Below are 252,251 nucleotides of genomic sequence, written 5' to 3'. Positions count from 1 at the left end.
CAGCTGCCCCGCCCGAGGGGCAGAAGCCCAATCTCCTGCCAGGTTCACAGGGAAACTACTGGCGTGGTGCCATTCCCCTTTCCCTCCTCCATCTCCAGCCTCTGCCTGGCACTCAGCTGTGTTGCCTGAAACACTGGTCTGTGCCAGGGCTTAAAGCTGATGTGTCCCAAGGACCTTCAGGAGCCGGTACCTGTGCTGCGCCGTAGCATCCTCTCTGGGGGTGGCAGAGTCACGAGGGGCCTCCTGGGTCTTCCCTCCATGAGTCCTGGTTAGTGACACCAGGGACACCTCTGCCCAGCTCTGGGCCAACCCTGGCAGGGTCCCCAGGAGCACTCCAGACAGGACACCAGGACCAGGCTTGCCTTTCACCCCTCTTTCAAGAAAGGAGGGGTGACAGAAGTCCGTGTGTGGCTCCTTTAGCCACAAGCCCCCCTTGGGCTGGTCTGTCCCCTCCTTGGTGCGGGGCTCATGGGACATTCCACCCTCATCTCTTAGTTCAAGCCACACTCACTTCCTAGAATACGCCCCTCTCCCCTCCCATCCTTACCCCTATCCTCTAAAAAGACCACTCAAATCCCAGTTTCCTAAAGCTTTCACCTGTTTGGTGCCCTGGTTTCTTCTTCATTCAAGCCTGTGAGTGCGGCCTAGTGAGAACTTGGAGTTTGGAGCAACAGTCCTAGGTTTGAGTCCTGTCTGGCTGTAAGCCTTGCTTTTCTTTTCTGTAAGATGGGGGCGAGATGGTAACGTTAGTTTCCACTGTGGTGGGTTTTTTAGGGGAGTAAAGAAGAGAAGGCATAAAAAGAATGGCCGCCAGGCAGCCCCCAGCACACGAGCTACAGTCAGTGTTAGCGCTGCTCTGATCTCGCAGGGTTCACACCCGCTTCAGATCTCCTGGCGGGAGAGGCTATGCTGTGTCTCTGCAAACAAAGGCCCTAGCCCGAGCCTGACCCCACTGCCGCTCACTCCTTGTGTGACCCTGAGCAAGCCCATCCTCTGGGCCTCATGACTGGAAGAGCTGTCAGTCCCTTGAGGAGGGGAACCTGGGCTCCACTCCCCACTGCAGCCCAGCCCCATGGCCAGGCACACAGGAGGCAGGTCCCCAAGACTGGCTTGAGAGAGCAGAGGAGAGAGAAAAAGAGGGGAGAGGAGGGAAGGAGGGGAGAGGAGAGGGGAGAGGGGGAGAGCTGCAAGGTGAAGGGCGCAGGGAGCTGTTGAGGGAGGGGGTGGTGGTGCCTCTTTCCAGTTCCGAAGCTCAGGACTGGGGAAAACACAAGATGCCGAGAAGGGGGTTTACAGCGTGGATTTACTGCATCTCCAGCTGCCTGAATCTGAACAAACCGAGCCTGTTCACTGTGTACCAAGGGCTGGGAGAGGCTTTGCGGGGAGAGGTTTGTGTGGCCAGGACCCAGCCTGGGCAGGAAGACAGCAGGCAGGGAGCAGGAGTGAGCTGGGTGTGTCTCAGCTGGTGGAGAGGGGCCGTGTGTGTGTGTGTGTGTGTGTGTGTATGTATGCACATGTGTACGTGCCAAGTGCAGAGTTCCTCTGCCTACCACCTCTGTGACCTCAGGCAGGTGAATTCACCTCAGTCATGCAATGGAACTAGTGATGGTGCCTGCTCTAGGGGTGATCAAACAGTGCCTGGGAAGTGCCTGGCACATAGTAAATGCTCAATCATTGTGTAGTAAAAATGCTATTGTATATTATTATCATTATTGTATGTCTAAACATGATCAAGGCTGTGCGAAACAATGAAAGTGTAGGCTCCAGTGTGCATGTGTATGCACACTCACACAAACACATGTGAAGGAAAGCAGGGTCTGGAATGCTGTCAGGAGTAACTGATGTTGAATGTGCATGGGAATATCATGCAGGGCACAGGTTCCACGCCACTCGTGGGATTCTTGGGTTCCAGGAATCCTTGAGGAGTCACCTCCAATACTACCCCCTCATCCAGTGCTTCTCTGAGAGGTCACGGCTCCTCTGAGTTGTCACACACCCCTCTCCCTGAGGACCCGGGAGACAGCAGAGACTGCCTCGGCAGCTTACCTGAGGGCTGGGCTGCTCATCCAGCCTGGTCTTCATGTCTGTTAGAGGTGAGCGGGCCCTTGTGGCTACCACAGTCCCCGCCAGAGTCACAGACATCCCTTCCAGCTGGGCAGGATTGCAGTGGAGATGTGGGTTCACAGACGCTGTGAGCTGGAAGAGATCTGCAGATGGACAAAGTTAGGACCAGACAGGACTTATCCAAAGACCCCTCAGTTCCCATCCAGGACTCCCCAACCCCTGCTGCCTTCCTGAGAACAACAGGGAAGGATGTGTTTCTGGGCCTGCAGACTGACCCTGGCTGGCCATTGTGGGCCCTGCCCACCACCTTCCTGCAAAGTGGGGGGCCAGGCTCGGTGGACATGGAGGGCAGGTGTGGGAACAAGCAGGTGAGCCAAATTGGGGGAACCAAGACCTGTGTGTGTGAGTGAGATTGACTCGAGCTTCAGGAAGTCAGTTTCGTCATGTGTCCCCCAAACTCCATGTATCACCAATTTTACTTCTTGGAATTTATCCTAAGGAAATCATCCATGTGTGTACAAAGGTACTGGTACAAAGTGATTCAGGGCTGCATTGTCCAGATTGGGGAGATTTTGGATATCACCCAAACGCCAAGAACATGGGGTATCTACACAAGGGAAAGGCATCAACAAGGCTATGGGGATCTCCAGTCCAGGAAGAGGGCAGGTGGTTACCACATGCTGCTGGGTGGAGGAGGGCAGGTTACAAAGCTGGATGTTTATCATGATCCCACGTTTTGGAAAAATGTGCGTAGTGAAAGTGACAGTCGCTCAGTCGTGTCCGACTCTTTGTGACCCCATGGACCGTAGCCCACCAGGCTCCTCTGTCCATGGGATTCTCCAGGCAAGAGTACTGGAGTGGGTTGTCATTCCCTGCTCCATGGGATCTTGCCGACCCAGGGATCGAACTCAGGTCTCCTGCATTGCAGGTGGATTCTTTATAGTCTAAACCACCAGGGAAGCCCCCAAATGTGCATACCTAACTAAATATTTATATCAATAGGTCCAGAATATAAGTAAAAGAAGAATTTATATGAACATGTTAGCAGTTAATTATCCTGCATGGTGAATCTTGGAGTGACGTTCTCTTTTTTTGTTGTTGTTCCTTATGTTTTTTCCTGTTCTCCTCTAATTATTATATTTTTAATACTACTAATCATTAGTAGATTGGAAATGATGCTGTGTAAGTCTTAGCTACAGTGACAGGGCTTGACAGGAGCATGAGGCAATAAGTCTTGGGTCTTATCTTAGTGCTGGTGGAACCACCTTTGTGCCCAGAATCTGCCTTGAGACCCACTCACTAAATCACAAATTCAGGACCCTCACTGGGATCCCCCAAACTCACAGAGGGCTCAGGCCCTAGTCACACCTCTCTCTGTGGCTCTGGGCAGAGTAACACAAAAGCTTTGGGCAGGCTCTTGGGACATTTTCCTCTTCGGAGCTTAAAGCCCTTTCCTAGGTGGTTATGTGCCTCTCCCAGCAGAACAGGGCAGGGGAGGGCCACCATCCCCAATTCTGAACAGAGTCAGGTCCCAAGGAGATGTGGCCACTGGCCAAAGGTCAACAGCAGAACCAACACCACCTGCGTGCAACTGCCAAAGAGAAGGAGGCAGAAGCTCGACATCTGGGTGGCTGCCCCTTGGCCGGCCTTCCCTACCCCCATCCCAGCTCCCCAAAGTCCAGGAACATCTGGCTGCTGGCCTTGCTCCAGGAGGGGTGAGTGGCGGAGGGGCCTCCTTCCGCCAGGCCCCATCGCTGCTGTGATGCAAGGCACATCAATCAAGGCTGCAGGGCTGGCTGATGCTGGGAAGGGAGCCGGCTCCTTCCCCACCCCCTCCCCAGACATTCCTGCGTAATGGAATCTCCTTTCCTGTCCATTTATTACCAACCCACAGAGCTCTGCCAAGCACAGTCTGCACATTCAGACCTCACCAGCCCTGCCTTTTCCTGGGGAAAGAGGTTCCCCAGGGGGGCCTAGGAGGAGTGCCAGACCCTAACCCTCACTAGCGTGTCCCACCCTGGTCCTCTACCCTGTCCGCCGGTTTGCTCAAGGGGCCAGATCTAAGCTGCTCATTTCACATAAGGTTATCTTGCTTGTAGCTATGAGAAGGGCACTCTCTCATTATCTTCATGTTAACAGATGAAAAAACTCAGGCTCCGAGAGATTAAGTCCTTTGCTCAGTCACACAGCAAGACAATGGCGGAGGCTGCCTGATCCCCAAACCAAGCTTTTTCTTTCCTTGTTCTTTCAAGTAGTTTTGAAAGCACTGCTCTTTCCTCGTTGAATGGTCTTGGCACCCTTGTCAAAAATTGATTGAACTTAGATGTATGGATTTATTTCTAGAAGAGATTCTGATGTCTATTCCACTGCTCTGAATGTCTAGCCTTGAGCTGATACCACACCGTCTAGATTATCATTGCTCTGTAGTAAGTTTTGAAATCTGGAAGTATGAGTCCTCCTACTTAACTCTTCTTTTTCAGGGTTGTTTTGGCTATTCTCAATCCCTTGAACTTTAGCATCAGCTTATTAATTCATGCAAGGAAGTCAGCTGGGATTCTGATAAGCATTGTATTAAATCTGTAGATGAATTTGAGGAATATTGCCATCTTCTTAAAAGTATTTTTATTTATGTATTTATTTGCCTGAGCTAGGTCTTAGTTGCAGCTTGCAAACTCTTAGTTGCAGCATGTGGGATCTAGTTACCTGACGCGGGATCAAACCCGAGCCGCCTGTGTTGGGAGCACAGAATCTTAGCCACTGGACCACCAGGGAAGTCCCAGTATTGCCATCTTAATCATATTAATGGAGTCTTCCAACCCATAAATACATGATGTTTTCCCATTTCTTGAAATTTTGAGTTTATTTCAGCAATGTTTTATTTCAGACATAAATCTTACATTTCTTTTGTTAAATTTATTCATATGTATTTTATTCTTTTAGATGCTATTGTGAATGAAATTGTTTTCTTAATTTCATTTTCAGATTGTTCATTGCAAATATATAGAAGTACAATTAATTTTGGTAGATTGATTTGTGTCCTGCAAACTTGCTGAACTCATTCATTAGTTCTAATGGTTTTTTAGTAGATTCCTGGGGCTAGTCTAGATACAAGATGGTGTCATTTGCATGACGTTTTACATCTTCCTTCCCAATCTGGATGCCTTTGATTTCTTTTTCTTGTGTGGTTGTCTTAGAATCTCCAGTACAACGCTGAGAGACAAGGCCAAAGCAGACGTCCTGGCCTTGACCCCTCTCTTCTCTCTGTGCCGCATCTCCCCTTCCTTTTCAGGCTGCCTTTTCCTCTGTTCCCCGCCCCCCACCAATCAGCGGTGAGGGTAGGGGTATCAGGAGAGGAGAATGTATGTGTTAGTAGGTTGTTTTTCTTGTTTAGTTGCTCAGTTGGGTCTGACTCTTTGTGACCCCATGGACTGCAGCATGCCAAGCTTCCCTGTCCTTCACTTAAATTCTTGTCCCAGAGTTTGCTTACATTCATGTCCGTTGAGTTGGTGATGCCATCTAACCATCTCATCCTCTGCTACCCCCTTCTCCTTTTGCCTTCACTCTTTCCCAGCATCAAGGTCTTTTCCAGTGAGTTGGCTTTCCATATCAGGTACCATAATGTGGTGTAAGTAAGTGACAAATGTAAAATGAGAAAGAGGGAAATCAGTAGGACACCTAAAAGCTCAAGGAATATATCAGGAACCTCACTGTATAACTGAGAAAACTGAGGTCCAGAAAAAAGAAATAATAATTAATATTTGTTGGACACCTGTATATGTGTGCTACCTTGCTTCAAGTCATTTCCAACTCTTTGCGACCCCATGGACTGTAGCCCACCAGGCTCCTCTGTCCATAGAATTTCCTAGGCAAGAATACTTGAGTGGGTTGCCATTTCCTTGCACCAAATACTCAGAATCCAAAGATGAATCAGGCATTGAAGGGTCAAAGCTGGGATTCAAACTGAGATCAAAGTTCAAGCAGACCCATGTTACCATCTTGTAAAGAGGGAAAACATAAAAGTAACCTGACACTGTCACTCCAAAACCTCTTTTAGTTTCTAGAGGTCCTGTGCTGTCATGAAAGCAGTGGGGGAAGAGTGTGATTTAGGTTGGGCCTCGGATCCTTTACTTCCTGGCTTTGGGATCTTGTGTACACCATGAGCTTCCCTGTGACTTAGTTTTTCCTTCTGTAAAATGGGGAGAATTACAGTGGCTGCTTCACAGGGCTGTTACGACGATTAAATTAGTTAATAAGGGAAGGGTTTAGTAGAGATCCTGGTGGAGCTATGTGTGTGGCCTTGGCACCCATAGATGCCAGCCCGGTTATGGTATGGGGCTGTGAAGCTGCTCATTGCTGGGGGCTTGGGAAGGGACTTGTCCTTGCTGCTTGGGCTCCTTTCGAGTCATGAAAGAAACTGACATGACTTATGCTCCCTTTAAGACAGGGCTTCATGACATTTGCCAAGAGCCTACAATATGAAAGCCCATGGCTAGGGAATTCTCAAACATGATGATGATGATGACGACTATTCTTATTTTAATTTACTATTTGCAAGAGTCAGGGTTCAACCAGAGAAACAGAACCAGTAGGAGGGACATATTAAGAGATTTACTGCAAGGAACTGGCTTATACAACTGTAGGAGCTGGCTAGGCAAGTATGAAATCCGTAGGTGATGGTTAATTTCATGTCAACTTGATCTGGTGCCTAGATATTTTGTCAAACATTATTCTGCGCATTTCTCAGAGGATGGTTTTGGATGAAATTGATATTTTTTTATCAGTATACAAAGTAAAGCAGACTGCTGTCCCTAATGTGGGTGGGCTTCATCTAATCAGTTGATGGTCTGAATAAAAAGGCTGATGCTCTAGTGAGTAAGGGAGAATTCTTTCTGCCTGACAGTCTTTGAACTAAGATGTTAGCTTTTTCCTGCCTTTGGGCTCAAACTGAAACATTGGGTCTCCTGGTTCTCAGGCTTTTAGACTCAAGCTGGAACTGTACCATCACCTCTCCTGAGTTTACCAACACTACTTGTGTGTATGCGTATGTATACATTCTACTGGCTCTGTTTCTCTGGAGAACCCTCTGTAATACAGGCTGTCTGTCAGGAAGGGCAAGCTAGAACTCTCAGGCACAAGTAGAATATCTTCTTCAAGTAGCTCAGCTACTAAGGCTTTCCAACTGATTCAATCAGGACCACCCAGATTATCTAAGATAATCTCTCTTGTGTGCATGCTAAATTGCTTCAATCTGACTCTTTGCAACCCTATGGACTGTAGCCCACCAAGCTCCTCTGTCCATGCATTCTTCAAGCAAGAATACTGAAGTGGGTTGCCATTCCCTCCTCCAGGAGATCTTCCCAACCCAGGGATCAAACCTGTGTCTCTTATGTCTCCTGAATTGCCAGGCGGGTTCTTTACCACTAGTGCCACCTGGGAAGCCCCCTGATCTCCCTTACTTAAACTCAACTGATTATGTACTTTAATCACATTTACAAGATACCCTTCCAGAAACACCTAGATTAGTGTTTGACTGAATAATGGGGGACTGCAGCCAGCCTAGTTGACACATAAAGCTGACCATCAGGGCCAGATGTAATGCCAAGTCCAAGTCAGCTGGTTTGCTTCTCTAACAAACCCATTTGGAAGATTTTCCAAACTCTTTTATTCTAGAAGAAAATGACTTGCCCATGCTCACACAGCTGAGAGGGAGGAGCTGGGAGCTTGAACCCAGGCTCACTCCAGCACAGGATCCCGCCACTCTCAGGTTCTGCATCAGAAAAGCACTCATACAACCCTGTGTGGTGGATCCTGTTCTCTGCTATAGAAGCAACCGGAGCTCTAAGGAGGGGAGGGTACGTGGCTGCGCCAGACTCTCAGCTGGGAAGTGGAGGGCTGTTCCATATCAGCTCAGGTCCCCCTCCTCACAACAGCCATCTGCTCACTCCCCATCACCGCAGCCCCCACCCCAAAGGAAAATGCTGGGCGTCCACCCCTGAGTGCCGTGTGATATGGGCACCCCTCCCCCCGGCCTCAGCGTTGCCTCTTGTCGGGGGAGACGGGGCTCTTCCAGGTTTGTCCTTGGAGGGCCTGGCCTTGGAAGAGAGGGTGGAGTCTGAGGACCCCTATCTCTGGGTGCTGTATTCCGGGCCAAGTCTAATCCTTGGGGTATCCACAAGAGACGCTCAGCCAGGACCAAGTGCCCTCAAAATGTCTGTCTCCCCCCACCTCAGGCGGGACAAGGCCTGAGTTGCCCAGTAGAACGTGCATTCCTTGCGAAACCAGGGTGCCTTCTGGGACACCAAGGCCCTGAAGGGTCCCGGCTCAGCCAAGCCTGCGGTCAGTGCTGGCCGTGGCCTGGCCCTCCCACCCCTTCCTGTGGGGGCCTCAGTGCCAAGGAGGAGGCCCTGTGAACAAAGCCCCACTCTGTTCTTGGCCCAGGAGTGGGTGGATAGTTCAGCCGCACCTCACATCAGCTGGCGATCCAATGCTCCCCACTCACCCTCACTATCTGGCACCTTGGGCCTCAGAAGAGACCCAGACACCCACACTTAGCACCCTCCCAGTTCCCAGACAGCTCAGGTCAGGAGTCAGGGCTAAAATGATTTCAGGGGCCCTGGGGCTGGGACTAGGGCCCAGAACCAACCCCAACCCCACACCACCCCCACCCAGAGTGTCTTTGCTCCGGTCCTCTGACCACTCCCCAGACCTCCTTTGGCGAATGAGGAGCAGAGCTCAGAGAGGCTGGGCAGCTTGTCTCCGGTCACACAGCCAAGAAGCAACAGACATGAAATTCAGACTCAGGCCTGTGAGCTTTCAGAGCCCATGGTCTTCACCACTGTACCAAAGTGCTTTATGGAAACCCTGATGTGCTCAGGATCCCAAGGGCTCAGGGCACCCTCCTTGGGTGTCAGCACACACACACAGCCACACATGAGCACACTGTCCTCAGTAACAGAACCCTGCCAAGGACAGCCTTGGAAGGGCCCCAAGGTGCTCCCCATCCACACCTGGAGGGGGCCTCTCTGCCCCCCACATCCCCAGTGTGTGCCTAGGAAGGGGAGGTCAGTCCCGCCCTGGAGCTCCCCCCAGCCCGACAGGCCTGTGGGTCAGCTGGACCGCCTCCCCCAACCCTCCCAGGGCCCCCAGGCCCCCGGCCAGGCCCGGCTTCCGGAGCTGCCGCCACCTTGGCCGGCCGCGCCACACATGGTTTCCATCAGCAGCCTGCCTGGATGAATGGCGCCTTGTGAGAGCCCGGCAGGGCTCACCTCCGCTCAGGCCGGGCCAGGTGGGCCGCCTCGGGGAGGGAGGAGTGTGAGGGACCTCGGTGCGGGCTGGGCTGGGGGGACAGGCTGCACTACTGTTGAGAGCCAGGGCCTGTGGTCAGACAGAGAAGGGAGGCGTCCTGGCCCTGCCACCCACAGGCTCAGTCTGAGCAATGCACAGAAGCTCTCTGGGCCGGGCGCCGCCCTCCGTGTAGAGGGGAGTAACATAGTCCCTTCCTGGGGCTGCGGGGTTTCAGTGAGATGGAGCTTAGCATGGAGAAAGGGCCTGGAACAGGGTGTGCACTCTGCTCCTAGCGTCCAGCCTGTCAGGGGGCCAGGGGGCTCACATACTCAATTTAATGGGGAAGGGAGAGGACCCTGGCTTGGAGCAAGGGGACTGGTCTCCATCATGACTTTCTTTGTGAGTGGGGGAGGGCTACAGCCACGTCTATGGCTCCATCCGCTCCCCTCACACTTGAAAAGGCCTCACCAAGAGAGCTAGAGAAGCAGACCTCAGCTTCATGAAGGAGGCAGACAAGCAGGGGCTGGCCAGCCTCCCTCCTCCACGGCAGACAGGATGGGAATAAAGAACGCAGGGCTTCTTTGGTGGCTCAGATGGTGAAGAATCTGCCTGCAGTGCAGAAGACCTGGGTTCGATTCCTGGGTTGGGAAGATCTCCTGGAGAAGGAAATGGCAACCCACTCCAGTATTCTTGCCTGGAGAATCCCATGGACAGTGGAGCCTGGGGTTGCAAAGAGTTGGACACGACTGAGCGACTAACACATGTTGAGCACTTTCTGGGTGCTGCACTCTGTGCATTACATGCAGCATCTTACTTGATTCTCCTCCTTCTTCTATTAATGTTTCCATTTTACACACAGCAAAACTCATTCAGAAAGGGTAAGCAACCAGGCTGCAGCCACACAGCTGGGAGAGGCAGAGCTGGACGTGAGGCTTCAGGGACCAGGCTCATGCAGCCATTCCACCTGCAGCAGTGTGGCCGGCATGGGGTCACCTGCCCAGGGAGCTGAGAGCGCCTTCCCTGAGGGTCCCTGGCCCTGTCTAGAGGCTCCAGGACCCATGTGCTCCTCCACACCCCTCTCCCAGCACCTGGCACAGTGGAGCAGCTCCTGGGCGTTTGACAACAGAGAGGGGGAAGTATTGGGGGGAGGCACAAACCTTGTGTCTTTGTACCAAACCAGGGTGGCAGTCCTGCCACCATCGGGATAAAGTGTAGACTCCTTATACCTTGAATGGAGCCCCAAGGACCTACCTGGCAAAAGTCTCCAGCTTCATCACCCCTCCTCCCTCACCCCTGCCCCCAATTCCCACTCTCCAGACTAAGACCTTCAGCTCCTCGGCAGCCCTTGGCCCTCTGTCCCTCTCCTCCAGTCTTGGTTCCTGTTTTCACCTGCCTGGAACCTCTTCTTTTCCACCTGGTTGACCAGTCCTTCAAGACTCAGCCAAGCACCCAGGTAGACCAGATGCCCCAACTGCCCCACTGGGCTCTGGGACACACCTTTTCCACTTTCCAGAGGGTTGGGAGCAGAGCCCCAGGACTTTGTGAGCTGTTCTATGGGCTGGGCTCCAAACTCCAAAGCAGTCTCCCCAGAAAAATGAGAGCTTTCTTTCCCCTCTGTTGAAGATGCCCACCCCCTCCCTTACATCAGTTTTCTCTGTTCCTCTTCTGACTCAACCATCTGGGAAATCGAGGGGGCTGTATTGATGTGACTACAGGGGTGTCATCTCTAGCTCTTAGCCTTTCAGTGGTTCTCCGAGCTCTGCTGAGAACCCACTTCTGGAGACAGTTTTAAGATGAGCTGTCCCTTTTGTCTGTTCCGTAGAGTAGAATGTCTCCCTCCAGGTGAGCTGATGGAGCCAACAGCTGGTGCTCACATCTCACTGGTGTCCCCCCTCACCCTGGTCCCCATGCCCATTGGTGTGATTGGGTCAGCAAGGGCAGTTGGAAAAAACAGCTCTGTGGTCATAACTGCCGATGTGCTCAAGGGTTAAGCTGCAAAAATGCTCAAGTGGCTTTGTTTACGATACTAAAAATTGAACACATTCAACAGGTAAAGAGTGGGACATTCACAAAACTGAATTAAAAGAATATTTAATGATACAGGAAATGATCAGAAAAAGAAAGCTGAAGAAGAAAACCTTCAGGCAGACATGTAGAGGAAGCAGGAGGTATGGTGTAAGAGTGTAGATTCGGAAGCTACAAGGCCTGGTCCAAAGGCAGACACTGCCACCCTGTAGCCAGGAGATGATGGACAAGGCACCAAACCTCAAAGCCAAGCTGTATCCTCTGTAAGATGAATGACACTGCCTCGATGATGTGTGCAGGCACTTAGCACAGTGTGACTAGCACAGAGCAAACATCCAATAAACATTAGCTTTTATGATTAGAGACAACAAAGTGCATTATGAGTCATTTCAATTTTCTTAGGTTTGCGTGCTTGTATTTACATTTTTTTCCTGCAATTGAATGTGTATTACTTGCATTAATTTGAAAAATAAAAGCAAACATGAATTCCCAAGGAAACAGAGCAGTGGAACTCGTTCCTGTGGTTCCTGCCAGCATGGTGTGGGGGACATTATTCATTATGATACACTGATGGGATTTTCTAAGAGAAACACATCTGCTTTTGGTACCAGGAAGATTCCCTGACCACACTAGCTGCCCGTGAGCTTCAAGCCACAGTCGGGTACCTAACCTCAGTGTTCAACGCAAGGGGATCATTTAAATAAACTATAATACAGTTCTATAATGTGCATAGGAGAGCTTGTGAAGGAAGCCCACCAAAGAGTTAGAAGTGTTAGCCCAGGGACCCAGAAAAGAGAGACTCTTATGCTTTAGATTTTGTGCACTTCACTGATGACTGCAATTCTTTCGCCAACAATCTTGTATCTTGATGAAAATGGAAATGAGACAATTTGATATGCTAATAGGGGGAAAATATTTAATAACATGTAAAGATGTTGATGAGGTTTGCCTGATGGCTCAGTGGTAAAGAATCTGCCTGTCAATGCAGGAGACATGGGTTCGATCCCTCAGTCTGGGAAGATCCCCTGGAGAAGAGAATGGCAACCCACTCCAGTATTCTTGTCTGGGAAATCCCATATACGGAGAAGCCTGGCAGGCTACAGTCCATGGGGTAGCAAACAGTTGGACACAACTGAGAGACTAAACAACAACAAAAAGATGTTGACAATTTATTATGATTGAAAAGCAAAATAGAATGTTGGTATAGTCTCATTTCTACAAAACGAATTCATACATCAGACAGAGAGGAAAAGTCCTAAAATATTAACAATGATTATTTCAGAGTCATAGGTATAGACAGTTTTGTTTTCTTCTGATTTGTCTATATGTTCTCAGTTTTCTACAATGGACATCTATAACTTCTGTGATTAAAAAACATATTTTCTTAAAAGGAAAGATTTGGCCCAAGGCTTTGCCTGTGTGAAGCGCCTGAGTCATGGTAGCCTGCACTTTTAGCCTTTTTCTTGCCTCTCCTTTCTCCTCCTGTGTGCTTGTTTTCTCATCCACTTTTAATTGGCGCCATCTTGCTGTCCCTCCTGCGTCCTTGAAAGAGGCCCGAAGACCTTGTTAAATGGATGCGAGGCAGAAGCCAGGGCACAGGTCCAGCTCCCCATCCAGTGGTTCGCCCCTCACACTGCCTTCTGGGGTATTGTTCTAATTAGAGTGGGATGCAAAGCAGACCCAAAGGCGGAACTATAAACACCAGAGGCAAAGACCCATAAACATCTGGATAACTGACTCCAGCTGTGTAGATGGCCCTGGCCCCCATGTAAGGTCTGGAAGCTGGATGGGGGCTGGGCAGACCATTGAGGCCTGGCCTCAGCCTCCCCTCCTTAGACCACAGGGTGCTATGAGCTGGGCAGTTAGAGAACTGGGTGGGTGAGTCCTGGTGAGCTTACAGCCAAGTGAGCAAGGGGTGTGGGGGCCAAGGGTCCTCAAAGTCATCTGAGCCCTACTATCTATGCCCCTTGGCCTCAATTTCCCCTTCTGTAAAATGGGGAAGAGAGGAACTAAGAGACTAGATGGGCCTTCTCAGCTCTACCACATCATGCTTAATTCATATATCTATGCACTGGGACTAAATGCCTGCAATTAAAGATCTGTAATACGATAAAAAAATATGTATAATATAAACATATGCTAAAACACTATTACCTCTAATGTAACCCATACATTATAAATTATAGTATCATACTCTTTTTTATAAAAGTGGTTTTTAAAATTTTTTATTATTTTTTTGGCTGTACTGGGTCTTCATTGCTGCGCACAGGCTTTCTCGAGTTGTGAGGAGTGGTGGCTGCTCTTCATTGAAGTGTGCGGGCTTTTCACTGCAGAGGCTTCTCTTGTTGCAGAGCACAGGCTCTAGGGCTTCAGTGGTTGCAGCACACGAGCTCTAGAGTGTGAGCTCAGTAGTTGTGGGACACGGGCTTGGCTGCTCCACGGCATGAGGAATCTTTCAGAAACAGGGATCGAACCCTTGTCCCCTGCATTGGCAGACAGATTCTTACCCACTGTACCACTGGGGAAGTCCTGTATCATACTCTTCATAATTTATAGAAATTCTGTTTCTATAATTTCAAAATGAGTATGGGTATCTGTTATCAAAGAGTATGTAGAGGCTAGCCAGGAAGACTTCCTATAAGAAGAGAGATTTAAGGGCTATAAATATGGTAGGCAGAGGAAAGGAGGGAAGAAATGAGAGAAAGAGACTTAAAAGAATGGGGGTTTTGTGGGTCTTTTGGGGTGGGTCACCTGGAACAGGGATCCATGTTCCTACGCCACCCTAGAAACACACAGCTTGGTACAGCAGAGGGCAGAAAGAAAGCGCACTGGATTAAAGTGATCAAGACTTGCCAGCCCCAGCAGCTCCCAGACCTGGATGCACAACAGAACCCCTGGGGAACCTGGTAAAACCCAGATTCTTGGGCCTTTCTTAGAGTTCCTGAATCAGAATTTGGAGCATTTGAATATTTGAATTTTGGAAGTTGCCCAATTGATTCTGAGGCCAGAAGTGTCTGTGACTGGCGTGGGTGGGTGTTTGGGAACCTCTGGCCCAGAGTTCTCAGTGTCTGTGGATAGAACGTGGGGTGGATTGACACTCATGAGTCTTAATCCTCCTCTGCACCTGGCTGTCCACATGCAAAGGAATGAGGGTGGACCCCAGCTCCACACAATACACGAAAATCAACTCAAAATGGATCAAAGACCTAAATGACCTATCTGAGAAGGGACCATCTATCCAGAATGTATCAAGAACCCTTACAACTCAAGAAAAAAAAAAAAAAAGACAACTCAAACATGAACAGGACTTCCCTGGTGGTCAAGTGGTTAAAAATCCACCTGCCAATGCAGAAGACAAGGGTTCGATGCCTGGTCCGGCAGAGTCCACATGCTGTGGAGTGGCTGGGCCTGTGCCCCACCGTCATTGAGCCTGAGCTCTGGAGCCTGGAAACTGCAAGTCCTGAGACTTTGTGCTGCAACTAGTGAAGCCCATGTGCCCCAGAGCCCGCGCTCCACAAGAGAGGTCACCACAATGTGAAATCTGAGCACTGCAACTGGAGAGTGGGCCCTGCTCACCACAGCCAGGAAAAGCCTCAAGCAGCAATGAAGACCCAGCACAGCCAAATATGAAGATAAATAAAAAAATTTTTTTAAATTTTTTTAAATGGGCAAAAGGTCTTGAATAGACATTTCCCCAAAGACATGCAAATGGCCAACAAACACATGAAAAGATGCTCAAGATCATTAATTATCAGAGAAATGCAAATCAAAAGCCACTTTGCACCTACTCGGATAGATATAATTTTTTAAAATAGAAAATAATAAGTTTTGGCAAGGATGTGGAAAACCTGGAACCCTTGTACATTGCTGGCAGGAATGCAAACTGGTTTGGTCACTGTGGAAAACAGTTTGAAGTACTGATTCATGCTTCAACGTGGATGAACTTCGAAAACATTATGTTTTAGTGAAAGAAACCAGACACACAAGGCCATATATTGTAGGATTCTGTTTATGTGAAATCTTCAGAATAAGTGACCCATAGAAACAAAGTAATTGAGTGTTTGCCAGAGACTGGGAAGAAGGAAGAATGAGGAACAGCTGCTAATGGATATGAACCTTTTTTTTTCTTTTTGAGGTGATTAAATATTCTAGAATTAGAGAGTGGTGATGACTGCAATTATACCAATTTAGTATATAAAACCCACTGGTTGTACACTTTAAAGCATTATTTTATGGAGTGTAAATTTTATCTCAATTTTTTAGAGTTCCCTTTAATGCCATGTATGTATTTTAATTGTGCTAAAAAATATATAGCATAAAATTTGCAATTTTAACCACTTTTTTTTTTGGCCACGCCACATGGGATTTTAGTTCCCTGACCAGGGATGGAACACATGCCCCCTGCAGTGGAAGCATGAAGTCCTAACCACTGGACCGCCTGGGAAGTTCCCATTCTAACCACTTTTAAGTATTAACTGCCTTCCCAGTGTTGTGCAAACATCTCTCTATTCCTAATATTTTCTGTCACCCCAAGCGGGAACCCTGGGCCATTAAACTCCCCATTCCCTCTTCTCTCAACCTCTGATAACCTCTAGTTTACTTTCCCTGTGAATTTTCCCATGCTAGATGTTTGGAGGAATCATATTGGCCTTTTGCGTGTCTGCTTGTATGGTCAGGCCACTCGAGATGGCTGTTCTCCTGTCATTGTACATCCCCTGCTCCACCAGTCCTGCTTCTCCTACCCCTATTCACGTGGGCGTGCTGTCCCCCTGCCCCAGCTAGTGACTGTTCTAATCCTCAGACTAGAGTATCTCCAACTGCTCGGTTATTAAAGAGAAACATCTGCCCTTGTGATGGTCATGAACCTGAGGTGCCCCAGCTCCTGGTTTCCATGGTAAATGAGGAACCAACCTGATGTCCATTCGCCCTATAACAGTGGCCTCCATTTCCTCATAGTAGCTCAGGTTACTTGCCATATCCTGCCTGCTGGCTGCCACTCACAGTGAGGGTGTCGCTCCAGACCCATTTGTTTCGGACGTGTTAAATCCCCTGTCCAATAAACCATTGATGTCTCTGTCGCTACTTCCAGACCCTTTCTTTAGTCTTGACTCTGGGCAACTACAACACTTGTTGGGGTGCAGCCCAACAATTGACGAGCCAGCCCAAGAAACTCCTGGGAGCACTGAGATGTCAGGAAATAAGGACAGGGAATGGAAAATTGTGGGAGTAAGGGTGACTGCCACTTGAATGGAGGCCTGTGAAGCTGACTACCATGAAAAATGTCTTTCTCCCGTTAAATTGATGCTTTCCTGTTAACCTCAGAGCCTTTTCAGTTTAAAAGTTGCAGCTCATGGCTCATCTGACTGCATGAGGACAGCTAGTGGGTGCAGACAAAATGTAAGGACCTGGATTATCTATCAAATACTTGAATGTTAACTGGTCAGAAAAGACAAGCATACCCCTGACACTACTAAATAGTTACAGACATCAGTCTTAGGAATATTAACTCAGGGACAGGCTTGTGTATTGGTTACCTGGAAGGATTTGGATGCAGTTGGTGGCAGTGGCAAAATGATCTGAGTCCTCTCGGTCTTCTGGTCCCAGCTAAGGAAAGGCGCAGAGCAATGATATAGTGGGATGAACAGTAGCCACATGTGATCAACAGTGCTACAAAAGTTGAGTAATGGGAAAAGGCCACTATTCAGGATCTAGAACAGCTGTGCATGACATAAGGCCCTCCATGGAAATCGGTAGTGACCAAGGAACCCATTTTACCAGCCATGAAGTTTAAGAATGGGCTGATACAAATGGCAGTTTCACTGCTGCTAGGCTCTGAATCGACTTAAACAACTACAGAGACAGGAGACTTGCTTTCTCAACTCGTGGACACATCCCAGTGCTTCTGCCATGTTACCAAGCAGCAACTAGTCAACACAATCCAAGTTCAACTCTTGACTACCAGAGGACCACTGCCGACTATTCGTCAGGACACTATCATTTCCCCAAGGGAACACACTGTAAAATGGCCTTGGAACTTGCAGGTTACTGGTGGTTTGAGTTTGCTACCTCATGGGGAATAGGATTAGAAAGGGACTTACAGATTTCACCTGTCCTCTACCTGGCCCCACCTAAGACTACTAAAGTAATTAATCTGGGCCCCCCCACTGGAGAAAAACATTATATTATATTTATTATATTATATTCAGTCAGTTCAGTTCAGTCACTCAGTCATGTTCCACTCTTTGTGACCCCGTGGACTGCAGCACACCAGGCTTCCCTGTCCTTCAGCAACTCCCAGAGCTTACTCAAACTCAGGTCCATCAAGTCAGTGATGCCATCCAACCATCTCATCCTCTGTTGTCCCCTTCTCCTCCTGCCTTCGACCTTTCCCGGCATCAGGGTCTTTTCTAATGAGTCAGTTCTTCACATCAGATGGCCCAAATATTGGATTTTCAGCTTCAGCATCAGTCCTTCCAATGAATATTCAGGACCAATTTCCTTTAGGATGGGATAGTTTGATCTCCTTGCAATCCAAGGGACTTTCAAAAGTCTTCTCCAACACCACAGTTTAAAAGCATCAATTCTTCGGCACTCAGCTTTCTTTATATTATATTAAATTATATTTTAGGCTTCCCTCGTGGCTCAAATGGTAAAGAATCTGCCTGCAATGCAGGAGATCTGGGTTCGATCCCTTGGTCTAGTAGATCCCCTGGAGAAGGGAAGGGCTACTCACTCCAGTATTCTTGCCTGGAGAATTCTGTGTTCAGAGGAGCCTGATGGGCTACAGTCCATGGGGTCCCAAAGAGTCGGACACGACTGAGCGACTAACACTTTCACGTTATATTATATTAACCCATGGCCTGTTATTGTACTGCCTCTCCAGTACTGAGCACTGGCTGCGGGGACTGAGTGGACAGAGGGTGTGGTACCGCGGGCCAGGACAGAACCTCAGGCAGGGGTGCTGTTATCTCAGAACGCTCTTACTGCTTGTATTTTGCTTAATGGTCATGACCTTCCCTGTATTCTGCCTCTTAAACATCTTACATTTCGTCCATTTCAATATCTGCCAACAGCTCAAAGGATTTGGTTCAGAATATTATCTATAACCCTTGAGGATGAGCTAAAGGTCCTTGATTTTGTTTAATGGTTGAATTATTATTTTGTCTTGCTTGACTGTTTTGGTTTCTGTGTCTTCTTGGGTTAAATTAATTCTTTGGAACACAGGAAGGGCCTTGGAGGCTCAAGTTTTTCTACAAAGAGATAGGAAGTGGACATGGAGGAATCTCTGTCCCAGGAAGGCCCCATTGGTCCTGCTAGGTTGGTTATAGTCTGTAGTCCAAGGTGGGGTTGGGGGAGATCTGTTTGGGGCCTGGGGGACAATGGAGGCCTCACTGTGAAATGAGTTTCATTGTTGGGTCTGCAGTGAGATGCCATTGTTGTCCTCAAATTCCAAGAAACACTGCCTGGCTCCAAAGTTTGCCCACCTCTTGAACTCTAGACACTCTCTATCTGCGGTCACCTGTACTACATTTGTGTTGTTTGGTTGCAGCGCCCCTCTACATACCTGACCTCAGCTCAGAGCACAAGAGGGGCAGACTAATATGGTAAGGGTCGTGCATGGTAAAGAGGGGTGGAGTGTATAGTCAAACCACTCCAGAGGGCTGTTCTCCTGCTCTTGTTCCCCCCCCACCCCCGCCCCTGCCCCAGCTAGTGATTCTTCTAATCTTCAGGCCAGTGTGACTCCAACTGCTAGGTTATTAAAGGGAAACATCTGCCCTTGTGATGGTCATGAACCATTAAATTAGTTATATACATATACATATATATATATATATATATATATAACCACTCTGCTTTAGATTTTTTTCATGTAGGGGTTAATGCATAATACTTAATAGGGTTGCTTGTGCTATATAGTAGGTCCTTCCTAGTTAATCTATTATATATATATATACTGTGTATATGTTGATGCCGGTCTCCTAATTTATCCCTCCCAGCCACCCCTTACTCTCCTCCCTAGTACCTATAGGTTTGTTTTCTATATCTCTGACTGTATTTCAGTTTTGTAAATAAGTTCATTTGTACCAACTTTTTAGATGTTGCATATAAGTGATATCATAGGATATTTGTCATTTTCTGTCTGACTTACATCACTTGCTGTGAGAATCTGCATGTTGCTGCAAATGGCAGTATTTTGTTCATTTTTATGGCTGGAAAACATTCCATTGTATATATGTACCACTTCTTCTTTACCCATTTGTCTATCAATAGATACTTGGGTGGCTTCCCTGTTTTGGCTATTATAAACGGTGCTACAGTGAAACCCGGTGTGCATGTATCTTTCAGAATAATGGGTTTTTCCAGATGTATGATTTGGAGTGGGAATACTAGCTCATATGGCATTTCTATATATAGTTTTTTAAAGAGCCTCCATATTTTCTCCATCATGCTTGTACCCATCAGGTCTTCCCAGGAGGCTCAGACAGTAAAGAATCTGCCTGCAATGTGGGACACCTGGGTTTGATCCCTGGGTCAGGAAGATCCCCTGGAGAAAGGAATGGCAACCCATTCCAGTATTCTTGCTGTAGAATTCCATGGGCAGAGGAGCCTGGTGGGCTACAGTCCATGTGATTGCAAAGATTTGGACATGACTAAGGGGCTAACAGTTCACTTCTAATACTGAATAATGTTGCGCATGTTGTCATGTGCCATTGGCCATTTGTATGTCTTCTTAGGAGAAATGTCTGTTCAGATTTTGGACTACTTTTGAATGGTGCTGTTGGCAGCCTTTACATATTCCAGATCTTAAACCCATAGCAGGCCTATGGTTTGCAAACATTTTCTGCCATTCTCTAGGTTGTCTTTTCTCTCTTGAGAGAATGTCCTGTGACCCACAGAAGTTTTTCATTTTTCTGAGGACCAGTGTATCTAATTTTCATTGTTTTTGACGCCTTTGGTGTCATATTTAAGGAACCATTAGCAAAGCCAAGAGCATGGAGATGTGTGTCTGTGTTTTTGTTTATAGTTCTTAGTTTAGCCAGAGGGTTTGTTTCTGGGTTCCAAGTCTGTTCCACGGTCTATGTGAATGCAGTAGCACACTTTTGTAAGATTATTTCAGCATCTCTTGGGATTTCATATGAATGTTAGATTTTTTTCCCCAATTCAAAAAAGAACAACAAAATAGGAAACTCTGGTGTTGAATTGAATCTCTGTATTTTCCTTGATAGTATGTTATTTGAACACTGTTTAGTGTTCTAATCTTCAAATATGGACTGTTTTCCATTTATTTAGGTCCTCTTTAAGCAATGTTTAAGAGTTTTCAGGGTAGAAGCCTTTCACCTCCTTGACTGAATTCTGAAATGCTGTACATTATTTGTAAACCATTTATTTATGGTTGCACTAGGCCTTTGTTTCCGGGCAGGTTTCCTCTTGTTGCAGCAAGGGGGGCTACCCTGCACTGTGGTGAGCAGGCTCCTCTTTGAGGGGCTTCTCTTGCTGAGGAGCACAGGTTCTAGGCTCAGGGGCTCCAGCAGTTGTTGCACACGGGCTCAGCAATTGTGTAGCACAGGATTAATTGCTCCATTAATTGCTCCTGTGGAATCTTCCTCGACCAGGGATCTAACCCGTGTCCCCTGCATTGGCAGGCAGATTCTTACCCACTGCATCACCAGAGAAGTGCCCTTGTATTATTTTTTAATTTTTCTGGAGAATAGTTGATTAACAATGTTGTATTGGTTGGTATATAGCACCTGAAGAGAATCAGTGAATAAGCACTGATAAGTGAATCAGTTATGTGTTTAGTCACTTCAGTCTGGTCTGACTCTTTGCAGCCCTATGGACTATAGCCCACCAGGCTCCTCTGTCCATGGGATTCTCCAGGCAAGAATACTGGAGTGGGTTGCCATGCCCTTCTCCAGGGGATCTTCCTGATCCAGGGATGGAACCTGTGTCTCTTGTGTCTTCTGCATTGCAGGCAGATTCTTCACCCACTGAGCTATACATATACATAGATCTACTCTGTTTTAGATTCTTTTCCCATATAGGTAAATACAGAATATTGAGTAGAGTTCTCTGGGCTCTAAGGTAAGTCCTTATTAGTTATCTATTATATGTATAGTAGTATATATATATGTTGATCCCAACCTCCTAATTTATTCCTCTCCACCACGCTCTCACTTCCCCCTTTAGTAACTATATTTTCTCAACAAGTTCATTTGAATCATCTCTTTAGATTCTTCACATAAGAGATATCATATGATTCTCTTTTTATCTGACTTAACATTCCTTTGTATGAGAATCTCTAGTCCATCCATTTTACGGCAAATAGTAGCATTTCAGTGATTTATTCACTTGTATTTACTTTTAAACTTTTGATTTTATATTGGAGTATAGTTGATTAACAATGTTGTCATAGTTTCAGGTGGACAACAAAGGAACTCATACATATATATGTGTCCATCTCTCTCAAACGCCCCTCCCATCCAGGCTGCCACATAACATTGAGCAGAGTTCCCTATGCTATACAGTAGGACCTTGATAGTTATCCATTTTAAATATAGTAGTGTGTACATGTTGATCCCAACCTCCTGACTATCTCTTCTCCCTGGCCTTTGCCCCTGGCAACCATAAGTTCATTCTCTGTTTTCTGTGTTGTTAATAAGTTCACTTGTATCCTTTCTTTTTAGATCGCACATCCAGGGGATGTCATATGAGATTTCTCCTTCTCTGACTTCCTTCACTCAAATCTCTAGTTCATCCATTTTGCTGCAGATTGCATTATTTCATTCTTTTCAATGGCCAAGCAGTATTTGATTGTATAGATACACCAGATTTTCTTTATCCAGTCCTCTGTTGATGGACATTTAGGTGGCTTCCCTGCCTTGGCTTTGGAAAACTCTTCAGCAGTGAACCCTGGGGTGAATGTATCTTTTTGAATACTGGTTTTTACAGATGTATGCCTTGGAGTGGGTTTGTGGGATCATATGGTAGTTCTGTATACAGTTTTTAAAGGAATCTCCATATTCTTCTTCATCATGGTTGTACACATTTATATTCCCAATAATAGTGTAGGAGAGTTCCCTCTTCTCCATACCCTTTCCAGGATTTATAGTTTGTAGATTTTTTATGATGGTCGTTCTGACCTATATGATGTGATACCTCATTGTAGTTCTAATTTCCATTTCTCTAATAATGAGTGATATTGAGCATCTCTTTATGTGCCATTGGCCATCTGTTTAGGTTTTTGGTCCATTTTTGAATTCTGTTGTTGGTATCTTTTACATATTCTGCATATTAAACCCACAGCAGGCCTACGGTATGCAAACATTTTCTGCCCTTCTCTAGTTTGTTTTTTCACTCTCTTAAGAATGTTCTGTGATGACTGGAAATTCTTCTTTTTTTCTGAAGGCTACTGTATCTATTTTTCATTGTTTTTGTGCCTCTTGTCTCATATTTAAGGAAACAAAACCAAATTCAGGTCATGGAGATGTGCAACTGTTTTTTCTTCTACGGTTCTACAGCTTAGATCCAAAATTTAGGCCTTGATTCATCTTGCATTACCTTCTGTGCTTGGTATGAGGTCAGGTCCACCCTCAAGTTTTTGCACATGAGGTCTGGGTTTTGCAGTGCCATTTGTTGGGTCTGTTCTTGGCCCAGTGACCAGTCTTAGCACTTCTATCAGAAATCAAGTGAATATAGAAGCAAGGGTTTATTTCTGGGTTCTCAAGTCTATTCCTGTATTTGGTAGTTCTACATACAGTTTTTTAAGGAACCTCCATATGCTTCTCCACCGTGGTTGTACCCATTTATATTCCCACCAATAGTATAGGAGAGTTCCCTTTTCTCCACATCCTCTTCAGCGCTGATTCTTTGTAGTTTTTTTGATGAAGCCCATTCTAACTTATGTAACTTAACATCTCATTGTAGTTCTGATTTCCATTTTTCTGATCATTAGTGATGTTGAACATCTTTGCATGTGCTGTTGGCCATGTGTATGTCTTCTTAGGAGAAATGTCTGCTTGGGTTTGTGCACCATTAAAAAATTTTTTTTTAATTAATTTATTTTTCACTGTGCTAGGTCTTTGTTGACGCGCTGGCTTTTCTCTTGTTGTGACCATCAGGGGCTACTCTCTAGTTGTGGCATGCAATCTCATTGCAGTGGCTTCTCTTGTTGCTGAGCACAGGCTCTAGGGCAAGTGGGCTTCAGTAGTTGTGACATCTGGGTCCAAGTACTTGCACTTCCCCAACTTGAGAGCACAGGCTCATCAGTTGTGGCCCTCAGGCTTAGTTGACCTGCAGCATGTGGGATCTTCCTAGATCAGGAATTGAACCTGTGTCTTTTGCACCAGCAAGCAGATTCTTTACCACTGGGAAGCCTTGGACCAGTTTTGCATTGGCTAGCGGGTCCTTTACCACTGGCACCACTTGAGAAGCCCCTTAGACCATTTTGAATTGTTTCATTGGCATCCTTTACATATTCTGGATTTTAAACCCAAAGCAGGCCTATGGTTTGCAAATGTTTTCTGCCATTCTCTAACTTGTCTTTTCACTTCTGTGAGAATATCCTGTGATACATGAAAGTTTTTCATTTTTTTGAGGTCCAGTGCCTCTAACTTTCATTGTTTTCTATGCCTTTGGCATCATATTTTAGGAACCATAACTAAAATCGAGGTCATGGAAATGTGCATCTGTATTTCTGTCTGTAATTCTTTGCTTAGCTTGAAGGTTTGTTTCTAGGTTCCAAGTCTGTCCCATGGTCTGTATGTCTATACTAATGCAGTAATACACTTTTGTAAGATTATTTCCACCATTCAGCATCTCTTAGAAATTCATTTGAATATTAGAATTTTTCCCAATTCGAAAGACATCAAGAAAAAACGAGACTCTGAGATTGAATAGAGACTGACTTGAATCTGTATATTGTTCCACATAATATTGTTATTTGAACAATATTAAGTGTTTTAATCTTCAAACATGGATTGTTTTCCATGTATTTAGATCCTCTTTAAGCAATTTTTAGAGTTTTCAGTATAGAAGTATTTGTTTCACCTCCTTCATTAAATCTGAAATATTTCACATTATTTCCTAATTTTTGCTAGAGTATAGCTGTTGTTCAATGTTGTATCACTTTCAGGCATTCATTAAAGTGAATCTGTTATACATATACTTATATCCACTCTGTTTAAGATCTTTTTTACGTGGGGTTAAAGCAGAATATTGAATAGGAGTTCCCCTGCGCTGTATGCTGCTAAGTCACTTCAGTCGTGTCCAACCCTGTGTGACCCCATAGATGGCAGCCCACCAGGCTCCCCTGTCCCTGGGATTCTCAAGGCAAGAACACTGGAGTGGGTTGCCATTTCCTTCTCCAATGTGTGAAAGTGAAAAGTGAAAGTGAAGTCGCTCAGTCGTGTCCGACTCATAGCGACCCGATGCACTTCGGCCTACCAGCTCCTCCGTCCATGGGATTTTCCAGGCAAGAGTACTGGAGTGGGGTGCCATTGCCTTCTCCACCCTGCGCTGTATAGTAGGGCCTTATTAGTTATCTGTTATACATAGAGTGGTGTGTGTATGTTGATTCCAGTCTCCTAATTTATCTGCCCCGGACACCTCTCACTTTCCCCTCTGATGATTATAGGTTTGTTTCTATATCTGTGGTTCTGTTGCTTGTTTGTGAATAAGTTCATTTGTACCAATGTTTTGCATTTTGCATATGTTATATTTGTCATTTTCTGTCTGACTTATATCACTAGCTATGAGAATCTCTAGGTCCATCCATGTTGCTGCAAATGGCAAGATTATGTTCGTTTCTGTGGCTGAGTAATATTCCATTGGTATGTGTACCACTTTCTCTCTAACCATCTGTCTGTAGATACTTAGGTGGCTTCCCTGTCTTGGTTATTGTAAACAGTGCTTCAGTGAACCCTGGAGTGCAAGTACATTTCTGAATAATGGTTTTCTCTGAATATATGCCCTGGAATGGGATTGCTGACTCATATGGTAGTTCTGTATATAGCTTTTCTTGAGGAACCTCCATATCTTCTCCATCATGGTTGTACCCATTTACATTCCCACCAATAGTATAGGAGAGTTCCCATCTCTCCACACCCCTTTCAGCGTTTGTGGTTTGTATATTTTTTGACAATGGCCATTCTGAGCTGTATGATGTGATATCTCATTGTAGTTCTAATTTCCATTGCTCTAATAATTAGTGATTTTGAGCATATTTTCATGTAGTGTTGGCCATTTGTATGTCTTCTTAGGAGAAATGTCTGTTCAGATTTTTGAACCATTTTTGAATTGTGTTGTTGGCATCCTTTGTGTGTTGATATTGCTGTTTACTCACTAAGTCGTGTCTGACTCTGTGACCCCCATAGACTGCAGTGCACAGGTTTCCCTGTCCTTTACTATCTTCTGGATAGTGACACCAGATAGTGACACCCAAATAGTAGCATCCTTTACATATTCAGATTCTTAAACTTGTAGCCAGACTATGGTCTACAATCATTTTCTGCCGTTCTCCAGGTTGTCTTTTTACTATCGTGAGAATGTCCTGTGATGCATGGAAGTTTTTAATTTCTTTGAGGACCAGTGTATCTAAATTTCATTGTATCTTATGCCTTTAGTGTCATTTTTAGGAACCAAAACCAAGATCATGGAAATGTGTGTCTATGTTTCATCTGTAGCTCTCAGCTTGCCTCAAGGGTTTATTTCTGGGTTCCAGGTCTGTTCCATAGTCTGTGTGTCTATGCTTATGCAGTAACACACTTTTGCAAGATTATTTCAGCCATTCAGTGTCTCTTGGGATTTCATAAAATATTAGAATTTTTTCCCATTTCAAAAAACATAAAAAAAAGAAACCTCTGAGACTGAATATGGATTGAATTGAATCTGTATATTGTTCTGTATGGTGTTGCTATTTAAATAATATTAAGTGTTCTCATTTCCATACCTGGGCTGTCTTCTATTTGTTCAGGTTATCTTTCATTTAAGCAATGTTTTAGAGTTTTCAGGGTAGAAGCCTTTTCATATTCTTGATTGAGTTCTTAAATGTTTTACATTTTTTAAAATTTGTAAGAGATTGCAGTTGATTAACAGTGTTGTATCAGCTTCAGTGTACAGCACCTGAAGTAAATAAGTGAATAAGCACTGATAAATGAATCAGTTATGCACATACTTATTTCCACTCTGTTTTAGATTCTTTTCCCGTATAGGTTAATACAGAAAACTGAGTAGAGATTCCTGTGCTGTATGGTAGGTCCTTTTTAGTTATCTGTTATGTGTTTTAATGTATATATGTTGTCCCAGTCTCCTAATTTATTCCAACCCTCCACCCTCTTACTTTCCCCTTTAGTAACCATAGGTTTCTTTTATATACCTGTGCCTCTAGTTCTCTTTTGTAAATAGGTTAATTCATATCATCTTTTTAGATTCTGCATATAAGAGATATCAAATGATATTTCTCTTTTCTATCTGACTTAATGTTCCTTTGTATGAGAATCTCTAGGACCATCCATGTCAATGCAAATGGCAGTATTGCATTTCTTTTTAATGGCCAAGTAATATTCCACTGTATAGAGGTACCCCATTTTCTTCATTCATTCCTCTGTTGATGGACATTTAGGAGGCTTCTATGTCTGGGCTATTGTAAATGAACCTGGGAGTGCTTGCATCTTTTTGAATACAGGTTTTCCTTCCAGATGTAGGCCTTGGGGTGGTGATGCTGGATCATACAGTGGTTCTATTTATAGTTTTTTAGGGAACCTCCATACTGTTCTCCATAAATGATATACCCATTTACGCTCACTCCAACAGTGTAGGAGGGCTCCCTTTTCTCCGCACCCTCTCCAGCATTTATTGTTTGTAGATTTTTTGATGATGGCCATTCTAATTCATGTGTGGTGTTATCTCATTGTAATTTTCATTTCCATTTCTCTAATAATTAGTGATGTTCAGCATCTTTTCATGTTCCTTTGGCCATGTGTATATTCTCCATGAGACATGCCTACTTGGGTCTTTGATCCATTTTTGAATTATATTGTTGGTGTCTTTTATGTGTTCTACATAGTAAACCCATAGCAGGCTTACAGTGTGAAAACATTCTTGCCCTTCTCCAGGTTGTTTTTTCCCTCTCATGAGAATGTCAGATGATGCATGGACGTTTTTCATTGTTTTCTGTGCCTCTGGTATGATATTTAAGGCACCATCACCAAATCCAAGGTCATGAAGATGTGTAGTTGTTTTTTCTTGTACAGTTCTATAGCTTAGCTCCAAAATTTAGGCCTTGATTCATCTAGTGTTAACTTCTGTGTATGGTATGAGGTCAGGTCCACCCTCAAGGTTTTTGCACGTGAGGTCCGAGTTTTGCAGTGCCATTTGCTGGATCTGTTCTTTGCCCAGTGACCAGTCTTAGCACTTCTCTCAGAAATCAAGTGAAACTAGAAGTGAGGGTTTGTTTCTGAGTTCTCAAGTCTGTTCCGTGGTCTGTTGTTGTTCAGTTGCTCAGTCGTGTCTGACAGTTTGCGACCCCGTGGACTGCAGCATGCCAGGCTTCCCTGTCCTTCACCGCCTCCTAGACTTTGCTCAGACTCATGTCCATTGAACCCGTGACGCCATCCAACCATCTCATCCTTTTTTGTCCTCTTCTCCTCCTGCCTTCAATCTTTCCGAGCATCAGGGTCCCTTGAAATTCCATAGGAATATTAGGATGTGTTCCCAATTCAGAGAAAAGAAAGAAACTCTGAGGTTGAAGAGGAAGGAAATAAATCTCTGTGTTAGTCTGAATAGTATAGTTTTTGGAGTATAGTTGGTATACATTGTTGTATCAGTTTCAGACATATAGCAAAGTGAGTCAGTTAAATATATTTGTATATCCTTTCTGTTTTAGATTCTTTTAACATAAGGATTAATGCAGAATACTGAATAAAGTTCCCTGTGCTGTATAGTAGATCCTTATTAGTTATCTATTTTATATAGAGGACTGTGTATATGTTGATCCCAGTCTCCTAATTTATCCCTCCTGGATATGATATTTGTCATTTTCTGTCTGACTTACATCATTGGGTATAAGAATCTCTGTCCAACCACATTGCTACAATTAACATTATTTTGTTCTTTTTTACAGCTGAGTAATACTCCCTTGTATATATGTACCACTTCTTCTTTACCCATTTGTCTGTCGATGGATACTTAGGTGGGCTCCATGTCTGGGATGTTGTTAACAATTCTGCAGTGAACCATGGTGTGCAGTATCTTTTTGAATAATGGTTTTCTCCAGATATATGCCCTGGAGTAGGATTGCTGGCTCATATGATCGTTCTGTATACATTTTTAAAAGAACCTCTATGTTCTTCTCTATCATGGCTGTACCCATTTACATTCCCACCAATATTGTAGGACAGTTCCCTTTTCTCCAGACTCTCTCCAGCATTTATTGTTTGTAGATTTTTTGACGATGGCCATTCTGACCTGTGTGACGTGATATCTCATTGTAGTTCTAATTTCCATTTCTCTGATAATTAGTGGTGGTGAGCATCTTTTCATGTGCTGTTGGCCATTTGTATGTCTTAGGAGAAATGTCTGTTCAGATTTTTGGACCACTGTTGAATTGTGTTGTTGGCTTCCTTTACCTATTCTGGATATTAAACCCGAAGCAGGTCAATGGTTTGCAAGCATTTTCTGCCAATATCTAGGTTGTCATTTCACTCTCCTGAGAATGTCCTGTGACACAGGAAAGTTTTTAATTTTTTCTGAGGACCAGTGTATCTAATTTTCATTGTTTTCTATGCCTTTTGTGTCATATTTTAGGACCCATGACCGAAGCCAAGGTCACGGAGATCTGTGTCTATGTTTTCATCTCTAGTTCTTAGCTTAGCCTGAGGATTTGTTTCTGGGTTCCAAGTCAATTCCATGGTATGTATGCCTATGAGAATGCAGTAACATTTTTGTAAGATTATCTTGGCCATTTAGGATCTGTTGGAATTTCATATTTTCATATAAATAGTCGGATTTTTTCCCAATTCAAAAAACAGCAGAAAAAAGCAAACTCTGAGCTTGAATGGGAATTGAGTGTGTTTATTGCTCAGTATAGTATTGTTATTTGAACAATATTAAGTGTTCTAATCTTCAAACATGGGCTGTATTTCATTTATTTAGGTCTTCTTTCACTTAAGCAATGCTTTAGAGTTTTCAGGGTAGAAATCTTTCACCTCCTTGTTTGAATTCTGAAATAGTTTATATTATTTTTTCATTTTTAATAGCATATAGCTGACTATATGTTGTAAATTTTAGGTGTACAGCACCTGAAGTCAATAAATAAACACTGATAAGTGAATCAGTTGTACATATATTCACTCTGTTTTAGATTCTTTTCCTATATAAGTTAACACAGAATATTGAGGTAGAGTTCCCTGTGCTTTATGGTAGGTACTTATTAGTTATCTATTATATATAATAGTGTATATATGTTGATTCCAATTTCCTAGTTTATTCCTTCTCTCCACCCTCTCAATTGTCCCATTAGTAGCCATAGGTATGTTTTCTATATCGGTGCCTTGATTTTTCTTTTGTAAGTAAGTTCATTTGTATCATCTTCTTAGATTCTGTGTGTGAGATATCAAATGACACTTCTCTTTTCTATCTGACTAATGTTCCTCTGTATGAGAATCTCTAGGCCCATCCATGTTGCTGCACATGGCACTATTTCATTTATTTATTTATTTTTTCTTTTAAGCTGCTTATTGGAGTATAGCTAATTAACAATGTTGTGATAGTTTCAAGTGGTCAGCAAAGGGACTCAGCCATACATATGCATGTATCTGTTCTCCCTCAAACTCCCCTTCCCATCCAGACTGCCACAAAACATTGAGCAGAGTTCCCTATGCTATACCTTGCTGGTTATCCATTTTAAACACAGCAGTATCTACACATCAATTCTAAACTCCCTAACTATCTGTTCTCCCCATACTTCACCCCTGGCAACCATAGGTTCATTCTCTACATCTGTGCATCTGTTTCTGTTTTGTAAATAAGTTGACTTGTATCCTTTCTTTTTTCATTACTCATACAGGGGAGGTCATTTGATATTTCTCCTTCTCTATCTGACTTTTTCACTCAGTATGAAAATCTCTAGCTCCATCAGTGTTGCTACAAATGGCATTATTTCATTCTTTCTAATGGCTGAGTAATATTCCATTGTATAGATGTACCACTTTTTCTTTATCCATTCCTCTGTTGATGGGCTTTTAGGTAGCTTCCGTATCTCGGCTATTGTAAACTCTTCAGCAGTGAACCCTGGGGTGCATGTATCTTTTTAAATACTATTTTTTATTTCCAGATGTATGCCTTGCTATGGAACTGCTGAATTATATGGCCATTCTATATATAGTTTTTAAAGGAATCTTCATACTGTTCTCAGTATTTGGTATACCCATTTTACATTCCCTCCAGCAATATAGGAGGGTTGCCTTTTCTCTGTATCCTCTCCAGCAGTTATTGCTTGTAGATTTTTGATGGTGGCCATTCTGACCCATGTGAGGTGGTATATCATTGTAGTTTTAATTTCCACTTTTCTAATAATTAGTGATGTTGAACATCTTTTCATGAGCTGCTGGATATTTGTATGTTTCCTTTGAGAAATTTCTGTTTGGGTTTCTGGTCCGTTTTTGAGTTGTATTGCTGGAGGCTTTTACATATTCTGTGTATTAAAACCATAGCAGGCCTAACGTTTGGAAACATCTTCTGCCCTTCGCTAGGTTGTATCTTCAATCCCATGAGAAGATTCAGTTATGCATGGAAATTTTTTCACTATGTTTTGGAAGGCCAATGTCTCTATTTTTCATTATTTTCCGTGCTTCTTGTCTGATATTTAAGGCACCATCATCAAATCTAAGGTCATGAAAATGTGCAGCTATTTTTCCTTCTACAGTTCTATAGCTTAGCTCCAAAATTTCAGCCTTGATTCATCTAGTGTTAACTTCCATGTATGTATGAAGTCAGGCCACCCTCAAGGTTTTGCAGTGAGGTCTGGGTTTTGCAGTGCCATTTGTTGGGTCTGTTCTTGGCCCAGTGACCAGTCTTAGCACTTCTATCAGCAATCAAGTGAAAACATAAGTGAGGATTTGTTGCTGGGTTCTCAAGTCTATTCCATGGTCTGTATGTCTCTGCTACTGCAGGAACACACATTTGCAAGATAATTTTGTCTCTTCAGTGTCCCTTGAATTCCATATGAATATAGGATGTTTTTCCTAATTCAGAAAAAAAAAGAAACTATGAGATTTAACAGTAATGATGAATCTCTGTATTGGTCTGAATATTTTTGTTATTTGAACAATGCTAAACATTCACTTAGGTCTTCTTTAAGCAATGTTTTGGAGTTTTGAGGGTAGAAACCTTTCACCTCCTTGACTGAATTTTGAAATATTTTATATTATTCTTAATTTTTTTTAGAGTATAGTTGGTGTTCACTGTTGTATCATCTTCAGGCAACAAAGTGAATCAGTTAGACATATACATGTATTTACCCTGTTTTAGAATCTTTTCACATGGGAGTTAATGCAGAATACTGAATGAAGTTCCCTATGCTATCCAGTTGGTTCTTATTAATTATCTATTATATACAGAGTAGTCGGTATATGTTGATTCCTGTCTCCTAGTTTATCCCACCAGCCTCCCCTCACTTTCTACTCTGGTATCTATAGGTTTGTTTGTATATCTATGACTCTAATTCTTTTTGTAAATAAGTTCATTTGTACCAACTTTTTAAATTTTGCCTCTAAACATTATCATATGATATTTGTCATTTTTTTTTGTCTGACTTACATCACTGACTATGAGAATCTCTAGGTCCAACCAGGTTGTTGCAATGGTAATATTTCACTCATTCTTATGGCTGAGTAATGCTCCATTGTATGTATGTACCACTTTTTCTTTTTTTTAAAATATTTTTATTGTTTAAGTTATGAAAGTGTGATAATACATTCACAAAAGACTTGAAAAATACAGAACAAAGTTCTAGTATAATTTTTTACCTATTAGATAAATTAAGATTTTTAGTTGGAGTTTCAATGTCATAGTCTCATATCCTTTCATTTTAGATTCTGTATCCAGAGGATGCCATACAATATTTCTCCCTCTCTGTTTGACTTCCTTCACTTGATATGAAAATCTCTAGGTCCATCTGTGTTGCTGCAAATTGCATTATTTCATTCTTTTTAGTGGCTAAGATTCTGTTGTAGTGATGCATGGAAGTTTTTCTTTTCTTTTTTTTTTTTGAAGGCCAGTATGTCTATTTTTCATTGTTTTCTGTGTCTCAGGTCTGATATTTAAGGCACCATCTCTGAATCCAAGGTCATGGAGATGTGCAGCTGTTTTTTCTTCTTCAGTTTTATAGCTTAGCTCCAAAATTTAGGCCTTGATTCATCCTGCATTATCTTCTGTTTATTGTATGAGATCAAGTCCACCCTCAAGGTCCAGCACAGGAGGTCCAGGTTTTGCAGTGCGATTTGTTGGATCTGTTCTTTGCCCAGTGCCTAGGCTTAGCACTTCTATCAGAAATCAAGTGAAAATAGAAGAGAGAGTTTATTTTTGGGTTCTCATTCCCAGTTCTCATTCCATGGTCTGTATGTCTACACTAATGCAGTAACACACATTTTGCAAGACAGTTTTGGCTCTCTGTCATCCCTTGAATTTCCATATGAATATTAGGATGTTTTTTCCAATTCTGAAAAGAAGAAACTCTGAGACTGAATAGGAATGAAATGAAGCTCCATATTGATCTGAATAGTATTGTTATTTGGACATTATTCAGCATTCTAATATTTATACATGGGTTGTTTTCTAATTATTTAGGTCCTCTTTAAGCAATGTTTTAAAGTTTTCATCATAGAAGCCTTTCACCTCCTTGATTGAATTCTGAAATATTTTATATTATTTTTACATTCTTATAGGAGTATAGTTAGTGTTCAATGTTGCATTAGTTTCAGGCATACAGCAAAAGAATCGATTGGACATATACCGATACCCACTCTGTTTCAGATTCTCATCACATAGGGGTTAATGCAGAATACTGAATAGAGCTTCTTGTACTATAGACTAGGTCCTTACCAGTTATCTATTGTATATAGAGTATTGTTTATATGTTGATGCCCTTCTCCTAAATTATCCCTCCCAGCCACTCCTCACTTTGCACTCTGGCAACTATAGGTTTGTTTTTATATCTGTGAATCTAATTCTTTTTGTAAATAAGTTCATTTGTATAAACTTCTTAGATTTTGCCCATAGTGATATCATATGATATTTGTCATTTTTTGTCTGACTTACATCACTGGCTATGAGAATCTCTGGGTCCAACCATGTTGCAATGGTAGCATTTCACTCATTTTTATGGTTGAGTAATTTATTGTTTAAATTATGAAAGTATGATAACACATTTACAAAAGACTTAGAAAATTCAGAACAAAGTTATATAGTTCCACTATATATTATAATTTTTTTACTTAGATACGTTTTTTAGTTAGAGTTTCAATATCATACTCTCCAAAAGTAATAGAATGTATATACAGAGAAGTTGAAAGATAAGAGTGGACCTGGGAGCAATTATGAACCATTTCAACATAATTAAGATTTATACAATTTTCACACAACAGTAGGAGACAAATTCTATTCAAGTTCCCATCAACTGTAAACTAGGAAACACTGGAACATATCCAGGGACATAAAACAAGGTGCGAAAATTACATGGTCTAAAAGTACTGAAATCATACAGAGTCTATTGTCTTATCACTGTAGAATTACATTAGAAATCAGTATCAAAAGATATTTGAAAATAACCCACACTTATTTTCAAGTGCAAAACGTGATATTTACCAAGAAAGATCTTTGACTTAGCCATTGAGAGCCTCAATAAAGTTAGACTGAAAAATACACAGAGGGTGATTGCAGGGAAGAAAGCATTTAAAGTGAGAAATTAATATCAAAATGAGAAATTAATATTAAGATACTTTAAACAAAATCCCATGTATTTAGAAATTAAATGTCCATTTTTAAGTGATGGGTATATCTAAGAGGTCATAACAAGGAAAATTAGAAAATCTTTGTAATAGAGTAAAAATGAAAAGAGAATTTGTCAGTTTGTTGCATGCAACTGAAGCTGCTCAGTGCAGTTAAATACAATGTGGAGTCTTGAGTGAGGTATGAAAACAAATAATGGACACTGGCATAAAATTTTGTGAAATTTGAAAAAAATGGTACTTTTTAATTAATCATTCTGTATCACTTGTTAATTTCCTGGTGTGTTTTTTTTTTACAACATAATATTTCTGTATATTCTCAAATTGGATTAGAATTTTCAAGCCTCATTCAAATTTATTTGTGTTACTAAGATAATAAATTTTCTAGACTTTTAGCAGTAATACTAGATGCCAAAATGCATGGAACTATATCAAAGTTTTGAATGCATATAAATTAGAAATCTAACATTCTAGTCACACTACATCAAACAAGTAGAATCAAAATGTCATAAATTTTTATAATTAGGCAAAAATTCAAAAATTTTCTAAATATAAACACTATACATTCTATATATATGTATACAAATGCTTTTCTACTACACTTAATAAAGGCTGAAGAAAGAACAACAAAAATAGACAAATTGGAAAACAAACTAAATGAAGTGGGAGTCCTGAATATGAAATAGAAAAAGTGAAATGAACTAGTTAAAAGATCATCATATAGTCCAGTTGTTTTTAAACATGGCTGCTCATTAGAAACACATCTGAAGCTTCGGGAAAAAATAGTATTACCTGGGCATTTGTATTTTCCAAAATATTCCAAGATAATTCTGTAATGCATCTGAATTTTAAGAAGTGATTACAAGTTTTTCTATAAGTGAGTACAGCTTCTTCTTTACCCATTTGTCCGTCAAAAGATAATTAGGTTGCTTCAATGTCTTGGCTATTGTAGAGAGTGAAGTAGTGAACCCTGGGAAGCATGTGTCTTTTCAAATAATGATTTTCTCTGGATACATGCCCTGGAATGGGATTGCTGTACCATATGGTAGTTGTATATATGGGTTTTTTTTTTTTTTTTTTTGAGGAATCTTCATATTCTTCTCCATCACGGTTGTACATATTTACATTCCCACCAATAGTGTAGGAGAGTTCCCTTCTCTCTGCACCCTCTCCAGCATTTACTGTCTGAGATTTTTAGATGATGACCATTCTTACCTGTGTGACATGGTATCTCATTATTGTTCCAGTTTACATTTCGCTAATAATTAGTGATGCTGAGCATCTTTCATTGTGCCTTTGGCCACTTTTATGTCTTTTTAGGAGAAATGTCTGTTCAGATTTTTGGACCATATTTGAATAGTTTTGTTGGCATCCTTTACATATTCTGGATTTTAAACCCGTAGCAGGCCTATGGTTTGCAAACAGTTTCTGCCTTTCTCTAGGTTGTCCTTTCACTCTCCTGATCATGTCCTGTGATGCACAGAAGTTTTTAATTCTTTTGAAGACCAGTGTATCTAATTTTCTATGCCTTTGGAGTCATTTCTTAGGACCCATAACCCAAGCCAATGTCACGGAGATGTGTGTCTGTTTTCATCTGTGATTTTCAGCTTAATTTTAGGGTTTGTTTCTGGGCTCCAAGTCTATTCCATGGTTTGTATGGGAATGCAGTAACACACTTTTGGAAGATAATTTTGGCTCTTCAGTGTCCCTTGGAATTTCATATGAATATTAGAATTTATTCCCAATTTGAGAAACAACAGAAAAAAAAGAAACTCTGAGCTAAACAGGGATCAAATTAAATGTGTATTTGTTCCAGAGAGTATTGCTATTTTGGACACTGTTAAGTGTTCTAATCTTCAGACATGGACTGTATTCCATTTATTTAGGTCCTCTTTAGTTTAAGCAATGCTTGAAGGTTTTCAGGGTAGAAGTCTTTTGCCTCCTTGTTTGGAATCTGAAATACTTTTTATTATTTTTAAACTTTTATGGGAGTATAGTTGATTAACAATGTTGTTATCAGTTTGAGGTGTACAGCACCTGAAGTGAATACGTGAATAAGCATTGATAAATAAACCAGTTATACATATATCCGCTTTGTTTAAATTCTTTTCTCATGTAGGCTAATACAGAAAACTGAGTAGAGTTCCCTGTGCTATATGGTAGGACCTTATTAATATATATACGGTAGCCCATATATGTTGATCCCAATCTCCTAATTTATTCCTCCTTGCCACCCTCTCACTTTCCCCTTTATGGCCATAGGTTTGTTTTTTATATAAATGCCTCTCTATCTCTTTTGCAAATAAGTTCATTTGTATCATCTTTTTAGATTCTGCATGTAAGAGATATCAAATGATAGCTTTCTTTTCTATCTGACTTAATGTTCCTTTGTATAAGAAATTCTAGGTCCATCCATGTTGCTGCAAATGGTAGTATCTAATTTACTTATTTTTTTGTTTTTAGTTTTAAACTTTTTATATTATACTGGAGTATAGCCGATTAACAATGTGATAGTTTCAGGTGGACAGCAAAGGGACTTAGCCATACATAATATACGTGTATCCATCCTCTCCCAAACTCCCTTCCTTTCCAGCTTGTCACATAACATTGAGCAGAATTCCCTGTAGGACTTTGCTGGTTATCCATTTTAAATATAGCAGTGTGTACATGTCGATCCCAAACTCCCTAATTATCCCTTTTCTCTGTCCTTCTCCCCTAAGCAGCCATAAGTTCGTTCCATAAGTCTGTGAGTCTGCTTCTGTGTTGTAAATAAATTCGCTTGTATCCTTTCTTTTTAGATTCTGCATACCAGGGATGTCATACAATATTTCTCCTTCGCAGTGGGACTTCCGTAATTTCGTATGAAAATCTCTAGGTCCATCCATGTTGTTGCAAATGGCATTATTACATTCTATTTAATGGTTGAGTAATATTCCATTGCATAGATGTACCACTTTTTCTTTATCCATTCCTCTGTCAATGGACATTTAGATGGCTTTAATGTTGGCTATTGTAAACAATGCTGCAGTGAACCCTTCAATGAAAGTATATTTTTTCAAATACTGACTTTTCCCCCCAGATGTATGCTTAGTAGAAGGATTGCTGAATTATATGGTAATTTTATATAGAGCTTTTTAAGGAACCTCCATAGTGTTCTCCATAAATGGCATACCCATTTATACTCCCTGCAGCAGTGTAGGGGGCTCCACTTCCTCTGCATCCTTTCTAGCAGTTATTGTTTGCAGATTTTTTTATGATGGCCATTCTGACCCTTGTGTGGTAGTATCTCACTGTAGTTTTAATTTCCATTTCTCTAATAATTAGTGGTGTTCAGCATTTTTTCATGTTCATTTGACCACTTGTATGTCTCCTTTGAGAAATGTCTGTTTGGGTTTTTGGTCCATTTTTGAATTATATTGTTTTTAGTGTCTTTTACATATTCTGCAGAGTAAATCCATAGCAGGTTTATGGTTTGCAGACATTTTTGGTCCTTCTCTAGGTTGTCTTTTCACCCTCGTGAGAATGTCCTGTGATGCATGGAAAATTTTCATCTTTTCCTTGAAGGCCACTGTATCTATTTGTTGTTGTTGTTGTATCCTGTGCCTCTGGTCTGACATTTAAGGCACCATCACCAAATCCAAGTTCATGGCAATGTTTTAGAGTTTTCAGGGTAGAAGACTTTCACCTCCTTGATGAACTCTGAAATAATTCATGTTATGTTTAAATTTTTATTTAGTTGTTGTTAGAGTATAGTTGTTGTTCAATGTTGTTATCAGCTTCAGACACATAGCTAGGTGAATCAATTAGACATACGTCTGTATCTACTCTGTTTTAGATTCTTTTCACAAAGGGGTCAAAGCAGAATACTGAAAAGAGTTCCCTGTGCTGTATAATAGGTCCTTATTAGTTATCCATTACATACAGAGTAGTGTGTATATGTTCCCCCATCTCCTAATTTATCCTTCCCAGTACCACACACTTTCCACTCTGGGAACTATACATTTGTTTTCTATATCTCTGACTCTAATTCTTTTTGTAAATAAGTTCATCTGTACCAACTTTTTAGATTTTGCATATAAGCAATATCATATGATATCTGTCATTTTTTGTCTGACTTAGATCACTGGCTATGAGAATCTCTAGAGCCATCCACATAGCTGCAAATGGTAGTTTTTCCACTCATTTTTCTGGCTGAGTATTACCCCACTGTAGGTATGTACCACTGTTTTCTTTTTTTAAAAAGTTTTTTATTTTTAAATTGTGAAAGTATGATAACACATTTATAAAAAACCTGGAAAATGCAGAACAAGTTTATATACAGTTCAATTGTTTATTACAATTATCTTTTGCTGCTGCTGCTAAGTCGCTTCAGTCGTGTCCGACTCTGTGTGACCCCATAGACAGCAGCCCACCAGGCTCCGCCGTCCCTGGGATTCTCCAGGCAAGAACACTGGAGTGGGCTGCCATTTCCTTCTCCAATGCATGAAAGTGAAAAGTGAAAGTGAAGTCGCTCAGTTGTGTCCGACTCTTTGCGACCCCCATGGACTGCAGACTACTAGGCTCTTCCGTCCATGGGATTTTCCAGGCAAGAGTACTGGAGTGGGTTGCCATTGCCTTCTCTGACAATTATCTTTTAAGTAAATTAATATTTTTATTTGGAGTCTCAAGTCAATCTCCCCAAAATTAATACAATGAATATACAGAGAAGTAGAAGGATAGAATAGACCTGAAAAATGCTATACACCAATTCAACATAACTAAGATTTATACAGTTTTCAAACAACAGTATAATAAAAATTCTACTCAAGTTCCCATAGACTGTAAACTACAAGACACTGGATCATATCCAGGGACATAGCACAAGGTGCAAAAATGTCATGGTCTTAAAGGTATTGAAATCATAGGGAGTATGTTCTCTTATCACTGTAGAATTATGTTGGAAATGAATATCAAAAGATATTTGAAAGTAACCCACACATTTTCATACAAAATATAACATTTATCAAGAGAGATCTTTGACTTAGCCATCCAAAGCCTCGGTAAAGTTAGAGTGAGTAAAACAGAGGGTGATGGCAGAGAAGAAATCATTAAAATGAGAAATTAGTATCAAAATGAGAATTAATATTAAAGATACTTTAAACAAAATCCCATGTATTTAGAAATTAAATATCCACTCTTGAATAATGCCTGTATCTAAGAAGCCATAACAAGGAAAATTAGAAAATATTTGTAATAGAATAAAAATGAAAAGAGAATTTATCAGAATTTGTTGCATCCAGCTGAAGGTGCAGCTAAATACAATGTGGAATCTTGATAAGGATTAAAACATATAATGGACACTGGCATAAAACTTTGTAATATTTGAACAAAATCTGTAGTTAATAATACTGTATCACTTATTTCCTATTTTTTTAACATTCTATACCTCTACATTCTAAAAATTGGATTAGAAGTTTCAAGTCTCATTCAAATTTTTTTAAATCACTAATTTTTAGCACTAATACTAGATGCCAAAATACATGGGATTATATAAAAGTTCTGAGTGAATAGAAATTAAAATCTAGCATTCTAGTCATGCTGAGTCAAACAAGTATAATCAAAATGTCACAAGTTTTTTTAGCTAGGCAAAAATTCATGAATTTTTAAAAATATATATCCATTTTATTATACATACTGTATACATATTCATATACAAACGCTTTAGTGCTACACTTGATAAATGCTTGAGAAAGAGCAACAACACAGAGAGACAGAGAAGTTGGGAAACATAAAGTAAATGAAATGGGAGCACGGAATATGAAATAGAAAAGGTGAAACAAACTAGATAAAGGTGAACGACCGGCATATAGTCCAGTCGTTTTTCAACAAGTCTGCCGTTACAAACACATCTGAAGCCTTGGAGAAAAACGGCTCTACCTGAGCATTTGTATTTTTCAAAATATTCCAAGAGAATTCTGTTCTGTGTTTTGACTTAAAAGTGATTTCAAGATCCTTTTGTAGTTCATGAGCATGATGATTGGGTGTTCACGCTGCTGCGTGATATGTGCCTCCCTCCAAACCTTGTTACGACATTGGCACATTACCTGATTGACGTGAAAAAAAAAAAAAAAAAGTGATTTCAAGTTTTTCTGTTGAGTATCGCTTCTTCCCTACTTATCTGTCGATACTTAGGTGGCTTCTGTGTTTGGCTATTGTGAACAGTGTTGCAGGGAACCGTGGGGTGCACGTATCTTTTCAAATAATGGTTTTCTCTGAATATCCGCACTTGAGTGGGATTACTGGCTCATATGGTAGTTCTGTATACAGTTTTTTAAGGAACCTCAATATTCTTCTCTATCATGGTGGTACCCACTTACATTCCCACCAGTAGTGTAGGAGAGTTCCCTTTTCTCCACACACTATCCTGCATTTATTGTTTGTAGATTTTTTGATGATGATCATTCTGACTTGTGATGTGATATCCCATTGAAGTTCTAAGTTCTAGTTCTCTGATAATTAGTGGTGCTGACCATCTTTTCATGTGCTGTTGGCCATTTGTATGCCTTCTTAGGAGAAATGTCTATTCAGGTTTTTGGACCACCTTTGAATTGTGTTGTTGGGATCCTTTATATACTCTGAATCTCAAACCAATAGCAGGCCTATGGTTTGTAAACATTTCTGCCATTCTCTCAGTTGTCCTCTCACTCTTGTGTGAACATCCTTTGACACATGAAGTTTTTAATTTTTTGAGGAGCAGTGTATCTAATTTTCATTGTTTTCTATGCCTTTGGTGTTATACTTTCAGACCCACAACCCAAGCAAAATTTAAGAGAATTCAGCACCACCAAACCAGTTCAATTCAGTTCAGTCGCTTAGTCATGTCCAACTCTGCGATGCCATGGACTTCCCTGGCAGCACGCCAGGCTTCCCTGTCCATCACCAACTTACAGAGCTTACTCAAACTCATATCCGTCGAGTTGGTGATGTCATCCAACCGTCTCATCCTCTGTTGTTCCGTTTCCCTCCCGCCTTCAATCTTCCACAGCATCAGCATCTTTTCCAATGAGTCACTTCTTCGCATCAGGTGGCCAAAGTACTAGAGCTACAGCATCAGTCCTTCCAATGTATATTCAGGACTGATTTCCTTTAGAATTGACTGATTTGATCTCCTGGCAGTTCAAGGGACTCTCAAGAGTCTTCTCCAACATCACAGTTCAAAAGCATCAATTCTTCAGTGCTCAGCTTTCTTTATGGTCTAACTCTCACATCCATACATGACTACTGGAAAAAACTATAGCTTTGACTAAACAGACCTTTGTGGGCAAAGTAATGTCTCTTTTTTACTTTTTTTCCCTTTTTTTTTCTTTATTTTTGTTAGCTGGAGGCTAATTACTTTACAATATTGTAGTGGTTTTTGCCATACATTGACATGAATCAGCCATGGATTTACATGTGTTCCCCATCCTGAAACTCCCTCCCACCTCCCTCCCCATCCCATCCCTCTGGGTCTTCCCAGTGCACCAGCCCTGAGCACTTGTCTCATGCATCCAACCTGGGCTGGTGGTCTGTTTCACCCTTGATAGTATACTTGTTTCAATGCTATTCTCTCAGAACATCCCACCCTCACCTTCTCCCACAGAGTCCCAAAGTCTGTTCTGTACATCTGTGTCTCTTTTTCTGTTTTGCATATTGGGTTATCATTACCATCTCTTAAAAGTCCATATATATGCGTTAGTATACTGTATTGGTATACTATTTATCTTTCTGGCTTACTTCACTTTGTATAATGGGCTCCAGTTTCATCCATCTCATTAGAACTGATTCAAATGAATTCTTTTTAATGGCTGAGTAATATTCCATTGTGTATATGTACCATAGCTTCCTTATCCATTCGTTTGCTGATGGGCACTAGGTTGCTTCCATGTCCTGGCTATTATAAACAGTGCTGTGATGAACATTGGGGTACACGTGTCTCTTTCAGATCTAGTTTCCTCGGTGTGTATGCCCAGGAGTGGGATTGCTGGGTCATATGGCAGTTCTATTTCCAGTTTTTTAAGGAATCTCCACACTGTTCTTTATAGCGGCTGTACTAGTTTGCATTCCCACCAACAGTGTAAGAGGGTTCCCTTTTCTCCACACCCTCTCCAGCACTTATTGCTTGTAGACTTTTGGATAGCAGCCATCCTGACTGGCGTGTAATGGTACCTCGTTGTGGTTTTGATTTGCATTTCTCTGATAATGAGTGATGTTGAGCATCTTTTCATGTGTTTGTTAGCCATCTGTATGTCTTCTTTGGAGAAATGTCTGTTTAGTTCTTTGGCCCATTTTTTGATTGGGTCATTTATTTTTCTGGAATTGAGCTGCAGGAGCTGCTTGTATATTTTTGAGATTAATCCTTTGTCTGTTGCTTCATTTGCTATTATTTTCTCCCATTCTGAGGGCTGTCTTTTCACCTTGCTTATAGTTTCCCTTGTTGTGCAAAAGCTTTTATGTTTAATTAGGTCCCATTTGTTTACTTTTGCTTTTATTTCCAGTATTCTGGGAGGTGGGTCATAGAGGATCCTGCTGTGATTTATGTCGGAGAGTGTTTTGCCTATGTTCTCCTCTAGGAGTTTTATAGTTTCTGGTCTTACATTTAGATCTTTAATTCATTTTGAGTTTATTTTTGTATATGGTGTTAGAAAGTGTTCTAGTTTCATTCTTTTACAAGTGGTTGACCAGTTTTCCCAGCACCACTTGTTAAAGAGGTTGTCTTTCTTCCATTGTATATCCTTGCCTCCTTTGTCAAAGATAAGGTGTCCATAGGTCCGTGGATTTATCTCTGGGCTTTCTATTCTGTTCCATTGATCTATATTTCTGTCTTTGTGCCAGTACCATACTGTCTTGATGACTGTGGCTTTGTAGTAGAGCCTGAAGTCAGGCAGGTTGATTCCTCCAATTCCATTCTTCTTTCTCAAGATTGCTTTGGCTATTCGAGGTTTTTTGTATTTCCATACAAATTGTGAAATTATTTGTTCTAGTTCTGTGAAAAATACCGTTGGTAGCTTGATAGGGATTGCATTGAATCTATAGATTGCTTTGGGTGTCTCTTTTTTAATATGCTGTCTATGTTGGTCATAGCTTTTCTTCAAGGATCAAGTGTCTTTTAATTTCATGGCTGCAGTCACCATCTGCAGTGATTTTGGAGCCCAAGGAAAAAAGTCTGTCACTGTTTCCATTGTTTTCCCACTTGCCATGAAGTGATGGGATCGGATGTCATGATCTTAGTTCTTTGAATGTTGAGTTTTAAGCCAACTTTTTCACTCTCTTTTACTTTCTTCAAGAGGCTCTTAGTTCCTCTTTGCTTTCTGCCAAAAGGGTGGTGTCATCTACATATCTGAGGTTATTGATACTTCTCCCTGCCATCTTGATTCCAGCTTGTGCTTCATGCAGCCCAGCATTTTGCATGATGTATTCTACATATAAGTTAAATAAGCAAAGTGACAATGTACAGCCTTGACATACTCCCTCCCCAATTTGGAACGAGTCTGTTTCAGCAAGTTTTAACTGTTGCTTCTTGACTTGCATACATATTTCTCAGGAGGCAGGTAAGGTAGTCTGGTATTCCCATCTCTTTAAGAATTTTCCACAGCTGGTTGTTCTGCAAGCTCTCTATCAGATCTAATCCCTTGAATCTATTTGTCACTCCTACTGGATAATCATAAGGGATTTGATTTAGGTCACATCTGAATGGTCTAGTGGTTTTCCCTACTTTAAGTCTGAATTTTGCAATAAGGAGTTCATGATCTGAGCCATAGTCAGCTTCCGGTCTTGTTTCGGCTAATTGTATAGAGCTTCTCCATCTTAGGCTGCAAAGAATAAAATCAATCTGATTTTGGCATTGACCATCTGGTGACGTCCACATGTAGAGTCATCTCTTGTGTTGGAAGACGGTATTTGCTATGACCACTGCATTCTCTTGGCAAAACTCTATTAGCCTTTGCCTGCTCCTTTGCCCTGCCCTGTTCTATAGCTTAGCTCCAAAATTTAGCCCTTGATTCATCTTGCATTACCTTCTGTGTATGGTATGAGGTCAGGTCCACCCTCAAGATTCTGCTTGTGAGGTCAGGGTTTTGTAGTGTCATTTTTTGAATCTGTTCTTTGCCCAGTGACCAGTCTTAGCACTTCTATTAGAAATCAAGTAAAAATTGAAGAGAGGGTATGTTTCTTGGTTCTCAAGTCTATTACATGGTCTGTATGTCTCTCCCAATGCAGTAACACACATCTGGAAGACTATTTTGGCTCTTTGGCATCCTTGAAATTCCATATGAATATTAGAGCATTTTTCCCAATTCAGAAAAAAAATAAACTCTGAGATTGAACAGGAATGAAATGAGTATCTATTCTTACTGGATAGTATTGTTATCTGAACATTTCTAAGCATTCTAATATTTAAACATGGGTTGTTTTCCAATTATTTAGGTTTTCTTTAAGCAGTGTTTTAGAGTTTTCAGGGTAGAACCATTTCACCTCCTGGATTGAATTCTAAAATATTTTATGTTTAAATTTTTATTGGAGTATAGTTGGTGTTCAGTGTTGTATCAGCTTTAGGCATACAGCAAAGTAAGTCAAATATATTTGTATATCCACTGTCTTTTAGATTCTTTTCACACAGGGGTTAATGCAGAATACTGAATAGAGTTCCCTGTGCTGTAGAGTAGGTCATTATTAGTTGTCTATTTTATATAGAGGAGTGTGTGTATGTTGATCCCAGTCTCCTAATTTATCCCTTCTGGCCACCCCTCACTTTCCCCTCTGGTAACCATAGGTTTGTTTTCTGTATCTGTGTTTCTATTTCTGTTTTATTTTATTTCTGCACTTATGGCAACATTTTAGATTTTGCATATAAGTGATATCATATTTGTCATTTTCTGTCTGACTCACATTATTGGCTGTGAGAATCTCTATGTCCATCCATGTTTCTGCAAATAACAGTATTTTGTTCATTTTTATGATTGAGTAATACTCCATTATATATATGTACTGCTTCTTCTACACTCATTTGTCTGCTGATGGACAGTTAGAGTGGTTCCATGTCTTGGCTATTGCAAACAGTGCTGCAGTGAACCCTGGGGTGCATCTTTCTTTTTGAATAACCATTTTCTCTGGGTATACACCCTGGTGTGGGACTGCTGTATCTTATGGTATTAATAGTTCTGTATATTGTTTTTTATGGAACCTGTATTTTCTTCTCCATCATGGTTGTGCCTACCTACATTTCCAGCATTAGTGTAGGAGAGTTTCCTTTCCTCATTACCCTCTCCAACATTTATTCATAGATTTTTTTTTTTACTTTTATATGCATTTATTTTTTGCTGCGTTTATTCCTGGGCCATCAATTTTTATTTCTTCAGTTTCTTCTGGGATATCTTTTTCTTCTGCACAACCTCCTCGTCTGGTTTAGGAACAATGTTCTTCTCCAGTCAGCATCATCTCAGTGTGGCAGGGAGCACTCACATGTGGGTGGATCTGACCATGAGTCTGTAAGTCCTGTGCTGCCTCCTGGGGGCTTTGTTCACCTGAATGTGCTCAATGACCAGAGAACCTACATCTCAGCCCTTAAGTTCAGCACTGTCTGCATTTCTGAGCATGTGCAGTCGAAACTCAGCACTCTTTTCAGATCACTGACCCTGCATCCAGCCCCACTGTTTGGCCTGTGCACACCTGCCAACTCCACGTGGGAGTGATGGAGTAGCATACATTGCTTCTTTACAGTGACATCCTTCAGCTACTTGGTGGCTTTTCAGATATGCATACACTTAATGACCTGGGCGATTTCTCGAGTGTTCTTAGAGTGAACACGAAGATCTGAACCTCTTGATCTGCATGATCTGTGAGGTTTTCTGGGTCAAGTGTCTTGTGCTCCATTTTTAGAGGTCACTTCAGACCCTGTAAATTTTATGATGATGGCCATTCTGACCTATATGATGATATATCTCATTGTAGTTCTAATTTTCATTTCTCTAATAATTGGTGGTGTTGAGAATCTTTTCAAGTGCTGTTGGCCATTGTATGTCTTGTTAGGAGCAATGTCTGTTCAGGTTTTTGGACCACTATTGATTGGTGTTGTTGGCATCCTCTATATATTCTGGATCTTAAACCCATAACAGGCCTATGATTTGCAAACATTTTCTACCATTTTCTAGTTGTCCTTTCACTCTCATGATAATGTTCCATGACTAATAGAAGTTTTTCATTTTTCTGAGGGCCAGTGAATCTAATTTTCATTGTTCTCTATGCCTTTGGTGTCATATTTTAGGACCCAAAACCCAAGCTAAGATCATGAAGATGTGTGTCAGTGTTTTTGTCTGTAGTTCTTAGCTTAGGCTGAGGGTTTGCTTCTGTGTTCCAAGTCTATTCCATGGTCTGTATGTCTATTTGAATGCAGTAACACACTTTTGCAAGATAAATTTGACTCTTCAGTGTCCTTTGGAATTCCGTATGAATATTAGGATTTTCCCCCCTAATTTGGCGTGGGGGGTGGGGGGTGGGGGGGTGGGGAACCTCTCAGATTGAATAGGAGTGAAATGAATCTGAATATTGGGCTGACTAGTATTGTTAATTGAAGCATTCTAATATTTAAACATGGACTGTATTCCAATTATTTAGGTCCTCTGTAAGCAATGTTTGAGTTTTCAGGGTAGAAGCCTCTCACTTCTTTGATTGAATTCTGAAATATGTTATGTTATTTATAAATTTTTATCATAGTTGGTGTATAATGTTTATCAGTTTCAGGCATACAGAAAAGTGCATCAGTTCAACATATACCTATAGCCACTCTGTTTTAGGTTATTTTCACCTAGGGATTAATGCAGAATACTGAATAGAGTTCCCTGTGCTATAGTAGGTCTTATTGGTTATCTATTATACATACATAGAGTAGTGTGTATATGTTGATCCCAGTCTCTTAATTTATCCTTCCTGGCCACCCCTCCCTTTCCCCTCTGGTAACTGTAGGTTTATTTTCCATATCTGTGACTCTTTCTACTTTGTAAATAAGTTCATTTATATCAACTTTTTAGATTTTGCATATGAGTGATATCATATGATATTTATCATTTTTTGTCTGACTTACATCAGAGACTATGAGAATCTCCTGGTCCATCCATGTTGCTGCAAAGGGTAGTATTTCACTCATTTTCATGGCTGAGTAATACTCCATTGTATATATGTACCCCTTCGTCTACCCATTTGTCTGTCTATAGACATTTAGATTGCTTCCATGTCTTGTCTATTGTAAACAGTGCTGCAGTGAACCCTGGGATGCACATATATTTTCAAATAATGGTTTTCTCTGCATATATGCTCTGGAGTGGGACTGATGGCTCATATGGTAGTTCTATATATGTTTTTTTAAGAAATCTGTATATTCTTCTTCATCACGGTTGTACCCATTTTACATTCCGACCAATAGTGTAGGAGAGTTCTCTTTTCTCCACATCCTCTCCAGCATTTACTGTTTGTAGATTTTTTTGATGATGGCCATTCTGACCTGTGTGAGGTTGTATCTCATTATAGTTTTGATTTCCATTTCGTTAATAATGTTATATCCTGCATCTTTTATGTGCTCTTGGCCATTTATACACCTTTTTTGAGAAATGTTTAGGTTTTGGCTCATTTTTTTATGTTCTTTTTAAAACTTTATTTATTTTAATTGGAGGCTAATTGCTTTACAATATTGTAGTGGCTTTCGCCATACAGCGACAGGAATCAGCCACGAGTGTACACATGTCCGTCATCCTGAACCCCCTCCCACCTCCCTCCCCATCCCATCCCTCAGCGCACTGGCCATGAGCGCCCTGTCTCATGCGTCAAACCTGGGCTGGAGATCTAGCTCACATATGGTAATATACATGTTTCAATGCTATTCTCTCAAATCATCCCACCCTCACCTTCTCCCACAGAGTCCAAAAACCTGTTCTTTATCTCTGTGTTTCTTTTGCTGTCTTGCATTTTTAAATCGTGTTGTCGACATCTTTTATATATTCCGGATATTAATCCCATAGGCAACCTGTGGGTTGCAAACATTTTCTGCTATTCTCTTGGTTGTCTTTTCACTCTTTTGAGAATGTCCTGTGACACATGGAAGTTTTGCATTTTTTTGGAAAGCCAGTGTATCTATTTTTCATTGTTTCTTGTGCCTTTGGTATCATATTTAATGAACTATGAACAAGCCCAGGTCATGGAGATGTTCACAGATGTTTTTCTACATGTCTATGGGTTAGCTCCAAAATTTAGGCTGTGATTCATCCTGTATTAACTTCTGTGTATGGTATGAGGTCAGGTCCACCCTAAAGGTTTTGCACATAAGGTCCAGGCTTTGCAATGTCATTTGTTGGAAACGTTCTTGGCCCAGTGACCAGTCTTAGCACTTCTATCAGAAATCAAGTGAAAATGGAAGTGAGCATTTGTTTGTGGATTATCATATCGGTCCCTTGGTCTGTAAGTCAATTCTAATAATGTGCTACCACTGTTCTGCGAGATTATTTTGGCTCTTTGGTGTCCCTTGGAATTCCAAAGAATATTAGGATTTCCCCCCATTTTTAAAATAAATAAAGTAACTCTGAACTATGGAGAATAGTATGAAGGGTCTTTGAAAAACTAAAAATAGAGCTGCCATGTGATCCAGCAGTCTCACTCCTAAGCATATATCCAGAGAAAAACATGATCCAAAAGGATCTATTCACTCCAATATTCACTGCAGCACTGTTGCCAATACATAAGACATGGAGGTCATGTAAGTGTCCATCGACAGAGGAATGGATAAAGAAGATGTGGTATATTATACAATGGAATACTACTCAAAGTCTTTTTTTAAAAATGGAATAATGCCATTTGCAGCAACATGGATGGACCTAGAGATATCAGACTGAGTGAAGTCAGGCAGAGAAGGAGAAAGGTTGTATGACATCCCATATATATGGGATCTAAAAGGAAACGATACAAATGAACTTACAAAACAGAAACAGACTCACAGACTTAGTGAAGGCACTTATTTTTGCTGGGGAGGTGGGCAAGGATGGGGGGAAGGGATAGTTATGGAGTTTGGGATGTACATGTACACACTGCTATAATTAAAGTGGATAACCAATAAGGACCTACAATACAGCACATGGAACTCTGCTCGATGCTGTGAGATGGGAGGGGAGTTTGGGGGAGGATGGATGCATGGTATATATGGCTGAGCACCTCTGCTGTCCACCTGAATCTGTGGCAACATTGTTAATAAGGTATACTCCAACACAAAATAAAGAGTTTTTAAAAAATTAAATACAAACTGGAACATAAAGAAACTCTAAGATTTAACAGGGATTGAATTTAATCTATATGTTATTCTGGGAAATACTATTATTTGAACAATATTAAGCATGAGTGAGTGAGTGAGTGTCTCTCAGTTGTGTCCGACTCTTTGTGAGCCCATGGACTATACAGTCTATGGAATTCTCCAGGCCAGAATACTGGAGTGGGTAGTCTTCCCCTTCTCCAAGAGATCTTCCCAACACAGGGATCAAACCCAGGTCTCCCACATGGCAGGCAGATTATTTATCAGCTGAGCCACAAGGGAAGCCCAAGAATACTGGAGCGGGTAGCCTATCCCTTCTCCAGTGGATCTCCTAATCCAGGAATTGAACTGGGGTCTCCTGCATTGCAGGCGGAATCTTTACCAACTGAGCTACCAGGGAAGCCCAATGTTAAGCAACTAATCTTTAAACAAGGGTTGTTTTCTATTTATTTAGGCCCTTTTAAGTAATGTTTTTAGAGGGTTCAGGGTACAGTCCTTTCACTTTTTAAATTCTGAAATATTTTATATTTTTTAATTTTTATTGGAGTTAGTTGATAAACAGTATCTTGGTGAGTTCTGGCATACAGCAAAGTGAATTATTCACATGCTATGTATATCCACTCTGTTTTAGATTCTTTTCTTATATAGGTTGACAGAATATTGAGTCGAGTTCCCTGTGCTATACAGTAGGTCCTTGTTAGTTACGTTTTGTATATGTTGTATTGTTATTTGTTGATTTCCCCTACACGTCTCCTAATTTATTACTCTCTGCCAACCACCTTCATACTTTGGTAACCATAGGTTCGTTTTCTACATCTGTGACTATTTTTGTTTTGTAAATAAGTCCATTTGTACCATCTTTTTAGATTCCGCATATAAGTGACACCATATGGTATTTATCTTCCTCTGACTTGCATCACTTAGTATGAGAATCTCTCAGTCCTTTTATGCTCCTGCAAATGGCATTATTTTATTCTTTTTGATGTGATGGTTCATGAAATTGTTTCCTTAATGACTCCCTCTGTTCCTTCACCATTAGTGTATAGGAATGTAAGAGATTTCTGTATTAATTTTGTATCCTGCAACTTTACTGACTTTATTGATACTCTAACAGTTTTCTGGTAGTATCTTTAGGATTTTCTACATATAGTATCATGTCATCTGCAAACAGTGAGAGTTTTATTCTTTACAGTTTGAATTCCTTTTATTTTCTTCTCTGACTGCTGTGGCTAGGACTTCCAAAACTATGTTGTATGAGTGGCAAGACATCCTTGTCTTGTTCCTGATCTTAGAGGAAATGCTCAACATCACCATTGAGAATGATGTTAGCTGTGCATTTTTTGTAGATGTCCTTTACTGTGTTTAGGTAGGCTCCCTAACGCCCACTTTCTGGAGAATTTTTATCATAAGTGGATGTTGCAGTTTTTTAAAAGCTCATTGCAGGCTTCTCATTGCAGTGGCTTCTCTGGCTGCAGAGCATGGGCTCCGGGGCACATGGCCTTATTCATTGAGGCACATGAGCTTAGTTGTCCTGCGGCATGTGGAATCTTCCTGGACCAGGGATTGAACCCGTGTCCCCTGCATTGGCAGGCGGATTCTTAACCACTGGACCTCCAAGGAAGTCCAATCTCTAGACCTGCAGTTCTATTCAGATTTTCTCTTTCTGCTTGAGTCAGTTTTGGTAGCTTGGATATTCCTAGGAATTTGCTCATTTCATCTATCCTATTTGTTGACATGCAGTTCATAGTATTCTTTTATGATCCTTTGCATTTCTGTGAAGTTGGTAGTTGAGGGGATGTATATATTTTGAGGGGTCATTCTCAGTGTCCTAGATCACCTAACCGATTTGATCTCAAGGGTCCCAGAGAGAACAGTCACACGTGATGAGTTTCCATGTTGGGTGTTCCTCTTGGCTCTTCAGCCCCACCCTCCTCAGCCTCAGGACAAAGGTGGCAGTGCCAGTCCCAGGCCAAGGCATGGGAGCTGCCAAAGTTGGATGCCTAGAATTGGATCAGGCTTTACCAAGGACTCAGTATGAAGTAGGACTTACTCCTCACAGCAGCCCTGGCACCTGCCACCCATCACTATTCCCATTTTATCAATGAGAAGACAGCCTCAGAGACATAAGGTACTTGCCCAAGGTCACATAACCAATGTGGACCTATTTGAAATCAGGTCTGCTATCTGTGCATATTTCAGCAACTATGCTACACAGCCTCTTCCCTTCCCCAAGGACAGCCCCCTAGAATGGGGAACAGCCCCTAGAGAACTTGAGCTCCAGCTTCTCCCTCCTGCCTTCCTTCTCCAAAGGTTTGATAGAGTGGAGCCTCCTCAGTGCCTCCACCACAGAATCTCCATCCACTGCTGTAGAAAGCAGCAAATACCTGCCACCCAGTGCCCGGTACCAGGCAAGAAGCACAGTGCAGAACATGCACGAGCAGGGCAAGCCAGCAGAGGATGTGTGTGTACTGGGCTGTTGTATTTGAAAAGTTATCTCTGGAAAGATCCAGAGAAACTGGCGGTAGTCGTTTCCCTTGGAGAGGTGGGGGTTGGGGTGGGTTAGAGGTGGGGGGGGGAGGGTTGCTGTTTAGAGCTGGACTTAGAGCTCACTGTAGGCAGAGTTGTGTTTGCTTTATACTCATGGGTGGGGACACACACACACATACTTCTATGTGCTCAGCCTACAGACGGGCAGGGGCAGGCTCAGTGAGTTCTCCCCACTCTGACTCATGACAGGAGGCAGGACCACCCGGGGGGGGGCGGGGGGGGGGGGGGGCTCAAGGCAGTGGAATCTCAAAGACTAAGGACTCCCAGCTCTGTGATCCTGGCAGAATTATTCAACCTCTCCGAATCTCAGACTCCTCATTTATATAGTGGGAGTAAGGATAATACCTACCTCAGAGGGTTGTGGCAAGGATTCAAAGAGATAGCACTTGACGAGCAGAAGGCCTTCCTGACAGAGTGAGAAAGTTTTTAATTATCCCTGTCACTGAATTATTTATAGTCTCATTACCTCACCATCATTGATCACCAGCCCAGTCTTCCCAGAGGAGGTTCAAGCCAACTCGAGTTTGTCAGAGGGTGGGGCGACAGTGTCCTCTGGTGGACATGTTCTGAACTGCGCCAAATAAGTTTGACCCATTAGAGAAAGTGCATTGGTCAAAATTCAGCTTTATTTCTTCCCTTTTACCCATCAATATTTCAGCATGTACTACTTAAGAGCAATGATATACTCTTATATAACAGTATAATACAGCAAATATTATCCAATCCACACAGAAAATATTCACATTTTGCCAGCTGTTAGTATGGTTTTCTTTACAAGTAACTCTTTCCTAGTCTAGAAACTCTCCTGGATTATAAATGATTTGCCAGGGCTCTTTAGTATCCTTTAATTCCCTGAACCATTTCTCAGCCTTTCTTGATCTTCCATGACCTCGACCATTTTAAGAGTTCAGGCCAGTTATTTTGCAAAAATGTCCCTCAACATGGATGTGCAGCTGTTTCTTCTTGGGTAGACTCATGTTATGAATTTCACAGGTGCCAGGCTGGGTTTGTCCCAACACTGATGTTCACTCTAACTCCCCCCGTGTGAGCATGTGGAGCCAAGTCACCGACAGTCACACAGCAAGTCAGGATCCCCAGGCCAGGAGCTTGACAGGTGCTCAGGATTCCTGCAGCAAGGCAAGAATCCCCCCCACACATCTAGGGCCTCCTCCGGCCCTGCATGTTGGGTGCCTGTGGGCTGGGAGAGCAGCCAGGCTGTTTTCACGGTGAGCATCCCACAACAGTCCTGCTCTCTGGACTTCATTTTCTGCTTTGCCCATTTCTGTTTCTTAAAGTTACCTTTATGACTTTTTCATTCCACAAATGACACATTTCTTTTGTTTTTAGTAGAATATTTGGGGCAAAGCTAAAGTCCCTTTTGAAATCTTCCCCCTCCCCATTCCCTTCTCCCTCTCCCAGAAGTAGCCAGTTACCAGTGTGGTGTGAGAGCGAGCTAGCTATATTGCCAGGAAAGATAGTGCAGAATGGCATAGGTACTGTAAGTCAGCAGAGTATGCATGTGTACTTAGCTGGATGGCATCCTCTTTCCACAGATGGTCAGTCATTCTTCAGGTTTCCCTGGCTGGGGACCCGGGGCCTGAGCTATTCATTCTCTCCTGCATCACCATGTTCCAGCAGGTGGCCAGAGCAGTGGCTATTTAGCCGATGCCCTCTGTACGGACATCTAGGCTGTCTCCAGGGCTTTGCTACGGTGAAACACACTGCCCCGTGCACCAGATCTAGGCCTCTCTGAGGGAAGCACCCACGTTCAGGATATGATGCTGCCCCTTGGGCATGACGCTCCCTGAACCAGGACTCCTCACGTGGGGGATGAGGAGGGTTCGATGTGTTTATTCAGTCTGTTAGAACTGCGGGAATCTTGGGGCCTCTGAGAACACCTGGGCTGGGCTTCTCCAGGGTGCTTCAAGGATTCTCTGGGTTCCAAAATAGTGTAGGGACATGGAGGAGGTGAGCTGGAGAGTCCAGATACTCACCCCAAATCCAATGAGAAGTCTCTGCCTCTGCCTGGTTTTCAATTACGTTTCTTTAAAGAAATTTTTTTAATTCAAAATTCTCTGATACAGCTTGACTGATTACCTGGCCCAGGAATCCCATCTGTATCGTGCATACCCACTGCTCCTGTTAATGCATGCTATACTCTTGTTCTTTATATACAGAATTTGCTAGCTGCACTGGGTCTTAGCTGGGGCTCACAAGATCTTTGATCTTTATTGCAGCATGTGGGAGCTAATTCCCTGACCAGTGATTGAACCCCGGCCCCCTGCACTGGGAGTGCAGAGTCCTAGCTACTAGACCACCAGGGAACCTCCTACCCATGTTCTTATTGTTGCCCCACGACTTTTACCAAGCTCCCAGCCGACAAACTCCAAAAGGTGTCTGAAAGTGCCACCCTTGTGTCATTGAGGTTGTTTTTGCTGTTCTTTAGGGGGGGGGGGGTGGTTTGGGCACATCATGCAGCTTGTGGGATCTTAGTTCCCCAACCAGGAATCAAACCTGGGCCTTCAGTATTGATACACGAAGTCCTAACCACACTGTACCACCAGGGAATTCTCATGGAGTTGGTGTTTCTAAGAGTATGGCTGATTTACAATGTTTTGTTACAGGAGTGCAGCAAAGGGATTGTTATATATCTACACATGGTCATTGTTTCAGCCTCTGTTCCCATACAAGTTATTAAAACCTGTTGAATAGATCTTCCTGTGATACAGAGTAGGTCTTTGTTGATGATCTATTATAATTATTATAAAATATATATATATATATATTAGTGTGTGTAGGTTTCTTTCACCTAATCTATCCTTTCCGCTCACCTCTCCCCTTTGGTAAGCATGTTTCTTGTCCAAGTCTCTGAATCTATTTTTTTGCAAATCAGTTCATATGGAATGAGTTTTTGATTCCACCTTTAAGTGATATCACGTGATGGTTAGCTTTATTTAGTACGATCATCTCTGGGTCCATCCACGTTGCTGAGAAGGGTCTTATTTTGTTCTTCTTTATGGCTAAGATTCCACTGTCTCTCTTCTTCCTTATCCATTCATCGGTCCATGGACATTTTGGCCACTCTGGTGTCTCTTGGTTACTGTAAACAGCGCTGTGGTGAACGCTGCGGGGCCCGTGTCTTGTCTTCAGATACACCCCAGGTGTGGGATACCTGACCAACTGGTAGCTCTATTTTCAGTTTCCTGAGGAATCGCGGTACTGTTCTCCATGTGGCTCTTTGCATTCAAGGACACTGTAGGTGTCCCTTTTCCCCACATCCTGTTCAGCATGTATCCTTAGTAGATGTTTTAAAGATAATTGCTGTGACTGGTGGGAGGTGATACCTTGTTGCAATTTTGAGTCCCTTGTCTCTAATCATTAGCCATGTTAACCATCTTTTCCTGTGCTTTTTCTCTTTTAAGTAATAGTGAAACTAATATTTACCTCTTGAAATTGGCCTCCAGAGAGTCGTCCTGATTTGAATTCTTTTTTGATTACCTCCCCCAGGATATTTCTTGAGAGCTGGGGCTGCAGGCCTTGTGAATATTCAGTGCCGAGTTGCCGTTACAGGCAGTGTCCACACCGAGGCAGCACTTAGGTTCGCAGCTGTGTCCCAGCACACCCCAAGGCAGCCGTCCGCAATTCTGTGGAGCTTCTCTGGATGACCCTTGGGAGCCTGACTGACTCAGTGTTCCCACACCTTCCTGTGAGGCAGGGACTGTGCAGACATCCACATTTCTGGCTCTCTCTCCCAGAGGTTCTGAGTGGAAGGGGCTGGGGGAGGCTGGGAATGTGCATTTTGTAAAGTTCCCCAGGGGCCTCTGAGGGAGCGGCTTCTGCCTCTCTGCTCCCCACCTCTGCCCCGCCCCGGCAAACTCGAGCTCAGCCAAGCTGGGAGGACTAGGAAGTCATTCATTTCACCCAAAGTTTTCACTACTTGGGCAGTAGGAGGAATCAATCAGAATTCATTAATTAGAACCCATAGGAGCCACCTATCTAAACCAGGGTTCCTTGAGTGGGGCGCCTCAGTGTGCTGGAGAGGCTGTTAAAATGCAGATGCTCGGGCCACACACGCATCTGCCATAGAGGAATCCTTGAGGGCACAGCCAGGGCGTCTGCATTTGAATCAAGCTCTCCAGAGTGGCCAACCTTCCATGCCTCTAAGTGATGAGAGAAACTGAGAATCCAAGCGTGAGAATGACTTGTCTTCAATCATGTCACACGCTGATGGCAGAACTCTCTCTAGACAGAGGCTCCTCGCGGTACAGAACTCCAGCACTTCTCCACTGTCCAGCATGCCTGCAAGCTCTCTGTCATCTGACACACCCCACCTGGCTGTCCTGGGACAGGCCCCTACTGTCTAGAAAGGCTGTGGTTTATTGTCTGTGGGATTGGTCTTTGATTTGACAAAGTCACTGTGTGTACAGGGGTGGCCACACTGGCCATCGTATGAACACCCTTCTCTCCACCATTCCTGTGGGCCTTGAAAAAAGGTCAGACAGACAGATGTGACCAAGGTGTACAAACAGAACCCCACTTTATTAGCAGTTAGTTCAAGATTGTACATTAATGGAGGAAGGTTCCCACGTTCAACACAACCCAAAACGGCTGGTTTGAGAGCCCTGATCAGCTGAGTGGGGAAGCACCCTCCTCCCCACCCACAAAGGAAGGAAACCTCTGACTGTTCCCCTAACCTGCCCCCCACCCTCTCAGTCAGCCCGCTCCTCTCTCCCCAGGAAATGACATGAATTTCATGCACAGATTACAAAAGGAGCCCTCTTGCTGATAATAAAAGCTAGCACAGTCATAGAAAACCCTCAACGCCCTCATTCTCCTCAAGGGCCACAGAGAGGCAGGGAGGGATGAACTTATTAGGATAAAACGCAGCCAGAGTCTTCCCTGGGCCCTCGACATTGACTGCACAGGAGGCCCACGGCTCTCCCTGGTGGAAGCTGGAAAAGCCTCTGGCAGTCTGAGCTGGCGAAGGGAAGCCGTGGGGACAGGCAGCCTCAGCCAGGTAAGCAAGCCGGAAGCCCAGCACTGCCTCAAGGGCAGGGGGACCTCCATCCCCACCTCAACGAGAGCGGACTTCCTTCCTTCCTTCCTTCGATGTCTGAAAACCCACGCTGTAGCCCCATCTGCTTATTCTAGATGGGAAGTTAAGTCCTGGGAGGAAAACTGTCACCTAGCTCCTTAGTGCACACAGCTTGGACAAAACTTCACATCTCCTGCCTCGAGCCCAGTGCTTTCTCCTCAACCGTGGCCTGGGCAAGCTGCCCCCACCCCCTTCTTTGGTGCGTCTTTGTGGCTCTGCCCCCGTGCACACAGACCATGGGCCGCCAGGAAGTGAAAACCCAGAGATGCAAAACAGAGAGAGATACTATTTGGTGCCCTGTGGTCCAGTCCCAGGATCAGGAGGGCACAGGACCTTCTGAGTCCAAGATGCCTCATTTCCAACAGGCCCAGCCTCCGCGCGTGAGGCCTCTTCCTTCTAGACTCCCCCAGCCCAGTTGGGAAGCTGCCTCCCCCGCCCTCTCCAGGAGCTCTGGCCTGCCCCTCCGTTGATTTGGCACTTGGTACAGGTGACAGTGGAGGGACTGAAGTTTTTAAGTCAGCAATAAGAGGTAACACTCCCCATAGCCTAAATTGCCCTTGCCGATACAGGGTTTAGAGGAACTAGACACCGTGGAGAAACAGATCAGCTTGTGGGACGTCGAGGCTCAGAAGTAACGTCATTTAAAAAACCAAAGTGAGCAGAACGAAAACTTCACTGGCTTGAAAGAGACTTTAGAAAACACACTTCCAAGATGCAACCTGTGTACCTTAACTAGGCCCTGATTCTAAAACCAGGCATAAATTATTTGGGGGAACTTTAAATAGGGACTGATGTTGCTGGGAAATGACTGTTGTCTTGGGTGTGATGGCGGGCCAACTGAAGGAAAACGACCTACCTCTTAGGAGATGCAGGCTCAAGTATATGGGGTGGAGTCTTAATGATAAAACTAGTTCAGAAAAAATGTACAGACAAAAAGATAAAAACAATGTGGCAAAATGTTCACTGTAAGTCTGAACAGTGGGTAGTAGGAGTTGGTATAAAATATCTGGTACAACATTTACTTGCTCTTTCTAACATACCTGTGGGGACAGCTCCATGCTGGGACCAACTGGTCTCTGCAGGTCAGCCCAGCAGTTTCCTCCTGCTGGGAACAGACCACTGCTCCCTCGCTGGGCCCCAGAGGCACTGGCTGCTCCTACTGAGAGGTGCAGAAGAGACACATCCTTACACCTCAGACTCTTTCTCCAAGAGCAAGACTCCTGCCGTGGGTGGCTCTAGAACCCCGGGTGACACAGTGCACCTGCTCCCAGCCTGGGGCACAGGTGTGTGGAGGAGATGGCAGAAGGGGGGCAGTTTCTGCTCTTGTTTTCAGGCCAGAGGACGCCGCACCACTGACCCTGGTTTTCTCCCCCCTCAGGGGGATCTGTGTACTCAGTAGCCAAAGAGCCCCTAGGGGACTTCTCTCCCCTCCCCAGTACCTCCAGGTCCTGGCAGGGGGTCCTCGAGACAGATTCCTTTAGTGGGAAGGGAAAAAGTAGCAGTGACAAGACAGACTTACAACATGTGACAGGTCAAGTCCCCAGGATTTCCTCTGCTCCCCCAGGGTCTCAGATCTGCCTGTTTCTTCCTCAGGCCGGAGGACAAGGGGAACGGACCCACCTGCCCCTTGAGGACAGACCTCAGACGGTGGGAGCTGTGAGGTCCTCATCACAGAACATGAGCCCCGCACTAGAAGGGCGGGAAGGAAGGCTGGGCTCTGTGCTGCGGAAGCCGCTGCCAGCTCTGGGAGTCTGGTTCCTGGTGCCAATAAGTCCTCACGAGCATGCACGCAGGCATGCCGCCCAGTCCTCAGACACTCCGCTCCTAAGGCCCCATGAAAAGCATAATGGGAACACCTCTCTTGGGGGATGGTAGAACCACATGCAGCCGGCCCCGCAGAACATTCCACTTCTCCATTCCACAGAGACCCTGGGGACCAAGACCCAGGTTCCCAGGCTGGGGAAGGGCCTTCTGAGGTGGGTCAAGCATGACAGGGATGCAGATCTGGGACTGAGAAGGCACCTGGCTGGGAAGGAGTGGTTTGTCCCTGTATCCTGGAATGACCAAGGGCGTGACCGAGGGAGGGACAGCAACCTGGCAGAGTAGGGTCCCAAGCACGGGCTCAGAGGCAGTGTGGCACTGGAAGAAGAGTTCTGGGCATGGAAGCGGGTGCCTCAAGTTCGCTTCTTGGCCCTGCTCCCAGTCAATTCTGTGACGTCAGCCCAGGAGGCCACCTCCCCTTTCTGGAGCTGTGTCCACACCCGTTGAAGGACCCCACAGCCCCAACATCCTAAAGTCTTCTGAACAAGACCAGCCTCTCTAGAAAGGATTTCCAAGGTGTCAGTTCAAAGCCGAACTGGCAGTGGGAGGGACTGGGGAAGAGGCACCCCAGCCTTAGTCACTTCACATTGTTAAGAGGGGGGGTAGGAGCAGGCCCCCACCAGAAACTAGTCCAGAGATCCCCTTGTCTGCAGAGGGGCCTGGAGACAGCTCGGGAGGGTCCTGGGGGCCCCCAAGCTCCCAGGGCAGCTCCCAACCTAGCACCATGTGAGGGGAAGGGGACAGGCCAGCATTTAGCCCCAGGGTCTCCTACCTCAGCCTGGCTGTTTCCTCTGATCAGAAGTCCCCTGGGCTCACTGCACTTCATGAAGCCGGACTTCCTGGAGACACAGGTCTTCCCTCTGCATCTCACCACCCCTGCTCTCCTGGGGTAGCTGCAGGGCAGCCGTGGCATGTGACCTCTCCAAGGGCACACTCATCCTGTGTCCTTGAGGCCCCCACACGTGAAGACACATACCGCCCCTCCACCCCATGCTCTAGCACTGAGATAGGACACCCTTTGGGACCGGGGCTTGCCACCATTCTGTACGACTGAATTAAAAACAAACCCAACCAAAAAAATATAATATATATATATATATATATATATATATATACACAGTTATATATATATATGTAACACAGTGCAACCCCAGCACCCAGGGTATAAACTCTGGCACCAAGAAAAAAAAAATTTTAAAATACTTTAGCTTCTTAGTACTTGGGAGGTTAAAGGGGGCTCTAGGTACCCTCGGCCCCAGGGAGCTGGCAGTCTCACCAACTCTGTCCAGCATCTGCCTGGGGCCAAGGCAGGGGCCTGGGGACAACAGATGTACACGGGAGCATGTATACGGCTGGCCCCACGACCGCCTCAGTCTCTTACCACAGGAAACACCACGCATGTCATATCCCAGGGGGAGAGAGGGGGCAGGGCTGAGGACTGGGTCTCTGGGTCCAAATGGCATGGCAGTGCCCCCAGGGCCCTGAAGGTGGCCTTGAGAACCGGGTGGGTACTGTATGAACCAGCGGTTCTTTCCCCAAAGCGGGAAGGTGAGATGCAAAGGTAATGAGCCGCAATGGGTGTGGAGGTCCAGCATTCTCTCAAGGTGGCCACCCTCACACCCCGCCTGTGGCTGCCTCTGGGTTTCCAGCTGACCCCTCTGAAGAGCCTGGCTTGAAACATCAGTGAAACGTCCAATTTCTCTCTCTGGTTTGCCAAAGGTCCCAGCTGGACCCTTGTCCTTGTTGTCAGGAGGACAGAGACGATGTGGCAGCTAACACTGAGTGGACACCCTATGGGGCAGGAGTGAAGGATGGAGCACGCGGTGGGTAGAACACAGTGAGGGACAGAGAACAGAGTCTTGCGGACTCCCTCCTACCAGCATGTGGTCCTCCACCAACAGGAAGTGGCCTCCCCATAAAGACTGAGCAGAACGGACCTCAGGTGGCAAGGGAGGTCCGAGAGGCCACCGACCGCGTGCTGGATGCTCTGAGGCACGTGGGCACCTGCCTGGGCTCTCCTCCTGGCTGGCCCGGGCCGCGGCAGAGTATTGCTTGTGAGTGCTTGGCCGGCCGGGCCCCACTCCCCACTCTGCAGGTCAGTCTGGCTCAGCGTGTGGCGGGACGTCCCTGCCGTCACATTCAGTCCGGCGGTGGGGCCACGGCTACCTGGTGTTCTGCAGCTCCTCCCGGAGCCAGGTCGGCAGTGTCTGGCCCATCTTGTACAGCAGCTTGGAAAGCTCGACGTTGTGGTCCCGGTAATAGTCCTTCAGGAAGGCGCGGGACTGTAATGGGAAGGGAAGCTCAGACGTTAGTCACGTGCTGGTTTGAGTGACCCCCGCCCCCTCCTCTAGAAAACTAGCACCCCACTGCCATCATCTCCCACTCCCATTATTTATTCACAGTCTTCTTCAAAATGGTAACCTTCAAAAGAAAACATATAGGAGAAGCACCAAACTATAGTATACAAGGTGAAAACTCATGATTGGGAGAAAAGAGAGAGAATTAATCAAGAATATTTTGTTGAGGATTTTTGCATCCATGTTCATCAGTGACATTGGCTGATAATTTTCTTTTTTCTGTGGTGGTATCCTCATCTGGTTTTGGTATCAGGGTGGGTGACGGTGGCCTCACAGAATGAGTTTGGGAGTCTTCCTTCCTCTACAATTTTTTGGAAGAGTTTAAGAAGGTTAAGTGTTAACTCTTCTCTAAATGTTTGATAGAATTTATCTGTAAAGCCCTCTGGCCCTGGACTTTGGTTTGTTGGGAGTTTTTTAATCACATTTTCAATGTCAATCTAAGTACTTGTGATTGGTGTGTTCATATTTTCTATTTCTTCCTGGTTGCGTCTTGGCAGGTTGTACCTGGCAGGTTGCTACCATTTCGTCTAGGTTGTCCATTTTGCATTTCTGTGGTGTCAGTTGTAGCTTTCTCTTTTTCCTTTCTAATTTTATTGATTTATACCTTTTTCCCCTTTTTATCTTGATGAGTCTGGCTAATGGTTTATCATCTTTGTTTATCTTTTCAAAGACCCAGCTTTTAGTTTCATTGATCTTTTCTAACCGTTTTCTTCATCACCATTGTGTTTAATTTCTGCTCTGATCTTTATCCTCAACAAAATACTAGCAATCCTAATCCAACAATACAGTAAAAGGATCATACACCATGATCAAGTGGGATTTATTTCAGGGATACAAGAATTTTTCAGTATCTTCAAGTCAATTAGTGTGATATACCCCATCAAAAAATTGAAGAATAAAAACCATATGATCATCTCAATTGATGCAGAGAAAGCTTTTGACAAAACTCAACACCAATTTATGATTAAAAACTGTCCAGAAAGTGGGCACAGAGAAAACCTACCTCAACATAACAAAGGCCATATATGACAAACCTACAGCTAACATCATTCTCAATGGTGAAAAGCTGAAAGCATTTCCTCTAAAATCAGGAACAAGACAAGGATGTCCACTCTCGCCACTTTTATTCAACATAGCTTTGGGAGTCCTAGCCATGGCAATCAGAGAAAAAAAAAAAAAAGAAAGGGAATCCACATTGGAAAAGAAGTAAAACCATCACTGTTTGCAGACGACACACTATACAAAGAAAATCCTAAAGATGTTACCAGAAAACTACTAGAGCTCATCAATGAATTTAGTCAAGTTGCAGGACACAAAATTAATACACAGACATCTATTGCATTTCTATACACTAACAACAAAATATCAGAAATAAACAATCCTATTTAACAATGCACTGAAAAGAATAAAATACCTAGATGTAAGGACAGATACTATAAAACTCTTAAGAGGAAAACATGGGCAGAACATTCTTTGACATAAATCACAGCAAGATCTTGTTTGATCTACCTCCTAGAGTAAAGAAAATGAAAACAAAAATAAATAAATGGGACCATAAGCAAAACGAAAAGACAGCCCTCAGAATGGGAGAAAATCTTTGCAAATGAAGGAACCAACAAGGGATTAACCTCCAAAATATACAGACAGCTCATACAGCTCAATATCAAAAAGCAAACAATCCAATCAAAACATAGGAGGAAGACATAAGCAAAGACTGCTTAAAGAGCACATTAAAAGATATTCCATATTACTAATTATCAGAGAAAAGCAAATCAAAACTACAGTGGGGTATCACCTCATGCCAGTCAGAATGGCCATCATCAAACAATCTACAATTAATACTGGAGCAGATGTGGAGAAAAGGAAACCCTCCTACACTGTAGATTGGAAGGTATATTGGTGAAACCACTGTGGAAAACAGTATGGAAGTGCCTTAGAAAACTAAAAATAGACCTACCATGTGATCTAGGAATCCCAGTCCTAGGCATATACTGGAGGAAACCATAATGAGATGAAAAAAAAAAAAAAACTGCACCTCAGGATTCATTGCAGCACTTCTGAACTTATTTACAAAACAGAAACAGACTCAGAGACTTTGAAAACAAGCTTATGGTTACCAGAGGGGGAGGAGAATAAACTGGGAGTTTGGGATTGATACATACACACTGCTGTATTTAAAATAGATAACCAACAAGACCTACTGTATAGCACAGGGAATTATGCTTAATATTTTGTAATAACCTAAATGGGAAAAGAATTTGAAAAAGAATAGGTATATGCATATGTATAAATGAGTCACTTTACTATATACCTAAAACTAACACAAACTAACAGTGTTTATCAACTGTTTATCAACTATACTCCAATATAAAATAAAAATTTAGGAAAAAAGGAAACAGAACACTCCTTAATACCATATATGAAAATAAACTCAAAATGATATAAAGACTTAAACGTAAGACATGATACCACAAAACCCCAAGAAGAGTAACATAGGCAAAACATTCTGGCATAAATGATAACAATGTTTTCTTAGGTCAGTCTCCCAAGGAAAAGAAATAAAAGCAAAAATGAAGAAGTGGAACCTAACTAAACTTAAAAAGCTTCTGCACAGCAAAGGAAACCACGGACAAAAGAGAGAAAATATGTGCAAACAACGCAACCAAGGAGTTAATTTCCAAAATATACAAACAGTTCATGCAACTCAGTATCAAAAAAAAAAACAACTCAATTGAAAGAGCAGACCTAAACAGTTCTCTGAAGAGAACATACAGATGATCAACAGGCACATGAAGAAACATTCAACATGGCTAATTAGAGAAATGGAAATCAAAACTACAATGGGATCACTTCACAAGGATGAGAGCGGCCAATGTCAAAGATCTACAAAAAAATAAATGCTGGAGAGCATGTGGAGAAAAGGGGTTCCTCCTATACTGTTGGTGGCGATGTAAAAATTGGCACAACCACTATGGAGAACAAAAGAGAGGTTCCTTTTTAAAAACTAGTCATTGCAGCATTATTTATAATAGCTAGGATATGGAAGCAACCTAGATGTCCATTGACAGTTGAATGGATAAAGAAGTTGTGGTACATATATATAATGGAATATTAGCCATAAAAAGGAATAGCATCTGAGTCAGTTCTAGTGAGGTGGATGAACCTAGAGTCTGTTATATAGACTGCAGTTAGAGAAGAACAAATATTGTATATTAATACATACATATGGAATCCAGAAGGATGGTACTGATTAACCTATTTGCAGGGCAGGAATAGAGAGACAGTCATAGAGATCAAACTTGTCACAGCTGGGGAAGAAGAGGGTGGGACAAATAGAGAGTAGCATTAAAACATATATATTACCACATGTAAAACAGATAGCTAGTGGGAAGTTGCTGAATAACACAGGACCCCAACGTGGTGCTCTGTGACAACCGAGAGGGATGGGATGTTGTGAGGAGTGGGAGGGAGGTTCAAGACGGAGGGGACATATGTATACCTATGACTGATTCGTGTTGGTATATGGCAGACACCAACACGATTCTATAAAGCGATTTTCCTCCAATTAAAAACAAAACCAGATCTACAATATGATCCAGCAATCCAAATCCTAGGCATACATCCAGAAAAAACTCATTGGGGCGCATGCATCTTTTCACACACATGCATTGGAAAGATATGTGCACCCCAATGTTCATAGCAGTACTGTTTACAATAGCCAAGATGTGGAAGCAACCTGTGTGACTATCAACAGATGAATGGATAAAGAAGATGTGGTACATATATATATATATATATATACATACACTAGAAAATTAAAAAGAATGAACTATTGCCATTTGCAGCAATGTGGATGGACCTACAGAATATCATACTAAGTGAAGTCAGACAGAAAAAGACAAATACTGTATGGTATCACTTTATATGTGGTATCTAAAAAGTAAATCTATTTACAAAACAAACAGACTCAAAAAACAAACTTACTTGTTACCAAAAGGAAAGGGAGTGGGGAGGGACAAATTAGGAGTATAGGTTAACAGATACACAATGCTATATATAAAATAGATAAGTAACAAGGATTTACTGCTGATAACATAGGGAACAATATTCAATATCTTGTAATAACCTATAAAGGAAGACAATCTGAAAAACATACATATATATAAACACTGAATCACTTTGCTATGTACCTGAAACTAATACAATATTGTAAATCAACTATACTTGGATTTTTAAAAAATGAGCAAGGGGTAATGAAAACACTGGGAAACATAACCACAGTCACAATGTGTGCCCTTTCCCATTTATCCTATAAAGGATGTCCTCTCCTACAAGAATGCCTCATCCTTCCATGCCATAGGTCCAAATGCTACCCCATCCTTCCAGGCCCAACCCCAGAGTCAGCCCCCACCTCGTCTGAGAAGCCTTTACCCGTCCAGCTTCACATGGCACATCCTTGTTCTGAAGTCCCATCACACATGTGCATACTTCACTACACAAAGCACTTCTTGCCTTGTATTCTACTTACTGGCACATGTGACTCATTTCCCTCCTAGACTAGGAGCTCCCTGAAGGCAAAGAACATGTCTGATTCATTTTCAAAGCCCCATAGCATTCAGCCCTTGCGAAAGGAAATAAATCCTAGCCCACGTATCCTCCTAAGAACACTATCCAAGAAATGTCAAGGCAATGCATTGAGCGCTGGGTGTCAGATAAAGAGAAGCTTCTCTCCAGTACAGAACCCCCATCATTTATTCCCCTGCCACAGGCAGCATGTCTGCTACTTACATCCAAGTCCATCTCCGGGTACTTCCGGCCCTTGCTTTTCCCTAGACACTTGGTTTTTCCTCCTTCGAGCAGCTGGCACCAGAATCCTTTCTTTGGATCAAACCTGTGGAGGTAGGGAAAGCCTTCATCCTTCCTTAGCCTGGAAATCCTCCTGAAACTCTCCAACTCAGGGGTGAGAACCCAGTAGGAGAAGAACGTTTAGTGGGGGTTCTTTTGCTTTTTAATAAATTCAATCTTTATCAAGAAATGCTCCATCTACAATTGTGTTTAAGCATGTGTATCACTGGAAAGTTGCTGTTGTTTAGTAAACTCCAGAACTGACAAAGCAAGACTGCCTTCAGAATCTGAAGACATGCTGGGCCTTCCAGGGTATTTCGGGGAGAAAAGGTGCTGTTACCGGGAGGGGAGGCATAATGACGTCAGAATTCAGTCCCAGATCAGCAACTATCTGGAGATTCTTGGGCATAAGGACAGCAGGAGAACAGAGCTTCCTTCTGGCAGTAGAGCGAGATGGGGGTTTCTGAATGGATCACAGGGTAGGCATGGTGATGCTGAGGGCAGCTGTCATTTACTGAGATTAGTACATGCTGGGCGCACTGAGCCAAGAGCTCTACAAGATAGTGACCCTCGGGAGGTAGGAATTATTATTACCTGTACCCCCAACCTACAGAGGAGGAAAGTGAGGCTTGAAGGAACTAAGACACAAGTTCAAGGTCCCAAAGTTAAAGAAGTAATGGGTCTGGAATCCTCACCCAGGCATCTCTGCTGCCACAGCCATGCCCTTCGCTGCTGCTCCTCTCTACCCTCAGAGCAAAGGACTGACTTCCCTTTTTTACCTTCATCCTCCAAAGTAGGGAGATGGGGATATTCTTGCTGCAGGGCTTTCTGAAGAAGGTAGCTGGGGAAGGAGACTTTCTTTCTCCTCCTGAGACTCCCTCATCCAGCTGTGTGTCACCTGTCTGTGATTCACCATCGAAGACAGCCTCTCCTCAGCCCTGAGTCCCTCAACACAGGCTGGCACTTATTCATCTTGGGAGGGCATTCTCAGTGTCCTTGCATTGGGTTTTAAGTGATGAGAATTAACTGTTGACAATATTTATAGTATCTTTTTCCTTAAATTATATTTAGGTCATAAACTAATGCTAAGAAACCCTCGTGGGTATTAGAGTTGCTCATTACTGGTCTAACTTGAACACTCTGAAAATGTTCAGTCCAGATTGAAAAGAACACCCTAGGGGAAGGACTACCAGAAGAGAACAGAGTCATCACCTCCCTTTTTCTTGAGTCAATACCTTTGTTTATTTGACTCAAGTCATATTAACTTTTCTGCTAAACTGCCATCAGGGCCACACATACTTTCTCATACTTGCTGACTCTAATCTGTGTCTCTCTCCCAATCATTCCAGCCTCTGGCTTTTGGGCCCATGTGCCTGTTTAGGACATCCCCCTGCTGAAAGGCCAAGATAACACTCACGCCAACATTTTGTGGTAGTCAATGGTGTTTGTCACCCCAAGGAACTTTTGCACTGTGTCCATCACTTTGGCAGGTTCTGTTCGCAGCAGTTTGCCATCCAAGACCAGAATCTGGGAAAAAAAAAAAAAAAAAAAAAGGAGAATGTGACCTGAACCTGTTTTCACTCCAGTGGCCAACAGGCCCCCAGTCTTCTGGGTCAGCAGCCATGGTTATGGGTTGGGGACCCTACGCTCTATAGAGTGCTTCCTCCTTCTCCTTGGACAGGAAGCGTCCCTGTGCCTTAGCCCTGGGCAGTCTTGCTCCCTGCCTTCTGCCAGCTTCTTCCGACTGATGCCGTCCTCTCCCAGCATTTAATCCATCACCAAGACCCTGCCTTTCCCTCCTGCCCCATGACACCTCCCTCTCTGCCTCTCTCTCTACATGTCACTCTCCTGCCTAAACCCACCAAGGGTTTCCTTAAAATGCCTCAGCAACCTGGCCCTGTTTACCTCTCCAACTGGGCTCTCCCTCCCTCCCAGAGCCTGTTCCAGGGCTTTCTGGGTCCCCTTAGGGTTACAGAGCCTGCTGTGATGAGACAAGGGCTTGGGATAAGCAAGACTGAAACCTCTGAAGATCCCAAAGACCTAAGTGTCCAACGACCGCATTTCTGGCCCTGTCACTGGTAAAAGATCTTGAGGCCCTCGGTTAACTGCCCCAAGTCAGTGCTATGGCTGCCCTTCCGAGGGTCAGGGACAGGCCTACCTGGTTGGCGTGAAAGGCGCTGAGCCAGCGCTCGATGTGGGTGGCGTACCAGCCGGGGACCAGGCAGCGGTTCTGGAGGGTGCGCAGTTTCAAGGATGCGTCGGGCCCAGCCGTGATAACCTCATGGAAAGTGTACTTCAGGGCTACCGGGTCATCGTGGGCTCGCTGGTGCTGCAGACGGGCAGGGAGAGAGGGTCAGTGTGCCACGTGGAGGCACCAAAGGGAGAGGCTTTTGTGGGACAGTAACTAGGAGGTGGCCAGAAGACGCCGAGCTGGAACCAGGAGCCCTGGGCTCAAGATCTGGCTCTACCTGTCATTACCCTTTGACCTCAGGGAAGTCACAGCCCCCTGGAGCCCTAGTTTCCCCATCTCTGCAAGATGGGAGTCATACTAAGTCAGAGCTTCCAAATGCTGGTCACTTCACACCATCTCTGTGGTCTCTGCCATGTCTAGCTGTACATGCCAAATCAACAGAATTTTCTTTATTTGGACTCCTTATTCACATAAATGTATTTCAAAATAAAACTCAATACTGCCTTCACAGATGGAAAACTAGAATCAGTTGTCATATATAAAGGTAATAAAGATAATCATTCATAAATACAATAAAATAAAGCTATGTGTTCACACACGAGGCAGATACAAATGTCTGCTCTAAGCCCTGATGCAGTCAGGCGGGCGGAGCCCCTGTGATAGGATTGGCGCCCTTGTAAGGAGAGACACCACAGAGGTTGTTTGCCAAGAGGACACAGTGAGACGGTGGCTGTCTAAAAGCCAGGAAGGGAGCTCTCACCAGGAACCAGATCGACTGGTACCTCAATCTTGGACGTAGATTTTTAGGCTTCAGGACTGTGAGAAAAAACATGCTATTGTTTAAGCCACCCAATCTATAATACTTGCTGTGGCAGCCCAAGCAGACTAAGACAGAAGGACTGGGAAAGAACTGGAAAGGGGAAACGCCAGGTTTGAAGCACCTGAAATAATGCCCCGGGCAGGCGGCATCTGCAGAGTGCCAAAGTCCAGAGATCGCGAGCCTGTTCACCAGGGGTGACCCTCACAAACCCCCACACCCTCACTGAGCATCACACACAGCCTGGGCCAGGGGTTGGGGGACAGCCCCCGTCCTCCTGATCTCCCCTCTGAAGCAGGCCACCATCCTTCCCCTCCTTCCAGAACCTCCCTGGACGCTCCTGGAAGGAATCAGCCCCCCTTCTTCTTATCCCGCCTCAGCCACAGACAGAAGAAAGAACAGGGGCTTGGACCTGGAGGAGCTGGGTTCAAAATGCCAGCACATGAACTTGAGCTCGTCACCCGGCCTGATGAACCTTGGTCTTCTTGTCTGTGAGCGGAGACACAAAGCTCTCCGCCCTCTAGAGGAGGAGGTGCATCAGGACAGAGCCCGGGCGCCTCCACCCAGGGCTGCTTTCCCTCTGCCTCCCTCTCCTTCCTCTTTCCGCCCCCCATGAATACAGATGGTCAGTCTCTGCTCACTGCCGGGGCACAGCATGGGGGGCAGCAGGGCACGAAGAGAAATGGCTTCCGTTCTCCCAGAGAAAAGGAGAATGTCGGGGTATAGACAGAAAGTCGTGAGAAGAGTAGGCCTGCACTCCAGATGGGGAGGGTAACCAGGCTTGGAGGGAGAGGAGGCGGAGAGGTCTGTGGGGGGGATCTGCACCTGGCCTCCTACCAGCCCATGGCCACAATGAGGCCCCAGAGAGGAAGCTCAGAGGGTGGCCAGGCCTGCAGCAGGACCAGCTCTAGAGCAGGAAGCCTCCCACCCTGGCATAAGCATAATTCCAGCAAGATTGGCAGGTAGGAGAGGAACCCCCCTCAAAAGACCTGAGCCTAAGCTTTCCTATAAGCCCAGTGGAAAGGTGCTCAGAAAAAATTCAGTCAGGTCATTGAGATTAAAGAAAAGTCTAGTTCTTACACAGTCAAGGAGCAACTAGAAGTTGCGATCTCCTGCACGAACCACAGTCTAGGTAACTTCCTTACCTGATCAGGCATTTGCATCCTCCACTAGGAAGGGCAGGTCCTGTGTTCTGTCCTCCTCTGAATTCCCACCCCCACTCCGAGCCCAGTGAGGAGGCCACAGTTAGCATGAGCCCAGATCACTATTCACCAAATCCTGACTTCAGCAAGTGAAACCAGCCTCTACCTCTACTTGGAAAATCAGAGTCAGAGGCAGGTCCCCAGATAAAGCTGGGAGGGCAAGCAGGTAACCTGGCTGGGATTCAGCATGAATTTCTGCCTGGCTCCTCCTCTGGGCTGGAAGCACAGTGGAAGGAACCCTGTTCTTACCCACCAGTGCACTGCAGGCGCCTAGCTGAGGAAGAGCACAAAGACGATGCAAGATAAATGTTTGCTGATATTTATTAGTGGCTGAGTGGTAGACACAGCCTGTGCCACTACCCAGGGCCCCACCCCAGCTCACCTGGTACCAAGAGTAGGCTCGGTCCGCTGGGTTGATGAGGATGGTCAGGACCTTGGCCTTGGGTAACAGGGCAGCTGCCCGCCGGGGAGCCACTTCCGAATCAAAGTAGTTGGCGCTTTTCTCAAAGTAGAAGTCGGAGGTGGTGTTGGAGGGGATAGGGAAGAACTCCATGTACCTGCAGGAAGCCCACAGAGGGGGTGCTCACAGGCAAGATTCAGGAGAAGGGCCTGAGAAACGCAGTTGGGAGGGCCTGGGCCGGGTTCACTAGGGGGTGGAACGTGAGAAAGCAAGCAGGCACACTGCTCTCAGTCTAACAAGGACTTACTTCTGCCGGGATCCGAGACAGAGTGGCCACTTGCAGACTCCCTCTAATGAATTTGTTTCTTTTTTGGGGAGACCCTGGGATCAGGAGGATCTTTTCTTCTTAAATGGGATGCTCCCACAGTGAAACTGACAGGGCCCTAACCCTTACTGCCACAAGGGGGCGAGCGGGGACGCTTCTGACCAGGAAACCCAGCACTGAGGGGAAGGACGCCCTCTGCTGCCTCCAGGCTGCAGGGTTTCCTTCCTGACCTGATGGTACTTTCTAAGCTGTTACTGTAGACCAGCAGACAAGGAGGGGAGGCGATTGACTGCCTGCCATCTGTCCCCCCACACTCCGCCCGCCTCCTATGGGTGAACCTGACAGCTTCCCAGATGAACCTCCCACATCCCACTCAGAGTGACTGTCCACACCAGTCCTCTGAGATCTCCTCTAGGTTGAGGGCTCCTCAGAAAACCAAATAAACACTCCAGACCCTCCCAGGGGCACCTACTCATGCAAGATGGAGCTACAGCTTCGGAAGTTTCTGGGAACCAAAGCCCACAAAGCCCATCATAGTTAAGGGCATAGGAGCCCTACTCTATCCTGTGAGGCGAGGTTTCTCCTGGGTGGTCCCAGGGACCCATTTATCAGAATTCAGTTACCTGGGGGCCTGGGGGATTTCTGTACCCCTACAAACAAAATATTTGGAGTGGAGCTGAGAAATTGCTAGTTCTCTCACATGTCCAAAATTTCTTTACAAAATAGCACCTTTATGTTCACAATTCATTGTTTGTTATACCTAAATGGAGAAAGCTCTGAGAAAGAAGCTTTTTTGCTAAGTTTGTAGCAAAGCCATCTGGCAGCAAACCTTGACTTAGAATCTTACTTGGCATATACTTTGCTACAGATATACACATACTTTGCTACAGATACATTAATAAACTTGCTAATGGGTGCTGCCCCAGACTTTGGTGAAGGTGCTGTTAAATATATTATGTCTCTCTAAATCCATAAAGAGGTGACTTCCAATCATGTATCTGGTTACAATGGATTTTAGATAAGAGACTGTGGCAGTATCGGAGAGAGTAAACGAAAGCTAGATTGCCTGACAGATGATTGAAAGAAAGAAATAGAAAGAGGCTGATGGAATACACAGAGAAACACCAAAAAACAAACAGAATAACACCCATGAGGTCTCTACTCAGGTAAACCACAGACATAAAAATAATAAAAAAGAGCAACGCATGTATAAGGTTAGAAAAGATGAGAGAGAGGCAAACAAGAAACAGTGTGAAACCATCCCCACTAGCACCCACACCCTGAGGGAGCCTCTGGTGACAGCTTCTGGTAGGAATCTGCAATTCCAGCCACATTCCCAGGAGATTCCCTGAAGACTTAACGAGCCGCCTCTGAAGGGCTCACAAGATCGCCTCCTGCTACACGGTCAGCCATACACAGTGGAAAGGGCCAGCTTTCTGGTCCGAACACCTGGATTTTAACCCCTGCTCTGTCCTCAGCTCTCAGGGCCTCAGGCATGTCCCTCTTCTCTTCTTGGACTCATGAAGGCAAGGAAGGGGACGGACTCTGACTTCTGGTATTCCCTGAGTCCAGGCAATAATATAAAGGGGCAAAGGGCTTCCTCATCAGTGTCCCATCTATGTGCAGGCTCCAACATCATGACTCAAGGGTCACTGCACTTTGTCCCTGTTTACAGGAACTGGCTGCGTGTGAGCAAGCGCCAGCTGCTTCCTGCTGTGGCCTCAGCAGACCTCCTCCTTGGCAGCCTCCATGGCGGCCATCCTGTCCCACTGCTGACAGAAAGACCCACTCACCAGTCAATGCCTTTGTGATAGTTGTGGCCGTTAAAAAACTGGATCTCCTCAAAGGTCTCGGAGCTGGGGTAGTTGCTGCTGAGGTCGGGGTGCATGCCCAGGAACAGATAGAGGGCCGTGGTGCCTGCAGGGAAGGAAGGCAGGTGAGACCTGGGCCCAGGCCCCCAGCGAAAAGACAGAGTCTGAAATCCTGAGTTCTGGTCCTGGATCTCCGTTACTCACTGGGAGACACTGGAAAAGTCCCTTCTCTTCTCTGGGTTTAGTTTCTTCATCTCTACCATGAGGGAGAGTTTCATACGAAACTCAGGACAGGCAAATACAGAGTTTGCAGATGGGCACCCCAACTCTTGAATCCACTGCAGACATGACTAGCCTATCACAACATTCTTCATCACAAAGACTTGACCTCAGAATCCTTCTCAGCACTGTACCCCGGCATTCACATCCACTTGATTACTGTCCCCTCAAAACCCCGAACAAGACGGTTTCTGCTGGCCCCTTCAGGCCCTGGGCCTCGGGTCCTCTCTGGCACTTGGGAGGAACTCAAGGACAAGAGAGTTCCAGACTCGCCAGTCTGCTGGTGTGAAATTCTTGAAGGGCTAAGACATCTGGCCCAGATGCCTCCTGTTTGAATGCCCTTCCTTCACTCACATTCCCTCCCCATTCGACAGTACAGGGCTGACCCCCTCCCTTCAGAGAGTCCATTCCTTTCCTACACGGATCTACAGTTAACATGCTCTAATGAGAGCTTTCAGAAGAGAAGAGACTACAGGGTTCGGTGGTTCAGAGTATATATTTCGGGGGCACAGAGACCAGAGTCCCAGACCTGGATATGCCATCTCCTAACTAATGTGTTAGAGAAAGTGACAAGTTCTGCGAGCCTTGAGCATTTTGTCTGTAACATGGGAATAGCCATCCATACCATACAGTGGGCGTGTCACCACTGCAGACATGACTGACTTGTCAGTCCTCTTTGCCCTGATCCAGTTTTGCCAGGCACTGGCTCAGTCTTGCACAGCATCTGATCTAGGCTTCTCTGCTTGGACTCAGAAACCCCCAAGAGGACACCAAGAGAGCTCCCTGAGGCTGTGGTTCACAATAGGAGAATTCAGTGCCTAACCTCTACCCTTCCCACCTCCACACTGACGGGCAACTCATGGTCACCCCAGCTTCAGTCCCACTTCCTGGGAAAGAGGGTGTAGATTACTGGGGAGTGGAACCAGGGCACGACGGTCTCCAGAATTCTGTGGCTGGGACAGCAGGGGAAGCTGTCAAGACAGTCAGGGAAGCCGGTCAAGAGTGGAGAGACCTGCCTGTTTTCTGGGGGCCAATGATGAGGAGCTTTGGGAAGCGGTCACACGTCTTCTCCTTGGACCAGATGTCCTTATGGCGTTTGTCTTCGCAGGGATCCTAAAATGACAGTGGAAGAGATGTCAGGGCGGGGCAGAAGAACGGACTCAGTGAACGGATTCCAGACTCCCACTGCACATGGATGTGTGGCTCTGACAGCCCTGAGTGACAAGTGTAACTACACATGTCCTTGTCACATCCCCACCTCAGGACACTGAGCTACTGGGAGGCAGCATCCATTTCTGGTCAGTCTCCTGCTCCCAGACAAAGCCTTAAAAAATGCTCACCCCAGCACTTGGCGCATAACAGGAGCTCACAGGCTCCTACTGTTGACTTTAAAAGTTCAGCAAGAGGTCAGAAAACTTTATGAAGTATAGTAAATCTTTTGAAATGTTTATTACATATTTTAGGCTTGGGTACTATCCGGTCTGTCACAACCACTCAACTCTGCTATTGGAGCTTGAAAGTAGTCACAGACAGTATGTACAAGAATGAGTATGGCCATGTGCCAATAAAAATGTACAAAAATAGACCACAGGCCATACTGGCTTAAAAGCTAGGTTGTGGACTCCTGGCCTGAACTGTGAAACCATCAATTCAAGCTTCTGCTCCTAGTTTTTGACAGTCCCCACTGGTGCAAACAGCCAACGTGGAAATGATGCTCAGTTGCGGAAGTGTCTGGTGGTGAAATTAAAGTCTGATGCAGTAAAGAACAATATTGCACAGGAACCTGGAACATTAGGTACATGAATCAAGGTAAACTGCACATGGTCAAGTAGGAGATGGCAAGAGTGAACATCAACATCTTAGTCAGTGAACTAAAATGATAGGAATGGGTGAATTTAATTCAGATGACTATTATATCTACTACTGTGGGCAAGAATCCCTTAGAAGAAATGGAGTAGCCTCATAACCAAAGAACGAGTCCAAAATGCAGTACTTGGGTGCAATCTCAAAAACAACAGAAAGATCTTGGTTCATTTCCAAGGCAAACCATTCAGCATCACAGCAATCCAAGTCTATGCCCCAACCACTAATGCTGAAGAAGATGAACTTCAACAGTTCTATGAAGACCTATAAGATCTTTTAGAACACCAAAAAAAGATGTCCTTTTCATCACTGGGAAGTGGAATGCAAAAGTAGGAAGTCAAGAGACACCTTAAGTAACAGGCGAGTTTGGCCTTGGAGTACAAAATGAAGCAGGGCAAAGGCTAACAGTTTTGCCAAGACAACACACTGGTCATAGCCAACACTCTCTTCCAACAACACAAGAGACGACTCTACACATGGACATCACCAGAAAGTCAAGATCAAAATCAGACTGATTATATTCTTTGCAGCCAAAAATGGAGATGCTCTATACAGGCAGCAAAAACAAGACCAGGAGCTGACTGTGGCTCAGATCATGAACTCCTTATTGCTAAATTCAGATTTAAGTTGAAGAGGTAGGGAAAAGCACTAGGCAATTCAGATATAACCTAGATCAAATCCCTTATGATTATACAGTGGAAATGACAAATAGATTCAAGGGATTAGATCTGACAGAGTGCCTGACGAACTATGGATAGAGGTTCATAACACTGCACAGGAGACAGTGATCAAAACCATCCCCAAGAAAAAGAAATGCAAAAAGGCAAAATGGTTGTCTGAGGATGCCTTATAAATAGCTGAGAAAAGAAGAGAAGGGAAAGGAGAAAAGGAAAGATACACCCACCTGAATGCAGAGTTTCAAAGAATAGCAAGGAGAGATAAGAAAGCCTTAAGTGAACAATGCAAAGAAACAGAGGAAAGCAATAGAATGGGAAATCTAGAGATCTCTTCAAGAAAATTAGAGATACTAAGGGAACCATTTAATGCAAAGATGGTCACAATAAAAGACAGAAATGGTATGGATCTAATAGAAGCAGAAGAGATTAAGGAGAGGTGGCAAGAATACACAGAACTGTACAAATAAGGTCTTAATGACCCAATAACCACAATGGTGTGATCACTCAGGTAGAGCCAGACATCCTGGAGTGTGAAGTAAAGTGGGCCTCAGGAAGCATTACTATGAACAAAGCTAGTAGAGGTCATGGAATTCCAGCTGAGCTATTTCAAATCCTAAAAGATGATGCTGTTAAAATCCTGCACTCAAAATGCCAGCAAATTTGGAAAACTCAGCAGGGGCCACAGGACTGGAAAAGGTTGGTTTCCATTCCAATCTCAAAGAAGCGCAATGCCAAAGAATGTTCTAACTCCCGCAAAATTGCATTCATTGCACATGCTAGCAATGCAATGCTCAAAATCCTTCAAGCTAGGCTTCAACAGTACATGAATCGAGAACTTCCAGATGTACAAGCTGGATTTAGAAAAAGGAGAGGAACCAGAGATCACATTACCAACATTTGTTGATCATAGAAAAAGAAAAGGAAAAACCAGAAAAACATCTACTACTGCTTCATTGACTACACTACAGCCTTTGACTGTGTGGATCACAACAAACTGTGGAAATACCAGACCACCTAACCTGCCTCCTGAGAAACCTGTATGCAGGTCAAGAAGCAACAGTTAGAACTGGACATGAAACAATGGACTGGTTCAAAATTGGGAAAGGAGTACGTCAAGGCTGTATATTGTCACCCTGCTTATTTAACTTACACGCAGAGTATACCACACAAAATGCTGGGCTGGATGAAGCACAAGCTGGAATCAAGATCGCTGGGATATGCAGATGACACCACCTTAATGGCAGAAAGCAAAGAGGCACTAAAAAGCCTCTTGATGAAGGCAAAAGAGGAGAGTGAAAAAGCTGATTTAAAACTCAACATTCAAAAAATTATGATCAAGGCATCCAGTCCCATCACTTCATGGCAAATAGATAGGGAAAAAATGGAAATAGTAACAGACTATTTTCTTGAGCTCTAAAATCACTTGGGATGGTGACCGCAGCCATGAAATTAAAAGACACTTGCTCCTTGGGAGAAAGTCATGACAAACCTAACAGTGTATTAAATGACAGAGACATCACTTTGCCAACAAAGGTCCATACAGTCAAAGCTAAGGTTTATTCAGTAGTCATGAATGAATGTGACAGCTGGATCATAAAGAAGGCTGAGGGCCCAAGAACTGATGCTTTCGAACTGTGGTGCTGGAAAAGACTCTAGAGAGTCCTTTGGACTGCAAGAAGATCAAACCAGTCAATCCTAAAGGAAATCACCCTGAATATTCATTGGAATGACTGATGCTGAAGTTCAAATACTTTGGCCACCTGATGCGAAGAGCAGATTCATTGGAAGAGACCCTGATGCTGGGAAAGATTGAGGGCAGGAGGAGAAGCGGGTGACAGAGGATGAGATGATTGGAAGGCATCATCCATTGATTCAATGGATATGAGTTTGAGCAAACTCCAGGAGACAGCAAAGGACAGGGAAGCCTGGCGTGCCACAGTCCATGAGGTTGCAAAGAGTGGGACACGACTGAGCAACTGAACAATTAGGGCAGACTTCCCGAAGAACTGTCCCTTAAGCTCTCTGACTGGTCCCCTTTCCCGGGCTCAGAGCCTGCTGGAGTGAGAAGGGACGTAACAGACAGTCCAGGCAGGCCAGCAGCTGCTTTCCACACTCATTTACACCATGTTCACTGCAGTTCTATGCTGCTGTTTTTCACAGGCTGTGTGTGAGTGTGCATTCACATAGGTTCTGCATGGGAGGTTTCATGTGCACAAGAACAAGTGACAACGCCCACACTGGTGAGCAAGTATACACCTGAGTTTACACTTGAGAGAGTATGAGGGCTTGAGGACCGAGTCCCTGAGCCTGTGCCTGAAGCGCAGACCTGTGGGTGGTGGGCCTTCCCTCCCTGCAATGAGGTACCCAGGCCGCCCGCCCCACTCACCTGCCAGAGCGGGTCCTTCTCCTCGGAGAAGATCTGGAAGTACTTCTGGGCCAGCTGCACCGGGGGCAGCGTCTGCAGCCGGAGGTTGGTCCAGGAGTGCAGGAAGCGCGCCAGGTGCTTGAAGGTGTACAGGCCCAGGCGGTCATTCCCGTAGTTGGACAGGTGTGTCATGAAGATGCTGATCTGCTCCAGGGAGGGAAGATGGGAGGCAGGGGCTGTCAGCCTCAGAAGCCTCCTTCACTACCTTCACCCCCACTTCTGACCCGCTGGCCTTGCTTAAGCTTATAGTGCTGCTCGATGACCAGTCCACGGTTCACCAGGGCCATTGGTAAACTCGCCACGTGACTGTGGACTAGGTGCACCCGGTGAATCCAGTCTGACTGACACCAAAGACAGCAGCCCCAAAAGGGAAGCTGACCTCCTGTGCAGACACGTGGGTGCTCTTTTGTACTCTTTTGGCAGGAAGGTGAGGGGGTACATGAAACGTAAGGAATACACAGTTACCCCCCAAAGCTGATAACACCACCACTTGCTATCTATCTAATATTATCAAAGCACAGATGATTATTTCCATTTTACAGATAAAGAGAGGCCCAGGAAAAGAGATGAAATGCACTCTACATCTATAGCGAGTGCCTTTTAAATTATATATATCAGTACATATATATAAATGTATACAGATATATAATGATATATCGTTTAACATATTCAGTTTATTATGTATGTTAATATGCAATATTCATATATTTATACACACACAAGGACTGGAAATAATAACATGGACAAAAATGCCAACTCTATTGTACAGAAGTGCAAGATGATAAAAGGAAACAAAGACTGCTCAGATTCTCTACCAAGGTCACACAGCAAGTGGGGACAGGGCCAGAGCTGGAATGAGGGTTTTCTAACTCCCAGCTGCACACCTGCTCCTACCCTCCCCCGGGGATGGCGGTCCAGCAGCCCCTCCTCACCGCCAGCCACGGGCTGTGGAGCACTCACAGGGTTCAGGAGCACGGTGAGGAAGAGCTCGCCCCCATTGATGATCTTGTCCAGCTCACTGGAGCCACCCGGGTACTCGTTGTAGAAGATGGTGTGTGTGAAGAGGCCACAGGTCTGCCGCGGGAGGACCTGGGGATGGGGCGGGAGAGGAGCTATGGCTTCTCCAGGTCCGGATGGCGGCAGGCAGGGTGTCTCCTCAGAGAGGCAGCCTCCTGTGTGACCACACGGCCCCCACCCTTGGGGGTCTTCCCCACCAAAGAAGGTCTGCAGCCCGTGACAGTCCCCCAAGTGAGCCCACCCGGCCTTGCCAGTTTACATATGTAAACTCTTTTCATACTTCTCTGTACAAAATGAGCAGACTCCAAGGTATTAGGGACTGGCAAGGGGGAATCTTTCTGGCAGCCCGGCCTGTGTGCCCACAAGGGCCCTGTTCCTCTCTAGAGCAGTGCCCCCAGGCACGCTCTGTGACTTCTCTCCTGGCTTTAGCACTTGCCTCATGGCATTCTCGGCTGTGCACTGGTTTAGCTGTTTCTTATGTGATCCAGGAGAGTAGAGAACTCACCCTCTCTGTCACCACCTCATCCCCAGAGTCAGTAGGAATGCCTGAAAGGAGGAGGTCAGTGGACAGATGGATGGAGGTGTGACTCTGGCCTTCCCACAGCTGCCCATCTGGACTGATGAGAACTGTCCAGCCACTCCAGGGGCTGAGGTCAAAAACAGAGTAATCTTCTTCTCTTTCACATGCTATATCCAACTCATCAGCAGTTCCTGTATGCTCTAACTACTAAATGAGCCCAGAATCTGATCACATTCTAGCACTGCACCCGGGGCCAAGCCACTGTACCTCAACTAGAAGACTGGAGCAGCCTCCACTGGCTCCCCACTTTATCCTCTAGGAGCCAGAATGATGGAAATCCTTTTAATATATGAGTCAGGTCATCAGAGCACTCCATTCAAAACCCTCCCAACACAGACTAAAAGCTAAAGTCCATCCAGGGGTGTTGTGTTGCCCTGCATGACCTGGTCCACCAATCACCCTTCTGACTTCATCTCCTGCCACGTCCCAACTTGTCCCTTCCAGCCATAGTTGCCTGTTAGTTGGTCCCCAAAGCCACCTGGCACAAGCCTGCCTCAGGGCCTTTGCACTTGTTTTCTCTGCCATGCATGCTCTGCCTCGTGTAGCAGCATGGCTCCATCCCCAGAAAGGCTCTCCCTAACCATCTTGTTTAAGCTTCTTCTCTTCCTGCATGCATGCTAAGTCGCTTCAGTCATGTCTGACTCGGCAATTCTTATGGACCATAGCCTGCCAGGCTCCTCTGTCCATGGGATTATCCAGACAAGAATACTGGACTGGCTTGCCAGGCCCTCCTTCAGGGATCTTTCTGACCCAGGGATCAAAGCTGTGCCTCTTATGTCTCCCTGCACTGGCAGGTAGGTTCTTTACCCCTAGCGCCACCTGGGAAGCCCTCTCCTCTTCTGAGCACACCCTATCTCCATCCCCTCTTTGATTTTTCTCCACAGCACTTATACCATCTGACCATTATGTACTTTACACAGTTATGAATGCACTGTCTCCTGTCACTAGAATGTCAGGTCTACAAAGGTGGGGACTTCTGTTGACTTTGTGCATTTCAGTATTCCCAGTGTATAAAAAAGGGACAGACACATTTTACGTAAGCCAACTAATGGATGAGACAGAGGCCTGTCCCAGGGCCTCACTAGAGGCCTCTTAAAAAATGTTCATCCACCTGATCCTGTCACAAAAGCATAAGAGTCTCTCACTAAAGAGGCAGGCAGGCAGCCTCCCTCCCTGGGATAGGAAGCCTCAGGTGACAGAGGGGACAGCAGAAACCCCTAACCAGGTCCCCAAAGTCCTGCCTCTCAGGCTCCGGGCCGCACTCACCATGATGCCGTTGTGGATGAAACCGCGACGGTAGCGGGCTGGCTTCAGGTGGGGGTACTCCTCTGTGCTGGTCACGCGGATGTTCCACACCTGCTTCCAAGCCTCGTAGAGCTGCACATGCACGGGGTACACGCCCGAGTGGTGGGGTGCCACCGCATACCCCATGTCTGTGGGAATGCCGTGCTCCTGGGGAGAGGAGGGCCAGGGCAGGGTGAGCACAGGGTTCCTGCTCCTCTGGGCCTTACTTCCCCTTTGTAGGGCAGGGGAGAGAAATCAGAGACTAGGACGGCAGGGCAACAGGTCCGAGACCTCGAGGTGCAGATGGAGAAGCTGAGGCTCGGGGCCCAGAGTCTCAGAGGAAAGCACCAGCCAAGCTGGGACTCCCGCTCTCAGCCCAGCATTCACTTCCTTCTGCACCAGGAGTGAGGAGCAAGGATGGGCACCACTCTGCCTTCGTGGTCTCTATGACTGGCTGGTGGCTCAGGAGGCGTCGGCACAGGCCTCATTCTCTCCTTGCTGGGTACCTCTTCCAGCTGTCCAGGGCTCCTAGTCTAGCCTCAAGACAAGAGCTTGGGCTCCGGAAGCCAACAGTCCTGGGTTTAAGTCCTGGTTAGACCTCTTATAAGCTGGGGTGGCTTCCCTGAGCTTCCTTTTCTTGTCTAAAATGACGCTATTGAGATACCGGGTTCTTGGGTATCAGTGAGGCTTCAGTGAGACAGTGGCTATAAAGATGTTAATAAAAAGCTGTCACATGGAACTGCAAAAGCAGCGGGAGGCCAGCAGTTCTGACCCCCAGTCCAGCCCCGAGCCCACCCAACTCTGCCCTGCAGGGAATCTTACTCACGACAGCGAACTTCTTGTTCAGGGCCATCTGCTCAGCCAGCACGGACTGGTTGTGGAAAAGGTGGGGCTGCATGTGGCTCCACATGTGGGGGAACCACCAGAACTCCTTCACGTATGACAGCAGCAGGTCGTCCCCCGCGTCCTCAGCGTCGGTACCTACAGCCCAAAGCACAGGCAGCTCAGCCCAGCCCAACTGCCTCGAGGCCCGGGGATGGGCGTGGAAGGCCACTGCCACCCAGAGTCGCTCAGAGCAATTCTATGAGCTGCAGGGCAGCAGAGACAGAGCCCTAGTCCAGGCCCTGGGACCATGTGGCCTTGACTCAGTGGATGACTCCGACCAAGTTCTCCCCGTATTTGGGCCCTCAAGGCCTATCTGTGCAATATGCAGTTCAGATACAACGATCCCAAGGGTTTCCTCTAGCTCTGACTTGCTTGCTGTGATTTTATTCCTGTTTTTCTATTGGGTTACTTGTCTTTTACTTATTATAGATGTTCTCCGTATATATACAGGATGTTTAAGCTGTCTTGTGTACATCACCACAACTACCTCTGATATGCTAAGGGTCATGTGCATGTGCCCAATCATGTCTGACTCTTTGCAACCCAATGGACTGTAGCCTGCCAGGTTCCTCTCTCCATGGAATTTTCCAGGCAACAATACTACAGCAGGTTGCCATTTCCTACTCCAGGAGATGGAACCTGCATCTCTTGTGTCTCCTGCATCAGCAGGCAGATTCTGTACCATTAGTGCCAGCTGGGAAGTCCTGTTAAGGGTTAAGAATATAAAATTACCAACAAACCACCCAGTGTTGCTCTTATTTGGCTTTGGAGCTAAGCCACAGACTTTCCTCCCAGAGCTGCAGACTAGCAGGGTTTGCCTAGAATTTAAGAGAGGCTGTCCTTACCGTGGCCCAAGCAGAAGGCAGCTCAAGTGAATACTCACTACAGATGACCACTCAGGAGCTGTTCCCTCCTGCCCAGTCTGAAGGGTAGCATGTGAGGAACAAGGGAAAGTCACCAAGAGGAGGGCAAGTATGAACCAGACAGCCCTCAGCCTTCAACCTCAACCCTTAAGACATGAAAATAAACTCGTTCCAGGCAGAGAACAGGATAAATACCCACAAGAACAACTAAATGAAGTGGAGATAGGCAACCAACCTGTAGAAGAACTTGAAGATGCCAAAGTGTGAGTTGCTCAACCTTGTCTGACTCTTTGCAATGCCACGGACTGTAGCCTGTCAGGCTCCTCTGTCCATGGAATTCTCCAGGCAAGAATACTGGAGTGGGTTGTCATTTCCTTCTCCAGGGGATCTTCCCAACCCAGGGATCAAACCCAAGTCTCTCTCATTGTAGGCAGATAATTTACTGTCTGAGCCACCAAGGAATAAGACTTTAGAGTAACGATAGAAAGCATGATTCAAAATATCAGAAAAAGAATGGAGGCATAGATCATTAAAATACAAAAGATGTTTAACAAAGAGCTAGAAGATTTAAAGAACAAACAGAGATGAAAACAATACAATAACTGGAATGAAAAATACACTAGAAGAAATCAATAGCAGAATAACTGAGTCAGAAGAAGTCAGTGGAAAGACAGAATGATAGAAATCACAGCCATGGAACAGAATAAAGAAAAAACTAAAAGAAATGAGGACAGTCTCAGAAACTTCTGGGATAATATTAAATATACCAACATTCCCTTTTAGGGTCCCGAAGGAAGAGAGAGAGAAAGGGACTGAGAATATATGAACAGACTATAGCTGAGAAGTCTCCTAACATGAGAAACTAATAAACCAAGTTCAGAAAGCACATTAGAATCCCATAAGACATAAACCTAAGGAGGACCATAAACCCCTCCAACACATATTAATAAAACAGACAAAAATTAAAAGAAAAACAAAAAAATATTAAAAACAAAAAGCAACAAATAACATACAAGGAGACTCCCATTGAGTTATCAGCTGATTTTTCAGCAGAAACTCTGGAGGCCAGAAGGGATGGCACACTATACTTAAAGTGATAAAAGGGAGACACCTACAGCCACGAATACTTTATCCAGCAAGGCTTTCATTCAGATTCAATGGAGAAATCAAAAGCTTTACAGACAAGCATAAGCTAAGAGAATTCAGTACCACCAAATCAGCCTTACAACAAATCTTAAAGGAACTTCTTTAGGCAGAAAATAAAGGGCCACAACAAGAATCGGGAAAATTACAAAATGGGAAAGCTCACTGTTAGGCAAACAAAGTAAAAGTAGGAAATTATTCATATACAAATCTAATATCAAACCAGCAATCGAGAAAAGAGGAGAGTACAAATAAAGAATATTGGAAATTAAGAGACCAGCAACTTAAAACAATCTTGTGTATATGTAGACTATTATATCAAAACCTCAGGGAAGCCACACAAATACACACAAAATCTACAAAAGATACAGACACAAAAAAGGAAAAGTAATCCAAATACAACAGTAAAGATAGACATCAAATCACAAGAGAAAAGAACAAAAGAGGAAAGGAAAAAAAAACTTTAGAAATACATCTAACTAACAACTAACAAAATGGCATTAACAGCATACATATTGATAATTACCTTAAATGTAAAAGGATTAAATGCTCAAACCAAAAGACATAAATTGGCTGAATGGATACAAAAATAAGACCCATATATACATATGCTATTTACAACACTCTTTTAGGAAGGGTCTCAGGAAGCATTACTACAAACAAAGCTAGTGGAGGTGATGGAATTCCAGATGAACTATTTAAAATCCTAAAAGATGATGCTGTTAAAGTGCTGCATTCAATATACCAACAAATTTGGGAAATTCAGCAGAGGTCCCAGGACTGGAAAAGGTCAGTTTTCATTCCAATCTCAAAGAAGGGCAATGCCAAAGTATGTTCAAACTACCACACAATTATACTCATTTCACATGCTAAAAGGTAATGCTCAAAATCCTTCAAGCTGGGCTTCAACAGTATGTGAACCAAGAAATTCCAGATGTACAAGCTGGATTTAGAAAAGGCAGAGAAACCAGAGACCACATTTCCAATATCCATTATAGAAAAAGAAAGGGAATTCCAGAAAAACATCTACTTCTGCTTCACTGACTACAGTAAACCCTTTGTGTGGATCACAACAAATAGTGGAAAATTCTAAAAGAGACAGAAATGCCAGACCACCTTACCTGCCTCCTGAGAAACCTATATGCAGGTCATGAAGCAACAGTGAGAACTGGACATGGAACAACAGACTAGTTCAAAATTGAGAAAGGAGTACATCAAGGCTGTATATTGTCACCCTCTTTATTTAACTTATATGCGGAGCACATCATGTGAAATGCCGGGCTGGATGAAGCACAAGTTGGAATCAACATTGCCAGGAGAAATATCAATAACTTCAGATATGCAGATGACACCACCCTAATGGCAGAAAGCAAGGAGGAACGAAATAAAGAGCCTCTTGATGAAGGTGAAAGAGGAATGTGAAAAACTGGCTTAAAACTCAACACCAAAAGAAACGAAGAATATGGCATCCAGTCCCATCACTTCATGGCAAACAGATGAGGGAAAAAATGGAAACAATGGCAGATTTTATTTTCGTGGGCTCCAAAATCACTGTGGACGTTGACTGCAGCCATGAATTAAAAGATGCCTGCCCCTTGGAAAAAAAGCTATGATACCTAGACACTGTATTAAAAAGCACAGATGTCACTTTGCCGACAAAGGTACATGTGGTCAAAGCTATGGTTTTTCCAGCAGTCAGGTACAGATGTGAGACTTAGACCATAAAGAAGGCCGAGGGCCAAAGAATTGATGCTTTCAAACTATGGTACTGGAGAAGACTCTTCAAAGTCCCTTGGACAGCAAGGAGATCAAACGAGCCAACCCTAAAGGAAATCAACCTTCATTATTCCCTGGAAGGACTGATGCGGATGCTCGAGTACTTTGGTCACCTGATGTGAATAGCCGACTCACTGGAAAATACCCTGATGCTAGGAAAGACTGAGGGCAGGAAGAGAAGGGGGCAACAGAAGATGAGATGGCTGGATGGCATACTGACTCAATGGACATGAGTTTGAGCAATCTCTCTCTCTCCAGGAGACAGTGAAGTACAGGGAAGCTTGGTATGCTGCAGTCCAATGGGTCACAAAGGGTTGGACACGACTGAACAACAGCAAGGTCAGAATGGCCATCATCAAAACATCTACAAAAAATAAAGGCTAGAAAGGGTGCAGAGAAAAGGGAATGCTCCTACACTATTGGTGGGAATATAAATGGTTACAACCATGACGAAGAAGAATACAGAGGTTCCTTAAAAAACTATATACAGAATTATTAATACCACATGACCCAGCAATAACATTCCAGGGCAGATATCCAGAGAAAACCATTATTCAAAAAGATATATGCACCCCAGGGTTCACAGAAGCACTATTTACAATAGCCAAGACATGGAAGCAACTTATCTATCAACAGACCAATGCGTAAAGAAGAAGTGGTACATATATACAATGGAGTATTACCCAGCAGTAAAAATGAGTGAAATAATATCATTTGTAGCAGCATGAATAAATTGAGAGATTCTTATAGTCAGTGATATAAGTCAAACAGAAATGACAAGTATCATATGATATCGCTTATAGGCAAAATCTAAGAAGTTGGTACAAACGAACTTATTTACAAACAGAATTAGAGTCAGAGATATAGAAAACAAACCTATCGTGGAAAACACTTAGAGAGATGGGAATACCAGACCAACTTACCTGCCTCCTGAGAAGCCTGTATGCAGGTGAAGAGGCAACAGTTAGAACTGAACATGGAACAACAGACTGGTTCAAAATTGGCAAAGGAGTAAAACAAGGCTGAATATCATCTCTCTGGTTATTTAACTTATATGCACAGTACACCATGTGAAATGCCAGGCTGGATGAAGCACAAGCTGGAATCAAGATTGCCAGGAATTATACCAATAACCTCAAATATATAGATGACATGACCCTAATGGCAGAAAGCAAAGAGGAACTAAAGGACATCTTGATGAAGGTGAAAGTGGAGGATGAAAAAGCTGGCTTAAAACTCAACACTCAAAAAAACAAAACTCCACACTTGGCTTCTTGTTCAAGATGGCAGAATAGAAGGACATGCGCTCATATCCTCCTGGGAGAGCACCAAAATTACAACTAGCTGCTCAACAACCATCGACAGGAGGATGCTGGAACCCATCAAAAAAAAAAAAAAACAACAACCCATGTCCAGAGACAAAGAAGAAGCTGCAAGGAGACAGGAGCAGGTGCACAATCACAACAAAGTCAAATCCTATACCCACTGGGTGGGTGACCCACAGACTGGAGGACAATAACAACAAAGAAGTTCTCATACTATTGTGAAGGTTCTGAACCTCAGGTCGGGCTTCCCAGCCTGGGGATCTAAGGGACTGGGAATCCCCAGGGAATTTGGCCTTGCGGGCCAGCAGGACTTGATTATTGGAATTTCAGGGGACTGGGGGAAACAGAAACTCCAGTCTTGGAAGGCACAAACAAAATTCTCCATACACCAAGATCCAGGGGAGAGGAGCAGTGACCCTACGGGAGACTGAAGCAGAACTACCTGCTAGTGTTGGAGGGCCTCCTCTGGTGGCACGGGTCAGCAGAGGCTCATCACAGGGACAGGGGCACTGGAGGGTCCCCCTTGGTGTTAACCCTCCTGGAGTTCACCATTAACCCTACCAGAGAGTCCACAGACCCCAGGGCTGGTCGCCAAACAATTATCAAGGAGGGAGTTCAAGCCCACCCATCAGCAGATAATTGGATTAAAGTTTTACCGAGCAAGGCCCTACCCACAGAGCAAGACCCAGGTTTTCCCATCCCCAGTCCCTCCCATCAAGAAGCTTCAATTCAGTTCAGTTGCTCAGTTGTGTCCGACTCTTTGCGACCCCATGGACTGCAGCACACCAGGCCTCCCTATCCATCACCAGCTCCCAGAGCTTGCTCAAACTCATGTCCATCGAGTCAGTGATGCCATCCAACTATCTCATCCTCTGTCGTCCCCTTCTCCTACCTTCAATCTTTCCCAGCATCAGGGTCATTTCCAATGAGTCAGTTCTTCACATCAGGTGGCCAAAGTATTGGAGTTTCAGCTTCAGCATCAGTCCTTCCAATGAATATTCAGGACTGATTTCCTTTAGGATTGACTGGTTTGATGATCTCCTTGCTGTCCAAGGGACTCTCAAGAGTCTTCTCCAACACCACAGTTCAAAACCATTAATTCTTTGGCTCTCAGCTTTATGGTCCAACTCACATCCATTCATGACTACTGGAAAAATCATAGCTTTGAACAGACGAACCTCTGCTGGCAAAGTAATGTCTCTGCTTTTGAACATGCTGTCTAGGTTGGTCATAGCTTTTCTTCCAAGAAGCAAGTGTCTTTTAATTTCATGGCTGAAGTCACCATCTGCAGTGATTTGGGAGCCCCCCAAAATAAAGTCTCTCACTGTTTTCATTGTTTTCCCATCTATTTGCCAAGAAGTGATGGCACCAGATGCCATGATCTTAGTTTTCTGAATGTTGAGTTTTAAGCCAGCTTTTTCACCTCCTCTTTCACTTTCATCAAGAGGCTCTTTAGTTCTTTGCTTTCTGCCATAAGGGTGGTGTCATCTGCATATCTGAGGTTACTGATATTTCAACAAGCTTACACAAGCTTACTTTTAGCCTCAGTTATCAGAGGGCAGACAGAAGAAGCAAGAAGAAGCACAGTCTCACAGCAACTAAAACAAAAACCAAACTACAGAAAGTTAATCACAATGAAAAAGCAGCAAGTTATGTCTCAGATGAAGGGACAAGAAAAAACCCAAGAAAAAAAACTAAATGAAGTAGAGAGAGGCAACCTTCCAGAAAAAGAATTCAGAAAAATGACAGTGAAGATGATCCAGGATCTCAGGAAAAGAATGGAGGCAAAGATTGAGAAGATGGCAAGACATGTTTACCAAAGACCTAGAAGAACTAAAGAACAAACAGAGATGAATGATACACTGAAGGAATCAACAGCAGAATAACTGAGGCAGAGGAACAGATAAATGACCTGGAGGACAGAATGGTGGAAATCACTACCATAGAACAGATTATAGAAAAAAAGGAATGAAAAGAAATGAAGAGAACCTAAGAGACCTCTGGGACAACATTAAATGCACCAACATTTGCATTATAGGGGTCCCAGAAGGAGACGAGAGAGAGGACCTGAGGAAATATTTGTAGAGATAATAACTGAAAACTTCCTGGACGTGGGAAAGGAAATATTCAATAAAGTCCAGATAGCACAGAGAATCCCAGGAAGGATAAACCCAAGGAGGAACACACTGAGACACACAGTAAACAAACTGAAAAAATTAAAGACAAAGATATAATATTAAAAGCAATAAGGGAAAATGACAAATAACATATAAGGGAACTCCATCACACTATCAGCTGATTTCTCAACAGAAACCTACAAGCCAGAAGGGAATGAGATGATATATTTAAAGTGATGAAAGGGAAGAACCTATAATGAAAAATACTCTACCCAGCAAGACTCTCCTTCAGACTTGATGGAGAAATCAAAGCTTTCCAGACAAGCAGAAGTTAAAAGAATTCAGCACCACCAAATCAGCTTTACAACAAATGCTAAAAGAACTTCTCCAGGGAGGAAACCTAAGAGAAGAAAAAGGCTTAGAGAAAGTAAAGCCAAAACAATTAAGAAAAGGGTAATATAGAAAGAGGAGGCAGAGTAAATCCACCCCATATACACCTCAGCCCAGGCAGGCCCTTTACCTGGTCTGTATTGTGAATGGGGAGACATGGAGGTAAAAAGAAAAAAAAAAAAAAGAAAAGGGTAATAGAATCATACATATTGATAATTACCTTAAATGTAAATGGATTAAATGCACCAACCAAAAGACAGACTGGCTGGATGAATGAAAACGTGAGCATATATGCCTTTCCACTTACCACATCACTCTGCTTGACCCCTGCCCCCCAAATTCTATGCAATTTTTTATATTGTTAAGTTAATCATGTTCCCATTATGGCTTGCAATTCTAATTATCTTGTAAATAAAATGTAAATAGAAAACAACCCGAGTTTAAAGATTAGTACACTTAATAGTGTTCAAATAATATTGTCCAGAACAACATATAGATTAAATTCAATCCCTATTAAATCTCAATTTATTTTCTAGTTTTTATATAACTTAAATCTTTAAATTTTTTTTATTTTGTGGAGTATACCTTATTAACAATGTTGTGATAATTTCAGGTGGACAGCAAAGGGACTCAGCCAGACATATACATATCCATTCTCCCCTAAACTCTCCTATCCAGGCTGCCACATAACACTGAGCAAAGTTCCATGTGCTATACAGTAGGTCCTTGTTGGTTATCCATTTTCATTATAGCTATGTGTACATGTCCATCCCAAACTCCTTAACTATCCCTTCCCCTTACCTGTCCCCCTGGCAAAGATAATACCTTCACTAAATTAGTCAGTCTGTTTCTGTTTTGTAAGTTCATTTGTATCATTTCCTTTAGATTCCACATATGCAGTGTGTCATATGACATTTCTCCTTCTCTGACTTACCTCACTCAGTATGACATCTCCAGGTCCATTGATATTGCTGCAAATGGCATTATTCCATTTTTTAGTGGCTAACATTCCATTGTATAATGCAACACATATTCTTTATCCATTCCTCTGTCAAAGGACACTTAGGTGACCCCCAAGCCTTAACTATTGGAAACAGTGCTGCAGTGAATATTGGGGTGAATGTAACCTTTCAGATCATATTCTTCTCCAGACATATGCCTAGGAGTGGGATTGAAGGGTCATATGATAGTTATATTTTTAGTTTTTCAAGGAACCTCCATACTGTTCTCCAAAGTTCAGAATTACTTTATATTTTTATTTTAGAAATGGGGAAAGAATCCTAATTCCAAGGAATGCTGAAGAGCCAAAATAATCTTGCAAAACAGTGGTAACACATTCTTAGCATAGACTTACAGACCATGCGACAGACATGAGAACTCACAAACAAACCCTCACTTCTGTTTTCACTTGATTTCTGACAGAAGTGCTAAATCTGGTCACTGGGCAAAGAACAGATCCAACAAATGGCACTGCAAAACCCCGACCTCATGTGCATAACCTCGAGGGTGGACCTGACCTCATACCATACACAGAAGGTAATGCAAGATGAATCACAGTCTAAATTTTGGAGCTAACCTACAGTTATTGTAGAAAAAACATATGCGAACATCTCCATGACCTTGGCTTTGTTCAGAGTTCATTAAATATGATACCAAAAGCACAGAAAACAATGAAAAATAGATACAGTGGCTTTCAAAAAAATAAACCTTCATGCATCACAGGACATTCTTAAAAGAGTGAAAAGACAACCAAAAGAATGGCAGAAAATGTTTGCAAACCCATAGACTGATTATGGGATTAATATCCAGAATATGTAAAAGATGTCGACAACACAATTTATTTTTTTTATTTTTTTTCCATTTATTTTTATTAGTTGGAGGCTAATTACTTTACAATATTGTAGTGGTTTCACAATTTAAAACTGAGCAGAAACCTAAAAAAACATTTATCTAGAAAAGATATACAAATGGCCCAGAGCACATAAAAGATGCAGACTGATGGAAATCAAAACTATAATGAGATACAACCTCACACGGATCAGAATGGCCATCATCAAAAAAATCTACAAACAATAAATGCTGGAGAGGATGCAGAGAAAAGAGAACTTTCCTACACTACAGGTGGGAATGTAAATGGGTACAACTGTGATGAAGAAGAATACAGAGGTTCCTTAAAAAACTACGTATAGAACTACGTATGATATGATCCCGCAATCCCAGTCCAGGGCATATATCCGGAAAAAAAACAATATTCTAAAAGACAGATGCACCGCAGGGTTCACTGTAGCACTGTTTACAATAGCCCAAACATGGAAGCCACCTAAATGTTCACTGACAGAGGAATGATAAAGAAGATGTGGTACATGTACAATTAAATATTACTCAGCCATTAAAAAGAATGAAATAATGCCATTTGCAGCAACATAGATGGAAATAGAGACTGTCATACAGTAAGTAACACACTGAAGGAGAAATATCACATAACATCTGTTTTATGTGGAATCTAAAAAGAAATGATACAAATGAGCTTATTTACAAGACAGAAACAGAATCACAGACTTGAGAATGAACTTGTAACTCCTGGGGGGAAGGATGGAGGGTATAATTAGTTTGGGATAGACAAGTACACACTGCTATATTTTAAATGGATAACCAACAAGGACCTACAGTGTAGCACACGGAACTCTGCTCAATGTTAAATGGAAGCCTGGATGGGAGGGGAGTTTGGGGAGAATGCATATATTTATATGTGTGGCTGAGTCCCTTTGCTAGCCACCTGAAACTATCACATCGCTATTCAGCTACACTCCAATACAAAATGGAAAGGTACAAAAAAAAAAAAAAAGAACCACCACCATCAAAAAATCTACCAACAATAAATGCTGGAGAGGGTGAGGAGAAAAGGGAACTCTCCTACACTACTGGTGGGAAGGTAAATGGGTATAACCACGATGGAGAAGAATATTAAGGTTCCTTAAAAATCTGTACACAGAACTACCATATGAGCCAGAAATCCCACTCCAAGGCATATACCCAGAGAAAACCATTATTCAAAAAGATACATGGACACCAGGGTTCACTGCAACATTGTTTACAATAGCCAAGACAGGAAGCAACTTAAGTATACCTGACAGACAAATGGGTAAACAAGAAGCGTACATATATACAATGGAGTATTAGTTATAAAAATGAACGAAATACTACCATTCACAGCAACATGGATGGACCAGGAGATTCTCATACTCAGTGATATAAGTCAGACAAAAAATGATAAATATCATATATCATCGCTTATTTGCAAAATCTAAAAAGTTGGTATAAATGAACTTTACAAAATAGATAGAGTCACAGATACAGAAAATAAACCTATAGTTCCCAGAGGGGAAAGTGAGGGGTGCCCAGAAGGCATAAGTTAGGAGACTGGGATCAACATATACACACCACTATATCTATATATCTATATTATATCTATGTAACAGATAAACAATAAGGCCCTACTATATAGCACAGGCAACTCTATTCAGTATTTTGCATTAGCCCCTATGTGAAAACAATCTAAAACAGAGTGCATACAGGTATAGATCTAACTGATCCACTTTGCTGAATGCCAGAAACTGATACATTGTACACCAACTAAACTCCAATAAAAATTTAAACATAATACAACATATTTCAGAATTCAATCAAGGAAGTGAAAAGCTTCTACCTTGACAACTCTAAAACATTGCTTGAGGAGGACCTAAATAACTGGAGAGCAACCCATGTTTCAATATTAGAATGCTTACTCTTGCTCAAATAACAATACTAGTCAGCCCAATATACAGATTCATTTCATTCCTATTCAATCAGATTTTTTTTTCCCCCTGAATTGGGGGGAAAATTCCTAAATATTTATATGGAATTCCAAGGGATACTCAAGAGCCAAATTTACCTTGCAAAAGTGTGTTACTGCATTTGAATGGACATACAAACCACAGCGTAGACTTGGAACACAGAAAGAAACCCTCAGCCTAAGCTAAGAACTACAGAGGAAAACAGACACACATCTCCATGACAATGGCCTGGGTTATGGGTCCTAAAATGTGACACCAAAGGTGTAGAAAACAATGAAAATTAGATACACTGGTCCTAAAAAAAAAAAAGATACACTGGTCCTCAAAAAAGTTAAAAACTTCCATGTGCCACAGGATTTTCTCATGAGAGTGAAAGGACAACTAGAGATTGGCAGAAATATTTACAAACCAGAGGCCTGCTACGGGTTTAAGATGCCAACAATGCAATTTAAAAGTGGTCCAAAAATCTGAACAAACATTTCTCTTAAAAAGACATACAAATGGCCAACGGCAAATGAAAAGATGCTCACCACCACCAATTATTATGGAAATGTAAATCAGAACTACAATGAGCTATCTTGTCACACAGGTCAGAATGACCATCATTATAAAGTCAACAGCGTTTGAGGTGATCTCTAAAAATGGAGCACAAGACACTTGACCCAGAAAACCTCACAAATCATGCAGATCAAGAGGTTCAAATCTTCGTGTTCATTTTAAGAACACTTGAGAAACCGCCCAGGTCATTAAGTGTATACATATCTGAAAAGCCACCAAGTAGCTGAAGGATGTCACCGTAAAGAAGCAATGTATGCTACTCCATCACTCCCACGTGGGGTTGGCAGGTGTGCACAGGCCAAACAGTGGGGCTGGACGCAGGGTCAGTGGTCTGAAAAGAGTGCTGAGTTTCAACTGCACATGCTCAGAAATGCAGACAGTGCTGAACTTAAGGGCTGAGATGTAGGTTCTCTGGTCATTGAGCACATTCAGGTAAACAAAGCCCCCATGAGGCAGCACAGGACTTACAGACTCATGGTCAGATCAACCCACATGTGAGATGATGCTAACTGGAGAAAAACACTGTTCCTAAACCAGACGAGGAGGTTGTGCAAAAGAAAAAAGATATCCCAGAAGAAAATGAAGAAATAAAAATTGATGGTCCAGGAATAAACACAGCAAAAAATAAATGCATACAAAAGTTAAAAAAAAATCTATGAATAAATGTTGGAGAGGGTAATGAGAAAAGAGAACTCTCCTAACACTAATGGTGGGAATGCAGGTGGGTATAACCACATGATGGAGAAGAAAATACAGGTTCCTTAAAAAACAATATACAGAAGTATTAATACCATAAGATCCAGCAATCCCGTTCCAGGGAGTATATCCAGAGAAAACTATTATTCAAAAAGATACATGCACCCCAAGGTTCATGGCAGCACTGTTTACAATAGCAAAGACATGAAGGCCACATAGATACCTATCGGCAGACAAATGGGTAAAGAAAAAGTGGTACAATGGAGTATTACTAGCCATAAAAATGAACAAAATAATGTTATTTGCAGAAACATGGATGGACATAGAGAGTCTCACAGCCAGTGATGTAAGTCAGACAGAAAAGGACGAATAGCATAAGCTATCACTTAGATCCAAAATCTAAAATGTTGCCACAAATGCAATTATCAATAACACAGATACAGAAAACAAACCTATGGTTACCAGAAGGGAAAATGAGGGGTGGTCAGGAGGGATAAATTAGGAAACTGGGATCAACATACACACATTACTCTATATAAAATAGGTAACTAGTAACGACCTACTATACAGCACAAGGAACTCTTTTCAGTACCCTGCATTAACCCCTATGTGAAAAGAATCTAAAAGACAGTGGATATACGAATAATTTAACTGATTCAATTTGCTGTATGCCTGAAGTTAACACAACATTGAATACCAACTATACTCCCCCCAAAATTTAAACATAATATAAAATATTTCAGAATTCAGTCAAGGAGGTGAAATGCTTCTACCCTGAAAACTCTGAAACACTGCTTAAAGAAGACCCAAATAATTGGAAAACAACCCATGTTTAAATATATTAGAATGCCTGAAAGTGAAAGTGAAGTCGCTCAGTTGTGTCCGACTCTGTGACCCCATGGACTGTAGCCTACCAGGCTTCGCTGTCCATGGGATTTTCTAGGTGGAAGTACTGAAGTGGGTTGCCATTTCCTTCTCCAGGGGATCTTCCCAGGCCAGGGCTCAAACCCAGGTCTCCCCCATTGTAGGCAGACACTTTACTGTCTGAGCCACCAGGGAACAATATTAGAATGCCTGCTGCTGCTAAGTCACTTCAGTCGTGTCCGACTGTGTGACCCCATAGACGGCAGCCCACCAGGCTCCCCTGTCCCTGGGATTCTCCAGGCAAGAATACTGGAGTGGGTTGCCATTTCCTTCTCCAATGCAGGAAAGTGAAAAATGAAAGTGAAGTCGCTCAGTCGTGTCCGACTCTTTCCAACCCCATGGACTGCAGCCTACCAGGCTCCTCCGTCCATGGGATTTTCCAGGCAAGAGTACTGGAGTGGGGTGCCATTGCCTTCTCCGATTAGAATGCCTAGTAATGTTCAAATAATAATACTATTCAGTAAAAATAGAGATTCATTTCATTCCTATTCAATCTGATTTTTTTTTTTCTCAATTGGGAAAAGCATCATAATATTCACATGGAATTCCAAGGGACACCGAAGAGCCAAATAGTATTCCAGATGTGTATTACTGCAGTAGCATAGACATACAGACCATGGAATAGACTTGAGAACCAAGAAACAAACCCTCACTTCTAATTTCACTTGATTTCTGATAGAAGTGCTAAGACTGGTCACTGGGCCGAGAACAGATCCAACAATTGGCACTGCAAAACTCAGACCTCATGTGCAAAACCTTTACAGTGGATATTCCATCATACCATACACAAAATTTAATGCACAATGAATCAAGGCCTAAAATTTTGGAACTAAGCTATAGAATTGTAGAAGAAAAAAAGGCTGCACATCTCCCTGACCTTTGATTTGGTGTCAGAACCTTCAATCTGACACCTAAGGCACAGAAAACAATGAAAATCAGACATTGGCCTTCAAAAAAACAAAACATGAGAAACTTCCACGCATCACAGGACACTCTCACAAGAGTGAAAAGACAACCTAGAGGGGGGAAAAATGTTGGCACACCGTAGGCTGATGGGCTTAATGTTTAGAATATATAAAAGATGCCAGCAACAGAATGCAAAATTGGACCCAAAACCTAAACAGACATGTCTCAATGAAGACATACAAATGGCCAACAGAACATGAGAAGACGTTCAACATCACTAATTATTAAACAAATGGAAATTAAAACTACAATGAGATGCCACTGCACATGGGTGAGAATGGCCATTATCAAAAACGCTACAAACAATAAATGCTAGAGAGGGTGTGGAGAAAACGGAGCCCCCTACATTGCTGGACGGAGTGTAAATAGGTACACCCATTACAGAGAACACTACTGAGGTTCCTTATAAAACTATATATAGAACTACCCTATGATCAAGCAATCCTGCTCCAAGGCATACATCTAAAAGAAACTAGCATTCCAAAGGATACCTGCACCTCAGGGTCCACTGCACCACTGTTTACAACACCCAAGACCTGGAAGCCACCTAAACGTCCATCAACAGAGAAATGGAGAAAGAAAAAGTGCAACACCTATTCAGGGAATAATACTTAGCTATTAAAAAGAATGAAATAATGCAATTTGCAGCCTCATCAATGGACATAGAGATTTTCATATTGAGTAAAGAAAATCAGACAGAGATGGAAGAAATATCACATGATATCCCCTGTATGGGGAATTTAAAAAGAAAGGATACAAGCTAACTTATCTATAAAACAAAACAGACTCACAGACTTAAGAATGACTTATGGTTGCCAGGGGTGAAGGGCAGGGAAAAGGGTTTGTAGGGAGTCTGGGATACATGTGAACATACTGCTATATTTAAAATGGATAAGCAGCAAGTCCTACTGTATAGCATATGGAACTGTGCTCAATGCTATATGGCAGCCTGGATGGGAAAGAGTTTAGAGGATAATGGGTATGTGTACATAACAATTGTTATGTATTGTTTTTGGATTAATCCCTTGATCATTACATGGTGTCCTTCCTTGTTTCTTATAAGGCTTTTTTTAAAAGTTGTAAATATATAAGCACTCAAAATAGGAGCTCCCTAATATATAAGGTAAATGCTAGTAGTCATAAAAGCAGAAACAGTGACACACAATAGTGGGGGACTTTAAACCCCACTTTCATCAATGGACTAATCATCCAGTCAAAAAAAAATCAACAAGGAAACATGGGCCCTAAAAAGAAACATTAGACCAAATAGACTTAGTTGATACTTATAGAAAATAGAAAACACCTTCTTCTATAGTACACATGGAATATTCTCCAGGACAGATCACACCATAGGCCAAAATCAAGCTTTGGTAAATTTAAGAAAACTGAAATCACATTAAGCTTTTTTTTTTTTTTTTTTAAGCATCTTTTCTGACCACAAAACTATGACATTAGAAATCAACTACTGGGGAAAAAATGTAAAACACATAAATATGTGAAGACTATACGTTACTAAACAACCAATAGATCAATGAAAGAATCAAAGAGGTAATCAAAAAATAACTAGAGACAAGTGACAAAAAAATAGCAAACCTATGGGACTCAGCAAATACAATCTCACCTCATGAAACAATAAAAATCTCAAACAAACAATCTAACTTTACATCTAAAGCAACTAGTGAAAGAAGAACTAACAAAACCCAAAGTTAGTAGAAGAAAAGAAATCATAAAGATCACGGGCAGAAATCAGTGAAATAGACAAAGAAAACAATAGAAAAGATCAATGAACCAAAAACCTAGTTCTTTGAAAAGATAAACAAAATCGATAAACCTCTAGCCAAACTTATCAGGAAAAAGTGGCAAAGGGTACAAATCAATAAAATTAGATACGAAGAAGTTACAGTGAACATCAGAGAAACGCAAAGGATCATAAGATGACCACACACACACACACACACAAAACTGTATGCCAAAAAAACGGACAACCTAGAAGAAATGGACAAATTCTTAGAAAGACACAAACTTCCAAGACTGAACCAGGAAGAAACAGAAAATATGAACAGACCAATCACAAGTGCTGAAATTGAAACAGTTATTTTAAACTCCCAAAAACAAAAGTCCGTGACCAGGGGGCTACACAGGCAAATTCTATCAAACATTTAGAGAAGAGTTAATGCCTATCCTTCTGAAACTCTTCCCAAAAATTGCAGAGGAAGAAATACTCCCAAGCTCATTCTATGAGGCCATCATCACCCTGACACAAAAAGCAAAGTTACCACACACACACAAAAAATTACATGCTAATATCACTGATGAACACAGACACAAAACACTCAACAAAATACCAGCAAACTGAATCCAACAATACATTAAAAGGACCACACACCACGATCAAGTGGGATTTATCTCAAGGATGCAAGGATTCTTCAATATCCACAAATCAATGTGACACACCACATTAACAAACTGAAGAACAAAAACCATATGATCATCTCAATAGATGCAGAAAAAGCTTCTGACAAAATGCAACACCCATTTATGATAAAAAAAAAAAAAAAAAAAAAAACACCCCAGGAAGTGGGCATAAAGGGAACTTACCTCAACGTAATAACAGCTATATATGACAAACTCACAGCTAACATCATTCTCAATCATGAGAAGCTGAAACCATTCCCTACAAATCAGGAACAAGGCAAGGATGTCCTCTGCCACCAGTTTTACTCAACATAGTTTTGGAAGTCCTAGCCACGGCAGAGAAGAAAAAGAAATGAAAGGAATCTAAATTGGACAAGAAGAAGTAAAACTGCCACTGTCTGCAGATGACATGATACTACACACAGAAAATCCTAAAGATGGTACTAGTAAACTATTAGAGCTCATCGATGAATTTGGTAAAGTTGCAGGGTACAAAGTTAATACAAAGAAATCACTTGCTTTCCTACACATGAACAATAAAGGTCAGAAAGAGAAATTAAGAAAATAATCCTATTTATCATCACATCAAAAAGAATAAAATACCTAGGAATAAACCTACATAAGGAGACAAAAGATCTGTACTATGAAAACTATAAGATGATGATGAAAAGAAATAGAAGATGACACAATTGGAGGGATACACCATGTTTTTGGATTTGAAGAATCAATACTGTCAAAATAACTATACTACCCAAGACAATCTACAGATTCAATGCAATCCCTATCAAATTACCAATAGCATTTTTCATGGGATTAGAACCAAAATTTTAAATTTGTACAGAGTCACAAAAGACTGAATAGCCAAAGCAATCCTAAGAAAGGAAAATGCAGGTGGAGGGATCAGGCTCCCTGACTTCAGACTATACTACAAAGCCACAGTCATCAAGACAGTATGCTACTGGTGCAAAAACAGAAATATAGATCAATAGAACAGGACAGAAAGCCCAGAAATAGAGCCATGCACCTAAGCTCAATTAACTTATGACAAAGGAGGCAAGACTACACACTGGAGAAAAGACAGTCTCTTCAATAAACGGTGCTGGGGAAAATGGACAGCCACAGGCAAAAGAATGAAATTATTCTTTAGCACCAGACACAAAAATAAACTAAAAATGGATCAAAAACTAAATATAAGGCTGGACATTATCAAACTCTTGGAGGAAAACAGGCAGAACACTCTGACATAAATCACAGCAAGATCTTTTTGAATTAACCTCCCAGAGTAATGAGAATAAAAACAAACAAATGGGACTCAAACTCCACAAAGTTTCTGCCCAGCAAAGGAAACCATAAACAGAAAGACAATCCACAGAATGGGAGAAAATATTTGCAAACAAAGTGACTGACAAGGGATTAACTTTCAAAATATACAACAAAACTGTTCATGAAGCTCTAGGTTGAAAAAACAAAAAACCCAATAAAAAAATAGGCAGAAGATCAGGCATTTCTGCAAAGGAAAGACATACAGATGGCCAAAAAGCACATGAAAAGATACTCAACATCACTAAATATCAGAGAAATGCAAAGCAAAATACAGTGACGTATCACTTCACACCAGTCAGAACGGCCATCATCAGAAAATATGCAAACAATACACGGGGAGCTTTGCATGGCGCTCTGTGATGATTTAGAGGAGTAGAACAGGTCAGGGGGTGGGGGAGGCTTAAGAGGGAGGGGAGATATATATATATATATATAATTATGACTGATTTGTGTTGATGTAAGGCAGAGATCCCCACAACACTGTAAAGCAATTATCCTCCAATTTAAAAAATTGAAAAAATATGCAAACAATAAATGCCGAAGAGGGTGTGGAGAAAAGGGAATCCGCCTACACTGTTGGTAGGAATGTAAACTGGTATAGCCACTATGGAGAATGTTATGGAGGTTTCCTAAAAAACTAAAATAGAGCTACCATATGATCCAGCAATCCCAGTTCTGGGCATATATTCAGAGAAAACCATAATTTGAAAAGATATGTGCACCATAATGTTCACTGCAGCATTATTTACAACCAAGACAAGGGAACCACTTAAATGTCCATCAACAGAGGCATGGATAAAAAAGAGGTACATATAGAAGCTCAAATGGTAAAGAATCTGCCTGCAATGCAGGAAATCCAAGTTCAATTCCTGGGTCAGGAAGATCCTCTGGAGAAGGGAATGACAATCCATTCTAGTATTCTTACCTGGAGAATCCCATGGACAGAGGAGCCTGGCGGGCACAGTCCATGGGATTACAAAGAGTCGGATATGACTGAGCAACTGACAGTACCTACTACTCACCCATTAAAAAGAACGAAATAATGCCATTTGCAGCCACATGGATACTACAGATTATCATACTGAATAAGCCAAAGTAAATACCACATCACTCATAAGCGGAATCTGATTTCTAAAAAATGATACAAATGAACTTAGTCACAAAACAGAAACAGAGTTACAGATATGGAAAGCAAACTTATGGTTACCAAAGAGGAAACATGGAAGGGGAGGGATAATCAGCAGGATGGGTTAACATATACACAATGACCATAAATAAGATAGATAACCAACAAGGACCTGCTGCATGGCACAGGGAACTCTACTCGATATTCTGGGATAACCTATATGAGGAAAGGACCTAAAGAAGAATGAATACGTGTATATGTATAACTGAATCACTTTTCTGTACACCTGACTAACACAGCACTGTAAATCAACTATACACCAATAAAATTTTAAAAAGAAAGAAAGAAAATAAACTCATCACAGTGCTCATCTCTGCGGTGGGTACAATTATAGTGCCTTTTCACTTTCTCTGCTATATATTTCTGTAATGTTCTTAAAATTCAACCAATTCCTTTGTAAGGCAGAAGTAGTAAAAGAATATTAAAGGTGGGGTGAGACAGACAAGAGGGAGAAGATGCCCACCCCAGGACAGCAGAGCCGGAGACGAACCGGGGGATATCGTCGCGTCACTGCTGCCCCCAGATGCCCTCTGCCTGGGGCTGTGACTGCCCTGCCAGCTGTCTGGTTCTGGGAGAGGCCACAGGAGTCAGGTCAAACGTGACCCGAAGTGGGCCCATCCACCTCCTGCTGTCCCCATGGCATTGCACTCCGAGGGTCTGGATGTTGAGGCCCGTGGAAGTTGTGAATAGGGGCAGAGCCAGGCCCACTTACCTGTGTGGAAGAATTTCCCTGAGTAGCCCAGGTTGAAAGTGAAGTTTGGGATGTGTGTCCGTAGTTCGTTCTGTGTATCAAACAGGGCCTAGGATAGGCAGAGTGGGGACACTGGGTGAGAGGAAGCCAGGAGCTCCCTGCTCCTCCCATGAGGGCCCACAACAAGGGTCCAGCTCCTACGGACATGCTACAAACGCTGCAGGGCCCAGGGAAAAATAAGAATAGGGATGCTTGCACAAAAATTGTTAAAAAATGCCAGGAAGGCAACAGCAGAGGACCACCTTGTGTGGGCGTCTTCGAAGCATGGGGCCCTGTGTGCCTGTGCAGGCCCCATACCCGTGAAGCCAGCCTGTGCTGCCACCTCCACCAGGCCTCCAGCAAGACAAGGCCTAGGCCCTAGTACTACTGTGTCCTTGAGAAAGTTCAGCAACTTCTCCAGGCCTGCTTCCCTAGGTGTGAAATGGGGATAATAACAGCTCTCTCATGGGACTCTAAATGAGATACTACATGTAAAACAGCCTGGCATTTTAGTCAATGATGGAAAATGGTGGCATTGTCATGTCTGCAGACACTGCCACTGTGAGCCTCACGTCTTCATCTGTCAAATGAGGGGGATTTCACCTCACTGGTGACTACAAGGCTGGTATCAAAGGACCACAACTTTTCCAAAGATGTACTGTGTGTCCAGCAATGTGGTGTTTCCATGCATGGCACACCCAGTGCTTTGCATGTCAGTGAAGGGATGCTAACCCTTGTGAAACAAACATACAGTTGTCCTCCGGAGTGGGGACTCAAAAAATCCCTACCAGGCATGATGTGAAAGGCTGCTAGGAAACCTGCAAGAAGAGCCTGCTATCAGAACACTTTGCAAACAGAAAGTCCTGGCTCTCCTGGGGCCATGCACCACCTCATGGACATCCATGCCCTAGCTGTGTTGCCTTGGGCCAGTCATCTCACCTCTCGGAATCTTAGTGTCTGCCTCTGTAAAATGGGATTTAAAACAATACCCATCTCACAAAGCTGCTGTGAGGATCAGTGAGGCCACACACAGAAAGGGTTGAGCACAGAGCCTGGCGCATGCCAAGCCTTGAATAAAAGCTGCTGTTGGTATTACTTAAGTTGCACTGGACAGCCCGTACTGTACAAGTTAATAAGCCAACATTCATGTTTCTGAAAGAAAAGCTCAGTTGTCACCAGTGCTTGGGACTGAAGAAAAAATTTTTTAAAAACTCTGTCCGTTCTGACTCAAAAAAAGGATGCTTAAGGCAAATAGGACCCGGCTGCTGGAGGGCTCGGCAGTCTGCACTGAGCTGCGTGCATGGGGAAGAGGGCATCTCTGCTGGTATTCTTCTACAGAAACACCTCCAAGCTGCTAGCATTTCTCTCACTCTAAAAATGGGGAAAATAAGAACCAAGAGGCCAAGTCTGGGGTTCATGGGAGACACAGTGAGCCTGGCAGCCTGACTGCCTCCTGGGGCCAACCCTGAACCTCTCAAGGACTCATCCTGGACAGGCAGCAAGGACCTAAGTTACAGAGGAGAGAGCAAGGCTGGGCCGCCAGAAGAAAGACCTAGGTAGAAAACAGAGTTATCTGCTTTGCTGGAGGTGGGTTGTGGCATCACATGAAGCCTCAGCTGGAAGCCTCAAGAGGAGTTGTCGCAAAACTTTCTTCCAACAGAGGAGCCCTTGAGGTGGTGAAATCTCAGAAGCAAACACATAAAAAAGCAACACTGCCCTGTCCTAAAAGTGGGGCAGAGGGCTCAGAGCCTGGCATCTGCACATGCCCCTCATCCCCGCCCCAGCCACCCAGGCCCCTCCCACCCACCCCATCTTGTCATTTCACTGCCGAGGCTCAGACAAGGGAAGGGGTATGCTCAGGTCACCCACTTAGGGGCAGATTGGGACTTGAACTCAGGTCTTGACTCCCCAGACACTGCCTGCTCCCCAACAGCCTCTGCTCTGCTCTTCTCCTCTGGAGGTGTGAGGAGGAGCAGAGAGTTCACTCCATACCAAGGAAAGGTCAACACATCCCCCTGCCCCTCACCCAGGGGACCCCACCTCCTATGGACCTTTCAGGACCTACAGCCAATCCCAACACAGCACCCATGGGAGGAAAGCATTCCTGTAAAGTCTCTTTCACTCCTCCTCCTAACATCAAAAAAAAAAGTCTTGGTTTGGTGCTAATACATTTCTAACTCTCACTAATCTCACATAAGAGAGGACAGGCGGTCAGTAGGCAGCAGTACTTCACTAGAATTTAATCCCCTGTTTTGTTTTCACTGGATCTATTGTTATGGTTGCCCTCTATTTATGGCATGTGATACTGATTCCCCATTTACACAAGTGATGTTCCCTTTGCATATAACCCTGAGTAAAATAGTAGACGGAAGCTGTCTTTTAGAGAATGCTTAATGGTCTTAATTTGTAGGTATCTCTTTAACAGTGAAATGTGTAAAATTTCATGGCTTGCAAAATGCTTTTACATACAGTTAGTTAAGTCAGGTAAACATTTTCTTAATTAAACACACACTTTCCACCATCTATACAGAGCTCAGTTAAAGTATGCCTTGTCTATGATTTAAGCTATAATTCTTGTTTTATGAGTTTTGGAGGAGCTTTGATACTGACATACATGTTTTTTGAGAGTTAAAAATCATGTCTGGATTAAGAGGTAGGTAAACAACTCTGCACAGCTCCCATCTCTCAGTAGTTATGTTCCTGAGCCCCACAGATCCCAACGTAAAATTCCTCTGTATTCAATACTTCAATTAATTTTAAATGGCAACCTGCTGCGAAGAAAATAGAACCAAGTGGCCAAGGGAGGGGCACGGACAGCATAAGGGAGGGACAGAGAGCAAAGTCACAGTGGGGATAGCAGAGCTTGACGGTGGTGAGGCCTCCCCTGCCCCCCCGGCACCCCCAGCCATACCTTCACATCCTCCACCTTCATGCGTGTGCCCTCCTTGCCCACGAAGATATCGTCAATGTCCACCAGGATGTAGCGGTCCAGAGGCAGTGAGAGGCGCTTGCCCGTGAGGAAGGCCACGGCATCAACGAAGACGAGTTTGTGCAGCCAGAAGTTGAGGTTGTTGCCAAAGAGGACGCGCTGGATGCCGTCGTGGAGGCCCAGGTCCTGGACCACCGTGGCGTGCAGCGCGGCGTGCAGCCCGGCATCCGCGCCCAGGTGCGGGATGGACTCAGACGAGCGCGTCTTGGCCAGCAGCACTGGCTCGTAGGTGGAGTGGTTCGACTGGAACACGGTCCAGTCCTCGCCAGGCAGCACGCCCTTCTCCACCTCGCTGGGCCGGGTCACGTAGAGCAGCGGGGACTTGGGGTTGATGCTGCAGTCCTTCAGGCCCAGGTTCGAGTGCAGGAACAGGGGGAAACCTTTGAGCTGCGCGCTCAGCAGGCTGTTCTCGTTGGCCTGCAGCAGGGAGGGGAGGGGGGAGACAGCCATCAGATCCAGAGCCCCCCGGGACCATGGAATCTCGGGTGTGATACTGAGATGGGCAGAGAACAGTAATGTCAGCAGCGCCCACTCTCATTCCTGGAGGCCTCATCACACTCCTGAGCCTGTGTGAACGTAGCACGCCCCACTCTGCCCATCTCAGTACTACACCCGCTAACACACAGGACGGCTTCCCAAAGCCAGAAACCGGGCTCGTGTACTTCAATGTGAAGGGGCCCTGTAATCCTCCCAGCAGCCCCACGATGGAGGAATCTCCGTTATACAGACAAGGAGACCAGGCCCGGAAAGGCTAGGTAACCTGTCCAAAATCGCACACGGGAAAGCTAACAGTGGAGCCCATGGATTCTGCCACCAGTCTGCCTGACCTTGAGCAAGTTATGTAACCTTCCCACGACTCTGCTATAAAACATGGCCAAGAATGGCAGCAAGTCCCTCACGGCTGGTGTTGCAGGGTGAGCACTAAGCCTGGCAAAGTGATCAGAACAGGGCCGGCGGCATCACCATCGCTCCTTCAGTCCTCACATCAGCCTCTGTCACCCCACTTCACGGGCAAGGACACCGAGGCTCTGAGCGTGGGCATCACCATCGCTCCTTCAGTCCTCACATCAGCCTCAGTCACCCCACTTCACGGGCAAGGACACCGAGGCTCTGAGCGTGGGCATCACCATCGCTCCTTCAGTCCTCACATCAGCCTCAGTCACCCCACTTCACGGGCAAGGACACCGAGGCTCTGAGCGTGGGCATCACCATCGCTCCTTCAGTCCTCACATCAGCCTCTGTCACCCCACTTCATGGGCAAGGACACCGAGGCTCTGAGTGCCATGCCATCCTGGGTCACACAGTGGTCAGGACGAGCCACACCGCACAGCCAGATGGCTGACCCCAGAGTCCACCTGCCTGACCACCAGACTCCCTGCCTGAGCTTTCCAAGCTGGCTTTTGCCACACCATCTCTTCTTCAGGAGAAAGCCTGGGCGAATGCCCATGGAGAAGAGATCAGAGAGCAGGAGACTGCTGCAGGTGCAGGAGCAGACACTCCAGAGTGCTCCCAACCCCTAGACACCCCCAGCGCTACCAAGGCCACGCCCACAGGAGTCCAGCTCCCTTGCCTCTCTCCCCTCCCAGGGTCCGCCACTGCCAGCTCCCTGGGAACCTTCAGACAGTACCCACGGCACCCCCCTTCCTCTTCCCTAGACTCACAGCCCCTGACCCTTGTCCTTCACCCTCCCAGTCACCTTCCTCTGGTTGTAGTACAATCTTTCTTTGTCCCTGTGCCAGCTCCTTTGAATCTTCTTGGCCTGACAAACTCCGGCTCATCCTTCAAAACCCAATGCATCTGCCCTCTTCTGCCCCTGGGACCACATTACAGCCTCGGCGGCAGCACTTCTCACCTCAGCTGTGGCACTATCTGTTCAGAGTCTCCCTGCTAGTCCGTGCCCTCTCAAGGGCAAGGACGATGTCATTTCCACCCTGGATCCCTGGTGCCAGCACAGGCTTGACACCCAGTGGAAGAAAAGGCATACTTGGTGAGTAAGTGAATTTTTAAAAAGAAGGAACAGACAGATCCCAAATACCTGGCACATGACAGCTGTTCATTACATGTTTCATTTGTTTATCCCACAATTATTCACTATTCCAGGCACTGTGTTAAGTAACAGGCATGTGGTGAGAAAAACAGACACTGCTCCTGCCCTTATGAACTATAAAGGCAAGCAGAGAAGAGAGAAATCAAAATAGCAGAAATGTACATAAAACTTCAATGTGGCACAACCACACAGAAGAGGTTCAGAGCTCTAGAAGAGTAGGTAACTGAGCAGTCAGCTAGCTCGAGAGAGGCTTCTCTAGGAAACGGACTTCTGAACTAAGATTTAAAGAATGAGTAAGTGTCAACTAGGGCAGAGGTGGGAGCCAAGTTCAAAGAACAGCAAGTGCAAAGGTCCTGAGATTGGAGAGAGTACGGCACAGTCAAGGAACATGGAAAGGCCAGCAGAGTGATCAAGAGGGAGAAGAGGCAGAAAGGTCAGCTGGGGCCAGACCTGCAGGACCCTGGAGGCTGGAAGTGGCACTGGGAAGCCAACAGAGACTCCATCAAAGGGATGTGAACAGAGGGATGACAGGTTCCAATTTGCATTTTAAAAAGGTCCATCTGGCCACTGTGTGAAGAATGACTGGGGTGGGACAAAGCAAGAGTGGACAAAGGGCACCAAATGAGGCTGGAGAGGGAGGCAGGGTGGCGCACTGGGCCGCCCTGGAGAGCTGGCCACGTGAGCGCTGTGCAAGGACACTTGCTGAGGGCTGAGCCTTGTGCCCAGGGCACCTTTTAGTAATAACCTCCACGCAAAGTGCTTTTCTGTAATTCCCGTGAAGGCTCTGGAGGGCCCTGGCCTCACAAACTGAGGTAAGGGGCCTGTGTTCCACTCTCCACACACCAGGAATACCTGCCAATTCCCCACCCTTGTGTTGAGAGTCCCAAATTGAGAGGCCCCTCCCCTAGCCCCAGGGTCCCCAGGACTATTAAGCCAGCACCGGGGACAAAGGCAGTGGGGGCCAGTGACATCTCAGGCCCTGTCCATCACCTGCTGTGGCTGGGGAGGCCACAGTGGACCATAGGCACTGGGGGATCCCATTTCAAAGCCCCGATCCTGGACTGACTGCCAGGAGCTAGCAGCTCAGGCAGCTGGCCAGCTGGGACACGGCGAGGAAGGGAGAAAGCCAAGTCACTGACTGTCCACCCCAGCCCACAGTGAAAGCAACTGTCTGGGAAGGGAATGGAAAGTAAGCATAAGCATGGCAGAGACTGACCCCCCACTGTGGGCCTCTCCCCAGGGGAGGGGAATCCCTCCTGTTCTTCAGCACTGGGGACCCACACAGGAGACACCACGTCTTCCAGTGGGGTCATCAGGCAGAGGAAGGAAGAGCCCTGACCCGGGAGTGGGGAGGCCTAGTACAGACTGAGAGTAACTGGTTGCATGACCTTAGGAACCTCAGGGTGCTACTTCCCAAGGCGCTACTTCCCAGGGCCTCAGGTCTTACAGCCATTGGTTAGTTTACTCCTACAAGTGGGTTAGAAGAGCTGAGCAGGGTGGCTGAATCTTGGCTCAGACTCACAAGCTGTGTCAGTCTAGACAGCCATGTTGCTTTTGCAGCCTCAATTCCGCACCTGAAAACAAAGTACTCACTTCACAGGACCTATGAGAATTATATATGATAAGGCACTAGAGCGTTCAGGTATGACCTTAATCAAAGCCCTTCTGATTATTCAGTGGAGCTGATGAATAGATTCAAGGGATTAGATCTGGTAGACAGAATGCCTGAAGAACTATGGACAGAGGTTTGCAACGTTGTACAGGAGGTGGTGACCAAAACCATTCCTAAGAAAAAGAAATGCAAGAAGGCAAAGTGGTTGTCTGAGGAGGCCTTGCAAATAGCTGAGAAAGGCAAAGAAGAAAGGGAAAGATATACTCAACTGCATGCAAAGTTCCAGAGAATAGCAAAGAGAGACAAGAAAGCCCTCGTAAGTGAACAATGCAAAGAAATAGAGGAAAACAACAAAAAGACTAGAGAGCTCAAGAAAATTGGAGATACCAAGGGAACATTTCATGCAAAGATGGGCACAATAAACGACAAAAACTGCAAGGACCTAACAGAAGCAGAAGAGATTAAGAAGAGGTGGCAAGAATACACAGAGGAACTGTACAAAAAGGGTCTTAATGACCCAAATAACCACGATAGTATGATCACTTACCTAGAGCCAGATATCCTGGACTGTGAAGTCAGGTGGGTCTTAGGAAATCTCACTATGAACAAAGCTAGTGGAGGTGACGGAATTCCAGCTGAGCTATCTCAAATCCTAAAAGATGATACTGTTAAAGTGCTGCACTCAATATGGCAGCAAATTTGGAAAACTCAACAGTGGCCACAGGACTGGAAAAGGTCACTTTTCATTCCAATCCCAAAGAAGGGAAATGCCAAAGAATGTTCAAATTACCACACAACTGCACATTTCACATGCTAGCAAGATTATGCTCAAAATTCTTCAAGCTAGACTTCAGCAGTATGTGAACCAAGAATTTTCAGGTGTTCAAGCTGGATCCAAAAAAGACAGAGGAACCAGAGATCAAAATTGCCAACATCCGCTGGATCTTAGAAAAAGCAAGGGAATAAAAAAAAAAATCTACTTCGGTTTTATTGACTATGCTAAAGCCTTTGACTGTGTGGATCACAACAAACTGTGGAAAATTCTTAAAAAGCTGGGAATACCAGACCACCTTTCCTGCCTCCTGAGAAACCTGTAGGCAGGACAAGAATCAACAGAAACAAACATGGAACAATGGACTGGCTCAAAACTGGGAAAGGAGTACGTCAAGGTTGTATACTGTCACCCTGCTTATTTCACTTGTATGCAGAGTACATCCTGTGAAAAGCCGGCCTAGATGACTCAAAAGCTGGAATCAAGATTGCCAGGAGAAATATCAACAACCTCAGATATGCAGATGATACCAGTTTAACAGCAGAAAGCGAAGAGGAAGTAAAGAGCCTCTTGATGAAGGTGAACGAGGAAAGTTAAACAGCTGGCTTAAAACTCAACGTTCAAAAAACGAAGATCATGGCATCCATCCCATCACTTCATGGTAAATAGATAGGGAAAAAGTGGAAACAGTGACAGACTTTATTTTCTCAGGCTCCAAAATCACTGGGGATGGGGACAGCAGTCACAAAATTAAAAGATGCTTGCTCCTTGTTATAAGGCTATGATAAACCTAGACATGGTATTCAAACGCACAGACGTTACTCTGCCAACAAAGCTCCTTCTAGTCAAAGCTATGGTTTTTCCAGTAGTCATGTATGGATGTGAGTGTTGGATCATAAAGAAAGCTGAGCACCGAAGAATTCATGCTTTTAAACTGTGGTGCTGGAGAAGACTCTTGAGAGTCCCTTGGACAGCAAGAAAATCAAACCAGTCAACCCTGAATATTCACTGGAAGGACTGACGCTTAGGTTGAAGCTCCAACACTTTGACCACCTGATGGGAAGAGATGACTCTTTGGAAAAGACTCTGATGCTGGGAAAGATTGAGGGCAGGAGGAGAAGGGGGTGACAGAGGATGAGATGATTGAATGGCATCACCGATTCAATGGATAGGAGTTTGAGCAATCTCTGGGAGATGGTGAATGACAGGGAAGCCTGGCATGCTGCGTGCTACAGTCCATAGGGTCACAAAGAGTTGAACATGACTGAGCAACTGAACAACAAGGCCTGCAAGGCAATGAGCTGAGGGTGTGGCACAGAGTAAGTGTGCAAACAGGGCTTCCCAGGTGGCACTAGTGGTAAAGACTCCAGTTGCCAATGCAGGAGACAAAAGAGATGGGGGTTTGGTCCCTGGGTCTGGAAGGTCCGGGTTGAGCACATCCTGGCAGAGGCCTGACAAGGGCCACTAATGCTTTCTGTGCACGCTTGTGTGTGTGTTAAGTTACCTCAATTGTGTCTGACTCTTTGCGACCCCATGGACTGTAGCCCGCCAGGCTCCTCTGTCCATGGGGATTCTCCAGGTAAGAATACTGGAGTGTGTTGCCACGTGCTCCTCCTGGAGTCCCAACCCCTGACCTGCAGCACATGTTTCTTGCAGAAGAGCAAAAACATGCAGCCTGACCACCAGATGGCTCCCGTTAGAATGGAAGGTCGCCGGCCCCTGATGAAAACCAAGGAGGGGTCTTGTCTTACACAGTAGGGTGGAAAGAGCACAGAGACCTGGCATGACCACCAAGGAGGACCCACAGGAGATGCAGCACACCCCTGCCCCTCCCTGGGCCAGTGTTCACCTCCTGTATAGCAAGGAACCAGGGCCTGAGGGCATCTGTTGTACCCACTGCACCCAATGACCAGAGTCCACTGACTGGTCCCCAGAAACCAGGGGAACTCTGTGTACTGGGTGTGGCCTCTGGTGCAAATCCTACTAAATACGTGGTTTTCAATGCTCCTGGACTCATCACAGTGTTGGGAATAAAAGTCTCTGGAACCAGACCACCTAGGTTCAAATCCTACACCTATGCTCATTAGAGGTGTGAGTGTAGGCACATTGCTTTGCTCCTCCTCGCCTCAGTTTCCTTCTCTCTCAAATCAAGATGACCCCCACCTGGTTTGGAGGATGGTTTATGAGTGTCAAATGTGTTAGTTCACATAAAGCGCATAGGATGTGTGTGGCTGTGCATGAGCACTCAATAACTGTCAGCCACTGGGACATTTCTCAGGCTTGGGCTCTGAATCAAGCATAATGAAGTCCATGGCAGAAAAGGGAACAGAGTCCAGGAGCAAAGGGAAAGCAGAAAATGAAGCCGTCTGACGCGATGCCATTGCCCAGCCAGAAACCAGGCCAGCATTTCCCAGATGCTGAGATGTGAAATAAAGGGTTTTGTCATCAAGCCAGCTGGGGAACAAAGATCACCAGGTTGCTCCACTGCAGGACTTCTAAGGGCCTTCAATTTCTTGGTCCACAAAACCTTTTCTAGTGGCAGAGCATCCTGCTCCATTAGTGCATGAAAGAACACGCTGTGAGACACCCTCATCTAGACCACAGTCCCCCCAGTACGGAGCACAGGGCCAGGGCACGGCTGGGCCACCAACGCCTGAGGACGAACAAGTAGCCATCGGTGCACACGGGCTACTTCTGACCCATCTCCTGCTCCTCTCTCCACTCACGCCACACAAGGGCTGACCTTGGGACCTGTGTGTTTACTGTCTCCTCTGCCTGGAAGGCCCTTTGCACAGAGCCATGGGCTCCTCTCACGCCCTTCCAGTCAGTTAATCAAAGACAATGTCTCTGGCCATTCTATCAAAACCAGCACCACTGCCCATACCCATCATCCACATGCCCTTTCCTGCTTCTTTTTTTTGTACTTATCACCACCTGCCACATGGTATGTTTATTTGCTCACTGTCTAGTCACCCACCCCACCCACTGCCCGGAAATGTCAGCAGCACAACCGCAGGGACTTTGCATACTTTGTCACCACTGTGTCCCCAGTGCCCACCAAGGGACATAAACATGGTAGGCACTCCGTAAATATTTGCTGAATGCAGGAACAAACACCCCTGAGCACCCAGCTACAGTTCCAGTCACCCACCGTGCAGGTCAGAGTTCTCCGGCCAGAGCCTCTGGGTCCCCTATCCAGCTGTCCCCAACCTCCTCCCCAAGGACAGCTTCTCCATGACAATTTCAGCAAGGACCGTGGTCCCAGTGGTTGCTCCAGGTGCCCCACCAAGCCCAGAGCAGCTCACCTGTCCTCTGGGATTTCTTTCCCCTCCTTCTTCCAAAGCTAAGTGGCTCTGGTTCAGGGGTGCATGAACTCCATCTACCCCTCCACAGCCAAGAAGAAAGGGTGCAGGACTCAGAGCCCCAACCATCTAAGTCTGGGCTCAGAGCCTGGCTCTCCCACTTACAGGCTGCACAGCCTCCTATAACCTAACTTGACCTTCCTGAGCCTTGGTTTGCCCATCTACAAAATAGGGACATACCCCCACCCTTGGGAGAACTGCCGTGACAGGTTCTGAATGACCCAGCAGAACACATGCTCTCCTCCCTTGTGCCCATCCCTAGGGCTATCCTTGAGAACGGGCCTGCAGTGTGCAAGGCCTGTGCACGGCAGGCAATGCCCCTGTTGTGTGCTTCTAATAAGGCTAATACTTAAAAGGCACCTACCAGGCATAAGGCACCATGTGCCCCAAGCGCCTTACCTACACTCACCCGCTCACCCTTCACGACCAACAAGCTGGGAGGAGGTGCTGTCATTACACCCATTGTACAGGTGGGAAAGTCAGGAACTCAGCCACGAGTGTGGGATGAGAATCGAGCTCGGCTGGAGCTCCTCACTGCTCATACCTGCTCCCCACATACCTTAAAGAAGCCGATGATGCCCACGCCGTAGGCCACGCAGTACTTGTCCAGCAGCTCCCGGTTCCAGGCATCCAGGTTGACGTACTTGAGGATGTTCTCATAGATGATGAGGGCGAAGCGGCCACGGCCCTTGTCGGTGAGTGTCGGCATGTCGCCCTTGCCCGGTGCAATCTCCGTGCGGTACTTGAAGCGGCTGGACTCCAGGATGGCCACCACCTCCTGGCCCAGCTGCGAGTAGAGGCTCTCCACGAACACCAGCACCAGCGGGTCCGTGCGGGAAGGGGTGGCCGCCTGGATGGGCTTGAGCGGCAGCAGGCGGCTGGGGGCCACGGGAGGAGGGTCCCCACAGTCAGGCTCAGGGGCATCCGCCGAGGGCTCCAGGCCCCGCTTCCAGCCATAAAGGTAGTAGGCTGAGACAAAAACGCTGAACAGGCAGAAAGCGAACAGCAGGAAAAGGACGGCCTGCGGGGACACGTGCCGACACAACCTACGGAGGCGCGCCAGGGCGGGCATCCTGGCCCCCGAGACCTTGGCCAGTAGGGCCCTGGCCTGCCCGGGCCGCCCCAAGGCCCCACGCAGGAGGAGATACCCGAGTTGTCCACCGGCCGAGAGAGTCACAGGGACTCAGCGAGCGTGGCCCGCAGCGGGCAGGGGAGAGGAGGATCCGGGCCCTGGCCCTTCCTCCCAGCCAGGGGCGCAGTCCACGGCTGGTTGCGCTCCTTCCTTCCTCCGCACCCCGTTATGTCACCATGGCAAACCCCCACGTGGTCCTGTGCACAGCAGAAGTGCCCCAGGGCGTCAGGGCCTCCTGGGGGGGCTGGGCAGCGGGCAGAAGGATGCTGGGCAGGCCTGGGGGGGCCGCATGCCGCTCGCTCAGTGGGGCCCCCGGGGCCAAGGCTGTGGAGAGAGAAGGAGAGTCAGAAGGTGGAAAGCTGGAGTGTGGGCTCTGGGGCTCTACCGACTGTGGACCCACAGGACCTGATCTAGGCCGGCCTGAGTTCAACTACTGCCACTCGTCCTGGTTGCATGCTTTGGGGCAAGCTTCTTCATCTCTCTGAGCCTCACTCTCTCCATGTGTTAACAACAGGACCTGCCTCACTGGAGGCTGGGAGGTTTCATCCCATAATGTATAACTCATGCTGAGCAGTTACCTGCGTATGGTGTCTACAGTGATAGATACTGTTTATCATGATTACCAGAGTCCAAGACTGCTCTGGTAAGACCAAGAAGACTCCAGAAGCAAAGTGGGACAATAAACATTCACAAGGCCTGGCAGCTAGAGGTGGAATTCTAAATCACGACCCAACACCGCGTTTCCCCACTCCCTTACCCGCGTGCTTCCCACCCATTTCTCTCTCGGAATGTGCCCAGCAGCGCCATCTGACAGATTAAAGCCTAAGGCTCAGACTAGGATTCAGACCTAGGCTGTGAGGCATCAGCGGCTTGGCTGTGCTAGAAGGCCCTCTCAAGCATCAGCGATCTTACGTGTGAAATCACCAGGCCTACTGCATCGGGTTGGGGCCGAGGGATAACTGATGAAACCTACTGGAGGAGCATGGCATATGCCACACGTAAGAAATGGCAGCTGTACGTTATCTGCCCCAAACACAACAGGCATCTCTCATCCTCAGGGCACAAGCCCACAGCAGCACACACCAGCCCAGCACAGCAGGCGACCAAACCCCCCTGCCTTGAGGATCCCAAGCTCGCCCAACATCTTCACCCAAACAGCACCCTGACCACAGCCCTCTACGTGGTTTCCCTTAAACGTGAGTGGAGGCAGCTGCTGAAAGCTGGCAGGAGAGCTCCCCTGCAGGATGGGAAATGGGGACAAGGACAGGAGGTGTGAGGGACTGGGCTGGCGCAGCCAGGAGGGGAATGTGAGTCTCAGACCCAGAGGCGGGGATGAAGATCCTCAAAATCGCTCCCAGCCCCCAGACTATACGGTCTGCTCAGCGTGGGTACAGTCTACCAGAGACCCTACAGCTGTACTTCCAGGAACTCATCCTAGAGGTAGTAATTGCAGAAGTGTGCAAAGATTTCCCACAAGAAAACGAATCCCCGTGCTGTATAATAGCATAGAGTGTTGTTTATAATAGCAAATGCCCAACAATAGGGGACTGTCTTTAGCAATTATAATGCAAGCATGTGATGGAATCCCAGGCAGCCATTTACAATATGTTGAAGGAGGACATTTACTGACACAAAAATATAATTACCATATATATTATTAAAGTAGAAAACATTTTTATAAGACCATACGGTCTTATTTTTGTGAAAAATTTTATGCATAAGCCAGAAACTGGTACTAAATCCAAAAATCAAAACACAAAACAGTAACAATTATCTCTGACTTTTCTTTTCCTTTGTTTCCTAGATTTCCTATAATAATCATTTGTTACTTTGTGAATATATGAAAGCAAATATTTTAAAGGATGTGCTCAGAAGCAAAGAGGCACGGGTATGAAATGAGGGTGTGTCTTGGACATTGGGTCCACTCTCAGTCCTCCCTTAATGTGCTGCGTGGCCTCAGGCATGCTCTGCCCTGTTCTGGGCTTCTAGTCGGTCAGCAAGGGGCCTGGGCCAGATGATGTCTGGGGACTTTTCCACCTCTGATGTTCTACAGTTCAGTCTCTTACACGATGTACTAGCACCACAGGGAACCCAAGGCAGCCAAGAAAACAGGCACCTACGATGCAGGGAGAGTGACAGTGGGAGGAGGGAGGGTATCTGAGAGAACTGAGGGGCACTTAATGCCCCTGGAGGAGGAAGAGGGAAGATCAAGGAAGGCTTCCTGAAGGAAGTGGTACCTGAACTGGCCGGAAAGCCAAGCAAGGGTTGACCCAGGGTAGGAAGACGGAGGGGCACATAGCACAGCTATCCCTCTAAAGATAAGGGAGCAGGCAGAGCTTTCCAGGGAGTCCCTGTAATTCCAGCTGAGAGGGCAAGACAGGACTGGCTTCCTGGGTGGGGCCAAAAGAGCTGGGGCGACTGGTCCAGCTTATTCCCAGGGTGCACCCACATCCCGTTCCCCTTCGATAAGGGCAGCCCTCTGCCCTACAGCCACAGCGAGCCCCACCCCTTGGCCCAGGGCCAGGACAGGAGCACAGTGGGTGGGGAGGCACCTGCCTACTCAGGCCATCTAACCCCACCTCCCCTGCTGGCCTGGGTGATCTGGTCACTGGCCTTCAGCCTGTGGCATTAACAGCCTTTCAACATGTGTGCTAAGGACTCACCAGCAGTCTCAGGCGTCTTGGGGTCACCGACCCTTGTGGGAATCAGACATTTTCCCATTAAAAAAAAAAAATGCACGTATGCTGTGAAATGTTGTAACAATTTCAGAGTCCAAACCCAATGCCTCCAACTCCCTAAAGCCCTAGGTCAATAGAGCCTAAGAGTTACACGGGCAGACTAGAGCTAGGCAGCTTCGTTCAAACCCAAGCCCTACCACCCAGTAATTGCATACTCTTGGGCAAGTTCTTCAAGTGCCCCCAGTTTCCTAATCTGTAAAACCAGAAAACTTGACATACTTCCCAAAGTTGTGAAAATTAAATGAGTGGATACACAGGAAGTGTCATGCCTGGCACACAACCCTGAGGAAGGGCCAGCTGCTGTTCTCATGTATTCCTATTTAACGTACTCATAACGTGGGCAACACCTGAGCCCACAAAGCACTGTCAAGCTCCGGGCACTCTCTAAGTCTCTAACAGCCCTTGGAATCCCAAATCCCCACTTTCAGAAGCCGTGCCTTGCTGGGGAACCGGATGGATGAGCAGAGGCCATATAGAAGTCAGAAGGCTAGAGAGAAGGCCATGCAAAGCTCAAGCCCAAGAGAGGGTAAAGGAAGAAAGAGAGTGACCAACTAGCCCCCGGCCCCAGAGAAGGCTGCGTATCCCGGCAAATCACTGACCACCATCGAGCTGGCCACAGGGCCCTCCAGTGCAGCCCTCACCGTAACCCCTCAAGGGCCTGGCACCAGCCATTCAAGGCCCTCCATACCTGCCTGAATTCCCGCACCCCTGTGGCTCAAGGGATGCCAAACAAAGGTTTCAAACCTCCGTGGAGCCACCCAGGCCTCAAGGACACCTAGGGGCTGAAGCCTCAACACTTCCCTCCCGCCCTGGGCCTGCCTGGGCCTTGCCGACATCACCAGCCATTTTCCTAAACTCCAGCCTCGCCCAACCAGTCACCAGTCTTGGTCATGCATCTAAGCCTTTGTTAATGAAGTTCCCATTGCTTGGAATGTCTTCCCCTACCCCTTGGGACACTTACTCATCCTTCAAGACCCCAGTTGCAATAGTATCATGTCTCTGAAGTCATCTCCACCCACCAACCCCTTTCCTGCCCCCACGTCCCATTCCTCCTCGGGTTCCCGCCCCATCCCTACTCTATAGCATAAAAGCTGAGAACCAGGACCCTCCAGCCAAAACAGGATGCAAAATTCTTTGACAGCATTTTTCTTTGAGACTAGCTATCAGCATCTTAAAATCAGGAGATTTCATATAAAAGTCAGAACTTCCAACTTCTTGGAGAAGGAAATGGCAACCCACTCCACTACTCTTGCCTGGAGAATCCCTTGGACAGAGGAGCCTGATGGGCTACAGTCCATGGGGTCGCAGAGTCGGATACGACTGAGCTATTGACACACACACACAATTGAGGAGATACTTGATGGCGAGAGGGCACACTTCATCTACTCTCCCATTTCCTGCAGGAAGCAGGATGGGGCAGGCAGCAGCTGGGAGGCAGGATGACTCGCCACCCACCCCCCCACCATCCCTTCTGGAAGTCTTGGGGCCTCAGTGCCTGCAACAGCTGGTCTTAGGCAAATAGAAGACTAAGTTGTTTACTAACAAAAAAAAAAGAAAGAACTTCCAACTTCTTGAAAAAGAGCACATTTGAGGGACTTCCTGGCAGTTCAGTGATTAAGACTCTGCACAGTTTCAATCCCTGGTTGATGCAGTGTGGTTCGGCAAAAAAAAAAAAAAAAGTCCATTAAAAATAAACAACACGTTTTAGTGACACTAGGCCTGTGGAAATGGCAACCCACTCCAGTACTCTTGCCTGGGAAATCCCATGGACAGAGGAGCCTGACAGGCTACAGTCCATGGGGTCGCAAACAGTTGGACACGACTGAATGGCTGAATACAGCACAGGGCATGCACACCCACTGGCCACCTTTGTAGCTTATACTTCAAGCTCCGGCCTCAGGTGGGTGAATACAGTCCCATAGCTGACCTCCCTCCGTCATTTAGCTCTCTGATGGCTCAACAGGTAAAGAATCTACCTACAACGCAGGAGTCACAGGAGATGCAAGCTCAATCCCTGGGTCAGGAAGATCCCCTAGAGAAACAAATGGTAATCCACTCTAGTATTCTTGCCTGAAAATTCCATGGACAGAGAAGCCTGGTGGGCTACAGCCCATTGGGTCACAAAGAGAGCACCTCTGGTGGCTCAGTGGTAAAGAATCCACCTGCCAGTGGAGGAGACACAGGTTCGATCCCTGATCTGGGAATATCCCACAGTCAGGGCAACTAAGCCTGTGTGCCACAACTGTTGAGCCTGTGCTCTAGAGCCAGGGAGCCACAACAATTGAGCTGACATGCCTCAATTACTGAAGCCTGCAAGCCCTAAAGCCCATACTCCACAACAAGATAAGCCACTACAATGAGAAGCCCTCATACCACAACTAGAGAGTAGCCCCTGATAACCACAACTAGAGAAAAATACACACAGCAATGAAAATCCAGCACAGCCAAAAATAAAATAATAAATAAAAAGAAAAAAGCAACAAAGGGTTGCAAAGAGTGGAACACAACTGAGCAATTAAGCACTTAAGTGCACGCACACACACACCAACCCCTGAGCACACCCGAGCATGGAGTCCAGGCGGAGCAGACTTGGAGTGTCTCTACACATGGCTCTGTACCCTGGAGCCTGCAGATGAGGGCAGGACCAGAACTTATGACCTGTGCCTGGCACTGTGCTAAGTACTTTTACATACTTTATCTCAGTTAATCCTTACAACTAATACTGTCATTCACCATTTACAGCTGCAGAACATAAGGCTCAGAGATGTTAAGTCACTTAAACCACACAGCTAGTCAGTGGCAGAGATGAAATCTGAACCCAAATCCCATGAAATGGTATTGGCTCCAGAGCCTACAGGAGAATCTTGGCAGGGACTGGGGAGAGCATGAGGGGGCCTCAACTACCAAGCTCTCAACCAAGCCTCCACTGTGCTCTTTCAGCCCTAGGCCCAGCTTTCCCTGCCAAGGTGCTGGGGATAATGAATGAGATGCTCTGGTTGTCATGGAGATGCCATGGAAACGCTGCACTTTCGGGAAATACCACGGTAACTGTGGCCACTGCTCTGTTGAAAGTCACTCATGACCCCAACCCCCACTCCAAAATGCTCAGGTGCCCCCAGAATCCTCTCTAGGACCCAAAGAGAAAAAGAGGCAGCAGCTATAAGGAACTTCTCAGAAACCATGCTGTCTAGAGAGGAGGACTGGGGAGGAGGTCGAGCTCTGCCCTGGATGGACAGGTGGGCTCTGGAGTGAGACCAAGCGCACCCAGCTCCCATGCACTTGCTGCCTACCATGTGCAACAGGCCTCCCGTGAAGAGCTGTATGCATCATGCTGTGTCATCCCAAACATCTGAGGGGCAGTGATGCAGTAGCTGCTAGCATCCTTGTTAAAGGTCTTTGTGCAAATCTCTCCACCTCTCTGAGTCTGTTTCCCCAGCATAAAATAGGGTTTATACTACTCATCTATCTTGCAGGGCTATTGCCAAGCCTAAGAGAGATGATCTGTGTAAAACTGTTCAGTGCCTGGCACAGGGTGATACAGGCTAACAAGATGATTATTCACTTAATGGATTTGGAAACTGAGACTCAAGAAGGAGCTGGCCAAAGACCACATAGCAAATTGATGGTGGATCCAGAAACAGGAAGAGAGGTCAGGTTTGGGTGCACACTGTAAGTCAGGAACAAGCAGATGATCCATACCTGTTTCCTCATTCTGTTCCTACCGAGCCCTGCCAGGTACCAGGCAGGGCACTGGGCACGGAAGGTGCAGGCCTTCGGGCTCCAAGGTCCTAGGTCTCTGGCGTGCTGCTGCTGCGGGCTGAATGGAGGCCGGTACCCAGAGTCCCACAAGCTCGCCCAGCCCAGACTTTACTTCCTGCCTGGGTCACTCCTGGCCATGCCCCCTACTTTCTTCACACTCACAGGCACCTGAATGGACAAGCAAACTTACATGGTGCTGAGATGTTCAAATGGGTCAACATAGGCCTCCAGGCCACAAGCACAAGGATGGGGTGGGGAGTTGAGAAGAAGTGCGGGGAGAGCCCCACAAACAGGCTCAGAAGTATGTGGATGGGCACTCAGCCTCAGGGAGGAGGAGCAGCGCCTGGCTGGGCACTGGGAGCCCTACATGCAATCCCAGGGCCGTTCCCCACAGCTGACTCGGCCCCTCCCAGCCTGTCACACCCCCAGCACAGTCACACCACACACACTACCCAGCCACACCCCAGAGCCACCCTGCTCCACCAGCTACCCAGCCCCAGCCTGCCCCACCCACCACATGTACAGCAAAGAAAATCCTTCACATTTGCTTCCCAGCTGTGCGGGAGTTTCTCTGGCACAATCACACCCTTGGGAGGCCGAGACCAGAAGCAAATCCCTTTCCTCTGCTGGAATCTGCCGCACGCCCCAGCCCCCACAGCACCGCCTGGCTGGGGGCCAAAGGGCTGCCTATCAGTCACCCTGGAGTCCACGGCTGCCACCAAGGAACGGTCGGCAGTCTGGCTGAAGGGTCTCAGGATTGCAGAGTGTATGGTCCACCCTGCGGTGAGCACACAGGGACACCGAGGCCCAGAGAAATGAAAGGACCATCTCGGGTTGCACTACCAGGTCTGCCCCACCCCCACCTGCCTTGGCTCATTTTCTTATCCACAAAAAAAGCCTTCACATCCTCCTCCAAGGCCAGCCTCAGCTGAGTTGACTCCGCCAGCTCTGAATTTCAGAAGTCCTGGATGAGCTCTCCTGCTCTGTACCCCACCACGCAGGGCCAGATTGATGTGCCAGAGATGTCAGCTGCAATCGAGACTAGCACACTGGGCCCCAACTTCACCAAAAGCTTTCCAAGGCAGAAGTGATCACCCACCCATGGTAGGTACTTAAGAGTGAAGTGCCCCTGCCAATGATCTTTCCCTTTTTCAATGTGCTACAAGGAATTGCCAAGCTAAACATATTAAAGCATGAACTCCCATATATCAGACATGATATGCCTGTACTACATGCTATTATTTACCCTTAACCACACCACCATGAACAACATTCCCTTCATTTAACAGATGAGGAAACCGAGGCCCAGAGCGGGTCTAGGGCTTGCTAATAAGTGGTAACTGGGACTCTCCCCAGCCCACCCATCCTTCAGCAGCACACGCCCTCCAAGTCCGAGGACAGCTGACACAGGCCAGCGCCTGCACACCCCATCCTCTGTTCCCTTCAAATGCTGCGCTTTCTGTTTTTGTTTTCAAGCATCTTACGTGTGTTTTAACATCAAAAGCAGCCTCTCACGATCCTGCCTGCAAGCAGACCCACAAATCACGCATCAATCAACAAGCAAACAAACCATAAAGCACTGGCTCACTCCCCAGCTCCCAACCTGGGATCTGTTCTGGGTTCCCCAGAGGGGAATGCCCAACAAAAATCTCAAGAACTGAGACCCCCTACTTGTTAAGAATTTGTCTTTCTTCCAGCAAGGCCTGAGCTGAGAGTGTACCTTTGCACCAGCTCTGAAAAAAGGGTTTACTGAGCAAACAAACAAGACAGTGGGGGTGGAAAAGTGGGAAATGAGAGGGGTCAGGACCAGATACCCTTTGGCCCCACTGAAGCTCTCAGGCAAACCAAGGTGGGCAGGACCCTCATAGAGCAAGCTCTTCATTAGCCCACAGAGCTCCTCAAAATAGGGCTCTCTCCACCCAACGCCCAAATCCATCTATGCAGTCATATCCATTCCCAGCTATTTCTCTTAGGCTTGGATCACTGGCACTTGGGGCCGGGGGGCGGGGAGGGGGGTGGGGAAACAGTAAGATATTTCTTTGCAAATATTCTAACCTCCCTCGCTAATGGCAGCCAGCACTGACTGAACTCCTGGTACCTTGCCAGCCAGACGCTGGCTTCCCCTGATTCATCACACCCAATCCTCACACCCTGAGAAGTGGTGTCACTGATACGTGCACTTCACAGAGGGGAAATCTACGCTCAGAGAGATGAAGCAACTGACTCAAGGTCACACAGCTGGGCAAGGGCAGAGCTAGGACTACCCCAAGCCAGCCCACTTGGAGCCCCAGCCTCTGTGCAGCTGCCCAGCACTCTACACCATTCCTAAACTAGGTCTGCAGCCCAGAACCTACCCAGAAACAGGCTCCCTGCAGGTGACCGTCCCCAGCTGCCTCAATGCAGGCTGATCAGCATCCCTAGCAACAGGAAAGCCTTCCTTCATGGACAGATGAGGCACCACAGGCCCCCAGAGAGGCAGGACCTCAGCCTGAGGGTCCTGACCATCCCCTGCCCCATCCCAGACAGGCAGAGACCCCACAACATGAGACAGGGAGGCTGCCTCCATGCCCCAGGCAAAGGCCTCATGTTGAGGAAGGGGAGAGCTGGGTGGTGAGGGTCAGAAGCAAGAGATCTGAGTTAACAAGGCCAACTCGAAGGACCATGGGGACCAGCATGCCTCACAGGTCTGCTACACACCAGACACTACGGCAAGCACTGCCCAACCGTGATCTCAGTTATTCGTCATTTTCTTTCAAGGAAGTACACACAAGTTTACCATTATTCATTCCTATCTACCAGCCCTGCACGGGAGCTGGGAAACACTGGCCAACCCCAGCCCCTGCCCCGCCCCTTGCCCATCCCAGGTTGCCATATGACCGCTGGACAGATCCTGAGAAACATGTGTACTAGGGATGGGGTGGGGGCCTCCAACTCCTGGAGGCGAAAGCAAACTCCACATGGGCCTGGAGTACCATCAGCATCCCAGTGTGTCCAACGGCTCCCTCTGGGCAATACCTTCCCTTCTCTGAGCCTGTTCCTCAACTGGACAACAAGGGGTATGGATTAGATCAGAAGTTTGTGACCTCTGGGTATTACAGCACCCTTTGAGAATCTCATGAAGGCTGTCAGCAGACTCTCCCTAGACGGATGCCACATTCCATACAAACTCACGGAGACTGTGAATGACCCCTCCCCAAAAGTCAAGTTAAGAACATGGAGGGACTTCCCTGGTGGTCCAGTGGCTAAGACTCCATGCTCCCAATGCTGGGGGCCCAGGGTCGAACCCTGGTCAGGGAACTAGATCCCACATGCCCCAACTAAGATCTGGCAGAGCCAAAACAAAGAATGAACACAGAAAGTCTGCAGCAGCCTTTTTGACTTTGACGAGCCATATCCTCACCACCTAGACAGGACTGACGCCATGAAGGTATAACATCGGAGCACCCTGAGACCTCACCAGCCCAGCTCCCCTGTGGCCTATGGTAAATCTTTAACTCCCAGACCTGCTGGCCTCAGGTGGATTTGTGGACTTGCTGAGCTGTCAGGAGAAGCTCAGAGAGAAGCTGAGCCCTTCCTTTCCACCCCTCAGCCACAGTCTCCTTCTCCTCAGTCAGGAGTCTGCCAGGTAGGCCCTGGGCTATCTCCCTGGGGCAGTCCTGGTGGTGGAGATCCTTGAGGTACCCGCTTCTGGTCCTGCATGCAGACAGGACCCCCAGGGCCAGGCTTGGGGGCCACTCCTGCACCCCTGGCCCCATCCTGCGTGAGTATGAACATGAACACACTGTGGGCACACACTCGTCAGACAGACCTGGGAGGACTAGACAGGAGGGAGGGAACACGGGGCCGTGGTCAGATGGGGCAGGGAGGCCGCGAAGAAAAATGACAGGACCCACCAGAGCTCCAGGCAGTAGCCGCTCAGCTCCGCTCTGCTCCATGTCGCCGTGTCCTCGTAATGGCTCCCTGCTCCTCACTTAACACAGCCGCGCCTAATCCCAGAGCCAGGACAAATGGCATTACTGTCAGCCCAGTCCTCTCCCTGGGAGGGAGGGAGGGAGGGAGGGGGTGGCCTGGGGGCACCCCGCGCCACCAACCACATTCCCGGAAGCCTCCAGGCCTCCCCCATACCGCGTCCCTTGCCAGAGGCCACCAATCCCTACCCACCTGAACCTCAGGAAGAGGATGTCTCGTCCAACTCTGTCCCACGCCTGGGGACCCCACAGCAGGCAGGGACCCCTCACCCTCACCCCCGCCCTGAGAGAGGCAGCTTCCACGGAAGAGGACAAAGCATGTCCCTGACCCTATGCCGATGGCCCTCGTGTTCCTCTCAAGGGTGGCAGCCCGGAGTGGATGAGCCTTTGCTGTCAGCAAGGATAACTGGGCTCTGACTGCAGCTCTGCTTGACTTCCTGTGTGATCAAAGCAGGGCCCGTCCCCCAAACCAGATCTCAGTCTCCCCACTTGTCCTGAGACGAAGAGGAAGCAGGACTGATAGCCCCTACAGGGCCAGGAGGTGGTCCAAGTGCCTCATTTTGGCCCCCACCCCAGCTGCCAGGCCCTTGTCACTTCCCCCACCAACTCCAAAAGAGGAGGAAGAAGGGTAACTGCCAGAGCACGGAGGTTCTAGAGCGGAAAAGGGCCTTAACAAAGCCCAGAGAGGAGAGGCAATTGGGCCATGGTCACATAGGCAGCTGGACAAGGGCCAGGCTAGCCTGGGTTTGCTCTTCAGCAGCAAAGATTTAAGAGTGTCCAGCTGCAGACGTATCTGCCTTTTTTTAGAGGATGCCAAGGAGGGAACAAGACAACCTGCTCAGTAGCAGAATTTCAGGCCCCAAGAGTGGCAGTTGGGCAGGGGGCATTGATGGCAGGTTTGAATGTACAGGGTTGGGGGATGGACACTGCTGACTGTCCAAGGCCACTCAGATCACACCACGAGGGTGGCCCAGGCTCCTGCCAGCCCACAGTGATCCCAGGGATTAGCAGCCTTGGCCACCTCGTGACAAGTCACCAGTGGCCCCGTGGCCAGAGTGGAGGGAAGCCAGGAGGTCTGGGGTCAACAAGGAGGAAAGGAAAGCCTGAGGCACTTGGAGCCCCAGAAGCCCCCTAATCTCCTGGAGACTTGGTGGGTACCAGCCAGCCTGCTGATACCAGGGAGGCTTCATCAGGGCCTGCATGAAAGCGCCCTCATCCCTCCAGACTCGCTGGGGCCTGTCACCATGACAGGAGCCTGCTGCCAACATACCTCCCTCCAGGGTGAGGGCTCGGGTGCTCACACGGAGGCACCACTGGCAGGGGAAGGGGCAGCAGGTGGGGGGATGGGGTCTTGCTCTCTCTGGATCACAGCCAGCTAGAGAGCAGAGACAGAGTAAACAGCACCGGGCAGGTGACTACTTATCCAAGGCCCCTTTTAAAGAGGCCAGGGGGCCTGGGTGAGGCTCTACAAGGCAGTCTGCAAGTGTCTGCACACCCCTACGGCTCGGGGACCGATTCCTGGGGTCGGGAGACTGGTGTTCTTCTAATCCTCCACTGAGCCAGGATGAGGCATCCAGGCAGCAGGCACAAACACGAAGCAGACGCCCATTCTCGGGGGCTGGCGGGCACCTGCCCGGCACCAGGAGTCTCACTGCGGCACCTGAGTGCTCCTCTCAGTCTGCCTCTACGTGCCTCCCAGCCTCCCACTAACCTGCCAGTGAGCCCAGCCAAGCGCTCCCTCCTTGCTGTGTTCACCAATAAAATGGAACGCCGCCAGATGACTCCAAGGACCAACCTAACTCCAAGCTGGGCGATTCTGCAGGGAGTGTAACCGACCTTCAGGCTCAGCCCCAGAAATGGGCACAGTGGTATTCCCGCCATTCAGAAGCCCTTTAGGCACCATGCTCCGGGCAGAAAACATGGTGTAACGCCTCCTATGTAACCGTGTGCTCTGCCCTTTCTTAAATGCTTGGCCTCTGCTTCATCAAGCCCTCATTTCACAAATGTGGAAAATGAGGCTCATGGGAGTAAAGCAACTGGCTCAAGCTTCCAGTTGGGAAGTGCTGAGCTGAGATTCGAACCAGGGCCTGGCTGTAATCCGACATTCCACGGGATTCGCCACAGATAACCCAGAACTCACTACGGCTCAGAAGATGCCACTGGGTCTTTGCACCTCCCACGTCTTTGAGGGTGCAATGCTGAGGCTAATGCAAAAGGCGGGCTGCCAGAGGCGGCGGTAGCAGAGGCAGGCATGGGAAGCCTGTGTGGGTGCGGAGCATCTGCAGACTGACCAGCCTCCGGCCCGGCCAGCTGTCCACTGCTGTGGCCACAAAGTCCTCGTCACCACCAGCACACCACCGCCACCACTGTGCCATTTTTAAACCATCACACAGATGCAAAGCTTTTTCACAGATGCTGCTTTGGCATCACATGACAAGCTTGTAAGATCATGGCAGGGATTTCTTCCCTCTTTCTGCTATGAGGAAAGTGGGGTTCCTGGAGGAAGAGTGACTTCCCAAGAAGTACACAGTGAGGCAACATTTGGTAGTGAACTTGGAGCCCACACCCTCTGCCTCAGGTCTGGAGCTCTGTCTGCTCCTCCATGCCCTTGACTTTTCAGTTCAACCAGCACTGATGGGCCTATGTAACAAAGACCTTTTTTTTTTTTGACCATGCTGCATGGCTTCTGAGATCTCAGTTTCCTGATGAGGGACTGAACTTGGGCCACGGCAGTGAAAGCACTAACTCCTAACCACTGGACCAAGGAGCTCCCACTAACAACTGTTTCTGAGAACTGTGCAGGTATTCAGTTCAGTTCAGTCACTCAGTCGTGTCCGACTATCTGTGACCCCGTGGACTGCAGCACACCAGGCCTCCCTGTCCATCACCAATTCCTGGAGTTTACTCAAACTCATGTCCATTGAGTTGGTGTTACACCCTCACTTCATGTTATTATCTCATTTAACCATCAAGACAACTTCACAAATTAAGTACTGCCACTGTTTTCATTTCACAGACAGAGACACTGCGGTTCAGAAACATGGAGTTATCTTCCCCAGTTCACCATTTTAGAAAGGGGCAGACAGGAGATTAAACCGGAGGTCAGTCCAGTTCTGAGGCCTGCACTTGGAATCTCTGTGCTCACTCTGGGACCAGAGGGGAAAGGAGAGCAGACACACTCAAACAGCATGTGTGCCCACAGGTTATGGTGAGATTAGGATAACAGGAAGACAGACAAAGCTCTCGAAGAGCCCAGAAGATGCAGGCTGTTACAAACGTCCAGGCAGGAGGCCAGGAGTCTGAGCAAGGGACATCAGAACAGAGGGAGGTGACAGATGGGAGGGAAGCGGCCTTGTGAGACCTTGGTCAAGTGCCTTGCTTTCTCTGGATCTCAATTTACCCAGCTGTTAAGAAAAGTCCCTGGAATATCTCCAGAGCCCTCTCCACCTCGAAAAACTCTTGGACCCTGGGAAAACAAGCAATGCCTGGTGACAGCCTGGCTGCCAGCCACGGGGGAATCTGAAATGTCCTTGGCTGTCCTGGCATGATTCAACTGCTGGGTAACAGGCTTGCAAAAGCACAGGGCTTGGTCGGCATGCCTGGGCACCACTGAAGTGTGGGTCCTAAGGGCGACACATCCCGCCCATTGTCAACCCCTCCATGGCTCCACTGGAGCAAGCACCCAGGCTGGACCCGGACCAGGAACCAAGGTCACACCCAAGTGCCCAGTGGAATGTCACTCCAGGCTTGCCCTGCCCTGATCCTGTCCAGACAACCTGAGGACACTCAACGTCACCCACCCCTCAAAGCCCCACACTCACATTCCCTAAAGTCAGCCACTGGGATGTAGAGACAAGGGGTTCTGTAGGAGATCTTAGGGAAAATGACCATCTCCATTCCCATGGGACGTGTGTAAGGCAGAAGCTGCTCACGACAAGTCAAGTGAAGACCACCAGTTAAAGGAAGGGCGGGAAAGTCCACCGGGATGGCCCTCAGTTCTCACTCCTGCAGGTGGACGGGGTTCAGCCAAACTCACAGCTGCCTCCTCAGACCACATGTGTCCGAGTCTCCTACTCTATAGCCTGCCACGGCTCCCACCACCTACAGGGCAAAACCCCTTAACCTGACCCACTGAACAGTCACTGCTACTAACAACCTCTGTTCACTGGGTGTGGTGTGTGCCAAAGCCTTGGCTATGTGCATTTTCTCATTTAACCCTCACAGAAACTCTCTGATGCAGGATGCAGGTACCGCGGTTAGCCCATTTTCACAGATGAGAAAACGGAGGCTCAGAGAGGTTATGCCAGTGGCCCAGAGTCTCACAGCCAGGTGGCAGAACAAGGACTTGCATCCACACTGGACTCTAGGCCAGGTTCTTACCCTCTGTGCATTCGGCCCCTTCAAGGGCCCCCTGCCACCCTCAGAGCCCTGGGCGCAGCTTAACACTTTCATATGCCGGAGGGGGAACCAAGGCACAGAGAGAAACCTCTGTTGGTAACCGAGCCAGGGAAAGGCCTGAGGCCTGCCCCCACGCCACCCACCCCAGGAAGAACCCCCACCCAAGGAAGCACACCAGGCAGAAAGGCCAGGACCACCGCCAAGACAATGAGTCCTCAGAATCTGCCTGTTTCCTCTGTCCAGAAGGAAGGGGGAGAAAGGAGCAGGTTTACAAAGAAAGAAAAAGAACATGAGAGGCCCAGGAAATGCTGTTCTTACAGACAGGTTCTCAAGAGTCTGGGAGGTCCTCCAGGGCACCCCCACACCCCTCCAACAACAGGAACGCCCAGGACCAACCTCTACCCATGTGTCTCCCCTCGCCTAGATACGCCCCTAACTAGGACATCTGATCTGAAATCTCCATTTCTCTCCCTAAATCTGCCATCCTGCAGCCTTCCCTGTCTCCATAAATGTCCTTCCAGTCCCTGAGACCAGAAACCTTGCTGCTGACACTTTCTTCCTCCCACATCCCACATCTGATCCATCAGCACATCGTCCTGAGAAACCCACTCGGAGTCCGACCCCTTGCCACGCCGAGCTGTACTGCCACCTGCGTGACCGCCACACCTCCCTCCCTCCCTCCCTCCCGGCCCTGCCGTGTCCTGCTTCCACCCTCCTGACTTCTCCCCGCCGGCAAACGTGAGTCAGGCCTCAGCCTCAGCCCCTCAGCAGCTCCCCCTTAACTCAGACTAAACAGCAAAGTCCTCTAGAAGGCCCGAGAGGCCCTAAGCGGTCCTCCCCGCCCCTGCTCTGGCCGCCTCTCCTCCTAGGACTGCTCTTATTCTACCCCTCCCCACACCAGTCTTCTGCTCCTCAAGCATATCCCAAACACTCTTGCCGCGAAGCCTTGTGCTGCCATGCCCTCCACCTGGAATGCTCTTCCCCACACACCCTGTGGCTCCCTAGCTCCCTCCTGGAATCTCTCTCATCCCCTCACCAGGGATTTTCCATGACCCCCACCCCTAACACAGCAGAGCCACTCACTCAACACAGCTTTATTTTTGCAGCAGGCACTCTGGCCACCTGACAAATAGCCACTGTTCATCAGTTTGTTGACTCTCTCTCACCACTAGAATGTCACCCCCCAGTCCAAAAGAGGGACCCGGTCTGTTTTGTTCACTGCTGAGTCCCAGTGCCCAGAAAAGTGCCCAGAACAAAGTAGATGCTCAATAAAAATGTGCTGGCAGAAGGACTATGGCTGCCCTCATCTGACCATCTGTTGGTTTCTTCAGCCCCCAGGAGACCAGGATAGCCTGGAGGCTGAAGTGAGACTCTACCTATACCAGCTGGAGTCTTCTTGACAGTTGTCTCATGAACAGCCCTGGTACAAGTAACTGCTTGGACCTGAGCAGGACTTACACTGATCCCTATCTGATGCCTGTGCCCACTCTTCTGGCTACTTCTGGGCCTGACAACTGGGCCCACGGGGCAGCTCCCATCCCAGCAGGAACACGGACTGGGCTGCAGCTGGGCTCCCTCCACCAGCCCGCCAGTGCTGCCGGGGTCTGGCATCTGACAAAGGCTGCCCCATGCCCTCAGCGAGGGGAGGAGGAGGAGGGAGGCCGAGTGCCACGCCTGCCCTTTTCCTGTTGTCAGCAGGAGGACTGTCAGAAGGAAGCTTTGTTCTCAGAATAAAGAGCAAGAAGCCCAGTGCCAGGCGGAAACGGGCACAGAGGCAGCTGGCCCATTGGAGACAGTTTAAGGAAAAATGAAAAAAAAAATGGGATGGAGGAGGTTTGAGGGATAATTTGCACACCCAACCAGTTTCATGCCTCCAGGGTGGCTATGACGATGGTGGCTTCACTTTTCCAGGTCAAGCCTCGAGGGTGTCAGACAACCAGACGACTGTCCCAGCTGGGGGGCCTGGCACTGACCCTGAGGAGGGAGATGAGGATGGAGGAGTGGATCCTCGCTTGAGAGTCAGAAGACCTGGGTCCAAGCCTGGCTTTCCACATAATCACGTGAGACACGGGGGGCGTCCCTCCCTCCGCATACCTTGACATACCCATCTATAAGTGACTTGTGCCAGCCTGTGCTTGAAGTCTCAGCCTGTCTGCCACCAGACCACCCAGCGAGGTGCCTGAGCCTGTGGCCAGGTCACTGGCAGCCCAGGACAGTCCTCCAACCTTCCTGGGCACAGGCCCTGCTCACTGGGACCCGGGCTTCTAGCCTGCCTCCTCCCCTGCCATCAGGGCCCTCCTCTTCTGAGCTGTCTGTCACCTGAGCAGTGTTAAATCCCTCTGGGCCTGGCCCAGACTCTGGCACCTGCCCAGAGCCCCCCGTCAGCCTCTCCCAGGATGGTGCTCCAGACACTTTGAGTCACAACCACCAGAGAAGCCCAGCGTGTCAGTGCACACAAGGTGAAAAAGATGCCCAGAGAGGGAAAGGGGCACAAGATGTCACATAGCACAAACGTACCCGGAGGTCCACCCTTCCAGCCCTGGGCTCCCTGAGCTAAGACAGGGTCTTCAAGGCATGTCTATAGACCCTCATGTCTAAATCCTCTAGGAGGGGGACACTATACTCTGGACTGAAGGAATCAAAGATGAGGGCCAGAAACCTGCATGCTTTTTTTCTTTAAAAAAAAAAAAAAAAAGCTTCCCAGATTTTTCTTGTACCCAGAACAATTGTGACCTCTCAGCTAAGACCTCTTCCACGAGGGGACATCTTAGCTGGAAGGTTAGGGTTTCCATTAAAAGAGTAAAATAAGCTTTTCACAGATAGATAGCTGAACAAAGAAGCTGGGGGTTAAAGCACATTCTCTAGGAGAATAAAGCAGATAAAGGCCTGAAGGAGGGGAAACCCAGCCCAGCAAACACTTGAACTGATTCTCCCCCGCCATCTCCCATCTCCCCCAGGATGCAGAGGTTTGCACTTGATGCCATCCAAAGGCTGCTGATCCCAGCCTCCCTCCGCCCCGAAGCTCCTCCAAGCCCCCGAGGAGGGTGGAAGGTGGAGACAGCTGCAGGGGAAATGTTTCTCTCCTTGGTTCTACTGCAGCGTGGGGACGACTCTCTGAGTGACTGTTTATCCCCAGCTTAAGAAGCTGCCGGGGTCAGTGGCTAAGCAGTCACAGCTTATCTGGGAGGAGGATTCTCAGGCCGTGGGGCAGGCTGATCCAGAGGCTTCCATTAAATGGAATCTTCACAGCTGGTGAGGCGCAGCAATGCCCCGCCTTCATTCATAAAGGAAACACTTATTATGCTCCTGCTGTGTATGCAGTCCTGAGCTTGAGCACCCCCCACCACCCTCAAAGAGCCACAAAATTGACAGACATGGCACTATACCACAGCACAGGAGAGAGAGCCAGCCGTGCCTACAGGACAGGGTCGAAAACTCAGATGCCTAGGAGGCTAGAGAGACTGTGCAAGCCTGCCAAGTGGCTCGGGAGGGCTGGGGCAAAGTGGAGCTTACGTGCTTCATCTCCAGTAGTGGCCACTGGAGAACTAGGCTCAAAGTTTTACAATCTTCTCATTTTTGAAGTAAAGCCAGAAGTTGAGATCTTACGTAAAATCTCCTGTTGGCAACTAGCTCAATATTTGATGTGGGCCAAGTAAAATCTGCCCCTGGGGTGGATGTGGCCTGCCAGTCTGTGGCCTTTGTTTTCTTAAAGAGAACAGAACGCAAAGCTCAGAAGAGGAGGCTGCCTGTAGCCGAGATACCAGGGAAGGCTTCCTGGGAGAGGAGGACTGGCGCTGGGCTGCAGGGGCGGGTAGGTCACTCCTGGGGAGGGAGTCATGGCAGGGTGGGGGGAGGTGGCGTACCAATTCAAGCCATAAGGACCATGGGTCAAGGGCACCAGCCCGCAGCCTATAGCCTGCCCATCCCCCTAAAAAGGAATCCTGGTCTCCATCCCCAAAGCAGGCACAGAGGCGTCAGCTCTGTCTGTCCCCCGGTGGCCAGGGGAGGGGCCACTCGCCCAGGAACCTCCTAACTAAACCACTCGGTGGCAGAATAGCATGGGTTCGATTTCATCCCTGGAGCTTGAGGAACAGGTCAGCTAATGCAACAGCCCCACAGGGGGAAGGGAGAGGAAGAGACAATGGAGGACAAAATGAGGTTGAGAATCCCGTCCTGCCTGGCCAGGCCCCACTGGTTACATAATCCTGCCTCAAGGCACCAGTGAGGGCCTGGGCTGGGGAGACCCAGGATGTAGAAGGTTCCCCGGCCTTCCCCTGCCCACTGCTGCTTTTCAACCCTGCCCTGCAGCTCCTGAAAAGCCCAACAGAGCTCTGGGTGGAGACTAAGACCCCAAGATAAGGCACTTAACAGGATCACACAGCAAATTAGCAGCAAAGCTGAAACTGATAATAACAGCAATATTTAACCAAGTGGTTACTTTGTGCCAGGCAGAGCGCAAATCCTTTACACACATTATCTTTATCTTATTTAAAAAGTCTACAACACCTGTAGATAACTACTCTCATTTTTCCCACTTCACAGATGGGGGAATTGAAGCACAGACATACTAACTTACCCAAGGTGATGCCGGAGCTGGCTCAGAGGAGGAGCCAGTTTTCAGAACCCAACAGTGGCCTCCAAGACCACACAATGAACCACGAAACTACACTGCCATCACGCTACTTTCTGCTAGAACCACACTGCCTTTCAGCTTCCTTCTCTCAAGCACGCCGGGCACGCATGCAGCCCCCTGCCCTCCTGTCAGCACTTTGGGCGCCACTGAGTCCTCTGACAACCTGATGAAACCTACAGATTCTCTCTGCAGAAAAAGAATCCACAGAAATGCCTACAAAACACTGCAGGAGATTTGAGGGGCTCACACAGCCCTGCACTGGGGAGCAAAGCGGATCCAAAGCATGGAATACTCCAAAGTTGGGGGGAAGTGGAGGAAGGGGATTCCCCGAGGCTCTCTGGCCCCCTCATCTCTGAACTTGGAGCCCATATGGACAGACACGTTAGTCCACAGGCGTGGGCACGCATCACGGCCCAGAGCCTAGTCATCCCTTCAGGGCTGGGAGAACAGAATGAATCACGATATACAATAGCCCCCGCCTCTGCACCCACTGGGAGTGACTCACAGCTCCCAGCTGCTAGGCAGACGGTGCACAGCTGGGCCCCAGCATCTGGACGGGGGTGGCATCGCCAAGCTTACCACCATGCTTCCCCACCCTGTGAGTTACCGTTCAATGGGTCACCTGTCTACAGGTTAGACCTGGCCTTGCCCAGACTCTAGCAGCTCTGTTTCCAAGAGGGGACCCTCCACAGTCTCCACTGCGCTCCAGGCCAGCTGGTGCCATGGGAGCAAGAGGTGGCGACAACTGCCCCTTAACAAGGCACCGCAAGGCCCAGGCTCCCATCCCAAGTCTCCTGCTGCCTCACCGTGCAACCTCAGGCAGCACCCCCACCTGTCAGAGCCTCAGTTTCACCAACTATAAAGTGGGAAGACGACCGTATCAAGTCCTACCCAGCACCACAGCCCCAAGTCTATAAACAGCAGCACCTGACAAACTTCACAGAGCCTTGGGATCCTGCTTTCAGGAAGTTACATAAACATCCTTCGGAAAACAAAAGTCAAACCTAAAGGCTTTTTTTTTTTTTCCTGTAAGGATATCAAGAAGCCCTTTTTATAGTCTGACTTCCCCCATTCTACCTCCATTGTTTCAGATATCCTCTCAGGACCTAAAAAATACATTTGGTTTCCGTCTGGGGTCTGGGCTTCTTGGTGTTCTTCCCCTTGGATGCCGCCCCACCCTCCTTGGCAGCTTTCTCCTCCAGACACACCCTTCTGTACCCCCAGCACTGGTCTGGGCCACCCCGAGGGCTATGGCTACCCAGCCTGCCAAAGGAGGGGTGGGGGGCAGGGACAGTTTTCAGGAAACAAAGCCTCCCCTGGTCAGAACAGAGAGTGCTGCAGGTCTGGTCCCAATGTGACATGGTGGGTGGCCCTGTGTGGGTCCCTGCTCCCCACTGAGAGATGAAGGGCTTCCTCTACTGTATCAGGGATGCTCCTGCACTGCACCCAAAGACACGGAGGCAGATGAAAACAGCAGGGTGCACACTGGGCTCTCTGATCACGACTCCCCAAACCCTCCTGCTAGAACCAGAGGAGACCCGGGTTTTTCTCTCTGATTTTATTTCTTGCTCTAGCTGTGGGACCTGGAACTCAGCTCAGCTCCTCTTTGAGCCTCAAATGGCCCATCCATGACACAGGGAGAATGACAGTGTCCATAGTGGAGGCCATGATTTGGAGGCTTGAGCCCTAACCACCCCCACACAATCCTATCACCCCCCCTCAGTAAAGCCTGACTTACTCATTTGATAGAATGCAGCTCTATAAAGCCTGCTACACAAACACCCCAAAACAATCCTCCATAGCCTCTCTTCCAAGGAGATCATGCTTCTAAGGCTCCCACAGTAAAATTTCTAGATTTCTACCACCTATGGCTGTGTGCCCTCAGTATCTTCATTTGTAAAATGGGGCCAATAATGATGCCAACCTCATAAGATTACTCTGGGGATTACTCCAGAGAAGGTTATATGGATGTGCCTAGCAAGCATTGACAAGCTCTCCACAAATTTGAGTGGCAATTATACGATCACCATCATTAAAATGACTGAAATGCTTTAAAACCATTGGACTGGTATCAGCTAAGGCCCCGTGGCCCTCTTGGACCACATCTGGTCACTGTGACCACACGTGCATGCATGTGCCCCCGACCCCAGCACACACCCTTCTCTGCAGCAGGAGCCACTCTCTGCTCCCAGTGCTAGAATACAGCCAGCTTGTTCCTGGCACCCATCCTTGCCACCCACAGAGTCTGCCACCTGCAAGTCCCCCAACTTCCCAAGTGGCCCCAGCACTGTCTCCTGTAAGCACGTTGGGGTTCTCTTAAACCCCACCACTGTGGCACAAGACTGTTTCCAGGCAGAGGAAGCTGTTTCAAGATGGAGAGTCTCTGAAGTCAGGCTAGAGAGAAACTGGGCTTTCCTCTGGGTCCCCCGCATTTGCTGGTGTCTGAATATGTTCAGAGCCCAGAGTAGCATCAATTTTTTTTATTACCCAACCAAGTACTTTGGGAAGTTGAGCATGCATCGGAATCACCTGAGAAACTTACATTGTTGGATTCCCCGCCCTCCCTAACTCATCAGTTTCAGATTCAGTAAGTCTGGGGTGGGGCTGGATAATTTGCACTTCTAATAAGTTCCCAGGTAATGTTGATGCCAGTGGTCCAGAAACCAACTTTGAGAACCACTGACTTAACATGCAGGTGAATAAGGGAGAGCTGTGAACAGGTGATGCTAACAGTCCTGTAAACACACATGCAGGAGCTGCCCGGCGTAAGGGCAGGAGGAAGGGGACCTGGGCACACGGTGCAACCAGAGAGAAGGCCCTGTGAGGACGACTTTAATTTCTCCTCGCCTGGCCTCTGCCTGGGCAGGCAGCATAAACCAGAGGTGGCTGTGTAATAACCACAGCAAATCTCCACCGACCGCCACCCTAGACCTGCCCTGACAGGCCCATCCTTGGCTGGCCCGCAGGTGAGGAGAATCCATGCTACGCCTCACGGAACCAGACCTCTCAGGTCTCCACCACTTCTCAGCGAGGAGCAGCAGGATTCTGCTCCATACCTCCAGATACCCATCCAGACACATCCCCTTCCATCTTGGCCAGCTCAGACTGTTTCCGTATTTCCAGCACCTCATACAAGTCAACTTCGTCTGACCAGAGCAGTTCCCTCAGAAACCACCAGACATCAATGACAGACCTGCCAAGTCTGAACTTCGCCAGGACAAGCCATCCACCCCTCTGGGCCTTAGTCACCATATCTGCTAAAGGAGGGTGATAACAGTGCCCACCGCCTTCTGTTGCTGGGAGAATGAAAATGGGGTCCTTAGTCATTAACTACATCATCAGCTACAACAATAACCATAACTATCACGGACTGGGCTTGCAGTTAAGCATCTTCCTTGTGTTTTCTTTCTAAATGCTGTGAGATGAGGACAGTTATCCCCTCTGTACAGATGAGAACCTACAACAGCTCGCCCAGGGTCCCACCAAGCAGGAACTGACCCAGCAGAGATGTGAACCCAGCTTATCCTGCTCCAGAGCCTGGTTCCCAGCCTCTTCTCAATGCGTGTCCCCGTCAGCCCACCCTGAGATTCAGCCCAGGTCAACTCTCCCTGCCACCATCCTCTCCCCCTGCCTGGAGCACAGGGAGGCTGGGCAGGAGGGCTACAGAGGCTGCAGCCTCCACAGTTGCCCACAGTCTAGGGTATGGGCCCCTGGTCTTGAGGGCAGTCATGAGGCCTGCCAGCTAGGCCAATCTATCTGGCACAAGTTTTAGATACCACTCAACAGGGCCACCAAGGAGGAGGCTGGGACTACAGAACGTGAGCATCTTAACCATGGAAGAAGAGAAGAACGGGTTTCCCTGGTGGCTCAGTGATAAAGAATCCACCTGCCAATGCAGGAGACACAGGTTCGATCCCCTGAGAAGATCCCAAATGTCACAGAGCAACTAAAGCTCATGCTCCACAACTACTGAGCCCGGTAACTGCAATCACGGAGTCCCCGAGATGCAACCACGGAGGCCCTCGTGCCTGTGCGCCACGACGAGAGAAGCCATCGCAATGAGAAGCCCACACACCACAGCCAGAGAGTAGCCCCCACTCTCTGTAACTGGAGAAAAGCCTGTGCAGCACTGAAGACCCAGGACAGTCAAAAATAAATAAATAAAATTAGTTAAAAAAAGGAAAATCAGATGTAACCAAGAGAGTGAGACCCTGCCAGGCTTCCAGGATGAGATGGGCAGCTGCCATGCCTCTCTCTCCAGTCACAGTTTCCTCAACCACACAAGCCTCAAGTCATTAGACAGAAAGCTTAGAGATCCCAGAGAGTCTTCCCTTCATCTCGAGAGACAGAGATCACCTCCTAAACAAAAATTGTGATAACCATTGTTATCTCTGAACAGCTCCCACTTACTGAGCTCTGACACTGGGTCAGGCACAGATCTGCTCCATCTCCCTGCAAAACAGGACTACTACTATCCTCATTCTGCAGTTGAGGAAAACCATGCCCAGAGAGATTTAGGTAATGTGATCTAGATCCCACAGCTAACGATGACAGAGTTGGGACGTGAACCTGGGACTTCTGACTCCACTGTGCAAAGCTGCCCAAATCCAGTAGGGCAGAAACAGGCTGCCTGCAGCCACCGCCTCCAGAGCATGGCGCCTGGAGGAGATGAGACATGCCCTTAAGGAGCCAGAATTCAAAACCAGGTGTATGGAGGTCCCTGTAGAGGCCCAGATAACAGACTGTGCATGGAAAGCAGGGAGCAGGCAGTACTAGCTCTGTGGATTTAGAAAGAGGTCATGCTGGAGCTGGGTACTGGCTGGGGAGGGACTCTGGGGTGGGTGGGCGAAAGTGACTGGGGTGCAGCGTCCTCTCTGTGAGCAGAGTTGTGGAGAGAGGAAGGGACTGGGCACACACAGGGAGGGAAAGGGGACAGTTTCTTTGTGAGGGTCAAGGGGGACTGGAAGATAGGGCACTGTGGTCACATAGCAAGCCACCCACCTCCATGCCTGGCCCTCAAATAAGTGTTCATTTGCAGTGCACAATTAAAATTAGACTAATCCAATCTGTATCAACAAATAAAACAAGCAGGAATAAAAAGGTCCAGGAGGCAACTGGACACAAACCTTTCTTCATCGAGATAAGAGCGTCAGGCTGTGTGTGTGTGTACGCTCAGTCATGTCAGACTCTTTTGTGACCCCATGGACTGCAGCCCACCAGGCTCTTCTGTCCATGGGATTCTCCAGGCAAGAATACTGGAGTGAGTTGCCATGCCCTCTTCCAGGGGATCTTCCTGACCCAGGGACCGAACCCAAATCTCTGCATCTCCTGCACTGCAAGCAGATTCTTTACCACTGAGCCATTAAGGACCTCTGTAATTCCTTTGGTGACAGACTGGCTTTAGCCCCAACGCCACACAGTCCAAGACACCCCCATCCACCCCTTCCAAGCTCTCAACCTCCAAGCTGAAGCTGACAGAGCTTTGTGACAGCCCCACAGGCAGAAGAAAGTACGTTGGCTGGTGAGCTCTGAGACTGGGAGACTCTAACCTCTAATGAGGGGAGGGAGGCAGATACCCCTGGCCCCCCACACACACATATCCCACCCCATCCACTCCTCACTTTCGAACCAACCCCTGACTGAGTCAGCCTGATTCATGATTCAGCCTTATTTCCTCATATTTGAGGAAAGACAGACTGAACCCATTTCACAGGCTGAGAAAGGAAGGCAGAAGGTTCCAGGCCTATGTGAAACCACAGGCCCTGGCAATTCGGGCTTTGGTGGCTGACCTAGAAATCCTGAGGGGCCTCTGAAAGGGCAGCTGGGCTGAGGGTTTCCGTGGGGCACGGGCTCTCCCAGGCAGAGCGCCGCAGAGGAACTTCTGGAAACGCACAGGAAGGGGCAGTTCTGAAAAGCGATGAGAAAAATGAAGTGGAAATGGGTCAAGCACACCCTAAACGCTGAGATTCTCGGGTGAAAAGGGAACTGAGAGAAGTCACCCAGGCCTGACCGTGCTGGCACATGCTTTCTGCACCCTCTCCAGGTCCTCTGGGTGCTGTCAGCAATGGGACCTTGCTGCCTTCCCAGGCAGTTTATGCCTGTTAGCTTCACTGTCACCCTTGGGGCTGTCTCTGCCCTTGAGAGCCACACAGGACAAGATTATGCCCTCTGCCCAGAGACAGCCCTGTAGGGAAGTGAAAGCAGTGACATGGCCACTTATGGGTCCTTCCCCAAACCTGAGGCCACCTGTGATGACCCCATCCTCAAGGCACCTACAAAGTCCTGTAGCCTCCCCCTCCTTCTCTCTCAGTCCGTCCTGTGGCCTGAGTCAGACTTCAGTCAACTTTCTGCTGGACCACAATTAGCATCATCTCTGAGCTGGTCTCAACCCTGCCAGTCTTGCCACCATCTCCAGCCAAATGACCCCCAAGAGAAGCAGCACAAGAGGGCAGAAACAGTTCACGCCTGGGCTCAAACACAGGTCTGTAAGTGACTCAACCCCTCTGAGCCTCCATTTCCTCATCTGAAGATGGGGTGGGGTTGGGGGTGAGCAGCAAGCAGCTACTTTGCAGGGGTATTGTGAGATTTCAATGGAGCGTCTGTAAGGAGCCTGGCACAAGACACAGTAACAGGCACCAACTCAATGAGCTGCTTACAAACCTCTGTCCTCTCCACCAGCCACAGAATAAAATCCAAACTCCTGAGCAGGATACTGCAAGCTCCCCATGACCTGATCTTGCCTCCCACTGCCCCCCTTCCCACTGCCTGCACCCTCACAAGCACTTCCTCCCCCAGGAAGCCCTGTCGACATTAATAACCAGAAGAGTTTTTCCCTCCACTGACCTTCCAAAGCCCATCTATCACTGATCACATCCTGCCTCTTCGCCATCACTTGATCCTTGCCTTCCCTCCCCCATCAGATTAGCAGACTCTCCAGTCAGAAAGCAGCAGCACCTCACCCCATTTCATTTCCCAGTCACCCCCGTCCACAGACATTTTCCATACATATTTAACAAATTACCCGAACGTTCCATTTCAAATAAAGAATGTCCAAGTTCTCCAAACAGTCCAGATATTTCAAGCTATATCCTAAACCAAATTCCAAACAAGCAGAAGTCTGCCCAGTCTCCAGGGACTCACAGGCCTGTTTTTGACCTCAAAGTTTGGAAGACGGGTCACGCAGGTCCAAAGCCCAGGGCAGAGAAAGCTCTAAGCTGCGAAAACCAGAGTCCATTCCTAAGTGTCTCACATGCAGGGTTTCTCAGTTGGCCCCTAGGTCAACCCCCAGCTTATGATTTCATACCTTTAACACATCCTCAATTTGTGATTGTAAAACTGTCTTTGCATACCCCTGTGACCGGAGAGTCACTATCCATCTTTTCATTCTTGCTGCTTCTCTTCCCTTCACCTGTTGATTCTTGCTTTTCATGACGACAAGGAGAGTCTGACCACATGCCAAGGGTCATTACCATCCCTTAGGACTCTTTTCAATCCCCAACATTTCTGAGTGCCCTTAAAGTCTAGCTAAGTAGTCGAATTTCCCCTCTTGTTCCTACAAACCGGCAATGAACTGTCAGTCCAAGAGGACCCCCTTCTCTCAGGGTCCAGGAAAAGCCTATGGACACTGCAAATCCCAGACTCAGTGCTGAAACAGCCCTTGGAGCAGTTCGAACAGTAACGCACAAACTTTCCTCTCCCCAAAACTTTATTATCTACGCCCACTCTATTGTTTTAATACGTCATTTACTAACCAGCAATTTGTTTTCTATTTTTAAATAAATTACTCAAGGTCCCTACTCAGAGCCTGATCCATAGTCATGGACTGGTACCGCCACCAGAAGACTGGGCTAGCACAGAGCACTTATGTGAGTGGACATCTAGGCCACCCCCCATTCATTTCTGGGCTATTTACTGAGGGCCTACAGTGTCCCCTAGGCTCAGAAACCCATGCATTTTCCATGAGGATTCTGCAATTGAGACACAGGCTCAAAGTCCACCCTTCATGACTATCCTCAAGGACGCTTGGGGTTGGGGCACCAAAGCAGCCCATTACTTTTGCAATGAGGACCCTGCCAATGAGTCACACTGAAGGACACCTGGAATATAAGTCCCTTGGCCATAGATCTCTCATCATCCCAAGGGCTCCGCTCCTGGCCCTATCTCTACACCCTGCTGATGTGAAAGTGACCTGGTCCGAATGGAGTTGGAAAGTTCTTCAGTTCCCTGGGTGCTGGGAAGAGACAGCCGCCAGCTATCCCCAGCCAGAGCCAGGCAGAGCACCTCCCTGCACCACCCGCTCGACGAGTGAGTTGCTTCCATGGTCCCAGCCAGCAGCAGAACTTGGACCATTATCCAGCGCCAGGCCCAGGCTCCAGCTGCCCACAATAATAAGAACCAAGGCACAAGATCTCAACCCACACGAGACTGGGCAGAAGGAGCAACACCTGTGGGTAAGGGAAAGGCCAAGGATGTCCTGACAATTTCAAAGGGAAATGAGATGGGTCACAGTAGGATCTTATAGAGCCCTGTAGTTGAGACTCAGGCTGGGGGAGGGGAGTCAAATCCAAGCTCCACCACTTCTCACCTGTGTAACCTTCCCGATTTCTGTGCCTCAGTTTGCACCTCTGTAAAATGTTGCTGATAGTCACATGGTAGAATTAAATGAGATGAAGTATATAAGGCAATTAGCCCAGGCCCTGGCTTATAGTACACATAGGACAAATACTTGTTGAATATAAGCATGCTCCTTAAAGGTTCTCATTTCATTCTTATTCTGGCCCATTCTTACACTTTGCCCATTTTACAGGTAAGAAAATTGAGGCTAAGGGAAGGTAAGGAACCAGCCCAAGGTTACAGAGCTGGGAAGTGACAGGCCCCCAGGTCAATCTGAACCTCAAACCATGGAAAATAATGCCCAGGCCATTCCAAATGCTCTGGGCGGGTGGGTACAGCACCGGGGTGTGATGGTGGGGCTCTGTATCCCCTGGGCTTGGCATGGCTCCTCGCTGACCCACTGGGGCCTGAGTCTGGGAAAGAGCCAGGAGGCCAGTTCCCAATTTCCCAGTTTGTCCCAAAGCCCTCGCGTCCACGTACGCCCCCTTCTTACCTCGTCCCAGGTTGTTAAAGGGCAGCGTTCAAAGCGGGGGTGTCCTTGCTCCCGAGAACCTGAGGGAGGAGGGGAGTTAAGAGACCAGGCGGATCACAACCCAGGGAAAACCGGTCCGGCTGCCTTACCCTTCCCGAAGCGGGGACCCGGCCTCTAACCCCCTCCCTCGCCAGACAAAAGTTTCCCCTGTTCGGGAGTGGGGAGGGGGAGGGGGCATTCCTCGTGAGTGACATTATCCGTGACCTACAGCTGCCGCGCTGCCCTCGCCCGCACCCCGGCCTGCCCCCGGCCCCCGCGCGGTCCCCTACCCCTTTGTCCTCCCACCCCCGCGCGCGGGGCCCCGCGGACGCTGCGAGCCCGGCCGGCGCCCGCCCGCACCAAACTTGAGCCGGCAGCCACTCGGGCCCTGCGCGGCCTGCACGCCCGGCTCGACTCGGGCCCCGCCGGCTCGGCGACAGGGGACTGGCCGGCCCCGGCCCTCCCAGCCTCTTACCTGCCTCGGCTAGGGCGCCACCCGGGGGAGGGGGCGCTCCCGGCGAGCCGCCGGACGCCTGGGTCCCCCGGGCCGAGCGCGCGCCGCGGGGCACTGGCCCGGGCCGGGGTTAACCCCTTCGCGGCCGCCTCCCGCCGCTCCCACCCCCGCTCCACGCCGCCGCCGCCGCCCCGCCTTCCGCAGGCTCTCCACCCCCAGGCCCTCCCGCGGTGCCCAGCCCCCAGTCCCGGCCCCCGGCACTGCGCTGAAGCACCGCTCAGCCTCCCCCCTCATCCCGCGGTGGGAGGTGGGGGGGTCTCCCTGGAGACTGGAAGTTGGGGCGCGCCACCTCGCCCCCGCGCGGGCCCGCGGAGCACCGAGGTGAACCCGCGCGCCAAGGGACCCCCCCCCACCCCCCCGCCTGCCTCCCCTTACACCCTCTGGCCCCGGCGCCTACCTCCCCGAATCTCGGCGGTGGAGGCGGGTTTCGATCCCGTGATGGAGCGTGGGTGCCGGCCAGAGATCGGCGCCGGAGGCCCGAGCGGCCGGCGGGCGTGCGGCGAGCACCCCGGGGCGGGGGCCGGGGCGGGACTGGGCGCTGCTATCGGGGCTGGATTTCTCGGCTTCCACCCGGATTCTCCCTCGGCTCTCCCGGCCGATTCGGTGCTGCTCGGCGACCACGTGACGCGGGCTGCCTTTGACCCCAGTCTCGGAGCGGGTAGGGGGCGGGGGCGGGAGGGGGTGTCAGATGCGGGACCCACGAGGGCCCGAGGCGGCTGCCGGGAGTCCCGGAGGCGGTGACCTCGACGAAATAAAGCCCGAGTGAAGCCAACAAGTTATTCGGGGTCAAGGAGGGAACAGCACTGGGGGGTCGAAGAGGCTGCAGAGAGCGAGGGAGACAAAGACCCGCGCCCGCCGTGCTTCCAAGGGCCCTGGGAGCGGCCCGGCGGGCCCGAGGGCGCCTCGTGGCTCTGCCGCCACTAGGCTTGTGACAGCCCTCCAGGGCCTCCTCTGGGAGGAGGGCTCCGCAACAACCAGGTCTCTGCTGGAGTGACCCCTCCTGCCTGCGCAGTTCTTCCCTGCACCCTCTACCCTTTTGCCCTTACTCTCGAAAACCCCTTTATTCCCTTTATCGTGATTATCTTGTTCATTTACTGGTTTCATTGTTTACTAGAATGGCATCTTCCCCCAACAAGTTGTTCCCAGCTGAATTCCCAGAGCCTGGCACGTAACAGGCAGATGAAGAGATGGATGACATTGTGCAAATCTCTTCTCCCACTGAGCCTCAGTTTCCCACCTCCAGTGTTATTTCAAGGATCTCAAGGACCCTGCAAATTAGGCAGGATTACAGTGGTCATCCTCATTAAACAGATGAGAACCATGAGGCCCAGAAAGACAAAATGATTTCTGGGAGTCTCTTAAGTGGCTGAGAGCCAGAGCCTGCACACAGATATGTTTGTTCCAGGTGGGGCTTTCTGCCATCCATGAGCCTGTCTGTAAGATGAAGGGCTGGGTCATTAGTTGATTGGTTGATTAGGAGCCATAAGGGGCTTGTTTAATGATGTAGATCACCAGGCCCCTACCCTACCCTACAGGTCTGACTCATGGGCCTGGAGTGAGACTAGAGCAAATTTGGAAAGCAATAGATCGGTGGTTTCCTAAGGGCCTTCAGAGGCTCAAGATTACCTCACTGTAGGAGCAAAGCTTAAGAAAAAAAAATATGGAACTATCACATGATCCAGCCATTCCACTACTGGGCATATACCCTGAGAAAACCATACCTGACAAAAACACATGCACCCCATTATTCGTTGCAACACTTTTTACAGTAGCTAGGACATTGGAAAAGACCCTGATGCTGGGAGGGATTGGGGGCAGGAGGAGAAGGGGATGACAGAGGATGAGATGGCTGGATGGCATCACCAACTGGATGGACATGAGTTTGAGTAAACTCTGGGAGCTGGTGATGGACAGGGAGGCCTGGCGTGCTGCAATTCATGGGGTCGCAAAGAGTTGGACTGAACTGAACTGAACTGAGGGCATGGAAGCAGCCTAGATGTCCACTGACAGATGAATGGATACAGAAGCTGTGGTACATACACACAATGGAATGTTACTCAGCTTTAAAAAAGAATGCATTTGAGCCAGTACTAATGAGGTGGATGAACCTAGAGTATTTTACAGAGTGAAGTAAGTCAGAGAAAGACAAATACTGTATATTAACACGTGTATGAAATCTAGAAAGACGGTACTGATGAACCTATTTGCAGGGCAGAAATGGAAACACAAATATAGAGAATAGACTTGTGGACATGGTATGGGAGGGACAGGGTGGGAAGAATTGAGAGAGAAGCATGGAAACATATACATTACCATATGTAAAACAGACAGTGAGAATTTGCTCTGTGGCACAAGCAGCTCAACCCAGTGCTCTGTGACAACTTAGAGAGGTGGGATGGGGTAGAAGATGGGAAGGAGGTTCAGGAGGGAGGGGGCAAATGTATATAACTGTGGCTGATTCATGTTGATGTGTGGCAGAAACCAGCACAAAACTATAAAGTGAATATCTTGCAATAAAAAATATAAGTGAAAAAAAAAAAAGAGCAACCAAAGCAAAGCCAGGAGAAGTAGAAAAGTCAAGCCAGACACTTAAGAGTGAGACAGACTCACCCCAATTTCCCTAAAGAGTAACCTCCCTGTGCTGGTGGGCAGGGGGCGGGGGGGGGGTGAGAGGGAGGAGGGATTTCAGCCAGCCCACTCATGTCTCAGAGAGGGAAAGACTCAAAGGCCTGATCAAGGTATGCTGCTAGGGGATGGGACCAGGCTCAAGACCAGTCATGTCCATGTGACAGCTTTAGATGGAGCACAGTTAGTAGGACTTAGCCTAGGGTTGGTGACACAGGCCCAAACTGCAGGCCTTATTCAAAGACAGGCTTGTGACTTCTAGGGCATACTCCAGCCATGCCATCAGTTTAGCCAGGGAAATCAGCATCCACCAACAAATTCTCTTTTATAATCCATGTTCCTGCAGTCAAAGTCCCTGAATACTGTCTGGGTCTTGGGCAGGTAAACAAGCTCCAGAATCTTACGCTCAAATCTGCTTTAGAAGACCATTTTCATCCACATGAGGTCCTGCAGGCGTCTTCCCTGTGTCAGGCCCTGTGTTCTTAGTAACAGATACAGGGTTGAAAGGACACAGATCTGCACTCTCAAGAAGTGTCTGGGTGTGTTTGGAGATGATCTGCATGTCTCTCTCTGTGTCCAGAGGCTTCTTGAGTTGAGGGCCCAAGGCCCTCCAGCTCACTGTCACCCAGAAAACCTGCAAAAAGGCCCTACCCAGGGAATCGGCCTCCCTGGGCCTAGGGTCTGGGTGGAACTGAGAACTCGCATTTCTAACCCATACCCTGGGAGGTTCTGAGGGACACTGTTAAGATGCCCTGCTCCTCCATCCCCTCAGACCTAGGGCAAGTGCTGTGGCCCACAGTAAGAGGGGAGCAGAACAAGGGACTCTGAGGGGGAAGCAGCCTCTGAGCAGGATCCAGAGAAACCGGAAGGAATCGGTTTTAGGAGACGGACATTCCCGGTATAAGGAACAACCTGTTACAGGCCACATGGAAAGCATTCAGGAAAAGCTGAGTGTTGCATGGACAGGGGTAGGGGGAAGGGGAAGGAAACAAGAAGGAAGGAATGAGCAAGAAAGCTGGAGAGGTGGATTGGGAGCAGTTTATGGGTGACCTGCTATGAGGGGTCCAATGGAAGGGATGTTATCCTGAGGGCCAGCTGGAGTGAGAAGGCTGTAAGCAGGTGACGGAGGTGATAAGAGACACGCTACGGGAGGCCAGTCAGGTCACACAGCTATCCTCCTGCCCGAGCTGAGCGAGGGCCACATCTCATCAATGGAGCCGGGGGGTTGGGGGCAGGGAGGCTGTGAGCCAGGGTAATTCCCCATCCCTGACAGTTCTTCCAACTCTTCTCAAGTCCTCAGAGTTACTGTTCACCAAGTCGGGCCCAAGGCCCTCCTGCTTAGTGTCACCCAGAAAGCCTGCAAAAAGGCCACGCCCAGACCCCACCCAGGGAACTGGCCTCCCTGGGTCTAGGGTCTAGGTGGAGCTGAGGACTCCCATTTCTGACCCTGCCCTGGGGGGTTCTGAGGAGGACTGTCGAGATGCCCTGCTCCTCCATCCCCTCAGGACACACCCACATCTCCTGGAGCTTTGGGGACCTTCTTTGTTCTGATAACCGCCACTGCCCACACCCTCTCCTCAGTCCAACTGTCCCCCTCACTGACCACTCGACATGCTCCTCGGTTGTCCCAAGGTCCCCTTTATCCAACGCCATAAATCAAAGGGTGAACTTCCAAACATGCATCTGCTCAAACCTGCTTCTCCCCCTCCTCCATGGACATGTCCAGTCCAGAAGTCTGACACAAGCCCCTTCTCCCCGCATCCCATCCATGAGCCAGTTCCACTGGCTCTGCCTCCGGTTGCTTTTCTCTAACCCAATCCCATGCCGTCCTCTTCATCACTACCACACTCATCCAAGTCACCATCTTGTCTGCCTTGGCCCATGTCAACAGCTCCCCTGCCCCCACTCTGCCTCCTCTAATGTAATCTCACCATGTTCATTCTACTTAAAGCCGTCAATGGCTTCCCATTGCTCTCACAATAAATTCCCCAACTTGTCTAGCCTTATCTCTTGTCCTAAATGATATGCCTGGCCTTCCCCTTTACCTAATTCCTTGTTGAGTGTGTAGACTAACTGGGTTTGAATTCTGGCTCTACAAGCTGTGTGACCGTGGGCCAGTTTTTCAAACTTTTCTGTGTTCATCTCTAAAATGAGATAATGGTAGTCTGCACTTCATAGGGCCATTGTGAGCATTAAATGAGTTAAACATGTAAAGAAGCCCTGAGAATGGTGCCTGTCACATGAAGTTGTTGTTGTTTAGTCCCTAAGTTGTGTCCGACTTCTTTTGCAACCCCATGGACTGTAACCGCCAGGATCCTCTGTCCAGGGGATTTCTCAGGCAAGAATACTGGAGTGGGTTGCCATTCCTTTCTCCAGGGGGTCTTCCTGACCCTGGGATCAAACCTATGTCTCCTGCATTGGCAGGTGGATTCTTTATTACTGAAGCACCAGGGAAGCCACTGTCACATAATAAGTTCTGTTAAACCAGTCCGTCCTAAAGGAAATCAGTCCTGGGTGTTCATTGGAAGGACTGATGTTGAAGCTGAAACTCCAATATTTTGGCCACCTGATGCGAAGAGCTGACTCATTTGAAAAGACCCTGATGTGGGGAAAGATTGAGGGCAGGAGGAGAAGGGGACGACAGAGGATGATGGTTGGATGGCATCACCGACTCAATGGACATGAGTTTGGGTAAACTCTGGGGGTTGGTGATGGACAGGGAGGCCTGGCGTGCTGAGATTCATGGGGTCGCAAAGAGTCGGACATGACTGAGCTACCAAACTGAACTGAACTGAAAATGTTAGCTAAGTGGTTAGTTTTTGTTTGGGGCACATCAGGTTAAATCTCACTTCCTTCTGAGGCTCCCCCTGTGCCCCTAACCGAGACCACTTCCAGGTCTACGTGTCACAGTCCCTCCTCACCACCCTTGTCGTTACTTGTGGGCTGGCTCTCTCTAGAGTGCAAGCTGTGCTGGCGCAGGCCCCCGTTGGTCTCAGACCCAGCTGAGCCCTGGACCCCCACCCAGTGCTAGGCACAGTGCAGGCCGGAAACCAGCACATATTTGCTAACTAAGCAAAATAAAAGTCAACAGAGTCATCACAAAACAAGAACAATGTCTGCCTGCAAAATGCCCATTCACAGCATTTTGTACATTTTTTTCATTTGACATTGATTAGTACCTCTCCTAGAGTTTTCCTCACATCATCCTGGTTGGGGAGGGGAAGTAGAGGGACACAGAGATGAACAAGACAGATGTGGCCCGTGTCCTCAAGGAATGTACAGTGCACTGCAGAGACAAACATGTAAATGCATCACAAGCTACTGAGGCATTGTAACTGTGTTGTAGTGGCCTGTAACAATTCTATTTCCCAGGAGATCTTTGGAACATGAAAGTGAAAAGTAACTAAAAATAGACACTGTTGCCTACCTTACCTCCACCCCCAGTTTCTAACAAGGTTTTCTGTAGAACAGGAAGGGTAGGTCCTGTCACAAGGGCACTAAGGTCACCCCATCTTTCTCTGCCTGGAGACCTCCTATTCAGATCAAGACCCCATTTAAGCAGCACCTCCTACAGGAAGTCTTCCTGCTCCTGCCAGAGCTCTCTGTATGGGACTTAGTCACAGCTCTAGTGATTTTCTGGGACGATGATGCAATTTGTCAGGGAGAATCCAAATTTCAGATCATTTGCTTCTCTAAAAAAGTAAAACGTAATTCAGTGAATGTGTAACTACGTGTGATTTCATGTTGGACTTCAGTGGAGGCAGAAAATAGCCTCTGTCTGACCATGTGACCTGATTTGTGGTTTGGAGAACATGGTCACCGTAATTACAGCATTGACCACATGCTGTAAGAGTTTCCTGTCTTTCTCTCTCTCTCTCTCTCTCCTACACAGACACACACTTCTTCAAGTACAGGGACTATTTGCTTTCTGTTAAACAAATGAAGGAAAAAATCTGTGAAATGGGCGGGTTATCAGATGGAAAATGGATATAAACTGTCCTGGAATGCAACAAAAGATGGTCAGAGGTGGGAGACAGGAGCAATTAACAGCACTTAATCATTTACTCTGGTGCATGCTACCTGCTTTCCATTTGTTATTTAGCAGCCCAGAAAGCGGTAGCTCAAAGAGGTCAAACAACTGCCCCATGGTCTCCCAGACAGGAGTGGCAGAGGAGTTTTCAAATCCAGGTCCACCCAACCCAAAGGCTACATTCTTACCATTTACCCCACCCCTCAGTGCCCAGGGGCAATGAGTGCCCAAACTGGAGGACCACCTGGGTTCCATGGCCTACTTCCTCACTTCCACGGGGTTCTCCCAACCCTTCCCTGTTGCACCCCCACTTTCATCTACGCTGCTGCTGATGAACAGCACCTGTAGCTGGTTTCCAAAGCAGTCCTGACCCTGGGGCCAGGCTTCCTGTTTCAGGCAGAGCCCACCCAAGGATGTGTGTCCCGCCTTCCTCAGCCCATCCTTCATTCCCAGGAGCCGCCTGGGCCAAGGACTCGGCTAGCACAATCTTTTGCAGGTGCAGCACTTTCCCTGTGTTTTCTAAAGCCTTTTCCCATTCTGTAAACCAGTTTCTGGTGACTCCACAGTAGTCCTGAGAGTTTTTCACAGTGGAGGACTTTTCACCCTATTTTAAAGATGAGAAAATGGAGGTTTGGCCAACCTGTGGGAGATCCCCTCGGCTGTTCAAAGAGCTGAGCTGCAGCTGAATGGGATTTCAGGCCACCGGCCTTCCAAGTCCTTAGAGGGTTCAACTTGACCAAGAGAACAGGGATGGAGGGTGAAAGATCTTCAGAATCTTCACACAGAGAAGATAATGGCTTCTGCAAACAAATGTAAATCGGTTAATTTCCCTTTTTTTACTGTGTTCATTGTGATGCACCAATTACAACCTGGCAAAAGAAAAACACTCACAAGCACTTGTGGTCTCTAAACTGCAATAAATTGGTAAATAAATTGGTAACTGCAATAGGCTCAAAGTCCTCTGAGGGTGAGGCAGGGCCCAGTTCCAGCCTGCCAATCTGGGGGCAGAAGCCAAGGATCACAAGCAATCGGTTCTTTTGCCAACTTCTCCAGAGGGGCTCTGCACTGGTCTTTCCTTCACCCCCAGGCCATTTCTCATCCACTCCTCCACTATCTGGCTTCCACATTCTTCAGTTCTCTTCATTTGATACCCAGGTGCTAAATACATTTTTTTAATTGAAGTAAAGTTGATTTACAATATTGTGTTAGTTTCAGATGTACAGAAAGTAATTGTTATATATATTTCCTCAGATTATATTCCATTGTAGGTTATTGAATATGATTCCCTGAGCTGTAAATTGTTATTGCTACATATATTTTTCAATTTTTTTCAAAATTCTCCAAGCCAGACTTCAACAATACGTGAACTGAGAACTTCCAGATGTTCAAACTGGATTTAGAAAAGGCAGAGGAACCAGAGATCAAATTATCAACATCTGTTGGATCATAGAAAAAGCAAGAGAGTTCCAGGAAAACTTCTGCTTCATTGACTACGCCAAAGCCTCTGACTGTGTGGATCACAACAAACTGTGGAAAATTCTTCAAGAGATGGGAATACCAGACCACCTTACCTGCCTCCTGAGAAACCTGTATACAGGTCAAGAAGCAACAGTTAACAACAGACTGGTTCCAAAGTGGGAAAGGAGTATGTCAAGGCTGTGTATTGTCACCCTGCTTATTTAACTTATATGCAGAGCACATCATGCGAAATGCTGGGCTGGATGAAGCACAAGCTGGAATCAAGATTGTCGGGAGAAATATCAATAACCTCAGATATGTAGATGACACCACTCTTATGGCAGAAAGAGAGGAAGAACTAAAGAGTCTCTTGATGAAAGTAAAAGAGGAGAGTGAAAAAGCTAGCTTAAAACTCAACATTCAAAAAACGAAGATTATGGCATCCAGTCCCGTTACTTCATGGCAAACAGATGGGGAAAGAATGGAAACGGTGATAGATTTTATATTTTGGGGCTCTAAAATCATTGCAGATAGTGACTGCAGCCATGAAATTAAAAGACATTTGCTCCTTGGAAGAAAAGTTATGCCAAACCTAGACAGCATGTTAAAAAGCAGAGACATAACTTTGCCAACAAAGGTCTGTCTAGTCAAAGCTATGGTTTTTCCAGTAGTCATGTATGGATGTGAGAGTTGTACCATAAAGAAGGCTGAGCACCAAAGAATTGATGCTTTTGAACTGTGGTGTTGGAGAAGACTCTTGAGAGTCCCTTGGACAGCAAGGAGATCAAACCAGTCAACCCTAAAGGAAATCAGTCCTGAATATTCACTTGAAGGACAGATGCTGAAGCTGAAGCTTAAATACTTTGGCCACCTGATGAGAAGAGCTGACTCCTTAGAAAAGACCAGGATGTTGGGAAAGACTGAAGGCAGGAGGAGAAGGGGATGATAAGAGGATGAGATGATTGGATGGCATCACTGACTCAATGGACATGAGTTTGAGCAAGCTCCAGGAGATGGTGAAGGACAGGGAAGCCTGGCATGCTGCAGTTCATGGGGTCGCAAAGAGTCGGACACCACTGAGCAACCGAACAACAACATGTATTTTATGTATAGTAGTGTATATCTGTTAATCCTATACTCCTAATTTATTCCTCCCCCACCTTACTTTTTGGTAACCATAAATTTGTTTTCTATATCTGTGAGTCTGTTTCTGTTTTATTTAGATTTATTTGTATTATTTTTTAGACTTCACATATAAATGACATCATGTGGCATTTGTCTTTCTCTTTCTGACTTCACTTCGTAGGACAATCTTTAGGTCCATCCATGTTGCTGCAAATAGCATTATTTCATTCTTTTTTTATGGCTGAGTAATAGTCAACAGTTCATATATACCACATTTTCTTTATCCAGACATCTGCTGATAGACACATGCTGCTTTCATATCTTGGCTATTGTAAATAGTGCTGCTATGAACACTGGTATGCATGTATCTTTTTTAGTTTACAGTTTTCATTTTTTTCCAGATGTACACCTAGGAGTGAGATCACTGGATCATATGGAAACTTTATTTTTAGTTTTTTAAGGAACATCTATACTGTTTTCCATGTTGTGTGTGTATTAGTTGCTCTGTCGTATCTGATTGTTTTTGACTCTATGGACTGTAGCCCACCAGGCTCCTCTGTCCATGGAGCGCTCCACACAAGAATACTGGAGTGGGTAGCCATTTCCCTCTCCAGGAGATCTTCCTGACCCAGGGATCAAACAGGATCTCCCTCACTGAGAGAAGATTCTTTAGCATCTGAGCCACCTGAGAAGTTTCCCATAGTGGTTCACCAACTTACATTCCCAACAACAGTGTAGGAAGGTTCCCTTTTCTCCACACCCTCTCCAGAATGTATTAGTCATAGACTTTTTGATGACGGCCATTCTGACCAGTGTGAGGTGATACCTCATTGTGGTTTTGATTTCCATTTCTCTAAAAATTAGTGACACTGAGCATCTTTTCATGTGCCTATTGGTCATATGTATATCATCTTTGGAGAAAGAAATGTCTATTTAGGTCTTTTGTCCATCTTTTAATCGGATTGTTTGTTTTTTGATATTGAGCTATATGAGCTTAAACATAAATACTCTTAATATGACTCAATAAAAAGATTACATTCATCAAAGGGGAGGGGACATTTCTCCTCAAGATTCCCACCAATTATTCTTATCATTTCATTCTCACCACTCCCATGGGGTGGGCACCACAACTCCCAGTTAAAGAAACTGTGTCTCAGGGTCCTGGGGGCTCCACCAAATGAAGCAGGGAGGACAGGCCAAGTCACCTGGTTGGGAGGTTGCCCCCAGTTCTCCTGGGTCCTCAACCCCCACCACACGCGCGCGCACACACACACACACACACACACCCCTACCCACCCCCCAACCCCCATTTGTTTGCATCTCCTCCTGGGCCACCTTGTCGCCTTAGTTTATGATTCCTGAACTAATGCAACCTGCCTGCTTACAGAAAAGGAGAAACTGAGGCCCAGAGAGGAACTGGGGCCTGCCTCCATCACCAGCGATGCAGCCAAGCCAGGACACCCGGAGGAGGCGCCTGCCTGTAACTCTTCCACTTGCCCGGCTGTGTGTGCATCAGAAGCTGAGCAGGAGGTGGCACCCAGGGTCAAGTCTAGACACCGTTCCTGGGTCCTGGACTTGTGCCAGCATATAAGGAAGGGAGGGAAGGGCAGTGTTGACCCCAGTGGGAAGTTGGCTCTAAAACTGCCATGGTGACCAGACTCTTGTCTGGGGCTATCTGTTCCAACAGGCATGGGAATTCTTATCATTCCAAGGCCCCATCTTCACACAGACCTGTCTGGACTGAATCTATCCTGAGACAGAGCTGGGGTTGGGTGAGGGAAGCAGGAGGGAAGTAACGGGGATTATCCCCCACCTTATTTACGCACAACAGGGTCACACTCATTCACTTACCAGCTGCACACACCACTCACCCCACCAATCTGCATTCCCCACAACCTCCCCTCCGTCCAATGCTTAAGAGCTTTGAAGCCAGACTATCCTGTGTGGAAATCCAAGGTCAGTCATCACTTACTGTCACTTAACGTGGCTTCAATTGTTTATTTGTAGAATGGGAATAACTGTACTTACGTCATAGGGTTATTGATAAGAATAAATGAAATATTAGGAAACCACTTAGCACCATGCCTGGCATAGCTGCTATAGCTGCTACTGTTATTTTACCAACACACTCCTACAGCTAACTGGCATTCCCCCTTTCTCTATTGTACACACACACACCTCCCCAGAGGCCCTCAGCCGGCTGACCCATGCTCATAGCCCTACTGCCCTCTGACCCTTCTACTCCAGGCAACCTGGGACCCCAAGGCCTGGGTCCCAGCCATGTGTGCCCAGCATTCTTCCTGCCAAGGAGAATGCCCTCATCTCCACCTCTTTGCAACTCTCACACCCCCTCCTTTCCTTCAAGTCCTAGCTCCAATCCCACTTCCTCCAGGACGCCTTCCCTGACTGACCTCTGATCTTCCTTCTCGGAACTACTCAGGTGCTGAGTGAGTCACCTATTAGTACCGCCTTGGAATTCCTGAGTCTGTTAGTAAGAAAGCCTCTTCCTTCTTCCTCCCCACCATCTCTTAAAATCGGAAAAAGCATTTTCCAGGCAGATTTGAGGCACACTGAATCAACTCCCCAATTCCTGTGTCACCCCCACATCCCAGCACCCTCTGTCACCCGTCATACATCTTCTGGAGCTGGGAACAGGGCAGGGCCTGGAGACTGCTCAGGGCAGGCAGTTACCCAGAAAGACGGGTAGGATAGTCTATTGGCTTGGAGAGGCGGGAAGACCCTCACCCAGTCATTGGGGTCCCAGGTTCTGCTAAGAGATAGGGGCATCAAGAGCTGAGACTCCCTGAAGCTCACCTGTAGGGGAACAGGGGTCAAGGTAGACCCTGCAGCCTGCAGGACAGCAGCCTGTGGAGGGTGGTCAAAACTCAAATTCTACACCTTTCATGGGGAAGAAGGATGCAGACCTGTTCTGGGAGGCCCTGGAAGAGGCTCTGGAAACCAAGCATGAGGGTGGAAGAAGCTGTGGGAAGTAGATCCCACCCAACACCCAGAAACTCTAGCCATTCTAAAAGCCCAGCAGCCATGGCGGCAGTTGAGGTCTCCACTGGAGGAGGGAATGGGTAGGCAAAGGTGGGTCAGTGCTGGTCAGGGTGGGCTAGAGGATCCCTGCGCTGGGAGAAGGACCAGGATTCTTCTCAGATTCTCCCAGACTCTGGGAGTTAATATATATATCTAAGGCTCAAAGTCAGCTAGTGATGTAAAGATCTGGAAACCTGGTTCTGAAATTCCATCTCTTTAAAATTCTGAAATGAAACACATGAAACTTAAAATGTTCTAGCAGTCATGTTTTAAAAGCAAAAAAAAAAAAAAATGCATCTTAGTAATACATTGTATTTTACCCAATATACCAATATATCCAAAATATTATCATTTTGACATGTAATTAATATGTTATTAATGAGATGTTTAAAAGTCTTTGTTACCAAGCCTTCAAAATCTGCTATGTATTTTAAATGTACAGCTCATCTCAATTCAGACTAGTCACATTTCAAGGACTCAATAACCACACGTGGCCAGTGGCTACAGTGTTGGGACAGCACAGTTTAGAAACCTACAATCTATGACTCACTTTTCTAAAATTCTGAGATGCTGTGCCTCTGAGATTCTAGAATTCTCCAGTATATTCAGGTTCTGTAACGCTTCAACTGTGATTCCACCAGATTAGCGTGTTGCCCCAAGTCTGCGTGTGGGTAAGGCTTCTCCCCACATGTCTTCTGTGTGGAAGAAATCCAGGCCCCTGCAGAGCCCCTGGGTGGGGGAAGAGAGAAGCGAGGATCCCTCTCCTCGGCCACCCCCACCATCTGGCCCAGCCGGAGGAAGTGGGGATGGGCGGGCCTGTGTGCCCAGGGCCACTGGCCTCTCCACATGGCGCTGCCTCTCCCACCATCCCTCCGGCTTGTCACCTCTCCATCCACGTGCACAAGCCTGGCAGTGAGTCTTCTGCCTCTGAGTCCTCCTGGGGAGGGGGCGTGCCCCTGCCTCTCCATCCTTGGTTTCCGTCCACTCTGGAGAGCATTTGGGAGGCTGCTGCAAGCAGATGGGGTTGGGGATTGCGGTTCAGATCCCAGATGGAAGGCCCTGAGGGTGGAACTGGTCTCCATCTGTTCGAGGCTAGGGCCTGGAGGTCTGAGGATGGCAGAAGTCAGAGACCCACCCACTGCACCTCAGAAGGCTCTGTGAGGTCCTGTGATGTATGCTTGAACCATGCAGATGGGGAAACTGAGGCCCACCAGGCATAAGGTAAGTGTGGTGATCTGCCAGAAGGTGGCCTCCTGCTTAGCCACAGGCCTCCTCTTCCTGCCCTCCCTGCCCCACCTCTGCCAGTGGGAAAGTCAAGGTGCAAACCCAGCATGGCAGGGTGTCAGTGAGGCTGCTGGAAGGTCCACGGGGGGGTTGCAGGAAAGTGGGTGACCCCTTGGCTTGGGGATGCTTGTGCCAGGCCCAGGCTTTCCTGGTTCCAGCCAGGCTCTTCCCAGGCTCCTCCTACCCCAGGTTCTACAGGGGATCTGGGGAATGGGGGCTTGGGCACAGGCAGAGTCTGGGTGAGACAGAAGCTGGACCTGGCGGGGGAGGGTCTCTGTCAACAGCCATCAGCTTCTGCATCAGCTAGTATCCAGTTCTGTCCTCTGTTTCAAAGTCCTTTTGTAGCCACAGTCTCTTTATCCTCACAAAAGCCCAAGAGGAAAGGTGGGCGGGAGAATTTGCCATCAGCCTGTCAACTCCCAGCACAAAGGCCATGCAGAGGGCCTGGTGCGGCAGCTTTGTTACTGTTTCACTTTTCACAGGTGGGGAAACTGAGGCCCAGAGAGGGGCTGGGACCTGTTTCAGGCTACACAGCCAGAGGGGAGTCACTGGCTCAGCACCCATTCAGGGAGCACCCCCACCAGGACCTGGCCCCTGGTCCTGCTCCACTCCCAGGCACTCAGATGCTCTGCAACTAAGGAGATCAGGAGTTACCCACAGCCACATTTTCCAGGCTGGGCTGCTTCCAGGCTGGGTTTCCCCTCTGGGGAAAGCCCCAAGGTTGTTCTGCATGGTCAGGAGAACCAAGGAGGAAATGACAAAAATCCTGCTGGAGAGGGCTGCAGAAAACAGCCCAACCTTTGGCCTCCAGGGAGTGGGGGTGGCCTCTGGCTCTGCCAAAGTGGGGGTGCAGATGCGGCGGGCAAAGGGTGCTGCAGGGAGGCAGCCCTGGAACCTTGATTTGGAAAGGCATTGTCTTTGGACTGAGGTGGGCCAGGGCTGGGTTCCATTACTGCTAGTTAGTTAGTAGCTGTGTGGTCTTATGTCCGGGACTTCCCCTGGGCTCCCTGCTCTGTGAACTGGCTGACACCCAGCTCCAGAACAGTGGGCGTCTGAGCATACATAAACTAAGCCCACAGTTAGTTCTCGCTCAAATGCCCCATCCAAGAACTGATCTGTTTTGGGGTCCCCCATCACTTTGCTGCCACAAAAACACTCCATAAATGCTTCTTGAATAAACGAATGAATGACTGTTGCCAGCCAAGAATAGAGCAAAATATAGGGGAAGGCTGGACTTCCCTGTTGATTCAGTGGTTAAGAATCCACCTGTCAATGCAGGGGACACAGGTTTGATCCCTGGTCGGGGGAGATTCCACATGCCTCGAGGAAACTAAGTCCATGAGCCACAACTCTAGTGGCCGTGAAGGCCACGTGCTCTAGAGTTTGTGCACCTACAGCCTGTGCTCCAAGAGAAGCCACTGCAACAAAGAGTAGCCCCCACTCACAACTAGAGAACTAGAGAAAGCCCGTGCACAACAAGAAGACCTAGCACATCCAAAAAATAAAAAACAAAATGGGGAAGGCGCCAAACTAGTCCATCTAGAGATCTGATAGATTCTGTCGTGGCTCATGGCATGACCTCATTTTTTTAAAGCCCATAATAATAACTAGCCTTTCCAAAGCAATCACTATATGTGTCAGGCTTTGTTAAGAACCTTAGGGCGCTTAGTTCTCCCAGTAACACTCCGAGAAGGCGTGACCATTACCCCCATGTTCCCAATGAGGAACCTGAGGCACAGAGAGGCTCAGTGACCCTGTGGTCACACTGCTGGTTCACACCCACAGGGTCTTCACTCGTGGGTGGCCGAGGACCATGTAGCTCTCCCTTCCTGTCTCCTCTGGCCAGGACTCCTATCAGGAGGGGCTCCCCTTCCCAGGCTGGTGTTGGGTGCTGCTCAGGGCTTCCCATGGGTTCTGGAGGCTCCCAAAAACCAGCCTTCGGTGATGAGCGTGGGAGATGAACTCGGGGCTCTACCCACTCCAAGACTGTCGCCTGGGCCCTTAGTCAGAGACTGATTCTCACAGCTTTCTGGCTGCTTCCTGCCCAGAGGGAGGCAGGAAGCCAGACCGCCCAGGACTGGGGCTCCAGCTCCTGTGTTTGTCTTTAGTTCACCCCCCACCCCCCACCCCCACCCCCTCACGCCAACACCGCCCCAGCTGTGGACCTTCCTCCTCCTTGCCCAACTTCAGACCCTGACCTTGAGGGTCACTCCCGGGCAGACTTTCTAGCGTGAGGACAACCACCCTCGGGGCCGGGAATCCAGGGACTGGGTTCCATGCACTGCCAAGAACTGGGTGAGGTGTGGGGAGGGGGGACACTTTTCTCTCCGAGGAGGGGGCGTATTTGGAGAAAATCTGCCCCGAGATGGGGGAGGTGGGGGTTGGGAATGTGCCAACAAGTCACATGGGCACATCCGTTCTCAAACAAGCTCTGCAGTGAATGTGTGGGATCGTCCTGACCACCCTGCTGAGAGACGAGTTAGCTTGTTATCACCCCAATTTTAACACAAGAGGAAGCTGAAGACCAGGAGGATTCAGAGACTTGTTCATGATTATGCAGACATTTGGGGGCAGAAGCAAATCTTTACTCAAGTCTCTGGAGACTGTATGGGTATAAAAACTATTATTATTATTACAAATATTTACCAAGCTCTGACTCTGCCAAAAGCTTCCCTTTCATTACCGCATTGAATCGTCTCAGAAATTCTAAGTAGCGATCCCCACTTTACAGAAGAGGAAACTGAGGACTGGAGAAGCAAATCACCTGCCGAAATCTAGTTATCTGCATCCACGCATCCACTTGTGAAGATGTGAAGGTGGTTTGAACTCAAATCTTTCTGGCTCCAAAGTCTCAGGTCTCACAGGGAAGACAGGGCCGCCTCTAGCTGGGGTAGAGGAGTCACCTTATTTCCCAAAACGGGGCCTGGAAGAAGCCTGGCCACACCAACCCTGTTTACAGTGCTGCTTTGGGCTTGGTGCACATAGCCCCTGGAGCCTCTCTGGCAACGGCCCTGAGAAAGTAGGCGTTGCAGGATTCAGGGGCACATCAGGGCCATGTCTGTGTGTGAGTAGTGTTCCTGGCCAGGCCTATGTGGCCTGGTGACAGCCTCACAGGTAAGCTCACACAGGTGTGCACCCAAATTCCTCCATTCATTCATTCATTCACCAAACACCAGCCCACCAGCCTTCCTATTTCTATACACATTTACTTTTTTTTTTTAGACAGTCACTTCTTTTGCTGACCTCCCCAAGCAGGGACAGCTACATAACTGATGAGGCCCAGGACAAAATGCAAATGCAGAAGAACCCCTTGCTTAAAAATGAAGAATCCCAATGGGACTTCCCTGGTGGTCCAGCGGTTAGGAATCTGCCTTCCAATGCAAAGGACCCAGGCTTGATCCCTTGTCAAGGACCTAAGGTCCCACACGCTGCAGGGCATTAAGTCCCCATGCCACAACTACTGAGACTCTGAGCACTCTGGAGCCCGTGAGCCACAGTGAAAGATTCCGCCTGCCGCAGTTAAGACCCGATGAAGCCAAATAAGTAAATAAAATTAAGAATTCCAACACAGGGACAGCAGGACATTCAGTGAGGCGCAGGGCCCAGGGGAGTGCACAGGGGCCCGCCTGTGGGCCCACCTGCCCCAGCGCACCTCGGCCTCGCTCTCTGGACCCCGCCTCACCTCATCCTCATCCTCCTTTCATGTTCTCGCAAGGTCCACGATCTTCACCTCAGGCTTTTGCGAAGGCTGTTCTCCCTGCCCTGAACACTTTTCTCAATGATTCTCTCGTGAGGTCTTTCTCACTGTTCAGCTTTCAGCTGGAATGCCACCTCCTCAGGGGGGATGCCTCCCCCATACCCCAGCCTCACGGGGCCCCCCACCCTTAGCTCTCCATCATAGCTGCTGCTTATCCCTTCCTAGCAGGCATCCATCTGCGCCCTCAAGTGTAATTTGTCAGCTTACTGTTTACTACCCAGCCTCCCCGGGAGATCCCCAGGGCAGCGCCGTGTCGTCCTGTCCAGCACAGAGTTTTAAGGGCCCAGTCCAGCGCTTGGGCCATAGCAGACGTTCAACAACTATTTGGAAAACCATGAGTGAATAAGTGAATGGACACGACACCCTTCTACCCCATCTCCCCGCTACGTTGCCTCTCACTCTGCCTCTGCACCCCAGAGGAGCACAGGGGTGCTCCCTGAATGCCCTGGTGCTCCGGATATCCCAACACAGAGAGCTGAGAGATAGAGAGGGGCAGGCGGATCCTGAGGCCTTGAGATGGAAACAGACAGAAGAGGCAAGGCCCGGAGGGAGGGAGGAGAGGGAAAGAGGAGGAAAAGTGGAAAGAGAAAGGAATTGGAGCCAGAGGAAGGATAGAGGAGGCACACAAAGAGGGGAGAACGAGTTGGTTGGGCTTGCTGATAATCCCGTTTCTCCTCTTTATTTGTGAAACTAATAATTACTATTAATACCTGGCCCCTCCCTGGCCCTTTCATCCAGGCTGGTGGGGAAATTTCAAAGATGAAAGTCCGGGGAAAGGGGGATGGTGCTCTCAGAGGCAGGTCCCAGGGCTGCACAAGCACTAATTAAACTTGGCAGCCCCTTCCAGGTGGGAGCACTCCCAGGGCCTGGCCCACCTCCCCTCCTCCGCGGGAGGCTCACTAACTGCAGCAGGGGGGTGGGGCGGTCAGCAGAGACAGTCGTGGGAGAGGTGCCAGAAAGAGGAACCTCACACCAGGTGGCACTGAAACCCAGGAGTCTGGCCCCCAGCTGAAATTACAGCCCCATCCCAGAGGCCGCCCCCCACCCACCCCCCCACCCCGAGCCCGGACCAGGGTCTGTGTCCCCGGGGCCATCTGCCAGATGGTGGTGGGGGAAGCGCTACTGAGAAGGAAGGTCTCACCAGACAAAGAGGCAGAGTCAGCAAGTCCGGCTCCTCCACGTGGCCCCAGGGCCACCTGAGTCCTGGTCTTTCACATCCTCAGGGGCCATTTCGTTGCACGGCCCTCACAGAGGCCGCCCCTCTCCACCAGTCATCAATACATCCAGCAGGCTCCCCGTCACACCTGCAGCCATGGGGCTCTCCTCACAGTCTCCCATTATTGAGCTGCCTGGACTTTGGGCTGAGTGAGCTCATCCAGTCCCTTGACATGAAGTTCAATCTAGGGACTTCCCTGGTGGTCCAGTGTTTAAGATTTCATGCTCCCAAAGCAGGGGCTGCTGCTGCTAAGTCACTTCAGTCGTGTCCGACTCTGCGCGACCCCATAGACGGCAGCCCACCAGGCTCCGCCGTCCCTGGGATTCTCCAGGCAAGAACACTGGAGTGGGTTGCCATTTCCTTCTCCAATGCATGAAAATGAAAAGTGAAAACGAAGTCGCTCAGTCATGTCCGACTCTTAGTGACCCCATAGACTGCAGCCTACCAGGCGCCTCCATCCATGGGATTTTCCAGGCAAGAGTACTGGAGTGGGGTGCCATTGCCACCCAGGTTCAATTCCTGGTCAGGGAACTAGATTCCCACATGCTGCAACTAAGAGTTTGTACCCTGCAACAAAGATAGATATCCCAAGCACTGCAACTAAGACTTGGTGCAGCCAAATAAATAAATAAATATTTAAAAAATAATAAGTAGTTAGTACAATCTACAGACTCCTGACTGATTCACTGAGTCAGACCCTGATGCTGGGAAAGACTGAAGGCAGGAGGAGGAGAAGGGGGTGACAGGATGAGATGGTTGGATGGCATCACTGACTCAAGGGACATGACTTTGTGCAAACTCCTGGAGATAGTAAAGGACAGGGAAGCCTGGCATACTGCAGTCCATGGGATCACAAAGAGTCGGACGCTATTTAGCAACTGAACAATGAACAACAGAGGCTTGGGAAATTATTTCAGTGGCCTCGACCTTTCCAACAAGCCCCAACTGCCTACCCCTTCTTTTTACCAGGATTTGACATGGGTGGCTTCAAAAATAACAGAGCCTGACCTTGTTTCCCATCCTCCACCCAGCTCATGCCGTCCGCAGGCTTTCCCACCTTGGGAAATGGCCCCATTGTCCACCTGTTGCTCATGCTTGGAACCTGGAATCATCCTCACCCCTGCATGCAATCCATCTGAAAACCCTGCTGATTCTACTTCCAAACTACCTCTCAAACCTAGGCACTGTCCCCCACCTTCGCAGCTGCCAGCGTGCTCCAAGCCACCACCGTCTCTCACCTGTGTGGTCATCTTCACCCGAATCTCTAAACAAAACCAGAGTGGACTTTGAAACGCAAATCACAAGGGTCAAGCCCTGCTTAAAGCTCCTCTCCTTCTTAGGGTATGTAGATGATAATACACACCCCTCACCAGGGTCCGTCAGACACCCTCTACCCCCACCCTCCAACTCCACCCCAGGGATGACCTCACCTCCCTCCCCTCTCCCCACCAGCCCCCCATCTCCGTGCAGTCCCTCAGCACTTCCCTGCCTTGGCAGCTTTTGCATGAGCCGTTGCCTCTGCCTGAACACTGTTTATCCTGCCCACCTCCCGGCTGCACCTTCTCACCCTGAGTCCTGTCGCTGCCTTTCTAAGACTGAGCCCCCTTACCGCCCCCCCCCCCCACCAACCTTCTTGGGTCTGCTTGTCAGCTGGCTAACTTGGATGATGTCTGGCTGTCTCCCTGACAGCCTTCATGTCTGTTACCAGTGGCTTTATCGCTCACCAATGCCTAGCACAATGCCTGGAACATAGCAGTAGGTGCTCAACAAATATGCTAAATGGATAAATGCCCAGGATCCGTATCCTGGTACCACCAACCCATTGGGCTCTGTTCTTCCATTCAGAGTGACACAGAGCAAGTCCTTCACGAGTGGGTCCTGCCATGTGACCCGGATCTGTCCTAGATCGCCTGGTGGCAATCTCTATTTACTCCACTTTGAACCAGCTGAGTGACCTTGGGCACAGCCCCAACCTTCTCCTGTCTCAGCGTCCCACTTTGGAAAACTAATAGTCTGAGCTCCTGGGGTGTGACGAGGCCCTAAGGGAGAATGTACACCAAAGCCGAATCACAGCCATGTCCCAAGTAGATGTCCTAACAAAAGTGAAGATTTACACACATGCTGACTTACGTTTACACTCCGCAACCAACCTCGGGGCTTGGAAATTACAAAGCTTACCGCCGCGCCCCTGCTCACTCCAGCGTACCAGCCCCGCCAAAGCCTGTCTGTCCCCCAGAGGCCTGGTGATCAGGCGCCATCTAGTGGACACCCAGGGGAGAAACAGCATTCCAGCCCTCTGCAGTCCTCAGGGTGGGTGGGGCAGCTCCCTGGGACCCCACCCTAACCATCCTCACCCAGCAGAAAGAGCTAGACCTAGGAGTGGAGGTGGCTCCACTCCTCCATTGTAAGCGTCTGCCTACAATGAGGGAGAACTGGGTTCGATCCCTGGGTCAGGAAGATCCCCTGGAGAAGGAACTGGCAACCCACTCCAGTATTCGTGCCTGGAGAATCTCATGGACGGAGAAGCCTGGTGGGCTACAGTCCATGGGGTCACAAAGAGTCGGACATGACTGAGTGACTTCACTTTCACTTTCACTTTTCTAGGAGTGGAGGTGGAGAAGGAAATAGCAACCGACTCCAGTATTCTTGCCTGGAGAATCCCAGGGACAGAGGACCCTGGTGGGCTGCCATCTATGGGGTCGCACAGAGTCGGACACGACTGAAGTGACTTAGCAGCAGCAGCAGCAGCAGTGGAGGAGCTGCTCATTGCCCATCAAGGCCCTCAGCCTCTCCCCAACAGCACTGAGGCCTAACACTGAACCCCTGAGGGCCCACCTCCCCAGACTTCAAGCTTCCCACAGCCTGGAGCTCTCCCCACCCTCTTCTCTCTGTCTTGGCTGACCCTTGCCCCTACTCTGCACCCCCACTCTAGGCACCTGCCTAGAGGCCCCTGACCAAGCCAGAGCTGCCCCCTGGGGACCCATAGGCCCCCTCACCGCCTGTTGCTAAACCTGATCCACACACTGTTGTTTCTGGCCTGTATTCATCCTTTGTTGTTACTGTTCAGTGGCTCAGTCGTGTCCGACTCTTTGTGACCCCATGGACTGCAGCACGCCAGGCTTCCCTGTCCATCACCAACTCCTGGAGCTTACTCAAACTTATGTCCACTGAGTTAGTGATGCCATCCAACCATCTTGTCCTCTGTCGTCCCCTTCTCTTCCTGCCTTCAATCTTTCCCAGCATCATGGTCTTTTCAAATGAGTCAGTTCTTCGCATCAGGTGGTCAAAGTATTGGAGCTTCAGCTTCAGCATCAGTCCTTCCAATGAATATTAAGGATTGATTTCCTTTAGGATTGACTGGTTTGATCTCCTTGCTGTCCAAAGGACTCTCAAGAGTCTACGCCAACACCATAGCTCAAAAGCATCAGTCCTTCGGTGCTCAGCCTTCTTTATGGTCCAACTCTCACATCCATATTCCTCCTTAGACAAAGACTTTTTTTTAGCTTTTTGTTTTGTACAATTTTTTTTCTGCTCTGCGGTAATCTTAATTCTCTGACTAGGGATCGAACCAGTGCCCCCTGCAGTGGAAGCACAGAGTCCTAACCAATGGACCACCTGGGAAGTCCTAGACAAAGACAATGACAGCAGACCCTGTAACTCTCCCCTCTGTATGCTAAGTACTGAGAGAGTTCAGCTGCCGGTGAGTTCTGTAAAAATCCAAAGCAGGTGGTCACAACTGATGGATGATGGAAACTGAGGGTTTCCAGGAAGGATTCAGGCTGCTGCTTCAGGCTGGGCCCCATCTTCGAGCCCCAGCTCCCACTGAGCTGCAGTTACTCTCTGACGTCTGGCGATGTTTCTCTGGTGAGCTAACTTTCCCTCTCTGGGCCATAGCTTTCTCTCTCCACTCTCCCCCTTGCTCCCTCCTGAAGAACTTCCCTGCAAAGAATGAAGCCCACAGGCAAATTAAAATATGCTCTATTGCTCAGAAAGGGAAGTATGGGGGCCTTCCAGGTTGTGCTTCAAGGTGCAGGAATGGGTTTGGATTTCTCAAGGTCAACTCCCTGTTCTTCCTGCATCCACTCAACAAATACCTTTAAAAAAATAAAAAGCCTGGATCCAAGATTAAAAGTATTGGGGCTCTGGAGTCAGACTGTCTGGGCTCCAATCCCAGCATTACTGTTGATGGCTGTTGGCTGCTAACTCATTTTCTTAGCTGTAAAATGAGGGGATAAAAATTTCTACTTCATAGAGTTGAGAGGATTCGATGAGAATATACATGCAAGTCACTGAGCATGGGGTCTCACTGTAGTATGTGTTTGATGGAAGGGCTTGGTGCTACCGTTATTCATGGAACAACTGCGGCGCTGGGTCGCTGATCTCATGCGACCTCTCTCCTCCCCCCGGCACCCAGGGCCTCCCTTGGCCCCAGCACTCTGGTCCCCACGGGCCCTAGGCAGCCGCTGCCCAGCCCTCATCGACAGAACACCTGCAGCGGAACACCTCCTCTACCCAGTCCTTTCTCTGAAAGCTCTCGTCTTGCCCCAGGATGCCTGCTCTCCTCTGAGGACACTGTGCTCCCCTGCAGGCCTCCGAGTGGCTTTCTCTTCCACAGCCTGGGGACAGGAGAGAAAAGGGAAGAGGGGAGGGAGAAACCACAGGCTGTTCTCCCTGCTCTTCACTGTCCCTTTCAGGCTGTTCTCTGTCGCTCCTCCCTAAAGGATGCCTGTCTCGTTTGAATCCTGTCTCGCACTGCAGCACCCAGGCACATACATCTACCAGCCTCTGGGCCACAGCCTCCCATCCCTGAGGGCTTGCCCCTGGCCACGGTATCACTCTCAACCAGTTTGTTCCTGTTGTAGCTTCTGGTTATTCCAATATTCACAGGGACACTGCTGCCATCACCCTGGCCTCTGGTCCCTTGACCTGTCCCTAAGGATTTGTCCCCCCGCCCCAATGTCAACCACTCACCGCCAAGGTCTGAAACTCTGCCCCAAACCATTATCTCAATCTCAAGCCCCCCACAGCCCCATCCTTGACCTCCATCTCAAAGTATCAGCTGGTACCTGGACTTCAGCCCTCCCTTGCCCCAGTGGGCTCTTGAATCCATCATTCCCACCGTCTCCTGCTGTCCCTCACCCCTGATGCTCTCTCTACCCCAGTCACCCCAGCTTTAGCACCTGCTCAGTGGCAATCACGGTTCTTATACATTCACCTTCCAATCCCCTGTTCCTCTCTCAAGTTGTCTTCTCTTGGCAAAACTGCAACCCCAGTTAAATCCAACCCTCTACTGACCCTATGCCTACATCCACGCAGCTGAACATGGCTGAGAAAACATCGAGCAGACCCTCAGCACTGCCCGGAATCACCCTCTCTTCCCCTTAGCTCTTGGTGAAGTTTCAAACCTTCTCTCACCTCCAAACTTCAATACTCACCCACCCCCAGCCTCACAGCTGTTCTCGCCCCACTTCCCTGACTAGAAGGTTCTCAGGCTCCACTCCCACGTGCTCACCCTGCAGCCCCTCCCTTCTCCCCATTTGCACAGATCTGCTATCCACGCTCCTCTCTAAAGCTGCTACCTCCATCTGTGCACGAGAGTTGGTCACCTCTTCCTACTCAAGGACACAGCTCCATCAGCTCCTTCCACTCTCTACTAGACCATTCCCACTGGCACACAAATATCTGCTACTGATATTTTTCTGTTTTATTAAAGTAGAAAGAAGAAAAAGAACCTCTTGATCCTGCTTGTTCATTCTGCCCTTAGGCACACCTTCGCAGTAAAACTTAAGCACCATCTGTACCTCTGTCTCTTTCTTCAACTGACTCCATTCAAGCTTTTGCACTCCCCTCCCCTGCCCCTGCCACACACACCCTGACCTCTCGCCAAGGTCCCCAGTGGCCTCTGAGCTGTTGCATCAGTGGTCATTCTTGGTCCACATCTCCCTCGACCCTCTTCACATGGACACAACCACCTGCCCCCTCCTCCTGGCCTCCCTTTCCTCTCCCGGCTTCCTGGGCATCCCCTGGCTTGGTTTTCCTCCCTTCTCACTGCTTCCTGTGGCTTTTTTCCTTGGCTATCTCTTTCCCTCAGCCCCATGCTTTGAAGCTCAGTCCCTGGATCTCTTCTCTATCTACACTCAGCTCCTGAGTGGTCACAAATGGTCTCATACTTTTAAATATCATCAAGATGCAGAAGACTCCCAAATGTACACCTCCAGCTGAAAGCCTTGCCTCAATTCCAGACTCATCTACCCCCAAAACTTTCTTGACATCTCCACTTAAGATATAAAACAAACATCTCAAACTCAGGCCTAAGACTTAACACCTAATCTTCCTCCCAAAATTTACTCCACCCTCAGCCTCCCCAGGACTTCCCAGGTGGCATAGTGGTAAAGAATCCACCTTGTCAATGCAGGAGATGCAAGAGAAGTGGATTTGATCCCTGGGTCAGGAAGATCTGCTGGAGAAGGAAATAGCAACCTGCTCTGGTATTCTTGCCTGGAAAATCCCATGGACGGAGGAGTCTGGTGGGCTACACTCTATGGGGTCGCAAAGAGTTGGACACGACTGAGCCACAGAGCATGTGTGCATGCAGCCTCCCTACCCCAGCTGATGGCGACTCTGTCCTTCCAGCTCCTCCAGCCTTAAATGCTGGAGGCAGCTCTGCCAGCCCTTTCTCTCACGGCCCAGGTTTCATCTAGGTGAGATTTCACCAGGGAATCCTGTTGGATCTCCTTCCAAAATATAACCAAATTTTGAGCACTTCCTTCTACCTCAACTAATGCCACCTTGGTCTCACCAACCAGTCATCTTTCACCTCTTAACCGTGACCCCTGCTTTCACCGTAGTCCCGCACACCACCCCCACTAAGAGACTAGCCTCCACAGAGCATCCATGCAGATCCTATTAAAACATGAGTCACATTCCATCACTTTTCTGCCCAAAACCCTCCAAAGCTTTTACTCAGAGCAAAAGCCAAAATCCTTACAATGACCTAAAGGCCATATAATCTGCCCCTGCCACACATTCTCTTTTCTTTTTCTAAAAAAAATTTTTTTTGGCTGTGCTGGGTCTTTGTAGCTGTGCAAGGGCTTTCTCTAGCTGTGGTGAGTGGGGGTTACTCTTCGTTGAGGTGTGGGGGCTTCTCATTTCAGTGACTTCTCTTGTTGCAAAAGCACGGGTTCTAGGCATGAGGGCCTCAGTAGTTGCAGCGTGCGGACGTGGCAGTTGTGGAGCAAGGGCTTTGTCACCCCGTGGCGTGTGAAATCTTCCTGGACCAGGGGACCCATGTCCCCCCCATCGGCAGGCGGATTCTTACCCACTGGACCACCTGGGATGCCCCGCCATCTTTTTTTCTCATCGTTACATTGTTACATCTCCACATCCACTCACTCACTCTAAATCCAGCCACACTGGCCTCCTTGCTCCTCCTTGAATATGTCAGTGGTGCTTCCACCTCTGGGCCTTTGTACACGCTGTTTCCCTCTGCCAGTAATGATCTTCCTTAGTTTACTGATGGTAAAGGGAAGGCTTGCCCCCTGTCCTCCTTCATGCCTCTGCTCAAATCTCTCAAAGAGGCTACTCTGCCCTCTCTCTTTTTTTTTTTTTTTTAATATTTTCTAAATTAATTTACTTATTTGGCTGTGCCAGCTCTTAGTCACAGCATGTGGGATCTAGTTCCCTGACCAGGGGTTGAACCCAGGCCCCCTGTGTTGGGAGCATGGAGTACTTAGCCACTGGGCCACCTGGGAAGTCAGTGCCTCGCTATCTAATTCTGCACCTGCCCCACCCCCTTTCCTCAGACACCTCGACACGCTTTACCTTGCTGGACTTCTCTTCTCATAGTGCTGGTTATCTTCTAACACAACAGAAAATTAACTGAGACACTGCGCCCGCCTTTCCTGCCAGAAGGTGAACTCCAGGACGGTATGGACCCTTATCTATAGATACTGATGCATCCCAAGTATCTAGAACAGGACCAGATACAGACTAGGTGATCAGTAAGTATTTACTGAATGCATGAATCACCTGTGGGAGGTGCGGGCAGACATAGTCCCTGTGCTCACAGCATTGACGGCACGTGGGGTGGGGTGGGATGGGGAAAATAGACAAGGCAGAAGGGAGGTAAGACCTGCAGACAGTGGCTCCGGCCATTCCTCCAGCCTGACCTCCCATCCGTCCGCCCTCACACACAACAGCCCAGCTGTTTTCAATGCCTTCAACTCTCCAAATGCCTTCCCACCCCAGGACCTTTTCGTATACTGTGGTCCACGCTCAGGCCATTCTTCCTGCCTTCATTTAGGTAATTCCTACACTGTTCTCAAGTCTTACCTCAGAGCCATTATTACTGTGTCTCAGAGCTTGGTACTCAGTCCCCTATAAAAATACAAGTCTCAGTATATATTTCTTTTTTAAAAGAATACTCTTGTTATCCCACTCCACAGATGAGAAAGCTGAAGCCCAGAGAGGTTACAGTTTTTGCCCAAGGACCCACAACCAATAACTCTTTGTTGAAGTAATAAACATATTGATTAGAAAATGACAGTGGAATCTGAAAACAGTGACTTTGAAGGCTTCTGGCACTCTCCCATGGAAAAATTTGTCCTGAGGTGACTGTGGGCTGCCTCTAGCCACAAGATCAAGCCATGCTCCCTTCACCACGCCTTCCCTCACTGAGGTTCAGAGATCTGTTTGTTCAGTACAACTCTTATTTATTTATTTGGCTGCATTGTGTCTTAGTTGCAGCATGCGGGATCTTTCGTTGCAGGACACCAACTTTCTAGTTGTGGCACAAAAGCTCAGTAGTCGTGTTGCACGAGTTTAGTTGATCCCAGGTATATGGGATCTTAGTTGCCTGACCAGTGATCAAATCCATGTCCCCTGCATTGTGAGGCAAATTCTTAGCCACTGGACGACCAGGGATATCCTTAACACAACTCTTATCCAAAGCAGAAACTTACTCCGTAATGCTCGTCTCTGCTACAATACCTCCTCCACTGGGGAACTCAATACTACAGAACAAAAAAGTTCTTTCTTTCAAAAGATATAAACAGACAATTCACAAAAGAGATACAAATGTGCAAAACAATCCACAAAGACGTGTCTGACCTTATTAATTACAGAAGAAATACAATACAGTAAGGAGGTATATTTAGATTCTCAGTTTAACAGAAGTGAAAATTGATATCAACTTTCTGGAGGGCAGTTTAGCTATAAATATCAAAACTTGCTGGCATTTACCCCGAAGAAAGAGTATCACAAGTGTGTTTGTGACACTTCTGTTTATATTTCAAAATTCTGGAAATAAATGTTCTCCAATATAGAACTGGTTAAATAAACAGTGGGACAGTTATAGAGAGGAACATCATATAGTAGTAAAAAAAAAAATAATACAATACAGGGATTCCTGAAAGGGAAAGTCACTCAGTTGTATCTGACTCTTTGTGACCCCATTGACTATATGGTCCATGGAATTCTCCAGGCCAGAATACTGGAGTGGGTAGCCTTTCCCTTCTCCAGGGGATCTTCCCAACCCAGGTATCAAACCCAGGTCTCCCTCACTGCAGGTGGATTCTTTACTAACAGAGTTTCAGGGAACCTCTACAGGGATTCCTGGTTGCTTGCAAAGAAGAGGATTGGGTTTCTGAGGACAGAAGTGAGAGGAGTAGGATTTTTTTTTTTTTTAAAGCAAAGGGAGAAGAGTTTAATATTCAGATTAGGTATAAAGTTGTAGCAGCGTGAATGCAGGGAAACCACAGGCCCCTGGGATGTTAACAGCGGGTAATGTCACCTCCCTAGAATGGAGGGAGTATTTCTAGACCTGAAGACAGAGAAGGGGCATCCCACAGAGGCCCAAGTCATGAGACTCAGCCAGCGTGCAAACAGAGACCAGGGAAATAAGTCTGCCCTCTGCTTCTCCCTTCCAGTCTTTCCGAGTTCTAACCAGAAGCAGGGGGCAGGGACATAGTCGGAGGTTTTCAGGACAGGTCAGGCCCCAGGACCCTAGGACAGGGTGGAGAGGGCAGTGCCAGGGGAAGAGTGCTGGTATGTTTAATTTTTTAATTTGTGTGAATGCACTTAATATTCAAAATAATAAATGAAATATTAAATATCTGTGAAAAAATGTTGTAGATCTCTATTAGTTGTTATGGGAGAATGTCCACAATGTTGAGTGAGAAAAAAAAGTCAGCACATGGCATACAGAACACAATTTCATTTACATAAGACTGTATATTACAGGTACAGATACAAGTAAACAAAATTATTTCCGGAATGATGCTCCAATTTGATAATAGTGGTATCTCGAGAAGAAAGAATTTAGAGATGATTTTTACTTTTTGCTATATACTTTTCTGTAGCGTGAGGATTGTTTATAATGGGCATGCTTTTTTAATACCATCAGGGGAAAATGTTGTAAAGTTATTTTCTTTTAAAAAAGAAGTGCCGCCATACACACTGCTGCTGCTAAGTCGCATCAGTCGTGTCTGACTCCGTGCGACCCCATAGACAGCAGCCCACCAGGCTCCCCCGTCCCTGGGATTCTCCAGGCAAGAACACTGGAGTGGGTTGCCACTGCTTTCTCCGTCCATACACATGACTGTATATAAAGTAGATAACTAATAAGACTGTATATAAAGTAGATAACTAATAAGGACCTACTGTCTGGCACAGCAGAGTCTACTCAATACTCTGCAATGGCCTATATGGGAAAAGAATCTAAAAACGAGTGGATACATGTATTTGTGTAACAGATGCAGTTTGCTGTCCGCCTGAAACTAACACAGCACTGGAAACCAATTATACCCCAATTTAAAAAATGTGCCTCTTCTGTGCGCTTTGGATTGGCCAAAAAATTTCTTCAGGTTTTTCCACAACATCTTACAAGAAAACCCAAAGTGAAGTTTTGGCCAACCCGCGTGCGGAGATAGTGTTTGGAAAGAACACACACCAAGGTGTTAACATTGGTGGGTTAGACTGCTGTCCCTTTTTCCTTTTTGTTCTCCACTCTGCATATTTCTATTCTATGGGTTTTCTTTAACTAGTTACTTTTCATAAAGGGGAAAGAGGGCATTAGATTTTCAAAGAGAAGTTCTTCCCTGGGCTTTCCTCCAGAGGCTGAGAGTATGGCTGCCAGTACCGGGGATGCGGGTTTGACCCCTGGTGCAGGAAGATTCCCCGAGCAGCAGAGCCCCTCCGCGGGCACCCCGCAACCACTGCAGGCCGGGCACCCGAGAGCCCGCGCTCCTCGGGAAGGGAAGCCACCGCGATGAGAAGCCCGCACACCAAACCGCAGAGTAGCCCCCGCTCACCGCAACTAGAGAAAGCCCATGTGCTGCAAGGAAAACCCAATACAGCCAAAAACAAGTAAATAAGTTTTAAAGAAGCTCTTCCTGAAATCAAGCCCAAGTTGTGCAGTGGCATCAATTACAGTACAGAAAGAGCTACACGCTGTTACATAATCGCTCACTTTGTTACAAAATTATATATATATATCTCACTGTGTAGACTTTATATGTATATGTATGTATTGATATATTAATATACACACACCTCTGCATACACACACACACAGAGCACAACACATGGCCCACTTTTTGTCCCTTCTTCATATCTCCATCTATACATTCCAATCCTTCAAGGTCCTTCAAAGTTGTTATTAGAGGGATATATGGAAGTAGTTATTAAACACAGACTTTGAAGTCAGAATTCCAAATTGCCCACAAATGTGTAATTTCAGTGAAAATCGCTTTCTTTAAATTTAAGGCAGGACACTATAAGCTCTTAGAGGAAAATATAGGCAGAACACTGGCATAAGTCACAGCAATACTTTTTGGATCTGTCTCCTAGAATAATGAAAACAAAAATTTAAAAATGGCACCTCCTTAAATTCAAAGTCTTCTGCACAGCAAAGGAAACCATTCACAAAACGAAAAGACAGCTGACACAATGGGAGAAAACACTTGCAAATGAAGTAACCAACAAGGAATCATGACAAAAAACACACAACCCAATCAAAAAAACGGGCAGAAGCTCTAAACTGACATTTCCCCAAAGAAGACGTATAGATGGCCAAAAAGCACATAAAAAGATGTTCAACATCACTAATTACCAGAGAAATGCAAATCAAAATTATAATGATGTATCACTTCACACTGGTCAGAATGGCCATCATCAAAAAGTCTACAAACAATAAATGCTGGAGAGGGTGTGGAGAAAAGGGAACTGTCCTACACTGCTGGTGGTAATGTAAATTGGTATAGCCACTATGGACAACAGTATGGAGGTTCCTTAAAACACTAAAACCAGAGCTATCATATGACCCAGCAGTTCCACTCCTATGCATATATCTGGAGACAGCTAGAATTCAAAAGGATGCACGCAGCTCAATGTTGACTGCAGCACTATTTACAATAGCCAAGACATGGAAGCCTCTTAAATATCTATTGACAGGGGAATGAATAAAGAAATGGTAGGGCTTCCCTCGTGGCTCAGTGGTAAAGAATCCGCCTGCCAATGCAGGAGACACTGGTTCGATCCCTGATTCGGGAAGAGCCCACGTGCCACAGCTATTTCGCCTGTTCTCCAGAGCCCAGGAGCCGCATCTACTGAAGCTCATGCACCCTAGAGCCTATGCTCCCCAGCAAGAGAAGCCACCACAAGGAGAAACCCGAGCACGGAAGCTAGAGAGCAGCCCCCGCTCAACACAACCAGAGAAAAGCCTGCACAGCCACAAAGACCCAGCACAGCCAAAAATACATAAATAAAAATTATTTTAAAATTATAATCTTTAAAAAAGTGGTAAATACACACAGTGGAGTATTACTCAACCATGAAAAAGACTGAAATAATGCCATCTGCATGGATTGCGTGGGTGACCTGAAAATCATCATACTACGTGAACTGCGAATTTTCAGATGTTCAAGCTGGTTTTAGAAAAGGCAGAGGAACCAGAGATCAAATTGCCAACATCCGCTGGATCACTGAAAAAGCAAGAGAGTTCCAGAAAAACATCTATTTCTGCTTTCTTGACTATGCCAAAGCCTTTGACTATGTGGGTCAAAAAAAATTGTGTTAAATTATTCAAGAGATGGGAATACTAGACCACCTGACCTGCCTCTTGAGAAACCTGTATGCAGGTCAGGAAGCAACAGCTAGAAATGGATATGGAACAACAGACTGCTTCCAAATAGGCAAAGGAGTACGTCAAGGCTGTATATTGTCACCCTGTTTATTTAACTTACATGCAGAGTAGATCAAATGCTAGGCTGGAGGAAGCACAAGCTGGAATCAAGATTGCTGGGAGAAATATCAATAACCTCAGATATGCAGATGACACCACCCTTATGGCAGAAAGTGAAGAAGAACTAAAGAGCCTCTTGATGAAAGTGAAAGAGGAGAGTGAAAAAGTTGGCTTAAAGCTCAACATTCAGAAAACTAAGATCATGGCATCCAGTCCTATCACTTCATGGCAAATAGATGGGGAAACAGTGGAAACAATGGCTGACTTTATTTTTCTGGCCTCCAAAATCACTGCAGATGGTGACTGCAGCCATGAAATTAAAAGATGCTTACTCCTTAAAAGGAAAGTTATGACCAACCTAGGCAGCATATTAAAAAGCAGAGACATTACTTTGTCAACAAAGGTCCGTCTAGTCAAGGCTATGGTTTTTCCAGTAGTCATGTATAGATGTGAGATTTGGACTATAAAGAAAGCTGAGCACTGAAGAATTGATGCTTTTGAACTGTGGTGTTGGAGAAGACTCTTGAGAGTCCCTTGAACTGCAAGGAGATCCAACCAGTCCATCCTAAAGGAGATCAGTCCTGAGTGTTGATTCGAAGGACTGATGTTGAAGCTGAAACTCCAATACTTTGGCCACCTGATGAGAAGAGCTGACTCATTTGAAAAGACCCTGATGCTGGGCAAGATTGAGGGCAGGAGGAGAAGGGGATGACAGAGGATGAGATGGTTGGATGGCATCACTGACTTGATGGACATGGATTTGGGTGGACTCTGGGAGTTGGTGATGGACAGGGAGGCCTGGCGTGCTGTGGTTTATGGGGTCGCAAAGAATCGGACATGACTGAGCAACTGAACTGAAGTAAATCAAAGACAAATATCACATGATATTATTCATATGTGGAATCTAATTTTTTAAGGTGCTATGACTCCTTTTATTTAAAAACATTTATTTATTTGGCTGTGTCAGGTCTTAGTAGTAGCATGTGGGCTCTTCGTTGGGTCACGGGCCACATGTGGGATCTCAGTTCCCGCACAAGGGATGGAACTTGAATCCCCTGCATTGAAAAGCAGATTCTTAACCACTGAACCACCGGGGGAAGTCCCTAATTTTTTAAAAAAACTGATACAAATGAACTTATTTACAAAACAGAAACAGACTTATTGATATCAAAAACAAACTTATAGGGACTTCCTGGTGGCGCAGTGGATAGGAATCCACCTGCCAAAGCAGGGGATGCGGGTTCTATCCCTGATCCAGGAAGACTCCACATTCCTTGGGGCCACCAAGCCAGTGCACCACAACTCTGGAGCCCTGTGCTCCTCAAGAAGAGCAGTCACTGCAGTGAGAAGCCCACACTCTGCAAGGAACTGTGGCCCCCACTTTCAGAAACTAGAGAAAGCCCTCACAAAACAACAAAGACCCAGTGCGGCCAAAAATTAAGTAATAAATAAATAAAATTATTTTTTAGAAAAACAAACTTATGGTTACCAAAGGGAAAATGTTGTGATGGGGGGGCCGGATGGGGGGAGGCAGTGGATGAAGGTACACACACTATATATAGAAGGAGGACATGGCAACCCATTCAAGCATTCTTGAGGGGAAGATCCCATGGACAGAGAAGCCTGGTGAGCTTCGGACAGTGGGGTTGCAAAAGAGTTGGACACGACTGAACTGACAGAGCACGAAGGTACTACTATATATAAGATAAATAAACAAACAACAAGGACCTACTGAATAGCAAAGGGAACTCTACTAAGTATTCTGATAACCTATGTGAGGAAAAGACTTTGGAAAAGAATGAATATACATATAACTGAATGCCTTTGCTGGACACCTGGAACTAACACAATGCTGTAAGTAAACTATATCCCCAAAAAGCCAAAAATCTATACTCCAGTAAAATGTTTCTTAAAAATCTTTCTTTAAAAGACAAGTCAAACAGTATCTACTTAATAGTATCTATCTGTTAATGCGGTGAGGATTAAATGAAGCAAGGCATATGAATATACGCTGGTATACAATGACAAATATTGAATACTTTATTCTTATTTTGCCAAGTACTCAGTAGTTGGAAGAGCTTCCCTGGTGGCTCAGATGGTAAAGAATCTGCCTGCAATGCAGGAGACAGGGGATCGATACCTGGATCAGGAAGATCCCCTGGAGAAGGGAATGTCAGGCAACCCAACTCCAGCATTCCTGCCTGGAGGATTCCATGGACAGAGAAACCTGGAGGAGTACAGTCGAAGGGATTGCAGAATCAGTGACGAGACAACTGTTGTTGTCATTTGCCTCCGCACCACCAGGGGAGCTGCCGCCCTCAGGCTAAGCAGGCTCCGGGGTCAGGGTGGTGGAAGTTCCTCTAGCCGCGGTCACCGCCATCTTAGAACACAGGCCTTCCACACCCACCGGGTTTGGCTGCTCCCTGTAGTCTTAGAAGCAGACCGCTCGTCAAGATACCCAGGCCCTTACCTCCTTAGGCACTACCTTCAGTAAGCCGTGTTCTCGAGGGCGTTTGAATCTCCTGGGAAATGCTAAAATCGGCGTCTTCCGGGAGCTGTCCTCGCCCCGTGACCTCAGACGTGCACTTCCGGGACAAGAGCGTGACCCGTCGCCCCGCCCTCTTCCACCCTCTCTTTCCGGTGGCGGAGTCTGGCGAAGACGCGCAGGTAGGATCTCTGGGCGAGGAAAATCGGCTTGCATCCTGCGGCACGGGAGCTCATCGGGGCCGAGGGCTTGGGGCTGAGGTCTTTCTGCGGAAAACAAACCTAGTGCCGGGCGCGAGGAGCACGGCGGGCTGACCCAGACTCTGTTTCGCGCCCTGTCTCGGGAGGCGGCGGTCTTGGTTTAGGAAAAAGCCTGTTAAGTGTGGGTGAGTTCGGATCTAGTCTCGAAGGCGTAGATCCGGCGCCACGACCACAACTACCTTAACCAGCAACACACCGTCGTTGGGAAGGATCGGGTAATAAGTTGGTCTGTGTGAGCGCCCACCTTAACCGGTTTTTTTCCCGGGCAGCCTCAGGCCGGGCCTCTAATCTCTTAAGTTTTCGAATCTGGAAAGTAGGAGTAATCGTCTCATGAATCCCTTGGGGATGTAGTGAGGATTTAAGAAGGGAATGCAGAAGAAACGGCCTTTCGTTAGGTGCTTCCAAAATCCGAGTGACTGCTAAGTCGGGCACATTGCAGTTTCTGTGCAGGTCTCTCAGCCAGACATTGAGCGTAGGGATTGCACATCGGTGTTCGCTGAACACATATCACGTGCCTGTTTCCCCTGAAGCCAGAGATGAGGTGCACTCTAGTTTTGCCAGGGTGGGTTGGGAGTCACCTGGGAACCCTGAATTCTGCTCCTGGCCGCCCGGAGCGGGAGAGCCGGAGCTCTTCAGTGTCCTCCTGCTCACCTTTCTCAGGGAGGAAATATTCCCAGAGTTGTAAACATTTGGGGTTTTTGTCGTTAACGTTGGAATTTTTTTTCTTCTCGTTAAGAAATGGCACCTCGCAAGGGGAAGGAAAAGAAGGAAGAACAGGTCATCAGCCTTGGCCCTCAGGTGGCTGAAGGAGAAAATGTATTTGGTGTGTGCCACATCTTTGCATCCTTCAACGACACTTTTGTGCACGTCACCGATCTTTCTGGCAAGTGAGTTACCCGCGTGGAGAGGCACAGGACCCAGTTAGCAAGGGCTGGGGTTAGAAATGACCGGGGAGCTGAGTAGCACTTTAAGAGGATCTCTGGAAATAATTGTTATTAAAGATGTTCGGATAAGGATATGTGCTTGGTTGGTTAGTACACAGATACTGTAATCTAGGTGCTGGAGTTCCAAGAGAAGGAGGTACATTTTTTTGCCTTTACAGCCTGGGGGCCTCTTATGTAAAATGAGGAGGAATTACTCCTACTACTGGATTAATAAAATTAAAGGTAAGAGTAAAGTGTTGATGCATTGTTAATCTGGGATCTGTGAACACCATCACTGCAGAGCCTAGGGAAGTCTTGTGGGATCAGGATGCTTGTTCAGATTGACCTTCATCCTCTGCCCTTCGTGGGCAGAAGTGCCCTTTATTTTTAGGATGTGATATGCACTCTGAATCCTTGATGGGTAAGAAAGAAAGGATCCTGTGCTTTTGTTCCCAGGGAAACCATCTGCCGTGTAACTGGTGGGATGAAGGTGAAGGCTGACCGAGATGAGTCCTCTCCATATGCTGCCATGTTGGCTGCCCAGGATGTAGCCCAGAGATGCAAGGAGCTGGGCATCACTGCCCTCCACATCAAACTCCGGGCCACAGGAGGAAATAGGTAAGGCTGGGAGGATAGTGAAGTCACTGAGCTTGGGCAAGGCATCATGGGTACCTATGTAATTAATATGGGCATACCTCAGAGATGCTGTGGGTTTGGTTCCAGACCACTGCAGTAAAAACAGTATCTCAGTAAAAATGAGCAACAGTGTTTTCTCAGTGTGTATAAAAGTTAGGTTTACACTATGTCTATTGTGTGTGCAGTAGCATCCTGTCTTTTTTTAAAAAATGCAGCATACCTTAACTTAAAAATACTTTATTGCTTTTTTAAAAAAAAGTAACCATCTGACAGTGAAGGGACTTTTTTAAAAAGGCATGATTTGTGAAGCACAGTTAAATGAGGTGTGCCTGTAATTGGTTTCTGCATGCACCCCTGCCCCAACGAACTGTGTTAATTGAGCATACATAGCATGTGAAGTGCTATATTCTAAGTACTAGAAGAGAGTGATGGGGGAAAGCAGATATTGTCTCCATCCTCTGTGGCTCTCAGGCTGGCAGGGTCAGGCTTTAAACAATTTAGAGCAGGGGAGCGTATGGTTCGTTTTTGCAGCAAATACTGGGAAGCAGAAATGTGTCAGGGCTGGGCTGATAATAAAGTTTAAATGAAGATCTAATGTTGTGATATTAGGAATTGGTCCAGTGAAGGAAGGACAGAGGAGAGTGTTACAGCCAGGGACAACTGGAAGGAAAAGGTCTTGGAGTAGAAATGAGCTTGGCACATCTCTGGGCATGAAAACTTTTTAATAGTAATGATTTAAGGTTGAGGGTGGTTTGTTTGTTAAAGATGGCTGCTGTGTTGGGCAGAGACCAGATAGGAAGTTGTTAAGTGATCCATTGTTCTTGGGAGGGTGGGAAAGGACAGATCACCAAAAAGACTTAGAATCACAGCATGTGATGAAAGGGGGTACTTCATGTTGATGTTTAAAAGAGGGCACTTAAACAGGCTGCAGGCAGAGCAGAATACAAACTATGGCCCATGGTGCGGGGGAGGTATGCAACAGATAATGACTTGGCCAAAGGCTTTTCTTAATTTCCATATTTGTTTTTTAGGACCAAGACTCCTGGACCAGGAGCCCAGTCAGCGCTCAGAGCCCTTGCCCGCTCAGGGATGAAGATTGGGCGGATTGGTGAGTACCCCTCTTTGGCTGATGCTTGGTTTTCTTTCAAGTGTGACCCCAGAAAACATGCGGTCTGTATAGTGGATACAGGTCCTGGTCTGCTAACTTTTGGCAGTTAGACTTGTTAACGGGGTGTGCAAGAGGTACCGAGTGACATAAACTCTCTACCTGAACACTCAAGTCACCTTGACCTGAATGTCCCGCACTGGAACAGCACCGTCTCGTTTCTGCATTTCTGTGCCTGACGGTGGCTGGTGGAACTAATGGGAGATGAATTGTCCTTTCTAGTATTTTCAAGAGACTTGTATTCAATATTTTGGAGGGCTGACTACTGCACATTAGAGCGGGCCAGTCATTGTGACAAAAATATATGGAGGGGGCAGTGGCTCCCATGGTTAAGAGTCACAGCGGTTCTCTGTACTTGCATAGCGTTTATACCCTCGTGTCTGTGATCTGACCATTTGTAGCTCTTAGGAAGGAGATGTTAGCCCTTCCCTGCTGCTTCTGTGGCAGCGTGTACTCTTCCCTTGACCTGATGGTCCATCTCTCTCTTGAGATTTTTTTCAAAACATTTGCAGTTGTCATTTACCTATTAAAAAAGAGCTATTCTTCAGTTTGAGAGGATTTTTCCACTAGAGTCAGTGGGCTAGGTATCAGAAACCTGGACTTGTCACCTGCCTCTGACATCCTATTCAAGTTGCCTACTCTGAGCCTCAGTTTCCCCTTCACGGATGTTGAATTCAAACTACATGAGAAGTTTTGAGGAGGCAGCTCCACACCCATCAGCTACATACTGAGGACTGACTTGGGAAGCAATAGGATCCACTGCTGACCTGTTTGACCATTGGCCTCGGGCGGCCTGCGCACCTTCCCATCCAGCTCCAGACAGTGATGTTTTCTCTTCCTCCCCACAGAGGATGTCACCCCCATTCCCTCCGACAGCACCCGCAGGAAGGGGGGTCGCCGTGGTCGCCGTCTGTGAACAAGACTTCTCAAATTATTGCTTTCTGTTAATAAATTGCTTTGATGTAAGCTGTTTTTGACTCCAGTCGTCTCTCCTTTATGTAGGGGCCACTGCTCAGGGGTACTTGATTCCTTCTGTCTGTATTTAACCAGGGTATGGGGCTGTCTTGAGGTTACGGGTGCATTGATAAGCCAGCAGCCATTTAATAGGTACATTGCTTCAGAGAATGTCTATAACCTGTCAAAGAGGAACTCGAGGTGTTGATCCAGTCCCTGCCCTGGGACAGGGTGAGCCTGTGTTCTGTGAACTGGTTTCCTGAGAGGAGGAGCCAAAGGAGAGGTCAGATTCTGGTGCTATGGTTGGGTCTTCTCGACACTGCTGGTTGTGGCATTAGTTGTCTCAGTCATCTAAAGAGACCAAGGCCTTGGAGACCTTGTTTTGAAAGTAGAGATGTTGATTCCAAAAATGGACCAATTCTTAAAGAGCGGGAGTGGAGTAGAAACTGTTGAGCTCAGTGTAGCCTGAGCAGAAGGGCCTTCCAGACAGCCATATATAAACACGTGTGGGTGGGTACTCACCCCCCACACCTTCTGTGCAAAAAAGGGAGTGCACTGTCTTGTATCTTACTTTTTCTCACTTGGCAGATCTAGGAGGTTGTTCCACATCAGTACATAAAGTACATAAAGATTCTGTCACCCACAAATACACATCAAGCCCTATTTTCATCAGTGATAAAAAAGTTTGTGCTTTCCGGAAGCCTGCATCCAACTCCAAGGACCCAGTGGCACCAGATGGTACTGAGTGTTCTGGAGAGGATTAGCCCAGGGCCCTGTGATTTTGACTTCTACTCCAAGGGAAGACAATGACATAATGCTTTCAGGGTTCATCCCAGCAGACGTGTTTCAGTACTTCATTCCTTTTTATTGCTGTTTAGCATCCATTTCCCAGCTATACATCTATTCACAACTCCCATCCCACCTGGAAGAGCCCTGGAGAGGTGAGTCTTGCCATGGCTCCTACCAACTTGCCATGTGTGATGGATTAGCCATAAATTAGTCTGTTTCATCATCTTTAAAATGAGTATTTACAACACAAAGCATAAAATGAGTCCATGCTGATAACAGATGATTTTAAGATGAAGGCATAAATCTTAACAAAAACTAAAAATAGTTGCTCCCCCTTCCAGTAAGTGAACTTACCTGTGGGCTAGACTTAGTGACTCACTTTCCAAAGAGTAGAACATGGAAGATGTTAACTTTGGAGAGATGAATTATTAAGGTTGAACTGGCTGATTGCTAAACACTTGGATAAATCATGTATTTAGTACTCAGACTTGACAAGATGATGAATACTTCAACTGAATTTTCAATTTCTGAAAACCCATAATCTAGTTAGAGGGCATTCTACAACGTGTCAACATTTAAATTCAAAAGTTAAACAAGGGCTCAAGACCAGAGGAGCTGAAGGAGATGGAATAACAAGGCATTGGATCCTGAACCTGAAAGGGCATTAGTGTAAAAACATACAATATTAACCTGGGGACTTCCCTTGTGGTCCAGTAGTTAAGAATCAGCCTTCTGATGCAGGGGAGGCAGGTTTGATCCTGCTTCAGAGAACTAAGACCCTGCATGCTGCAGAGCAACAAACCCCATGTGCTCTAGAGCCCCTGCTTTGCAACAGGAAGGCCAAACACCTTGCAGTGAAGAGCCTGCACACCACAGTGAAGGCCAGTGCAGACAAAAAAAATCTGAATCTGGAGTCCAATTAGTAGTAATGTACCTGTGCTCCCTAGTTTTGACAAGTGAATTGTTTAAAATGTAAGATACTAACGTTCGAGGAAACCAAATGAGTGATATACAGAAATGTCATATCTTGCAACTTTTTGGTAAATCTAAAAGCATTCCCAAATAAACATTGCAGGGGTGGGGGAAATGAGGGTGCTTTTCTACTGTCATTCTGGTTTCGAAGGCAGGACATGGTACACAGACCTGCAAGAGGCAGGTGTCCCAGGGTGGAAATCGCAGTTCCCCAGATTTGGACTCAGCCTTGGGGCACTTCCCTGGTGGCTCAGATGGTAAAGCGTCTGCCTACAATGTGGGAGACCCAGGTTCAATCCATGGGTCAGGAAGATCTCCTGGAGAAGGAAATGGCAACCCACTTCAGTATTCTTGCCTGGAAAATCCCATGGACGGAGAAGCCTGGTAGGCTATAGTCCATGAGGTCACAAAGAGTCAGACACGACTGAGCGACTTCACTTGGGCAAATTACTTAACCTCTCAGCCATTTAGTGAAAATTCCTGTGATAATGGCAGCCTCATAGTGCATCACAAGAAAGATTAAAGCGTATAATCTGGCACTGAGGAAACTGCTCCTATTCTTAATGCCTGTTCAGTTCTGCCAAGTATCATGAATGACAGCTGGCTGGAATCCTGGTGGGAAGATGCTGGCGCTCACTGAAGTGTTCTTTTTATTTCCTGTGATGGGACTTTGCAGATTGTCCTGCTGTTTCCTGGTAACCAGGGATTTTTGAAAGCAGTTCATTTCTGGGTTTTGTCTGCAAGTTTCAAAGAGCTAGTTGGTGCAGTCCAGGTTGGAATGTAAGTGGCCTCTTGGCCACTGAGGTAGGCAAGGCGGGACTTGGCCTGTTGCCCTCCTGAGACTGCAGACCATGGAAGCCCAGCCACTGGCTGTAAGTGCAGCCTTAGGGCCATAGAGATGGTCCCTACTTCTCATTCCTTTCTCTTACCTGAGCTCGTACAACAATCTTCTCCTAACAGGTCTTCCTGTCTTCCCTCTGTTCTTTGTTTAGTCATAAGTCAAGCAGAGACATTACTTTGTCAACAAAGGTCCGTCTAGTCAAGGCTATGGTTTTTCCAGTAGTCATGTATGGATGTGAGAGTTGGACTATAAAGAAAGCTGAGCACCGAAGAATTGATGCTTTTGAACTGTGGTGTTGGAGAAGACTCTTGAGAGCCCCTTGAACTGCAAGGAGATCCAACCAGTCCATCCTAAAGGAGATCAGTCCTGGGTGTTCATTGGAAGGACTGATGTTGAGGTTGAAACTCCAATACTTTGGCCACCTGATGCAAAGAACTGACTCATTTGAAAAGACCCTGATGCTGGGCAAGATTGAGGGCAGGAGGAGAAGGGGATGACAGAGGATGAAATGGTTGGATGGCATCACCGACTCAATGGACATGAGTTTGGGTAAACTCTGGGAGTTGGTGAGGGACAGGGAGGCCTGGCGTGCTGCGGTTCATGGAGTCGCAAAGAGTTGGACACGACTGAGCAACTGAGCTGAAGTGAAGTCATGACCAACTCTTTGCGACTCTATAGACCAGGGCCTGCCAGGCTCCTCTGTCCATGGGATTTCCCAGGCAGGAATACTGGAGTGGGCTGCCATTTCTTTCTCCAGGGGCTCTTCTCGACCCAGGGATCAAACCCGCATCTCCTGCATTGGCAGACGGATTCCTTACCACTGAGCCACCAGGGAAGCCCTATCTTCCCTCTGGCCCATGCCTATGCCTAGACCACACTACAGCTGTGTGATCTAAAATTAATTGGATCCTGTCACACATACCCCTGCTATTTTATCCATGCCTCACTCTTACCTTCAGTCTAGAATCCAGTCTCCATGAATCTCCAGTATTTTGTCTAACTCTGCCATATCCTTCACCCTCTCTGCCCAAAGCAAACCTAGTTCCTTTCACTTTGCCAATTCTCCGTGCCTTCAGTCTGACTCCTTCAGTATCTCCTCTCCCCACCTTGGCCTCACTACCTACCACTCACCTGTTGGAATCAGTTTTTCATCACTCTTTCAAAGTTATCTTCTGGGATGTCCCTCAAGGTGCTTCTCCACTCAGTTCCCCCAACACTCCCCTCGTGGTACCACTAGTCTCCCTCTATCCTAATAACATCTTTCCCTGCTAATCTGCTAGCTCTGAGAGGGCAGAGAGTGTCTTGTACAGTGTCCCAGCCCAGCTCCCAGTCTGCAAAAGTAGCATCTCTTTAAAGACTTGTTTGATGAATCATTGAAAGAGTTGCCTTCACCTTCTGTAGTTTAGTCAGTTGAAGGACTTTTTCTAATAGATTCTAGATACATTGAAACAAACATGCATTCTTGGGTTCTAAGAAAGTGAAGGAAATTCCCAGGAGCATTGACGAAATGGGAAAAAAATGACACCAAGATAAAATGGTTTAGGGAGCTGAGAGCTATAGGAAAGAAAGCCGGGGTAACCCTCAGGGCAAATACTGGAGTTAGTGCCAGGAGGTTAAGTAAGCTTAATCCCCTAAGGGCTCTGCTCTCAGCCCCAACCACAGCCTGGAGGTGAGGGAACTGAACACGACTTTCATATTAATCCAGAAACCCTCAGACTTCAGAGCTAATGTGGTCACAGGTGGGAGTGTCTCTGGGCTCTTTGTAGAAGGGCAAGTCTCTGGAGAAAGTGAAAGTGTTAGTCACTGTCGTGTCCGATTCTTGTGGCGCCACCTGCCAGTCTCCTCTGTCATTGGGATTCTCCAGGCAAGATACTGGAGTGGGTTGCCATTCCCTTCTCCAGGGCAGCTTCCCGACTCAGGGATCGAACCCAGGTCTCCCACATGGCAGGCACATTCTCTACTGTCTGAGCCACCAGGGAAGCCACTTAAATTGAGGTCTTGACAGTTGTTTTTTCTTCCAGTTAACTCCATTGACCTGGGTGATGGTTCATGGCTCCCTTTTGCCCAGGAGAATACTATCAAGGCAATTCTCAGTCTCTTAATGTAAGATCTGGGAAACCTTTCACAAAACATGGCCTCAGGGGGAGCACTGCTGACCTTAAGTGGTCCAAAGAGAAGATGTATAAGGGACTTCAAATAAGTTAAGTTCTGTCTTGTTGCATGTTGTCCTAAGGTGGTAGAACTTGGCCAGTGGGTGGGTAGGAGTTGTAGAGAGATTTAAGCATCAGATAAAGGAGCGTTTTCTAAAAGAGAGCCGCTAAGAAGAAATAAAACTGCTTCCTAATCATTGGAGGCATACAAGCATAAGCCAGGTCCCCAAAGGCTAGCTAATCAGAATCAGTGTGGCAGAGACAGTTGTTTCCTAGTGCTCCTTCATCTTCTGTTATGAATAGTAGCAGCCTCAGTGTTTAGCTGGATGCATGGTTGATCAGAATAGAGATTACTTTTCCTAACTATAGTCACCAGGCTGTATGTTACAGCCCCAGGACTTATAAGAAAATGTCTTAAATAATGTCTAGATCTTTGCCGGAACTTGTCACCTTATCAAACAGTCCTTCCTTAATCATCACAGATCAATTAATGTTTCTTCCCCCACCCCACCTCTGGCCTCATTCTCAAGCTGTTTACCTGCCACATTCATAGCATTAACCCTAGTGTGGAGTCTGTGCTTCTTGAGTCGCGTGGTTCTTAACCTCGAGTGTGCATCACATTCAGTAGATCTGGGCTGGAGGCCTGAGGACGTGTGTTTCTAACAAGCCCCAACAGTGCTGATGTCAGTGGTCTGGAGACCACACTTGGAGAACCACTGGACTTGTCTGTTTAGGTCACTGCTGTATCCCAGCACCAGGAGTAGTACATTAAGTTGTGGTGTTTTCTACGTGTTTGTTGACTCATTTTGCAGATATCGCATTCAAACAGATTTAAGGCAAGTACCATTATCCACATTTTACCTACAGAGAACCTGAGTGTCAGAGAAATTGAGTTGTCCAGGGGCACATAGCTGGAAAGGGTCAGAGCAGAGATTCAAACCTATGCTTGTCTGAAACCACAGAGTGTGCCCTCTTCAATCACTGTGCCATCACACCCTTGGTAGGCTCCAGTCAGTACAGTCTGGTTGAGGAGCAGGAGGAGGAGGACCCTCCCTGTCCTTGCGTAAGATTGGAAGTAGAAGGCAGCAGAGGGCTGCTCCTGAAGGGTTCACAGCCATCATGTCCTGGTGGCCCCCAGGTGGCAGCATCATACAGACAGGATGGGGAGGTCTGGGTTCTGCCACCAATAACTTCTGTGGCCCTGGATGTATCCCATTTCTCATGGTCTTCAGTTTCCCCATCTTCACAGACAGAAGATTAGATCTCTATAATATCCAAAGAACCCTTGCAGCTCAAATACCACCTATAAGAGACAGGTGCAGCCACTGGAAGTCAAATGCCCCCAAACCAAATATACTGCTTCTCTTCTCCCACACTGAGAAATACCCCCAAACCAGAATTCCAACACCAACAAACCCCCTCCACCGCTGCAAACCCCCACTATACTATCACTGTCCAGAAGAAATATGCAAGCCACAAAACTGAGCCACATAAGTTCAAATTTCCTAGTAGCTATATTAATAAATATAAAAAGTGACATTAATTATAATATATTTTACTTAACCCAATATATCCAGTGATTATATCATTTCAATGTATAATCAATATGGAAAGTTATTACCAAGATAGTTTATGTTTTCTTCCTGAACTACACCTTGAAATCCAGTATGTATTTTATACTTAATAGCACACGTCTCAGTTCAGACTAGCCACGTTTCAAGGCTTCACCTGCCACATGTGGCTAGTGGCTGCCCTGGTAGACAGCATAATCCTAGGATATTGATGACAAATATTTATTGAGGTATACACTATACTGTCTTATATACATTGCTCAGTCCTCATAACACCCTATGAAATAGGCAAGATTATTATCAATCTAATTTTGTAGATAATGACACTGAGGTTCAGGGAGGCTTTTTGGCCAAGATCACAGAGTAGGTAAGCAGAAGAGTCTGGATTTGAACTTGGCTCTGTCTGGTGACAGAGTGTGGCTCTTCATCTTGACATAATCCTGTCCTGGTAGGAGATGTTTAGGATATGCAGTCAATGGGACCCACTGACTGGGATACCAAATCCAGGGAATGTAAAAGCCCGGGAGCCAACAAGGCCTGTGAGGGCAATAGAGGAGAGGCCTTGAAGCTACCCTTCTCCCACCCTTAGTTATGTGTTTGGCAACGTTGAGCTTGCCCAGCTAACAGCCAGTGACTCTGTCAAGAGGAAATCATGATCTTAGGAAGATCATGTCAGTGTAATGAATAACTGAGCTTGCCAAAAAAAAGAAATCTGGTGTCAGGAGCAAGTGAAAACTGAGAAATGCAGGACCATAGGAATGACCTGCAGGGAGCGTGGGAGAGGGTAGACTTTCAAGGGACAGGGCTAGGCCCAAAGTGTGGAAGTTATAGGGAGCCAGTTGTAACTCTGCCTCAGGAAAGATAACAGTAAGGACAATGTCAGTAGCTAAATTTATTAAGCACTCACTAAGAAGCTTAAATGTAGCATCTTATTTAACCCTCATTATCATACTAGGAGGTAGGTACTACTGTTTTACCATTTTACATGTGAAGAAACTGAGGCACAGGATGCTTGTAGGAAGCAGAGTTGAGATTCAGCCAACTAGTGTTGACACTCTGCATTGCCACACTATCCTCCTGCCTAGAATGGGCTGCTCATGGAGGTACTGAGCTCACTGTCTCTGGAGGCATTTCAGCAGACCACCAGAGATGTGAGGAAATGCTCAAGACAAGGATCATTCCTGAGTAGGACAGAACTACTGAACTGATAGTGAAGCTTGTCTGGAGAGTAACGGAGATTGTACAATTGCCCACAAAGATTGGGAAGGAATCCTGTCTTTCTAATCCATCGCCTTGGGAACAGGGGATATAGGAGATACGACCTTCACTAAGATTGGTCACAGCGAGTAAGGGGTCTGTGGGAAGCAGCATGGCAGAGTAGCTAAGAGAATGGGCTTTGTGGACGGCTTAAACCTGGGTTCAGATCTTGGGGTTCCCACTTGCTGTCGCTTAGATAGTATTTGTACATCTCATCTAATCTTCCTGAGACTCACAGGGCTATTGTGACAATAAAATGAGGAAACACACAGAATAGTTTATACACAGAGATGAGACGAGCTCTGCCAAGGCAGGAAAGTCAGGAGCCAAGGCCTTATTGTAATTCAGAAAGCTTCACTTTACCCTCAAACCCAGTGGACTGGACTGATGGTGGCAGCATTTGCAAAATGAGCTGCCAGGTCTGAGAGGAGAGCAGGAAAAGAGAGGCAGCAGGGAGTTGGTGCCTGGGAGGAGAAACGCTCCAGGACCACTCCTGCCTGGGGAGGAGGCTGGTCAGCCGAGTGACACTGCTGTGCGGGGTGGCCCTCTGGAAGCACCAGGGCCTCGCAGCGCGGGAGCCCAGCAGAACCCCTGCCCTGCAGCAGCATCGGTCCCTCCCCCCGCCCTCCTGAGGCGTTCCCTTCTGGACAGCAGGTTCAGACACCATGCCCTGCATCCTCTTCCAGAGGCTACCCTCACCTCTCTGGCTCCACCTCCCATGCTGGTTTCACTTCTTCCCTCCCAGTCACCTCCCAACCCAATTCTCATACCTGCTTTTGTCAAGATCTCCCATGACTTCCGTGTGGCCCCGTCCAGTGGGCCTTTCCCTCAGTGGTGTTGGACACAACTGACACTCCACTCCCCTGTTGGGATGTGTGATCACACCCTCTCTCTATTTTCCTTCTGCTCCCTAATCACTCCTCTGCACTGCTCAGAGCTGCTCCTCATCTGATCTCCACACAACAAGGGTCTCCAGAGCTCAGCCCCCATCCCCTGGTATAAAACTGTCTGCAAGCTGATCATTTACAAACATGTGTACTCACTCTTCAAGTTTCAGTCTGGTACCGTCAGTCATCGATGATGTCTCCACATGGGTGTCACACAGACTATAGCCACAACAAAACTCTAGGGTCTTCCTATCCCAGAATGTGTTCTCCCATCTCCTCCATCCCAGGCAATGCCACCATCCATTGTACAGCTCTAAACCCGGACACCATCTTTGACTTCATTCCCACAGCAAGTCCTGACATTTCTACTTTTCAAAACAGCTATCGAATCCATCTGCTTCTCCTTGTCTCCACACCGTCTCTCACTTAAACGATTTTACCCCTAACTGATCTCCAGACTCCCACTCCTGCCCCTGGGAAATCTGTATGCCATACATCATTAAAAAACATAAACCAGCCCCAGCCCATCCCTGCTTGACACTCCCCACCAGCTTCCCATTTTCTTGGAATAATACCTAAGCTGCAGCCCAGCCTGTCCCTTCAACAGCATCCGAAACCACCCTCCCCCTCACTCACTAGGCTCAGACGCACTGCACTTCTTTCTGTTCCTCAAATGTGCCAAGGACTTCTTGTTTCTGGAAAAGACATCATCTCCGTCACCCAAGCCAAAAAGCTCAGCAACATCTTGGTCTCACCCCTCTATCCATATTCAGTTTGGTCTGAGTCCTGTGGATTTTCCTCCTGACATTTTTATTCTTTGTCACCTCTCCTGCAATGCTCCCAGCCATGGCCCCCAACAGGCCTGCCTCTCCAGCTTGACTTTTCACGGCAGCCTCCTGACTGATCTCCCTGCCTCCAGCCTCAGCTGTGACCTGACCCCTAATCCCAGCCTCAGCCACTGTAGCCCGGTCTCTGACTGAGACTGGGGCTCATCTGTTACCAGGTGTCTCCATATGCCCCTGTGTCCTGGTGACTGGCGCAGAAGTGGTGCTTGATACATATTTGCTGGATGAATGAATCCTAGGAGAGGGTTTGATCAGTCTTACTCAGCTGTACTACCTGAGATCACATGTCCAAGGGCCATACTATTAACCTACCTGCCAGACAGCAGCTGGGAGAAGAGATGGGGAGTCCCAGATCCTAAATTGGTTGTAGGACATCTGACCTAGGGCAAATCAAATCCTCTACTCACCCAATTGTCCCTTCAGTATGATTGGAAGGAGCAGAGCAACTAGTCTCTTTCTCCCAGAAACACTGTGAAGTGAACTGAAGTTAAAGTCGCTCAGTCGTGTCCGACTCTTTGCGACCCCAAGGACTACACAGTCCATGGAATTCTCCAGGCCAGAATACTGGGGTGGGGAGCCATTCCCTTCCCCAGGGGATCTTCCCAACCCAGGGATCGAACCCAGGTCTCCCACATTGCAGGTGGATTCAAGGCTGTTTGTTACAAAATGTTTCCTCACTCTCCTTCTCCTTGGGTCTTCACAGCAGTCCCATGAGGTAGTGAGGATCATCTACCCCTGTTGTACTAACTTTCAACACAGCCTGAACCACCTTTTTAAACCGCAATTTAGATAATGACACTTTTTGCTCAAAGCCTTCCCATGGTGCTTTTTGTTTGTCAGGCAGGATCTTAGTTCCTCAACCAGGGATCAAACCCACACTCCCTTCAGTGGAAGCACAGTCTTAACCACCAGACCACCAGGTAAGTCCCAAAGCCCTCCCATAGCTCTTGATTTTACTCAGAGTAAAAGCCAAGGTGTGACCATGGCCACAAGATCTGGCCCAAGACCTTGCTTACTTCCTGTCCTGCCACGCCCCGCCTCAGAGGCTCCACTCCAACCACTCTGGCCTCCTTGCTGTTCCTCAGCCAGGTGCATCCCCACGCTGGGATCTTTGTTTTGCCTGTTCCTTCTGTCCAGGGAATCCTGCCCTCAGACATGGCCTAGGTTAACCACCTCATCTTCAAGCCTGTGCCCAAACCTTGCTCTGTCAGTGAGGCCCAGCCCAACACCCTATAAAGTACTACCACTTGCCCCCATCCTGCAGTGTAGTGATACCTTTTGTTTCCCCATCTCTGCCATCCCTCTTTAACAAACAAGTTTACTCGTTTGTTTCCAACTAGAATGCAAACTCCGTAAGGGCATAGATACTGTCTGCTTCATTCACTGACATAGCCCAAGGGCCTGGCTCGGAGTAGGTAGGCAATAAATAATTGTTGAATGTGTAAATGAGCAAGTAAGAGGAGTGAAGTAAGGGGCTTGCCCAGGCCAGGTGTGACAGGTTCAGGGCTGTAGTGTGGGCCTGCTCCTTCCCCATAGAGAGGACCTTTTCCGGCCTCTTGTTCATGGCCAAGATGTGCTAGAATCCAAGGGGCCCCCACACAGAAAGGATGGCCAGGCCATGTGGGGTGGTGGACGGGGCTGGGCATACACCGCCCACCACCTGAGGTGGCTCTTTCCTCTCCCAGGACTTGGGGACCAAGAAGGAACACAAGATGGTTAGAGGTCGGGGGGATTCCACCTCCTGGCTCACCCAAGTGAACTGGCAGGAACTCACACCTCTGGGGCCTAGAGTGCCCAAACTGAGGGAGAACAGGCATCTCAACCTAGACCAGCTCAACAGGGACACCATAGGAGGAGACTCCCAGGATGATCCGGCGGTGGGGATAAGGGCCCCTCTGGCTCTGTTGTACAGCTCCAGATCTCTGGGCACAGTCCCAGATTCAGATTCAGCAGGTTTGCAGAGGGGCTTCTCTGGTGGTTCAGGGGTAAATAATCCACCTGCCAATGCAGGAGACATGGGGATATCCCACATGTTGTGAAGCAGCTAAGCTCATGTACCACAACTACTGATTTTGTGCTCAAGAGCCCGGGAGCTACAACTGTGAGCCCATGTGCTGCAACTGCTGAAGCCCTAATGCCCGCACTCTGCAACAAGAGAAGTTACCACAATGTACCACGTTAATCCCACTCGCTGCAATTAGAGAAAAGTCCACACAGCAATGAAGACCCACTGCAACCAAAAATAAATAAAATTATTTTTTAAAAGTTTGCAGAAAAAAATTTATCACTGAACTACCTAATGCTTATTGCACACTTAATCTCCACATCAGGCATATGTATATTAATTTGTTCAATTATCCCAACAAGCCAACGATTTACGTTCTGTAAGTATGCCCATTTTACAGATAAGGAAACTGAGGCACAGAGGAGTTAAGTCATTTGCTCAAAATCACACATCGTGTAGTAGTGGACCTGGAATTTTTTTTTTTAATTAAAAAAAATATTTATTTATTTGGCTGAGACTAGTCTTACTTGCAGCCTGAGGGATCTTTAGCTGTGGCATGTGGGATTTAATTTCCTGACAGGGATCGAATTGGGGCCCCCTGCACTGGAAGCAGAGTCCCAACCACTGAACCACCAAGGAAGTCCTTAGAATTTTTTTCTTATCAATACAAAACTTTTGATGATTTCTGAGCAATTTCAAGGAGGACTACAACATACATTTTTTGCTTATGCTGTGGAAGAGCCCACTGTCAGTGTGATAATGTGTCAAGGGAACAGTGGTGGAAATATAGTGTCTTCTGAGCAGCTAGCACAGTTTTTATATAGGAGGAGATTGGATTTGTACAAAATTGCCTTTAATTTTTTCCCAACCATTTATTATTCAAAATTTCAAACATACAGAGATGTTTATACATTGCACTTAGATTCACCTATTGTTAATTTTATCTATTATCTTTTTTCCTGAGCTATTTTGAAAATAACTTGTAAACCGCATTTCATGTCACCTCTAAGTACTTCATTCAGCCTTCAGCCTCTAAAAATATATTTTTCTAGCAGACTAAAATTCCATTATTGCACCTAAGAAAAGCAATAATAATCCCCAAGTATCAGCTAAAATTCAGTCTATATTCAAATTTCCCCAACTTCACAAAAATCTCTCTTACAGCTTTTTTCCCAACCAAAATCTTGTCAGAATGTACAAATTGCATTTGGTTATTATGTTTTTTTAATCTTTTAAAATACAGAATCCTCTCCACACCCACACACGCATCTTTTTTCATGACATTGACTCTTCCTTGGGCACCATTATTCTTTGGAGACTGTCTCTGAATTTGTTTCCTCATAGTTTTATTTCATTTGTTCTTCTGTGTCTGGTAAATTAGAATTTAGGTCTAATGGCAGATTCAGTTTAATTTTTTTTTTTTTTTAGCAAAGATAACTTCCCAGCTGATGCAGAGTATCTTATCTCTTTAGGAAACACAAAATGTCACACTGCTTTGCGATCAGTGATGCTAAAAGTCTGATCATGTGGTGGCAACCGCAGGACTGCACCATTGTAGGGTGGCTTTTCTTATAAACAACCAGCAAGGACTCTGGAGAGATACCATGGCAGGTGGATATCCTGTGTCCCCCAAGGCTTTGTCTCATGATTTTGGCATCCATTGGTGGCTGAGTTAACTATTACACTGGGGATTACAAACAGGTGACTTTCTAATTCTGTCTTCTCTTTTACATTAGTTAGCTTGTGTTCTTCTGTAAAGAGAAAAAAGAAAGAAAGAAAAGAAAAGGAAGATAAACTCCTTATCAACTGGGATTGAACTATATGGTTCCTTTTGAAGAAGCACGGTAAATTATTCTTATTGATGCTGGAATTGTCTCATATTTGGCTGGCAAGTGCTCCTTCAAGTTGGCTCCAGGGTCCTTCTGACAAACACCAGTGGTGCTTGAGCACTTCTTTGCTTTCTGGGGAAAAAAAAAGATGTCTCCAACTCACCTGTGTTTCCCTTCCTCAGCCCTGGGATCCACCATTTTGGCACTGGGATGTATTCCAAGAAGTTGGCCTCAGAGCTGTTTTGTTTAGACCAGATCCAGCTCTGTGTGACCTTGGGCCTGTTCTTTTCCCCTTTCTGAGTCAGACTTTCTTCATATGAACAGTGGGGGAGCTGAATCCTGCCTTAACCCTGGGCCCCTCTCAGGGTGTGGCAGACACCAAGCCTTCCTGCTTCCTGTCATTCTGTCTCCATCTCCATCAAGAGGATCAGTAGGACAGGACTCCTTCACTGGGCAGTGAATGACACCTGAGACCTCTTACCCTACTAGAAGAAAAGAAGGGAACCATCATCCTGTCCACTCTTCTAGCTGGAATCATTTCAAGCCTCTTGTGGGCAAGGACAGAATGACCTTTGGGGTCATCCTAAACTCTGACCGAAAGCTGCTTCACAAGGAAAAGGCTTTCTTTTAGACTGCCATTTGGTTATCACAGTCAGCTCAGAATCAGCTGACTTTGATGTTAAATGGAGTTTTACTTCATATCAAAGTTATAAATTCACAAATTTAAATAATCAAATCCTTCTAAAAGGCTGGCTGCGAAAAACAGAAGTTCCTTACCTTCCTTTTCCCACCACTTTAAAACGTTTTTAGCTGGTTCTTTTGGTATTAACCTCTATGTCTCTCAATAACTTCTGGTACTGTTACTTCCAGATTGTTTCAGTTTTAAACATGATCTGGTTGGCTTTTCATTGTGGACACAAAACCAAGATTTAGTCCTCTTTCCTTCTCTTCTAAGTCACTTTTCCTATCCTCTCATCCTCCCCAAATGCCTCTACTGTATGTTTAGTTAGATCTGTATTCAAAGTTTGCCATATATGACAGTAAATGCCATTTATAGCTGTGCTGTGTAGTATGGTGTGATGACTCTTCATTTCCTATATAACTTTTGTTTTCCCAAAAATTAATAATTGTCTTGATACAACTTAGCACTAAACAACAACAACAAATAGTTGTCTTGGTTTTTTTTTTCATTTGCTTAATTTTCTGTGAAATTTATCATAATTCAACCTCCTACTCTCCAAAAAATGATCTAAATCACCTCTCAGTATATTCAGATCTATCAGCTGTCTATCAATTTTATCTTATTGAAGAAATGTCTTTTAGAGTCTGTGGACCTGATCCAATACGAATCTATTGCTTTTCTCTTGGGATTTCTCTGTGCCATCATTCTGGGGCTCCCCATTCCCTTTCGTGAGTTGAATTTCAGCTTCCTATAGTCCAAGTCTTCCTTTATTTTTAGTGAAGACCTTCATTTTGGTAGAGCATACGTTCATGAAGCTTTCTGAGGAAGAAAAATTTTTGAGATAATGAATGTCTGAAAATATCTTTATGATACCTTCATATACTTAATAATTTGGCTCAGTAAATATTCTAGGATGGAAATAATTTTCTCATAGAATTTTGAAGGCGTTGCTCCATTATCTTCTGGTTTCCAGGGTTGCTCTTAAGAAGTCCAAAGTCATTCTGATTCCTGGTCCTTTGTATCTGTCTTGTTTCTTTCTATGAAATATTCTCTTTGTCTTTATTTTTCTATAACTTCACTTGATGTACCTTGGTGTGAAATTATCTTCATACTTTGGTATTCACTGCTGCTGCTAAGTCACTTCAGTTGTGTCCGACCCTGTGTGACCCCATAGACGGCAGCCCACCAGGCTCCCCGTCCCTGGGATTCTCCAGGCAAGAACACTGGAGTGGGTTGCCATTTCCTTCTCCAATGCATGAAAGTGAAAAGTGAAAGTGAAGTCACTCAGTCGTGTCCGACTCCTAGCGACCTCATGGACTGCAGCCTACCAGGCTCCTCTGTCCATGGGATTTTTTAGGCAAGAGTACTGGAGTGGGGTGCCATTGCCTTCTCCTTTGGTATTCACTAGGTCCTTTCAATTTGGGAATTTATGTCGTTGAGTTCTGGACATTGTACTGAATTTTTTCACTGATTTTTTTTTTTCACCTTTGTTTTCTCTGTTCCCTATTTGGGCATCCTGGATTGGTCTTTAATTCTCTTACTTTTTCTCTCAATTTCTTTTTATCTTGGTGGTCTACTTTCTGGGAGATTAAAAAACTATCTTTTACCTACTGATTGTTTAACATCTACCCTTGTACTTTTAATCTTTAAGGTATTTTTGTTGTTGTCATCATTGTTGTAACAGTACATTTATCTTTATAGTATCCTATTCTTGTTTGATGGGTGCAGTATCTCTTTTATCTCCCTAAAACTGTTAATATCTATTTGTTTCCTCCATGGTTCCTTTTTGAGATTTGGTTATTTGTTTTGTTCACTCTCTTTTGTGTTAGAGGTTTTCTTCAGATGTCCCAAGAGCCTTGATTGTCTAAAAAATCAAGTGGAAGCTGTGACCGATGTGAATGGCTTATTGGCTGAGGTCTTTGCTGTAGGGTTATTTGGCTGGGTTGTTTCATCATTGAACCCCAGTATCAGAATCTTTAGGTCATTCCTTGTGGGATGGTCATGCTCTCCAGAGAAGGGTTCTCTCATTTATTGCCCAGAGAAAGAAGGTCTGGCTTCTGGCATTCTGGAAACTGGGTCGGGGAGAAGGCTGGGACTCATCATCTTCAGAGCTGGGCCCAGGCCCTGCACTGTGCCTGGGATGAGCTTCCAGCCCTCTTGTAGGAGGGAGGAGCAGTTGGGGAGGGACAGGACATGGGTATCCAACTGTTCTACCCGGTGTGCCTAGTACTCGATTCCTGAGCCTGTTCTGCCACAGAAACTGGCGGCTTCTCGGCTTCTCTAGCTGCAGGTTTAGAATTAAGCTTTCCTGGGTCTGTTAATGACTACTCCTAATCTGTTTGCTTTCCAGCTTCTAAAATTCTGCCCCTTTCTCCTTTTTTCTCTGTCCTTACAGATCTACACTAAAAAAAAAAAAAAAAAAAGAAAGAAAGAAACTTTTTCTCATTTTAGTGACAGAAGCCAAGTGAAAGAGGAAGCAAACATAAGTGTTCTAGCCATCATTACCAAGAAATCTTTTTTTAAATTGAACTATCAATTTCACATGCCATAATATTAAGGCTTTTAAAATGGTACAGATAAGTGGTTTTCCTATATATCCACAGTTGTGCAACCATCACCACTGTCTAATTCCAGAATATTTTCATCACCCTGAAAGGATATCCCATACCCATCAGCAATCATTCCTCATCCCCTTACCCTTGGCAACTGTTGATCTACCTTCTGTTTCTATGGCTTGCCTAGTCTAGACACTTCATATAAATGGAATAGTACAATATGTGGCCTTTTGTGTCTGGTTTATTTCACTTATCATGATTTTTTAAAATATATATCATGATAATTTAATGGCATTATTAAAGTGTATACAATCCAAATTTAAACACTTAGCATCTAATCTCAGTTTCACTTGAAATAGATAAGCGAATTTTATTTACATATCAATACTTTTCACTCTTTGATGATTTAAAACAGAATTTTCTAAAATAAATTTTGTCAAACTGTCTCTTTAGATGTTTGGTCAAATTCACTTAGCATGATGCTTTCAAAATTAATTTTGTGGCATGAATCAGTACTTCATTCCTTTATTTATTTATTTATTTATTTTTTTTACAAATCCACACTTTTATTTATTTTCAAGAAGTTTAAATCCTCGAAGGGTACAGCATCACACGGATTCTGTGTCCAATGGCCTTAGCAGGAAGGTTACTTCGGAATTTGGCACGAACCATGCCACTGTTTCCATGAGCTCGAGTTGTCTTTCCCCAGGTTACTCTGGTTTTGTTAGGTTTTCCACCAGGAGTTACTGTGTTGTTCTTTGCTTTGTACACATAAGCACATCTCTTGCCTAGATAGAATTCAGTTTCATCTCGAGCATATACACCTTCAATTTTCAGGAGAGCAGTGTGTTCCCTTTGGTTCCGTAGACCCCGTTTATAGCCAGCAAAAATGGCCTTGGACCACAGCCTTCCAGACATATTTGTTGTTTTAGAAGTCCCGTTCCTGGCAGGCCTCCACAGGGTCCAAGATGGCTGAAAGAGACATTCCTTTTTTTAAAAAAAAAATAAGACTTGTATTGAGACATTAATTCTTCTTTATGGCTAAATAATGTTCCATTGTATGGATATACCACATTTTGTTTACTCATCAGTTGATGAATATTTGGGTTGTTTTTGCTTTGGGACTATTATGAATAATGGTGCTCTGACCATTTGTGTATAAGTTTTTCTATACATACATGCTTTAATCTCTCTTGTGTAGATATCCAGGGGTGAAATTACTGGATCATATGTAACTCCATATTTAACTTCTTGAGAAATTGCCAAATTGTTTTCCAAAGTAGCTGCACCATAGTACATTCCTGCCAGCAATATCTGAGTTCCAATTCCTTCACATCCTTGTCAACACTTGTAATTATTTGTCTTTTTGATTACAGTCATTGTAGTGAATGTGAAGTGGTGCCTCACTGTGGCCTCAATCTGCATTTCCCTAATGACTAATGATGTGGAGCATCTTTTCATGTGCTTATTGACCTTAAATTTGCTGAAAATGTAAACATACACACAAAAGACATAAATATTAATAAAACAAATATGGTTTACAAGCCACAGATAGTGAGAAATAAAACCATGCCAACAGTTAAACCTCCCCAGGGTACCTTTCCCAGACCCTCTTCCTTCCCTCCCTGTAGAGGCCTCCACTGTCATGAATTTGAATGACATAATCTGAGCATTAGGAAGCAGAAGGGTGGAATGGTTAAAATCAAGAGATGGATGCATGATTCTGGGCAAACATGTAGCCTCTCAAAACCTCAGTGTCTCTATCTGTAAATGGAGATAATAAAACAGCCCTCAAAAGGTCACTGTAAAGGTTAAATGAAACATAGCATCCAAAATGTTTAGCACAGTGCCAGCTCAAAGGAAGGCTGGGTAAGTGCTGGCAAATAGTACCAGAGCCTTAGAACCAGGGACTCAGGTTCATAAAATGCTTGCATTAGCAGAGAGCAGAGAGAACACTGAATCCAACTTTCCTCTCCTGGCTCTAAGATGACATAACTGAGGCCCTGAGAGAAGGAAAGGAATTTGTCTAAGTTCACAAAAGGGGGGCAGCCCCTTTATGTACCCACTCATCTACAGGTGAGAGGGGAGACAAAAAGAATTTTCGTCTTTTTTTTTTTGCTTCAAAGTGATTTCCTGTCTAGGGAGTGAACATTTGCCTGTTTCTTGAAACCTCCGAAGAGCCTTATGAATGCACAGGTCTGCCCAGAAACAAGTGACGACGGCCCTGGGCAGCCAATGGAAACATGCTGGCCTTTTCACCTGCCTCGCGGGGCTCCCCCTACTCATCCTGTCCCGTTAAAGGCAACTTGCTGAAGTGGGGGTATTTCCAGCTTTGTGGCTTTCACTTCCACTTCTACAGGTGGGCGGAGTGGCCTCCTGTGGACGAATCAGATTCCTCCTCAGCCCCAACTTCAAGAGGTGAGCAGGGGGCTCAGCATCCCAGATACGCAGGCAGCAGCAGCAGCAGCAGCAGGAGTGGGGAAGACCAGAGGTCAGAAGCATGGAAGACCAGCGTGACCTCATCTCCAACCATGAGCAGCTGCCCATGCTGAGCCAGCGCCCTGGAGCCCAGGAGAGGTATGTGTGAGCAGTAGGAGAGAGCAGCCAAATCTTGGACTGCACAGACGTACGTGCACAGGCGCTACAGAAGGAGCACTAGACCAGGAGTCAGATGAGGCATGAACTTAGGCTCTGACTCCAACACTAACTGGGTGATCTGGGGCAAGTCTCTGGCCGTCTGGCTTCAGTTCTCCCTCTTGTAAAATGAGGGAGTTCCTCTAGGGCAGGGGTTTAACTTTCTTTGCATCCCATACTTCTCTTCTGAAAATCAGAGAGCTCTGTACTCTTTTCCTATACTTTCCCACAGTATCAGGAGCTTCCCGGAGTCCCTTGAAGCTGGGCCATGAGTCCTAGATTAGAAATTTTGAAAATATTATGGATCCTAGATGGAGAAGCAGATTTTCTAAAAGAGAATGGCAGAAGCAGCTCATCATAGAGGAGTTTCCTCCTAGTTGTCCTAAGTTGGTATATGTGTTTATATCAAGGGAATTATAGTTGCAGGTGTCTGTAGAGTAGATGAAGATGTTTGCTATCACAGGAGGGAATGAGAAATATTAGAGGAGGGTCAAAAAGGGTGAGGTGGGGGGCTCTGGCTAAATTTCTAGAAGGGGCTGTGGGTTGATGTGTGTGGTGCCCTGCCCATGCCCCTCTCCCTTGCAGCAAGGGGCTAGCACAGCCATCCAGAGGACCCTTTCCCAGATCCTTATCCATCTGTTTCCCTGAAAAAAAATGGGGAATGGTTAGAATACAGCTACCCCAATGTCCCTGCACCCCCCCCCCCAATAATTTGCATATTACAGGGACTTGTTGTGATGTCAGCAGTTGCCAGGCAGAAAGGGGTTTGGGAGAGACTCTCAGAGATGTCATGAGGAACTGCATACTGTGGGACATGTAACGAGATAGACCATTAGTGCCTGGCCTGTGAAAACCCTGGGAAATCCCATGGCTAGGAGGGTCAGCTCTTGTGAGGGCTGGATTCTGGTTGAGGTTCTGCAACTGTCGTGTATGACTTGTATAAATCACAGTTTCTCTCTGGGTCTCAGTAGTAGCAGCAGCAATAATAATGACAGTGGTTATGATAATAGTTCCTATTCACTGTATACTTGTTACCAATCCTCAGTCCCTGTTAGATATTAGTATGATTAGTTTTGTGGTGGGCATATAACTAAATGATAACCTCAATCATAATTCTTTTACTAACTCTTTAAGTTGGGTACTTTTATTATTCCCATTTTTACTTAACAGAAAATTGAGACTCGTATTAACAAGTGAGTCAGCAAAGTTATTGCAGCTAGTGAACACTGGAGCCAGAATTTGAACCCAGGACTAGTCTGATATTAAAATTTGAGTTTGTCTACCATCTGACCCCCTTCTAGAGGGACAATTTGCATGGAGGGGAAATGGGTCCCCTCTGAGCATAGGCCACCCAGTGAGTTGCAGAGCCAGCGTGGGCTCAGTGAGCAGAAAGGGTGCCCCCTTGTCAAATCCTTGTCTGGTTTTCCCTCAGTTCAATCACTGCTTCTAAAAACTGTCCTGGCCTGTTTTGGACCCTTTTGTGAACACTTCTGCCTGGCAACACTTGTACCATGATTCCTCCTAGTTCTGGTTGGCTCCTGACTTTGGCCAATTGTTTATTCAAGAAAGAGGCATTAGAAAGGAGGAAGTGACAAGAGTTGGCACTCATCCAGAACCAGGAGACAGGCCATCAAGATGCATAAAGAGGAAGGAAACCAGATGCTAAAGTTAATTATTAACTCCCTTGAGATTATGCTCAGTGTTACAGACTGCTAACTAGGCGCCAGGTACGGAGTCAAGAGCTTTATCCTGATCTCATTTTATATAACAATCCTTTGAGTAGATATTTTTACCTCAAGTTACTAAGAGAGGTTGAGTGACTTGCCCCTGTTCCCTGAGCTAAGGGAATGACAGAACCAGGATTACAATCCAGGTTACAAGGTCTTATCTTTATTACTACTCTCTAGATTCTTAGACCTTATAAGAAACTGAGGTTCAGAGAATAGACGGTGGGAGGCACAGCTGGGACTCAACTTGGGTGTGGGGTTGCTGAAGACGTGAGGCTATAGAGCTTGAACTCAGGAAGACCCAAGCTTGGGTGGACTTTTCACCACTTCAGAGGCCAGGCCGCCCCTCTTCCTTGGGAAGGCCAAAAAGTAGGATTTGTTTTCCTCTCCTGTCTGGTTTTCTCCTTTTCTCCACACAGGATTTTTACATTCTGTTTTCAGAGTAATAATCCCCTGGACTGGGCCTTGGTCCAGAAATCACAGAGGATTGGCGAGCAGAGAGGCAATGAGAATGAGCCATGTTTGTGATGTCATGAATTACTAGGCAGCAGGGTCTTCCTGGGGTTTCCTCAGCTGTCCTCGCTGGTTCCCTTGAGAAGACAAGGCCCTTGTTCTTGGATCTTCCCCACACAGGGGCAGCTTCAGGATTTCTACCTGGGAGGGCTATAGGGGCAGCAGTGGCTGGAGGTAGGGGGTCAGGGGAATATCTTCAAGCTTTAAGTTCATAGGCACTTATTTGTGCTTAAAGCGTGTGTTTGTTAGGGGAAGCTGAGGGCAAGGGCTGGAACTGGGGGTGCACATTCCCCCATTCCCAGCCAGTCCCCGGGGCAGCCACCTCGGTGGACTCTCCTCTGACCTATGTCCCCCTCCTCTCCCCCACAGCAAGTGCAGTCGTGGAGCCCTGTACACAGGCTTTTCCGTCCTGGTGGCTCTGCTCCTGGCTGGCCAGGCCACCACTGCCTACTTCCTGTACCAGCAGCAGGGCCGACTGGACAGGCTGACGGTCACCTCCCAGAACCTGCAGCTGGAGAGCCTGCGCATGAAGCTTCCCAAGCGTGCGTGCCCTGCCTCTGTCCTGACAACACCCCCTGCCCCTCACCTCAGAGAACCCTCATTCCTGCCCCAGCTGGGCCCACTGGCCTTGCCCTTTGGTCTGGAATTCCAGCCCCTCATCTGGGTCTGGGCTCTCGGTCCCTGGGTCTGAGTACCCTCTTCCCTGGGCACTGGGGCCACACTCATGCTGTGCCTTCTACCCCCGCAGCTGCCAAGCCTTTGAGCCAGATGCGGATGGCTACTCCCATGCTGATGCGGGCGCTGCCCATGGCAGGCCCGGAGGTAAGGCCAACCCCAGGGCAGTAGGAGAGGGAAGCTTACCCCGCCTGGATGGAGGGCAAGTGCCAAGGGACAGGGGAGGATGCTGGCCCAGGAAAAGTGCAGCTGGAGAGGGGGTCCAGGGGGAGGAACAGGAATTCCAGGGGTGAAGGAGGAAAGAGCCTCTTGGGGCCCTCTCTGGGAGGAAGGCCCAGCCCTCCACAAATTATAAAGTGCTTCTCATTTCCCAGAGCATCTCACAGTCCCTCCTATTTTTAGAGCCCTTGATATATAGATGATGTTTCTGTTCACAAAACTATCTCCTGTCCACAAAGCCTTGGGCAGGAAAGTTTATGCAGAGTAGAACAGGATATTGAGGCAGGAAGACAACCTGCTCAAGCTCTCACAGTGGGAGGTGGTAGAGGTGGACTTGTTGAACATCTAGGAATCCACTCTCACCCAGACTCTAGCTGCTGGCTCTGCTCTGGGCCCCACCCCCAGGGGCCAGTGCTGGGAGCTCCTCCTTCCTTCCTTCTTTCCACAGCCCATGAAGAACGCCACCAAGTACGGCAACATGACCCAGGACCACGTGATGCGCCTGCTCTTGGTGAGGGAGCCCAGCCAGGCAGCCCTCACCTCCCACCCCATCCCCACAGGCCCTTGACTGGGGCTGTGCTCCAAGACCTGCACCAGGCCTGGCTCACAGCAGATTCGTGAAGGGACAAAAATGTGGCCCTTAACGTTCTATGAACTTTGGCCCCACTGCTCCCCACTTTTTTGTGTTTGAGATGGAGAAACTAAGGCCCAGAGTCTGGAAGTGACTTGCTGAAGATGTCTGTTTTATTCCTTCCCAAATTTTTACTGCATGTCTACTCAGCACCAGGCACTGTGCAAGGCTCTGGAGCCACAGTGGGGAGCAATCAGATCAGTTCCTAGTCCATGAAGATCGCAGGCTAGCATGGGAGACAGACAAGTGACCAGGTGATGAGGGATGTGCAGGGGGCTTTGAGAGAAAAAGAGGCCAAAGATCTGACCTAGCTGGGGCGGGAGGGTTGGATGAAGTCAAGGATTCCCTCTGAAGGAGGTGAGACCTGGAAGATGAGTAAGAGTCTGCAAGGATCAGAAGACTGAGGGCTGTTGGTAGAACTGGGCCTGGGTCTCCCGACTCCCAGCCCCGGGGTGTTGTAGCTGGTCCCCTGGATTACTGTAACACGTCCTCTTCCCCATTAGCTCCAGTGTGCTGAGGTCTGGACTCCATACCTCAGAACCAAAGATCAGGGCAACATGAGCTGTACATTAAACCTTGCCTGCCTGGAAGCTTTTTAACCTTCCTTCTTGCCTTGCTACCCTGCAGAAGGCGGACCCCCTGAAGGTGTACCCACAGCTGAAGGGGAGCCTGCCAGAAAACCTGAAACACCTTAAAGACACCATGGACGGCTTGGACTGGAAGGTCAGCAGCTTTCCCTGCACTGGTACCCTGCCTCCCTGTCTACAGCAGCCCTGGGACAAGGGGCGTGAGCAAGGAAGCCTTCTTAGGAAGCTGGAGGCGGCTTCCCAGCACTTAGGAAGCTCCCACCATGGGAGAATGCTTGGACTTGAGGAACCACCTTGACCAAACCCTGTGGGGTGTCTAAGGGGGAACCAGGTCCCCACTGGCTCTTCATGTCTCTGTCCCCAGGGGCACAGTCAGTAGGGTGGGAGTGGGCTACTAAGCCTGACCCTCTGCCTTTATCCCCGTTAGCTCTTTGAGAGCTGGCTGCATCAGTGGCTCTTGTTTGAAATGAGCAAGAACTCGCTGGAGGAGAAGCCCTTTGAGGTTCCACCAAAAGGTAAAGGGAACGTTAATCTTGGGGAGGCGGGGTTTCTGGGAGCTCGCTCAGGGATAGGGCCTTGAGTGCTCCCTGATCCAAGCACAGGGCTCTCCCAGCCTCTCAGCTCTCACTCCTGTTTCTCTTGCCTGTTCTTCTGGGCTTGGCTGCCCCTAGCCCCCATCCTGTCCCTTCAGGAGGTGACCTCCCCTGTGGAGGATGGAACTGCACAAGGAGGTCTGGAGCAAAAACCACCCAAAACATCTCAGGAGTCATAGCAATGACCTTCCCCACTCAGCGCTGCATCCTGCAGGCTCCCATGATAGGGTTGGGCTCATGATTCCCACCCTTCCAAGGGACCTCTCCCAGGTCACACAGCCATGGCTGCTAGAAAAGAGGGCCTTGGGGGTTCTTCCATCTCATAGGCAATGTGTACCAGGGTTTTCAGCCTGAAAGCCTTTATGGGTGCTCTGTTCTCATCCTGGAGCTAATTGGCTATGTGACTTTGGGCAAGTCTCTTTCCTCTGAGCTTCAGTTTCAGAAGTGGAAGATCAAGGGCCTACCCTTCTGGAACCCCAGGATTCTCCACCATGGATTCATAGAGGGCACCTTGCATGTTATCTTGATCAACTCCCAGCTAATGTTCAAATCCACTCTATAACAGCCTCATCACCTGGTAACCCCCATTTCTACTTGGATACCCCCAGGAATGTGAGCTCAGACTTAGCAAGGCGTCTACTGCTCTTCTCTAGAAATCAGAATCATAGGTGCAACTCTAAACTCTAATAGGCATTGAGTGTCAGAAGAAATCATCATGTTCTGGGATGAATTAGCATCACAGCCATCCACTTCCTCTCTGATCCTGGACTTTGTTGGTCCAGGCCTCAGTTTTTCCATCTGTGCAATGGGTAGAGCAGGTGCAGCCACTTGGACAGAAGGCATTAGGCACACAACAGTGGTACGTGGACCTCTGGTTCTGCTGAGACCCCAGCCCAGAGCCCGCTCACTCACTGTGTTCACCATGCCTGTCGCTTCAGTACTGACCCAGTGCCAGGAAGAGGTCAGCCGCATCCCTGCCATCCACCCGGGCGTGTTCAAGCCCAACTGCGACGAGAACGGCAACTATATGCCGCTCCAGTGCTATGGGAGCATCGGCTACTGCTGGTGCGTCTTCCCCAACGGCACCGAGGTCCCCCACACCAGGAGCCGCGGGCGCCATAACTGCAGTGGTAAGCAGTGGCCACTATGCCAGGAGCAGGAAGGATCAGAAAGGCTGAGGGGCAGGACGTCCCTACTGGCACACCATGGGCTAGGATATGCAAGGTGCCAACTCCGGGGAGCAGCCACTCAGCCATGCATCCACCCACCTGTGCATTCCTTATTTATTTGTGTACTATTATTTCTCTCCTTATGTCTACACTCATCTACTTAATTCGTCTGTCCTCCAACCCTTCCACTCTACCCATCCACGCATGCATCCAGGGTCCTCCAGATCCACCCATCTGATTTCATCACCCTCTCCTTGGCCTCGCTCATTCAGTGCCCCAGTCACATCTCATTGCCGCTTGCAGCCATCCAACAAGCGTCCTTCCATTCACATCTGTTCTACCATGCACCAGGCTTGTGGCAAAGTTGGGCAGAGCTAGCCCACCCAGGCTCCTTGCCAGTGGGTGCAGTAGGCTGGACTGCAACTAACAAGTGGGCTCTCTGCTCCTTTGCAGACCCAATGGAGATGGAGTATCCGTCATCCGGGCTGGGGGTGTAAGCAGGATTTCAGTCAGGTAAGCACGCTTGTAGGGCATCTGGTCTCCAGCAGCTTATCCGCAGAGGGGCCAACTCGCTCGTGGATGATGACCCCAGGCCATTCTCCAGTTTCCTTCTCACAGATGAGGACCAGGGCTGGGGATTTCCAGGGCCATGGCGGTCAATTCTTGTATCCAAGCAGGAGGCAGTGGAGGATGAAGGGCCCTCGACTGCTCTGAGGCCACAGGATGCTGGGAGGGGGCAGGGACAAGTGACTCCAGCACTAACCTGCTGCTTCCCTCCTTGCAGTCGCCCCGTGAGCTCAGCAGACGCAGATGCCAGCACCCAGACAGCCCTGCAAGGCCAAAGCTTCCCTCCCTGCCCCAGCCCCTCTCCTTCCATTACACACCCTTCCCCTTGCCGTCTCCCACCCTGCACCTCATTCTATGAGACTCTGCCTCTCCATCATCTTGGACACAACAATCATATCAGAACGGCATAGATCAGCGGCACACTTGCTGCCCAAACTCCCATCCACTAGCAGGGACACACGGCCCAGGGACATGGACCATGAGTGAGGCTGACCCCCACTGCTGACACCATAGCAGGCTGACACGGAACTCCAAGATCGAGGCCCACGGAAGTGGTTGGCAGGTGCAGGGAGAAGGGACGGCACTGTCCCAAGTCCCAGGACGGACACCTCTGCTGTCCCCTCCCCTCCAGGCCTCGGCTTTCCAGCCCTTTAACTGGGGGCATGAGCCACCCCTTCCCTCTCCCCAGCATCATACACCCAAGAAGAACCAGCCTCCCCAAACTGCAGCCCCTCCCCTCCCCTTCTGCCATCCCCCAGTTCCCTCTGCACAGCCAAGCTTGTCATCAGCCCTCCGGCCATGGCTCCTGTGAGAATAAAAGGTAGTGAGTAGAACACTCCTGGCTCTCAGCTGTTCTGTTGGGCATGGTCTGTCTACCCCAAGGGGGTGAACGGAAGACGTTGAATCCTGTGGTCGACGAGGCAGGTCACAGCCTGGGGAGCCCACACACAGATGCCGGGCTGGGGTGCTGCAGTGTTTGGACACAGACCACTTCTCCATGTTTCATACAAAGGAATACTTTACTTGCAAGAAGAAGAAACAGGCTCTTGCCCGTAATTCTTTAAGCACCAGCTCTTCTGGGCCCAGCTTCTCCTGTCCCCGTTTTCATGTCTATACTAAGAACAGTACAAGTGTAATGACAGATGGCAACAACGCAGGCCCTTGTGTCGGGACCACCAGGGAGTGGGGGCTGTGGAACTGGGGCCAATGTCCTACTTAAGGGGTGGCCGCTGTGTGGCCCCAGCCGCTTGTTGCTGGGAGGAACACAGGCCCCTGTGGTCACATTTCTGGACTTTCCAAGAGGAGCCCTAAATGAAAAAGTTTATTGAAATCTCCCCATTTCTAGGTCTGAAGACTTGCTAGGGGTCAAAGGAACCCAACAGGACAATGCTCTGCAGCCTCTGTTCTAGCCAACACACTTAGGGGAAGAGAGGCGACCTGGGAGGGGGTCCCTGCCCAGGGGCCCCCAGTTAAGGGTACAGTTGGCTGTCACCCTGACTCTCCCAGACCCCCCAAGCTCAGTGCTGTTTCTGCAGGGACTCTCGCTGTCTCCAGCAGAAGGCTAAAAGACTTGGACCGCCATGACTAGAGGTGCTTCACACTGCTCTGGGCCCAAGGAAGTGGGCCACCCCCATCACCGCCATCACAAACTCCTGTGGATGTCACCCTGACACATCTTCTGCGTGCCTCCACTTCTTGCCTTCATCACAGCAGAACCTTTGTGGCTTAGCCTGACCATGCCCAAGCTCCCCCTTAGCTTAGATGCCACCTCCTCCAGGAAGCCTTCCCCACCCCATCAGGGCCCTTCACTGAGTCTCCACCTTTGGCAAACAGGGTGTCACTCACCACAGTATCCCAGAGTCTTGATACACCATCAAGAATAAATCTTAAGCATGTGAGGTCTGTTCATCTCCCAGTGTCAGTCAGACTCTCCCTTCCAAGAAACAATCAATTGCAGAGCATTTGCCCAGAGGCACTGGGAACTTGCACCTTTCCTTCAAGTCTTTTATTTTCTGAGTTCTTACCAAAAAAACATACAAACAAAACAGGAAAAAACTGACAAAAGGAGGACAGAGCCTCAGCATCAGCCAGAGACCGGGGCATGAAGGAGCCGCAGACTGGGCCTCACTGGATCTATATAGCAGAGGCAGAAAGTCCTGAGGCCTTGGGGCATGTTGGGGCTGAGAAGGGAGGGGCAGGTCACTTAAAAAAATATATATATACTGTACACGTCCATCCATCCGAGGCATCCTGCGTTGGAGAGAATTCAGTGAGCAAAGGTCATGGGGCCAGGCAGGCTTCTTCCTCCTTGGACCAGCCTCCCTGCAGGGCTTGCTGGTTTGGCCAGCATGGACACCGCAGCTGGCCGTCGTCTTCTGGGGAGGGAGGGGAAGTTAAAAATTCAATTCCCACCCTCGGTGGGCAGAGGGAAGAGGCATGGGGCTGGCCACCACTTGGCTAAGAAATCCCTGGGAGAAGGAGATATAATAAGATTTCCCCAACTTTTTCTCCACCAAGGAGAACAAAATCAAATCAAAAGTTCTCCCCATGCAGGAGAGGAGCATTAACTAACCCCGGTGGATACCTGGTGGTGCTGACTGTGTCCCAGGAACTGGGACGAGGGCTTCAGAGCTTAGCTTCACTGAAGCCTCACCACCTGCCCAGGCCTGTATCACCCCTGTTTACAGCAGACTGGGGCTTACTCAGCTGGGTGGAGCATTCCACCCCTTCACCACCACCTGGGAAGCACAGAGTCATCAGAATGGCTTGCTTTGAGCAAAACATGTTCCTTCCCATGAGGAAAGGCCCTCGAATTAAAAAATTAGAAAGAAAAGGAGTGACAGTGGCAAAGGAGACTGAGCTGTCCCCGACCTCGAGCCTTATCCTCACGCACAAGGAGGAAGCATGCCAGTGTGCCCCTCCCCCACCACATCCCAGCACTGCTCCGAGCAACTCAGTGGTGGTCACTGTCCAGACTCTCCTGGATCGTTCTGACTCTGCAGCTCTGGTTCCCGGCATCACCCACTGCCCTTGGGGAATTGAACCTTCTTTCTCCAAAACCCCTTCCCCTCAGGCCTACCCACAAGGCCCAGTCTCGCTCCTGAGGACCACGGCAGATGCTGGAGCTGACCTCCCGCCCTCCCCAGTGAGCAGATGGTCAGCAGGGGTTCCCAGGTCAGGAGTGTACCTGCCGCCTGGTGTCCCTCAGACAGTCTGCTCTGCCGTCTTCTTCTGTGAAGAGAGAAGCAGGAGAGGCTCTTGTACCTGAAGTGTCTCTCCACCCACGCCACCCTCACCAGGAGGGGCTATGACAGTTCCTTCCTGAGGGTCCGTGGCTCCCCCAGAACAGATACTGGGGATACAGAGATCCTGAGGGTGCAGAGGGTGCCCCCTGCGCCCTGGAGGATGGAGCCCAGGACTTGGCAGCAGCAGACGCTCTGATTTTCTGACCACGGCTGTGGCCCTGCTGGCCATGGTGAGAACCACATCAGCGTTATGAGGAGCTGAGGGTCCCTGGTCAGGCGATCAGCCCTTAACATGGATGAGGCAGACCGTTAGTGTTTCTGCCGTGGGGATACCCCGCCAGCTGGGGCACACACACCCAAGGGAACCTTTTCTCTCACCCAGAAACCTGCAACAGCCTAGCTGGTCTCCTGGCCCCAGGGGGGCTTCTCTTTTCTTCACTCGTCATAATAGCCTCCTACCTCACAGGCAAGATAGGGCCACTCCATGGCCCCCACATGCACAGACCTTGGGCCTCTCAGGGTGGCCGCCACCTCCGAGCTCTTCTCTACTGTCTCACAATACACAAGCCCCCGTTCGGGACTCTGAGAATGGTAGGGGCACAGGGACTGGATCTGGCTCACGTTCACCCGGGGACTGGGTCTGGGTCCCCTTTTCCAGCCGAAGACTCCTTGGGACTCACTCTACCTTTCTCTTCTTTTTCTTCTGTGATGGTGAGCCAGGGTCTTTGGTTGAGGCCTTTTTTGCTTTCTTCTTCTTTTCCTTTTTCTCCTTGTCTTTTTTTTCTAAGGGAAGAAAGTAAAATTGCTAAACAACAGATGTTAATCTTAAGGGTTGGGTCAAAGTGGGCAGACACAGAGCATGTCTCCAGGGTCCCTAGAGCTCTCTCCTCTCCATGCCCCACACCCTGAAGGGCCATCGAAGCACAAGTCTTATGATTTCTGCCCCCATGGAAGCCCTGGACTGTTACCATTTTAACTCACTTTGTAAAATTTCTACACACTGATTTTAAAAAGACACTTTCAACCTGTAAAATGGGAATGAGTGATCATCCATCAGACAGGGCTGGGGTGGGGGTTAAACGTGGCCTGGCTGCACAAGGACTCCAGCACAAAATGCAGCAAGGGGCGGCTGCTATCCAGGAGCCTGGACCCCAGGAGCCTGGGCTGCCAGTGCGCGTGGCTGTGGCCGCCATGAGGGAGTGCAGGGCTCTGCGAGCAGAACACGCCCTGGAGCTGTGAGCGCCATCCTGGTGGTGGTGGCCCCGCTGCTCTAGCACCTGGTTCTGGCTTTGCCCACCCTGCTCCCAAGACGGACAAGACATTCTCAGCTCTCTCTGTGCTGGCTGAGGGCCGCTCGCACGAGTGGGGACTGACAGCCCTCAGCAGGACTGGGGAAGTGCGCTCTGGGCTGCAGCGGGCACTTACTCTTGTCGGATTTCTTCTTCTCTTTCTTGATCTTAAGGTTGCCGTGGTCTCCCCCGTCACCCTTCGGGGTCCCCAGCTCCCCTACTGGCTTCTCCTTGGCCCCTTGAGAGCCAGGAGACTCCTTCTCCTTCTTCTCCTTGACGTCACCACCTGCTCTGTCCTTCTTGGATTTCCCCTTGACAGTCCTGGGGGCCTTTCCTGAGGAGACCACCTGCTCTCCGCCATCTGTGGCTGCCAGCTGCTTCTTTTTCTTGCTCTTGGGGGCCTTGGGGGTTGTCTGGTCTTCGGACAGCTTCCGCTTATGGCCCAGGCGGCCCTTCCGGCTGCCTTCCTTGGCGGTGTCCACGGCCTTCTTCCTCTCCTGCTCCAGCAGCTCCGTCAGCACCTTCGCCACTGAGGCCTGCACCTGCGCCTCGCTCAGAGGCCAGGGCTCGCTCAGGAGGCGCTGGGTGATGTTGTTCTGCAGCGCCAGCATGGAGGCCGGGGGACTCCCAGGCCCTTTCCCGGGCTTCTGAGGTGTGGCACCAGCTTCTTTTTTGCCTATGGAGAGAGGACCCGGGGTCATGGACCTGAGAGAATTGGGGACTAGACCTCTGGTGGCATGAAAGCCAAGGGGGTCCAGCACAGACCTGACCTTCTCTGATGTGGTACAGATGGGACCATGGGAACCCGCCGGATCTCCTGCTCACACCTCTCTGCCTGCTTCTAACTTAGAGCTCTTTTCATGTCTCCTCACACTGAAAACTCAAGTTCAGGTTGGGGATGGAAATTAACTCCAGAATGTTAATTGATGGGCTTGTAGTATTAGTTGCTCAGTCGTGTCCAACTCTTTGAGACCCCACGGACTGTAGCCCACCAGGCTCCTCTGTCCGAGGAATTCTCCAGGCAAGAATACTGGCGTGGGTTGCCATTTCCTTCTCCAAAAGGGCCTGTAATCTGCCAACAAATCAAAGAATCTATGGGACAGGACAGACGGTACCTTCCAGTCAGGAGCCCAGGGCAGGGAGACAGGATGCCTGGGCCCTGGGCCTGAAAACCAAACTCAGTTCTCTGTTTATAAAATGAGGCATTGGATGAACACTGAATCCCCTCACTGTTCTAAACCACAGATGCATAAAAAAAAAGCCAAGGTCATGTAGCCATCCAACTTATGCCCACTTGTACCCTGTGGGCCTGCAGCCCTCCGTGGTCAGGGGTCCAGGTGGCTTGGCCTGGGGGTGGGGGGTGCAGAGAATATGCACATGGTGGCTGACTAAGCAGGTTTACTGCCTGCCAGAGAGACTTCTGCTGCAGCCTTTGTTTAGAATTTTCCACGCCTCTGCTCTCCTTTGATAATTGTGTGCTGACTACACGTGTGAAAAAAAACCTTCCACAGCCCCCTCTAAAATGTCTCCTTGTCACACCCGCCTCTCACAAAGAGAACACTGGGGAAGAAAATGAGCAATGACTCCTCTTGCTGACCCAGCACTGGGCAAGCCGCAGCTAGAGGCCCCAGGACTGGGAGCTGAGCATATGTCCCAGCACTGCCCCAACTTCACAGGTCCCTTTGGGGTCTCACAGCATAAGAGTGGCGACACCCTGGGCTCTGGGAGGTGCTGGTAGCTTGGCCCTGCTCCATGTGGGGAGGATAAAGCTTTTCCCTACAGGGTACAGTGGGACCTGCAGCAGCTCTGGCTCCAGAGCCCCGGGGGGCCGGGGAGGTGGGCAGAGGGGGTCCCACTTTAGTCCTCTGGTGCTTCGTGGCAAGAACAGGAGTCAGCTAGAGAAGGGAGCCAAGAAGAACAAAGGGTGCCTCAGCAACCCACTTCTCTGCCTCCTGTCTACCACACACCCTAGAATGCCAAGGCCAGGGAACCTCGAGCGCTGTCCCAGGCAGACCCTCTGAGACACCTGTCCCAGAGTGCTGGAACAGTCAGCAGTGGCTGATACCCTAGGCCAGGTGACCTGAGCACTCGTCTGCCCTCCAAATACCACGTGACTTTCTCCACATGTGCCATTTTCTGTATGTGACACCAGTGGATCCATCAACCCCTGCCCTATGTGGTTAAGGTACCGAGGTCCAGAGTCGCCATGGGCTTCTCTGAGGCTTCAAAGCATGTCAGTCCTTTGCCTGGGGTCTTCACCATGTGCAGGAGACTTCTTCAAACGTGACCCCATCTTCTGTCTGAGCTATCCCAAGTACCTACACCCTGTACCAGGAGCCCACTTATTAGGAAGAAAAGTCAACAGGAACAGCTAGAGAGCGCCAAGGCCTAGCCTGTAAGTCAAGGTGCACTTCCTCTAAGGTAGAGAGGAAGGTGCACCAGCATCCCACAGGGCTGGATAACCCCACCTCCGGGCAGCCCTAGACTACAGGAGCCAAACTCTAGGGTACAGGCCCCTGTACTTTGACGAGCAGCTCCAGGCCTGATGTAGCAGTACTAGACCTCACTTGGGGAGGCCCTGCTGGCAGACAGGACCATGTTGGTGGGACTGCTCCTGAGGGAAGCAAAGGGGCTCCTTGCCTTGTTCTTCTACATCCTGCTGTGTCCTTCCTGCGGCCCTCGACTCACCTGTTTTAGGGGACATGGTGCCTGCTGCTTGCTGGGGCTCCACTTCCTGCTTGCCCTCTGGGGCATCTCTGGTGGCCGGAGCAGAGGAAACAGAGGGGCTGGCATCTGGTTTGGGAGTGGCCTTTGAAGTCTTGGAACCGGCTGGAGTCAGCCCAGGAGTCACAAAACCTGACAGGAGAGACTGAAGAAGCCCAGCGTGAAGAAGCCCAGCAGTGCACGGCCCACAGAGGAGACCAGCCCCGGGACCCTCAGGCCAGCTAGGCGGCGGGCGCATCAGCCCTGTGTGCGTACCTCCGGCACTACTATATTAACACCTATTTTAAACGGGCGCACTTAAAAAGGAAACTTATTGCTAATGCAAACGGAAAAGCACTAGCACTTGCCACATACAGATGATAACCTTAAAAGAAATCCCATCTGTTATCTGTTAGAGAATGTTTTTATCTGGAAAACACCTAAAACCAAGGTAAAGCCTTTCTATAGACTCTAAGAGTCTGCTTCTCACAGTTTTATGCTGAAGTGGGACCTCAGGAGAGGAGCCATGCAGACAGGACCCTGCCCAGGGCCTCTGGAAAGAGGACGGGCCTGGTCCCAGATCCATGACCCAGGGCATGGTCTCAGCCTACAACTGCATGGTGGGTGAGAGCCTGGCCTGGGACTCCCACCTCAAGGCTCCCGAGACTGCCAGCCCCTCCCCTTGCAGTTACCTGGGAAGGTGCCACCACCTCGTCATCACTGGACTCTGGTGTGGTTTCTTCCACCAAGGTCTCCCTCCTGGAGGGGGCTGGGCCTACAGGAGAAGCACAGGTAACTGTTGGAAACCCCAGGTTCCCTCTGCCCGCTGGACAGGCCAGAGTGCTCCGGGAGTGGGAGGGCCCCAAGGTGGTCTGGTCCCTGTTGACACGCCTCACCCTCTGATCTAAGGCATCATCTGCCCCTCATTGCTCCCTTCCATGGTCTATTGCTATACACGGCATTTCCAGTGAGACACCTGCATGCCCAAACCTTCTAATCCCCAAGAGAGGTATGGTCCTGGGACTCTGGGGATCAGTTAGGGAAGCCTGATCCCAAAAGGTTGGGCGTGGCCAAACAGTCAAATAAAAAGATTTTTCATGTTGTGTGGACCAATTTGGTCACAGGGCTGTGCAGGTGGGTAAACTGAGGTCCTGCGTGAGATGCCTAGGTCAAAGTCACAGAACATGGGCAGATGCACAGCAGAGACCTGAGCCCAGAGCTCCACCAGGCCCGCCAGCATTCCGCTCCCAGGAGCCTCACCTGGCCTGTGGGCTGACGGGGCCGCCTGGGACCCCTCGGCATCGTCCTCGCTCCCTGAAGAGCTGCTGTTGCTGTCATCTGAGGGCGCGGGGGCCTTGGCTGTGGGGTGCCCCGAGGGAGCGGCTGTGGCCCGCTGCGCTGCAGGAACCTCAGGCTTTCTGAGCTTGTTGGCCATTCTGGCCGGGGTAGGGGTGCTCTGGGGACTCGCCGTAGAGAGTGTTCCCACGGCACTGTCAGTCTGATTCAGGGACAGGAGAGAGGGTGGAAAGGGAAAATTAGAGGAAATAAGACCTGGTGCTTACTGAATATCTCAGTGAAGGGCCAGGTGCCACCAGAGGCTCCGCACACAGGCCCCATTTAATTCTCCCACCACTCTCTAGGATGGGCAGTGGGAGACTCCCTGGCAGTCATTAGGACTCCAGGATTTCACTGCTGAGGGCCTGGGTTCAATCCCTGGTTGGGGAACTAAAATCCCTCAAAAAAAACGTTTTGGTGGGGGGCATGCACAGTAGAAGCCTGGGAAGGTAAATGCATATGCTGAGGTCATGGGGTAGTTAAATGCTGGCGCTGGGACTTGGGTCCCTGCCTGCACCCTGCCTTCTACCTCCCGTGTCTCTGAACACTATCGCCTCCGGGGTGAGGCCTGGCCCCCAGCTCCCCAGCTCACCCCACTTGAAGACGGGGTCTTGGCAGCAGGAGGCTGGGCCTCACTGGCTTTCTGGGCAAGAACCTTCAGGGCAGCCTGTGTTAGCGGGAGGTTCCTCTTGGTCACCTGTGAAAGGCAAAGGTGAGGAGCTAGCCTGGCTCCATGCAGACAGGACCCTGCCCAGGGCCCCCAGAAAGAGGACTGGCCCAGACACATGACCCAGGAGCTGGCCTCAGCCTAACACTGCATGGGTGGGTGAGAGCCTGGCCTGGGCTCCTAGGTTCTTGGCATGCCATCTAGGCCACATCCTGGTCACATCCTGCCTGGCTGGGGCAGGAGGGGACCCATAGCTGCCAGAGGAACCTGGAGGTGGAGTGGAGGGCTGAGGGGCGGTTGAAGGGGTACTGCCACTGACTGGGCAGAAAATAAGCTAATTGTATCATTCTCAGAGGATCCACAGACAGCTCCCAGCCCAGGGGAGGGAAGGGGCTCAGGCCCCCCTGGAGGCCCCACCACTGAGTCTGAGCCTCTAGACTAGTGGCTGCAACAGACTCAACAGGCTCCCTGGTGCCGCTCCTGTTTCCCACGCCTGCCAGCAGCCAAGGAGAGAACGGAACGAGAACTGGGTGTGATCCCTCGCTAAAACCGCCAGGCCCTCTTTAGCCCTCACCACGGGCCGTGAGGCCTGGCTCCTCTGCCCCTGTTACCCCACCTTCTTCCAGCTCTCACACCCCCAAGCGTTTCCCTAGAGGCTTCTGTGCCTGGGTCTCCCTGCCTGGAGGGCTCCCCAGCTTGCTCAGACCTGGCTGCTTCTCTGGCCCCAGCGTTGGCTCCTCTGGGAGGCCACCCCGGCCTATCATTTCTAAGGCAAGTCATCCCACTGTTCCTTGCTTACATCAATACTACTCCCTTCAAAGCACCCACCAGTTGGTGAGTACTTTAACTCTTGGTCTCCTTGCTTAATGGCTGTCCCCCGCCTTGGCAATTCCATTGAGGGCAGGGCCCCTCCCTGTCTTCTTCCTGCTGTACCCCTAGTTCCCAGCATGGACAGATGCTCAGCACCATCTGCTGGCTGAAAGGCCAAATGGATGCAGGTTGGTGGGTGCAGTGACCACAACCCAGCCACCCACTCAGCAACCATGCTCCCAGGAAGCTCTTTTGGGTTGGAGGTTGTGATGAGCCCCAATGAATGGAGGTGCCCAAGTCCTGCTTCAGCCTCTCCAGCTCTCGCTCCTGCCATCTCAGGAAAAACGGGGGCGGGTGCAAGGGCTTGGGAAAGCAAACGGCTATGGCCCCACAAGCAATGGGCCCCAAAAACAATGAACGAGGATCCAGGAGCCCTGGGTTCCGACCCTGCCTGATCCTGGACACGTCTCAACCCTCTTGCTGAGGGCGTGGTGCTCAGTTCCATCGTTTGAACAACGAGCCATCAACTCTCCCTTGCTTGGTTTTTAGGTTCCAGCAAGGACCAGAGAAATAAAAATGCACTGAAAACAGTGAAGGCTCGGAAGAACACTACTGGTCACTATGATGAACATTAACAAAGGGCAACTTTTGTTCACAGCAAACCGTGAGAGAAAAATCAAACCTAAAGCCTGATATTGTTGGAGAAGCTGCTAGAGTCGTGTTGGTTCTGCCCGGGGAGCCACGTGCCAGAGGATGCTTCCTGACCTTCAGGGACACAGATCAGGGCTATGGCCAGGCCAGGAAAGGCCTTGGCTTCCACGGGGTAGGTGAGAGCAACTACAGTGCCACCCAGCAACCCTGAGGGGAAATGGTGTTGAGGAGGGGACCCCTCAGCCCACTGGCCCGTCAGCAACCCCTTGTCCACCAGGTACCTGAGTGGCTGAAGCCTCCTGTTTCTTGCCTTCAGACCCCCGACTTGTGTCCTCACTGCTGGGGGCCCCCACCACACTGGCTCTGAGGGCCGCCTTTGGGGGGGCCGTGGGCACAGTCACCACGCTGGTCCTAGTGGCTGAGATGGAGGGGGAAGGGGTATGTCAGGGCAGAGAAGCCCTGTGGCCTCCACCAAGCAGCAAAACCCGCTCTATCAGCCCATCCTGGGAAACTCATGCGGTGCCCAGGGCCCATGTGGTAGAAGCCCCTTAAGCCCCCTCCCAAGCCTTCTAGGCAGGAGCAGCCACTGTCTCCATGTTTTATAAGATGAGACAGCAGCTGTGGGCAACACCCCAGGCCTCTTCCTCAGCTCCTCCCCACCTGCAGTCCCCCTCACTGGCTAAGCCGCTCCTCCTGAATGACAGGCAGAGCACTGGAGCCAAACACGACTCTGCGCATTTAAAACCCTCTCTCTTAGAAAAGCCTTGGTCATGTGCAGAGGCTCAGTCACATGTGTTCACTGCAGCACTGTTTGTAACAGCCCAACACCCCAAATAAAACTCTTAGCTTCCTCCAACTCGACACTGCCTGAAAAAACTGCGGGATTCCCAGGTGACCACTCGGTAGCCAGTGGGGATCACGCTGTAACTACGGAACATCACAACATGTCAAGATTACTGAGCATATGTACAGTACGGTCTCACTAAAAATACACAGTGAACCTTTGGTTTTTATAAAGTTAATAGCTGTAAAATGTTAACAATGATTATTTTGGACAGTGGGATTACAAGTGATGCTTTTTCTTTTGTGCTAATCTGCATTTCTTAATAAACCCGATAAGATCAGGTATTAATATCCTCATCAAAAAGTGTTCTGGTAACAACAACAATAATGATTACCCATTTTCTTGCTATCACTGTCGGAATCACAGATTGTCAAAAGTCAAAGAAAGCCCAGACCTGGTCCTGTCTCCAGGAATTCCTCCCTACACCTCTCTGTTTAGGGATTACTTGATCTCCTTTACATGCCACCAGGAATGGGAGGCTCACTACCCTGCAGCTCTCTCCAAGTTCAGTCAGCTAGCTGTTACAAGGCTCCTCCCGAACTACAAACCTGGTGAGTGCAGTTTCCAGTCTCTAGTCTGGGTTCTACCTTTTGGAGCCCGCACAGAGAAGCCCTAGCACAGTTATTGCTCAAGCCAGATCCTCATGGGGATGAGCCAACATAGGGTCGAAACCTTGCCCTAAGCCCCTCCAGACCAACTACTTGCTGACACTCAGCCAGTGTCTTCTCCCTTTGGCACCTCAATGGATGTGTGCACAGGCCTGGCAGCTGCAGCCAGGGAGTCAGCCCTGCAGGGTGGCCCGTGCTCACCAGGAGTCAGGCACTGTGTAGCGGGGATCACATCCTCATCCTCGCTCTCAGAGGAGCTCCTGGCTGTGCTCTCCGAGGCCTGAGCCTTCCTCGGGGTGCCTGTAGCCTGTGCTTGGGCGGGGGTAGCAGCTGGGCCAGCTGGACTACGATTAGGGTCGACAAAAATCAGAGGGGTTTTAATCACCTTGAAAAACAAAAACAAAACACACCCCCGCAGTGATTAACAGCTTGGCCAGGGGAAAGGGAAGGTAGGTAGGGGAGGGTGTTACAAGGCGAGGGTTCCAGAGAGCTCCCAGGCTCTGCCAACTCACTCCCAGCCCAGGCACCCGCCAAGACCCTGCACAGCATCTCAGAGCTCACAGGAGCCCACCCGACCCTCAGAGGAACCCCTGAGATCAGCAGTATCAGCTCCATCACACAGATGGGAAAACCACAAGTCCTGAGAGTGGGGGGAGAATTGCCCAAGGTCACACAGCCTAACTGAAGCCGAGTCAGGCCCAGAATGTGGAGGTCAGCCTCCTTCCTCTCGTTGACTTCAGAGACACACACCTGCTGTGCGGGGCGCTCTGAGCAATGCCCTGTCAGCTGCCTGACGGTTCGCCTAGGGGGCTGTTCACAGTCTAGTTGCCCCCATGCCCAAGACTCTGATGCTGACTCCTGCCAGGACGCAGGAATGTGGCCAGGATATGCAGCAACCCAAACTACACAGGCCCAGGATCTTCAACAGGTAAACTGCTCAGGGAAAACCAACTAAGACCAAAGGGACCCAATGTAGCCGGTGGCTCTTATCTAGATTCCTATTTGACCAGATACAGAAAACGTCATTAGGCAACCGGGGAAATGGGGACGCTGACTAGGTGGGCCAACTTTTTAGTGATTGTGCTTTTTAAAAAAAAAAAAAAAGGAGGAATCTAGTGGTGTTGGGGAAGAGAGTGAAGATGTGGATGAACCAAGACTGGTCACAAGTCCAGAACTACCAAAGCTGGGATGGTGACTGGCAACTCTACACTGTTCTAGCTTGGGGCATGCTCTGCATTTTCCAGTAAGACACTGGAAAAAAAGAGAAAAAAGTAACACTCCCTGTGGACTCGTGGCGGATGTCTGGGAACTGCAGTGCCAGTGAACGTGCCCACCGCATAGAAGGACACCTGGGGAGCCTACGTTCCACTCCCCAGAGGTCAGGTCTGGTCTGAGTTCTGCCCCCACCCCGACCCCACAGGGAGACAGAGGGCAGCAGGAGAGCAGGAGGGAGCTGCCCACGGCCATGGTCTGGAACCCAGGTCTCTGCCCACCCCACTGGGACTGACTCCGCATCCTCCAGGTTGCTGCAGGAAAGGCAACATGAAATGGAAAGCAGAAAGGGGCCTGCCCGAGGGGGAAGCTCTGCCGGGCCCGGGCCCTGCCTACCCCTGCCAAACAGCCTCCCCCACAGCCGCTCTGATCTGCCACTTCCAGAGACTTCCTTCCCACGTGATGAAAGAGAGAAGGATGGAAGTGGGAGAAGGCTTTCAGTTGAGGGAGGGGGGATCTATATATATGTGAGAAGACAGAGGAACAGATTGTCGGGGACGAAGAGAGGCAGAGAACCCACTGAGGCAAACAATAGCGTCTGGGATATTAAAAGCAGCTCCTCGGCAGAAGCCTCCGCCCTGCTCTACCTGCCCACGCTGCCCGCCCCGCCTCTGAGCTGGGGGTGGGGGTGGGGGGCCCACGGAGCCCTGGATGGGAGAGAGGGTTCAAAGGGGGTACGTGGAACACACTTCTGACCCCATCTCTGCCACGACCTCGCTGTGTGGCCCAGCCCCTGAGATTCGTGAGCCTCATTCTCCCACCTGCTGGAAGGGCTCTTAGTAACCCAGTCTGGGCTCTCTCACCAAAGAGCTTCTGGTCTGCTTCGCAAACCACAAAGCACGATACACATGGGGTGACAAGGACCTTCTTTCTGGGGTGGGTCAGGAAAGACTCACTGGAAGTGGAAGCAGCCTGAACACCTGGCTGGACCCCCACTCTGCCCCCTGTAGGTGCTGGGCAGTGAGGGCGCAGAGGGAACACACAGGGTCCCTTTCTACTGCAGGGGTCAGTGCCTGTAGGACCAAGTCCAGTGGCCTTCTAGAAGTCACAGCTGAGTGCACCACAAGAGTGCCCTCGTTCAGGCCATGGCGGGGGTGGGGGGCAGACTGGCCTAGCCTGCTGACCCCGGGGACAAGGCACACAAACACGGGGGACCCAAGCCATGGGAGGCAGCACTTCTGAGGCCTCGCCCAGGACTGTCTGGAGTGGTCACACATCCTAGGCCCACACCTGAGGGAGCTGAAAAATCCCACTCCTGGGCATGTGGCCCAGAGCCTCCATGGTTCACCAGCCCTCAGGGAGTCTCACCCCAGGGGTTGAGAGGGCCAGTGGCCTCACACAGGGTAACCAGCAAACTGGTGTCAGAGCCAGGGCTGGAAGCTGGTTCTCCAGGCACCAGACAGGAACTCCTAGGATCAACCATGCTAGACCTTAGATCTCTGATTTAACACCTTAGTTTCAGCTTCTTAGAGGTCTCTTATTTCTCTCCAACTCAACCTGAAACTCTAAAGGCAGGGTCTTGCCTGTTAAATTTGGTACCTACCCTAGGCCTGGCACAGACTCTGGCCTGGGATTAATGCCTGCACAACAAGGCTGAGCCGCGCAGGGACCATCCCCTGATCTGTTTTTGAGAGCAAAGGGGTAAGCCCAACCCCTGCAGCGGGGGAGACTGAGGCACAGTGAGGGGACCTGGGAATGGACCCACAGCCCCTCTCTGCCTCCCGGCCTGGGGTTCTGCCCACCACCCTGGTATCAATCCCTTACTCTCAGTGATGGGCTAATAATAAAAACAGTGAAACTCATCAGTAGAGAAGTGCTTGATAAATGCATAATAATGATAATAATCATAATTAGAGAGCTGGGGATTAAGGAGCTAAAAAACCCCAAAGTTGGGAGGAGGCTGCAGCTCCCCCAGGCTGTGCCGTCTTCCCTGAATCCTTCCGGGGATGCACAAAGTGCTGACTTTTTTTTCTTTTTCTTTTCTAACAGGGACTCCAAAACCTTGAGGACTAACGTACCAATTAAATGGTTCAGTTTAAGAATGATGTTCATTTTAATTGTGTTAGTCCGCCCCCGCAGAGAAGGGCAAAGCGGCCCCCTCCCTCCCAGCTGTTTAGATCCTGCACACAGAAACAGGCAGGCTCCAAAAGGCTCCTTGGAGAGCCCGAGGGCAGGGCCCGAGCCCCGCTGTCTTCCTGCCACAGGGAGGGGAGTGTCAGGGCAGGGCCAGGGAGCTAGCAGAGTATGGGCAGGTTGGGTTCTGACGCCAGGTCTGTCCCCTTATGACAACCATGTGACGCCAGGGCAGCTTATCCAACTTCTCTGGACTTATTCATTCCTTCCTCCTCAAAATGGTAATAAAAAGAAGCACCTTTCCTCATAGGGCTGGTCTGGGGATTAAACAGAAAAATGAAAATGGGGACTAGCATAGTCCTTGGCACTCAGGAAGTGGCCAATGGTAGATGGAGCTGTTCACAGTTACTCTTCTAACCTAGGCTATTGAGAGAAAGACAGTGAGCACCCCAACACCATGGGTGTGCATGACACCTGACCCTACTGATGGACTAATCAGTGTATGATATGATATTTAAGGGGAGCTGGATAGGGAGACCCCACTCATCTGACGGTTGGGGACTCCGGCATCTCTGAGGGGCCTGGCTTCTAGTACCTTGGGGCTAGGTGAGGACAAAGGGCAGTGCCGGCTGTGGGAAAGGCCTGGGGTTCACACAGAAACTCAGACACCTGCCAGGTGAATGCTAGCAAGCCTCTGGAGCTGGGAAGACAGGGGGGCTTGGTTCCGCCCTCAGGGGTAGAGCCAGGGGAGGATGGCTGGCAGCGTGTGGAGATGGGCCGCAGCTTCCTGGGCGAGGTCTGGGACCAGGCCCGCAGGGCCCTGACAGACCCTGCAGAGAAGGCTCCTGGGTCCCAACAGGAAGTAGGGTATACATGGAACCAGGGCCCAGTGCCTGCCTCTTCCTGGGCTTCTTAGGGGTCATAAGAGTTCGGGGCGATCACTCCCGCTTGTTGGGCCTCGATTCCTGGCACACCACGCGCCGCCCGCAGTAACAGGCCCTCCCTGTCAGGCGGCATGCTGTGTATCCGCGCCTCGGAGGTGGGAGCCAACTCTGACCCTCCTTTGGCAGGCTCTGCTTCCTGCCTCCCAGGGTTATTGTGGAGATGAAAGTGTTAAAAAAAGAAAGGGCTCGGGAAACGGGGAAGCGCTGTAAGTGGGACAGACCTGCCCTCCCCGTGCCCCCCGCCCCCGCCCCGCCGTCTCCCAGGCCCATCTGCCCAGCTCTTAGCCTAAGCGGCCTCAGGGACAGGCCCGGCCTACCTGGCTTGACGGTAGGTCCTCGTCACTGCTGGTTGAGGACTCCTCTGCTTTCTTCTCCAGGGATGCGGAGACCAGGGTCTTGCTTGTGGCAGTTTTGGAGCTACCCTCTTTCTGAGAGGACAAGAACATGGTGGGCAAGGGGGCATTTGTTAGCTGAGAGGAAGCACAGCTGAGAGGCCAGCGAGCAACGATCCTCACTCTCCCGGGAAGATAGCATGACGCCCTTTACCCACAGCGTGTGTGGTGGGGTGGCCAGCATGCCCCACAGACACCAGGAACACAGGCCTCCACGCTGCCCATCCTCCCTGCCAGAGCTGACTCCAACCATGAAAGGGGTGTGTGAGTCAGGTACCACTAAAACCCGAGGGCTGGCGGGCAGCTGGCCAGGCATCTGAATGAGAGGTGACGGCAGCCCGGGACAGGTGGCAGGGGTGAGCCAGAGGCCCCAGCACAGCTCACATCTGGCTGTCACATCCCCAGCTAAAAGAAGGAGCCGGTCGAGAGCAGTTCAACCAGCTGTTATCCTCTCCTGCCAGCCCAGGAATAAACGAGGGGGCTGGCTGGCGATGGCAGTCAGGAGCCAGAGGAGGACCTAGAGCAGGGACTAAACTGAAAGGTGCTGGTGGTGGAGGGGGGCCCAGGCCAGGGCAGAGGGCAGTTCCGTGCCTCCCTGTTGGTGTGAAGGTCCAATTTTTTACTACTCAGAAAAGCAGGGCCAAACTGCTAGGGCCTCCAGTTTCTTGAACACACCTGCCAATGCAGGAGACTTGAGACATGGGTTTGATCCTTGGGTCGGGAAGATCCCTTGGAGGAGGGCATGGAACCTACTCCGGTATCCTTGCCTGGAGAATCCCATGGACAGAGGAGCCTGGTGGCCTACAGTCCATGGAGTTGCAAAGAGTCGGACATGACTGAGCGACTTAGCATGCACAGAATTATTTATTTGGCTATACTGGGTCTTAGCTGCTGCATGTGGGATCTAGTTCCCTGACCACAGGTTGAACCCAGGCCCCAGCACTGGGAGCACAGAGTCTTAGCCACTGGACCACTGGGGAAGTCCCTGGAGTCTCCAATTTCTTAAGAAAAGCTAGAAGATCCTGATTTGGGTGTGCACTTCCCAATTTTTTACTGGGTTGACTACAGTGCACACTGCAACAGCCAAGTCCCCGTGTCTTCCTTGCTAACAGAACCCTGACTCTGTCCTGGCGAGCCCCACCACAGGCTTTGGAGAGGGTGGCCCTTTCTCCCAGGCAATCGTAGGAACTGCAGGCCCCTCATCAATGAGTGGCATTTTTTTTTTGGGTGGGGATGGCAGAGGACAGGTAGACCACATGCCTTAGATCTGGTCAAGGAGCTAAGTGGAGGGGAAGTCAACTGGGGGATTTTTCTCTTTAGGAGATGCTGCAGCCCTGCTGTGACAATGAGGCAGATAAAACATGGAGACAGAAGAAATCTGAGTCACCAATGATGCTAGGCTGAAGGGACCACCTTCACAGAAGCCCTACCATGAAACTTCATGCCCTGAGATAATCAATCCCCCTAAGATCCATCTGAGCGCTTATGAAGTAGCTCTTGTTTTCTCTTGCAGACTAAGATGTCCTGACTGATACAATAACCTGATTAAAACTTTACAAAAAGTATCATGGTCCAAAACACGGCTAGGACCCTTGTGTCTCAGTCTGGCATTTAGGCTCCCATAGATATTGGTAACAAGCAACTAGAAGTGACTGCTGCCTGCAGGACAGCTGGCCTTTGCTGAGCCCATCTGACTTCACAACCCCTCTCCTTTCCACACTCTCCCATCTCCTCCCTGGGGAGCCTGTCTCCACTTCAGTGTCTAGAGAACCCCAGGTCTTCCTCCAAGCTCAGCTCAATCATCTCATCCAGCCTCTCAGACACTCATTTCCCCAGCTCCATCAGAAGAAGCACTACCAGAACATGCTCCGGTAACCCCGTCACCTTGTCTTACCCTACAGACTACAAGTTCCTTGAGGGCACGGCCAATGTCTTTCATGCCTTCATCTCTATAACAAGACAGCACACTGAGTAGTTGATCTGCTACACCGAAGGCAGAGAGGTTAGTGCTATGAGCACTTACACCTCTTGGTGCTTCTTTACTTGTGAAGAAAACACAAATCTAGGAGGGATTAGAGCTCAGCCTGGAGCAGGGATTGCCAGCTTCCCTTAAGGAATGGAAGATCTGGCCACACATGTCCATCAGGTCACAACTGGCTGGAGCGGAGAGGGACCATCGTTCTAGTTTGCCCTTGTTGCCACCACTCCCTCGGTCTCTCCTGACACCAAGGCTTCATGTTAGCTGCCGTCTATCACCTCCACTAGGCCCGTACCACTCAGGTCATTTCCTCCACATGTCTGAGCCCTGTGAGTCCTGGAGTCTGTCACCCTGAACTACACATTGTAGCCACTCCTGCAAGCAGACAGAGGAAGAATCATCCAGATAAAAGTCGGGTCCTCATTCCTTCTTTCTCCCCATTCCCCAGGCTTCACACTGAGCTAGAAGAACTCTCTCTGAGAGACACACATACCAACAGGAGGCCCTAGGCCCCGTTACCTACAGGACAACAGGGTGAGGGATGTGGCTTCCTCCTACTCCCCAGGGCCTCATGGTACCTGCACCACATCGAAGCCCCCTCCTGGTTCTCTGACTGGGACATCCTTGAGGGCCTTGCCTGGCCTCCCATGGGGCTGGTGAGCCCATTAGTGTCGTGGAGGCCTTGGTAGATATGGGAGTACCAAAGCCACCTTTTATTGGGGAGGCCCTGGTTTCACTGAGGGCATGGGGGGGGGCGTTGTTTACAGGAGGTTTTACCTAAGGAAACATGAGAGACAGCAGCAGGGGGAAAGGTCCCTGGAGTCAGAGCCTAAATCTGGTCTTGCTTCCTTGCTTGGCCCTGAACCCAAGTTTTGACATGGGAGTAGGTGGAGGTAGCTTGGAGGCCTGGCACCACAGCTGCTTCCTCGTGAGGCCTCACCTGGGCTGAAGGTGCAGCTGCTGGCGCGTCCCTGTCACTGTCCGACTCCTCCTCGCTGCTGCTCTCCGAGTCCTCCTCCTGCCTCCTGGCCTGGGCGGCTGGGGGTCCTGCCTTCCCAGGGGGTACTGGGGTAGCCCCTTTCTTGGGGGATGCCTTGGTGGGGGCTGAGGCAGTTCCGACCTGGGGGGTCTTTCCTGAGGGCTTCGCCTGGAGTGAGAGAAACAGGATCAGGAAAGGGGGCGACGGGAGACGGCTGGGGCATGTGCAGCTGTGCTGCGGGTGGCTCCTGGTCCAGAGGACAAGCACGGGGCTGTTCTCCGCCCCCCGGGGCCTCACCTGAGCAGGCGCCTCTCCCTCACTGTCCGACTCCTCCTCACTGCTCTCCGAGTCCTCCTGTGAGCCCCTGACAGGCCCCGGCTGGGCCTGGGCTGTTGCAGCCGCTGCCTTCCCCACAGCCGGCACAGACGCCTGGCCCCTCCCAGAGATGGCGCTGCTCTGGGGGGCTCTCGCTGGTGGTTTTACCTGAATTGGGAGGCGGGAATGGTATTGAGGAAAGAGGAAAGCGCTGTTCCCTTTAGGTGAAACCCCAGCCAGGGCACAACTCTGGGGAGGTCACTCCCACCTGTGCAGGACCCTTGTCCAGGCTAGGACCATTGCGTGGTCTTCCCTTCCATTCCACCCCGGCACCTCTTTCGGCTCTGGTCCTACTTGCCTTGGCTGGGGACCCCACTTTGGCTTGAGCAACAGCAAGGGTCTCCTTTCCAGGAGCTGGTGCTGCCGTTTTGGCTGAAGCCACTCTGGTGGCAGAAGGGTTGGCTTTGGTCTGAGGGGTTTTCACTGAAGTCTTCACCTGGAAGGAGAAAAGGGAATTAATTATGTAAAGGATGTAAGCAGTGAGCCAAGAATGCCAATTCTGGAGTCAGATGCCGGAATCTGGATTCTGACTCCTCCAATAACACCTGTATGAACCTGGGCAAATCATTTGATGTCACTGGGCCTCACTTTCTTCCTCTGTAAAATGGGAATGAGGAAGGGTGAGGACAAAACGTGCGATATCACAGTGTTTAACACAGTGCTGGCACACAATAAGCACGCAAACTCATTACTGTTGTGAGCACTTTTTCTTCGAGTTAGCTAAGCATAAGACTACCCTGAACAAAGGTTTTCCAGGCTCCCTTTCAGCTAGGTGGCCATGTGATTAGCTAACGAATATAAGTCAAGCATACATTTGACTTTCTTACTCATGTAGGAGATTTGTCTTCTTCCTTCCTGCTGCCTGGAATACTGAGGCAATAGCTGGAGCTCAAGCAGCCATCTTAGTCTATCAGGTAGAAGCCAGGTACTCAGGATGGCAGAACAAAAAGGAAAACCACTGTTGTCTGAGGTTTTCTTCAGCTTAACCCTAACCTTAACTGATATCCAAGGAATCCCCTAAAAGTTTATCAGTGTCTCCAGCAAATACAGACCTAGAAACACAACAGCAACAAAGAGCAAAATCCTTAATAAGAGTGTGAAAGGAAACCTTGCTAACGTGAAATAGGATGAGGGATTTGGCAGCATCTCAAGGCCCATCTCATTCAGAGATGTCATCTGAGCAGAGGTATGCCCCATAATTTAGCTTCCCTCATTTATATAAGACCGAGTGAAATTAACATTCATGAATTGAATAAAGAAAACAGTCTAAAGCATAGCCTATGTGTGATGAAGAAAAGGGGCTAATCAGCACAGAAATCAAATTATCAGAGGGGAGTAACGTCTTTGACATAGACTTACAAAAACAAAAGACACCATGTCTAAGTTGCCCTAAAAAGTCAGTAAGTTTAAAAGGATTGAAATCACACAAAATATATTCTATAGCCACAAAAGAATTAAATTAAAAATCATCAACAAAAACAAACCTGTATTAATTCCATACATTTAGAAATTAGCCCACCCCCTTTTTTTTTCCTGGTGTGTGGCCACGTTGCATAACATGGGAGATCTTAGTTTCTTAACCTGGGATTGAACCAGCCTCCCTGCAGTGGAAGCACACAGTTTTAACCACTGGACTGCCAGGGAAGTCCCTCAACCCACTGTTTTTTAAAGATATTTACTTGGCTGCACTGCATCTCAGCTGCAGCATGGAGGATCTAGTTCTTTGACCAGGGATTGAACCCAAGCCCCCTGCATTGGGAGTGTAGAGTCTCAGCCATTGGACCACCAGGGAAGTCCCAACACACTTCTTAATAATCCATGGCTCAAAGAATAAAATTAAAAATACAGTACTTTAAAATTCATGGGACAAAGCTAATACAGTCCTCAGAGGGAAATTTATTGTGTTAAATGTTTAAATTAGAAAGAAAAATCTAAACTAAAAAAAAAAAAAATCTAAGTTTCCATCTTAAAAGGCTAGAAAATGAAGAGCAAATCAAACTCAAAGTGAGGGAAGAAATAATAAAGATCATTGGAAATTAATGAAAAAGAAAACAGGAAAATAAGAGAAAAAAAAAAAATCAATGAAGCCAAAAGTTATTCCTGTGAAAAGAATGAAATTTGTAATTCTTTAGGTAAAGTAACCAAGTAATAGGACAGAAGACACAAATTACCAAAAATTATGAAAGAAAGCAGGACATCACTACAGATCCTATGGATAGTAAAAGGATATAGAGGAATGTTATGGACAAACTTAAGCTAATCAACTATACAACTGAGATGAAAATGGACAAGTTTCTAGAATGGCACAAATTATTAACTGCACAGAAGTATTAAAAGGTACAAAATATAAACTTAATTCAAGAGGAAAAAAATCTGAATACACCAACATCAATTAGAGAAACTGACTGAGTCATTAAAAATCTTCACCCACATACACAAAAAGGCCAGGTCCAGATGGCTTTACTTATGAATTTGAATTGTGTGAAGAAAAGAAATAATACCAGTGCAACACAAACTCTGAGAAAAGAGGTTTTATGAGGCAGGATCACACAATACCAAAGCCAGGCAAAGATATCACAAGGAAACTACAGACCAATATTCTTTGTAAACACAAGACACAAAAATCCTCACAAATGATTTGCAAACCAAACTCAGCAACAAATAAAAAGGAGAATGCACTCCAACCAAGATGGACTTATTCCAAGAATCAAAGATTGATTTAATACCCCCAAAACAACTAATGTCATACATATTAACAATAGAAAAAAAAAAAATCACTTTCATAAAGAAGAAGCACTTGACAAAAACTAACTCCAATTCATGATAAGAACTCTCAACAAATTAGAAATAGAAGGAAACTTCCTCAATCTGATCAGAAGCATCTATGAAAAACTTAGAGCTAACATCACACAACTGAATGCTTTATTTTTAAGATTAAAAATAAGACAAGGATGTCTGCTCTCACCACTACTATTCAACATTTTATTGGAGGTTCTAGCCAGTCTAATAAGGCAAGAAAAAGAAATAAAAGTTACCTAGATTAGAAAGGAAAAAGTAAAACTGTCCTTAATTTGAAGGCATGATCTGTATATAGAAAATCCTAAGGAATCTACAAAAGTCACTAGAACCAATAAGCAAGTATAACAATGTCATAGGACATAAGATCATATACATCACAAATTCAGGCCCACAAGGCACCACACCACTTATTCGGCCATTCATCAAACACTGACTAAACATCTCTCCCCTGCCTTTCTCACACCAGGGCTATCTTTCTTTTCACAGCATTTAAATCATGAATTATCTCCTTTCTGAGTCTTTGGCACATTTGGTTTTCCAGAACCCATCCTGACTTGTTAATTTGTTTGTTTTGAACTTCAGTTTCCTCAGTGGACGGTTTACTTCCAGCTGGCTGGGTGGGTATCTGAGCAGATCAATTCCTGACCTCAGCAATGCTGAGAACAATGATTAGAAATACTGATTAGAAACCAGTTAATATGTATGGCAGTGAGGGTGAGGCCATACAAGTATTGTCTCATTTAATCCTCATAATAACCTCACAACAGAGGCAGTTATTATCTGCATCCCTGGATGAAGGTAACGAAAAGAATTTGGCCAGTTAGACTCCTCTTATTAGTCCTGCTTGTTTTAGCAGAGGCTTGTCAGACCTCTTGAAGCTAGGAAAGGCAGATTCGTCTGACAGAGCACCAGGTTATAAGGCTAGGCCCCTGCAGAGGGACTGGCTGCTCTTTTTCAACCCAGGAGAACATAATGCCCCAAAATATGACTATTTCTGTGGCTGGAAAAGTTGTGGTAAAAATGTAACAGAAAGGGACTTCCCTAGCGATCCACTGGTTAAGACATTGAACTTCTATTCCAATGGCATGAGTCTGATCCCTGGTTGGGGAACTAAAACCCTGCAATGCATCTTGGCCAAAAAAACAAAACAAACAAAACCTTAGTAGAAGGAAGTGGGAAAGGCTTTGGAGTCAGGGGCTGGTGGGGCTGGATCAAATCACCAAACAACTCCTCTATGCTCCAATTTCTTTGTCCAGAAACCAAAGCAAATGAACACTGTCTCATGGGACAGGTGGAAGGCTCAAATATGAAGACTAGTACTTAAGTGATCAGCACAATGAAACTTTAAAGGCACTGGTCTGGAATGTCTCTATAGCATGGAAAAACAGGATAGGAGCCTATTGAGCTGAGACTCTGGGAAGGCCAAGAATAGCTTAAAATTTCAGTAAAGGAATTACGGGACCTTGGGTCTCACAAGATAACAGTGAGAGCAAGACAAAAAAAATTCACAGAAATGTGAACTCTGGTACAGGGAAACAAGAAATGACTAATATGAGTGGTTAGTGAAAAAAAGAGCGACAATTAAAAATAATAAACGGTGGGTGGGTGAGTGAGCAGGGAGTGAGCTATCTTCACTTCTCCCTGCTCTGCCGGTCTGGAAGACAACTCTTGAGTCTGCTCCCTCAGGGAGATGGATGAGAACTTGCTGTGTGCAAGCCCCTTGGCTAGATGTGGCAGGTGAGAGCTCATCAAATTCAACTCTGTGCAGGTCAATTTCCAACTTACAGAAGAATAAACAGAGGCCCTGATGGATTGTAGCACTTGCTAGGACATGGAGCTGGGACTTGAACCCAGGCAGCCCAGCTCCAAAATTCCCACCACTTCCCATTGACATGGTCTCCCCTAGTGATCCCACCAGAACGCTCTGCTTGGGGAACTCAAAAAGCCAGGCACTCTCCTGGCTCTCATACAAGCTAGTTTCTCTGCCTGGAAAACTTCACATCACCTGGCCAACTCTTTCAGCCCACAGTTCAGGTGCCACTTCATCCAAGAGATCTGCTTTCCTGCAAAAGCCCTAGATACCATGGTCTGCCATGCTCTGCTGGCCTAGGCACACACCCTCCATCTCAACCCTGTTATACATGCTGATACAATCTGTGGACATATCCGTCCCCCATCTAGGCTGGGAACCATGAGAGCCAGGGCCAAAGGAGCCCCAGACGGGATGGAACCTGGTCGATGGAGTACTCAACAGAGCTGGTGTAAAAAGAAACCTCAGTGGGAGCTCAAAAGGCGATGAAGGAGACCCTGGAGCTTGACCCTGCAGCTCTTACGGGCAGAGGAGATGAGTGGAAAGTGCAGAATGAGGCTGAGCTGAGGGTGCCGCTCAGGCTTCTGCATACCCAGGTGGGGCAAAGGCAGCCCAGGTTAGCCCATCCTCAGCCCCGTCCCAGGCCTCACCTGTGCGGGAGTTGCGGCCGCTTCCTCATTGTCCGACTCCTCACTGCTCTCTGAGTCTTCCTGCACCTCAGTCTTGACCTGTGCCACTGCGGGTCCTGCCTTCCCAAGGGGCCCTGGGGTGGCCCCTTTCCCTGAGGGCCCCTTGGTGGGTGCTGAGGCAGCTTTCACTGGGAGGCTCTTCCCTACAGACTTCATCTGGAATAACACAGAAGAGAGGCCTATCATAGGGGCCAAAGGACCCATGGGGGCCGGCCCCAACCCAGCCAAATGAACTTGGCCTCACCTGTCCCCCTGCGGCAGCAGGAGCTGTCTCCTCCTCACTCTCGGACTCCTCGCTGCTTGAAGAGTCCTCCCTCGGCTTCTGGGTGCGCCTGACTACGGCTGGGGATGATGCGCAGGTGGGTGTACTCACTGTTGCTGCTGTCCGGGGGGCTGGGGTGCCGACTTGCACTGGGGGGACCCTGGCAGATGCGGGTGTAATGGGGGTGCCCTTCTTTGGGGAGGCCTTGATCTGAGAAGTTTTCACTGCTGATTTTGCCTGAGGGGACACATAATTCAGAAGCTTGAGAAGGATCATGGACTCAGAGTCCCCATGTGCCCAGGGCTGGAGCTCACTGCCATCCCTCCCCACAGCCCCCCGTGGAGCTGACTGGTTGGCGGGGGGCAGTTCAGAGGCAGGCCGTGTAGCCGCCCCTCCCAAGACCCTACCTGGGCTGGAGTCTTGGCTACAGGAGCTTCATCCTCACTGTCTGACTCCTCCTCACTGCTCTCCGAGTCTTCCTCAGCCCTTTCGACCTTGACCTGGGTGGTTGCAGGCCCGGCCTTCTGAGGGGGCCCCTTGGCGGGACCTGAGGCAGGTCTGACCTGGAGGGCTTTCCCAGAGGACTGTGCCTACAGCGAGACACGGAGATGAGAGGCTCACCCGGTCCAGGGAGGGGGCTTCCGGCACTGAGCAGGAGAGATGAACCTCGCAGGCAGACGACTCACCTGGGTTGAGGTCCCTGCCGTCTGCACCTCCTCCTCGCTGTCTGATTCCTCCTCACTGCTGCTCTCCGAGTCCTCCTGCTTCCCGTCCTGGGCGGCCACAGACCTTGCCTTCTGAGGGAGCGCTGGGACCGCACCCTTCGCCGAGGGTCCCGCACCCGTGGCTGAGGCAGCTCTCACCTGAGAGTTTTTCTCCAAGGGCTTTGCCTGGGAGTGACAGAGGACAGGACGGGAAGCTTAGTGGGGATCGTGTGAGGTAAGACAGGAGGTAAGGAGGGTGACAGGGTCTCTGCAGGCGACTCCCAGGGCTGGCATCCTCCAGCCTCACCTGAGCCAGGCTTGTAGTCTGCCGCACGGCCGTGGACGCCTCGCCCTCGCTGTCCGATTGCTCGCTGCTGCTGCTACTGCTGCTGCTCTCCTCCTCCTGCTTCCTGGGCTGGGTGGCTGCAGGCCCTGCCTTGCCAGGGGGTGCTGGAGGGGCCCCTTTCTTAGGGGAAAGCACCTGGGTGGGTGCTGAGGAGGTGGCTTTAACCTGGGGGATCTTCCCAGAGGGCTTTGCCTGGAGAGAGAGAGAAACAGAATTGGGGAGAGAGCCCAGACGGTGGACTCGAGGAACACAGGAGAGCAGATGGGGTCGAAGACACCAGACACCACATGGCCCTGTGCATGACCGGGGCATGTGGAGCGGGAGAATAAGCCCTCAGAAGGCCTCCTGGGGTGGGGTGCCAGCTCCAGGATCCTCTCTCCAGGTCCCACCTGCACTGGGCTCTTAACAGCTTGTGTCTCCTCCTCGCTGTCTGACTCCTGGCTGCTGCTCTCCGAGTCCTCCTCTGGCTTCCCCGTCATGGCCTGGGTGGCTGAGGGCCCTGCCTTCCCAGGGGGTGCTGGGGTGGCCCCTTTCCCAGGGGTCCCCTTGGCAGGACTAGGAGCAACTTTGATTGGGACGGTTTTCTCCAAGGCCTTCACCTGGTAAAAGAGAAAGCATGGTTTGTTCATTTCTTTCTGAAAACTCTCTTGCGATGTCTTAAGAATAAAGCCTGAGCCCTTAGTGAGGCTCACGAGACTCCTTGCTTCTCTCCCTACTCCCTGCTTTGACCGACACTCCAGCCAGTGTGACTGACCAGCCAGATGGCCATATCTCCTCATTCCTGGGGCCCTCACACCCCCGTCCATCTCACCTCACCACCAATGCCTCATCCCCTGGGCACCAGATAAGATACCAGTTCCTTATACCAGTTTTCCATGATGGCCAGGGTGGATAGGCTCCTCACCTGGGCAGGCTCAGGGCTCTAAGGGCCTTTTACCACCAGTCTGACCCCTCATCCTTGCTGCTCTCTGACTCCGACAGTTTCCCAGTGCCTCTGGTTTTCCCTCAGGACATGCCCAGCTGCAGCTCTGGCCACCCACGCAAGAAGGGGATTCTAGCAGATGGACTAGAGCTGGACTCCTATTTGCTAACAAGCCATGATTTGGCCTGAGAAGCCAGAGGGCCAGGTAACTAAAACTTCTCAAGTCCCTTCACAGCAGGACCAGCCGGGACAAAGACAGCAGCCTGTTTACTAGACAGGGGAATGGAGGTGAAGGGGGAACTGGGCAGGGTTCTTCCCTTTGGGCAGGAAGGGCAATTTCCAGAAGCAGCTGAAGCAAAATCAGGTGCCCTTGCCCTTCAACTCCCAGAGCCCCGCCTCCCTCTCCCCAAACTCCAGGGCCAGTGTCCTCTGGCAGGGGAGGTGTTCTTTACACAGCTGCCCCGGCACCGGAGGAGCAGGCCTCCCTTGGGCCTCACCTGAGTGGGTGTCCCCGCAGGGGCCTCCTCCTCACTCTCGTCGGACTCCTCGCTGCTCTCTGAGACCTCTTCTGGCTTCTTGGCCCTGCTGGCTGGGGTCACAGCACTGCCTTTGACTTGGGGTGTCACAACCCCTGCCTTCCCTGGGGTTGGGGCTGCACTTTTTCTCGGAGACTCCTTGACTGCAGCGGCTGAGGATCTGACCTGCAGTGGTTTTACTGCGGCTTTCACCTGGAACAAGAGCATGGGATCAGAGAATCACCCTGTCTACCATTGAGGAGTGTAAGATGCTTCATTGTCTATAAAGCTCTCTCTTAATATCATCTGGTTCTCAAACAACTCCCTAAGATACCATCTTTACACCCATTTTCCAGAAAAAGACAAGAGGCTCAGAGGGGTTAAACCACTAACGCTGATAGTAAGGGGCAGAGCTCTCAACCACCAGCCTCCTTTATACCACCTGGCACACAGGGCTCAGTGGAGGGGCAGCCTCTCTCAAGCAGGACAGCTCATACTTGTCTACCCCTCCAAATACTAACACAGCATCTGATCATGGTAGCTACAAGGGCCAAGAGGCCAGGACCTGAACTCTAGTCTTGGCACCAGCCTGCCGGGATTCCTGGGGCACACTCCCTCCCTCTCTGGGCTCTGGCCCACTGAAGCTACATGTTTGGCTGCTGGCTTCCAGGGCCAGGTGTGTGCCCCTTCCCTTGACAGAGCCTGGAGATGGAAGCCCAGGGTGCCTTTATAGCTGGCTGTAACTAGGGCCCAAAGGTGGGATGGAATGTGAGAGGCAGCCCGCAGTTAGGCCTGCATCTTCAGGGGTTACTGGTTGAGGTGGGAAGGTAAGGTAGGAAGCACTGTGGGTGCCAGGTCAATTTGATCCCAGAATCCTATTGTTCTCTCTCCCCACCTCTCTGCTGGCTGCCCTGGGGCCAGCCTTCAGCATCTCCTGCCAGTATTACTCCAATAGCCCCCTCAACCATCTCACTGCATTTATGAAGCACCGTCCTCCAACCCAGGCCACAACCAGTGATGTTGTGGAACCATAAATCAGGCCATCTCACCTGTGTGCCTGTAACCCTGCAATGGTTTCCCACAGCCCCCAGGACTAAACCCAAACTTCTCTCAGTGGTCCTCATGGTCAGGCACGGATCTGGCCCCTGCCTACCTCAGACTTCATCTTACATCACTTTCCCCTTCATTCATGAAATTGTGGCTCACTGTTCCTGAAAAGCACCAAATCTGCTGTGTGTCCATCCTTGCCCATGCTGTCCCTCTGCCCGCATCACATTCCTGTTACTGCTCCTCACGGCTTTCTACATTTTCCATTCATACTAACCATCACCACTGCAGTTAGATTTCTGAGGGTCCCTTTCACTTCCCCACGGCAGCAGGAACCCTGCCTACCACTCGGAAGGTGCACACTAAGGAATAACCTGCAGGGACTCCAGGTCACGCTTCACAGAAGAGACAAGGCCACGGACTTCCTCAGGCCGGTGCTGAGACCCAGCACTCACCAGCAGACCCAGAACCCCCTCAGTAGCCTGACCCCAGATGGCCACGCGCCTGACCCCACGGCCTTCGCTTGTGCAGCTTTTCCTGCTCGAACACTCACACCCTGACAGGCCCGCGCCGGGGAGCCCCCTGTGCGTCAGGCCCTGGTCCCCTGCCGCCTCTCCCAGAAAGTCTGCCCCCGCCTCACAGGTAGGATGGCGTCTCCCCCCACCAACTCCAGGCCCTCTTCCTGCCCAGAGCACAGTGAAACTCTGGCTCCCAACCTGCCCAGGGCTCAGCCTTTCAGCTCCTGGTCACCCCAAAACACCCACTGAACGGGGAGAGGTACCACTGGGAGGTGAGGCCCCTGGCCAGGCCCCGGGAGGGTTAGAGGTTTGCAGAGGGCTGCTCTGAGGGTCGGGGACAATTACCTCCAAGTCTGTCTCATCGCTCGAGCTGGTGGTATCCTCACTGGAGCTGTCAGCCTGGTTGGCGGATGCCATTCCTGAGGGATAAACAAGGAGAGGACTGAGGGCCAACCCTTTATAGACCCGCCTGCCTCTCGTTGGCACCCTCCACGCCAATTACTCAGGGCCAGGTATGAGTACTGCCTCCTCCCCGCATGGAAGACGAACAGCTGAGGTGCATCCCACACTCCCCCCTGCCCCTGCACAGCTGAGGGCCTGGTAAGAGGTGTAACAATAGGTCCTAACACACAAGCGCCAGCACCTGGGGGCTTAGAAAACCTCCTTCCCCCATCACAGGGCAGCAGGCAGGGCAAATGCCTATTTTACATGCGATATAGAGGCAAACCCAGGCCTCTCGGCTTAGCCTCTAAGCCTCTGTGGAGGGCGCTGGTACCCACCTAAGAGCAATAAACCAGAAAATGCTCCAACCCCACGCCGGCTGCTCACACTCCCTCAGCAAAGCCTGAGGTGTCCCTGCAGCAGATTCTCTCTCACCCAGGGGAGGGGAAAGTGGCCTGAGGCGGGGTTCCTCGCCGTCATGGAGACAACCGCCTGAATTCCAGAATGTCCCGGGGGCCTGACAAAGCAGTGACCAGGTCTGCCTCCCCAGCCTGCCCTTGGGGCCTGGCCCTAGAGGTTGGGGCTCCTTACCAGGCGTGGTGGCGGTTTTCAGGGCTGACACGCTGCCCTCCTCCTCGGTTTCTGACACCAAGACAGCATTTGCCGAGGGCCCTGTTGTCTTCTGGGGTGACTTCCCAGCGAGGAGGTGGGCCACTGCCTTTCCAGGGGCAGGGTGTGTCGTGGAATTCACTCTCTTGCTGGCTTTCGTGGTCTTTGCCTACAGAGAACAGGAGTGACAGACACTGGGTACGGTCAGGTGGAGAAGAGCACAGACCACTTCGGCTCCCACCTCCGCCACTTCTCAGACCCGTGAGCTCGGGCGCACGACCTCCGTAAGCCTCTGTTTCTTCATCTTCGAAGTTATGGATTCATCACCAACCTGTGGCCAGTCAAGGAGGGTGCTGAAAACGGTACTTCCCCTCGCAGAGGTGTGAACTGAATTACAGTTCTTAGGACACAGCAGTTTTGCTAAGCAGTAAGTAGCAATTTATTGTAGATGTTATCATGGCCTCGTGATACATATTTTTTGCTAATGCTCCAGTCAGTATCAGGGACACAGTCCTTAACATGTCTGAGACACTGCTTTGTGGATGACCAGAAAATGATATTCTGCCTTCCAAGTAGTTTCCAGTCTAGAAAATGTTTCTCGAGCTTTCAAAGCCACAAGTGTCTTGTTTGCTATGGTGTCTCCACTGCCTCACGTAGTACGTGGAACATAACTGTATTGGGAATGACTCTCTGAGTGAAGAGCTGAATGCAGGGCCAGAGGAGGAAAGGAGCCGTCTACCCCAGGTATGTAAGGTGCCCAGTGGCTCACAGCAGTAGGCATCATCGCCATCTTACAGACAAAAACCTGAGGCCCGAAGAGGTGAATGGGACACACCATGATCACACAGCTGGTGACTGAGATCTGAATCCAAGTTAGGCAATTACCCACAACCCAATCCTTCTCTGATGCCAGGGAATGTATCCTACAGGGCACTTCACCGCCCATGGGTGACAGTCTGGTAGATGGTCCCACTCACCTTGGCTTTTTCTTTCATACTTGAAGACGAAACTGTCCCTGTGACTGAGGAGTTGGTAGCTGCTAGTTTCGGGGCTGCAAGACACAAATACCCGTTGGGTGAGCCAGACCAGCCTTTTCGCACGGAAGAAGAAAGGTTTCAGCTCACCTAACAATTCAATTTGTATGGCTGCCTGGTGTTGGCATGAGATTTGAGGCTGAGCCTGGACTGAGGAAGGGCTCGGTAGTGCTCAACCACATCCCCCAGGAGCAAGAGGGGAGAGTGGTGACATGAAAGTTGACTGACTGCATCCCCAATGGGGTCCCAGCTCCCTGGAGGCTCGAGATACCGAAGGCCCCAGAGGAAAAGGGATTGGCTCCCAGACCTACTGCACACTACCCTGAAGGCCCAAACAACTCCAGGGATGCCATTCCCACAGGCTACCTGCCACACTGCAGCCCCGAACGCCACTTAGCAAGACAGGGGCAGGTCACGCAGCCCCAGGTCCACAGAGAAAGCTGCTCGAATTTAAACCATTTCCCAGTGGGTGGGGAGCTACACTACAAGACTGGAATCTTGTTAGATGTTGGTTTCTAGATCCTTGTTGCCTTGATACCAGGATACTGTCTCCTTTGAGCTCAGGTTAGGGAAAGATTTCTAACGTATGCTGTAAAATAAAGAAGATGCTGTTGGGGGCTTCCCTGGTGGTCTGGTGATTAAGAATTCACTTGCCAATGCTGGGGACACAGGTTCAGTCCCTGGTCTGAGAAGATCCCACATGCCACAGAACACCGAGGCTTATGCATCACAACTACGAAGCCAGTGATCTACAGCCTGTGCTCTGCAACGAGAAACCACCACAAGGAGAAGCCTGTACAACCAAACAAGAGTAGCCACCCCCTCTCCGCAACCAGAGAAAACCTTGAACACAGCAAGGAAGGCCCACCACAGCCAAAAATAAATGAATAAACAAAGCCAAGAGAAACAAGTGTTGATTAGGTTAAAAAATATGATGCTGTTGAGAGGAATGACATGATCTTTTCCTGATGTTTAATTCCATCTCTCATTTTTTTTTTAAATTTATTGGCTGAGCTGGGTCTTTGTTGCTTTTCTCTAGCTGCAGAGAGCAGGGCTACTCTCCAGTTGTGGTGCGTGGGCTTCTCACTGTGGTGGCCTCTCTTGTTGCAAAGCACACGCTCTAGAGCGCAGGTTCAATAGTTGTGGTACATGAGCTTAGTTGCTCCGTGGCATGTGGGCTCTTCCCGGACCAGGGACTGAACCCATGTTTTTTGCACTGGCAGGCAGTCTCTACCACTGAGCCACCAGGGAAGCCCTCTCTTGATTTTTAATTATGGAACATTTTAGGCCCATTCATAAGTACCAAGGAAGAGGATTAAGCCACCCAGCCCCAACCATTATCAACTTGTGGCCAATCTTATTTCAACTGTGTCCCTCATTCATCCACCCCCAGTGAGTGTTATTCTGAAGAATACACCAGACATCATATCATGTTGCCCAACAATATTTTAGCAAGTTTCTCTCAATGAGGACTCTTAAAAAGTATAATTATAATTCCATTGTTAGAGTTTAAAAAATTCATTAATATTGAGTAACCAATCAGTAGGCAGTTTTACAGCTGTTGTTTCAAATAGTTTGTAAGTATGGAAGTAGGCCTGTATGGATGTCTATCTGTATAAGTGCAGATGCAAAGGGGAGCGTCATCAGCATCGTCAGGCTACCCTCCAGGAGATGTTTAGGGAGAGAAAAGGGAGCAGGCAAGGGGAACAGGAAACCTCCCACTTCTCTGTTTCTGCAGCGCTCACAGTGAACTTGTTTTGCATTATAATCTTCAAAGATTAAGCAAAGTATAAAATATATATTCAGTATGATTGCCAATATTTGAAAAAACATGCTCAGGAAAAATAAATGGAAGAATAATTTGCCAAATTATACATGGCCAAGAATATGGGTAATTTTCCCCTACCACTCTAAAAAGTCATTTTCACATATTCTATAATGAATATAATGAAGCCTGTATTTCTTTTATAATCAGAAAATATATTTAAAAATTAAGAAGTTACCTTCTATGTAAGTAAAAATCAATAATTCAAAGAAGAATGGTAATTCTTCTGTGGAGCCGTGATCACTGTTGGTTAAAGCACAAACTACCTGGAGAATGGGGGGAGGAGGGGTTGTGAAGGCCTCACAGGGTGGCCCCTGCCAATGCACTGGAACCAGAGGGCCTGAGACAGCGTGCAGGTGCTAAACCTGCTCACTTCAGATAGGCAGCTGTTGAAATAGCCCCTGAGCACACAGAAGAGGCGCCCGCCAGCTGTCGTCTCTGAAATCTTTCTAGCAGTTCTTCTGAAAATGTGGGCTGCTTTTCTGTTTTTATCAGAATTATCTGGAAGGCTTAAAAAATGCAGTTCCTGGACTGGAGAGACTGACTCTACAATCCTCTAGACTCTAAGAGCCCATCCATGTTTTTGTTCACCACTGGATTCCTAGCGCCTGGGACACAATGTCTGGCCCAGAGGAAGGGCTCAAATCAAGACTGAAATAGGTATGTGGGGCTGTTACAACCTTCCCTTTAAAAGGAGCTGGTCCTCTGAGGGCTCACGGAAGGTGCAGCTGGAGGTGGACTCTCCCTTGGAACAATCCAATATACAATAGCCTGTCCCCAAGAGGAGCAGGGTACTGCACTGAGCCCCCAGCTCAGAGACAGGGGCCTTCTCAGCACCCAGGGCTCTTACTGGGTTTGGCGGTTTGGGCTTCTGCCTCCTCCTCCTCCTCCTCTTCTGAGCTCTCTGAGCTGCTGATGGGATCTGATACGCGGGTCCTCTTGGCCTGCAAGGCCGCATCTTCCTCTGCCTTCCGTTTCCGGCCAATCTCCGAAGTTCTGCAGGACAAGGGTGACTGGCAAGCTCAACCAGGGGGCAAGGACAACCCTAGGAGAGTTGGAAAGGAAGACCTCCCACATCCTCCCTGTCCCCAAAGGGCAAGTGTATGAAGAGACTTTAAACAGTGATGAAACAGAGTGCAGAAACAATTTTGTGTTGTGCATCTTCACTCATTTCATTGTATTTTTACAGTATATTCATCTCCAAACACTCAGGAAGGGTGGACAGTATTTTCTAACAGCGGCTAAGAGTCACAGAGCTCTAAGTGCCGGCACTATATACACTTCACAGAACCATCCAGGCTCCTCCTTCCTTCAGGACTTGTGGCACCCACAGTAACCTCTTCTTGGAAGACTGCCCAGGTCCCTGTTGTCCCTCAGGCCTCAACTCCCGTACAGCCTTCTCAGAGAGGCCCTCCCTGGTCACCACCGTCCTCTAAGATATTCTCTGCCCTGTTTCATTTTCTTCAAAGCACTTTTCTCTCTCCTGTTATTTTACTTACTTCCTACTTGATGCCCCCACTGCATGCCCTGGGAGGGGAGGGCTGGCAGAACTTTTTCCAGCTCACTACAGTACCTAGCCTAAGTCTCATGGCTAAGTGACCTGTCCAAAGTCAGTCTGAGGCTCTGGGGAGGATAAGCACTCAGATGGCTGAGTTGCCAGAATTTTCAAGCATCACATCCTTTGAGCCCAGCCTCCTGGCCGAGGGGGTCACTGTCTGCGTGCCACACTCTCCACGTGGGACAGATGTCGCTCTGCCATGGTTTGGGATGTGCTGCCTGGCTCCCTTGTTCCCAGGAAGGCCACTTGTTGGGAAATCTTCTGCAAAAACATGTTTCATTTATCACACATATAGGTTCACTCTGCCTCTCTTCTCCCCGTGGAATGTAACTTTCACAGGTGCAGAGATTTTTTTCTTCCAGTTTGTTTCCAACTATATCGAGAACAGTTCTGTCCCACAGTAGGTGCTCACTAAACAGAGGTGAGTAGAGGGGTAATGCCTCCACTGGCCAGGTTTAGCACTTCATTTACTATTATTATCTTCATTTTACTGAAGGAGACAGACTTGGGGAGGTCAAGTTTGTCCAAGGTCATACAGCTGGGTTTGAACCACCAGGTTAGGCTGGCTCTGATGGGTGTGAGGTCCTCATCCAAGTCAGTACCCCTCATCCAGAGAAGGGGCTGGTGGTAGGGGAGGGCATGTGGTGCAACTCATTGAAGCAGTTCTCTGGGGAAGGAAGTGCTGCACAAATAGCCAGACACCTGGGCACATGGAAGAGGAAGTGGGGGGTATGCCCTGTGCTCACCTCAGCAGCAGAGAAGAGCCAAGAACTGAGGGCTGACAGCTTGCAAAGACCTCAGCTCTCTACTGGAAGCTGGGATCCCTTCTCTACCATGCCTGCCTTTGCTTACACACCTCTGATGACAGGAATCTCACCACTCTACTGTAGCCCACATTAGTTTTGGACAGCTTTGATGACCAACTGCTTTTTTTCAGAAGCTGACACTTGTCTTCCCAAAGCAGGTTCACATGGGTCCCACTTCAGTCTCTCAGGCCCCAGGGAACACCCCACTCCCTTTGTCTCCAAACATGTGCAGATAGTGGTCCCTCCACTGCCCCTCTGCCAACTCTTTTCCACCCAGACAGTTGCGTATTCACTATCATTCCTCATGGGTCACAACTGCAGGTCCTTCACTCCCATAGTTGGCTGTGGTCAGCCCAGTTCATTGAAGGAACGATTATCCCCTCCTTCATTTTCAAACCATTCCTCTGTTGATATGTCCTTGGATTATCCGCCCTCCTTGTTTTGCATGTTTCACAGGCATTTCACGTTCAACATGTTTTTGAAATCTTTCACTCCATGTTGGGTTCCTTCCATTCAAGCGTACAAGTCAGACACCTGGGAGCTGACTACACTTCTTCTCCAAACCATCTGCAGACCCTCATCTCATCCTCCAGTATTCTTGCAAACTGTCTCCCTCCTACGCTATTCCTGCCTCAAGCCCATCAGCTCTTGTCTGGAAGCTGACATCACAGCCTGCCCAATCAAGCCAGTGATCTCACTGCTCTCCACTTCACCCTTCCATGGCTGCCACGGCTCTTGGGGCAAAGACACAACTTCTCCTCATGGGTGATCAGGCCTGTTACGGGGTGGTCCCTGACGACCATCCAGTCTCGTCTGCACCGCACTGCAGTTACAGGCCTCAAATCAGCAGCTCCCTCTGCCAGGTACACTCCATCAGCCTTTCCACACCTATTGCCGAGTTCACTTCCCCGATCCCTGCAGTTCTCAACTCAAAGGTCACCTCAAAGAAGCCATCCCCTAAACACCTAAATGAGGTGAGGCTAACCTATTCAGGCAGTTTTGGCGCCAGGCACCTCTTTTTCATAATCCTCACCACCACCGTAATTTTACACTCACTTGTCTCATTCTCTGTGGCGTGCTTACCTCCCTGACTCCAATGTCCGCTCCAGGAAAGGAGCCACCATGCATGTCTCACTCATGACAATATCTCTGTACTGAGAGCCTGGCATTCAGTAGTCACTCAATAAATGCTCATTGACTGAATGAATAACAAGCTGCCGAGAAGCTCTTGTCCTTAAGAGGCACTGAGCACAGCTCTCAGAGTCCTCTCTACTATCAGACAGACACCCATATCTGTGGTGTAGCTTCCTAGAGGTGATAACAGTATCTACAGTGGGTTATGGGGACAGATCTTAGACCAGATTAGTATCCTAGCTGATTTCATGCTGAGAGCTTGGGGTGTCCCTCCTGCACTCCCTCAGCCCCATTAGACTTACTGTTGCCAGTGTGTATAGATGTCCAGAAGGGTTACAGACTGCCTCAGGAAACTTTTCTGCAGAGAAGCAAAGAGAAAGCAGCAATTAACCCTCCTGAGCACAGCAAGGTTCCTCGTTGGGCCCCACTCTCATGACATCATGACCTGCAGAGAGATGGTTGAGAAGGGGGTCTTTCTGCTCTGGGCAATATGTCTGCTCGGCCCTGCCAGGACCACCCGAATCTTTCAGAGACACGCAGGGCAAGTACTTTCAACTAAACCCTTTTAAGACAATATTCTGGTGAGAAGTACCTTTGACAGAGTAGAGTGGGAATATTCCAGGCTAGCATTTATCCAGCCTCCCTGGCACTCTCCAGGCTTAGGTGCCACAAGACAGGACTTTTTCCACCTCTGACCTTTCAAAAGTCAGGCTGGTCAATCTCCCCAGGCAGTATGAGCCACAGGCAGACTAGACACCCATGCTGTCTGCTCACCCACTGGGCAGAGACTGGCAGAGACTGGAACCAAACGGTGCCAATCCTTTGGTAGAAGCAAAGCCCTTTGGAGCCAAGATCAGAAGTCTACTCTCTCTGCAAATGTCAAGAACCTGGGATGTCAAATGCCCCAAGGAGGCTGAGTGAGTGAAGTGCCAGGGATTTAGGCAGAGTGGCCAGGAGGGTGCATCTGGGGTCAGGTAAAGAGAATTTGTTAACTGGATAGTCTACTGTCTTCAGCTCTTTAAGCTTGCAGGTTCTTTCTTTATATGGGGATAACAGCAGTACCCATCTAAGATGTTGCTCTCAGGCCTGAAGGAGACAACCTACAACAGTAACTGCACAGCACAGCAGCCAGTAACATTCAGAATGTAACTGACAGTGACTGAAAGTTTAAGTTTCACTTTCCTTGGCCCCAGGCACACTGGCTTCCTCACAGTCCCTCAAATCTGTCAGGGGACTCCGCCCCCATCGGGGCTGGCTGGTCTTTCTGTCTCGAATGCTCTCTCCTGCCAACTGTATGGCTCACTCCCTCACTTTCTTCAGGTCCTTGCCCAAAGTCACCTTCTCATTTGGGTTTCAAGACCACCCTATAGATAATATAACTCTGACATTCCTTATCCCTTCTACCTGCCTTATTTTTACAACTAGCACCTACCATCACCCTACACATTGTATCATTAACTTAAAAAAAAAAATTCAGTCATTTGTCTGTTCCTGATGGAATGTATGCTTCATAAGGGCAGGATTCTTTCGTCTAGGCAAATGCCCCAAAGAAGATAGGTACTCCTTTTTGTTTCCTGTAGCTGTTAAGTGATATAAGTGAAGTAAGAAAAGCTACTGAGGTCCAAAGATTGTGAAAAGCACAGATGATGTCTTATTTGTAATCCTTTAGTCTCTCCCAGAGGTCCTGAGAGTAAGTATCATGACCAGAGCCTACACCATAGCCAAAGGGGCACTGACTAATCAAGTCAATAGCCACCACACCAACTTAACACCTTCCAGTGGCTTACCACTACTTTACCAAAACCAAAGGAAGCCCGCTCACTGCCTCTGTCTCCCCAGAGATCTGTCACCCTTGTACCCCACACTTCAGTCATAAAAAACTTTCTGGCGGCCAGTACATATGCAACACTTTGGAACATCCACTTCCTTCTCTCAGATCTCAAAGCAGCATTCACTTACTCAGGAAAGCAGTTCTGGATATCCCTGACTAAGGCAATCTGCCATTCCTGTCTTAGCACCCTATGCTTCTCATTCTTGGCAGTTAATGCAGTGTTGAGTGCACGGTTACTTTCGTGGTCCTTTGATTTATGTCAATCTCCCCTAACAGATTTAGCCTGTAAACTCTAATTAGTGAGCCAAGGGACCCTCCTCACTATTCTATATTCCATCACCAGCACCCTCACTGCCAGATTAACAGCTGCTCGAGGAATGGATGAAGTAAGAACGACTACAGCGCGAGTTCAACTCCCCATCAGTCCAGAAGAGCTGCTAAAGGTTTGAGCTCCAGCTCAATTAAGTAGCTTCAGGCCCCTTCTCGGGGCGCTCTTTCGCCCCTTCCAGGGCTGGTAGCGATCCACTCCTCAGACTCGCAGCAACCTTTTCGCCCTAGGGGGCCGCGCCGAGCCACGTGGCCCGAGACTTCGAAACTTTAAACTGTCGCTCCCGGAAGGGGGTGGAGGTAAGGGGCGCGGGAATTATAAAGCCCAAAGCGTCCGATCTCACGTCCCGGCCCGCCCACTCCACAGATAAGGAAACTGAGGCCCAAAAGAACCGGGAGCCACAGAGTTGTGGGGAAGAGGTTGCGGCCCCTTCGGCACCCCGGGCCGCGTCCCAGAGCACAGCGGGATCCGGGATCTGGGCGCCCGCAGGCCGCCAGAGGAAGAGGCGCGGGCAGCCTCTCAGTAGATCTTGCACGCGGCCCTCGGACACGGCCCGCGCACGCTTACCTGGCCGCTCTGCTCCTTCACTTCCCGCGCCGCGCGCACATAGCCCGCCTGCAGCAGATGCTGGTAGATCAGGGGAAGCAGCTCCCGCCGCTTCCTGGCCTCAGCCATGCCCGCGACCCCCGGCCTGTCCGTTCACCTGCACGCCCCCCTCAGTCCCCGCCCGCCACTTCCCTTGTGCCCTTAGACCTCGCGCCCCCCACTTCCGGCTCCTCCCCCGCCCGCCGCGCGGCACGCCGGGAAGCGTAGTCTTATCTCCAAAGGTGGCCGGCCCCGCCTCGGCGGGTGAAAGGGGAGGAGGCATGGGCGGCAGTGAGACCGCCTATTGGCGGGGAGGGCGGGAGTCGGATCCGGACACGCCCCCTGGGCCGCCTAAGATTAGAATACCTCCCTCTTAAATCCTTCAGACTCGCTCCTTGAAGGCATTTGTCTTCCTCTTAGCTGTGTGACAGCTGCAATCGGGTTTTACTCATCTCTGAACATCCTATTCTCCAGCTCTCTCTAGACTGGAACTTCCACTTACCCACTCATTTAATCATTTCACAAATCTTTTTAGAACACATGAACCGGTGCTATTTGTCATCGTTCATTCATTCATTGAATAGTTATTGAGCGCCATACCTTTGGCAAGCGCTCAGGCTAGGACTGCGGGATATATAAGATGTGGCAGCTGCCCTCAGAGCTCACAGGGAAGAGAGAGGCAGGTAATCAAGCAACTATGGTTCAATGTCTTCTGCGCATTGTCTGGGGCAGGCACAGCCTATGGGAGAAAGGAGGGGCCCCTAACCCCAAGCGGGTATCTAAGCTGAGGCTTAAAGACAGACTAAGAGTTTCTAGGTGCAGAGAAGAGGGCTGGCATCCCAGGCAGAGGGCACTGCATGAATATAGACAGGAGAAACCATTCCGGTACAGGCCAGGAAACCAAACATAAAACGCGGTCTGTGCTGCTGGACTGTTGAGTTGGAGGGTTGAGGAACCAGTGAGGACACAGAAGGATGGACACGTTAACACGGCCTACAACACCCCCTCCCCCTGGCCAGAGTTTGCACTTTGCTCCAAGGTCAATAGCCAGTCTCTGTCTGATTTTATGCAGGAGGGTAACTTGGGTTTGTGTTTTTTAAAGATTTTTTAAAGACTTCCCTGGTGGTCCAGTGGCTAAGATTCTGCACTCCCAGTGCAGGGGACCTGGGTTTGATTCCTGGTCAGAGAACTAGAACCCACATGCCACAACTAAGACTTCTCATGCTATAACTAAATAGTCCACATGCGTCAACGAAGATGATCCTTTGTGCTACAACTAAGACCCAGCACAGCCGAAAAAAAAAAAAAGATCGCTATAACCAAAAGATTGCTATGACCAATGCATAGAGGATGGATTTGTGGAGAACAAAACTGGATGTGAGGGTGCTGTAGTTGTGGAGAGGAGATTGGCAGGGAGAGGGTGCGTTAGGCTGGGGAATATTTGAATCAGCTATTCTTTTTTTTTTTTTTCTTTTAACATATATTTAAAATTTTAATTTATTTATTTGGATGTTCATTTACTTATTTATTTGGGTCTCCTTATTTATTTGGTCTTCTGCACTAGGTCATCATTGCTACTCACAGCCTTTCTTTAGTTGTAGTGCTTGGGCTTCTCATTGTGGCGATGGCTTCTCTTCTCGCAGATCATGGGCTCTAGGGCACTCCAGGGCTTCAGTAGTTGTGGTATGTAGGATCTAGAGCATGGGCTCAGTATCTCTTGGCACACGGGCTTAGTTGCTCCATGGCATGTGGGATCTTCCCAAAACAGGGATTGAATTCACGTCTCCTGCATTGGCAGGCATATTCTTAACCACTGGACCAACATGGAAGTCCTGAATCAGCTGTTCTTAACTTCATGTGTCCATCAAGAAAGTGAAGAGAGCAAGAAGCACCCTAACATTTGCTGTAGAAAATTCCAAAGGTGTACAGACACATAACGTTTTCCGACCAATTTTAGGATACAGGGTAAGCACATACCTGACCATCCTAGGCTTAGGAATGATTGCTCCAGCAAGAAATAGGGACAGGACCAGGTAACTGATGGAATATGGTAAGTGAGGAAGAGCGAGGAGACTAATCTACATTCAGCTATTTAGCAAATATTTATTGAACAACTACTGTTGGAAATAAAACTATTGGAAATAAATAAGCTCTACCCCAATAGAGCTTATAGTCTAATAGGGAGACATAAGCTAAACAAATACATATGATTTGTTACGTGTATTTTGTTATTTATATGTTTTTTTATTTAACAAAAACAAACATATACAAATACATGGTTACAAGTGGTGAGTAAGTGTAGAAAAGAAAAGGATAGAGTTTTTTTCTTATGGGAGAGGGGTCTTTAAAAGCTATGCTGGAGTCAGTCTGCCCAGGTTTAAACTCCTGCTTTGTCTTTTATTAACTAGGTGACCTTCGCTAAGTTACATAACTTCTTGGTGCCTCAGTTTCTTCACTCATAAGATAGAGGTAATTATAATTTCTACCTGATAGGGTTGCCATGAAGAGTAAATGAGTTCTAAGCAGAAACGCACAGAAAAGTTCCAAGAATAGTACTGAGCTTGTGTGTCTGTTAGCCATTACCATGAAATCATCTGACAGGATCTATCTCTGCTTGAGGGTCAGGGAAGGATTCCCTGAGGAAGTGATCTTTGTGAGGACCTCTGAACTAAGTGCAGGGGAGAGTGGGGTAGGGGGAAGAATCCTAGGCAGAAGAAAGGACCTGTGCAAAGGGCCTGAGGCAGAAGGTACCACTGAGAGAAGAGGTGAGAAAACGCCTTCGTGACAGGGCCCAGAGGGAGAGCAGGGGGATTGGGGAGTTTGGAAGGATGGCAGAGGCAGATTCTGTTTTGAGGATCTTTCTCTTCATCCTCAGAGATTTAGGAAGCCACTGACAGTGTAGGTCCAAGAAGGATAGGATGATATTTGCATTTTAATGTGACCCCTGTAGGTAGAGAGTGAAATGGTGTGTGTGTGAATAGCTGCAAGATGACAGGTTAGGGTTAGGAGGGCAGGCAGACATCCAGGGAGAATATCACAGGGATGGAGCTGGTGGGAGCACAGGTGGAGGGCTGTGGAAGGTTCCAGGTATCAGGAAGCAAAATCACCATAGAGATGTGTGGGAATGGAGGGGATGGAGAGTGTCAGGATGACCTCTGAGGTTTCCATGAAAACAGGCAGTAGTTTTTCACTGAGATGGGGAAAACTGAAGGTGAACTGGGAGGGGTTGCTGGGTGAGTGAGGATGGGAGGCTGCAGAGGGGGTCATGAAAAATGCAAGTTCCACTTTAGACATGTTGAGCTTGAAAGACCTTTGGGACCCTGGAGGTGGATGTTGAATAGGCCTGGGTTTGGAAGCACACGAGGATGGGAAGTTGTCAGGAGACAGATGATCACGTGGCTGTGGATGAGGCCCAGATTGGCCAGAGAGAAGAGAAGTTGCCCCAGGATGGAGCTGTGAGGCACACCCACAGGTTGCAGCTGTGAAAATGAGGGTGTACCTGCAGAGGCTGCGAAGGAGGGCCCAAGAGGTGGGAGAAAATCCAGGAGAGTGGGCATAGGGAAGGAAGCCAAGGGAAGAAAGCTGAGAGTTTCGGGCAAATGGGAAGAGTCAAGGGGCAATACTCTGAGAGGTCAGAAGGATAAGGATGGGACCAGCAGCTTCAGTTATTGACAGACATGGGACTGTTGGTGGTTTTAGAGAATACTCTTTGTGCAAAGTGATGGAGAGGGTCAGATGGCAGCGGTCTGATGAGTGAAGAAGGGGTGAGGGAGGCAGTGGGTCTTTTGAGAAGTATTTGTATGAATGGGAGGAGAGAGATGTTGTGATGGGCTCCGTGTGTGTGTGTGTGTGTGTGTGTGTGTTGGGGGAGGGGAGCTGTGTTAGAAGGTGGAAGAGACCTGAGTTTGTTTTCAGGCTGATGGCAGATCAAGGGGAGAGATTAATTAAGGGTGTGGGAAAGAGGGGAGGCAACCAGTGAACGATGTTCACGAGCATGTGCGAGGGGATGGGATCAGGAGCGTGGGTGGAAGGGCTGGTCTTGAAAAGAAGGAGGGATGACTTCTCTAGAACCAAAAGAGGGAACAAAGAGAGGATGGGTGCAGATGTAGATGTAGGTTTGTAGTGGGATGTTAAGGGAGATTTCATCTTCAGCTTCTATTTTTTCTTCAAAGTGGGAGGCAAGGTCTGCTGAGAGCGAGGGAGAGGTGGTGAGGCGTTTGAAGGAAGGAGGAGAGTGTGCATTCAGAGGAGCAAACTTACCCACAAAATTTCAAATGCCTGACAGTGTTGACAACCCCAGTGTGTCCTATCCTGTTGGCTGGGGGATTTCCCCACTGTGGCTCACCTACCCACGTGCAAGCAGGGGAAAGTCCTGGGTGAGGTTTATCCAGGCCCAGGGCTGTGACAGATGGGTGGAGAAAAGGGCATAGGGGTCTAAAATGTTGGCAAAAGAGATGCCTAACCTTTGGGCCCTGGCATCTAGGCAGGAGAATGTGGAAAGTAAAGACAGATGCAGTCCATTTTCAGGGAGAGAGTGGAAGCCTTCATGGACTGGGCAGCCACAAGGTCAATTACCAGGAGCCTGAGCTCAGAGGGGATTGGCAACACAAATTGATGACTATGCCCTGGCAACTGACTGGGTGGCTGGTGGGGCTTCTCACTGAGATGGCAAACAGGGTGATAAACATGTAAATCCTTAGGAAGATCAAAGTTTTTTTTAACCCTTCCAAGAACCAGTTTCAGCCCCTTGGAGTATTATGGCCCCAGTTAAGAACGCCTGCCTTAGTAGAATGTAAACTCCTTGAAGGCAGACTGGTGGTTCTCTTTTTGGCTGCATTATTCCCAACCCTAATCCATAAATACTGGCCAATGCAAGGGTGGTTAGAGCCTGCCTCCTGAGGAAGAGAGGAGGGCAGAGCAGACGGGGCACACGTGAGTACAGACCTAGAAGCGGAAATGTGGGAGGCTTCTCGAAGTCAGTGGAGAACAAAGTGAGTTGTCTGTCCTTGGATGACCTTGGAAGAAATGGAGAATCGG

The 252,251-nt window shown here is 47.8% G+C and overlaps 5 protein-coding genes, 1 non-coding gene and 1 pseudogene across 13 annotated transcripts; 4 read left to right on the top strand and 3 right to left on the bottom strand.

Annotated features, from left to right (window-relative positions):
• The first annotated feature begins 40,364 nt into the window (after positions 1-40,364).
• Positions 40,365-40,469, top strand: LOC133063037 (small nucleolar RNA U13). The gene has a single exon (XR_009694346.1). It is a non-coding gene; the product is annotated as a small nucleolar RNA U13 (small nucleolar RNA).
• A 16,264-nt stretch (positions 40,470-56,733) lies between these two features.
• On the bottom strand, positions 56,734-177,767 carry NDST1 (N-deacetylase and N-sulfotransferase 1). 3 transcript variants are annotated; one of them, XM_061151741.1, is made up of 17 exons: positions 177,636-177,767; positions 150,687-150,846; positions 142,860-142,918; positions 113,685-114,581; positions 105,255-105,749; positions 102,326-102,413; positions 82,040-82,194; positions 81,196-81,381; positions 79,293-79,421; positions 78,294-78,476; positions 74,384-74,480; positions 73,071-73,194; positions 70,935-71,109; positions 68,501-68,671; positions 67,760-67,869; positions 66,286-66,388; positions 56,734-61,422 (listed from the first exon to the last, which is right to left on the bottom strand). In XM_061151741.1, exons 4-17 carry the CDS (start codon positions 114,195-114,197, stop codon positions 61,303-61,305), a joined length of 2,649 nt encoding a protein of 882 aa, XP_061007724.1. In that variant the 5' UTR covers positions 114,198-114,581; positions 142,860-142,918; positions 150,687-150,846; positions 177,636-177,767; the 3' UTR covers positions 56,734-61,302. The 3 variants fall into 3 exon arrangements, with proteins under 3 accessions (XP_061007724.1, XP_061007722.1, XP_061007723.1); XM_061151739.1 differs by lacking the exons at positions 150,687-150,846; positions 177,636-177,767 and adding an exon at positions 143,789-143,917; XM_061151740.1 differs by lacking the exons at positions 150,687-150,846; positions 177,636-177,767 and adding an exon at positions 143,353-143,444.
• LOC133063020 (small nucleolar RNA SNORA51) lies at positions 89,754-89,872 on the top strand (annotated as a pseudogene).
• On the top strand, positions 177,680-181,600 carry RPS14 (ribosomal protein S14). Its single transcript, XM_061151742.1, has 5 exons — positions 177,680-177,832; positions 178,647-178,797; positions 179,290-179,451; positions 180,501-180,577; positions 181,483-181,600. The coding sequence occupies exons 2-5, from the start codon at positions 178,649-178,651 to the stop codon at positions 181,548-181,550; spliced, it is 456 nt and encodes a 151-aa protein (XP_061007725.1). The 5' UTR covers positions 177,680-177,832; positions 178,647-178,648; the 3' UTR covers positions 181,551-181,600.
• A 16,928-nt stretch (positions 181,601-198,528) lies between these two features.
• Positions 198,529-198,927, bottom strand: LOC133061443 (large ribosomal subunit protein eL33-like). The gene has a single exon (XM_061149458.1). It carries the CDS (start codon positions 198,887-198,889, stop codon positions 198,557-198,559), a length of 333 nt encoding a protein of 110 aa, XP_061005441.1. The 5' UTR covers positions 198,890-198,927; the 3' UTR covers positions 198,529-198,556.
• Positions 198,928-200,318: 1,391 nt separating this feature from the next.
• Positions 200,319-208,121, top strand: CD74 (CD74 molecule). Its single transcript, XM_061151738.1, has 9 exons — positions 200,319-200,548; positions 203,215-203,387; positions 203,594-203,667; positions 204,188-204,250; positions 204,998-205,093; positions 205,385-205,472; positions 206,489-206,680; positions 207,173-207,232; positions 207,504-208,121. The coding sequence occupies exons 1-8, from the start codon at positions 200,472-200,474 to the stop codon at positions 207,214-207,216; spliced, it is 807 nt and encodes a 268-aa protein (XP_061007721.1). The 5' UTR covers positions 200,319-200,471; the 3' UTR covers positions 207,217-207,232; positions 207,504-208,121.
• Positions 208,122-209,276: 1,155 nt separating this feature from the next.
• Positions 209,277-247,354, bottom strand: TCOF1 (treacle ribosome biogenesis factor 1). Of its 6 annotated transcripts, none has more exons than XM_061151731.1 (27): positions 247,197-247,354; positions 244,773-244,828; positions 241,823-241,968; positions 239,091-239,164; positions 238,096-238,282; positions 237,409-237,482; positions 235,481-235,711; positions 234,451-234,660; positions 234,023-234,253; positions 233,698-233,901; positions 233,419-233,601; positions 232,994-233,248; positions 232,711-232,905; positions 227,750-227,887; positions 227,374-227,559; positions 227,038-227,244; positions 224,045-224,155; positions 219,640-219,823; positions 218,268-218,404; positions 216,451-216,555; positions 215,784-216,021; positions 215,216-215,298; positions 214,509-214,689; positions 211,957-212,496; positions 211,217-211,314; positions 210,474-210,517; positions 209,277-209,661 (listed from the first exon to the last, which is right to left on the bottom strand). In XM_061151731.1, the coding sequence occupies exons 1-26, from the start codon at positions 247,302-247,304 to the stop codon at positions 210,491-210,493; spliced, it is 4,389 nt and encodes a 1,462-aa protein (XP_061007714.1). In that variant the 5' UTR covers positions 247,305-247,354; the 3' UTR covers positions 209,277-209,661; positions 210,474-210,490. The 6 variants fall into 6 exon arrangements, with proteins under 6 accessions (XP_061007714.1, XP_061007715.1, XP_061007716.1 ...); XM_061151732.1 differs by having other exon boundaries at positions 209,277-209,658; XM_061151733.1 differs by having other exon boundaries at positions 209,277-209,536.
• Between the last annotated feature and the right edge of the window lie 4,897 nt (positions 247,355-252,251).

The sequence above is a fragment of the Dama dama genome, chromosome 9 (genome assembly GCF_033118175.1).
Source record: "Dama dama isolate Ldn47 chromosome 9, ASM3311817v1, whole genome shotgun sequence".
Classification (NCBI taxonomy): Eukaryota; Metazoa; Chordata; class Mammalia; order Artiodactyla; family Cervidae; genus Dama; species Dama dama.
Note: the sequence above shows the minus strand (reverse complement) of the source record. Positions and strands in the feature narration are given on the sequence as shown.

What these genes read in the sequence shown, in the direction of transcription:
- NDST1 (XM_061151741.1), bottom strand. Translation starts at nt 114,197, where the DNA reads ATGCCCGCCCTGGCGCGCCTCCGTAGGTTGTGTCGGCACGTGTCCCCG. An exon ending in AGGGAAATTCTTCCACACAG is followed by an intron (nt 82,195 to 102,325) that starts GTAAGTGGGCCT and finishes TTTGGGCTGTAG; the next exon opens with GTACCGACGCTGAGGACGCG. An exon ending in GCGCCTTTCACGCCAACCAG is followed by an intron (nt 67,870 to 68,500) that starts GTAGGCCTGTCC and finishes TTTTTTTCCCAG; the next exon opens with ATTCTGGTCTTGGATGGCAA.
- RPS14 (XM_061151742.1), top strand. Translation starts at nt 178,649, where the DNA reads ATGGCACCTCGCAAGGGGAAGGAAAAGAAGGAAGAACAGGTCATCAGC. An exon ending in GTCACCGATCTTTCTGGCAA is followed by an intron (nt 178,798 to 179,289) that starts GTGAGTTACCCG and finishes TTTTGTTCCCAG; the next exon opens with GGAAACCATCTGCCGTGTAA. An exon ending in CGGGCCACAGGAGGAAATAG is followed by an intron (nt 179,452 to 180,500) that starts GTAAGGCTGGGA and finishes TTTGTTTTTTAG; the next exon opens with GACCAAGACTCCTGGACCAG.
- LOC133061443 (XM_061149458.1), bottom strand. Translation starts at nt 198,889, where the DNA reads ATGTCTGGAAGGCTGTGGTCCAAGGCCATTTTTGCTGGCTATAAACGG.
- CD74 (XM_061151738.1), top strand. Translation starts at nt 200,472, where the DNA reads ATGGAAGACCAGCGTGACCTCATCTCCAACCATGAGCAGCTGCCCATG. An exon ending in ACGTGATGCGCCTGCTCTTG is followed by an intron (nt 204,251 to 204,997) that starts GTGAGGGAGCCC and finishes GCTACCCTGCAG; the next exon opens with AAGGCGGACCCCCTGAAGGT. An exon ending in CGGGCGCCATAACTGCAGTG is followed by an intron (nt 206,681 to 207,172) that starts GTAAGCAGTGGC and finishes GCTCCTTTGCAG; the next exon opens with ACCCAATGGAGATGGAGTAT.
- TCOF1 (XM_061151731.1), bottom strand. Translation starts at nt 247,304, where the DNA reads ATGGCTGAGGCCAGGAAGCGGCGGGAGCTGCTTCCCCTGATCTACCAG. An exon ending in AGGGAGAGGCGCCTGCTCAG is followed by an intron (nt 227,245 to 227,373) that starts GTGAGGCCCCGG and finishes CTCTCACTCCAG; the next exon opens with GCGAAGCCCTCAGGAAAGAC. An exon ending in CCCGTCAGCCCACAGGCCAG is followed by an intron (nt 215,299 to 215,783) that starts GTGAGGCTCCTG and finishes CTTCTCCTGTAG; the next exon opens with GCCCAGCCCCCTCCAGGAGG.